General features: G+C 51.8%; 4 protein-coding genes and 1 long non-coding RNA gene across 27 annotated transcripts in view; 3 read left to right on the forward strand and 2 right to left on the reverse strand.

Moving 5' to 3' along the window:
• Positions 1 to 6,549: 6,549 nt before the first annotated feature.
• On the forward strand, positions 6,550 to 22,948 carry FADD (Fas associated via death domain). 8 transcript variants are annotated; one of them, XM_036861527.1, is made up of 5 exons: positions 6,576 to 7,530; positions 8,040 to 8,111; positions 9,235 to 9,368; positions 21,101 to 21,205; positions 22,811 to 22,948. In XM_036861527.1, the coding sequence occupies exons 1-5, from the start codon at positions 7,245 to 7,247 to the stop codon at positions 22,931 to 22,933; spliced, it is 720 nt and encodes a 239-aa protein (XP_036717422.1). In that variant the 5' UTR covers positions 6,576 to 7,244; the 3' UTR covers positions 22,934 to 22,948. The 8 variants fall into 8 exon arrangements, with proteins under 8 accessions (XP_036717427.1, XP_036717422.1, XP_036717420.1 ...); XM_036861525.1 differs by lacking the exons at positions 21,101 to 21,205; positions 22,811 to 22,948 and adding an exon at positions 13,975 to 14,477 and having other exon boundaries at positions 6,599 to 7,530; XM_036861531.1 differs by lacking the exons at positions 21,101 to 21,205; positions 22,811 to 22,948 and adding an exon at positions 14,138 to 14,476 and having other exon boundaries at positions 6,600 to 7,530.
• Positions 22,949 to 43,730: 20,782 nt separating this feature from the next.
• PPFIA1 (PTPRF interacting protein alpha 1) lies at positions 43,731 to 139,175 on the forward strand. 5 transcript variants are annotated; one of them, XM_036859629.1, is made up of 33 exons: positions 43,731 to 45,822; positions 47,076 to 47,339; positions 83,074 to 83,175; positions 83,698 to 83,862; positions 84,297 to 84,371; positions 84,728 to 84,829; positions 85,052 to 85,273; positions 87,635 to 87,781; positions 89,199 to 89,333; positions 90,229 to 90,303; positions 90,680 to 90,763; positions 91,425 to 91,463; positions 92,856 to 92,987; positions 94,199 to 94,261; positions 95,338 to 95,417; positions 98,573 to 98,708; positions 101,678 to 101,901; positions 109,117 to 109,348; positions 111,426 to 111,455; positions 114,430 to 114,566; positions 115,428 to 115,600; positions 116,034 to 116,127; positions 123,082 to 123,163; positions 123,255 to 123,455; positions 124,991 to 125,053; positions 125,561 to 125,587; positions 129,960 to 130,138; positions 130,237 to 130,334; positions 132,058 to 132,233; positions 132,951 to 133,019; positions 134,241 to 134,406; positions 136,993 to 137,061; positions 137,730 to 139,175. In XM_036859629.1, exons 2-32 carry the CDS (start codon positions 47,076 to 47,078, stop codon positions 137,049 to 137,051), a joined length of 3,831 nt encoding a protein of 1,276 aa, XP_036715524.1. In that variant the 5' UTR covers positions 43,731 to 45,822; the 3' UTR covers positions 137,052 to 137,061; positions 137,730 to 139,175. The 5 variants fall into 5 exon arrangements, with proteins under 5 accessions (XP_036715524.1, XP_036715525.1, XP_036715526.1 ...); XM_036859630.1 differs by lacking the exons at positions 90,229 to 90,303; positions 91,425 to 91,463 and having other exon boundaries at positions 43,733 to 45,822; XM_036859631.1 differs by lacking the exons at positions 90,229 to 90,303; positions 91,425 to 91,463 and having other exon boundaries at positions 43,733 to 45,822; positions 129,963 to 130,138.
• Positions 136,102 to 137,036, reverse strand: LOC118898889. The gene is made up of 3 exons (XR_005020847.1): positions 136,949 to 137,036; positions 136,346 to 136,661; positions 136,102 to 136,249 (listed from the first exon to the last, which is right to left on the reverse strand). It is a non-coding gene; the product is annotated as an uncharacterized LOC118898889 (long non-coding RNA).
• A 14,164-nt stretch (positions 139,176 to 153,339) lies between the features above and the next one.
• On the forward strand, positions 153,340 to 186,140 carry CTTN (cortactin). 7 transcript variants are annotated; one of them, XM_036860516.1, is made up of 19 exons: positions 153,340 to 153,460; positions 157,303 to 157,399; positions 159,747 to 159,833; positions 159,970 to 160,043; positions 162,070 to 162,199; positions 165,833 to 165,943; positions 166,970 to 167,024; positions 167,981 to 168,091; positions 170,687 to 170,797; positions 171,343 to 171,453; positions 172,212 to 172,322; positions 173,579 to 173,634; positions 177,383 to 177,452; positions 179,534 to 179,673; positions 181,977 to 182,086; positions 182,326 to 182,415; positions 184,339 to 184,480; positions 185,274 to 185,345; positions 185,842 to 186,140. In XM_036860516.1, the coding sequence occupies exons 3-19, from the start codon at positions 159,747 to 159,749 to the stop codon at positions 185,896 to 185,898; spliced, it is 1,638 nt and encodes a 545-aa protein (XP_036716411.1). In that variant the 5' UTR covers positions 153,340 to 153,460; positions 157,303 to 157,399; the 3' UTR covers positions 185,899 to 186,140. The 7 variants fall into 7 exon arrangements, with proteins under 7 accessions (XP_036716411.1, XP_036716413.1, XP_036716414.1 ...); XM_036860517.1 differs by lacking the exon at positions 153,340 to 153,460 and adding an exon at positions 153,488 to 153,638; XM_036860518.1 differs by lacking the exon at positions 181,977 to 182,086.
• Positions 186,141 to 204,907: 18,767 nt separating this feature from the next.
• Positions 204,908 to 281,477, reverse strand: part of SHANK2 (SH3 and multiple ankyrin repeat domains 2) — a 552,800-nt gene continuing 476,230 nt past the window's right edge. For 4 of the 6 annotated variants that reach the window (XM_036861478.1, XM_036861477.1, XM_036861479.1 and 1 more), the window contains 9 exons: positions 231,757 to 231,892; positions 231,053 to 231,133; positions 230,757 to 230,765; positions 229,384 to 229,404; positions 223,469 to 223,599; positions 221,954 to 222,065; positions 221,118 to 221,138; positions 217,273 to 219,679; positions 204,908 to 208,552 (listed from right to left, as the gene is read on the reverse strand). In XM_036861478.1, the coding sequence (XP_036717373.1) occupies positions 207,982 to 208,552; positions 217,273 to 219,679; positions 221,118 to 221,138; positions 221,954 to 222,065; positions 223,469 to 223,599; positions 229,384 to 229,404; positions 230,757 to 230,765; positions 231,053 to 231,133; positions 231,757 to 231,892 (3,489 nt within the window). In that variant the 3' untranslated portion in view covers positions 204,908 to 207,981. The remainder of the gene's footprint in view (positions 208,553 to 217,272; positions 219,680 to 221,117; positions 221,139 to 221,953; positions 222,066 to 223,468; positions 223,600 to 229,383; positions 229,405 to 230,756; positions 230,766 to 231,052; positions 231,134 to 231,756; positions 231,893 to 281,477) is intronic. The other 2 variants (XM_036861480.1, XM_036861481.1) reach the window with 2 other exon arrangements.

The following is a 281,477-nucleotide window of genomic DNA, read 5'->3' on the forward strand; positions in this document are numbered from 1 at the left end:
TCGCTTGTAGGTGGCTGCCGCCTCCTGCTGGCTGTCTGTGGGAACTGCCCTTAGGGAAGAAAGAGACCCAGCATGTGGGGCCTGTGTAGGTTTTCTGTTTGTGGCCGCGGCAGATGACCACGAACCCAGTGGCTTAAAACACCAACGTACTACCTTACAGTTCTGTGGGCCAGATGTCTGACACAAGTCTCACTGGGCTAAGAGGAAGGTGTGGGCAGGGCTGGGCCCTTCCCGCCATCTCCAGGCCAGCCGTGGTGGCCAGTCCCTCTCCCGCGGCTGTCTCTCCAGCTCTCCGCTCATGAGGACCGTGATGGGTTGGGTCCCTGGGATAACCCAGGATGATCGCTCCATCTCAAAGTCCTTCATCTTCATCACACCTGCAAAGTCACTCCTGCCATGTAAACTAACTCGTTTACAAGGTCTGGGAATTGGGGTTGGACACCTTGAGGGCCATTGTCCTGTCCACCATGTACCCCTGCCCCCAGGAAGGAGGTTTTTTTTGGGTTTTTTTTTGGAAAAAACTAACTACCCTCAAGCAAAGCCCAGAGTCCCAAATATCCAAGGAGAGACTTCAAAAGGAATGAGAAAGACCAAAACAAACAGAAAAAGAAAGAGCCCGGAGCACAGTGAGAAGACACAGGAGAAAAAGAAAGGAAAGTAACTCTGTTCACCGTCCTCATGAATAAAGACCAATGTCCATCCATGAAACAGGCAAAAGATGCGTTTTCTTTCTTTTTTTTTTAATTTTATTTATTTTTGGCTGCACTGGGTCTTCGTTGCTGTGCGTGGGCTTTCTCTAGTTGCAGCGAGCCGGGGCTACTCTTCGTTGTGGTGCGCGGGCTTCTCATTTCTTTTTTTAAAGAGACAATGTCAAGTGAAAGGAAAACACATAAACTGGACTTCATCAAAATTTAAGAATTTTTTGCATCAAAGGATACACCATCAACAGTGAAACAGCAATTCACAAAATGGGAGAAAATATTTGCAAACCATGTTTCTAATTAGGGGTTTATATTCAGAATATATAAGGATCCCCTTCAACTGAGCAACAAAAAGACAAGCAACCCAGTTAAAAGTGCGCAGAGGCCTTGAATAGGCATTTCTCCAGAGAAGACATACAAATGGGCAATAAGCACATGAAAAGATACTCAAGATGCTCCAGATGGTCATCAGGGAAACGCAAATCAAACCCAAGAGACACCACTGCACACCCATTAGGAAGCCTATTATCCAAAAAACACAAAATAATAAGAGTTGTTGAGGCTGTGGAGAAATTGGAACCCTTGTGCATTGCTGTTAGGAATGTAAAATGGTGCAGCTGCTACAGGAAACACTTCGATGGTTTTTAAAAAAAATTAAACATAGAATGACCGTATGATCCAGCAATCCCACTTCTGGATATATAAACAAAAGAATTTAAAGCAGGGACTCAAATAGACAGTTGTACACTCATGTTCACCTGTGGCTTCACGGGGAGTTCCCTATGATCAGTTGACAGAGGAAGAGAACACTCAGGCCTGGTTTATGGGGGGTTCTACATGATACACAGGCACCCTCTGAAAGTGGACAGTTGCAGCACTACAGCCCCTCTCTGAGGCATCCCTGAGGGACAGCGGTGAAGAGAAATCCTTTAGGTGGGCAGAACTTCTATCAGAATACTTGAAGGCATGAGAAGGAGCCTGGGGTGGGCTGGAGGCGGGGGGGGTGTTCCAGGACTTATTTGACATCTATAGACATGCCACCCAATGACAACAGAGCACCCTTTTTTTCTCTCAAGAACCCAGGGAACACTTACCAAGACAGACCACATACTGGGCCCTAAAACAAGCTCAACAAGTTTAAAAGAATTGAAACCATCCAGAGTGTGTTCTCTACCATAAGGGAATCAAACTAGGAATCAATGACAGAAAGACAACACGAAAATCTCTAAACACATGTACGTTACACAGCATACTTCCAAATAATCCATGGGTCAAAGAGAAAGTCCCAGAGGAAATAACAATACATAGAAATGAATGAAAATGAAAACACAGCATATCAAAATTTGTGGGACAAAGCTAAAGTAATGTTGAAAGGAAAATCCATAAAACTAAATGCTTACCTTGGAAATAAATAGCCTATGTGCCTACCTCAACAACCTAGAACAAAAAAAAGAGCAAAATAAATCCAAAGCAAGGAGAGGGAAATAAAATAGCCAAGACAAGCAAAAAAAAAAATGAAATAAAAAGTGGAGGGGGGGGATAGAGAAAAATCATTGAAACAAAAAGCTGGTTCATTACAAACAAATAAAACCAATAAACCTCTAGCAAGACAGAGAAACTTAAAGAGAGAAGACACAAATCACCAATTACAGGAATGAAATTGAGAGTTTATTATAGGTCTCATAGCCATTAAAAGGATAATGTTACAGACTGAATGTGTTCCCCCAAAATTCACATGTTGAAACTCTACCCTCCCCCCTTGTGATGGTGTTCAAAGGTGGGGCCCCCATGATGGAATTAGTGCCCTTAAAAGAGTCTGGAGAGAACTTGCTTCCCTCTCTGTTCTTCTCCACGTGAGGCTACAATGAGAACTCAGAGTCTGCACTCTGGAACAGGCCCTCACCAGGATGCGACCCTGCTAGCACCCTGATCACAGAGGTCCAGAACCATGAGAAATAAATTTCTGTTGTGTATAAGCCACCCAGTCTATGGTACTTTTCTAGAGCAGCACAAAATGGACTGAGACATAAAATAAGCGAATACTACAAATCACCATGCTCATAAAGTCTAAGGCTTAGAAAAATGGACAAATTCCTCAAAACTGCACAAACTACCAAAACTCAATTAAGATGAAATAGACAATTTGAATAGCCTTATAACCATCAAATCCATAAAAGGAAAATTTGATGAACTGGACCTCATCCAAAGTTAAAATTTTTGCCCTGTGAAAGATCATGTAAAGAGGATAAAAAGATAAGCTACAAACTGCGAGGTAGTGGGTCAGACGCAGGGATAATTGTGCTAATGGAGATTCAGATTAACCAAGCCTTGTACAAGATCCATTCAGTCAGAAATATTTTGTGAGCTCCTATGAAGTGCCAGCCAGTGTTCTGGGCTCTTCTGCAGGGCGCTTCTGCAGTGTTCTGCAGGGGAGACGGGCAAAAAACAGAGCAGGAAGCAAAATGTGTAGTAAAGTCAGGAGATGCCACGTGCCGGGGACCAAGAAATGCGGCAGCAGGGCTGGGGCAGATGGGGATGTGGTTTAACCCTCCCACGCCAGCCTCCCCCCTGGCTCCTCCATGTCTCCCTTACAGTAGCTGCCCTCTGGCCTCGGACCTTGGTCCTCTTTTCTTTCTCCTCTCCCTCCATTGGTGACCTCATTCTGTGGGTGATCTAAATACTGTATTAGTCAAGATTCTCAAGAGAAACAGAACCAATAGGATATATAGAGATAAATGAGAAGGTTTATTGTAAGATTGGCTCACTTACAGTGACGGAAGCCAAGAAGTCCCATAGTCTGCCATCTGCAAGCTGGGAACCAGGAAAGCTGGTGTGTGATTCAGTCTGAGTCTAAAGGCCTGAAAATTGGGGGAGAGGGGAAGGGGGGCAACGGTGCTCAAGCAGAGAGAGCGAATTCTCCCTTCCTCTGCCTTTTCGTTCTATTTGTATGATGACACCCAAATTGGGGAAGGCCATCTGCTTTTGTTAGTCAATTCAAATGTTAATCTCTGCCAGAAACACCCTCACAGACACACCCAGAAATAATGTTTTCCCAGCTATCCAGCCACCCCTTAGCCTAGTCAAGTTGACACATAAGATTAACCATCACAAACACCATCTATCTGCAGGATACTCCCAACTTCACATTTCCTGCCCAGATCTCTGTTCCGAACCCTGGTCCACGCATCCCACTATCCAGTCAACATCTCTACTAGATCCTCCCCCAAACTCACCCTGATCTCAGGTGGCTGTGAGCGACCACAGTGAGCGGCAGCTTGAAGTGGGATCTCAGTTCCCTGGGAATTGAACCCGGACCACAGCAGTGAAAGTGCCGAATTCTAACCACTAGACCACCAGGGAATATTGGCTAGGAGCAGGGCCCTGGCTCTCATCTGCTTTGAAGAAAGAATTCAGCAAAGAGATGAAAAGTAGTGAGGCAAGTCAAGTGTTTATTAGGAGAGAAGACAGAAAGCACAGGCAGGCTGAGAGAGAGAGAGAGAGGCGTGTGCCTTTGGGGGTGGTTTAAATCATATGAGGGAAGTTCTTCTAGGCTCCCTCTGGCCAATCATCTTGCTTTGTCTGGCTCTGAGTCCATATCTGGTCTGACTCAGGGCCCTCCCCTGTGTGCATCTTTTAGCCAAGATGGATTCCAGCGCAAGGGTCTCTGAGAGGTTAACAGAACATATTATGGTCTAGCTCCCCCTCCCTTTAACCTTTCTGCACATGCGTAGTCTGGGGGGGGGGTCTCCTTGGCCCCAAGAATGAGAACTGTGTGGTCTCTTTGTCTTTTACGCCAGCAGGGCTCAGCCCCTCTCTGTTTCTGCCGTTCCCTTTCCCTTGAAGCGTCCACAGGAGACAAAGTCCAGCTGCTTATCCTGTTCCTGTTATTATCTTTATTTTTAAAGCATAAATAGGAGGCTAGTTGTAAATGTCTAAACTGGGGCCCGTCTATCTCCTGCCTCAACCCCACCCACACCCTCCCCAGGTCAGCCAATGGATGCTCCATCTTTCATACTTTACAAGCATCCTCAATGCCTCTCGTTTACGTACACCCCAAAATCAAAAGAAGGCTGCACCTCTCATCTGGATTACTGTGGCGTCTCCTGGGTTCTACCCAGTGATTCTATAAAAATGTAACTCAGAGCTCACAGTAGCATTACAGTAAGTCCCCTACACGCGAATGAGTTCTGTTCCGAGAGCGTGTTCGTAAGTCCAATTTGTTTGTAAGTCCAACAAAGTTAGCCTAGGTACCCAACTAACACAATCGGCTATATACTACTGTACTGTAATAGGTTTATAATACTTTTCACACAAATAATATATAAAAAACAAACACAAAAAATAAAACATTTTTAATCTTACAGTACAGTACCTTGAAAAGTACAGTAGTACAACAGCTGGCGTCCAGGGGCTGGTATCGAGTGAACAGGCAGGAAGAGTTACTGACTGGAGGAGGGAAAGGAAGTGGGAGATGGTAGAGCTGAAGGATCGTCAGCAATGGGAGACGGAGGGCAAGCTGCAATTTCACTCACGCCTGACGTTGATGGCACAGGTTCTAGTTCCTTGCTGGATTCAATTCTATCTACCCTCTTGAAAAAATGATCCAGTGATGTCTGGGTAGTAGCTCTTTTTTGCCCATCATAGACGACACGGTAGCACTGGATTGCTTTCTGAATGGCTGCTGCAAACTTCGTGTACTGTTGTTCTACGTTCGGGTCCTGAGCCTCAAAGACTAACAGTGCCTTCTCAGATAAAGAAAATCCCCTTGCCATTTCCTGCATCATGAATCTCTTTGGTTCTTCAGTTAATTCTTCTTCCTCTTGTCTCTCTTTGTCCTTTCTGGGCCTCCAATTCTATCAGGTCTTCGTTAGTAAGTTGCACGTTCGCATCTTTGAAAGTTCGCAACTTGAAGGTTCCTACGTAGGGGATTTATTATATTCATAATGGCCAAAAAGCAGAAAAAACTGAAAGATCCATCCGCTGATGACTGAATACACAAATGTGGTCTATCCGTACGACGGAACACTACTGGCCCATGAAAAGGAATGAAGCGCTGTCACAGGCTACAAGGATGAACCTTGAAGATGTTACGCTCAGTTAAAGAAGCCAGGCACAAAAGGCCACACAAAAGTGTATGGTTCCACTTACATGAATGTCCAGAACAGTCAAATCCAGAGAGACAGAAGTAAATTAGTGGTTGCCAGGGGCTGGAGAAAGAGCGAGGGAAAGGAAGTGATTAATAATGGGTACAAGGTTTCTACATGGACGAGACGAAACTAAAATTAGCTAATGGTGGGGATTGCACAACCTTATGAATACACTAAAAACCACTGAGTTGTACACTTTAAAAGGGTGAGTTGTAGAGAATGTGAATTATATCTCAATTATATATATATATATATATATATATATATATATATATATATATATATATATATATATACATTTTTTTTTTCCTCTAGGTAACTCAGATGACTTCACTCTTCCACTCACCCTCTGCTGGGGCTCAGGGGCAGTAAAGCCGCGGTCTTAGCTGGCTCCTCCTGAGTCGCTCCCTCCCCTCGCTGACCACCCCCTTCCTCCCCGGCTCTGCTCCTGCAACCTCCGCCCTCCTCTTTGCTTCTGCTCTTGCTGTGGCCCCGCCCTCTTCCCCCCAAGCCTACACACCTGGCCCCTCACACCCGGCACGTTCACCTGCACCTTGGGACCCCGCCCTCTCAACGTGCGCCACCCCACCTCCACACTCCCCATCCCCCTATCCTCTTGGACGCGACTCGCATTAACCTCTGGCTTTCCTGCACTTTCTTATCTGTTAGGTAACCTTGTGTCCTGATGCTGTAAGCTCCGGGCAGGCGGGGCCTTCGGCACTTTGTTCCCGATTTGTCTCCAGAACCTACTGCGTGGTACGCAGTAGGCGTCAGTAAACGCTAATAAGCATTCAGAAAAATAATGAGGATAACTTTACAATATCAAGTAGTTATTAAACTTTTAAAACTACATAAACCTCTAAATAGTCTTTTCTGCACACAGATCTCCAGGGGGCACTAAAGGACATGCATTTTCACAAATGTTAATAAATAAATGCATTTATTATCGGCATCCGCAGTGCAACTTTCCACAGAAAACGCAGCCCGCGCCCGGAGCGTCGGGACACCCACGGCCGCAGGCGCCCACCCAGAGGGAGAAGGTCGTCAGGGCGCAGGCGCAGAGGTGGTCCCAGTCCCCCCCGCCGTCAGCATGTCTGGGGCGCCTCCTGGCGGCGGCCGCAAGCCAAACCCCCCACCCCCGGGCGGAAATGGCTACGGTTGGACTCGGGGCGCATGCGCGAGTCCCGGGAGTTCTCGCGAGAGAAAGCAGTCCCAAGGGAGACTTCCGGTGAAGGGGTACCAGACGCTCGAAGTGAGAACCTCAGCTGCTAGGCCGAGGGGCGCGGGGCGCTAGAGGAGGCGCGGGCCGGGTCTGCGGGGGCGCGGGCCAGAGAGCGGGCGGCGGGCCGGGCCGGGGGAAGCCAGAGGAGGGCCGGGCCCCGCCGCGTCCGCCGCCATGGACCCGTTCCTGGTGCTGCTGCACTCGGTGTCGGCCGGCCTGTCGAGCAGCGAGCTGACCGAGCTCAAGTTCCTGTGTCAGAGCCGCGTGGGCAAGAGGAAGCTGGAGCGCGTGCAGAGTGGCCTGGACCTCTTCTCCGTGCTGCTGGAGCAGAACGAGATGAGCCCCGAGAACACCGTGCTGCTCCGCGAGATGCTTGTCTCCCTGCGGCGCCAGGATCTACTACGGCGCCTGGAAGACTTCGAGGCGGGCGCGGCGGGCGGGGCCGCGCCGGAGGAGCGAGGTGGGGGCGGGAGCCTGAGGTCTGGGGGTCGGGCGGGGCCGCGCCGGAGGAGCGAGGTGGGGGCGGGGGCCTGAGGTCTGGGGGTCGGGCGGGGCCGCGCCGGAGGAGCGAGGTGGGGGCGGGGGCCTGAGGTCTGGGGGTCGGGCGGGGCCGCGCCGGAGGAGCCAGGCGGGGGCGCGGGCCTGAGGATTGGGGGGGCGGTCGAGGCCGCACCCGAGGAGCCAGGTGGGGGCGGGGCCGTGCCGGAGGAGCCGGGGGGCGGGGCGGGGGCCTGAGGAGGCAAGGTCAGCTGGACCAGCAGTAGTTTCGATCTCCCGGGCGCCTAACCTCTTCCGGGTTCGGTTTGCGTGGGTTTTCCCTAAACAGCCCTGGGAGACGGGTAATACACCCCCTTTGCAAATGGGAGAACCATAGTGCACAGAAGTTAACAGCCTAAGTTGCAGAGCATGGACACCCATCCCCCAGCCTCAGTATTTTCTCCACCTCCCCCCTCCCTCCGGGTAAGTTAGAGATTACTCGAAAGGAAAGGACATTGTTCACCTCCCCGGTGCAGTGGAAGTACACCAGGAGCGTCACAGCAGGTACGGGTTGGTTGATAAGGGACAGTTTTTGCGCAGTGGGCCATCAAGGTGTGGTCCTGGCTCTGCTGTTGTCTGGCTGTGTGATCTCAAGAAATAACTTACACTTACCTTCCCGTGTCTCCATTTCCTCTTCTGTACAAGTGGTCAGTAACACAGGTGCCCACCTCACAGAGCTGGAGGAGCTGGCACACCGGCTGACAGCATATCAGGGATTTGTAGCTGAAGATGCAACTTTGCAGGAGCCTTCCAAGAAGCATTTTGTCCTTCCTCTTCTCGCTGCCCCCGTCCAGAAACAGCCTTTTGTAGTTTGTCATGCTGATCTCAGTAGTGACTTTTCAGCAGATGAGGACATAGTAGACAGAGACTGAGGACTGGTGTCAGTCAGGACATCTTCCAAAATAAGAATCGGGGTGTTCAGGGCTGGCGTACAAATTACCGTATCTTGGTGGCTTAAAGCAACAGAATTTGATGCTCTTACAGTTCTCGGTCCAGTAGTCAAATCAGGGTGTCAGTAGGCCATGCTCCCTCTGAAAGCTCTCGGGGAGGAGCCTCCATGCCTCTTCTGGTTTCTGGGGACTCCAGGCGTCCTTGGCTTGTGCCCGCATGACTCCAGTCTCTGCCTCCATGGCACGTGGTCTTGTCACTGGATTTAGGGCTCACCTGGATAATCCAGGATGATCCCCTCATCTCAAGATCGTCAACTTAATCTCATCTACAAAGGCCCTTTTCCAAATAAGTTAACATTCACGGTTCCAGGGGTTTGACGTGGACATACCTTTTAGGGGCCACCATTCAACCCACTGTAGGGTGAGATGGGGGAGCAACTCCATCTCCCTGTCCTGCGTAGGTATCTCCGTTACAACACACCCCAACCATTAAGTCTTCAGAGCTGGCCATGCCTCTTGGGTAGTGTTTCAGGGTGTGATTAGCTGGGGCAGGACTGGGCTTTCTACGACCTCCCCGGGTCCCTCTGCTGCTGCGTGTCATTGGCCTCTGCGGGAGGACCTCTTGGTACCCAGCCCTTGGGTCAGCACCGCGGAGCCCATCAGGGAGTGTGGGGTTACCTGTCTCCTCAAGAGCTCCCGTAATCTCTGGTCAGTCATTGTGTTCTTTCCCTCCCCAGACCTGCGGGCAGCGTTTGACATCATCTGTGATAATGTGGGGAAGGACTGGAGGAAACTGGCTCGTCACCTCAGAGTGTCTGACGCCAAGATTGAAGCCATTGAGGAGAAGTATCCCCGGAACCTGGCAGAACAGGTGAGGGAGTCGCTGAGAGTCTGGAAGAACAGCAGGAGGGAGGATGCGGCCGCGTCCCACCTGGTGAGGGCACTCAGGGCCTGCCGGCTGAACCTGGTGGCAGACCTCATTGAGGAGGGTCAGCGGGCCCGGGCCCTCCAGAGCGAGAGCGGGGACCCTGTGTCCCTCTTGTCCTGGGACTCAGACTCGCCCGCCTCAGGGGCCTCGCGATGACCCAGCTGCTCTTCTCCAGGACCAAAGGCATCTGCCCACTCTGAACTTCGGTCCCCTCCGCCGCAGTTGACACGTCCCCTCCGTGCCAGCGTGTGAAGACCCGGCAGGGAGCCGCCTGAGGGCCCACGCGGGCTCTGGGCACTGTAATCACCCTCAGAGGGAGGTGCTTTCCTCCCGGTTAAACGAGTTCCTACCGGAGGTCACTGCGGGCCACACCCGACGCGTAGGAGGGACCTATAAAAGGTAGCAGTTAGGGTTATAAACCTGGCCGTTGTCCCAGCGAGGAAGCGCACAGTTGAACTGGAGGCAAGTCAGTAGTAATGGGGGGGCTGGGCTGGGGGCCAACGCCGTCCAGCTCTGGAGCCCGCGCTTGGAACCACTGAGCCCTTCTGCCGTCCCCACGGTTGCCAAAGGCTTCGAGGCTGGCGGTGTAGACCCGTCTCGCAGGGCAGGTGGCGTGGGGGTGAGGCGATGCCTGTGAGGTGGTCAGATGTGGACACAGGGCTGGGCGATGCTGGTTCGGAGAAGTATGATTCCTGTGATTCCACAGCGTGTTACTATTTTGTGTCAAAACCACTATCTTTCTGATAACAGAGTTGGCAAGGGAGCTGGAGCCTGTGATTTTAAGAAGTAATCTTTCTTCCTGCTTCTCAGGTAACCCTAGTGAAGCAAGGGCCTTTACAGAGGAAACCTCCACATTACAAAGAATTTTCTCTTCCCATTGATGATGATTTCATTTTACATGCTCTCAGAAGTCCCACTGTAGTCGATTTCAGTGTCCCTTGAAGGTTATTACAGGCCCAACCTGGGAGTAGGGTGGCTGCATTTCATAACAGCTCCGGGGACCACTAACGAGGGGAGTGTTTAGGGGGGTGGGATGAATTAGGAGATTGGGATTGACATATACACACTGCTGTGTATTGTATAAAGTGGCAGAGAGCCCAGCGGCCATGCCGTGCGCCTTCCTGCTGTGACCTTGGGAAAGCCACTTGTGACATCATGCCATGCCGCCTTGACCTTGGGTTGCTGAGACCCTAGCAGCACTCCCCACCAGGCTGTGGACCCAGCCTTCAGCAGATGCTTAGTGCCAGGCACTGCTAGGAGCTGGGGTCATGCAGCAGACAGGACAGAAGTGGCCCTACTCTGTTGGCCCCGGAAGCCTGGCCGGGAACACGGGTGTTAGCCAGTTCATCACAAGTGTGGGAGTTGAGCCAGTTCAGCCCCGGAGTGGCGTGGCCTGGCCCGGTTTGTGCACTGAACATCCCCCCGCCTGTCGGGAGCATCTGCCTCTTCAGGACCTCGGGTCGGGGCTCATTCTGTGGATAACACGCACGTCGTCGTCGTCGTCAGTGCATGAGAGTGGCTTGGCTAATGGGTCGCTTTGGGAAATAGGCAATCTGGAAAATGTGTCCACGTTTCTTCAACGGAGGCAGATTTCAGAGGTGTTGCCAGTCTTCTTACGGTTTATGGTATATGCTACTGAAATGTGAGGGTGCTGGGCACCCTGGCCTCCGGCCTGCACCCCCGGCACGGTCCTCACCCCTGGAAGGAACCTGTACCCTCTGTCGCACCACGTGTTCTCATGGAGGCTTTGACAACACATGCTTACAGCACTCGGGATTGTCCGATGCCTGGGACCCGGCACTGGGCCGACTCCGTGCCACGTGAGGTGAGGCACTGGTCTCCCTGGGCGCTGACATCCCAAGGCTTCCCTCGGCGAGCTGCTCTGGTCCACGTGGTGAGGGAGTTGGAGCAGCCTCAGTAGACCAGTCATGTGACCTAATCTCACCACCCAAGGCACAGATCTGAGTTCCAGGACAGAAGAGGTGATGGATGAGAAAGCGCCTCCTTCCGGCACTGCGGTCCGCCTCCCAGGGCCTGGAGGTGGGCCAGCCGTGGTGGCTCTGGGCCACTGGGGCAAAGCTGCAGAGCCTGGTGGTGGGTGAGCTTGCACAAGAAACTGGCCCCGGAAGGTGGGAGCTCTAGGCCAGGTAGAATCCTCCGTTTGTTCGGTCCTCAGTGGTCAGGAGGCTTCCACTGTAGCCGCGCTGCCAGGCATTGAGGTGAGACTGAGCAAGCAGGCAGCCTGCCCTCAGAAAGCACAGAATTTCCCCAGTTTTGTGACACAACAGGAAAAGGCACAATAAAAGCGTATAGAAGGACTTCCCTGGCGGTCCAGTGGTTAAGACTTCACCTTCCAATGCAGGGGGTGCGTCGGGGAGCTAAGACCCCACGTGCCTCACAGCCAAAAAACCAAAACAAGCAATATTGTAACAGATTCAATAAAGACTTCAAAAATGGTCCACATCAAAAAAAGTGTATAGAACAAGCACAAATGCCTATACGGGCCCTAAAAGTAGAAAGGTACACAGCAAATGTTGGAGAACAGTTCTCTGAATGATAGTTTTTCTGTATGCTAGCTACGTTTTCCCTGATTCTGTAACGTGGTTTCAGTTGTCCGCCAAATACCAGTCCCAGGTGTGACGTGGACCGTGAGGGGGGGTGTCCTGGAGCGCAGGGGGCCGCGTGGGCCCTCGAGCCTGACCTGGCTGTGAACCGGGGGCTCTGTCCCTTGGGGCTCCACCTCCCTGAAAAGGGGCCATTGGATAAATATGAAGTGCTTGGCCAAGTCTGTGGCACTATTTTTACCTTAAAAACAAACACATGTCACCCAGAGCCCCGGAGGTCTGCCAAAGGCTGTTCTGCTCTGTGTGGTCTCAGAACATCGAGCCTGGCCTTTGTGCGTCTTGCGGGATCTTGGCTCCCTGATCAGGGATGGAACCCGTGCCCCCTGCAGTGGAAGCGCAGAGTCCTAAGCGCTGGACCGCCAGGGAAGTCCCGTTCCGGGTCTTCTCATAACCGCTCCTGGGACAGACGTGGTTGACATCGAACCAGAACTGTGACCCCGGGGACCCGTCAGCTACACCCCACGTAGGCAGGGCACTGCCGCAGTTTTTGGACAAGGGTTTCTCACAGCAACTTTCCAAAAACAACCATCCCTTTTTTTTTTCTTCAGTCACGTAACATTAACTGTTTCTGATAAAGCTGCACATGAGTCGTGTGGTTTCTACTTGGACGCTAACGTTAGGAGCGACATTGTGCTCTCGATCCTTTTTCCCCTGAGAGGAAGGGAAAGAAGCGTCTAGGTGTACATGCTGTGCGGGAGATCTGCCGGCAACGGAGGAGAAGTTGATCAAGTGTTTCCTCGACGAGGGTCGCTCCCTCTCCCGGCCCGCAGGTTTCCCGGCCTCACAGCCTCCCTCTAACACCTCGCCAAGGCCAGCCCTGCTCCTGGGCGCAGGGGGCTGTGGGCCCCCGTCCAGGGCCCCCGCCCCCTCCAGACTCTTCCGTTGGGGGCGGGGCCTGGCAGCCCCCACTCCCTCCTGCTCTCCCCACTGGCTGGCCTGCCTCCCGTCCGCTCCTCTTCCTCCCTGGCGACCCCACGGCCACCCCCAAAGTGCACTGCAGGGTGGAGGCTGCCGGTCCCACGGTGCGATCTCCTGGTTTGTGCGGCCTCTAGGGCACCTGTTCTCCTGGCCGCTCCCCCCGGCCTCCTTACCCTGTCCCAGCACCAGCCCCCCACCCGTGGGAGCACCTTGGCCTCGTCTCTCCCAGGTCCCTGGTGCCTCCCACCTCTCTCTCTCGAAGCCCCCAGACCCGTACTGTCAGATAGCTGGGGGCAACGCTTGCCATGCAAGGGAGCGGATCACAGGTTTCTGGGGTTCGGACGTGGGCGTCGTGGGGGCAGGTGTTCCGCCCAGCGCACGCCGCCTCCGCCTCAGCATCCCCCCACGCGTGCCCGGTTCCGTGCCTCGCGCCACAGCCGGGTCAGTTGCCCTCGGCGCAGACCGCGGCCCTCTCCCTGGGGCTCGCGCTCCCGTGCGCAGCAGCACCAGCTTCTCTGGACCCTGCCTCGCAAGCCTCTCTCGTTCCCCCCACCCCGCCCCCCAGCGGGGCTCCGGCCTTCTCAGGACAGCCCCGCCTCTGCCCCTTCTGACCCGCCCCCATCAGCCGCCAGAAATAGTCGTACTACAGACTCCTGACTGTATTCCTAGAAACCGCAAGCTCTCTCCACATATTTTTCAGTTTCGTGTCTTTCTTCCCATGATACGTATTCTGAGTCATCTCGCTGACTGCTTTCTAACCACAGGATTCCTGTGTGCAGCGAGTTTTGGAACCGGACAGGCAAGCGTGACGCAGGCTAGCATGTGCGCATGCGGAAATGGCCAGTCACCCTACACCGGCCGGAACAGGCAAAACTTCTCTTTTACAAGGAAAATGTGCAATTGAAACCCGTTTTCGTCAGAGGCCCTCAGTTTCTTAAGTCAGTGACTAAGTTAAGACACTGTGGCAAGAGTCCCACGTGGGTACCAACCACATTAATTGTCACCAGGCAACAGAGGCCGCGTCAGTGCGTGAGCGGTGTCCTCATCGAGCAGAGGCTGGAAACCGAAGAACGTGGGCCGTTTGGTCACCCAGGCACCAGGCAGGGCTAAGCTTCCCTTCCCCACACCTGCTTGGTGACAGTCTCGACACAGGCAATGATTTTGTTTCAGCACGTGTGGTTTCATGGGACAGACCTTCTGTCTGGGGAGATGACAAAGTTCCCGAGATGGCTGGGATGATGGTTGACAACATTGTGAGTGAAGACGGTGAATTTTATGTTGTGTATTATTTTACCACAATTTTTAAAATCATCCTTCACGTTAAATTAACCATTTAATTATATTATTAATCTAAATTGTATTCGTTTCGTGGGCTTCTCTCTGTCTAATTTGAATTTTATTGGCGTTTTATAAGTTGCGAGGGCTAGGAGCATACGCTCGTCTCCGGCCTCTGTGTGTGTTGAAGTAACATTATCACAAATAAAACCTTGTCCATCCCTGGGAGTCTGAGTCCCTGTTACTCCTTCCAGCGGGGCTTCCAGCTGGAGAAGCCCACCTGCAGGGTACCCAGGCCCCTCTGGGCGAGTCCTGATCCGACCTCCCAGGGGGGCTGAGGACCGGCTCAGACACCCCGTGTGATGAGGCCTCGCCTGACCCCCACCACCCACAGTGGACCCCGCCTGCCCTGCTCGTGCCCCACCAGGCGCGGCCTCCTCATCACCGTGGCTTCCAGAGCTGCCCAGCGGCTCTCCAAGCAGGTGAGTGAACTGCGATGATAGAAGACCAGGTCCAGGGGCCCCAGGGCAGGGACCAGGCTGCCTCTCTGCCCATCGTGCCCGGCCGTGACCGAGACCCAGGATTTGCCCTTCACACCGCCTAGTCCCAGCAAGAGGTCCACCACGGACCCTAGGGCGGCTCTCCCACCCCCCGAATCGCCACCCGCCACCCCAAGGGTCCCCTCCCCGGGCAGGGTTGATGCCACGTGCACAAGAACACACACCTCTTGGTTCTGGGAGCTCTGAAATGTGTGGTCCGTTCACACACCCACCCACGCATCCACACCTTCATTCAGTAGGTTCTCAGCCAAGGGCTAGCGGCTCAGGTGGGGCGGTGGGGAGGGGCCCTTCGCCTCCCTCTAGCTGGTGACCGCACAGTGGAGCCCCACCTCCCTTTCTCACCTGGCAGGACCAGCCCTCTCCCCGTTGCTGCAGGCTCCAGGGAGATGAGTGATGGTGAGTGGCTGGGAGTTGCTTTCACATGGTAAAGACCACGATGTCATTACTGTAATTATTCCGGAGTGACGGCACATGTTTAAAATGACTTGCCTTTACGCCAACTTGAGTGGGTATGAGACTCTCGGGGATCACACGTTCATTTCCTGAGGTCTTTGGAGGCATCAGATGATACCTGGGGAACCGGCCCCAGTGCCTGTCACCGAGGAGCACGTGACCCAGGCCCAGCCACCGAGTCCTACTGTGAGAAAGGGGAGTCCTCTGTCATCTGGTCCCGCTGATGTTGTCTGCGGCCCAGACCATAAACCAAAGACTGTGGAAATTCGAATGAACGTAAGTAGACGAACAAGACTAAGAGACCAACTCTTCTTCCTCACACGGTGGGGGACCCTGTAGAGGCAAAGGAGAACAGAATTAATAAGGCAGATGTAATAGGGATAAAGTGAGCAGTACCATGAGAGGCATGGCATCCCCTGCAGCCGACTGCCCGGGTTCGAATCCTGACTCTGCTATTTTGCAGCTACGTGGCGCTAGGCAAATTAACTCACCTACAAAATGGATTATTATAGGACCTACCTCGAAGGAATGGGATGCTGGGGGCATTCTATGACTTGTTCCTAAAGCACCAGGTGGGTACAAGGGCGCCTGCAGCCTCTGTTCCGGGTGCTGTGTCATAACCACGATGACATTTGTGTAGCAGACAGCAGAGCCAAGAGACGTGTCACTGAGTTGCTGAATTGACTTGCTCTGCCTCTGGGCTCCATCACTTGCTAACACTTCTTTTTACAATTCTTTAAGACACTTTGGTTGGATTTTCTGATATTTGATGCACTGAAAGGCATCATAGTGGTCAAATGGGAATTTAGAACATAAAGATGGTGTTTCAAATCAGTGAGGAAAAAAATTCAATAATTGGGGTTAGGACAACTGGGAAAGATTATTGCATCCTTACCTCCCTCCTTCTACCAAAATAAATCCCAAATGCATCCAAGATTTGGATTTTTTTTCAATATGAAGCAACCCTGGGAGAATTTATCATCTTGAAGAGGAAGGAGAGGGCCATAAAAGACTGGTCAATTCGACTACATGACAAACTAAAAGTGCCTACCTGTCAAAAAATATTATAAACCAGTTTGAAGACATGACCCCTTGTGAAATGGTTGTAGCTGAAGGAGATGAAGTTTAGGGTGAAGAGCCTGCCCAAAGTCACCCACTCAGCCACTTGTCAGCTAGTGTTTGGTGAGCACCTACTGCGTACGGGGTGGACGTCACCAGGACGGAGCTGCGTCCAGGAGCTACCTTCATGGAGCTTCCAATCCAGTGGGAGAGGCGCGGTGCTCACAGCCTCCCAGGAGGGCGACACTGGGCTGCCTGCGACACCCACTGGGTCCCCACAGCCGGGCTCTGGGTCCTCATGACTCTGAACATCCAGTGTCAGGACCCACGTGGGGGACGAGGCCCCGCGGAGGGAGGGATCACAGCTTTGCCCACAGGCACTTACTGCTCACCGGTATTGAACTCACAGCCTGCATCTCCCGTGAGTCAATTTGGGGGTACTCTGCCTTCCCCTGGGGCTTCCAGGGGACGAGGCCAACGCAGAGCCCAGTGAACTTGGTGCTGGTTTGTTATTATCCTGAGATAGTAACTGCCTTAGGCGTTGGGGAGGAAGAAAAGGACTTGGGACAAATTAAGCATGGTGCTGATGTGGAGACAAACAGAAACAATTATAAGTGGAGAAACTGAAGTCCTGAGAGTGGCAGTGATTTGTCAAGTCACAAGGCAGAGATAGGACTGGAACCCAAGCCTCCTGACTCCAAGGCCCATGCAATATCTAGGACATCTAACTGTGTTTCAGGGAAGGGGCCTTCTGAGCTGGGTTTCATAGGATAAATAGGAGTTTGCCAGATGGTGAGTAGTTTAGGCACAGGAAACAGCAGGTGCAAAGGCCAAGAGGCATGAAATTGGAGGGTTTGTTCAGGAGGCAGCAAGTAGATTAGTGGGGCTGGTTCCAGGCAGGTTCAGGAGAGTTACACGGAAAAAAATGTGGTAGCACACACATATTATCCCTTAGGAAGAAGGTGGCACTGGTTAAAGCTGTATAGCAGCTTTGGGGTTTTTTAAAGTGCTTTGGGGCTTCCCTCTTGTTTTAGTCTCACAGAAACCTTGAATTGTATTAAGGGAGGTGTCTTCCCCTTTTGACAGGTGAGGAAATGGGGGTGCAGAGGAATTTGGTGATTAGCACGGGGTCTCGCAGCAGGAAGGGGAGGAGTGAGGTCTCCAGTCACTCTGCCAGACCAAGAGAGCCAGCCTGCCCTGCAGAACTTTCTAGTCCCCCGACAGGCCCCGAAAGTGGCCCAGCTTGGGGTGGGGGGGGCGAAGCCAGGACCCCCCTGGGGAAGGCTGTCCCGTCTCACCACAGGCACCACCAGGGCGGGAGTAACCCCAAAAGCTAAAATAAGGCTCGTGTGCTCCAAAAATACTCTGCTGAAAGCACTGTGGTCCTGGAAATGGGCCCGTCTGCTGGCTTCCCGCCCGGGGAATCAGGGTGGAGCACGAAAGCCACACTTCCGTCCCCACCACTTTTATTTGGGGAAATCAAGCCCTCGCCACCGCCACCGGAGCTGCCTCGATCCATGCAACGCTTGCTGGAGGGAGTCTGGGCACAGACGCAGGAGAGGTCGGTCACCCACTCACCGTTCACCAGCACGTCCCCGCGGTGGCCTTCCTGTGCCAGGCCCTGCTCCTGGCATCAGGGCACAGCAGGGAGCACGGCCAACCAAGGTGCAGGAAGCCTGGGGGTGGGGAGCAGATCAGGGCGGGTTCATCGTGCTGTGAGGACGCAGTGAGAAGATGCAGACAAGGTCACGAGTCCCGCCCGCATCAGTGCATTGTTCGTTCACTTATTCAGGACCCCCTGTGGGCTTAGCCTAGCTGACCTCGTGGGTTCCTCCCAGCAGCCTCTGAGCTACTGACCTCTGACCTGTCCCCCTTTAACTTCACCACCTTGGCTCCAAACCTTTCTCTTTCTTCTGAAACCCCATCATGGGCCCCTGACCTCAGCGCCTACCTCCAAAGCAAACAGGCAGGCCGGCGGGAGCCCGCAAGCCTTCCTGGCCCCTCTCAGCAGGCCGGTGGCTGCCCTCACCCCGCACCTCTGGCCTCCAGCTCCGCTGCCTGGCTCAGACCCTCTCAGCCTCTCTTCTGGAACAAGCACTTGCTTCCTCCCCGACTCCCCTGGGATCTCTCCAGCCGAAGGCCCCTCTCCACACCCGGGCCTGAGAGCCAGCCTGATTCTCAGCTTACACACTCACTTCATGTTTCTGTCTTCACAGCATGTTTCCCAAATCTCAGTGATTCCAGGGCCAGCTTGCAAATTTTTGCCTTAGCCATGTGCCACCTGTTCTTTTATTTACTTACCTTTTCCTTCGAAGTGACTCTCTTTCCTCACTGAATTTTAAATGAAAAGGGAATAGGATGTCTTCATGACAAAAGGAAAACAATCTGTGGCAGACATGGCTGGTGTCCCTACTGTCTGTTCACACCTTCTCGCTTTACACTAGAGCCCTGACTTTTAGCTGCCCAGATCCAGGCTATATTTCCCAACCCCACTTGTAGCAAGGTATGGCCATTCAACCGAAGTTCTGCACATGAGCAGAAGCGGTGGTTGGAACTTCCTAGAAGTATTTTTAAAAGGAGGGGGATGTGCGCTTCAGCATCCCCTTCTTCCTTCCTTCTAGCTGGAATGCAAACATGATAGCTGGAGCATGGGCAGCTACGTTAGACCATGAGGGAGTATAGCAACAAGATAGAAGGAGGCTGGGTTCCTGATGGTCATGGAACCTCCCTACTGGCCTTGGAAGGCTTATCTCAGGACTGCATTTGTATGAGAGAAATAAACTTCTCTCACGGAGGCCACTGTGATTTGGGGATTTCAGACGTTTGCTATAAACCCAATACTGATTGAAACACCATGTCACTTGGAGTAAGCAGAAGATGACAATGAATGCGGTGAAAAATAATATTCTAAAACTGTGGATAGATTCAGCTGCCCTTCAAGGCTCTAAACCCAAGAGCTGCTCTTTCTGTTTAAAAAAAAAAGACATTAGTCATCATTAGGCTGAGACTGAATCTGTTTGTTCAGGACTGATGGATCATTGAAAATGGAATGTCTTTCTCACCATGTGACTCGGTGCTATATAGTGCCAGGTCCCTTACCTCACTGCTCCCTAAAATCATCCAGCTGATCACACCCCACAGGCTGAAAGCACAGCACAATAGGATGAAGCCTGCACAGCCGCCTATTGACACCCCCCGCTCCTAGCCTGGAACCACCCTTCCATGCCCTCCCCCAGGGCTCCGCCGTAAGCAGCAGCCCAGCTTCCAGCCACAGACGATGTTTATCACCCTCTGGAATTCCATCTCCTGCTGCCCTCCCCACCACCCAGCCTCCGCCCAAACGTTCCCCTGGGTCTTCTTTAGCAGATGTTTCTCAAGAACCCACCGTTTGTGGTTCTGAGCGACGGGTCCAGAGCCAGACAACCACGCCTTGCTCCCTGCTGGCTGGGTGACCTGGGCAAGTTATGTAGCTTCTCCCCACCTCAGTCCTGCTCATCTGTAAAATGGGCATAAAGGGTTACATCCATCAGTACATATCATGTGCTTGGAACAGAGCCCAGAACTCACGAAGCCCGCCCCCCACACAAGTTAGCTGCTGTTGTTACATGTCAAGCGAGGGGGCTACAGCAGCGAGCCGGGCAGGTGAGGATTCTGCTCTCCTGGGGAGGCAGGGTAACCTAGAAGCTCAGAAGACACAGTTCAGCCCCGCCGGCAGCATGACACCCTCTGCGCTGAGCATGTCCTGCTGTGATGGGGGTTGGATGGTGGTGGACCGTTAGGGGCCTGTCTTCCTCACTAGGCAGGGGCCCGTGACGATAGGGAACTCAACTGACATTTGACTTCTGAGCACCTAGCCTAGCGGGAGCCTACACACAGCAGGGGTTTCAGGAAACGGTATCAACAGAGGAATGCGCGTGTGAGATGCCAGATGGGCAAGGACAGCGAGGCTGAGGGCAAGGCGGCCCAGGGCCCCTGACCTGTAGGTGCTCCTTCCAACCCAGGTCTCCGCCCCCAGCCCAGCACCGTTCCTTCTGCAGCCGCAGCAAAAGGCTTTGAGTGGCTTTCTTCCTGGCACAGGTGACCTCACTGACACACGTGTGCAGACGTGCGGGTGGAGGAAATGTTAGCTGTGTGGAGCCCAGGCCTTGAAGTCATCAAACTGGGTTTGAATTCAAACTCTCCTGTGTGTTTGCTGTGTGGCCCTGGGCAAGTTTACATGAGCTCTCTGAGCCCCATCTTCCTCACTGAGAAACTGGCTGTTGATGCCGTGATCTATTCCTGTATAACAAACGACCCCAACACTTAGCGGCTTAAACTACCAGTTATGTCCTGTCTGCCGGGGTTCCTGTGGGTCAGACACTCAGGAGGGCTCAGTGGACTGGTTCTGGTTCCAGGCCTCCAGTTTGGGCTTCCTCCCAATATGGCGGCCTGAGTGTGGCTGAATCACCTACGAGTGGCTCGGGGCTCACGGCCAGTGTGAATCCGCAGCCCACCCAGGTTCAAGGGCAGGGGAATTAGACCCCACTCCTTGGTGGGACAGTGGGAAGGTTCTAGAAGAGCGTGTGGGACAGGAGATGTTGTTGCAACCCTCTTTTGGAAAATACAGTTGCCACAGATGATAACACTCATGCCGGCCTCAGAGGGGGCCCAGGAGGGTTTCTAGGTGGAAAACACCTGAAACAGCGTAGGTGCCTAATAAGTGACCTCTGTGGTGATTACAACCACGATTGATTGGCTCCCCTCCTACCCTTCCTTGGTCAGCTTACATCCTGTTCATAATCCACAGGAATCGACTCCCAGGAGACAGCTGGAAGAAGTAAGGATCTGTTGGTTCACTTGGAGTGGCCCTACGCCTGGCGGAAGGAGTGCCAGGGCACTTAGCCCAGGCCAGGTGAGCTTCGGCGACAGCACATGGGAGCTGGGCATTCACAAGGGGCGTTTCCATTCCACCGGGTGAGCACGTGGTGGCCACACTGCCCCACCTGGAGGGCTCAGCCTCCACCATCGGTGTGACGGCCTCTCCATAAACAGTCCCTTCCAGGTCCTGGAGAGCCTTGTGGCTTGATTTCATCTCCCCTCTGACACAGCAGCACTGAATTAAGAATTTCTGCTGAAGGGAAACTGTCCACGGTAGGGGCCAGAGTATGTACTTATTGGACGGCCTTCCCGGATCCATCTTGGCAGCGCTCTTTGTTACCAGACTCAGGTTCGGCTGCTCGTTGCTCAAGAATCCAACACTGAGAGGCAAGTGCTGGGTAGAAGGAAAGACAGCTTGACTGAGGAAGCTGGCAATCCTGGGGAGAAAGTGGACTCATGTCCCAAAGAACCAGCTCCCCCCTCCCCAGGTTTTGCTCAGAGATTTTTTTTTTTTTATAAATTTATTTATTTATTTATATTTTTGGCTGCGTTGGGTCTTCATTGCTGCGTGCAGGCTTTAGTTGCGGCGAGCGGGGGCTACTCTGGGTTGTGGTGCGCGGGCTTCTCTGGGTTGCAGTGCGCGGGCTTCTCATTGTGGTGGCTTCTCTTGTTGTGGATCACGGACTCTAGGCGAGCGGGCTTCAGTAGTTGTGGCTCACGGGCTCAGTAGTTGTGGCACGTGGGCTCAGCAGTCATGGCTCGCGGGCTCCAGAGCACAGGTTCAGTAGTTGTGGTGCACGGGCTTAGTTGCTCCGCGGCATGTGGGATCTTCCCAGACCAGGGCTCGAACCCGTGTCCCCTGCATTGGCAGGCGGATTTGTCACCACTGCGCCACCAGGGAAGCCTTTGCTCAGAGATTTTATAGGGAAAAGAGGAGGGGGCTACGTGCTGGGAAGGGGTTGTGGGGTGTGTATCAGCTCGTGGACGCTCTTCTGATTGGCTGGTGGTGAGCTAACCGAGAGTATCATCAACCTTCTGGTTCCAGCCAGTCAGGGTCTCCACGCTCGTGGTCAGCATGCAGTTAACTTCTTCCACCTGCTGGGGTTTCAGTCTCTGCAAAACGGCTCAAAGGATGTGGCTCAGAATATGATCTCTAGCCCCTGAGGAGGAACTAAAGGTCCTTGACTCTGTCTAATGGCTAAACTATTATTATTTTGTCCTGCTTGACTATTTTCCTTTGTTTCTGCACATTCTCATTTCCCTGATTAAATTAAATTTATTCTTTGGAACTCAGAAAAGGCCTCAGAGGCTAAAGTTTTTCTACAAACAAGAGACAGGTGGAGGACGGGGGTGCTGTCTGTTCCGGGAAAACCCCGTGGGGTCCTCCTGCTCGGTTACATCCTGATCCCTGATCACAGAGAGCATGGAAGGCCACTGAGGCAGGGGACCCTAGCCTGGGGTATCTTCCATGATCCGCCCTCTACTGGGTTGAATAGCGTTCCGAAAAATTTCACGTCCACCTGCGACCTCCAAATGGGACCTTATTTGGAAATAGGGTCTTTGCAGATATAACTAGGTTAAGACAAGGTCATACTGCAGTAGGGTGGACCCTAAATCCAATGACTTGTATCCTTCTAAGAAGAGGAAATTTGGACAGAGAGACACATGGGGAGAACGCCGTGTGAGGACAGAGGCAGAGGTTGGAGGGATGCAGCTACAAGCCCAGGAACGCCAGGGATTTTCCACAACCTCCAGAAGCTAGAGAGAGGCGTGGGACAGACTCTCCCCCAGAACCTCCAGAAGGAACCAGCCCTGCCAGCACTTTAATTTTAGGACTTCTCACCTCCAGATTGTGTGAGAATATATTTCTGTTGCTTTAAGACACTCCGTTTGTTGGGTCATTTGTTACAGCAGCTGCAGGTCACACACACACACACACACACACCACCACCACTCCTAGCTACACACACCCTAGCACCCCCCTAGTTCTGCCGACACCTCCCTGGTTCAGGCGGCCCATTCAGCTCCTCTCTCTGACTTACCAACCATGGCAGAAAAAGAAAAAGATTTTACTCTTTAAAAAGTGCATGTAGGACTTCCCTGGAGGTCCAGTGGTTAAGATTCCGTGCTCCCAATGCAGGGGGCATGGGTTTGATCCCTGGTTGGGGAACTAAGATCCCACATGCCACGCAGTGTGGCCTAAAAAAAATTTTTTTTTTTTTTTTATTCACACACACACACACTGTATTTTATTTTTACAAGACATAAATAGACTGACACCAAGCATTGTACATGGATGACCACAACAAAAGCAACAATGATTGCAATTACCAAACATGAAACACACTCATACTATGTCATAATATTGACATTCAGTCCAGTAATCCTCCACTGTAACAGCTCCTTTACTTTGCAGTGAAAATTGATTTGTATATTCTTTGCCTCTGAGTCCTTGTGGGATTTTTTTTTTTTTTTAATTCAGACAGAAAGTCACAAAAATTATACTCATCCTCATCAGTTCACTCAGTCCCATGTAATTAATTTTTTTTTCATCTTGATCTTTTGTTAGCACTTTTATGAGTTCATCAGTTTTTCATTAGAGTTCTGAAAATGCTTATTCATTCAGTTCAGCAGTACAGTCAGTTACCAGAAACCTGTACTTGTCAGAGTCTTTTCCATGAATTTCTTGAAGATGAAACCCTTTTATAGGAACATATTTGCAAAATCATCAGAGTACATTTTTTTTAAAGTGCATGTAACTATTCACAATAGCCAAGACAAGGAAGCGAGCTAAATGTCCATCGACAGAGGAATGGATAAAGAAGATGTGGTACATATAGACAATGGACTATTACTCATCCATAAGAAAGAAGGAAATAATGTCATTTGCAGCAACATGGATGGACCTAGAGATTATCATACTAAGTGAAGTAAGTCAGACTGAGAAAGACAAAATACCATATGATATCACTTATATGTGGAATCTATAATATGACACAAATGAACTTTATCTACAAAACAGAAACAGACTCACAGACATAGAGAACAGACTTGTGGTTGCCAAGGGGGAGGAGGGGTGGGGGAGGGAAGGATTGTGAGTTTGGGACCAGCAGATGCAAACTATTTTATATAAAATGGATGAAAAACAAGGTCCTACTGTATAGCATGGGGAACTGTATTCTATATCCTGTGATAAACCATAATGGAAAAGAATATGAAAAAGAATGTATATATATATATATATATGTATAACTGAATCACTTTGCTGTACAGCAGAAATTAACACTGTGAATCAACTCTACCACAATAAAATAAATGTTTTAAATAATTTAATTTAATTTAAAAAAATTAAAAGCTCATTTAAGACCAGGTATTTCGCAGGTATGACTTCTCCCCCCGCTTTCTAATCTGCGCAGGTCCCAACTGCATCTGCTATGTGTCACATCAGGGGAAAAGGATCAGGAAAAAGACTCTCTCCTTGAGTGGGTGGTGGAGGGAGAGGTGGGCAGGACCCCTGGGCCCCTCTCTCTCTCCCACCCACCCCACCCCACGCCCGGCCATCTAGACAGGGTGGGCCTTGACTCCACCGGCCACTACCTACAGTCCTGTCACCCCGCACTGTAAAATCCTCCCATGGTCCTCTGCTGGCTCGGCCTTGAGCATCAGGACCAGCTGTTCCGAACCTCATGCCCACGCTTTTTTAATTGTGATAAAATACACATAACATAGAATTTCCCATCTCAACCATGTTACGCTCACAGTTCAATGGCACTAAGTAGATTCACATTGCTGCGAACCATCTCCACCATCCATCTCCAGAACTTTCCATCTTCCCAGACTGAAGCTCTGTCCCCATGAAACACTCACTCCCCCTCCCCTCCCCCAGCCCCAGGCCCCACCACCCTACTGTCTGTCTCTGTGGATCTGATGACTCCAGGGACCTCATATGAGTGGAATCCTACAGGATTTGTCCTTTTATGTTTGGCTTGTTTCTCTCAGTACCATGTCCTCCTGGTTCATCCATATGGCAGCCTGTGTCAGAATCCCAGTGCCGGCTTTTTATAACAAGCAACCCATAAAGCCCTTTTCACTCTCCGGAAATGCAGTGTCTAGAACAATCTAGCACCTTGCCCCTGTCCCCACTAAATGTCCAGTAGAACCCACAATCACCGTAACAAGCAACCTGCCACCCTGCATTTCCCGGACACTCCCTAGGGACGGTCCCCCCCCAACCACCCTGAACACTGCTGCCCCAGATGACGCTGGCCCCTGGGGAGCCCAGGGCTCTTTGTTCCTCATCCCCTCCCCAAGTCTCGAGCCCCTGACACCCTTATGAAGTTTCCTCCTTGCAGATTTCATCCCCGTGAGCAAATCACACGTGCAAAAGGCTGCCGAGGGCGGAACCGGCCCGCACTCGGCCTCTGCGTAGGCTCAGCCGGCAGCGCCCCACAACTATACCACCATCCTCAGCCGTCACCCTCATTTCAAAGAGGTGGAGATTGAGGCCCAGGGAAGAGGAGAGACCGGGACTGACATTCGCTGCATGCCTCCCAGGTGCCGCGTGCAGTGTGTCCTTGCTCCTCTCGGCATCCCTGAGAGAGGCATCATCCCATTTCACAGAAGGGAAGACCGAGGCTCAGAGAGGCAAGGAACTTTGTTCTGGGTCACGTCACAAAGCTGTTTGGTGGCAAAGCCGGAACCAGGAGCTAGGACTCAATTCTAAGTCAATACACCCTCCCACCTCCGTGAGGAAGGACAGAGGGACTCAGACACCCCTCACCTCTCCCACAGTGGCCGCGGGGCCCCTGTGAGCCTCCGAAACCAGGCTGTGCGCCCTGACCCTGTGAGTCAGCGCTCAGAGGGAGCGGCCGCCCTGGTGCCGCCCGGTCTCTGCCAGGCACTGCCGTGGCCGCGTGGGCAGGGTGGCGTGTTCCTTCCCTGGGCCAGGAGGTGATTAATGAGCACGCGGGGAGGACGAGCAGGTAGGACCAGGTGCAGGCATCCCAGCCGAGGCTAGTTTCTCTGTCTGGCTGGTTTCTCTGCAGCTGTTTTCACCTCACTCCGGAAAATCAGCTTTCCTGCCTCGCCCCAGCCTCCTGCCACCCCCGCTCCAAAAACACCACCTTTGCCCTTGTCTTCCGCCTGGTTCTTCTACGGCTCCCAGCGCTGTGCCTGCTCCTGAGCCTGGCATTCAAGGCCTTGTGCCAACTCCAGCTTCATCCCGTTTCCTGACACAAGCCCTCTCCTCTGGCCAAATTCCTCCCATCCCCAAAACGTGCCCCAGCTTTCCTGCCTCTGAGCCTTTGTCTGTGGTTCCCCCCATGTCCGCCCTCCTCACTGCATTTCTCCTCCTAGGCTGAGAGGGCAGGTTTGGAGTTAGAGGAACCTGATTATAACCCTGACTTTGCCTTCGTATCAAGCTGTGAGACATCGGGCAAATTCCCGTACCTCTCTGAGCTTCAGTTTCTTCTCGTGTAAGATGTCATTCAATTCAATGCATATTTATTGAAATCCTGCTGTGTCCACGACAGTCTGGGAATTCAGCAGCTCGGAAAGCTTATTTTTCACTGTCTATCCTTTTGTACCTTTTCAATGCTGTGTTATATGCAAGTGTTCATTAATTAAAATTTTTTTAATTTTTTAAAGATTTTTTTGATAATTTTTTATAGTTTTTTTTTTTAATTGAAGTGTAGTTGATTTACAATGTGTGTTAGTTTCTGGTGTACCGCAAGTGATTCCGTTATATATACATACACGTGTGTGTGTGTATATGAATATATGTATATTCTTTTTCAGGTTCTTTTCCCATATAGGTTATTACAAAATATTGAGTAGAGTTCCCTGTGCTATACAGTATATCTATTTTATATATTATTGTTTATCTATTTTATATAGTGTGTCTATGTGACTCCCAATAAAAATTTTATTAAAATAATAATCACTAATGAAACAAGACTTAGAAAAGGGAAAGATATCTCACTCCAAAGGCTGCCACGAGGATGAAGGGAGATTATACATGTAAAGTACCCGGTCTAGTGTCCAGCAAAGAAGAAGTGCTCACCAAATCACAGCTTCATCAAAATGCTGCCCTCTCAGCTCCTCTAATAAGCCTTCTTCAGTTAAACCTGTTCCCCACCTCCTCCAGGGTCTCATGACACCTTTGCTTGTCCTATTTCATCCATCCATCCACCCATCCATCCACCCATCCAGCCCCAGTACAGCTATCCACTCATCAGTTATTTATTGCATACCTACAATGTGCCAGGGCCTCTGCCAGGAGGGTAGGAGATAATGACAATACAGTTCCATTCCTTCCCCTCGTGGGGACATCTGTCAGGTAGGGGAGAGACACCATCAGAAAGTATTTACGATACAGCATTCGAGCTTTGCTAGATTATGTACAGACTAAATGTGCGCCACGGAGCACACAGTGATGGCACATGACTTGCAGAAAAGCAGCATCTAAGTCGAGACCTGAAGGTGGCACAGGCAGGTAAAGACGGGAAGCGTGTTCCCTGTGAAGGGTGGGAGGTAATGTCAGTGCGGAGAACATGATGGAGTGTTGAGCTTGAAGTTGAGAGTAGCGCAGGCCTGGAGAGGTGACAAAGGACCTCGTAGTGACATGAGGAGTTTGAACTTTGTCCCAAGAGCAGGCTTGGAGGGTGTCAAGCAAGGAAGGGCATGATAAGGGTCTGGGTCTGGAGCCCTGAGTCTGACTGAGCTGTAGACAGTGGGCTGGAGGGATGGGAGGCAGGCGTGAGCAGAAGTGGTGCAAGGGAGCCCACTGGAAAGCTAAAGCAGAGACGCCTGGGGCAGGAGAAGGTGATGGGGGCTGGAGCAGGGCACGGGAAGCAGGGTCGAGAGAACAGGATGAGATCAGAAGACTGCCTCCAACTCTTTATTCTTGAAGATCTTCATCCTGCAGGAAAGTTGGAAGAACAGCTGGCGACCACAGTCTCCACTTTGATTCAACAGTCATTACCATGTTCCTCTTTTGCCTTCGCTCAGTAGATAGATAGCGAGACAGGTAGATTTCCTTTTTCTGAACCACCTGAAATTGCAGTCATGACAATGCTTTGTCCCTGGGCCCTTCAGCTGCATCTCCTGGCGTAAGGTCATCTTCCTCCTTAACCACAAGACCAGTATCACGCTGGAAGTTCAACAGGATGGCATCTGGTGTCCAGTCCGAGTTCAGATTTCCCCAGTTATTCCAGGAATGTCTTTCAGAGTTGGGTTTTGTTTGTTTTGAAATCCAGGGACCCGTCAAGTTTCCAGGATTGCATTTGGTTGCAATCTTTGGCTTTTAAGGAAGATTCAGGAGGTGGAACGTGCAGGGCTTGGTGAGTCATTGTATGTCGGGGTAGAGGGCAGGGAGGAGTCTGGGGGACGGCTGGGCTCTGGCTTGGGCAGCCTGGATGCGGTTCCCCAGACGAGGAGTTCCGGAATAGGAACAGATGTCGAGAGAGGAGCGTCTGGTAGGCAGGTGGAAATGCAGGGGTGACATTCAGGGTCATGGTGGGAGACAGATTGGAGGCTGCATGGGAGTCCTGGAGCTGCCATAACAAGTGACCACAAACTGGATGCTTTAAAACAACAGAAATTTATTCTCTCGTGGTTCAGGAGGCCAGAAATCTGAAATCAGGGTATCAGCATGGCCGGGCTCCCTCCATAGACTCAGGGAAGAATCCTTCTTTGCGTCTTCCAGCCTCTGGTGGTTTCCGGTGATCCTTGGTGTACCTTGCGTTACAGCTGCATCCCTCCGACCTCTGCCCCCTTCTGGTACTTGACCTTCTCCCCTGTGTGTCTTCACACGGTCCTCTTGTAAGGATGCCAGTCACTGGATTTAGGGTCCAGCCTATTCTAGTGTGACCCCATCTTAATTTAACTAACTGCATCTGCAAAGACCCTGTTTCCAAATAAGCTCACATGCTGAAGTTCCAGGTACACATGGATTTTAGGGGGGACACGATCCAACCCATTACAGGGACCATAACTGTCTAGATGGTCGTTGAAACCTCAGGAAAGGATGTGATTCCCCGGGGAGTACAGTACAGATGGAGAGGAGGGCTCGGGATGGAGCCTTATGGAATCCCAATGTTTAAGGGAGTCGCCATAGGGTGAGGAGCCCTAAAAAGGGACCAGGGGGTTTGGCCACGGCTGGGAGGGGGAGGAGGGTGTGGGGTGAACAGGGCAGAGTGCTGTGGGTACCAAGTAAGAGAAGCGCTGAGCCGGGGGCTCTGGATTCCGGGAAGAGAGCAGTTTCCGAGGAACGGTTGGGGAAAACCCAGACCGCACGGGATTTGGGCTTTAACTTTCACACACTGGCCTTGGAGCGTTGAGGCCAGGGGAGTAGCAAGTGGCTCTTTTTATGTATTGCTTTTCTGATGCTGTCAGTGCTTCCTGTAGGACCAGAAGCCCCTCCAGCTTAGGGACCCCCACCTGCTCTTGTTCACCGTGACACTCACAGCCCCCAGGTCAGGGCCAGCATGTAACAGGCATTCAGGGAGTGCCTGTTAAGTGAGCCGGTGACTGGGGCCAGCCTCCTGGCTACCGCTGGGCCTTTGATCTGTCCGAGGTCCCCAGTGTCGGAGAAGGGGCACCCCTGATGCTGTTCACCCCAATACGCACCACCTTCACGCTCCACCCCCAGGACGAGGCAACACGTGGAGCCACTGAGAGGGAAACACATCCCTTCCCCTACCCCCGACTCCCTGAGAGTGTGGAAGGAATGAGGGAGACTACATCGTAATAATAATAATCACAGCGGACCTGCACACGCGGGCTGGGAATCCAGACCTCCGTGCGGCTGCCACGGTCCTTGTGTCTGCCCAGCAAGCGTCCCCCAGGCCCGGCGCATTGGCCCTGCTGGTCAGCCTGCCCTTCCTTCTCCACCGTCGGCCGCAGATGGCCTTAGGTCAGCCCAAAGCCCAGAGAAGCCACTCCTGGCTCCGCCTGGCTCGCCATGCCGCACCAGTGAGGTTCGCTGCTCTGGCTGGGTTTGGTTTCTTCCGTTCTTATTAGGAGACCTCATCGTCTTTCTCACAAGAGTCTGCAGCTTGTCATCCCCAGGCAGGTTGCCGCTTGGCCAGCGGGTGGGAGCCTGCGGCTCTGCTCCCACACCCCTCTGGAGCCCCAGCTGGCACAACGGCAGGGGGAGGAGCCTGCAGGCGTGGGAAAGGGGCAGAGCCACCCCCCCACCCCGCCCCCGCTCCTCCTGGCGGCAGCTGGGGGCTCGCCTCACTGTGCCAGGGGGCCCCAGGAAAGGGGGAGGGAGGGAGGAAGCCCCTTCCCCCTCTTTTTTTTTTTCCATATATAAGTGCATCTTTTGGGGCTGTCATCTGGGAATTCAGCTTTATTTATTTATTTATCTATTTTTAATTTTTTTGGCCGCGCTGTGTGGAAGGCGGGATCTTAGTTCCCCAACCGGGGATGGAACCCGTGCCCCCTGAATTGGGAGCATGGAATCTTAACCACCGGACTACCAGGGAAGTCCCCCACCTCTCCCTTTTGCGGAATTTCCCTTCCCTCAGGCAGAGCAAACCTGAGTACCCCCCCCCATCTTTGGGAAGAGGGGGTGAGGTGTCTAGTAGACGCCCCAGCCTCAGTGAATACCCTCCTCCCAGCCTGTGCGCTGCTGGTCCCTCTGCATGGACCTTCTTCCTCCACTCTCCTCACATGACTAACTCTTACTTGTCCTTTCTGTCCTGCCTTTGATGTTGCTTCTTCCAGGAAGACCGCCCTGCTTTTCCTGGGCCAGAGGTGGTGCCTTCCCCCAGGCTCCCAGACCCCACCACCTCCTTTCCCCTGCACTCTGTCTACACCCACGGGGAATTTAGGTTCCTTGAGGGCCGAGGCCATGTCCTCTTGCCCTCCCTGTGTCCTCGGCACCTGGGCCCACGGAACCTCATAGGCTTGCGGTAGCTGGGACGGGAGTTGGCCTGGTTACCTCTCTCTCCCTCCTCTCCCAGGACCAAGCTCATCGCCTCACTGCCTGAGGCTCCCGGCTTCCCCCTTCCCCACTGGGACCACGGCCAGGAGCTGCACGAAGAGCTGTGTGAGGGACGAGGCAGGAGAGGGATGCGGGGTGAGAGGGGCTCCCTGGCGGGGTGACCTCCTGGAAGAGGTGACTCTATGGCGTGACAACTCAGAGACTGGGAGACGTCAGCTGTGTGAGAGGTCAGGTCAGAGAGTTCTGGGAAAAGAGGAGCAGCCAGTGCAAACGCCCTGGGGCAGGAACCAGCCTGGCAGGTTTGAGAGCCACTAAGGCAGCCAGTGTGACTGCTGCTGGGTGAGTTGTGGATTTCATCCCGAGTGTGTCAGAAACCAGGGAGGAACACGGTCTGACTCAGCCTGGGCTGCTGTGGGCGGGCTTTCCTGAGCCAGGGTGGCCTGTTGGGTTGAGGCTGAGGGACAGGGCTCGAGGGGGATTCACGGCGGTCCCCACCCCTGCCCCCATCCTGCAGACGTTGGCCAGTACTTGGAGGTGTTCCCAGAAGGCACTGCAAGGAGGAAAGCATCCACGTGGGGAGCAGGAGTACAGCAGCTCAGCTTCCGGTTCCCGGAGGAAATATTAATCTTACACGGTGAGAAATAGGTCAGGGGCGAGAGAACCTGTTTTTCTGCCACCCACAGGGATGGAGACTGGGGCGCAAAGAGCACTGAGCGGGCCCTCAGTTCTCCCACCAGGGATGGAACCCGTGCCCCCTGCAGTGCAAGCGCGGAGTCTTAACCACTGGACCGCCAGGGAAGTCCCCAGCACGCAAGCCTTTAAACAAGGACAGCACGTCTTTTGTCTTAAACCCCATCTGGGTTTAAGATATTTACACAAAGGTCTAAGTTAAATGTAAACAGGTGTTAAATTATTTGACAGAAAGGACCCGTCTTTTCCTCTCATTATTGGAAAGACCCTGCACTGCCATGGGGACCAGCTGTGTGACTGGAGCTGGGGTCCCAACCCGGCCCCTGGGGGGTCCAATAAGGTGTGCCCACCTGAGCCAAGCACTCCAGTCTCCCCACCACCACTCACCCCCACGTGAGCATCCCAAACCGCAGGCTGGAATGTGCAGAAAATGAACTCAGCACCTGACTCCCAATCCTGTGCCCTCTGAAAAAACGTCTATTATGAAATAGTTCATTTATACAAAAGAACAGAGGTGAAAATAATAACGAGATAACAGGGACGCCCACGTACCACCGACCACTTAAGAAATAAAACAAGCCGGGACCAATCACACCTCCTAGTGCACCTCACGCCCAGCTCCCCTGCACTCCACCCCACAGGTAACCATGACCCCGGATTTCACTTTTATCTTCCCCTCTTCCTGGGCTCCTCCTGCCTTATGCCAGCTGCTCTGTGGTCTTAGAGTGCACATAGGATGTTAGTAGGGAATGTTTAATGTATTCGTTTCCTGTAGTAAACTGGACTGCTTATGCCAACAGAAATGTATTCTCTCCTATTCTGGGGGCCCTAGACTTCTTTTTTTTTTAATTTATTTTTTTATTTTTGGCTGCGTTGGGTCTTTGCTGCTGCACGCGGGCTTTCTCTAGTTGTGGCGAGCGGGGGCCACTCTTCGTTGCAGTGTGCGGGCTTCCCCTTGCGGTGGCTTCTCTTTTTGCAGAGCACGGGCTCTAGGCGCATGGGCTTCAGTAGTTGTGGCTCGCGGGCTCTAGAGCGCAGGCTCAGTAGTTGCGGTGCGCAGGCTCAGTAGTTGTGGTACGCGGGCTCAGTAGTTGTGGCGCATGGGCTCTAGAGCGCAGGCTCAGTAGTTGTGGTACGCGGGCTCAGTAGTTGTGGTGCATGGGCTCTAGAGCGCAGGCTCAGTAGTTGTGGCACACGGGCTTAGTTGCTCCGCGGCATGTGGGATCTTCCCGGACCGGGGCTCAAACCCGTGTCCCCTGCATTGGCAGGCGGATTCTTAACCACTGCGCCACCAGGGAAGTCCCGGCCCTAGACTTTTTGATTAAGCACCTCCAACACCAGAAATCCAAAACGAAGACCAGAAATGAGTCCAGAAATCCGAAATGAAGGTGTGGGCAGGGTTGGTTCCTTCTCGAGGCTCAGAGGGAGAATCCGTCCCATGCCTCTCCTCTAGCTCCCTGTGGTGGCCAAACCCCTTGGTGCTCCTGGGCCTACAGCCACATCCCTCCAATCTCTGCCCCCATCTTCACACGCCTTCTCCCCTGTGTGTCTGCGTCCTCTCCTCTTTCTATAAGGACACAGTCATTCTATGTGGGGCCCACCCTAAGTCCAGGATGGTCTCATCTTGACATCCTTAACTTGATTACATCTGCAAAGACCCTTATTCTAAGTAAGATTGCATTCACAGGGACCAGGAGTAGGACGCAGACATATCTACCCACCCACCATTACATAGAGGAAGGTGCTCAAAATTTACTTAGCGATGTGTTGATCCAAAAGTCTAGGGCACCCCGTAGAGTGGGGCTGTTTCTGGCATGGCCTCTCCTTCGGGGCGGGACCACATCTTACGCCTTGAGGTCCCCCAGCTGCTCAATGGGATGGAGGAGATGGGGTCTGGTCGGGGCTGCTGGAAGCTCACTCAGGAGCCCTCTCAGGCCTCTTAAGATGGGCCAAGCACAGAGGGGCAGCCGGGTCTTCCTGCCCGCACCTGGCGGCCACAGCACCGCCATCTTGCCCACCACCGTCCCCCATCAGACTAGGTTAGAGCACCGCTGCCACTGCCGTCAGCCCTCCTGGCTCCCATCCGTTCCAGTGGGGCGTGTCTCACCATGTGATTGAAGAAATGCTGGGGTAATTACTTCTTTAAGGCTTATCTCCTCCCCAGGATCCTGCCTGTCCGGTTCCTTCCTTCCCTGTAGGCCCTCGAGAGATCACCGTGTCCTGAACGAATGAGGTCAGGGTGTGAGTGATCCAGAACCTTCCCGCCCTGGTCCGAGGGAGCCAGCAGGGTGGGCTGCGTCACAGTGAGGCACCCGACCCATCCAGGAGGAAGGAACTGCTCCACGTGGGCTCCCTGGGACCCTTCCGGGGACAGCAGTTGTTCCACAGGTGATGACTGCTCACCTGCTCGGTGCTGGAGATCAAGGCAGAGAGACCGGCAGAGAGAGGGACGGAGTTCTGCCAGGCCCCGCCTCCCGACCGAGAGCAGACCCTGCCCTGGGCCCTCCCCCATGCCTCCTCCATCCTCCCTGTGCAAAGCCTCTGCCTACAACTTCCACGCTGGGAAGCCCAGTAAAGAGATCCCACGTGTTCCCATCCTGCCCGGTGCGAAAGCCCAGACCAGGCAGCGCTGTGAATTACCGCGGACGGACAGGCCCTGGGATGGGCAGTTCCCAGAACTCTGGCTGTGAGCCTGCCCGGCTTTTCTTTGGCGATCAGCTCTTAGAAATCCCTTGGGGCAGCACCTCCCAGCACAGCGTGGGTGGTGGATTTGTGTTCCAGTTGTCCAGCTTCTTCCGGGAGTTGGCAAACTCCTTTTCACAGCCCTGCTTCTCACACCCTGCCTGGAGCCTTCATGGGTGTTCACACACTCTGCTGCTGCCTGGGTCAAGGAAGGCATTACTCAGATCTAAGTATTTTGATCCAAATTAAAAAAAAAAAAAATCCCCACACCCACTGCCCAAGAAATGGGCTTCGTTTCCCTTTCTTCATCCTGAACCGCAGCCAGCAGGTTCTGAGAACGCTGGGCCGGAGGGGACGGTGACACTGCTCCCCGTCAGTCCCTGCCAAGCTGTGAGCCACCCCTGCCATCAGCATCTTGTCATCCGGGCCAGGAGAAGGTACGGCCAGAGGGCTGCCTGGGCAGCGGGGAGCGGAGGAGTTGAGGCAGGGTCGGGTGAGGAGGGTGGGATGGGGCAGGGGCACCGTGGGGTTGGAGCAGTCGGTCAAGGTTCCATTTGTGGGAAGTAAGTTTGCCTCATATGTGGGGATGCTTTTCCTTTCACATTGGATCTGACTCACCTGCTAAAATCTGCTACTGTGACCTAAACTTACATGCTATGTAGAGAAGCGGCCTGTAATGAGCATCAGATGTGTGAAAATCTATACAGCGCAAGAAAATCACAGGTGCCTCCCTAAACATGGTATAAACACACAGGATTATGGGAATTCCCTGGTGGTCCAGCGGTTAGGACTCGGTGCTTCCACTGCTGGGACCCCGGGTTCGATCCCTGGTCGGGGAACTAAGATCCCACAAGCCACGCGGCGCAGCCAAAAAAAAAACCCAAAACAACAACAGCAGCAACAAAAACCACACACACACAATTAGACAAAGTCAGTAGCCAGGTTGAAGAAATCTGCCAGAAGCTACACATAAAGGCAAATTGTCATTAATCATTTACAACCTCACCAACGTGGAATAAGGAAACGACTGTAGGTATTCTTCAGGCATGGTAGTAAAAAATATCATTAAAAAATGGGGATTTGAGAATCTGCCCCCAGCTCGGGTATTTCCAGATTCATTTTTAAAACAAGTTTCTCAGTGGGGTAAAATGTATGCTGCAGTCTTTGAGCCCTGGCCGTTCCAGCTTAGACTGGAAGTTAGTGGTCAGACCTTGTAAATGGAAATGTGATAGGCAGGAAGTTAACAGTGAAGGTGGGGGGAGATTACTGGTGTATCTACAACATTGCCAAGGACGCTGCTGAGGCAGGCTGTCATGGGCAGATCTGTGTTCCCCAAATTCATGTGTCGGAGTCCTGACCCCCAGCATTTCAGAATGTGACTGTATTTGGAGTTGGGGTCTTTCAAGAAGTGATTAAAGGAAAATTAGGTCACTAGGGCACGTCCCAATCCCATAGGACTGGTGTCCTTATGAGAAGAGGAGAAAAGGACACAGACACACACAGAGGGACGACCCTGTGAGGACACAGGGAGGAGACGGCCGTCTACACGCCAGGGAGAGAGGCCTCGGGAGGAACCAGCCCTGCCCACACCTGGGTCTCAGATTCCAGCCTCCAGGACTGGAGACAATAAATGTCTGCTGTTTAAGCCCCCCAGGCTGTGGAACTTTGTTACAGCAGCTCTAGCAAACTAAAACACATGCCAATCTCAAAGAAAAAGTTTTTCAGCTTTTTTTTTGTTTTTTTGGGTTTTTTTGCATGAAATGCTAAGCCTTTGATTCCAAATTAACTTGGTATTAGCAGTGAAGATGGACAACCAGACCCTCCAAGGCAAAGATCCAAAATGCACATAAGAGCTCTTAGCTTGACACACGGATTCATCAGTTAATCGACGCTGAGTTCACGTCTGTCCGCCTCTCTCTGGCTTCTCCCCGGGGAAACTCATTTCCCGTCCCGCGTAACGGTGGTGAGCAGAAGGGCAGAGAGGAGCTCTCAGCCACGGGGCAACCTCAACGCTACTTCTCGATGTAGGGGATCCAACTGATGCGAGCCCGTCTCCAGAGCCATTCATGGCCGCAGCACGTGTGATTTTCAAACCAGATGCAGTTTTTGTTTGCTTGTCTGTTTCAACGCTGGACACTCAGCTCTGCCGTCCTGATTTACTGTCTGATTTCTAGCGCCTGGCCCGGCGCCTGGCATCAAGTGGCTCGACATGATCACGTCTGTTGAATAAATGAATGAAATGGATAAAAATGGCCACGCCCCACAGTTGTCATGTCATCTATCAAAGTTAAAGTGATTTTTAAGGAAGTGTCAGGAAGAAAGAAAAGGCTTTGCCGGCTGCAGTGAGATCATTCATTCATTCAAGGAAAGAGCTCAAACAACACGCTCGTTTCTTGTTCTGACTCCCAGGGCCCTGGGCGCGGGTGCTGGGTGGCACAGCCTCTCAGTGTGATCCTTGTTCCTCAGTAAGTCAGCAATCACAGTTTCCAAATTCCCAACAGATAGTCATCTTTGAGACTTGGGAATGAGGTATCAGAATTCCCCAAACCCTAATTATTTTTCAAAACACTGTATTTATATGATTTCAATAATGATGGTCCCTAGTAAGCAGGTTCAGAGGTTTTCTGTAAAAAAAAAAAAAAATCATACACTCGTGGCTTCTTATTATTATAAACTAATATATTTTGACAATATTACATATTTTAATAACATGTGGGAAGGATCTCTATCTGATGTAGATATTGGATAACAGAAAACATAAAAAGAAGGGTCTATTAGCAAAAGACAAATGCCAATTAAAAATCATTTTAACATGGATGGACCTAGAGATTATCATGCTAAGTGAAGTAAGTCAGAGAAAGACAAATATCATATGATATCACTTATATGTGGAATCTAAAAAAAAAAAATGATACAAATGAACTTATTTACAAAACAGGAAGAGACTCACAGACTTAGAAAACAAATTTGTGGTTACCAAAGGGGAAAGGGGGGGAGGAATAAATTAGGAGTTTGGGATTAACATATACACACTACTCTGTATAAAATAAATAAACAAGGACCTACTCTGTAGCACAGAGAACTATAGTCAATATCTTGTAATAACCTATAATGGAAAAGAATCTGAAAAAGAACCTATATCTATATCTGTATCTATCTATCTCTCTCTCTCTCTATATATATCTGAATTACTTTGCTATACACCAGAAACTAATACAACATTGTAAATCAACTATTCTTTGATAAAAAAATAAATTATTAAAAATTTAAAGATAATTCCACAAATACATGATATTAAAAAGATTAATTGCCCTGTCTGATAGTCTTGAGCCTTTGTTTCATGACAAATATGCCAGTTGTAGAAAAACTTCCTTCACTTGACAATGATGTTAGTCAGATTTTTAGGAGTCCAAAGCATTCTTCGAGTTGGGCAATAGGAGAGTACAGGTTGCTTTTTTTTTTTTATTATGGTAAAATATATAGAATATAAAAGTTACCATCTTAACCAGTTCTAAGTGTATAGCTCAGTGGCATTAAGTACATTCACATTGTTGTACAACCATCCCCACTCTCCATCTCCAGAACTTTTTCGTCTTCCTAGACTGAAATTCTACCCCCATTAAATTCTCTCTCCCCATCCTCCTCCCCCTACCCCTGGCCCCCACATCCTACTTTGTGTCTTTATGGATTTGACTCCTCTAGGGACCTCCTGTATGTGGAATTTGTCCTTTCGTGGCAGGCAAGTTTCACTTGGCATCACGTCCTCAAGGTTCATCCACAAGGTCACTTTTTTTGCAGTTTTTTCTTGTGGTTGATTTCTAATCTCATAGCATTGTGGTCGGAAAAGATGCTTGATATGATTTCAATTTTCTTAAATTTACTGAGGCTTGCTTTGTGGCCCAGCATGTGATCTATCCTGGAGAATATTCCATGTGCAGTTGAAAAGAATGTGTATTTTGCTGTTTTTTGGATGCAACACTCTAGGGATATCAATTAAGTCCATCTGGTCTAATGTGTCACTTAAGGCCTGTGTTTCCTTACTGATTTTCTGTCTGGAAGGTCTGTCCATTGATGTAAGTGGGGTGTTAAAGTCCCTGACTATTATTGTGTTACTGTCAATTTCTCCTTTTATATCTGTTAACATTTGCCTTATATGTTTAGGTGCTCCTGTGTTGGGTGAATATATATTTACAACTGTTATGTCTTCTTCTTGGATGGATCCCTTGATTGTTATGCAGTGTCCTTCTTTGTCTCTTGTAACAGTCTTAATTTTAAAGCCTATTTTTCTGATATGAGTATTGCTACTCCAGCTTTCTTTTGATTTCTATTTGCATGGAATACCTTTTTCCATCCCCACGAGGTCACTTTTTTAGCGGTGAAACTATTTCATCTGCTTCACAAAACCATAGCCTACAGTGAATATTCAAACACTGAGAAGTGCCAGCAAGTATTGCTGAGTGGGATTCAAATCATGTAACATTGAGATCCCTGAGCAAGTTTAATAGCACTACACAGAATCACAAACTCGCTGATTTAAGGACTTTGTTTGTTGATTCCTTAGAACACCACTCATAGGATTTGTGTGAAGTATCCTGTGTGTATAAACTCATTCATGTTTATTTTATTCACATGAATGACTCACCCCTGGCACAGACAGGGCCCCGAGCAGTGCTGCACAATGTGCTGCAGCCACAAGCCAGACTGGTTCCATAGTGGCTGGTTCTTGCCCCTGTGCTTCTGTCCTGGTTCCCAAAATCTCAACCTTATCCTTCAACTCCACGTGAGAGCACTTCCTGACCTCGCTTTTGACCTGACCAATGGATTCTTTCCAACCAGTAACCTCTTCATGTTGACTATTTCATTCTCCAAAGAGAATTTTAATGCTTTTCCCTTTGTCTCTATGTCTTGACTGATATCTCTATTTGGGATTAGGAAAAACATAACTTTCATGAGAAATGGTGGGAAAGAATTCCTGCCTAGAAACCCAATGGGCAGTGTCTCCCCTTGTGGCCTCAGGACACTGCCACAGCTCCTGGCCGCATGTCCTGAAGGTCAGGGGGAAAATAGGAAGAAGAACCACAAGGCTTTCTCCCATGCTGTTCTCTCTTCTGACAGAGAGGAAAACCCCACAAGCCCCTGCACTGTCCCTTACGTGGAATTGACAAGATCAGGGTCCAGCCCCTCTCTTAGCCTTTCGGAGGCAAAGAGCAATGAGATACCAGAGGACTCAGCTCAATCCTGATTCTCTCCAGGGTGGGTGGGCATGGCCTGGATGAAAGGGACCCCCTCAGGTGATAATAGAGATCTTCTATATCGCCCTTCCCAACTAGCATAACCCTCACAGCCATCCCTATGAGGCGGTTCTATCATCCTCACTTTAGGAATGAGGAAACTGAGGCCCAGAGAGGACTTGCCTAAGAATACACGGCCATGTCAAAAAGAAGCAGAACCAAGACTTGAACTAGGCCACTGGGCTCCAGAGCCTACAATTATAACTACTGTGCGAAAGTGCCTTTCAAAGAGAGGCCTGATGACCAGACTCAGCAGGGAACCAGCAGGGCTGCCAGGGTGGTCACGTCTCATGTCCAGCCATGAGTCTCACAACATCCCAGCGTGATAGTTAGTGTGGGTGTTATTATCTCTGTCTACAGATGAAGAGATCAAGGCTTCGTATGGGTGTGGACCCCACCTGAGGTTAAGGTAAAGGTCAGGGCTGGGGCCCCAGCCGAGCCCTCAGAGAGTCTGAACTACCTGCCCAGGCCCTTCTTCCTCCAATTGCTGGGCATTTTTATTAGATTCCCTCTATCTGCAGAGCATAATGAAGTTGTCAAGAGAAGCAATTTGCAAGGAGCTTATGACTTGCTTTTAAATATAAGTACACAGGGACTTCCCTGGTGGCGCAGTGGTTAAGAATCCGCCTGCCAATGCAGGGGACATGGGTTCGAGCGCTGCTCCGGGAAGATCCCACATGCCGCAGAGCAACTAAGCCCATGCGCCACAACTATTGAGTCCGTGCTCTAGAGCCTGCGAGCCACAACTACTGAGCCTGCGTGCCACAGCTACTGAAGCCCACACGCCTAGAGCCCATGCTCTGCAACAAGAAGGCACCGCAATGAGAAGCGACGCACCACAATGAAGAATAGCCCCCGCTCACTACAACTAGAGAAAGCCCGCGTGCAGCAACGAAGACCCAATGCAGCCAAAAATAAATAAATAAATAAATAAACTTACACAGATGAAAGGGATCGACATCTTCATGTCCATGTGCGAGGCTCTGAGGTCCTCTAGGAGCTGGTAACTCCCTGTGCCTGGCACTGTGTTGGGACAATGGGGCGTGTTTCAGACCAGGAGGTGGAGAGGCACGTAGACCCTCAGTGGGCATCAGGTTTAGTGCCTTGATGCACTGGTCTAGGGGATTTGTCCCCAGCTTTGGCGGCCTGGGGACTCCTTCTGTTGTAGCAGCACGAAAACTGGCTTTGGAGGCAGTCTTGGGTTCAAGACCCCCAGCTTCTACCAAATCATAAGCTGTGGGCCTTGGACAGGTAATCTGATCTCTCCGCGTCTCAGTGTTCGCATTCGTAAAAGGATGGAAGATACACTTGTGAGGCTTGAGTGAGGCTACACGAGTTAGGGGTTCTCTGTAAATGCTTTTTCTCCTTCCTGCTCTTGGGGATGGACGCGCACCAACCAAGCTCCGGACGGGCTCGGTCATGGGCCAAAACTTCACCTAATTGGTCAACTGTGGGAAACAGAACTGCCATGGAAACTGGACCACACAGGCTGATGATCTTCCCTGCTTAGTGGCCACTGGGACCTCAGTTTCCTCATGTGTACAGTGGGAAGGATACAGGAACAGCCGCGTGGGGAATTATCTTAAGAACTAAATGAGACGAATAGTCTTCTTTCTTTCCCTTTCTCCTTGTCTGTGAACCCCTCCTCACCTTGGCAGGGATACATGGGAAACCCAGACAGGGTTGGTTCTAATGGCTAAAGTCATCAAGCTAATGAAGCCCAGGGCCTCACCTCCTCCGCAGGGGACTGGATTACTGGGGCAGCGCTGAGACCCGCTGATAAAGTGCTTACTCTTTGGGGGTCCCTTTAAGAGACCATTCTTTGGGGCTTCCCTGGTGGCGCAGTGGTTGAGAATCTGCCTGCCAATGCAGGGGACACGGGTTCGAGCCCTGGTCTGGGAAGATCCCACATGCCGCGGAGCAACTAGGCCCATGAGCCACAACTACTGAGCCTGCGCGTCTGGAGCCTGTGCTCCACAACAAGAGAGGCCACGATAGTGAGAGGCCCGCGCACCACGATGAAGAGTGGCCCCCGCTTGCCGCAACTAGAGAAAGCCCTCACACAGAAACGAAGACCCAACACAGCCATAAATAAATAAATAAATAAAAATTAAAAAAAAAAAAAAAAGAGACCATTCCTTGCTCACAAGCATAGCGATGAGATCAGCAATTAGGACCCCCCGTTCACTCAAGGCTCCAGTCCCAGCTCTTCCCAAGTTAGCTGGGTGCTGCTGGGCCAAAGCTCTTTGTATCTCTGAGCTTGTTTCCTCCTCTTAAACGGAGAGCCACATCCTCCATCACCCACCCCCAGCTCAGACCTCTCCACCCCACCCCACCCCCGAATAGTATTGTCCCACCACCATTCATTAGGTTGCTTTACATATTCCAGTAGACTTGGGACACACACAGATCTCTGTGATAGAGGCCAGGCCACATTCTAATCTCACCTCTCCTCCCGGGCCCCTCACCTCTCTAGAAAGGGGAGGTGGCCCAGGCCACGCTCAAGGTTGACAGCTACATCATCTGGAGAGTCAACACTGGCGGGCACATTTGTGAAAACACAACTCTGGGCGCAGTAAAAAACACTCTACCCCCCACCTGTACTCCCATATTTTATCTAGCCTTTAATAGAAGAACTGGAGGGAAAACATTTCTCACGTTCATTGTTTTCCTGACTGAGCCTCTGAAATATTTTTCAGGTGAATACTTCTGGGAAAGAGTTTAGTTGAGTGATATAGATAACTACATCAAAATGTCATCTTAGCTTCCTGAAAGCAATGTGCCATGGTTTGTTCTTGCCTAGGTTTTACTGAAGTAACATTGGTGGGTTTTTTTCCTCTAATGATAAAAAGAATGCACATTCATGATAAAGTATCTGGAAAGCACAAACTAGCACAAAGAAGAAAGTGAAAACAACCCATTGTCCCCCTCAAAGACAACCCCTGCCAACAGGCTGACATTAAGTCTTTCTAGGAGTCTCTCTGTACATACATGTATAGAGAAATGTAAGAAACTAACTGAACTCAGTAACAATGTTTTCACATATAGACATACATGTTTTTCTTTTACAAATTTGAGATTTAAAATTGAATTTCACTTTTCAAAACTATTTCATTTCATGTAAAACTCATTTTATTAAAATTGTATCACTTTGATTAATATCAGTAATATTTAAAAATTTTCAGATACAGGATAATAAATTTTAGATAATACAGACTTCATCTAAACACAAACTTTTCTTTTCTGAATTAGGGCTCACACTCTATATACTTGTGTGTAACTTGGTATTTTTTTAAGTTTCTTTTCCCATTAAAAAAATTAGGTATATATTGATAAAATAGATAACAAGGACCTACCGTATAGCACAGGGGACTATACTCAATCAATTTGTAATAACCTATAAGGGAAAAGAATCTGAAAAAATATAGATATATATGTATGCATAGCCGAATCACTTTGCTATATACCTGAAACTAACACAACATTGTAAATCAACTGTACTTCAATTTTTTAAACTTAGGACACAATTTACACATTTATGTACAGTTCTGTTAGATTTGACAAATGCATGCGGTCATGTACCTACCACCACAGTCAGGATAAAGAATTTTGCCAGTCATCTAAAATATACCTCTAAAATACGTCATCAAGCTTTCTGTCATTTGCAGGGCAATGATTTAACCAGTCTTTTTTTTTTAAATTTATTTATTTATTTTTGGCTGTGTTGGGTCTTCGTTTCTGTGCAAGGGCTTTCTCTAGTTGCTGCAAGCGGGGGCCACTCTTCATCGGGGTGCACGGGCCTCTCACTATCGCGGCCTCTCTTGTTGCGGAGCACAAGCTCCAGACGCGCAGGCTCAGTAGTTGTGGCTCACGGGCCTAGTTGCTCCGCGGCATGTGGGATCCTCCCAGACCAGGGCTCGAACCCATGTCCCCTGCATTGGCAGGCAGATTCTCAACCACTGCGCCACCAGGGAAGCCCCTAACCAGTCTTTTTTTGTTGGCCATTTGAGGTTGCTTACAATTTTCCCCTTAACTGATTTTGCAATCTGAGGGAATGAAATGGATGCATGAAAATGAGTGAAATCTGGGATTCTCATTTTCCTGCCGCTATACCAAATGGGCTTCTCCCTTCTCTACTTGGAAAACTGCTCATCCTGAGACCCAGCTCAGATGTCATCCCTCTGTGAAGCCCCTGTGATGCCAATTGCAGAGTTGGTTCCTCCTTCCTCTGTGGTCCCAAGGCACCAAGTCACACGCTGTGTATAGGACAGACATTGGAATAGTCTGTTTCTCTTCTCCCCTCCAGGCTGTGAATTGGGGGAAGTTGATGTCTTTCGCAGTCCTGTGTTCTCCAAACCTAGGCCATGCCTGGCTCACAGTGTTCTATAAATGTTCATGAAATGAATGAACATTCTACTCCGTTGAACACAATTTTATCATTGTGCTGATTTTTTAGGAGGCAGGTACTTTCTCAGCATGGCGCCAATATGGGCTGGATGAATTAAGCTGGTACACTTGAGGAGAACTGGATGTTTTCCTCTGCTCCAGACCCTGGATCAGGGATGCAAATTCATATTTACGTGGAGTCATTCAAATATTTATTGAATAAACAAATACGTGGATGAAAGGTGTGGTCCTGGACTTGGGAGGTAAGAAAGCCAATCAGACATAGCACCTGTTCTTGGTGAGCTCACAACTGGGAATCAAGGAATCTACCTTGGAAGGCTTCACTCCCCTCCCCCGCCATGCAGCCTTTACTTAGACTTAGCCAGACAGCGGCCAGTGTCACTTGGCAACAATGCCTGGACATTTTGTTTTGCCAAGAGTTTGTGATCCAGGAGTCAGACCTTGAGTGGGGAGCATCTGCTTTAATTTATTAAAGGTGTATTTATTAATCTCTGCATCTGCAAGATATAGCACAGGACTTGGCACATAGCAGGGGTTTTTAAAAGTCTGAGCAAGGATGAAATACGGTTATGAATAAGGATAACAATGTTGAGAAAGATAGAAATGACCACCATTCGCTGAGTACCTCCCCAGCCAGGTCCTTGACTAGGTGCTCCCTACACATCCTGTTTCTTATAACAGCCCTGGGGTAAGTCTGTATCACTCTCCCTTCTTACAAGTGGGTTCCCCCGCGGTGCCCAGGCCCACACCGCAGAGAGAAGTATCTGCTGGAAGTTGAACCAGGTGTGCCTGGCTCCAAAGCCTGCCTTCTCGACATAGCGCCCAGGAGCCTCAACATCAAACGCTGCCCATCTCTGCCTCCCCAGGTACTGCAGGTAAAGGTCGGTAATGGGTCTTGCGTAGAAACCGCGTCCTTCCGAGTCGTGCAAGGACCGGTTCCTAGGAGGCTCCGGAGGCCACACCGCAGGCTCCGACCAGCTGCGAACAGGTGACTTGCACTGGGGCGCGCTCCCGCGTTAAGGTGTGTAGCCGTGACCTTCGGGAAGTGTCGGGCTCAGAACCTGGCACCCAGTAGACGCTCGATAACGACCTTCGGTGTCCTCCGCGGGTGTAAGCGGAGAGTTGGGGGCAGCCCCCCAGGTGGAAGACGCTGCTCGGGACGAGGACCAAAGCCCCAAGCCCAGGGTCGGAAATCTGGAGCGGCGACTCGACCGAGGCTCACCCACTTGGGCGGGGCCGGGGCGGGGCTTCTACTGTATCCAGTCAATCGGCGTCCGGGAGGCGAGCCCGCCCCCCGAGGAGGCGGTGCTTGCACACTCGGCCGCCCCCGGGCTCCTCCCCCGGGGGAAGGGGCGGGGCGTGCCGGCGGCGCTCGGCGCTGACGCTGCGCCGACGCGCCCGACGTCGGGCACGTTGACGCCGGCGACGCGCAGCCGGGCCCGCTCCTCCTGTGCTCTGCCAGTGTCCGGCCGCGGGCCGGCCTTAGTCACTGGGGGCGGCGGGCCCGGGGCCGCGGGCGCGGGGCGGGCGGCGGGCGCGGGCTGCCTTCGTCGGGCCCCGAGCTCGCCTGGAGCGAGCAGCCGCCCGCGAGCCGCCGCGGAGCCTCCTCGCCCGCTCCCGCCGGCGAGCAAGGTAAGAGATAGGGGGACTGAGGCAGGGTTGGGGCGGAGCGGGGCTCCGGGCGCCGGCGCCCTCCCCGCGGGGGCCGCGCGGCTGGTGAATGTCAGCCCCGGGGGAAGGGTGCGCAGCGGGGCCCGGGGTCGCGGGGGCAGGGGGCGCTGCCCGCGGGACCCCCGGCGAACGGGCTCTCGGGGCCGTGCGCCCCCCCCCCCCGGCCCCAGCGCCAGGTGACCCGCGCCCCCGGTGACCCCAGCGCTGGGCGCGGGGGCGAGGACCTGTGGCCGCAGGAAGTCCCGAGCCAGGCTGGGTTCCCGTGGTGAATCGTTCTCGCCACCCTGGCGTCCGGGCTGCTGCAGCACCGGGTGCGGGTGCGAGCGGGGTAGAGTCGTTGTCACTGTCAGGTGCGTGGTACGCGGTCCTGGGCATCTCCGCCCCGGGGGTCCGCCGAGCCCGGAACACCGGCGGCAGCCTCGGGAACCGGCCCCCTGCCCCTCGTCCCGTCATTATATTTGAGACACTTAGTAGCCTCTCGTAATCTCACCTTTCACTTTTCCTTCCTTACTAGCCGTGTGCGTCTGTCTCGACCTGCTATATTTCCATTGTGGAATTTTTTTTGGGGGGGGGGTCTGTTAATTTACGTAAGTTAGGTTGACTGACCAACCATTGCAGCCGTTGAAAAACACCTCTCGCCGCCCTTAAAGAGGCCAGTTCCGTTTATCGCTCACCAAATCCAGCCCAAGAATTCAGGGAGCCGTCAGTCTTTCCTAGGAGCTGACTGCACACATTCCTCCAAGATGCCTGATGGATTTTGTACTTGTCAGTTTTACTGGCTGTATGCTCCTTCTGTGCTTTTCCTGAAAAATGATTGGGTGGCACGTGTTTTGACTTTCTCTCCCCCACCGGGAAATAGAAGGGAAAAAAAAAAGGTTACAGAAGCACACTTGTTTTCAACAGCTAGAAAGTACAGCTTTGCAAAGAAAATGCCACAGGGTTTGTTCTTTATGTGAGGGTAGTCTTCTTTGGTCTTTACCCCTTCACTGGACTATTGTCAGTATTAAATGTCTTCATCTTGTGTGTTCTGGGCACTTTGGATATGCATGTGTATGTTTTCCCAGTTTTTTTCTGTACAGAGCATAGCAGTCAGATCTGGGAATAATGAGGCTGTCAGCCTTTCATTTATCAGCTACAGATAGCTATAAGGTTGCAGCTTTGTGGAAGCCTTTATTTTGCACCTGATGACTATGGTCTGGGTCTTTCATTTCAAGATGATGTGCGAGGTGATGCCGACCATCAGTGAAGCAGAAGGCCCCCCAGGAGGAAGTGGGAGCCATGGGTCCAGCTCCCCTTCACAGCCAGATGCAGATTCACATTTTGAACAGTTGATGGTCTCCATGCTGGAAGAGAGGGACCGTCTCCTTGACACTCTGAGAGAGACCCAAGAAACGCTGGCATTAACCCAGGGGAAATTACACGAGGTTGGTCACGAAAGAGATTCCTTGCAGAGGCAGCTCAATACTGCGCTTCCACAGGTAAGGGTGATTTTCACCTGAGAGTTTTTTCTAAACGCTTTTTTACGATGTTGAAATTTTTAGATGTGTATTTTGCGTAATCACTTGTGAAATGGTGGTTGTGTTACTTGCAAGTCCCGTATAGATAAAATTCCTGAGGATTAAACTTCTTAGTGAGAACAAACTCTAGTGTACCATAAAGTTCTGTAAAAACACCTTATTGCTCTGTTCCCCTTTGGGGCGGCAGAAGGAACTGCCTAGATTTGGAAGAGTGTTCCAGAGTTTTTGAAAAAGGGCCATGAAGTAACCAAGCTCTGTGGTGCCTTCCCTTTTGCTGTCTTAAGCTATTCCTTGCCTAAATGTGTATTTCCATGGGTTGTATTGTGTATTTCCAATTTCCTAATGAAATTTACTGGACTAATAGGATTGATGTCACAGGAAAAATATTTTTACAGTCCACCTTTCTCAGAACACCGGTGTTTTGTAAATCAAGTTTGTTTTAGGGGATAGAAGACTGAAGATGGATTCCTTTGGAACTTTCTCTTTGGCAGATGAGAATTATAAAGCTTACAGTCACACTGAAGTTTTTCATCTAAGGATATTGTGTTTGGAGCAGTGTTTCAAGGCCTTTTCTTGTGGGGCTGAGTGAGGATCTAATGATAGGAGCAGGGAGAGGGTGTCAGCTAGAAGAGTGTGTGCTGGGGGGCACAGAGCACAGTGGGAGATGTGTATGTCACTTGGGTGTTTATGAGCTGTGTAGGTGCCATTTTACCTATTCATAATAGGTGCCTTCATGGTGCTTTCAGGTGGACCTGAATAAGCATGCATTTATTCTCTCAGGATGGGTCTGCAGTGGTAAATTAGTAAATGAATAATTACTAGCCTTAATGCATTTCTGGGCTTTAGTCAATTCTCCTGAAAGATTGATAAGCTAAACGTTTGGATTTCCTTTTTAGCAACAATAATTTGATGTCAGTGCTGTAATGTTCCGTCTTTGTCAATTTGAGAATCATTAAGTTTTTTCTCATTTGAATCTTGTAAATTACCAAGTTTGTTTGGGTCAGATTTTATTACCACAAGCTTAGAAGGATTGGCCAAATTATATTTACTGGGATTTTATTGTAGTATTTGTAAATCTTTTCGGTACTTTGGGGTTTTTTTTGTAACTGTATTTGTCTTCTTGTAATCTGAGGTACATACACTGAAGTGTAGTTTTTTGAAAGGATGAGCACGAGGGATGTAACAAGTAAGGGACAGGAGTTTTGTAAAGTCCAGTCTCATGCAGTGGAGGTTGTCACACCAGCCAGTGGGATAGTTGCTCAGTGATTTGTTGCTAGCTACTGCTCTGTGTTGTAGCCTGGAAATGCCTTGTTGAGTGGAGAATGTGATGACGTCACCAGCTCACACCACCTGAGCACCTGAGTCCAGCGTTTTAGAAACACAGGAACCATTAAGTAAACACTTTTTGGATCCTTCCCTTTCTTGGCATTAGTCTTCTGTTTGGTGGCTAATTGTGTGACCAGGTAGGCGTGTGAATAAACTCCTGCCAGATTATGTAGGCAAGTAATAGTGTGCTTAAAAAAAACTTAACTGTAACAGAACATACGTCAGAAAAATTCACAAATCATAAGTGTACATCGCAGTGACTTTTTCATTAAGCGAACACACTCTTGTAACCACTGCACAGACCAAGAAATAGAACATTACCAGGCTTCCCAGAAGCCCCCTCCCACCCCCTCCCAGTAGTTGTCTCCCAAAGCTAACTGTGGTCTCGACTTTCTGCCGTTGATTAATTTGGCATGTTCTTGACTTTATGTAAGTGAAATAAAGTAATGTGTATATTTTATTTCTTGATTCTTTCATTCAACATTATCTTTGCGAGCTCTCTCCATGTAGGTTTGTTCGTTCTCACCTATTTAATAACCCAGTGTATGAATGTACCATAATTTATTCTTCCTGTTGTTCATGGGTATCTGGGTTGTTTCTAGTTTTTACAAATGCTGCCCTGAATGTTCTTACTTGCTTTTTGGTACAGATACGTATGCGTTTCTGTTGGGTGTGCTCAAAGGAGTAACACTGCCAGGTGACGGGGTACGTTCAGCCTTAGTGGGCTCTATCCAAGGTGGTGGTCGTGACCGCTGTCCTGCCCCCCACAGTGTGCGAGCCGCTAGTTGTTCTGACCCTCGGTATCGCCAGTTCTTTGGTTGTAGCTGTCTGGTGGTGGTGAGCGTTAGGAGCTCAGTGGGGTGGGAACTTGCTCCCTGATGGCCAGTAAACATCCCTGGCGTTTGCTGGCCATTGGCTTACCTTCTTGGATGAAATAATTGTCTTTTGCCCATTTTTTGATTGGGTTGTCTGTTTTGTTTCTTACTGATTTGAAGGAGTTCTTTTTATATATTCTGAGTACATATATGTATGGCAGGGTTTTTTTGGGGGTGTGTTTGCCATTTCACTTTCTCAGTGGTGTCTTTTAAAAAGCATAATTTTTTATTTTAATGTACCCCAGGTGATCAATCTTTTCAGTAATATTTAATGCGCTTTGTGTTCATTGAAAGATATCATCACGATGTTGCATGAAGATGTTATCCTGTAAAAGCTTTATTGTTTTATCTTTTACATTTAGATCTGTAATCCATCTGAAACTGATTTTTGTTTATTGTTTGAGATAGGGGCCAGGGTTCCTTTTTTTTTTTTTTCCCTTTAAGTGTATGGCTATCCAGTTGTAATTTATTAAAAAAAGCATACTTTCCGCAGTGTGCTGCAGTGTCATCTCTGTTGTAAATCAAGTGACCGTAAGTGTATGGGTCTGTTTCTGGACTCCCCTCTGCTCCATTGATCTTTTTGTCTCTTTTGCACAAATGCAACACTATCTAAATTACTGTAGATTTAGTCAGTCTTCATATCTGGTAATTTAAATCCTACACCTGAGTCATTATTCAGTATTACCTTGGCTAATCTTGACCCTTTGCATTTTCAGATAAATTTTACAATCCACTCGGCTGTCTTTCCCCAGAAAATGTGTTGGGATTTTAATTGAGGTTGAATTTAATTTGTAGACCAGTGTGGGGAGAAATGATGTCTTTTTAATATTGTTCTTATAATCCATGAACACAGTATATATAGTCCTCCATTTATTTAAATCTTCTTTAATTTGTCTTAAAACTTTACAGTTTTCTGTATGTCTTTTGCATGTTTAATTAGATGTCTCATATTTTTGATGCCATTATAAATTACTAGTATGTAGAGATAGAACTAATTTTTCTGTGTACACTTGCTGAATCCATTTATTTCTAGTAATAATTCTTGTATTTTCTGTGTATACACAATTATGTCTGCAGATAAGTTTCTTTTTTTTTCTTTCCAGTTGCTATAACCCTTTTTCTTTTTCTTGCCTTATTGTACTGGCTAGGATCTCCAGTATAGTGGTGAACAGAAATAATGAGAATAAATATCCTTGTCTCATTCCGAGTATCAGAGGAAAAGCTTTCACTATTTCATCATTACATATGATATTTACTGTAGCTTTTCTTTAATTTTTTAAAAAATTTATTTATTTTACTTATTTTTTTTTTGGCTACTTTGGGTCTTCGTTGTTGCGTGTGGGCTTTCTCTAGTTGTGGTGAGGAGGGCCTACTCTTCATTGCGGGCTTCTCACTGCAGTGGCTTCTCTTGTTGTGGAGCACAGGCTCCAGGCGCACGGGCTTCAGTAGTTGTGGCACGTGGGCTCAGTAGTTGTGGCTTGCGGGCTCTAGAGCGCAGGCTCAGTAGTTGTGGCGCATGGGCTTAGTTGCTCTGCGGCATGTGGGATCTTCCCGGAGCAGCGCTCTAACCCGTGTCCCCTGCATTGGCAGGTGGATTCTTAACCACTGCACCACCAGGGAAGCCCTACTGTGGCTTTTTTGTAGATATTTTAATCAAAATATGAAAATTTTCCTCTATTCTTAGTTTGCTAAGAGTTTTTTTAAACCATGAATTTAAATTATTACATTAAATTTTCTTAAGTATATTTTCTGCAAATTTTAAAACAATCAAGTGATTTTTCTTTTATGTGGTGACTTAACTTTTTAAAAAATTTTGTGATTCTAGAATAATCCCAACCTGATCTTGATGTATTCTCCTTTCGTTGGATTTTATTTGTTAATATTTTGTTTAGGATTATTGCATCTGTATTCAGGGTCTGTAATTTTACTTTCTTATACTTCTTGTCCTTGTTGGGTTTTGGTATCAAGGTTATGCTAGTCTCATAAAACAAGGTGGAAAGTGTTCCTTTTTTACCCTCGGAAGAGGTCCTGTGAGATTGGTGTTTTCTTTCTTAGATTTTTGGAAGAATTGATTGGCAAAACCAGCTGGTGTAGGATTTTCATTATGGGATGGCTTTTAATTTCAGATTTAATTTTTGACATGGAAATAGAATTTTTTTGATTTTGTATGTCTTCTTGTGTCTGTTTAGGTAAAGCATTTCCCCCCTGCTAGGAATTTATTCAGGCCACCCAAACTTTCCAATTAGTAAGTGTAAAGTGGTTCATAATATCCCCTTTTAAAAATCCTTGATACTGGTAATTTGTGCTTTGTCTCTTTTTCTTAATCAGTCTCTCTAGGGGTTTATCAATTTTATCAGTCCTTTCAAAGAACCAACTTTTGGCTTTATTGATTTTTTTTTTTAATTTCGTATTTGTTTTCTATTTCCTTATTTTCTGCTCCCTTTTCTTCCATCTGCTTTGTGTTTCGTTTGCTATTCTTTTTTCTGGTTTCTTGGGATAGATGCTTAATTGATTTTTAGCCTTTCTTTTCCAGTATATGTGTTTAAGGCTATAAGTTACCCTCTAAACACCATTAGCTGCATCCCACAAATTTGAATAAGCCAAATTTTCATTTATCTTTTATGTAAAAGTATTTTCTAATTTTCATTGTGTTTTTTAAAAATTATTATTTATAATGTTTTTAAAGAAGTATGTCGTTTAACTTCCCAGTGTTTAGGGAGGTTTTTCTAGTTATCTTTTTGTTGATTTCTAGCTTAATTCCATGAAGATCCCTATCTTAGTCTTTTTGGGCTGCTGTTATAAAATACCATAGACTAGCTGACTTATAAACAATAGAAATTTATTTCTCATAGTACTGGAGGCTGGGAAGTCCCAAGATCAAGGTGCCGGCAGATTCCATGTTTGGTGAGTCCTGTTTCCTGGTTCCTAGATGTCCAGCTTCTTCTCACTGTCCTCACTGGGCAGAAGGGGGCAAGGGAGCTCATTGCACTTAGGACCTAATCCCTCCCAGAGTCCGTGCCTCCTAATACCATCACCTTGGGGGGGATGAATTTTGAAGGGGCATAAACTGTCTATCTACTGCAATCCCTAAAGATACCCTGCATTATTTCAGTCCTTTGAAATGAGTTGAGCTTTCCTAATGGCCCAATACACATTCATTTTGTTAAGTGTTCCTTGGGCACTTGAAAGCAGTGCGTATCAGCGGGAATGCAGTATTCTGTGTGTATCAGTTAGATCACGTTTGTTAATCATGTAATTCAGATTCTGGTAGCCACATTAAATAAAGTAGAAATAGGTGAAATTAATTTTAATATATTTTATTTAACACAGATATCCAAAATATTATCATTTCAGTGTGTAATCAACATGAAAAAAACTAATGAAATATTTTACGCTCTTTTTTTCATACTAAGTCTTTAAAATCCGCTGTGCGTTTCCTGCTTGTAGCACATCTCAGTGTGGAATAGCCACGCTTCAAGTATCACTACCTCATAGCTGCACGTGACTGCATACTGGGCAGCCCCCTTCTACTGAGAGATGCATCTTAACTCTTTTTTTTTAAATTAATTAATTTATTTATTTATTTTTGGCTGTGTTGGGTCTTCGTTTCTGTGCGAGGGCTTTCTCTAGTTGTGGCAAGCGGGGGCCACTCCTCATCGCGGTGCGCGGGCCTCTCACTGTCGCGGCCTCTCTTGTTGCGGAGCACAGGCTCCAAACGTGCAGGCTCAGTAGTTAGTAGTGGCTCACGGGCCCAGTTGCTCCGCGGCATGTGGGATCTTCCCAGACCAGGGCTCGAACCCATGTCCCCTGCATTGGCAGGCAGATTCTCAACCACTGTGCCACCAGGGAAGCCCTGAGAGATGCATCTTAAAGGCTCCCACTGTGATGATGAATTTGGCTGTTTCTCCTTTTCTACTTCTATCCGTTTTTATGTATTGATATTTTGAGATTATGTTATTAGGTGCATTCAGATTTAGCATTCTCCTCGCTAGATTGAACTTGTATCATTATGAAATGTTCCTTTTTATCTCTAGTAACGCTTCTTCAGACACTATTTGACAGTGATATCTGCCACATCAGTTTCCTGTTAGTGTTTGCCTTGGTATCTTTTCCTTTCGCCTGATTGTGATCTTATATCTTAACGTGTACCTCTGTGAATAGTGTATAGTTTTTATTTTAATCAGTTTGACAGTTTTTATCTTTTAATTAGAGTATTTGCTCTATTTAAATGTAATTGCAATATTTCAGCTTATAGGTACAGTGTTACTATTTGTGTTCTGTTTGTCCCACCTATTCTGTGTCCTTTCTCTCTTGCCTTCTTTGAGAAGTATGAAGTGTTTTTAACTCGGTGTTCCTGTGTCGGTTGTCAGATATACACTCGCAGACACAGGGTGTGTTTTACAGTTCAGCCTAGGTTCGTGCCTGCCTTTACTGCCCCCCTGACACTGCTGTTTTCTTTGACACTCAAACTGCCCTGAACGCCCTCCCACCTCCTGTGCCACTGCTATCATACTTTAAAATTTTAGATATATTTTTGGCATCATCATCATTGTTTTGTACAGTTAATATTGTGATTTATTCTCATAGTTACCCTTTTTGTTGCTTTTCACTTGTTTTTTCATATTTCTGTCAGAGACTTCTTTTTCTCGAAGAACTGCTTTAATATTTTTTTAGTTCATGTCTATGGGTAATGAGTTGTCTCATTTTCATTTGCCTGAAAAGTCTTTATTTTGCCTTCACTTTTTTTTTTATACATTTATTTATTTATATTTGGCTGTGTTGGGTCTTCATTGCTGCACGCGGGCTTTCTCTAGTTGTGGCGAGCAGGGGCTTCTCTTCGTTGTGGTGCGCGGGCTTCTCATTGCAGCGGCTTTTCTTATTGCAGAGCACGGGCTCTAGGCGTGCGGGCTTCAGCAGTTGTGGCACACGGACTCAGTAGTTGTGGTTCATGGCAAGTTGTGGCTTAGTTGCTCTGCGGCATGTGGGATCTTCCCAGACCAGGGCTCGAACCCGTGTCCCCTGCATTGGCAGGCGGATTCTTAACCACTGCGCCACCAGGGAAGCCCCTATTTTGCCTTCACTTTTGAAGAATGTTTTTTGTTGGGTATAGAATTCCAGGTTGGTGGTTACTTGTTTTTCAGCACTTTATAGATGCCAATCCATTATCTTCTGACTTCCTTCTTCTGGAAAAGTCAGCTCCCAGTGTTGTTGTGTCATTATAGGCAGTGCTGTTTTTCCTCTGGGCACTTTAACATTTTCTTTTTGCCGTAGACGCCAGAAGAGCTGCTGAAAACCAATGTGTGGTTTTCTTTGTTGAGTCAATGGCTTGATTCTTTAACCAACTTTGACCATTATCTTTATAGGTATTTCTTATTCCCCCTTTCTGTCTTTCCTCCACTCTGAGGAGCCCCATTTATATGTACATTAGATCTTTTTTTTTTTTAATTTATTTCTTTATTATTTATTTTTGGCTGCGTTGGGTCTTCGTTGCTGCTTGCGGGCTTTCTCTAGTTGCGGCGAGCGGGGGCTACTCTTCGTTGCGGTGTGCGGGCTTCTCATAGCAGTTGCTTCTCTTGTTGCAGAGCACGGGCTCTAGGCGTGCAGGCTTCAGTAGTTGTGGCTGACGGGCTCAGTAGTTGTGGCTTGCAGGCTCTAGAGTGCAGGCTCAGTAGTTGTGGCACACGGGTTTAGTTGCTTCATGGCATGTGGGATGTTCCCGGACCAGGGCTCGAACCCGTGTCCCCCGTATTGGCAGGCGGATTCTTAACCACCGCACTGCCAGGGGAGACCCTGTACATTAGATCTTTTTAACAGTGTCCTGTGGTGTCTTTTGCGCTCCTTGGATATACTTTTTTTCCTCTAACTTCTATTTTTTTTTTAAACGAATCCATCCTTCAGTTCATTGATCCTCTCTTCAGCTGTGTCCGATTTGATGTTAAGCCTATAGATTGAGTTCTTAAATTCAATCACTGTTATTTTCAATTTCTAGGATCCGTTTTGATTCTTGGAAAATTTTCCTTTTGTCAAGTATATTTTTGAACAGTTGAAGTTTGCAACTGATAACTGTAGTGTATGGGTCCCCTCCGGATCTGTTTCTATTTCTGTTCTTTTTTCTCTTGGTTCTATTTGTTGTTACGCCCGTTTTTGTTTTTTTAGTTGAGTGTTGGACATTATGTATGAAAAACCATAGAGGTTCTGGGTGATGCTGTCTTCCTTCAGAGTTTCCTCTGCCGCAGACCCGGAGTAGGGTCACAGCTCTCAGTTCAGTCGGGGACTGAGTGACTGGAGGCTGGGAGTCCTTGGAAGCCTCAGTCTCAGCTGCCTTCACCCACCTTCCCGCCCACCCCAGGGTGGAGCCCTTCAGGGTCTCCATCTGGAAGCTTCCCACGGCCCCTCCTTGGCAGGTCCAGAAGCCCAGTTTTTGTCTCCTGAGCACCATGAGGTTACTGCAACTCAGCTGCTCAGCCAGTTTGTGCAGAGTGTTGGGCTCATTTTTTGTGCCTCCCTTTTCTCAGGGAGCTTAGTCGCTAAAGTCCTGGCTGACTTGTCAGGCCTGTACTAGAATTTTTGTCTTCCCAGCCTATGGAACTGTCCAGAGCTCTGTTAGCTAGTACCCTCTGCTTGACTTTTCACTGCGTTTTCTTCCCAGAGCCAGCATGGTCAGATGCCCCGAGGGAAGGAGCGCCCCTCTCAGTCTCCCGCTCCCTCACTGGGCTTCCCTTTTCTTTGGAGTCTTGGACCCTCCAGTTTTGGCTGCCTCAGTACCTCTTTGATGCCTTCAGACAGACTTTAAAAATGTATTTTATTTAGCTTTTCTAGTTCTTGGCGGGCTGACCTACAAGCTGCTCACATACATAACTGGAAGTGGGGGAAAACTGGTGTGTTCTCGCCATCTGAAGCAACACGTAATAGTAAATATATTTGAGCATCTTTATTTGATGCAGGAGAACAAGAACCACTGGTCCTTGCTTAGTCCCCACTATGCCGTTTCTAATCAGAATCCCCAGGTTGCCCATGCTCGGCCACTTGAACTCGGAAAGAGGATGGAGCAAGCGGCCCACGCCCCCTGGAGACGGAGGACCTGCACTCTGGCTCCTCTCGCGGCCGTTGTCCCAGCCCCGCACTGGTCTCCTCTCTTCCCCTTGCCCTGTGCCAGCCTGGCGGTGATGGCGGGCTGGCGGTGGCAGAGGAGAAGGCTGAGGAGGTGGGAGGGGTTATGTGACCTTCGTTCTGTGAGTTGATCACATGTGGGTTTTCTTTTTCAGTGTTTAAAAAAATTACTGCTTTTAGTCTTCCTTCCAGTTTCATTTTAAAGTTGAAAATGAAGATTTTATTCTTAAAGTTGAGTGCAGTGATTTTACAGTCTTTTTAGAAGCAACAGTTGAGATTTTAAAAAGACATCTCAGAGAACTCCAATATATAGAACCGAGAAAAGAGAATGTGTTCAGGTTGAACTGTGGGCAGGACCCCAAGCTGTGCCGCTGTGTCTCCCAGAGTCTGCTGATTCCTGAGACGGGTGGATATAGGACTCCAAACGCCCTAAGGACCAGGGTCCTAAAATCACCACTTAGTCTGCCTGTGTCAGGAGTGATGGTTGTCGCAGCAGAGGTTTGGGCTGAGCGGGGAGCAGTGTAGGCTGTGCCGGGGGATCGGAGCGCAAGGAAGGTGGACATGGAGCCCGGCCAGGAGGGTGAGGGGATGGGAGACGATGCGGGACAGAGGAAGGGGTGACACCTGGTGGGGTCTGAGAGGCTGTGGCTCTCAAGGCTCGGGCGGGGGTGCTCCTGAACGTCTGCGATGCACCCGTCACAGCACCGGTTATCTGGCGACCAGGGCCGAGGTCGAGAGGCTCTGGTGGGAAGAATCCCCAGCCTGTCTCAAGTACCGCTGCGTTCACCGCGGGGTCCAGCGCTCCACTGGGGGTTCACTGTCAGTGCCCTTAGCAAGGTTGGGTCAGCACTGCTGAGCCTAAGTGAGCGAGTCAGTTAGGGAGAACTGACCTCAGAATCAGAGTGAGGTGAAATTAGCTCAGTGACTCCTCATCCAGGGCAGGTTCTAGGGATGCCCTTGACTTTAGGTGGGGCCCTTCCAGTGAGCGTCACTGGCCGCTTTTTTAGTAGGAGGAGGTGGCAAAACCCCTCTCAGAAGACCATGGGTATTTGTAGTGTTTTTGGTTTCTGAAACAGTTAATGCTGTTCAGTACTACTTTGAAACAGTGCCCTTTCAAAGTAGTGTTTGAGCACGGGCGCCTTCCCTCTCCGGCACACGCTCACCGCACCGCTGAGCAGAGCCATCCGGTCTCCGTGGAGCCCCTTGTGACTGAGTTGGTTCCGGGTTCTGGGCTCCTGGGAGACTGGCAGAGGCAGAGCTATCCAGCCATTTCGTCTCGAGATAGCGGTCATAGTGGTCATAGTGGTCATAGTGGTGAGAGTGGTGAGAGTGGGATGGGGTCATAGTGGTCATAGTGGTCATAGTGGTGAGAGTGGGATGGGGTGATAGTGGTCATAGTGGTGAGAGTGGGATGGGGTCATAGTGGTCATAGTGGTGAGAGTGGGATAGGGTGATAGTGGTCATAGTGGTCATAGCGGTCATAGTGGTCATAGTGGTCATAGTGGTGAGAGTGGGATAGAGGTGATAGTGGTCATAGTGGTGAGAGTGGGATAGGGGTGATAGTGGTCATAGTGGTGAGAGTGGGATAGGGTGATAGTGGTCATAGTGGTCATAGTGGTGAGAGTGGGATAGGGGTGATAGTGGTCATAGTGGTGAGAGTGGGATAGGGTGATAGTGGTCATAGTGGTGAGAGTGGGATAGGGTGATAGTGGTCATAGTGGTGAGAGTGGGATAGGGGCGATAGTGGTCATAGTGGTGAGAGTGGGATAGGGGTGATAGTGGTCATAGTGGTAAGAGTGGGATAGGGGTGATAGTGGGATAGGGGTGATAGTGGTCATAGTGGTGAGAGTGGGATGGGGTGATAGTGGTCATAGTGGTGAGAGTGGGATAGGGGTGATAGTGGTCATAGTGCTGAGAGTGGGATAGGGATGATAGTGGGATAGGGGTGATAGTGGGATAGGGGTGATAGTGGTCATAGCGATGATAGTGGGATAGTGGTCATAGTGGGGTAGTGGTGATAGTGGTCATAGTGGGGATAGTGGGATAGTGGTCATAGTGGTGATAGTGGTGATAGTTTTGGCCTCAGTGGGGAAGGATTGACACCATCTGGTTGAAGGTTGTAAGAGGTCTTGCTGGTGCTGCGTGGAGGATGGGTGGGGTGGGGCCAGAAGGGATGGGGAAGAAACCACTGGCGGAGGAGTCATTGGGGTACATGGGTTAAGCTGTAGAGTCAGTACTCTAGGCAAAAGTTTTAAACCCCTTAACATCACCCATCTTACAAAGCACAGAACAATGTATGTAATATTTTAATGAAGTATACATACTGCTTATGTGTATAATGTATACACTAATATTTTCAAATATTCACTGAGCGCCTGTTCTGTGTCAGGCACTGTTCTAGGTGCTGAATACTCAGTATGTGGGAAGGGTCACGTGGCCCAAGATCTCTTTATCTGTGCAAAGAGAAATAGAATGAAAGACTCTGTGTAGTTCAGTTTGACCAAGTTTGATGCGTGGACAGAACCGCAGCAGAAGCCGCGGCCGATGCTGGGTGTCTGCACAGGAGGACTCGGCCCGGCGGCTTTCCTCACGTTTCCACGACCCTCTGCCCTCCCCACTCTACTGCTTGAGCTCACACATCCTCACCTGGCACACCTCCATTTGGGTGGACTTTGGGCCTCTTGAATTCAGCATGGGCCCAAACGAGCTTGTCCCCACGTCTGCCCCTCCTCCTGAGATGGTACAGTTTTCTACCTAGTCAGGTGGGCAGAAAGCAAGGAGACAGCTTGTCTCATCCTCCGAGTCTCCAGGCCCTGTAGGAGGCACCTTTCCTGTCTCTCGGAGGCCGCCTCTGAGGTCCACTGGCGAGATCCGGACCCTCTTCTTCCACCAGGTTGACTCAAGGAGGGGTTGACCCCAGCGACCTCTCTGTCCCCCGCCCCCTCTCTGTCCCGCACCAGCCATACTGGGTTGTAGGTCATTCTTCACAGGAGATGTTTTGTTTTCCTGCAGTTTCTTTGTAAATATGCCGTTCTCTCAGAGAAGAAGGCCCTTCTTCTTACCCTGTCTTCTGCTTGCTAGCTCTTAGTGCTAGCTACTGCTAAGTAATTTGGTAACTAACTCTTGGAGAACCAGTTTTGCCCTGTGTATAAAGATCCTCAAAAATGCTCATATTCTTCTTTTTTTTCCAGATTACTCTTTTATTTATTTATTTTTTAACATGGATTTTGGGGCTAGACAGGTCTGCATTTTACTTCTGACTACAAATTAACTGCCTGCTGTTAGGCCAGTTGCTTATCTCTTTTTTTTTTTTTAATTAAATTTATTTTTTATACAGCAGGTTTTTTTGTTTTTTTTTTTTTTTGAATTTATTTTTTGTCTGCGTTGGGTCTTCATTGCTGTGCGTGAGCTTTCTCTAGCTGAGGCGAGCTGGGGCTACTCTTTGTTGCGGTGCGCGGGCTTCTCATTGCAGTGGCCTCTCTTGTTGCGGAGCATGGGCTCTAGGCCCGTGGGCTTCAGTAGTTGTGGCTTGCGGGCTCTAGAGCGCAGGCTCAGTAGTTGTGGTGCACGGGCTTAGTTGCTCCGCGGCATGTGAGATCTTCCTGGACCAGGGATCAAACCTGTGTCCCCTGCATTGGCAGGCAGATTCTTATCCACTGCACCACCAGGGAAGCCCAAGGAAATGGTTCTTATCTGGAGGAAACTTATGCATAATGATGTTCACCATAACAACTTTAAGTATGATTTACATTTTTTACTGGTTAGAAACTTATAAGAGCAATACACCAGTTAGAAACCATTTTAAAGTATAAATGCTGTGTAGTTCGCATTCCACAGGGGTTTAACGTCTCCCACTTTACCTCCCAGCCTTACCTCATTTCCCCCACTTTTGCCCTCACTTTGAGAGGGAACGATTTCTGGTGGTCCCGTTCTTGTGGTGGGAGGTGGGCTCACTGGGCTGAGGCGGTGATTTCTTTTTTTTTTTTAAAGTTATATGTTCCTGTTAGGGAATGTAAATTTTTTTTTTTTTTTTGGCTGTGTTGGGTCTTCGTCTCTGTGCGAGGGCCCTCTCTAGTTGTGGCAAGCGGGGGCCGCTCTTCATCGCGGTGCGTGGGCCTCTCATTATCGCAGCCTCTCTTGTTGCGGAGCACAGGCTCCAGATGCGCAGGCTCAGCAGTTGTGACTCACGGGCCTAGTTGCTCTGCGGCATGCGGGATCTTCCCAGACCAGGGCTCGAACCCGCGTCCCCTGCATTAGCAGGCAGACTCTCATCCACTGTGCCACCAGGAAAGCCCTGAGGCGGTGATTTCTGACCCCTCTTTGTCTCTCTCTCTGTACTTCCTCCTGCTCCCCAGGGACCTTCCTGGTCACTAGGGGACTTCCTAGGACCTTAGCATCCGTTTGGTGTTCCTGCCAAGTCACTTCTTTCAGTGGAAGTTGCAAAGTGGTGATTTCTCCCGACTCTCGGTCCTCCTTCGTTTATTAATTGACACTCCTCTGTAAAGAGCACCCCTTTTTACTCTCTTTCTCTCTCTGTCACTGTGGACAGTGGATTGGTATTTATTCGATGTATTATAGTCAGTTATCATTATTCCTTAGATGCTTATATTGTCCCCCTTGGATTGGCTCCTGTGGCCTTTGGCAAGGCCCTATTAGTCTTTGAATGTTTCCTTGTTTTCTGGAACAAAAATTTGTCCCAGGCCCACTTTGTGTTTTTCCTGCCTCAGATCTGAAATCATTCCTCTGAGGAGCCCTGGTTCCTTTTCGTGCGGAAGTATTTAGAGATCAGTATCTGGGGTCAGGTGTGCCCGTGTCACAGGGGTTGGCATCTTTTAGCTCCTCCTAGGGAACAGAGCTAGACAAAAACATTCATTTTTTAAAAACCGTGGATTTCATATTGATATTTCCTTAACAAATTAAAATGGAGTCTTTCCCCTTAATTTATTTTATATTTATAATTCTTGTCTTACACTGTTTTGATTTCTAATGATATTAGCATTATTTTCTTTATCCTATGATATACATGAAATATTTTCAACATTTTAATACCATATTATTATAATCATCCTACTGTATGAAGTTTTATAATTTCTTTGCAATTCTTTTGGGTCTTAGAATAAATAAATGTATCTTAAGAATATATAGTTAGAATAATGGGTTTTAAAGGAATGTGAAGTAACATAACCGCGCAAATAAAATTTGATATACAGTTAAGTTCATTTGTTTCTGTTTATTCTTTTTTTAAAAAAATAAATTTATTTATTTTATTTATTTATTTTTGGCTGCATTGGGTCTTCGTTGCTGCGTGTGGGCTTTCTCTAGTTGCGGGAGCAGGGGCTACTCTTCGTTGCGGTGCACGGGCTTCTCATTGCAGTGGCTTCTCTTGTTGCGGAGCACGGGATCTAGGCACGCGGGCTCCAGTAGTTGTGGCATGTGGGCTCAGTAGTTGTGGCGCATGGGCTTAGTTGCTCTGCGGCATGTGGGATCTTCCCAGACTAGGGCTTGAACCCGTGTCCCCTGCATTGGCAAGCGGATTCTTAACCACTGTGCCACCAGGGAGGTCCCTGTTTATTCTTAATTTTAGGGTTTGCATTTTTCTTTTGGAGTTAATTTTTTTCGAATACATAAAGCATTTACATGGTTCAAAAATCAGAACTATAGGAAAAGGCATTCTCAGAAATCTTGCTTCTCCTGTCTCTGTCCCATCCAACCCTCACAGGTGGGGTGACCGTGCCTCCTGGTTTGCGTGAGATGGTCCTGGGTTTTGCCTGTTATCCTGAGCAGTTAGCAAGTGTTCCCTTTCACTCTCAGAAATGAAGCACAGCTGAAGGTTTGTTGCTTGCTAATGCTAATTAGAGATGTGACAAAATGTTTCCACTTCGTAGGTTTTCCCTGTAGCTGGAAGTGAGCTCTTGGCCCACTTCTGCAGGCTTGGATAACAGGTCCTTGGCAGGGAAGGTCCACCCAGAGAGTTCTTACGCTTGGCTTGCAGAGTCTCAGTGTTATTCTGAGGGGGAAATTTCATTTTGCTCTGAAAATAAATTTGGGAGCTTAAAGCATATCTTGCATTTCCAAGTTTTTCTGCTTTGCAAATGGGCTAATTATCCCTTCTGCCTGTGTAATTTTAAACCCTTGTCAGTAGTAACATAATCATTGATTTCATGTGGTGGCATGTCAGTATAAAAGTTTAAGTTCTACTTGAGACTAATCGATATTTCCGAGCCATTGATCTCTCTTGAAATCGGAAGGTGCTGTTAGAAGCTAGGGCCTGCTCTTCTCCCCACCTTGACAGTCTTTCATGGGGAAACGTGAATGCCAGGTAAGGTCAGGCATCCTCTGTACCCCAAAACAGAAACAGATGTGGCAGGGGAAGAGTATTTCAAATAGTCTGAGTATTAATTTGAATAGTCTGATGTGGTATTTGTTTTCATGCAAATTAAAATCTAAAGGACTTTATTTGTGACTAAGTGTGAAATCCAGTTGAGGCCAAGGGTTAAAGAAGTTCTGTATAGCACTTTGCTGCTTTGTGGCTCAGCTCCTTTCCCTCCACTGCAGACACATGCTGACGGGAGACTGTCAGCACACTGGCGTTTCACCCCTGCGCTGTCTGAAGGCATTTTACAAAAAAATAGCGCAGCTCCCTCCTCAAGCCGACAGTGACTTAAACGAAGAGCTTAAAGCAGGCCTGCGGGTGTGCACCGCATCTCTCACTCGCGGGCCTGTCTCCCCGGGTAGATTCCATCCCACGCCTGCCCCACCTTGGACCCCAGGTCAAGGTGCGTGCATTTTCCAGGAAAGCAGTCTGTTAGGCAGAGTCGGCGGACTTGTGGGCCAGCCTTCCTTCCCTGGTTGCTTTTGTCACTTTCCTCAGAGGTGAGCCTTCAGCGTTCTCATCAGTCAGCGAGGGGCCGTAGCTCTTTGTTTTTATTCAGCAGGTGTTAGACTTAGTGCCCCCGTGTGTTAGGCGCTGTCCAGGGGCCGCATGGATGGATGTTCAGGGGGATTAAATGCGATAATAACCAACATGTATTGCCTCTAAGCCTTGTTTTTTTTAAGTGAAGTACAGTTGGTTTACAATGTTGTGTTAGTTGCAGGTGTACAGCAAAATGATTCAGTTATACATATATATATATATATTCTTTTTCAGATTCTTTTCCCATGTAGGTTATTACAAAATATTGAGTATAGTTCCCTGTGCTGTACTGTAGGTCCTTGTTGGTTATCTATTTTATATATACTAGTGTGTATATGTTAATCCCAAACTCCTAATTTATCCCTCCCCCATCTTCCCCTTTGGTAACCATAAGTTTGTTTTCTATGTCTGTGGGTCTGTTTCTGTTTTGTATATAAGTTCATTTGTTTCTTTTTTTTCTTTTTTGGGCTGCGCCAAGCAGCCTGTGGGATCTTAGATCCCCGACCAGGGATCGAACCTGTGCCCCCTGCAGTGGGAGCACGGAGTCCTCACCACTGGACCGCCAAGAAATTCCTGTATCATTTTTTTTTAGATTCCATATATAAGCGATATATGATAGCCTCTAAGCCTCTTTATGTGAATTATCTCACTGAAGCCTCATAATGATACTATAGAGTATACTTTATTTATTTATTTTTGGCTGCGTAGGGTCTTCATTGCTGCACGCAGACTTTCTCTAGTTGCGGCGAGCAGGGGCTACTCTTCATTGCGGTGCGCAGGCTTCTCACTGCTGTGGCTTCTCTTGTTGCAGAGCATGGGCTCTAGGTGCACAGGCTTCAGTAGTTGCGTCATGTGGGCTCAATAGTTGTGGCTCGCAGGCTTAGTTACTCCGTGGCATGTGGGATCTTCCCGGACCAGGGCTGGAACCCATGTCCCCTGCATTGGCAGGTGGATTCTTAACCACTGTGCCACCAGGGAAGTCGCCTGTAGAGTATACTTTAAACAGTACTAGAAAGCAGGATGCTATTATGTACCCCATTTTATAGATGAAGAAATTGAGGTTGGGGAGCTCCCCAGAGCCCCGTAGATCACAAGTGGCGGTCAGCGTTTGCACCCAGGCAGTCTGCCTCCAGGGTTCCTCCCTGCAGGAGGAGATGGGGCCGGCAGGATGCCCCCAGTGCCCGTGGGGGTGGTCCTATGAGTGCCAGGGTTTGCTTCTTCAGCAAAGGGTCTCTGTCCCCGTCAGCTCTGCCTGTGGGCGGCGGGGTAACCGCCCAGAACGGGAGCCCTCCGGTGGTCCCCACAGCACCTGCCGCTGCCCGCGCCGCTTGGCCCCTGGTGCTCAGCACAGCACCTGTCGCCCTGCAGAGCCTCGTGGAGCGAATACGATGGTTTCCTGACACCGTCAGTTGGTTTCTCTAATGCCCAGAATCTTTAAAGTCATCCGTTCTTAGATGTCTTGTGTAATTCTGCTTCTGACTGTTCTTGAGGCTCTTTCACTTGACGAATCCAGGACGTTTAGAGTTTCTCTTTTGTTCTTCATCACCTTCCCCAGAAGCTCTTGCCCGCAGTGTGTGCCCAGGGGTCTGTGTGTGCTGTGGACGGCGGCCCCGGAGCGCGCGTGTCCCTCAGCCAACTCTCGGCCCCTGGTGAGAGTCACATGCACTGAACTGCGCCAAGTCTGGGTGGATCACTGCAACAGTAAGTGAGGAAAGAGCTGTGGCTTTGGAACGCAACAGATCAGCCGGCAGTTTGCACGTCAGGGTGTGCAAGGCCTGTCTTCTGTTGCTGTCTGTGATGCAGGTAGCTGGGTGGCAGTGTGGCAGAGCCCTGAGACAGCTTCTGATCTGGTTCTGTCACCGGGTCACCTCTTGGAGCCTCTGGTCGCATCTCTATAGAATGGGGGGGGGGGGGGACTCGACCCTGTAGTTCACAGCCTTATGGAAAGAAGCCTGTCTCTGGAGGGTCTCCGAGGGGCCGGCTCCCCAGGGAGCACGGTGCCGCCTGGAGCCTCATGTGCCGAGACCCTGCAGCCACACGGGGGTCCAGGGAGGACGGTTGGGAAGCCCTGGGAGCTAGATTATCTCCATGTCCCTTTGGGTACTGTGACTGTCAGTGTTCCGTAGCTCCTGCACAGCCTTTTACTGTAAGTGGGCAGGAAAGCTCGACGTTTGGCTGTGGTTTTCACCGCAGCTGGGGCCGAAGAGTGAGGAGTGATGCTGGGGGCACAGCTGGTCCTGAGCAGATGCTCTGCCCCTCCGGACGTCGGTCTCCCTGGGCCAAGACCGCGTCCTTTAGCCACTCAACGAGAAACATCCTGGTGCATTTGGATGGGATGTGATTCCTACCATGAGTGTAAGAATGGAGGTTTTGTGAGAAGGGCAAGGAATCCAATGATGGGAGGGAAATTGCAAGGACTTTCTTCACTGCATTTGTTTTTGCCTGTGTGGAGGGAGCCGCTTTTTCTTACTGTGTGATTTGGAGGCCATGCTTAACTAAGAGCATGGGCTCTGGGGCTGGGCCCTCACTCTGCCGCCTGCGCGGAGAGCTGCTTCACAGGCTGCGGTGACGCCACCCTGAGCGCGTCCACGAAGCCCTCCCCAGAGCGCCTGGGCTCCGAGGAGCGCGGGAGGCGTGAGCCGGTGTTCTGCAGAGTAGTATCAGGGAGTGTGGCCGTGATGAGGAGTCCTTTCCTTTCGGATCCCAAAGTTAATAGGGGAAAAAAGGAGGAAAGTGGAAAAAAGAAAAGTTCAAACAATATAAACTGTAAGATGCACACAGTAACAGTCTCTACCTCCATCCAGTGTGCCCACGGTGTGGGGTGATATCAGAAAGGCAGTGGCGTGTTTAATGCTCATTCACACTTCTCACTGAGGAAAGTGGGTGAAGTTCTGCGTTGAGTAAAATAAGCGTGCTACGTTGACGGGCTTAGTTACAGACTGCCTGGGTGGTCCGTGCAGAAAAATAAATGACTGTGCGCACTCTGAGTAGTTCCCAGCGTCTCGGGGAAGGTGGGGGGACCGGCCTGGAGGCCACGAGCCCTGTCCTTCTGTGCGAGGCTCTGGCGAAGCTGCTTGTCCGCAAACTGCACCTGCACTGCCCACATCATCGCCCAGAGCCTCAGATGAATAACCACCTCTGGACACTGCTTGTTGCTTCCCGTTCGGAGTCTGGGCTCCAGGCCTGTGATTGGTGGGCCTGGGGCTGTTCTGCACTGTCCCCAGATGTGGGAGAGGCCAGGGGAGCAGATGGCTGGTGCTTCTGCCTCCTCCTCTGGGTCACACACATGCTGTTCCTCAAGGACAGACCACTTCCCAGCCATAGGAAGGGGGCTCCGAGGCTGGGTGGCTAAAATAGATGCCATGTGGCAACAGTATGACCATGCGTGTTGACAGTGTAAGAAAGCAGTGCAGCGTTTGCGTAGGTGGCAGACAGCGAAGACTCTGCCTGGCTGGGATTTTCAGGGACAGTCGCCACGTCCATCTCTCCTCCGCCCCAACCTCCTGCTGGAGAGAGAAAAGAATACAGTAAATAGAGATTGAAATTAGGTGTTCCTCCCGGCAACTCTTCTATTTTATCACAGTCTTTTGTTGTTTTTATTCCTCTTCCTGATTATCTTTACTCCATTTCAAGGAGAAAGTTTCACAAACCAGAAGTGCTGCCTTTTTGGTGTGTGTAGCAGGGTGCCTGAAGATGACCTGAGTGGTAGAAAGGTCCATGGGGGGGAAAGTGGTGGGTGGTTAGAACAAAGGGTTTAAGTTGGAAAGAATGTACATTCCAAGGTTGTTTTCTTGTGCAAACCAGAGAAATACTTGGTCCCAAAAAAGTTTAACGATGAATTAAGAGATTGCTTGAAAGCACATTCCTGCTGATAGGTTCTGCGTGCTTTGTACAAACCCTTGAATGTCCGGTGCTTTCCTCTTTGTTTCCCCGCTGTGTTTTCACTATTAATGACTGTTATTAAAGGGGCCGGTGCTGCCAGGAAGTGAGATGTTCTCTGGTGTGCCTGCAAGCGCTCAGGCTCTAGCCTGTTCAGTAAGCGACTTCCAGGCTGGCACCTCATCCTGCTGCCCAAACGGTCGCATTACTCTCAACGGAGAAATGAAGTTCTTTGGTGTTGACTTGGAATGCATGTTTCCTGTGCCTTGAAACACTATTGGTGTTGCTTCAGTTAACTTCATCTTAAGATTCTCTCATTGGAAGTTTTATAGTAATACTACAGAAAAACAATCTGACACACATAATCCTAGTTTAAAGTAACTTTAAAACTTGTCAGTAATGTAGAGGGAGCTCGTGCTCTCGTCTCTGTGTGTTTCCTGTGCTCACTGGCAGGTGTCAGGTTCTTTTTTTTTCATGTTTGGAAAACCTCTGTGGAAAGAATTGAGGGAAAGGAAGCACTTGCTACCCAAAGATAGTTGGATAATTACTTTCATTTTATCCTAGTCATGTGCTCGTGACTAGGAAATACATTAAAATCCTAGCCTTCTGCCGCTTTTCTGTAGTCATCGTGCAGACTCGTTCACTTCTGTGGGCTCGGCATCCCCCTTTTGAAGGTGACCGCCACGGTTGTGTCTTCAGCCCCAAGTTCGTGATGCACCTTTCACGCCCCAGCCCCAAGCTTTGTCACATCCTTTAGATGCGACCCAGGCTCTCCTGCTGCATCTCGTATCCAGAGTTGCGCTATGCTTCCTCCTCGCTCAGCCTTCGCCTCCCAGCCTCCCCTCCCAGCTTTCCCTGCATCGCCTTTCCTTCCGTTCTCACCCTCCAGGACCACTCAGCGCTGTTTCGGTTTTTCTTTCCTAACGTTGTTTTTATTTTCCTCTGTATCTGGTATCACTGCTCGGGCCCTTCATGCCTCGAGCCTCCGTGATGCACCCTCCCCCCTTTCCAGTCCATCCAGCACACCTCATGCGGCTCCCAGGTTCACCTGAACCTTTGCTGTGCGCAGGTTTCTGCAGCACCCATCCCTGGCAGCAGAGGCAAAACCTAAACTCGTTGTTTGGCACTCACAGCTCCACGTTCTGGCTTTCTTCAACTTTCCCACAGCATTTCCCTCTATAAATACCCCTTCATTCTAGCCACACCAGTCTTTTTGCTCCCCTTCCCTCACACCTTGGCCTACACAATTCCCTTCTCGTGGAGTCCCTTTCCCGCTCCCTTTTTTCAAAACCCCACCTGTCTCTCGAGGCCGAGGTCAACCCTGTGAGGTCTGTTCTCACACCTCCAGTTCCTACTGGGATTCAGGGTCTGTCCCATCTCTAGGAGAAGATGGCGTCTGATGCCTGGGGCCGGTTTTACTTTTTATTCCTTTTACCTTTTCTTCAGCTTTTAAAAATGTCATCAGCTTGAAGAAAAACAACAGATAAAGTAGTAGGATTGGGTATATATCAAGGTCATTCTTGAGGGGGGCAAAAGAAATCACAGAAAGATATCCTTTTATGTAGCTGCCCTCTTTCTTTCCACGCGATGATGGTGGTGAAGTTACTGGTTGACTGTAACAGTCCCTTCCTTTTCACTAACTGCTGAGTGATTTTTTTCTTGTCCCCCCCATCTTTCCTTCTCTCCACCCCCCTCCACACCTGTTTCAAGTCTTCGATCCTCTGCTTACTAACATGTGGCCTTGGTTTTGATACTTACTGTGTTATCTTCCCCTGAAGATAACATATCATCTATATTGAGTTCTCAGTCCCAAGCCACTTATTAACCGAGTGACCTTTGCACTTCACTAACCTGCCTGGGCCTGTATTATAATTTGTAAAATGAGGTAATTATGAGTACCTTACTGGGTGGCTGAGAACAAAATGTGATAAAATATGTGAAAATACTTTGAAAACCATAAAGCAGCAAACAAAAATAGCGCTATTGCCATTAATATTTACATCTCCATGTACTTAGAATAGCACCTCAGAAATTGCTGGTGTTGTCCAGCTGGTGTTGTCCGGGGCTACTCATCCTTAAGCCTGTGTTTCTATCCTACTAAGCTTACTCGAGCCACAGAGGAACCCTAATAAAGTACCTTCAGTTATGGTTTTGTAGCTGGCCTTTGATTCATTCTCAGGTGTCTTCTTGTTAAATTAGAGGGTAAAACGGTTGTAACAGGGGGCTCTTGTGAGACTGGTTTGCAAGACATGAATACACAGACCCACAAAAGGTTAAGAAGGTTACAAAGTAGTAATATTTGCTGTCAGAGGTAGTATGTTACTGATTTGTTTCCGTACATAGCTATTGCCTGAACACTGGTGTGTTGCCAGACTCTTTGGGGGGCTGGGGTTTCAGTAGTGAGGGGCACGTCTTTCCCCCGAGTAGACTGGGGTCCGTGCAGTGAAGCGGTGGCGGAGGCCTGGGGGAGCCTAAGCGGGAGATGGGTGGTCAAGCCCAGCCCGTGACCCCGTGTTCAGCCTGCGGGAGGGTGTGGGGCTGGGCCGGCAGGTCAGCAGGTGGGGAAGGAGGACAGTGATGGGGGTGTGGCCCTGACACAGTGTGGGGATGGTCCTTAACACGGGGGTGGGAGGAGAACGGTTGACAAAGGCCTTGAGGGTGTGGCTCCCGGGGAAGTGGTGACCAGGAGCAGAGCTGGTTGCCTGACAGCTTCTGGGGGAGGGTGGTGATGGACGGGCAGACTCTGGACGGGCAGAGGGGCGGGCAGAGGGGCGGCCCTGCAGGCAGCGGAGACATTTTGTTGACAATCAACCCTTTATCTGTATCATTTCCACCAATCAGCTTTGTGGTCTTCTAGTAGGCAGTGTCATTCTTGTTATGAAAACTGCATGACAGAGAATCAAAAGCCTTTTTCAAGTTCATTTGTACTTATTACTTTCAGCCTTAGCTATATGGCCTTAAACACTGCAGCATTTGTGTTTCTTTGACTTGCCAGCAGATTTTCAGGAAATGCTATAAATGTAGCCGTAGATACTCTGAGACTACTCATTCTTAAACTTGTATTTCTATTGACTAGGCAGAGTGGAGCTGGAAGAGGAAACCCCTAATAAAGTACTTTCAGTTATGGTTTTATACCGAGACCTTTGATTCACTCCGAGATATCTGTCTTCCATCTGGTGTATCAGGAAAGCAGCCCGCTCGGTTGTCCTTGGTCTCCTGTGTGCTGAGGCTTGAGCTTTCGGTCGCGATCCCCCGTGTCTGTTAAAAGGCGGCCACGATTCCCCATAATTGTTTCTTGAGTTCTTTCAGAGTCACATTGTAGCTTTAGAGCAGAGTCAGGTGCAGTGTTAGCTGACCCTGTTGCGTGTCAGAGAGCTGCTCTTCAGTAGTACCTGCTGGGAATTTGGTGGAAATTTCTCTTCCTGTCGACAGTGCAGTCTCACAGGGCAACAGAGTAGGTTCTGTCTTATAACCCTTTCTGTGCAGTTGTGTTTGCTGATACTGTGAGGGCCCTGGAAGGTGGGGTCCGAAGGCTCCCACACCTAATTTAACACATCGAGGATGTTCTAAGTTAATAAAGGTCATGAAGTAATTTCACAGAGTGCTTAATCACATGTAAAAGAGTTGATTGTGGCTTTTTGGTTTTTTTTTTTTTTTTGCAAAATAGGGGTGCTACTAGGAGCTAATGACAAGCCTGAAATATTCTAAAATTGTGACTAAATCAGAAAAACCAGGAGCACACCATAAGGTTTTTCAGGAGACTTGCTAAGCTGTAAACTGTACGGCAGTTCCCGAGCGGTGCCGAGGAGAGCAGCATGATGTCATCTTACTAGAGGAGTGGAGATGTTCCTCAGGTGTGCTGTCCTTTCCGCAGGAGGGCATTGGCTTCCTTCTCAAATTCAGCGTGCCTCAAACCCTGAGGGCACCCTCCCATCACTCCCAGACATTTCTCTGTCCCATGGTTTTTTGGGGTTTATTTATTTATTTAATTTATTTATTTATGGCTGTGTTGGGTCTTCGTTTCTGTGCGAGGGCTTTCTCTAGTTGCGGCAAGTGGGGGCCACTCTTCATCGCGGTGCGCGGGCCTCTCATTATCGCGGCCTCTCTTGTTGCGGAGCACAGGCTCCAGACGCGCAGGCTCAGTAGTTGTGGCTCACGGGCCTAGTCGCTCCGCGGCATGTGGGATCTTCCCAGACCAGGGCTCGAACCTGTGTCCCCTGCATTGGCAGGCAGATTCTCAACCACTGCGCCACCGGGGAAGCCCCTCTGTCCCATGTTTTGATGGTGCCACCATTGCCAGGAGGCTGCAGCAGGACCACCAGTGGTTCTGGAGCTCGGCTGTGGGAGTGACGGGGCAGTGAGCCACCTGGTGTCCTGCCCCTGGAGTGCGCCGTGTTGCTTTCTTAACGTAGGTGCTCGGGGATGCCCACGTGGTGGTTGGCGTCGGTGATTCCCAAATGGCTCCCCAGAAGGTGCACCACTGTTGTCCCAGCAAGGAGAAGAAAACATAGTTAAAGGATCTCTCAGAAATGTTTTAAGTCCATGTGATGTGACTGTAGGTAGAATATAAGCATATTAGATATAATAACTTAGCATGCAACTAGAATAAGTAGTTTTATCTATTTATTTTCATAAATATGTAGGACTGAGCCTGAGTCAGAGTTGGCTGTTTAATCTGCATTCCTGAAAGTGTATGTTAAAATGGCCAAAAAACTTTTGGCAGTTGTCTTAATGGGAAACTAGGGGGATTGAATTTTACTTGAAATTGCCTTACATTTGGGCATGTATGCTATATATGTAATATTTAAATAAATAATTTGGATATTCAGGTAAATAATCATAGGTTTGTGATTATTTTTACTGTTATATAATAGCATAATATTTTAATTTGCCCTTTATTGCCATGGGGAGGTTAGAAAAGGCAAAGATTCTAAGTGGAGAAATTGTGGTGACATTTGAACAAAATAAATGCTTTAAAAAAATTTTTTTTGCAAATAATGTTTTATGTTTAAAAAGTAGTAATGCAGTCCTCACCTTGCCCAGGACTGTGAAGGTGACCATGCAGGCTGAACCTGTGCAAGCAGTCTTCATCACCAGTGGACATAAGTATAGTTGTTGTGATCTTTACTTCTTTTTGTCAGGACATCAAAACCCTGTAAATTATAAAATATACAAAGAGATGTCAAAAGCAGTGAAACTAACATTTCTTTAGTAAGCTGTAATTTATAACATTAGAAACACTGAGAATTAAATTACATAACCCTTTGACCCAGCAGGTCTGTTTCTAGGTGTGTACCTTAGAGCAATACAATAGCTCCTTTTTACAATATTTTAAATTATAATCTGTGCTATCATAAAATTATATCCATTTAAAAATCTACCTGAACACATGATTTTAAGAAATCAGTACAATACCCTAATTGTAATATAAAGTGAATTTTAAAAAACAGTTTACAGTAGAGTATTTTGTTATGTAAATGTTTGGGCAGACTGCACTAGAAGACATAAGTCAGGTGTTTGTGTTCCAGCTAACGGATGTTTCGGTTTAAGAGATGATGATCCGAAGCCATTCTATAGAAAAGGATAGGAATGTCAAGATGTATCAGGATAAGTGAAAAACAGACCAATCTCACTTGTATTTGATCCAAGAAAAATAAATAACAGTAACTGAAATAAGGAAAATGTGCCATTCGTGTTACAGATTGTCAGGACGTGTAATAACCTCACAAACAAGCTGAGCCTTCTTTGTAAGAGAAATGTCAGCGTAGTTCCCTGGCCGTGAGAGGGTCGGGGGAGCGAAGGAGCGCTCTGGAGAACGTGTTACCTCTAGCTCACACCAGGTGCCCGGGCTTGCATTCGGTGTCTCACATAGAAAAACGTTTTGGAGACTTTTATGTGATAGGCGAGAGGGAAGGAGGATGGATCCAAAAAAGAAAAATTGACACCGAGGTTTAATAACACCCAGGATGGCGGGACTATAGGAAACATGTTTTCACACATTGCTGGCCCGTGAGGAACAATTTAACAGTATATTTTAAAATTATCAATATCCTTTGACTCAGAAATTCTCAGATTATCCCACAGATATATTTGGCACACGTGCGAAATGATATATGTGCAGGATTATTTGTTGCCATGTTATTTGTAATAGCAGAAGATTGGAAACACAAACAAATGTCCATCAGCAAGTGAATAAAAAATAAAATTAGGGCTTTTGAATTCATTGGTATATGCAATCATTGCAGCTATAAAAAAGGAAGAGGACATCATGAACTGATACGGAAACATCTTCAGGTTATATCCTTAACTGAAGAAAAGCAAGGGGAAATGGATGTATTTATTGGCATATATATATATATATATATATAAAATTCTAGATAAGCAAGAAACCCATGACTTTAATTACCTATTGTGTGGAAGAGCAAACTGGGCTGGAAGGGAGACTTTTCTTATGTATACCTTTATTACTGTTTCAAAAATATATATATTTTTTGAAGGTTTGTGTTAAAAAAGCTCTGTCCTAAGCCCCCTTCCATTGCTGCTGCTATTACTGTTTTTTAAGAGTTTGTTACAGCTGAAAAGAAACATCTCTGTGGAAATATGGACTTTACGCTGTTCCTAATGATGGTTTAGACAGTCAAGGTCAGACAGGCAGTTTCTGGTCTCATACTTTGAAGACAGTTGCTTTATGATTCAGTAATGTCTTGGCACATGCATAGATCTATGAAATGAAATATTTGAAGATGAAAACTGCTTTATACTCTAGTAAGCATGAGTAGTGCTGAAAACCACATAACCGGCTTTATTGGGAAGTTTGAAACATTATATAAATATAAACTGGATGTTAACATACTTCACATTGTGTTCTCATTTTGTTATTTTCCAGTGTTTTAGAACTCAGAAGGTACTCACTCCTATTTGAATGAAGGATTTCTGCCCTTGATTTTTTTGCTTCATTGGTTTGATTCTACCTCAACCCTCAGGCTCAGTTTTTTAAATTTAATTAGAATGTTTTCGCCTGTGATATTTCACTAACATTATACACTTGTTTCTAAAACATATGAAATATGCATTCATACTTATATTTCAGGTTGTTTTGAAATACACATGTGCATTTATTTTTCAGATTGTCTTGACTAATTGTAAGAAATGATGTGTGTTTAAATACTGAAATGCTAATAACAACCAGAAACATTTTGGTTTGGTCTTTAGCAGAAAGATAAAAATATGTGAAGCAAAACTTATAATTACTGTCCATGAGGGAATCCCAATTTTTGCCTAAAAGAAAATACATTCCAGAGAAGAAAGGAGTGATGGCTAAGATAGCTGGATATTTAAATTGGAATTTAGAAACAGAAATGGAACAATTCACTCATTTACATTGTGAAGAAATATGTCTACTGCTTGGTATGCCCACAAACCAAAGTATAAATCCACATAAAAACTTGTGCAGGAATGTTCATAGTAGCGTTATTCATGATAGTTAGAAAGCACAAGCAACCCAGATGTCCATTAACCAGTGAATGGATAAACAAAATGTGCTACATCCACATAATGGAATTATTATTGAGGCACAAAAATGAATGAAGCACTGACACACACTGCAACATGGATGAACCTTGAAAACATTACACTGAGTGAAAGAATCCAGACACAAGAGGATAAATATTGTACAAGTCCGTATGTGTGGAACATCCAGAATAGGCAAGTGCCTAGAGACAGAAAGCAGACTGGTGGCTGCCGGAGGTTGGAGGCAAGGGGTAACTCGGAGTGACTCCTAATGGGTCTGGGTTTCTTTGGGGCAGAGAGGCACAGCAGCCCAGGCGGAGGAGGCGGCGGCAGCGGCCAGTCTAGGAGATCCAAATGTGAGGTCGAATTAGCAGGCCCAGCAGTTGGCAAACATGGAGGAAAAGGAGGGAGGCCACGTGGTCTCCTCTACTCTGGGGGCCAGGAGGAAGATGATGAAGTCCTGGAAGACAGCCGAGTGGAGGTGCATGGTGGGCAGTTGGACAGTGGCCCAGCGTCGGGGGTGGAAGCCTGACACAGGTCAGACAGGCATGGTGTGTAGGGTGAACAGGGGACCTCGGGCAGAGCCCCAGGAGCACCAGCCGTTATGAGATGAGCAGAGAACAAGGGACCAGGACAAGGGGGAGGAAAGTGGGAAGGAGGGGTCAGATGCTCCCCCGTAGGACGGGTTAGGTGAGCCCTGAAGCTGGACTGGGTTCAGTGGAGACCAGGGTGGTGCTGGTGTGTCAGCCAGAGCTCGTTCAGTGAGGCTGGAGGCTGAGGCCGCCTCGCAGTGGTGAGTAGGAGAGCAGAAGAAAGAATTAGAGACTGAGATACGGTGACTTTGGGGGCAAGTATCTGGACAGGTTACGTCCACGTAGGCGGCCTGTATTCTGCTCGTGCCCTGTAGTTTTAACATTGTTTAGAAAGGAAAAAGGAAGTGAAGATTGGCCTTTTTTTTTTTTTTTAAATAAGTTGGGCTAATGATTTCATTCTTTTTATTTTAATTTTTAAATTTATTATTATTATTTTTTTGGCTGCGCCACATGGCTTGTGGGATCTTAGTTCCCTGACCAGGGATTGAACCCAGGTCCCGGCAGTGAAAGCACTGAGTCCTAACCACTGGACTGTCAGGGAAGTCCCTGGTCTTTTTTTTTTTTTTTTTTTTTTTAAAAACAAAGCGAGTACGTACTTAATTGAAATTAAACAGGAATATAAGTTAAAAAGAAAGACTCATTTCCAGCCCACTTTCCCATCCATAGTGGATAATCTGCATTAGCAGTTTGGTGGGTGTCCATCTATATTTTATATAAGAAATACAAGTTTGTGTTTGCTTTTAACCAAATTGAGATCGCATTGCAATGCTGCTCTGCGCCATGTTTTGTTAGGTTCACAGTATACAATCTCGATTGCTTAATTGCCAAATGCTAAGTATGAGCATAAATTTTGTCAGTATCTATTCTTAGAAACGAGAAAAAATAAATCAGATATATTGGGACTTTTGAACTGCTTATGCATTTTGCTCTGTTGCTTGCAAATGATCAGTGATTGAAAATCCAGTGCTATTGCATTCACGGCTTTAAATATGGCTAGTGAGTTCATGACTCAGATTTTGCAAAGGTGTAAAGTTTGTCTTTTTTCCTTCTGAGTGTCCCTCTGTCCTTCTTCTCCCATCATTAGGTCGCAGTATAAATAGATAGTTATACATAACCTTTCCAAGCATATTTTAATCAACACATTAGAGTTTCAAATATGATTTGCTGATTCATTTTAATGTATAAACTTCTAATTTTCTTTCAGTTCAAAATTTGACATGCTTTTAAACATAAGACTGTGGCAAATATCAATAGCTTCTGTCAGAAGATAAACTAAGTCAGTTCTGCAAGTCAGTTTTACAGGTGTTCATTTTGGTTTGCTAAAAATTAGACCCCATTTCCATTCTTTATTATACTTCGTATCCCTACAGTAAGAGGACATATACTTTTTGCCTCCAGCGAAGCTTTAGTCTTGTTTCAGCAGGTTAGCAAAAATAATGAAACGTAACTTAAAAATAAAACAGAGCTATTGGTGGAGATTATAGAGAATAGAAGATGTAGAACTGTAACACGGGTGGTCAGGTAAAGAACACGGGAAGGGGGTCGGGACCACGTGAGGGTAGGAAGTGACCAGACCCTGCTGCTTCCCACTTCCCTTGGTGTCTGGGAAGAGAGAATGGTCATCGCTTCTAGAACCAAATGTTGCATCTGATCCATAGGACTTACTTTTTTTTTTTTAATAAATTGGTTTATTTTTATTTATTTATTTTTGGCTGTGTTGAGTCTTCGTTGCTGCACGTGGGCTTTCTCTAGTTGCGGCGAGCGGGGGCTACTCTTCATTGCAGCGTGCGGGCTTCTCATTGCGGTGGCTTCTCTTGTTGTGGAGCACGGGCTTTAGGCGCGTGGGCTCAGTAGGTGTGGCTTGCGGGCTGTAGAATGCAGGCTCAGCAGTTGTGGCGCATGGGCTCAGTAGTTATAGCTCGAGGGCTCTAGAGCGCAGGCTCAGTAGGTGGCACACGGGCTTAGTTGCTCTGTGGCATGTGGGATCTTCCTGGAGCAGGGCTTGAACCCGTGTCCATTGGCAGGCGGATTCTTAACCACTGCGCCACCAGGAAAGTCTCTTGATCATGGGCGTTGTTCAGTCATGTCTGGTTCATGTAATCTGATCCTTTTATCTAGATCCAGAAATGATAAGTATCGGCATTTTCAAACATTATGTGAAATCAAGTTCTTAAATTGATTTTAGTGGTTGACCGCTCGTCTCAGTCCTAGAAAATGTCAAATGGAAATACCAATCTGTATTGTGCAGACTTATATTTTAAACTGAAAATATTCCAGTGATTGTTGTATCTGTTCAGTTTCAAAGAATACTTCAAACTTTAATTACAGTAAATAGAATGTCACTTTTAACTGGCTTACAGTACTTTTTAAACAAACATTTTTTTCTAAAGAGAAAAAAATTTAGATGCTGACAATTAGGTTCCTATCATGGTAGAAGAGTAGATCGTTTATTGCACATATTTGGGATTTATTCAGGCTCTACTAGTTTTTTCTGCAATGATAATACAAACACAGTGCACATATGAACATGCTTTTGGAATCTTAAACTTTGGAATTTCCTGTCTAATGTTTATCTAAACTCCTAAGTTTAAATTTGCTTTGATACTTTTTCAGTTGAATTCTTTTGAGCAAAGAGAAAGGTTTTTCTTTAAGGAGTAAAAATAATTGTGAAGTTCTGTAAATTTGTTTTCTACCATATTCAAAGCAGTATATCATAGAATGGTTTTAGCTGTTGAATTTATTGTAAGAAACACTTACATTTAGCCAAAATGATGGGAATTAAATATTCTCTTAATAGGTGAATGAAGACAGTTTGGAGCTATTAGGAAAAACTTAAGGAAACTTTGTATGTAAAAGGCATAGGCTTGCTTCTGGTGATGAAAGAGTTAAAGGAAAAGTGAATATGGAAAAAGGCTTGCATATGGAAGTGGGGCTAGATGGTGGTCCCTTCTATTTCCAAGGTGGGTGAATCTGTGAATCGCTAATTCCTCGTAGCCAGCGTGTATTGGAGTTTTCAAGCTCCTCCCACCCCCGCCCCCCCCCCACAGACTTGCAGTGTGCGCTTGTTATGCTTTGATGCCATATTTCATTTAAAGGCAGTGAAATGTATTCATGATAGATAGTAGGACTTTGAAAAATAAAACACTGAAATTCAACCCTGCTGGGGCCACAGGCTGCGACCCTACCACCTTGTTGTGGTCCTTCGCCCTTCCCACGTCTCCCCTGTCGTCTTTACCCACGGAAATTCCGTGGTCCATTATCATCACACTCACACATACACACACACCACACCCTACCTCACCGTACTCGGAAACCTGCTCCCGTTAAGTCCGTTCCCCGTCCGTGGGTGTCGCTGGCAGCCTGCAGTGGACCCAGGTGCCCACGGTCATGGTACTGGTGTCCGACCCCCTCTCTGCTCAGTGGCTACTTGGTGCCCTCCCCTCCTCCCCTCCCCAGTGCACCGCATGCACCCTTCCACTCAATGCAAAGGCATCTGTTTTCTCAGAGAGTTTGGAAGAAATTAGAAGAGGACTTGCAGAAATTCCCACCACACATCTCCCTGTGTGTCTGGATCTGTGCCTACGTATTCGACTGCCTTTCCCTTGACTGTGGGTGAGCTGGGCGCCCCGGGAAAGGCACCCTCTGCACGGGCCCAGCTGACTGATCTGCTCTCGGCTGCTCGGGTGGTGGCCATTGGCTCCCACCTCTCCCCTGGCTTCTGGCCGTCAGCATGCGAGCCCCCCGTCCCCTCCTGCGGCAGGGCTTTCTTGACCCCGGGTGTCCTTTAACCCCTGCCCTATTTCCCTTCTGCTCTGAACTCAGAGTCCCTCAGAAGAATGAGTGTGTGCTCACTGCCGTCCTCCTCCTCCTCCTCCTCCCATCCTCTGTCGCCCTCTGTCCAGCCAGGCTGTCGGCCCTGCCAGGGCCCCCGACCTGCTCTGGTCATGGTCACCGCTGGCCTCCATTTCAGCAGACCCACCCACCAGGGGCCGGTCAGATGACTCCCGCTCCCAGCAGCTGCTGACCCTGGTGACCACTGCTTCCGGAGCACCGGGCTCCGAGGTGTTCCCCTTCCCTCCTGGCCCTCCCCGGCCACCCTTGCTGACGCCTCTCGTTTCCCAGCCGTCCAGCGTTAGCTTCTCACAGGGCTCAAGCCTCATCGTATATCGCCCACACTCAGTGCCTTGTTGGTCCGCGTGGAATGAGATCCCTCTCCCACCTCGGCCAGCATCCCCGAGAGGTCCAGACCAGGAGGTGCAGCTCCGCCTGACAGCCTTAGAACCTCTCCCGTTAAGCTCGTCCGAAACTGAGCTTGTAGACCGCCCTTCCAAGCCCGCTCTTCCCGTAGACTTTCCCTCTCAGGGAGTGGGGCCTGCATCCTTCCCTCGCTCCTGCCAGAACCCTTGGGGTCGTCCTGGACCCTTCTTTCTCTCCGACTTGTTGGATCTGTCAGCAAATCCTGCTGGCTCTACTCTCCAGCGCGCCCTGCCCCCCAGCCCCCCGCGGTGTGCTCACTCGCCTGGCCCTTCCTGCACTGTCCCAACGCCAGGCTGCCTCCCCACATGTGGCCTCACCCTCTTACAGGCTCTTCTGAACACAGCATCCAGAGGACCCTTTGGAAGCTGATGACGGCCACAGCAGGGGGCACATGGGATCCTTGCGTTTCGCCCTGAGAATTCTTTTATGTTCTGCGTCTCTCTAGTCTTGGTCTCGGGTCAGACCCTCGCTTCTCCCCGGGGTTCTTGCTGTGGCCTCAGCTGGTTTTTCACTCTTTTAACCTGCTCCAGCCCAGCTTCGGCCCTGCTCCCGGGGACCTTTGTTTACCCGGCAAACCCATTTTGAGCACATCCTTTGCGTCAGGCACTGCCTGGAACTTTGAGCAGTCTTGCCCCTTCCCTGTTCAGGGCCCTCAAAGTCTGTACATAGACAGCTCCCAGAGCCTTCAGGATGAAGCACAGACGCCTTACGGGTGCGCGGGACCGTCACAGTCTAGCCTCTGCCCACCTCCAGCCTCACCTTTCTCCTGCCTGCGGATGCCCTTCTCCACCTCCAGTGCCTGTACTTTCGTGATGAGGCTCTTGCCAGCTGGACAGCTGGGTCCTGCTTGCCACTCAGTGCAGGCGCCATCCCGGCAGCCAGCCCGTGGACACGTGCGCCCACCTCCCATCCGAGGTGGCTTCCACTCTGCTCCACGGTGGCCTGGGGGACTCTCATGCAGAGCACGGACTGCACGGGGGTCGTTGCTCGCTTGCCTGTCTGTTCTGTAGGAGCGCCCGGGTGGCGGTCAGGCTCGCCTCCCGGTGTTCAGCCAGACTAGGTGCGCAGCCATTTCTCGGATGCATTGTGACTTCCAGTTAGGATGGCAGCATAAACTCATGCTTTGACATATCTCTTCTCCAGACCCAGCAGCGAAAAGATAAATTTAAACAGAGAAACATGAACCAGAAAATATGGCCAGGCCCCCAAAAAAGAAAAATACCCTTAAGGATAGAAATGGGATACCCAGTGTGGGGAGCTTGAGCTGGCTTGATGCCCTGGCCTGCGGTGCTCCAGGCCCTGAGCTGGTGGGGGCACAGGAGACATGGCTCCCGTGGGTTACGGTGATAGGAACCAAAGTGTTGAGGCGAATTAGAACTAGATTCAGACTCACTTTCTGAAGCTGGGATTGGCCTCAGTGTATAGAGGCCAACTGCCCTCTATACATGGGGGCTTTATAGGAAGTTGTGGGCCCGGGGAGGGTAGAAAGCAATACCTGGAAGGCACGGCCCTGTCTGGTGGTTGGTTCTCTAAGAGGATCTGCACTGTAATGGAAACAGGCGCCAGGGGCGCTCGGTCACCATGGAAACGTAGTTCTGGCCTGAGGCCTTGGGAGGCTCAGAGGGGCAACCACAGGACCCTAGGCTGGGTGGGGGGAGGTCGGCACCAACAACATCACCTCCTACTCGAGGGGAGCTGGAACCCAGGTCCCACAACACGAAGATCTCACACTGAGAGACCCTCCCAGAGCCAGCTCCTTACGCCGCCGTGCCTTTACTCCATCTGAGATTCGCGGATGGGACCTGGCAAAACTGTCAAAGAAGTGTGCTTCAGATGCTTCAGACCTGAGCTAACATCCATGAAAAGCAACTAGAAATCATAAGACAAGAAGAGACAAAAATGAAACAAGAGCAGGAGGGCCTGGCCAAAAAACAATTTGAAATCTAGTCAGTGAAAAAAATGTTAGGACGATAAACTTTGGACTGGACATAATCAAAGACAGATTTAGTGAATTGGCATTTTCTTCATGAAACTGACTCAGATTGCAGTGCAAAGGGGGACGGTGTGATCAAAGAAAAATCCAGGGCCCTGAATTCAGACAAGCTTAGAGCCAGCCCTGCCTTTGACCCTCACGTGTAGTAACTGCCTCTCAGCCTAGGCTAGTCTGAGTCAGGCTTTCTCTCACCTGTAGCAGGAAGAGTGTTTCTCATACAGGATCTTAGTAATTAGAAGGAAACCTCTCCCTGATGTTAGGCATTAGATGATCTGACAGTCAGCTAGTTATTTACCAGAGGAATCAGCTATTCAGTATAATTAACATGGGCACATCTGAAAGAAATCTCAGAAACTCAGGAAGGGAAACGAGCTTGCTGGGAGGGCATGGAGAGGAGACATAGTCCACGTGGCTGCCCCGCCCTCCCTGCTTCCCAGCCATAAAGCCCAGTGCCGATGCTGCCGGCCAGGTCTCTGAAGATGTATCTTCAGAATCTTTGTCAGGTTTGAAGACACATTGGATTATTTTCTCTCCAGCGTTACTGGGATGTCTTCGTGTTTGCAGGTCTGCGCTGAAGTACTGAAGTAAAGAGTTGTTCACATTCTGTAGCTGATTGATGCTCTCAGGAGCAGCCTTGTCTCCAGAGAGCACCGTGTATACGTGTGTGTGCGCGCGCACCTGTGTAAATTGTGGTAAAATATATATGACATAAATTTACCATTTTAACCAGTTTATTGACTGGCTGGATGACTTCAGTGGGGTCAGGCTAACAGACTGGCCTTGGGGTACTGTTAGCCTTTTTTCCGGGGGACACTCCAAAGCCTGGTGGCCTTCTAGACCTTTTTTCTTTACTCTCCCCAGTGGTTCTAGGTCATATGTCTGTGAGTCATTTAAAAATATCTTTATCCACTTTGGTATTAGGATTTATGTTCAGGAAAATATCTTGGACTTCCCTGGATCTTGAGAAGGCAGGCTTGGATTCCCTTCCCCGCCATGTGCGTGCCAGGGTCAGGGGTGGAGGGGTGAAGGTTGGTCAGAGTTACGGTGTTCTGTGTGGTCTTGGGCTGGTCGGTGGACCCCTCGTTCTCTGGAGGGTCAGAGAGGTCCCGCTTACCTTAGGGCGGGAGTTGCCTTTGTGTGAAGCCTGGAGAGGCTTGATGGGAATTGGTCTTTAGAGACTCTCTCTCGCTCTCTTTTGTATTTATATTTATGTCTATTTACTTATTTAACTGTTTTCTAGGAGTTTGCAGCACTTACTAAAGAACTAAATGTATGCAGGGAACAGCTCCTTGAAAGAGAAGAAGAAATCGCTGAACTGAAAGCGGAAAGGAACAACACCAGGGTTAGTAGGGGATTCTCTGGGTTAACATTTGCCTCGGGGTCACGACTGGGCTCGTGTTGCTGTCTTTAAACTCAAAAGATGATCCACTCTGTCTGTTTTTAAACACATTTTCGACATTTTCCCACTGAGTGGACTGAGGTTGATCAGTTCAGGGTTCTCATACCTTGCTTGAAATTTATGATGAGAGTTAATGCAATTTTAATACATTCGAGGGGGAATTTCTCTAACTTTATTTATTTATTTATTATTTTTTGGCCACGCCGCATGGCAAGGGTGGTGGGGGTGGTCTTAGTTCCCTGAACAGAGATCGAACCCACGCTCCCTGCAGTGGAAGCGCTGAGTCCTAACCCCTGGACCACCAGGGAAGTTCTCTCTGACTTTAGACGGGACCGGAGGGATTTCAGACCTGTCTTCGCACGGTTTTGGCTTTAGTGTGAGATTGAAAGGAGTTATTTGCCCCAGATTCAAATATGAGATTGCAAGTGCTCCGTAAACCGTGCTCACCTTGGCCTTGCCGTGCAGCTGCTGCTGGAACACCTGGAGTGCCTGGTCTCGCGGCACGAGCGGTCCCTCAGGATGACGGTGGTGAAGCGGCAGGCGCAGTCCCCAGCAGGCGTGTCCAGCGAGGTGGAAGTGCTCAAAGCGCTCAAGTCCTTATTCGAGCACCACAAAGCCCTGGATGAGAAGGTACCGCCGCCACACGGCAGTTCCGGGTTTGTGCACGTGCTGCGCTATTTGGCGGACAACGCAGGTGTTTGTGCAACTTCAGTTGACTTTTGAGCTTCTTGAATTCTTGTAAACACAGTTTTTCTATAAGAAGCCAGAGTTCTATATGGTTAAAAAGTATTAGTTGGCATAAATGTCTCAAGGTGTATTATATTCTGTGTATCAACTGGCTGTTAAGAATTGGGTAATAGAATTTATTTAGGGTGAAATTTTTTCTCAAACTTAAAGTTTAAAGCTATTAGCAAGCAGGTTTTCTTGACATTAAGATCAACGAAAGACATTAAAGGTATTCTATTATGTTATATTACACTAACAGTCTATTAGGATAGCTATGCAGTAAGAATTAAATTAACATATATACACACACACACTAACTGAATCCCTTTTCTTTTCAGGTGAGAGAACGGTTACGAGTAGCACTTGAAAGGTGTAGTTTGTTAGAAGAAGAATTAGGTGCCACACATAAAGAGGTAAGCTTGATAAATCGTCATACAGTTTCAACTGAGGGTTCCTAATTCTTAATCCCTTCATTTTAAAAAAGTATGAAGATTGTAGTAGTAGATGTCAGATGTTATTTATCTTTCTGATTGAGGACCAGCCCATCTGGGTCATTTTAATGATTAGTAAACTAGACTTTTATTTCAGAGTTGCAGAATCTCTTTTAAGTACCCATGTCTCCAGTAGAAGGTAAATTCTGACTTTAGTGACCTGGTTATATTCAGAATGGATAACATCACCATGTATTTTCTTTTCAGTTGTGTTTTTCCAAATGGAGTTTTGCTGCCTTTACTTATTTCTTTACTCTCATTCAATTTTTTGGTTTTAGCTAATGATTCTTAAAGAGCAGAATAACCAGAAAAAGACACTAACGGACGGGGTGCTTGACATAAACCACGAGCAGGAGAACACGCCGAGTGCGAACGGAAAGGCAAGTCCCTGGTCCCCTCGGTCTGGTTCTCGTCTCACCCGTCCAGTCTGTGCACGCGTGTTGGGAACCTGTCGCCAACGCACCGCTTCGGCCTGAGCGGCCGAGAGAGTCATGTGAACCCACAGCGTGCAGAAGGCAGCTTTGACCTTACCGATTTCCCAGAAGTGGTTTATTTCCTCCCTCATCAAACAAGGCTGTTTAAGGGTTCTTTCCCCCCATTAGAGATCTTCTGATGGTTCTCTAAGCCACGAGGAAGACCTGGCTAAAGTGATCGAGCTCCAGGAAATCATAGACAAGCAGTCAAGAGAGCAGAGCCAGATGAAGGAGCGCCTGGCCGCCCTGTCTAGTCACGTGACAGAGCTGGAGGAAGATCTGGACACGGCCAGAAAAGACCTCATCAAATCTGAGGAAATGAACACAAAATTGCAGCGAGATGTCCGTGAAGTGAGTGACAGTCGCCATGTCAGTGTTGTCATGGGGTTGGACGTGTGGGCTGTTTTGGTTTGTCTCTTATTCTCCCAGTTACTTCAACCTTTGGATGACTGTATAAGTAAGAGCAAAACAGAACAGTGCCCTGAGACTTTGACTGGCTGCTTCCCTATTTCTGTGTCAAGGTCTTTAAAGGTAAGGGAGGCCTGGTCCAGCTGGTCCTTTGGCAGCAGAACGGACACGAAGCCGGCCTCTCCTACTGTGCTGCTGTGACTGTAATGCCCTGGGTGTGGACTCCTCATTTCTATAAGTTCTAGGCTGTCGAACGTATCCTGATAATGCTCAGATTTCCTTCTGATACACTTGAGCGAGTGCGGTTACATCTGTGGTGCTAGTTCTCTCAGAGAGACACGAGCATGGGCTGTGGGCTCTGCCAGGGCGGCATTATTGGCTGTGTTTCTAGTTTTCTGATGTTCCGCTCCTTGAGGGGAATGTACGATATTGATATTGGTGGTCAGACAGAGTGGCATTTGTTCACACTTGGGTCATCAGGCTCATGCTGTAAAAAATAACGTGGAAATGTGTGCGTTTCTGGCAGACGTTTCTGCGTGTGTCATGATTTCTGAGAAACTAGCTAGCTGTCACTGTAAAGGCAAATGAACGCTGGGTGCTTCTCTGGCTCCTCCTCCTGTTAGCGTAGCCTCTCCTTTGTAAACAGACAGCTCCTACCCACTCCCCCGCCACCCTGTGAGACCACCGCAGAGAGAACCCCTTTCACGTGTATGTAGAACAGGTGTACTTTCTGTTTAGTAGCTTGGTGTGAGTAATTTTATGTAAGAATTCAAAACAAATATTTGCATGTATTTATATAACCGATTTACATTATTCTTTGGCAACAGGAGGAGGTGAAGTGGCAGAGTTTAATATGCAGAGAATTTTGAAAAAAAATTTTTAAGACTTGCCACTTTTAATATTAAGACTTTGCTAATATTGGTTACTTAGTGAACAGGGAGGGACCTGAAGCGGATTTTTAGCTGGGGGACAGGAATTGCAGTAGCAGAAAGTTCAGGTCCTAGTTTCAGCGTTTGATACTATGTAATATAATTTTGCTTTAGAAGAATTAGGCTTTAGAAGGCTGCTTCCAGTTGTATTAAACTTTTTTTGTTTGTTTGTTTTCAATTTTATTTATTTTTGGCTGCATTGGGTCTTCGTTGCGGGCTTTCTTTAGTTTTGGCGAGCGGGGGCTACTCTTGTTGTGGTGCATGGGCTTCTCATTGCGGTGGCTTCTCTTGTTGTGGAGCACGGGCTCTATGTGCGCGGGCTTCAGTAGTTGTGGCACACAGGCTCAGTAGTTGTGGCTCGCAGGCTCTAGAGCGCAGGCTCAGTAGTTGTGGCTCGCAGGCTCTAGAGCACAGGCTCAGTAGTTGTGGCGCGTGGGCTCAGTTGTGGCTCGCAGGCTCAGTAGTTGTGGCTCTCAGGCTCGGTAGTTGTGGCGCACGGGCTTAGTTGCTCCACGGCACGTGGGATCTTCCCGGACCAGGGATCAAACCCACGTCCCCTGCACTGGCAGGCAGATTCCTAACCACTGGGCCACCAGGGAAGTCCCCAGTTGTATTAAACTTTGAGTTCTGTTTCCATTTGTTAATATTATTACTTTAATTCTGTGGTAATTGGATGAGATTTCATCCAACTTTTACCCAAGAAAATGAGGCACATATCTCAATGTTGTATCTGTTGAGAGGCTGCTCCCAGTTGTGGGTGCAGCCCACCTGTACCGTGAGCCAAACAGAGGTCCTGTCTTCCTGGCAGATACCTTCCCCTCCTGGAATTCTTGCAGTAACAGGATATTTTATTATACTTTTTTTTTTTTTTTTTTGGTAATACTATGTAGAAAAGGATGAGCTTGGTAAACTGAGTGGCCAGACATAGCATTAAGACAGATGAGTGCTGGAATTTCCCTGGTGGGCCAGTGGGTAAGACTCCGTGCTCCCAATTCAGGGGGCCCAGGTTCGATCCCTGGTCAGGGAACTAGATCCTGCACACCGCAACTAAGAGTTCACGTGCCGCAACAAAGATCCTGCATTTCGCAACTTAAACCCAGCGCAGTCAAAATAAATAAATAAATAAATATTAAAATAAAAAAATAAAAAAGACAGATGAGTGCTAATTACTTGGTGAATATTTATGATATTTGAGGTAGGTGCGTTTTCATTCACATCGGAGAAAACTGGCATGTCTATCAATTTAATTTTGAGGACAGTAATTTTATATTTGATTTGAAACTTAGGATTCAGCCCAGTTTATTCTCTCTCTGAGTGCACCCGTGTGTTACGTATTGGTTACTTCCCTTCTCTCCCTCTGAAATGCCCGATGTAGGCCATGGCCCAGAAGGAAGACATGGAAGAGAGAGTCACTACTCTAGAGAAACGCTACCTCGCAGCACAGCGTGAAGCCACCTCTGTGCACGACCTCAACGATAAACTGGAAAATGAAATTGCAAATAAGGAGTCTATGCATCGACAGGTAGTGGTTTTTATCAAATTTTGCCTGGCTTTTATTAATTAATTACTAATGAAGGGGGGAAGACCTTTTCCTGTGACTTCCACGTTGGAAATCAAGTCCCAGCGTAAAGTTTTTATGATCTTAGAATATTATGTTCAGAAGTGTGGTGTACATTGTAAATCAACTGTACTAGAATAAAGTAAATTGTTAAAAAATTGTGGGTGACTGCAATTTACAGGTTTTCATTTTTTAGGATTTGGTTTAACCATTTTGTGGAGCTACACTCCTGACTCTTTTGTTGCTTGTTAGCATTTTTACCAAAAGAGCAGAGAGTGGCGAAGAACTTCAAGGCAGCTGGCTGCCTGTTGGTAACTGGGGTCGGTGTGGTAAATGGCAGATGGAGAGACGCAGTCTGAGTGGTGAGGTTTGTGCCTCCTGTGGTCTGGGTAGCCTCACTTGCTCCTGTTTCTCTGTGGTCTCAGATAACCAAGAGTTAACCAGGGAACCAAACCTGGCTTCTGAAAAACAAACTGAGTTTGTCTGGTGTGTTATGAAGTGCATCATTGGCCCCAAAATAAAAATAAAATACTAGAAAGCCATTAAAATTTACAGTGTGGAATGCTAATTAAGAGCATTAAAATGTTCAAATTAATGACTTTAAAAGGCAGATCAGAAAATACTACGTACCATGTGCTGTTATTTTCTGAGGGTTTTAAAGCATAATCTCTTGTTTGTATATGTACATAGAGATATATGCACACAGAAAACAGAAGAAAGCTGCATGGAAACAAGTGTTAACCTCTCAGGAACTGAGCTTATAGATGTTTTAACATTTTCCCTTTTTTAAAGAAAGAAAAATCTGTCTAAATTTTCTACATTGAAAATTTTTCAGAGTAAGAGGATTTTCTAAAAGAATGACCCTACGTTTACAAAGCTAAAACTTGACCAGTATTCCCTTAGGCGCACTCTTAGCAGGTCTGGGTTTCAAAGGAGATGAAAGCTGTGTTTTGGCTTACGTGCCCGTGGCAGCCTGTTGTCAGTAGGGTTCCCTTCAAATGATGATTCTGACGATGTTTTAAGAAGCGTTAGTACTGAACCCTTCTTTCCTTAACTTGTCAGTAAGAATAAATAAGCTCCTACAGAAAACGGGTTTGCTTTAACGTATAGGAACTTGTGTGTGTGTGTGTGTGTGTGCGTGTGTGTGTTTTAAGACTTCTTTGGGGGTATTTAGGAAGAGCAGATACTTTGGCAAGAGGTGTTTTGCACATTGAAATCAAGCCCAAGAAAGTGGGTGTGCGCTCTTCACAGAAAGAAAATATTCACTGTGAAGCAGCTGCCAAAACAGCTGTGCTTCCATCAGAACTAATTTAGTAGACTATTAAAAATGGAAATGGCTGAGCCATTTGCCCCGTTTTGACGCTTTGCTCTCCCTGTGTAGACGGAGGATAAGAACCGCCAGTTGCAAGAACGCCTGGAGCTGGCTGAGCAGAAGCTGCAGCAGACCCTGCGGAGAGCGGAGACGCTCCCCGAGGTGGAGGCGGAGCTGGCCCAGCGGGTGGCCGCGCTCTCCAAGGTGCTGCCCTGGGTCTCCTCGCGGGCCAGACGCCAGAGTTTGGCCTTGAGGATGATTTGTTCATGCTCCTTATCGTTGTGGTCTTGTCAGGGCACCTAAATCCACCAAGCAGCTCAGACTTGTTTTCAGTGCTGTGCTGTTTGAGACTGGAACAGTTTTGAATGTCAGACGTTATCCCTGCTTTTGTGTCATCGCTACGTTATTTTCCCTCCAGTTTTGTCAGATGTGTTTTGTGTGTCCCCAGGGTGCTTCAGCTCAGAGTCACTGCTGCTTGGAGCTACTTAAGTCAGCAACTCCAAGGTTAGGATAGAAGCTTTGTGTAAGAGCAGGCTAGTTTTTCTCAGACATAGGAAAACCCCATTCTCTTTTGAAGACCGCCAAAGTAACTTTGTAATAAACAAGTTTTTGAGTCTTTATTCATTCGCTGGTTCAACAAATCATGGTGGGGCATGTGCAAGACCCGGTCCCTGCCCTCACGGTCCTCACCGTCCCCGGAGAGCCGGCAGATGAGAGGCGGTGTCCGGGTGATGCAGCGGCGGTGGGGGCGGCTCATCCACACGGGGGGAGGAGGCGCACGACCAGCCAACGGCCCAGCCTTTAAGGCACGGTCCTGCACTGCCAGTAGGCACTGGCCAGGCATGGAGGCGCGGGCCCTGGCCTGTGCTGGCGCATCCGTCAGGAGTTTTGTGTTGCCTGCCTGGAGCTCAGTGAGCTGCTGAGGGGGCCGGGCAGACCCAGGGTGGGCAGATGGCGTCAGGTGCTCACAGACCTTCCTTAGAGCGAGTTCATTGCTGACAGCTGTAACAGAAGCACTCTTTTTCCTTCGTGATCTGCATTTAAAGTCTCGGTTTCTTTTCTCCCCTGTCATCTCTCCTGTCCCTGGTCGGCCTTGTAGTCTGACCTTTTGTCTTCTGGAAACTCTGCCACTAAGGAAGCTAAACTGTTCGAACTCACTTCCCAGCTTAGGAAGGTAGAACGTGTACATAGCTCTTACTGTGCTTGCCGCTTCCCGCTTCCCATGCTGACTCACCCAAAGCAGTCTGAGGCTGGGGCGGAAACACAGCCCACGGGTGTGGGCCCTGGGGTGGGGGGAGCACGTCTTCTCTCACAAGTCGATCGCCAGCGCCAGTCACGCCCCGGTCACCTGCCCGAGAGGGTGGATTGCCTCGCAGTGTCACGCATGAGGCCGCGCAGGACGTGTGAGCAGATGCCAGCGCGTGCCTTCCACGGAGCACGGGGCGCGGAGTCCCACAGAGCGCGCCCTGCTTGCTGCTGCTGCGGTCGTTCCCGCGTGTTGTCAGGAAGGGGCAGCTGTGAGCTGAATTGACACCATTCTTTGCTGACAGGCCGAAGAGAGACACGGCAACATCGAGGAGAGGCTGCGCCAGATGGAGGCACAGTTGGAGGAGAAGCATCAGGAGCTGCAGCGGGTACGTGTCCGGGCGGAGAGGCCGAGCGCCGCGCCGGGACCCGGGGGACGTGGGGGACGCGGCTCGAGCAGCGCACGGCGCCCCCTTTCTCTGCTGCTCCCCGCCCCCCTACCTGCCGAGCGTATTCAGTGCGTGGCCTCATCTGCGCGCTGTCTGCTGGTCGGTGCGCCCACCACGTGGTTGCCCGCAGGCGGTGTGTCGGGGGGCGGGGGCTGCCTGCCGCTCTGACCAGCCTGTTGTGGGAGCGGCTCCAGGTACAGGTGGGACCTTACAGGCCCCCCTCAAACAAGCCTGAGGTGCCAGCCCGGGGTGCCCATGGAATTTAAGGCACAGCGTCCCAGGTGTTGGGTCTGCTTGCCTGGGGTGTGGCACTGGAGTCCCAGATTCAGGTCACGGGCCTGATCTCTGTCCTGAATCCCAAAGTATTGTTCCAGACACAAAGGTAGACGTAGGGATGGCCGTTCCTGAGCAGGAGGAAAACCGTAGTTGAGCTGGGATAAAAAGGAGCATCAGGAAAGTGTGGTGGTGGAGGCTCACGTCAGCTGAGTCCTGAGAGAGTTTTCCTGGAAGAGTTGGTCACACGGCGAGATGGAACATCCAGGAAATAGAGCGAGTGGTGGCCCCAGATCCAGGCGTGCGACATCAATATTGTCACCAACAGGAAGCGGCGTTCCTGGGCCTGGACTGCAGAGCATCAAACGTGAGCTTTCAGGAAGGAAAGCGTCTGCCTCCCATCAAGAGATCCGCATGCCAGGCGCCCCTGCCCCCGACACAGGCACACGCCCTCCCCTCTTAGGCAGAGAGTATTCGACTCTCACCGCTTGAGGGGTGCACTTCATTATTTCCAGAACTCGTTGAGATAGGGATGCTGTTTATGACTAAGGCAATTCAAAGCAAACTTTTAAGTGGTTTTGCTTTAAAAATATTTGAGGGACTTCCCTGGTGGCGCAGTGGTTAAGAACCCACCTGCCAGTGCAGGTGACACGGGTTCGAGCCCTGGTCTGGGAAGATCCCACGTGCCGCGGAGCAACTAAGCCCTTGTGCCACAACTACTGAGCCCGCGTGCCACGACCACTGAAGCCTGCGCTCCGCAACAAGAGGAGCCACCGCAGTGAGAAGCCCGCGCGTCGCAACCAAGAGTAGCCCCCGCTCGCCGCGGCTAGAGAAAGCCCACACGCAGCAACAAAGACCCAACGCAGCCAAAATAAATTAATTAATTAATTAATTAATTTAAAAAAAAAATTGAATGCTGACAGCCTTATCGTACGGTGAGCTGGGTCTCTTCTAGATGATGGTGGCTGCTGTGTTTTGGGCGTGGTTCTGAGCGCTTTGTACTTAGTGCTTCCAACAATCTAGGAGAAAAGGGAGACCCGCCGAGGGGACCCGCCCTGACGTGTGCTGTCTGTCAGCACTCTGTGTCCCCTCCCCTTTTCGTCTGTGTTCGTTCAGGGTGTAGGGTGAAAATAAGCTTTTGAAACCATGAAGTTGATGCTAGTTTTATAAAACACAGACTTACCAATTTTATTACATTTAAAAATTACTTGCGGTAATTATTTCTAGTTTTTTAGTATAAATTATCATTACAAAGAATTCAGGTGATGTTAAGAGTATAAAGAAAAACATGTGAAAGTCTATCTCCACTGGTTTTTTTCCCAAAATGAAATTTTTTACCTTTTGCTTTATAAGTTGAATTCATTTTACCCCCTTAATCCAGATTCAAGCTTCTGTTTACATGCTGGGAAGTTCCCCCTCCAGTGTGTATGTAAGCTGATCCCCTTTAAAATATGCTTGTTTTCTGCATATAAATCTGCTCCCTGAGTCCATCTGACAGCTAATGGCTGGTGACACTAATGAGGCCCCCTGGGCGCCGTGTTGAACAGAAGCAGTGGGAGGGACCTTTCTCTGCACCTGCAGTCAGCTCTGGTGACCGAGTGGGTTCTGGTGACGGTGCAGAGTCCGCCGGAGACGGCGGTGGGAGGGGCAGCCTGGGGAGCCAGGGCACAGGCCGGCCACGTCGTCGCTCCTTGGTGCTTTTAAAACAATGACCATACTTGTTCTTGAAGTTTATAAGTTTTCGTTTTTCCTGTTTCAGGCAAGGCAGAGAGAAAAGATGAATGAAGAACACAATAAACGTTTATCAGACACTGTTGACAAGCTTCTTTCAGAATCTAACGAGAGGCTTCAGCTTCATCTTAAAGAGAGAATGGCAGCTCTGGAAGATAAGGTGTGCTAGCACAACGTCCCTGAAGGCCCCTTTGCAAAAGGGGCGCCAGTGGTTATGTCCTTGCCCAGGCTGTGCGTATGGGAAATTGCCTATCGTTCTTACTCTCCAGAACAAGAGTTGGAGAACTGTTTCCATAGAGGCCCAACCACGTAGTAAATATCGTAGGCGTTTACTCATTGTGAGTAATTGAGTAGAAGAAGTTCATGCTGATCAATTAAGTAGCATGAAAGCAACCACAGGCAATCCGTAAAGGAATGGACGTGGTCGTGTGCCACTGAAACTTAGAGGAGCCGGCAGTGAGCCGGATCTGGCTGACGGGCCGAGTTTATCAGCCCCTGCGCTAGAATTTTCTAGGTCCACCCTCACCCCTTCATTGCTCTTGCATTAGAAGTTTATTTCTGTCTCTTGTGTGTGATGTAATATAAAAGATTTAACCATCTAAAAACAAGCGTTCTCATATTCCAACTCCAGCCTTCTCTCTTTTCATTTGGTTTGGAAAATGTCTAAGCCCGGGCTCTTGCTACTCTCATCATGGAACTACTTTAGCTGTAACCAGAGTAAAGGAGTAGCCGAGAATCTATGTCAGAGAAGCTCTGATGGGCGACACTTTGGTTCAGGTTTGATAAAAAACCTGTCCTGACTGCACCAGTGCCCTAAAGATGAGGCCCAAGAATCTTCCCTGAGATTGGCACCTGGGGTGATGCTTGTTTGGGAGAGACCAGTGATTACTACTAATTATGTGGCACATTTTATTTTACACAAAACCCATGATGAAATGCATTACTAGAGACCACATAGGGCAGTTACCTCACTTCCTCCTTGATCTGCGGGCCAGCCCTAAGGTAGGAATATTTTTGTCTCAGGTTTGAATTTTGCATGTGAAACTTGTGCCGGTTTCCCGAGTGACCACTGAACTGCAAAAGCTGAAAGCCGGTATAAACCAGTTTAACTTACCCTAGGAACTTGACCTCCTTATATCTAGAAAATCAGTCAGTGAAGAAGGAAATTTTATATGTACAAGTTATTATCAAAAGTTGTCATCTGGCCTCGTGGCTGGCATTTTACTCTGGGAGCGTGATCTGCCCATTAGTACGTTCACGTGGCCCATTCCTTCCCGCGGTGCTTTACTGTTTGAAACAGCTGTAGCCATCCTGTAGTACATGGAACATTTTTAAGAATTAACACTAAAAGGCTATTTATATCTTTTTCAGAATTCCCTCCTACGAGAAGTTGAAAATGCAAAAAAGCAATTAGAAGAAATGCAACATGATAAGGTGCTTCAATCTCTAGATTGTTTAGAAATCTGTTAAGAGCTGAATTGAGCTGGGTTCACTGTTATTATAATTACTACAGCTGTTCAGCAGAAGTTGAGTTACACTTTCTTTATGGCTAGGCCGCTGCTATAACATATACAGCACTCCTGGATTTGTATGTGGAGCGCGTTTGCAGTTTAGATGGATTTAGAGTCCAGCAGGTGCGTGTGGTTCAGAATTCTGAGTCCTTTCTGGGTTCATTTGAAAGCTGAAACAAAGCAGGAGCCTTTCATGTGGAACAGTGCCTTCCATCAGAAAGATAATAAGAGCCACATATGTAATCTAAAATTTCCTAGTAGCCACGTTTAAAACAGTAGAAAGAAACAGGTGAAGTTAATTTTATTGTATTTTACCTAATGTAGTCAGAATGTTATCGTATAATTGCTCTAAAAACGAATGAGCTACTTTACGTTCTTCTCTCCGCCTTGGGTCTTTGAAACCTGCGGTGTGGTTTCTGGCCACAGCACTTGGCGCTTTGGGGTGGCCCATCTCAGGCGTGCTCAGTAGCCACGTGAGGCGACTGGCAGCTGTGGCCCACAGCGCAGAGCAGGAAGGCTGTCCATTGACTCAGAAACTCTGGCAGTCTGCCTTGTTGCTTTGCCCTGTGAGGAAGTGACGTTGGGAGTAGAGATGGCACGTGAGTGGATGTGAGCTTGGTGTAGACAGCTAAAAGCAATGCAGAGGAGCGAGTGCGATGGAGAGTGAATCCTGCGTGTGTGTCCCCCACCCCTGCCCCAAGTTCAGCTTCTCTCAGAATTCATTATTGTTAATGGCTTGGTGTTTCTCTTCTGAGAGCTTTTCTATGACCAAGATGTAACTTTTTGTTCACTACGTTTTATAAAGTTAATACTGGTCTGAGTGTTTATGTTTGCTATAGGACTCTAGGAGAAAATTTTCTCAGAATTAAAATGTTTGGAATTTATAACTGCTAATGTAACCTGTTATGGTTTTGTTCAGCATTTGAGCACATTTTGATGCAAGTCATTTTACATCCTGAAAGCAATAGGTGCAGTGTTATGTCATTTGCTGTTTTGTAGGATCAGCTCGTACTAACCCTGGAAGCCTTGAGAGCTGAACTGGACCAGACGGGGCTGAGAGGGGCTCCCCTACACCACGGGTAGGACGTTCCCCAGGTCACAGCTCTGCTCAGCACTGTCGTGTGTATACAGGGGCGTGTCATGGCTGTGTGGACAGTATAACTGGGTGGGTATAGCTCTTGGTCGCGCCTCAAGGAGCCTGTAGCTTAGTGGCAGGCTAGATGGAAGAGTAAAACATCATTCCTAAGGTTAGAACTCGGTACCTGGGAGAGTGGCAGTCACATTACTGACAAGACTCAAAACCACAGGAGGCGGTTTGGAAGGGGGGGGGTGGCTCGTTAATATTTGGGTGTATTCATCTGAGGGACCTGACAGACTGTGACACTGGTGTTTCTTCAGAATCGCAGAAGGTTAACGACTTGCAGTCATTTTAAAATTTACTGAGACATGACGTGGCGTTGGCTGCCTTGGGAGGAATCACCTGGCTTGTGAATGAGCTGAGCAAATTACTCAGCATCCTGATTTTTTTCTTACTTGTCATTATAGGGGCAATAATTCTTATTAAGCTATTGAAATTTTTCTTTGCTTTCTTTGTGGAAAATGGTCATCAAGTGAGAGTTAAACTTTAGCAAAAGTTATTGAAGAGCTTAACTGGTGACATTCATTCATCTGTAGGAAAGAGACTCCTGCCTGAATCGTGATTTAGGAGACAGTTTGGAGCCTATGCAAATATTTCTGCATTTGCAAACGTAGGGGACCATCAGGGTCTAGGGTCCCTGCTGAACCTCCTTCTAGAAAAAAAGAGAAATCAAGGAAGATAGAGGCAGAGCCAGAAACTTTCCCTGTCTCCAAAACCACCGGGGGGGGTAGAATTTCAAGGAGAGTGTGTGTGCTCACAGACGGAGGGGTGGGGGGGTGGAGGAAGACCGGGACGGCGGCATCGCTGGACTTGCTGGCTAAGGGCCTCTAGGGTGAGGTCAGAGGTGGAGGCAGACCCCTGCTTACGGGGTAGATGAGGCGAGTGTGAGGAGGACCGTGCGGGTACCTGGAGGAGGAGGAGGTGGACACAGCCTGTTACTCTTCTGGGACTTTGAGTAATGAAGGGGGCGCAGGTGCCAGAACCGAAGGGCTGGCACAGTTGGGGGGGTTTTCAGTGGAGAAGCCTTGGGCATGGTCACCAGAGCCATGTGTGACAGTGCAAGTGAAGGACGAGGAAGCAGCTCTTGCTCTGATGGTGCAGGGGGGCGGGGGGGGGGCTCTGTACTTTGATGGCGTGGGGGGGGGCGCTCTGTGCTCTGATGGCGCAGGGGGGTGGAGGGGGGGCTCTGTGCTCTGGCGCAGGGGGGTGGAGGGGGGGGCTCTGTGCTCTGATGGCGCAGGGGCGTGGGGGGGGGCTCTGTGCTCTGATGGCTCAGGGGGGTGGAGGGGGGGCTCTGTGCTCTGATGGCGCAGGGGCGTGTGGGGGGGGGCTCTGTGCTCTGATGGTGCAGGGGGGCGGGGGGGTCTCTGTGCTCTGATGGCGCAGGGGCGTGGGGGGGGGCTCTGTGCTCTGATGGTGCAGGGGGGCGGCAGGGGCTCTGTGCTCTGATGGAGCAGGGGGGTGGAGGGGGGGCTCTGTGCTCTGATGGCGCGGGGGGGGGGGGTCTGTGCTCTGATGGCGCAGGGGGGCGGCGGGGTGGGAGGCTCTGCTCTGATGGCGCAGCAGGGGCTGTAGGCAGACTCTGTGCTCTGAAGACAGTGGGCTGGGTACTGCGGGAGGGGATGTTTCAAGGAGGCAGCTCTAGAGGTGTAACGTCAAGTGGCTTAGCAGAGAGGTGGTCGGGAGCTGTAGAAATGGGAAAAGACGGATCACAGCAGGTGGGGAGTGGGGCCTCGGGGTGCGGAGGGAGGACTAAAAAGATGGCTCGTAGGAAGGGCAGGCTCGGCTTGTTTGGCAGGACTTCACAGTGAAATCGGTCACCTTGTGTCTGAGATCTTCTGGGAGGAAAGCCAGCCTCGGTTGACGAGTGGGGGAGAAAGATGGTGGGTGGGCTCCGTAAGGAGACTGGGAAATGACTGCCGCGGGGCGACAGAACCCGGGGGCGTTTGTGGACTTAAGAGGATCCGCCTGCCACCAAAAGCACGTGTGGGATTTTGTGTCGTAGCTTTCACCCGATTTCGAAGTGTGCTGTGGCCCCCAAGCAGTTGGGTAGAAGTCATGCTGAGAAAGAAGGAGCAGTTTCCTTAGGAATGAGGCCAGAGGGGATGGGAGAGACAGTTGCGGTTCAAGGGAGATTCCAGACTTTGATCTCCTGCAAACAAGGGATAAATCCTATGCAACACTTGAAGACGTTTCTTTTAAAAATGTCGAGCAGTGCGTGCACCAGAGGAGGCTGAGCTAGCACATGGTCCTGGCCCGCTCTGCAGGGGGTGTGAGGAGCGCTTACTCTCCTCAGGGGAATGGAGTCTGTTTCCCGGATTTCAGGACTCCTGCAAATGAAGGCGCCACCCTTCTTCCCAGAGACAAGGGCCGAGCAGCTCCTGGGCTGGGCCCGCGGTGCAGGTGGGCCCACGGTCAAGGCTGGGCCGCGCCTCCACTGACCGGGGTGTCTTCTGACACCCACGCCAGGTTTCTGTCGTCATGCTCAGGGCCCCAACCACCTGTTCTGGGACTTCTTCAGCCTAGAGTCTTGATCGTTAATCTAATTACACCCAGGACTCTACTTTCGATTCGGAAACACCAGTCCATCTAAGCTCTAAGCCGTGGTTCAGAGGGGTTTCTGCTGCTGGTTTGTCTGAGGCGCTGTGAGCGGTATAGACGGTGTTCCAGGTAGAGGAGTGTTTGTGATTGATGGGCTTCACACTGGGGATCTTGGCCCAAACAGGAAAGGAGAGAACAGCTGAAGGCCAGAGGGGAGGTGTGGATGTCAAGGAAGAAGCAGAGCAGGTGCCGGGCCCAACACCTTGACCTGAGGGCCGGTTCCCAGGTGGACCACAGACCCCTGTACACCGCAGACAGCTGGATTCCGTCGCTGTCACCTGCATGTCTCGTGTCTGCACTGGTTTTCCCGGATGTGGAAGTTTTCCAGCTGGTGGGGCAGGCGGTGGGTTGCTGTTGGAGCGGGAGAGCGGTGCCCTCCTGGGTGACCTTTTCCTGTGACATCACTTATTTTCCAAGTTGACAGGTTCTGGCTTGGCCAACAAAGTGAGGTCACTTTTCTCCTAATAATGACCTTTTTCTTCCCCCGTGTTTCAGGCGACCCCACTTGGGCAGCGTCCCAGATTTCAGGTTCCCCGTGGCAGACGGGCCCTCGGACTCCTTCAGCAGCAGTGCGGTGTTGCGACGCCCCCAGAAAGGCCGGCTGGCAGCGCTGCGCGACGAGCCTTCCAAGGCAAGGGCCCCCGCCCCCGCCCCGCCCCCTATCCCGGGGCCTGCGCTCTGTGAGATACTTGCCTCCTCACCCTATGGTTCCGAGACTGTTTTGAAACAAAGCTTGATGGGTCGCTTTCTCTCGTCCCCTCCCCCCTTTTTCCTTTTACTGGCTAAGAGTTTACTTTTAAGACAAGCTTTTTTTTTAAGAACAAATTTTGATAACGTGCCCTGCTGTAAGGCACAGCACAGCGCTGATTAGCACAGGTTTGAGGTCGTCCTTAAGAGTAAACGAACACACATACTCATCGTCTTGTAGTGAGAAGAATTCTCATTTGGAAGTTCAACTGCCTTCATATTTTTGTCCGTTTCACGGCATGTATTTTTTATATACGTCTCTGTATTTTGAGCTCCCATATTCAGTGAGCAGCTAGTTTGGGCCAGGCATCCTCAGACCTAGGGCTCCAGCAGAGAATTAAAAACAGACAAAATGCCTGCACACACACACCCCCAACATGCACACCCTAGTGAGAAGAGAGAGGCAGCAGTGAATGGAAAGTAAAATAAAATATGCTGTGTGTATTCTCTGTCTACTGCTACATAGCCAATCACTGCAAAGCTTAGTGGCTTCACAGTGGACATTTAATAGTCCACAGTTCGTGTGCATGTGGGAGCATCTTAGCGGAATGGGCCCGGCTCAGGGCCTCCTGAGGTCGCCGCCACCAGCAGGCTCCCCTGGGGCTGGGTGGCACGCCTTCAGACTCCCTCACCTGGCTGTTGGCGAGAGGGCCCCGGTCCGTGCCGTGTGGACCTCTTCATGGGGCTGGCTTTCCTCAGAACTCCCTCTGCGAGAGCGCGGGGGAGAGGCCTTTCATGCCGCTGTCTCGGGAGCTGCACACCTTTGCCTTCACTGCGTTCTGATCATTGAGTGAGCTGTGTTCTGATCCTGCCCTCCCTCACGGGGTCAGGGAAGAATTGCCCTCTGCCTCTTGAAGGGAGGAGGCTTAAAGAATTCATGGACGTATTTTTCAGTCACCACAGCCTGTCAGATGGTAATAAGCAGGGAAAGGAAACCAAGGGTACCCGAGTTGCCAAACAAGGAGGGGAATCATAATTTTTAAACGGGGTGGCCAGCAAGGGTCTCCAGGAGGGTGGCGTTCGAGCAAAGACCTGCGGAAGGGAGGGGAGTAGCCCTTCGGAGGTACCGGCCGTGGCAGCAAGACGGGCCGGCGCGCTGGGCGTAGGCTGCGGGGCGGGGCGGTCCGGGAGCAGCTCAAGGCTGGGGTCTGCTTCCTGCTGTGACGAAGGTAGCCGGGTCGGGGGAGGCTGGGATCTGGGCCTCGGTCCTGTTCAGGTGGACAGGCCCAGCACATGTCCAAGGGGATGTGTCAGGTCGGCAGCTGGGTGTTCCAGCCTGGACCCGGGAGGGCTCTCAACCCGAGGTAGACTTGGGGTCATGGGCGTACAGGTGGTATTTAAAGGCATGAGCCAGATAGAGTCACCCGGTGGGTGCCTATGGAGCGAGAGATGAGGTCCAAGGATAGAGCCGTGGGGCACCCCAGATTCAGAGGTTGGGAGGTTGAGAAGGGGCAGCAGGAGGGTGAGGAGTAGCCCGGGAGGGCGGGGCCCTGTGAGCCAGACGCTCCGATGCTCTGCTGGGGCAGCGTGGGGGAGGGGACTTAGTCGTGCGGGCTCCATGGAGCCCCCTGGAGCCACACCTGCTTGCAGAGAGTGGGAGACGGAGGAGGGAAGGGGCGGAGTAGAGGCTGCCCTGGGGAGCTTTCAGGGAAACGCAGTGGTTGCTGGAAGGAGCCGTGGAGGGAGAGTTCTGTGGTTCCTGTTGTGTGCTTTTTTTTTTTTTTTTAAACATCTTTATTGAAGTATAATTGCCTTACAATGGTGTGTTAGCTTCTGCTTTATAACAAAGTGAATCAGTTATACATATACAATATGTTCCCATTTCTCTTCCCTCTTGCGTGTTGTGTGCTTTTAAGGAGAGAGGAGGGAGTGGACATCCTGAGGCTGTTGGGAATGAGCCCCTAGGACGTGGATTAGCCACAGGGAAGGAGGAGTGATGGCAGGTGATCCTGGACCAGCTGAAGGGGGTGGCCCGGCCCTGGGGAGGGTCAGGGAGGAAGACGGAGTGCGTGGGCACAGACAGGCCCCAGGGGCAGGGGGCCGGGGAGCCTGCGTCTAGAGGCTGCCCCGCGGTTACTGAGGTCGTGTCTGGGAAACGGGAGGCAGGACCCTGGGCTGAGCGTGGAGGTGGGGATGGGGGGCGGGAGGAGGTTTGGGGAGGGAAGGGATGTGAGACGGCCCCAGAGGAGAGGCAGCACAGAGCCCCAGCGAGCACGCTGCTTCCGTGCATGTTCTGATGACAGCGTCACCCTCTCTGTGCACAGAGGTGCCCTTGCAGCGGGAGTTGCGGCTCCCTAGAAAAGCCCCGCTGTGGCTCCCTGCGCCCTGGGGGCTGTCGGGGGCTGGCTCTCCCGTTGCCCTGCTGCTGCATGCTGCTGCGGCTGCTCGTGTCCGCGCTTGTTCGGACCAGCCTCAGAAGCGGGAGGACAAAGGGACCTCCGAGAACCATGTTACTTGGTGACACTGGTAAAAGTTATGGCAACTGAGGTGAACCCAGCGGCTTTGGATCTGATGGACTTTTTTTTACTTCCCTTCAGCCTGGCTGATGGTGGCACGGAATTAATTTTTTTAATTTTCGGTTTTTGTTTCTGACTCGGTCGCCTCAGCCTTGTGAATAACGTCATAGGATTGCCTCCTGTCCAGGCTAGGACGTGAATGTCGCCAGGCCGTCTAAGAAATAGATTCTCCTCCTGCCCACTTCTTAAATACTGCTCACTTAGCAGATGTCAGTGGCTTCTAAGCGTGACCCATTTTTCCAGAATCTTCTGGGTGTCTGTGTAAAATTGTTGTAAGTTTCTGGTAGACCGCAGTTGCCGTGGCCGTTGCTGTTGAGACGTGGTCTCTCGCGCACAGGTGCAGACGCTGAACGAGCAGGACTGGGAGCGCGCCCAGCAAGCCAGCGTGCTGGCCAGCGTGGCCCAGGCGTTCGAGAGCGACGCGGACGTGTCTGACGGCGAGGGCGACAGGGACACCCTCTTCAGCTCGGCCACCCTGCTGTCGCCCAGCGGGCAGGCTGACGCCCAGACGCTGGCCATGATGCTACAGGAGCAGCTGGACGCCATCAACAAAGAGATCCGGTGCGTGCGCCCGCGCCTGGCTCCCCACAAGCACGGTGTCTCTGAGGGGTGGTCGCTACGTAGAGAAGCCTAAGTGTCCCCTAATGAGAAAGCTTACTTCGGTTCTGTCGTAAGACTTTGAAGTCCTGAGGTCGCCCTTGATTATAAAGCTCGGTTACACAGGGCATCCTCCCCACAGCTGTGGTGTCAGCACACCGTGTGAGACGTCGTGGAAGGGGAGAGGCGTTCAGCCCCTGTCCCCGGAAGCTGCCGACACATCTGGAGAGAGAGGGCAGGGTGCAGAGAGCCGAGGCCATGTCCGTCCGGGGTGCAGAGCGGAGACATGGCGCCGGGGCTTCGGGGCGAAGTCAGCTCCCCGGATTCCTTTCCCGGGGCAGGGCTGGGTGACGGGGTGGCCGACCGGGAGAAAGGCCAAAGCTCGGCGCAGGGGCAGGTGAGGGTGGGCGTGCCGCAGGAGGTGAGGGCACCCTTCATCAGCCTCTGCCAGCTGGCGTGTCCCCCCCACCTCTGAGCCCCGAGGTGCTGCCCCCCTGCAGCCCGTGCGCCCTCCGGCACGGAGGGGTCGCCCTCTTGTGCGTCCCTCGGAGCCTCACGTATTCTGCGGTGTGTCCCAAAGCCACCGGGAACAGAAAAGCTGGGGTTTTCGGGTTGGCAGACTCCCACTCGGACTTGCGTTTTGCTTTTAAATTAACATAATGTGAAAATTGGTTCTTGTAAGACAGTGGTCAAAGGATGTGTGTTTGAGTATTTTTTAGTCTCATCAGTATATTTAAGATGTTTTCTTTAGAAACTGTCTTAGCAATTATAATAGTTACTTTGCAAAACAGGGAATAGAATCCAAAAGACTACCTTGTAGTGATCAGGAGGCCTTAGGTCTGGGGGCAGCAGTGTGACCGGGCACCCTGAGGCCTGCCCGGTGTCAGATCTGCCATGGCCACACCTCCTGTCCCAAGTCCACGTGCAGAGCGGCCCCAGGCCGGTGACCCTGTGGTGGACCCGATCAGAGTTGCTGCTCAGATTGCTCTTGTCACATTAACACAGGCAGAGGTGCCCATTCCCACCTGCAGAGGATGGGGGCCAGAGAGGAAAGGCCGCAGAATAAATGGCAAAAATGGCAAAAGTAGGTTGTGCTGCCTGCACTTTTGACTTAATAGACTGACTTCTTCGTGTGCCGTGTTTGAACCCAGATGAGCTCTGAAAGACTGTCTTTCCCCATCCCTGCGGGAACTATGAAACAATTATATACTTTTATTTTTATAGCGTGTTGCCAGGTAAAAGTGATTTTTTCCTCATGCAGCAGGTTGACCTGATATAAATGGTAAATTCTGTCCATCGACTTGTTATCAAAACTGAGAAAATACTTTCAAGATATGTAAGTAGAACTTAAATTGGGAAGGTTACGACAAGGACCCAGTATTTTAATATAAAAATAATTGTATTTGCATAATCAAATATTTAGACTGCTATTTAACCATCCAGTACACACTGGGGGAGAAGAACATTAACCTTGAATTCCAGAGTAATGCAGCGTGGTTGACATGAACCCAGAAACTCACATGAGGGACTTGCCTGGCGGTACAGTGGTTAAGACTCTGCCCTTCCACTGCAGGGGGCAGGGGTTCAGTCCCTGGTTGGGGAACAAAGAAAAAAAAACCAAAAAACAAACAGAAAAAAAGAAACTCACATGAGGCTGGTAGAGAACTTTATGAAATAATACTTTTGTTCAAATTCAACCTTAAAAAAAAATCAACTCAGCATTTTCATCTGGTCTAGAGACTTGTGTTTAGAAACTCCAAATTGGTAGATAGCCTCAACCACCAGAGGGCAGACAGCAGAAGCAAGAAAAACTACAGTCCTGGCAGCCTGTGGAACAAAAACCACATTCACAGAAAGATAGACAAGATGAAAAGGCAGAGGACTAAATACCAGATGAAGGAACAAGAAAAAAACCCCAGAAAAACAACTAAATGAAGTGGAGTATAGGCAACCTTCCAGAAAAAGAGTTCAGAATAACGATAGTGAAGATGATCCAGGACCTCGGAATAAGAATGGAGGCAAAGATCGAGAAGATGCAAGAAATGATTAACAAAGACCTAGAAGAATTAAAGAACAAACAAACAGAGATGACCAATACAATAACTGAAATGAAAACTACACTAGAAGGAATCAATAGCAGAATAACTGAGGCAGAAGAACGGATAAGTGACCTGCAAGACAGAATGGTGGAATTCACTGCTGCGGAACAGACTAAAGAAAAAAGAATGAAAAGAAATGAAGACAGCCTAAGAGATCTCTGGGACAACATTAAATGCAACAACATTCGCATTATAGGGGTCCCAGAAGGAGAAGAGAGAGAGAAAGGACCAGAGAAAATATTTGAAGAGATTATAGTCGAAAACTTTTCTAACATGGGAAAGGAAATAGCCACCCAAGTCCAGGAAGTGCAGAGAGTCCCATACAGGATAAACCCAAGGAGAAACACGCCGAGACACATAGTAATCAAAGTGGCAAAAATTAAAGACAAAGAAAAATTATTGAAAGCAGCAAGGGAAAAACAACAAATAACATACAAGGGAACTCCCCTCCCATAAGGTTAACAGCTGATTTCTCAGCAGAAACTCTACAAGCCAGAAGGGAGTGGCATGATATACTTAAAGTGATGAAAGGGAAGAACCTACAACCAAGATTACTCTACCCGGCAAGGATCTCATTTAGATTTGATGGAGAAATCAAAAGCTTTACAGACAAGCAAAAGCTAAGAGAATTCAGCACCACCAAACCAGCTCTACAACAAATGCTAAAGGAACTTCTCTAAGTGGGAAACACAAGAGAAGGAAAGGACCTACAAAAACAAACCGAAAACAATTAAGAAAATGGTCATAGGAACATACATATCGATAATTACCTTAAACGTGAATGGATTAAATGCTCCAACCAAAAGACACAGGCTTGCTGAATGGATACAAAAACAAGACCCATATATATGCTGTGTACAAGAGACCCACTTTAGACCTAGGGGCACATACAGACTGAAAGTGAGGGGATGGAAAAAGATATTCCATGCAAATGGAAATCAAAAGAAAGCTGGAGTAGCTATACTCATATCAGATAAAATAGACTTTAAAATAAAGGATGTTACAAGAGACAAGGAAGGACACTACCTAATGATCAAGGGATCAATCCAAAAAGAAGAAGATATAACAATTATAAATATATATGCACCCAACATAGGAGCACGTCAATACATAAGGCAACTGCTAACAGCTATAAAAGAAGAAATTGACAATAACACAGTAATAGTGGGGGACTTTAACACCTCACTTACACCAATGGACAGATCATCCAGGCAGAAAATTAATAAGGAAACACAAGCTTTAAGTGACACAATAGACCATATAGATTTAATTGATTTTTATAGGACATTCCATCCGAAAACAGCAGACTACACTTTCTTCTCAAGTGCACACAGAACATTCTCCAGGATAGATCACATCTTAGGACACAAATCAAGCCTCAGTAAATTTAAGAAAATTGAAATCATACAAAGCATCTTTTCTGACCATAACGCTATGAGATTAGAAATCAATTACAGGGAAAAAAAACGTAAAAAACACAGACACATGGACACTAAACAATACGTTACTAAATAACCAAGATATCACTGAAGAAATCAAAGAGGAAATCAAAAACTACCTAGAGACAAACTACAATGAAAACAGGATGATCCAAAACCTGTGGGAAACAGCAAAAGCAGTTCTAAGAAGGAAGTTTATAGCAATACAATCCTATCTCAAGAAACAAGAAAAATCTCAAATAAACAATCTAACCTTACACCTAAAGAAACTAGAGAAAGAAGAACAAACAAAACCCAAAGTTAGCAGAAGGAAAGAAATCATAAAGATCAGAGTGGAAATAAATGAAATAGAAACAAAGAAAACAATAGCAAAGATCAATAAAACTAAAAGCTGGTTCTTTGAGAAGATAAACAAAATTGATAAGCCTTTAGCCAGACTCATCAAGAAAAAGAGGGAGAGGACTCAAATCAATAAAATCAGAAATGAAAAAGGAGAAGTTACAACAGACACCGCAGAAATACAAAGCATCCTAAGAGACTACTACAAGCAACTCTATGCCAATAAAATGGACAACCTGGAAGAAATGGACAAATTCTTAGAAAGGTATAACCTTCCAAGACTGAACCAGGAAGAAACAGAAAATATGAACAGACCAATCACAAGTAATGAAATTGAAACTGTGATTAAAAATCCTCCAACAAACAAAAGTCCAGGACCAGATGGCTTCACAGGTGAATTCTATCAAACATTTAGAAAAGAGCTAACACCCATCCTTCTCAAACTCTTCCAAAAAATTGCAGAGGAAGGAACACTCCCAAACTCATTCTATGAGGCCACCATCACCCTGATACCAAAACCAGACAAAGATACTACAAAAAAAGAAAATTACAGACCAATATCACTGATGAATATAGATGGAAAAATCCTCAACAAAATACTAGCAAACAGAATCCAACAACACATTAAAAGGATCATACACCACGATCAAGTGGGATTTATCCCAGGGATGCAAGGATTCTTCAATATACGCAAATCAATGTGATACACCATATTAACAAATTGAAGAATAAAAACCATATGATCATCTCAATAGATGCAGAAAAAGCTTTTGACAAAATTCAACACCCATTTATGATAAAAAACTCTCCAGAAAGTGGGCATAGAGGGAACCTACCTCAACATAATAAAGGCCATATACAACAAACCCACAGCAAACATCATTCTCAATGGTGAAAAACTGAAAGCATTTCCTCTAAGATCAGGAACGAGACAAGGATGTCCACTCTCACCACTATTATTCAACATAGTTTTGGAAGTTCTAGCCACAGCAATCAGAGAAGAAAAAGAAATAAAAGGAATACAGATTGGAAAAGAAGAAGTAAAACTGTCACTGTTTGCAGATGACATGATACTATACATAGAGAATCCTAAAACTGCCACCAGAAAACTACTAGAGCTAATTAATGAATTTGGTAAAGTTGCAGGATACAAAATTAACACACAGAAATCTCTTGCATTCCTATACACTAATGATGAAAAATCTGAAAGAGAAATTATGGAAACACTCCCATTTACCATTGCAACAAAAAGAATAAAATACCTAGGAATAAACCTACCTAGGGAGACAAAAGACCTGTATGCAGAAAACTATAAGACACTGATGAAAGAAATTAAAGATGATACCAACAGATGGAGAGATATACCATGTTCTTGGATTGGAAGAATCAATATTGTGAAAATGACTATACTACCCAAAGCAATCTACAGATTCAATGCAATCCCTATCAAATTACCTATGGCATTTTTTATGGAACTAGAACAAATCAACTTAAAATTTGTATCTAGACACAAAAGATCCCGAATAGCCAAAGCAATCTTGAGGGAAAAAAACGGAGCTGGAGGAATCAGACTCCCTGACTTCAGACTATACTACAAAGCTACAGTAATCAAGACAATATGGTACTGGCACAAAAACAGAAACATAGATCAATGGAACAAGATAGAAAGCCCAGAGGTAAACCCACGCACCTATGGTCAACTAATCTATGACAAAGGAGGCAAAGATATACAATGGAGAAAAGACAGTCTCTTCAATAAGTGGTGCTGGGAAAACTGGACAGCCACATGTAAAAGAATGAAATTAGAATACTCCCTAACACCATACACAAAAATAAACTCAAAATGGATTCGAGACCTAAATGTAAGACTGGACATTATAAAACTCTTAGAGGAAAACATAGGAAGAACACTCTTTGACATAAATCACAGCAAGATCTTTTTTGATCCACCTCCTAGAGTAATGGAAATGAAAACAAAAATAAACAAATGGGACCTAATGAAACTTCAAAGCTTTTGCACAGCAAAGGAAACCATAAACAAGATGAAAAGACAACCCTCAGAACGGGAGAAAATATTTGCAGTCGAATCAACAGACAAAGGATTAATCTCCAAAATATATAAACAGCTCATTCAGCTCAATATTAAAGAAACAAACACCCCAATCCAAAAATGGGCAGAAGACCTAAATAGACATTTCTCCAAAGAAGACATACAGATGGCCAAGAAGCACATGAAAAGATGCTCAACATCACTAATTATTAGAGAAGTGCAAATCAAAACTACAGTGAGGTATCACCTCACACCAGTTAGAATGGGCATCATTAGAAAATCTACAAACAACAAATGCTGGAGAGGGTGTGGAGAAAAGGGAACCCTCTTGCACTGTTGGTGGGAATGTAAATTGATACAGCCACTATGGAGAACAATATGGAAGTTCCTTAAAAAACTAAAAATAGAATTACCGTATGACCCAGCAATCCCACTACTGGGCATATACCCAGAGAAAACCGTAATTCAAAAAGACACATGCACCCCAATGTTCATTGCGGCACTATTTACAATAGCCAGGTCATGGAAGCAACCAAATTGCTTATCGACAGACAAATGGATAAAGAAGATGTGGTACATATATACAATGGAATATTACTCAGACACAAAAAGGAACGAAATTGGGTCATTTGTAGAGACATGGATGTACCTAGAGCCTGTCATACAGAGTGAAGTAAGTCAGAAAGAGAAAAACAAATATCGTATATTAATGCATATATGTGCAACCTAGAAAAATGGTACAGATGAACCGGGTTGCAGGGCAGAAGTTGAGACACAGATGTAGAGAACAAACGTATGGACACCAAGGGGGAAAACTGTGGTGGGGTGGGGATGGCGGTGTGCTGAATTGGGCGATTGGGATTGACATGTATACAGTGATGTGTATAAAACTGATGATTGATTAAAAAAAAAAAAAACTCCAAATTGCTTTGTGAATTGCTTTTTTGATTATATCAGAGTTCCCGATTTCTAGTTGAAAAAATTGATGGACAGGTATGCAGCTTTGCTCTAAAAACAGGGAAGGTAAAAGTTGTAAATTTTAAATATCTCATTATGCAGTGAGAGTTGCCACCCAGCCCCCATCAGAATTTTAGTGTAAATAAGTAAAATCAAACGTGAATGATCGGAAGCAACTTTGTAAGATTCAGTGGTAAGTCGTTAATCGTAATACAGAACACAAACCCAGATTTGTTATCTAGACACGTTCCTCTGTTTTCTGACAAAGGCAGGTGACGGTTTTATTCTGTTTTAGGTTGATACAAGAAGAAAAGGAGAACACGGAGCAGAGGGCGGAGGAGATTGAGAGCAGGGTGGGCAGTGGGAGCTTAGACAGCCTTGGTCGTTTTCGATCAGTGAGCTCCATCCCCCCGTACCCCGCTTCCTCTCGGGCCAGCTCTTCCCCTCCCAGCAGCGTGCGGCCCGCCCCTCGAAGGGCCCCGCACAGCCCTGCGAGGGAAGTGGACAGACTAGGCGTCATGACTCTGGTAAGTGTCTGCCTTCTCCCTGCTGCACCCTCCCCCAGCACACCTGGTTTGCTTGCTTGCTTTCTTTGTTGACCTAGAAGAAAATCAGGTACATTTGCTATGCTCAGAGGTTCAAGATTTTTAAAGCCAGCTAGTATTTAATCAGTCTCCCAATGAATGACAAATTAATTTTAATGTTTGGGCGACCAGCTTAGCATGTCATCATGAACTCATCCAAAGTTCTCCTTTGTGTAGCATTGGGCATGGCCTCTGCAAGGCACAGCAGCTACAGGAAAGTGTTTGTTTTTCAGGAATAGACAGCTTAGCAAGAGTAAACATAGGCAGCCCTAATGGCATCTCGAAAACTGTACAGAGAGTCAACGCTGTCTTCCTTTACGCTAGGGATGCCTCACTGGAGGGGGCAGGGCATGCGGTCAAAACAAAACCAAAAAAGCTAAACTGGTCCTCTTGCTGAGGCACCTGGCCGCGCGCTCACGCCGGCTCTGCGTGTGGAACCAGGTTAAAAGCCGGTGTCCCGCGGCTCCCAGGGAAGCAGACGGGCCTCCTCACGCTTCCTCATCTGGAAATGCGATGACCGTGTGGTGACGGTGTGCAGCTCTAAAGCACACGTTACAACTTTCTTGTGTATGTAGTTGAGGTTTTGTGAGTGCATTGCTGTTTACCACATGAAATCATATTTACAATATTCTGCTTTTTAACTGCACTTGTATTATACTTTTTTTCTGTTACCACCCATTTTCATTTTAGCTGCACTGTTAGCCAGCGTATAATTAAATCAACTATGAATCATTTTAGTGACATGGGAAGTGGTAACTAGTCCATTTTGTGGTATTTTGGCATACTGTTTTTATAATTTACATCATTAGTTAATTAGCTGATATTTAAAACTCTGATGATTTCATTTGTGGTTTCATGCTTAATTTCTTTCAGAGAATTTGGAAAAACAGTTCTGTGTATTTTTTTCCTTGTTATATGGTTCTCTGTACTGGCTGACGATGTGTCTGCTTCTGTCATTGGTGTTGATTCCCTGTATCATCCTTTGTTTTATCGTTGTTAATCCAGACCCCAGCCTCCCCACCGCCGAGTCTGTAGTTTACCATCCAGCTCCCCTCCCCGTCCACCCCACTCCGTTATAAGTCCCTTCCACAGCAGCGCTGTGGTCCACAGTGTGTGTCTGTGCTTGGTCGTGGCTCTTTAGTGGGGTCTCTGCGTTATCTTCGTTTCTCATTAAACAGTGTTTTTCCCCCGTAGCGGTAAGTGTTATGTAGTGTATCACTGCGTAATAGGTATGGCTGCAGGCCTGGTGTAGATGGATCAGTGTTTTCGCTCACACTGTACAGCATGCGTGTAATTCACAAGTGAGGTGTTGCTTATGTAAAGAAATGACCCATTAAGTGTAGAATTAATGGACTCTTTGACACAACGTACTTTCTGGTTTTGGTGCTTGTATTATTTAAGACGGTAAATCTCATCAGCTTATTAAACATGCACAGTTAATGTCTTTAAAGACTCTATCTGCTATTATGCTAGCTTTTATTCTTACATATTTTCACAGGGTACCTGCTTTAATCAATAAATTTATTTTGAGAAGTTTTAAATCAAATTCTAGGTAAGGACTTTATGTTAATGTCCAATAGGTGGTTAGATTTGTTCAGTGTTAAAATAGGTATTCCAATTACTTCCTCATCAGTTAGATTGCTATTTTAAAGTATAACATGTTTCTTATTAAGAAAAACTAAGTTATAGAGAAGTTTGGCTTAGAATAGACAACTGTTAGGGCCCTTTGTTATACAGAATGCCATATTATAAGAAATTGAGTATGTTGTAATAGAATTGTATCTTCCTGAGGAATAATTTATAGTGTTTCTCTAGGAAATCTTGAATAGCTTATTATATTTAACTTTTGTGGTCAAAAAAATGTTCTATTTCCAGTTACATTTTCTCTAAATCTTATCTCACTTACATGTGTTCTGTCATTTTCTTTTTAATATATTTGCCTGTACTGATCCTTGAATTTTTAACTTCAAAGTGTGCAGTAAATCTGGTTTCTCTTCATTTCTTTGCATGCATCTGTCAGCCTAGTGATTTAAGGAAACATCGTAGAAAGGTAAAATATTTAGTAATTTAGCATGCCTTTGTTTCTGTGTGAAGTATTGAAGAGTCCCTGTCGTTTTACGTGAATGAACACTATGTGGTTGTGTACTGGTGAATGATTGATGTTTTAATGGAAGTGTTGAAACTCACCCTCCACTTAACATATGCTGATGGTTCCGCTGGAAATAGGTCGTTCACTGGGACAAATGTAAGAGTTTGCCTTTCTCCCGCTTGTTTGCCTTCTAATTGTTGCACGCTTATTTATAGTAGACATAGTGTTTTTAATTTTTTGTTACTATTTTTAAATTTTATTTATTTATTTGTTTATTTACTTATTTATTTCTGGCTGCGCTGCGAGGCTTGCGGGATCTTAGTTCCCCAACCAGGGATCGAACTCGGGCCCCAGGCGGTGAGAGCGCTGAGTCCTTAACCACTCTACCGCCAGGGAATTCCCCATAGTGTTTTTTAAAAAGAAATGATGGAAGCGGAGCCATAGATGCTAGATTTGGGGGAAAGCAATTTTAACAGTCACAGGTAGTAGCGTTCGGTAGGCTGTTCCTTTGTGCCAGGCATCGTGCTGAATGCTTTACGAGCCTGTTCCCTAATCCCACAAACACCCACGTGAGGTCCAGGTGCTGTTGTTATCCCCATTCAACAGACGTGGACGCCGAGGCTTAGAGAGGCCAGGCGCTGTGCCCAGGCTCGCACAGTCCATCGGCAGCGCAGCGTGGATTTGTCTGATTTCAGGACCTGGACCCTCAGCCCCGGCGCCGTCCGGCCCGCTTTTCCACCAGGAGCTCTTGTCTCCTTCACAGCAGTCCTGATGGAGGGCGCTCGGGGCTTCTTCCTCTCAGATAACCCTGGACTGAGCCCCTGTTCTTGGAGGGAGTACGGTTGCTGAGGGCCAGATCTGTTGACCACGATGCCTCCCTCCCTCTCAGGCTCACAGCCCCCCGAGCGTGCACTCACCGCGCAGCCCTGCAGGACGCGGGCAGCCGTCCTGCGGCCCAGCCCCCCAGTGCACCAGAGCCCCCCTGCCAGGCCACAGCAGCGCGGCAGTTTAAAGTCCTGGCTCTGTCACCGATTGGTTGTGACCTGGGTGAGCCGCTCACCCGCTCTGTGCCCGGCTTTGCCCGCCTGTTAAGTGAGGACAAGGAGAGACCCGTGCCCCTCGGGGTGACCGCGCCCTGCTGCCCCTGCACAGTCCACAGGCCGGCAGCGAGACGTAGTTCTGCTGCGTACGTTTGTAGTTTTCTCGGTGGCAAGACTTTCTCAGTAAAGGTAGCAGCCTGTTGATTACACCCCGGCGGGGTGGCCTGGTCTGTTGCGTGTGGTAGCTTGAGCTCGCTGACTGGCTACTTAGGGGGCCTTGTTCTAGGTTTGGCGTGTGTGTGCCCAGAACCAGCCTCCGGCGGACCTGTCTCCTCCTCCGCGTCACTGGTGGATGCCGAGATGCCTGCCCGGCTTGCGTGCAGCGGCCCGTCCTAGTCACGTGGGCGCAGTGGGGTGGGCTCTCTTCCCGGGGGAGGTGCCGTCCTAGTCACGTGGGCGCAGTGGGGTGGGCTCTCTTCCCGGGGGAGGGGCCGTCCTAGTCACGTGGGCGCGGTGGGGTGGGCTCTCTTCCCGGGGGAGGGGCAGTCCTAGTCACGTGGGCGCGGTGGGGTGGGCTCTCTTCCCGGGGGAGGGGCAGTCCTAGTCACGTGGGCGCGGTGGGGTGGGCTCTCATCCCGGGGGAGGGGCAGTCCTAGTCACGTGGGCGCGGTGGGGTGGGCTCTCATCCCGGGGGAGGGGCAGTCCTAGTCACGTGGGCGCGGTGGGGTGGGCTCTCTTCCCGGGGGAGAGGCAGCCAGGCTGGGTGGGCCCGGAGCGCTTCCTTAGGAAGAGGCCCTTGGGAAGGCGCTTGTCGTGTCAGCTGGGCTTCAAAGCAGCGGTTTGTCTCCATGGAGTCCATAGTCAGCTCAGACCTGCGTCACTTCCCTGACCTGTTTGATTTTTATAAAGGATTGTTTTAACTTGAATTTGAGATCGATCCCTGTTAAGTTTCACACTGATGATTTCTAGCCTTTCTAGCCTTTTGCTGTCTGATGACTGTAATTAGAAATCAGGAGAGGACACAGAGTTTATCCAGCTGTTGCTTAAATGAGTTCAGCTGTATTTTGCCCTGGGTCACTTTGTTGTCACCAAGCCACTGAGGGGCTGCAGTGGATCAATATTCTTTACAGAATCCCGTTAAAAAGGCACAGGTCGGTTGCTCACGTCTCACTGTTTATACAGATGCTTGCCGTGCGTGTTTCATAAAATCTAACCTGGCTTAACCACAGAACCCGAATTTATAAGGGAGATCTGCCTGGACCCTGAAGGGGTTAATCTGTTCCCCATACCGTAACCACCACCCTGCCTCCCATACTCACATCCCATGACAAGCCAAAAAGCTGGGAGTCTGGAAGAGATGATCTTTTGATGAAGACCTGGAACAAGCTATTTCCTTTTTCCTCTCAAGCAGAAAGGTCTGGACAGGTTTGCCTGAGAGGCTTCTTACCCTTGCTCGTGTCTCTGTTGGACGGCATCAGGAGATAAACACAGGCGCCCTCTTCATCGGGGCGGTTACTGCCACGCGTGGTTCATGGTGGTGCCTTCAGGCGGGGCTCAGCTCTCTGCTGCCCCTGTGGGGCTGTCCGGGTGGCCTGGATGCTAGGGACGGCAGGCCACGGGGAGGCCCCCGTCCGGGTCGGGTCTCCGCGCTCATGTGGGTGCAGGCCGGCGGGAGTCGGCTCTGCTCTGTGCTCCCTCTGCTGACAGCCTTGCTCCTCATGAACAAGACAGCCCTTTAAGACGGCATTAGGCTAGATCAAGCCTTTTTGTACAGGCAGAAAGTATAGCTAATAGGTTTTCAAATAAGTTTCTGGTTACAATGTAAAGCCTCCGTGATTTCCTTTATTCGTCACAGTCTGTTGTCACCTAGTTTTACACTTATCTCAATCCCTCAGCTGCCAGCTTCGCGAGAAGAGGTACGAGACGACAAGACGACCATCAAATGTGAGACCTCGCCCCCCTCCTCCCCGCGGTCCCTTCGGCTGGAGCGGCTGCACACAGCCAGCCACGAGGACATCAGGGACGCACGCAAGTAAGGGGCCTGCTCTCCTGTTCCACTTCCGGGAAGTCTGTTCATCTTCTCTTGACAAACACGTCAGGATGATGATTTTAAAGAAATACCACTCAGTTCAGCCTGTTTGTTTCAGTGATAGACTTAGGGTGCCGGCCCCTGCTCTGGGCGATGTAGTGAAATCCGGCAGGAGGTGCCTTCCGTTTGGACAGAGTCAGCTTGGCAAGAAAAGAGTTAAGTGATATCAGCAATTTTAGAAACACTTCATTTCTTCAGATTCTACAGATTAATTCCTTTGGGAACTTTCTTCCTCTGCTGGGTGGAGCCTCCACCCAGCGCGGGCTTGTTTCTGAGCGTTACTCCTCTGTAGGACGCTCCGTGGCTCTCGGATGCGTTCTCGTCCTTTCCGAGCTGTGAAGTGTCCCACCCCGTCCTTCCGTGCTCCCCGAGTGCCCCCTCTCAGGAGACCGGCAGTCACGGTTCTGTGACGCTGGCCTTGGTCAGACCGCCACCTGCTGAGCCCCTGTCCTGAGCCAGGCAGCGCTCGACGGAGGGCACGCATGGTCCTCTCTCCAGCGCCGCCGCCCGGCGGGGAAGGTCACACTCAGGGTGGCGGGAGGAGCCGCCCTTCCCCGGGGGCCTCTGCGCCTGCCGGGCGGCCACCTGGAGGGGCTCGGGGTGCGCTCTGCACCGCGTGGTCTGGAGCCGGGCCCCGCCCTCTCGGGAGGAGAGCTCGCGTCGGAGCCTCGGCCCCTCGGGGGCAGCTGCCCGTGCAGCGGAGCCTGCGCCTCTTGAGCGCAGCGCGGCCCGTGAGCAGTGAGCTTTGTGGGGGGTGTGCTTGCGCGAGGTCCCCCCGTTAAAGGTTGTTTTCTGTCCCCAAAGCTCGACAGGCTCGCAGGACGGCCCCGCGAGCAACCCCAGCAGTAGCAACAGCAGCCAGGACTCGCTGCACAAAGCCCCCAAGAAGAAGGGCATCAAGTCCTCTATCGGCCGCTTGTTTGGCAAGAAAGAGAAGGGCCGACCTGGAGCCCTTGGCAAGGAATCGCTGGGACAAGGTGGGTGGTTTCCAGCCAACTCTTCAGTGTTCGGAGCGGGCAGGGGGCTGCACGTGCCCCTCCGCGCGCCCCTCCGCCACCCGTCGCCACCGCGTGCTTCCTCTCACACAAGCTGGGTGTTCTCCCGGGTCTGTTTCCCCAGCGGGTCCCCACACGGCCCAGAGAGCACGGAGCGTCTCCCAGGCGTCAGCCTTACCGCCTCTTGAGCGTTTGCGTGTGTGTGTCTGTGTCTGTGTGTCTGTGTGTGTCTGTGTGTCTGTGTGTGTGCGCGTGTGTGTGTGTGCGTGTATGCGTGCGTGCCATCTGGTCGGAAAGTTCGCCTTTAGAATTTTCTTCACTCTCCCTACAAAAACTCCTCCACCTGTTTACAGAAACACCTAACTCGGCCGTGTTGATTTTCTCTCAATATTTCGACCACTCTGCTTCCTCGTAGCTGTTATTTCAGAGACAGAAAACTCATCTCAAGATGCCTTGGGACTCAGCAAATTGGGAGGACAGGCTGAAAAAAATCGTAAACTTCAAAAAAAGTAAGGTTTTTGTTTTTTGTCGATCTCACTGAACAATTTTCAGTTGTTCCTGATTTTTAACTAATGTTTATTGATTAAATGTGATATCCAGCTCTGTATATATATTATCTTCTGAAAGCTTAACCCAAAGCCTTTATTAAACCGTACTTCCCGGAGGACTTACAACATCTGTGAATTTGGGAAGGACTCGCACATGGGTTCCTAGCCCACTTTGCAGAGTTCCCTGGCGAGGACACGGCGTGGGGCCGAGTCGCGCTCAGCCGCAGAGCGTTCGTGTCTGAATGCCGGCTCCTGCACAAGTCAGCTCTGGGGCGTTGGGAAACGTGGCTTTCCTGTGCTTCAGTTTTCTCGTCTGTGAGATGGGAGTCCTAGTAGCACATACCCCGTGGGGCCTTTACGAGCGTTAGCTGTACAGACACGTCTACGTGTACGTACACGAGGCTCCCTAAACAGTGCCGGCACTGGGGAGGGCGCACGTGTAACCGCAGCCACCGCGGGGACTTGCCACCGGTGTTCAGAGGCTTGTTGCTCGCACTAGCGGTCAGTCAGGAAGGTGCCACTTACCGTGTTGCCTTTTTTTCCCTCCGCTCGTAGATTTTGTGTTTTTATCTTAAACAGACTCTCAGTTTTGCAATCTTATTAAATTTTAATTCTGAGTTGTCCTGATTCTGAAAATAAGCAATAACAGTAGGGGTGGTTTTCTACAAAGGAGCTCAGGCGTTGTGATGCCCCAGGATAGGCACAGAGGCACATAGGGTGTGCACGTGTCTCTGGGTCCAAGGACGTTTTCTGACCCAGGACGGGTTGTGTGTCGGGTGACCACATCCCAAACCAGCGCTAAGTAGATGACCTGGATAGGCGGAGACTGTCCCAGTGAATCGACAAGTGGGAAATAAGACGGAACGCTTTGTAGTCTCGGGTGAGCACGAACCTGAGAGTGGGGAAGGTGGTGATAAGGTGGTAATACTGGCCCTTGAGACAGGAGGAAGCTGGGTGGGCTCTGTGATAAATCTGACGATGGGGAAGGTCATCTGGCCACTGTCAAGCACCTTGAGAAACCAACACTGGTCTGGAATCCGGGGCCTGCAGGCACTGGCCCCAGGACCACCCTTGAGCCCACGGGGACCCTCTCCACTAGAGGCCAGTTTGCCTTTAGCCCCTCAAGTTGCCTGTTGATTTTTCTTTTGTGAAATCTGCCTCATTTTAGCTCTCTTCTCAGAAGTCACAGTTATCTTGCCTGGCATAGTGTTGATTGCGTTCCGGGGGAAGTGCTGTCCGCTCGGTCATTGCTCACGACACCGCAGGAATACTCGGTCTTTGGCTCCCCGGAAGTGGAAATCTGTAGAAACCACTCAGCAGCAAAAGCTGATTTGAGCGTTGCTGTCTTTGAACTGTAGAGAGTGTTGTACCCGAACTCAAGTAATTGCCGTTCGCTTATGGGGACTTAACGTCAGAGCCTTTTGCCCTTCTGGAGTCATGCCAGGACACTTGTGTGCCCTAGATTCTGCTGGGGCGTTTCATCTCACATGCTCCCGCTCAGCTGCGAGAGACCAGTAGGGGTTATGGCTGTGCCGCCCAGCCCTCCCACCCTCTGCTCCTGAGCGTTCGTGTTTCACGTAGCGTCGAGCGTAGTATGAATTGGCCAAAATGCGCCACTGTGTTTTCTCCACTTGTCCTGTAATTCTCAGGAGGAAGTCGAGTGGTGGGCTGCCTGTGGCAGACGTCGCTGGGTTACTTGCCCGGCGTGTGATGCAGGTCTGTGCACTGGGGTGTGTGTCTGCTAGGCGGGGTCCTCTGGAGCTGGGGTGTTCGGGCGGAACTTCTGACTCTGTGTTACCGTGGCTGAGCGTGCACGAGCAGGTGTGCTCCGCTCCATCGTCACGCGCGGCAAGTTCGAACGTGTGCTGGCAACTTAGAGAGCGATGCAGAGTCCGAAGATCTTCTGACTGCAGTGGGTAATTTTAGTTCTGTCAGTTAACCAGAGATACAATTGACTTTAGGGAGAATGCTTTATTTATAAATGTGAAAAAAGTATTTTAGCTTTCCAGAAAAAATATTGTTTGAATATAGTTTAACATTTATGGCATTATCGATGGGAGAATCAAAACACGCTTGTCAGAAATATTTTCTTTTTATTAAGCCCCAATTTATCTCAGAGGTGCTCTTTTAACTGCTAAATTTACACAGCCAGTGCGTCCACTTTTTTAGAGAATTTTCAAGATTTGGTGAAGATGAGACTTTCAGGTTTCATGAAAGCTACGTGAGAGAGCACGGTGGGCACACTTGGTGCTGGACATGCCTGGTGAGGCGTGGAGGCTGCAGCTGTCGTGGAAGTCGGCGTCCCTGACCGTCATCGCGGTGGCCTGGGCTCTAGACGGGCTCCCCGTGTGCGGGCACTTGCCCAACGGCGTTTCAACTCGACCTCGTTAATAAGGACCTGGTGCTTTAAATGCTGTCTTTCCACCTCCCCTTGGTTGACGCTGTCGTGCGCTCACAGGGGAAGCTGAGTTGTCGGGTTTGCTGTGCTGTGTGTGTCCTGAAACCTTCCGCGTTGCCCGTCGCCCGCTACAGGCTCTGAGCTGCACTGCTTTTGACGGGAAGCAGCACCGCAGTCCTCCCGCCCGGGCCTCTCTCCGGCCCTGCGCCGGCCTGCGCGGCTGCGTCAGTGAAGTGGAGCCCAGTGAGCCTTTGTAGGAGGTGCCGGGGTGTGCAGAGTGTCAGTCTCAGAGAAATGAGGCCCTGTCTGTCTGGATGATGCCACTCATATGGTGTTTGATCAGCAGAAGCTAACACAACCGTCTTGTTACGAAAGACAGCTTGACCGTGGTGCTTCTGTCCTAATTTAAAACGCACGTTGTCATTCACATATGACATGACCTTTCTCTCATAGGCGTGTCTGTTCCACATAGAATTCAGTGTATTTCTGAACGTCTTTCTCCTGTGACTCTAATTCTGAGGTTAGGAAGTGTGCCACATCATTCGACTACTAGAGCAGGTATTTAATAAATCCCGCTTGGGATCTAGAATTTGATCCTTGAGGGGGCAGATCAAGTCCCAGACGAGTAGCCCCGCCTGCGTGGCCCGAGCCGGGTGGGCACGTGCTGACCTCGTCCCAGCTGGCCCGCAGGGGAGGCAGCCCCCTCGGGCTCGTGTCCGCAGTCCTCTCTGTACACTGAGGTCACAGATGAGAGTGAGACAGTGACAGCAGAGAGCGATGCAGAGGAAGGAAGTCAGTCCCAGCAGAAGCGGAGCGAGTCCTGTGTTTGCCTCTGGACCGTGGCTTGGGGCCGCGGGATCTCGGCAGATGGCACCCCCCTCATTCCTGCAGGGTGCTGGCTTGTAGCTCAGCTTCTTCAGAACAGAGCTGGGTGCTTTGGGCGGATTTAAGGCATTTGGAGTCCTGTCGCCTTAGTGCTCGTGTTTTAGGCTTGGGAGCTAATGACCGGAAGATTTCTTGTTTTCTAGAAGACTGACCTGTGAAGGAATACCTCCTTCCCTTGCAGTTAACTTAGCTGAGGACTAAATGCCTGTCATGTTTATTTTGGTAGCTGCAGTAAAGAAGGAAGAAAAGACGGTTCTGTTGATAATTAGAAAGTGGTCATGTGGGTGCATGGGCGAGTTGGTCGGCTCTACTTCGCATTTATTTATTTCTTTGTTCTTGATGTCAGTACTTTTTTTTTTTTTTTAAAGAAACACATTTGTTCCTAACTGAAGGACTGAAAAGATTTTATTCTGCCACTCAACAGTTTTTTAAATACCATTTTTTGTCATAAAGTCTTTTTCTCTTGGCCTTTTGTTACCGATATTCCATTAGCAGAGACCAGGCGTTCTACTTCTGGCAGAGGATTTATCGATAGCTTCCCAAATAGTGTCCAAATAGCTGCTTTCATCTCCTGGTTTCTCAGACTGTATATGATGGGATTCAGTGAGGGACACAAAACTGTGTGTGCCATGGCAGGCCCCAAGTCTCGAACAGATAAAATGTCAGCAGTTGGTCGTGAGGCAGCCGAGAGCCCTGTGGTGCAGGAGAGCGTGCCGAAGAGAGGCAGTCGTGGGAGCAGGTGGGCCTCCCCTGAAGGGGGGTGTGAGCGTTCCCAGTTGAGAAGAAGCGGAAACAGGAGAGACTAGAAACAGAGGATCCCAGGGCACGCGGCACGTCACTCGGGGCAGTCGCAGGTTCTGTCGGCAGCAGGCAGCAGTGGGCTCCTAGATGGAGTGGGAGAGGAGCAGTGATTTGTTCTGTGCCCCACGGGCGGAGGGGCGGGGGTGGGGGCCCTGCAGCTGATGCCGCCTGCGGGTGTGCTGCCCCCAGCGCGGACGGGCGCCTCGGGGGGGAGGGGCTCGTGCTCCCGGGCCCTGGGCCGCCTCGCAGGGGAAGGCGCCCCGGGCGGCAGGCCGAGACCTGGGCCGGCCGCCCGGCCGGGGCCTCCGCGCCCTCTCGCTGGCTTCCCGCGCCTCTCAGCCGCGTTGTCCTGCCTCCGTCACCATATCCCGGTGTCATCAGGGCGCTGGACGGGAGCTCTGAAATCCCAGAAACACATCCATAGTAGAAAAGGCTTTTTATGAAAGCGAACGGCTCTTGCCTGGAAAAGAGTCAGAACAATGTGCGCCAATCTTCAGGTAATGGAATCAGTGGACTCTTTGTAACCCTAAATTTCTTGTCTACAGTGAATATCTGTTGCATATTAAAAAAATGAGGTCTCTGGCAAAGTGCCAAGGATTCAGTACCTGTTTGGCTCCCTTCAGAGCGTGGGGTTCTGAAAGCCCCCGGCCCGGTGGGTGCCGCCCCGCCCCCTCCTGGCCGGCCTGGCCGTCCAGGGACCACACTCTAGAGCTCGGGCTGTCCCCGGGTGACCTGCCCAGGACTTGTTTGCATCGCAGAGGCTCGTATGGCTCCCGTGAATGTTTGCATAAGGTGTAGCTGCTGTCTTTGAGGAGGCGTCATCTTTAGGGAACAGGAAGTAGCATTTGGTTCAGGGCGCTGATGGCTCATTCTGCCCGACAAGGCCCTTCTTGCCCCCATTACTCCTTCCAGCGTTGGGATCCTGTGTCAAAAGATGATCACAATCTCATGTGGACTCAGTTTTTGTTTTTAATTTATGAATAGCTTTGTTTGTTTTAATTTTAAAAGTTTACCGTTTTTTTTTTACTGTGCTTGAGCTATTAAGATACGTGTTGTGTTCTCTCGTATAATTATTCCTGGATAATACAGTATTTGCTATTCCCAGGAAACCTAAGGTTGACTTAAAGGAACACTTACTTGAAATTTTATGTGAAACATTTTGAGCTTTAATTGTACATAGACTTCACAGTCTTAAGTCTAATGCTACTTGAATATAATGAAAAGCCGCTATGTTTCTTTAGGGAGTTCCCTGGCGGTCCAGTGGTCAGGACTCCGCGCTTTCACTGCGGTGGCCAGGTTCAGTCCCTGGTCGGGGGACTAAGATCCCACAAGACGTGCAGCGTGGCCAAAAAAAGAGAAAGAGAGAAAGAAAGAAAAGCCACTAAGTATCTTTAGAAATAAAAGATTCCGTGGTGTGATCTGCAGAAATTATTACAGAAAAATAACTAAGAACGACCTAGGAATTTTGCAGTGACTCAGGGATGTCCAGTCAGGTAAATGGACCTGTCCTTTCCACTCCAGTCCCATCTTCTCTCCTAGACTTTTCATTTTTAAACTAATTAGTGACTTTCAGAAAGGTTTGTAAGTACATAACTCAAAGAAGTACAATAAGGTTCATAAAGCTTCTTGTGTTATCATTTACATTAGGGTGTTATCCGTAGACAAAATCATTTTAAAAGATGTTAACATTATGGTTTGGGCATTTTAAAGTCAGGCACACAGAACATTTCTGCTCCCATAAAGCAGCGGTCCCCAACCTTTTTGGCACCAGGGACCGGTTTCGTGGAAGACAATCTTTCCACAGGCCGGGGGGGCCGGGCAGGGGGATGGTTCAGGCCGCAGTGCGAACGATGTGGAGCGGCAGATGCAGCTTCGCTCGCTCCCCAGCCGCTCACCTCCTGCCGTGCGGCCGGTTCCTAACAGGCCACGGACCGGTACCGGTCCACATCCCGGGGGTTGGGGAGCCCTGCCGTAAAGGATCCCAGGACTCCTCGCTGCCTCCTGCCCTGGGGCAGTTGGCATTGCCATCAGGATCATAGGCTCACGGCCTGCCTTGTGTGCACTGGTAGAGGTTGTTGGCATTTAAATTTTCTGGATGTGAAGCTTGTGGGTTAAACCAAAGGATGACCCGGGAATTCCCTGGTGGTCCAGTGGTTAGGACTCTGCCCTTCCACTGCAGGGGGCCCAGGTTTGATCCTTGATCGGGGAACTGGGATCCCACAAACCGCGCAGCGCAGCCAAAAAATAATAAATTAAATAACCCCCCCTCAAAAAAAAGATGACCCAATATCTTAATTTAGCCGATACCTACTTAGCTAAATAGCAGTGCAGAATAGAAACAGCCAAAGTCCAGCCCTTTCCTTGCTAGCTATATTAGAGCGTTATTAGTGTTCAAGTCTGCATTGTTCTCTGTGTTTTGTCGTGAACGTTGAGCGTTTCTGGAGCTCTCTGAGGCAGGCTCCTCTGTTCAGACCCAGGTATGGTTTCCTCTTCCTACACATTCGTCCTCCTTGCTTACGAAGGGATGCGTGATTGTGTTTCGTGTTGAGTAGCCTACCTTGGATATGAAGACTCTGCTGGGTCTTTTAAAGTTGGTAGTAATTCTTTAATCCTGGAAGGAGACGATTCCATAGAGAATCGTGGAGGGTTTTTCAGCATTTCATTACTCAGGCGTTCAGTGTGATGTGTTCCAAACTACCCTTCAGTGGATGGTTTAGAAGGTTGAAGGACAATGATGAGATGTGTGGCGTCACACTTTGGGGGTTTATAAAGAGGACACTTTGCCTGTGTGTAGCGTGGCTCCTGAAGGTCTGAACATCTGTCACCTGTAGGCATGAATTGCTCGAAGAAGCCCGAAGACAAGGCTTACCCTTTGCCCAGTGGGACGGGCCGACTGTTGTCGTCTGGCTGGAGGTGCGTATGCCCCTCTCCGAATCCTGGCCGAGTGTGCGAGCCCATCCGTACGCCACGCGTAACCTTCTGGCCCCGTGTCCCCCGTCTCCAGCTCTGGGTCGGGATGCCGGCCTGGTACGTGGCTGCTTGCCGAGCCAACGTGAAGAGCGGGGCCATCATGTCCGCCCTGTCGGACACGGAGATCCAGCGCGAGATCGGCATCAGCAACCCTCTGCACCGGCTGAAGCTGAGGCTGGCGATTCAGGAGATCATGTCCCTGACAAGTCCGTCAGCCCCTCCTACGTCAAGAACGGTACGTTTCCGTAAAAAGAGTTCATCCCCTATGCGTGTTGCTTCCGCAGTTCTTTATAAACACATCCAGTGTTCCAGTTTAAAGGTGTAGCATTCAAAGACATGACAACTTTTAATTTGCGGCAATTGGCTTGTTAAAAGATACGTCACTAAATACTTTTATAACAGCTTGGCTACAGTGGCATTGTAATATAGAAATGGGAGTCTTTGAAAACGTAAAAAAGTGATCATCACAAATTTAAATATGAATTTAAAGAAAGTGAAGGAGAAAAAGCTTAGACCCCAGGTTGCATTGTAAGCAGTGGTTCCCGCGTTTGCCTTGTTCGGCCTGTTGGCGCTTTCCCTTTGGGGAGCTGTAGACCCTGGGATTTTAAGAGCCCGTGATCTGCAGGTGCGCTCCAAGTAGTGTCTGTGCCCATCCAGTTTTGCTCCACGTGGGAAGACCTTGGAAGTCCTTTCAGAGGGTCCTCCTAGTTGAAAGAGTCAAAAACTAACGTAATGAAAATGTGAATTATAATTGGGAGATCAGGGCGGGCCAGCTCTTCATTTCTCCAGGGCAGACTCTGTACACCGGCTCAGTTCCCACTCTGCTTTCAGTCTGTCTGCTCCGGACAGAAAAACTGGTGCGGAAACTAAGCCTCACAGACGTGCTTCCTCTGAGTAGCAGGTCAGCGCCCGATTCAGGGCTCACAGTTACTTTACACGAAAAGCGTGAAAGCTTTTCTGTTCGCTTGTCTTCCGTTGTTTCTCAGTGGGAGCGTCGTGGTGATGACAGTGGCCCGTGTCCTCACCTCTTGCACAGGCGCGCGTGATCTCAGTGTATCTGGTCTGCTCTGTGCCCAGGTGTTTCACCAGAGTCGCCTTTTCAGAAATGAAGGTGCTGGGGGCTTTCCCGCAGTTTTTATCAAGTATCTCGGTAGAGGGAGCGTCTCATGAGTTGAGTTTAATGGACGGTGAAGACGAACAGGCCTCCCGTGAGGAACCTGCCCACCGTTAGGCGGGGGCACCGCCCGCGGGGGCTCGGCCGGCTCGGGGCTGCGGGGAAGCCCGGCGGTGCCGTCACTGGGACGCCGACGGCCCCGCGCCCCGCCTCTGACTGAGGCCCGGTCACCGGCGGCCGCCTGCTCACAACCGTCTCCCCAGAGCCCGAAGCCGGACTTCCATCCTGTTCTTTGTTGTGCTTTGACTGGGTGAGACCGTCTTAAGTACAACGGCTTAACAGTTCCTCGAGAATCATTCGCCACTTTCAGAAGCACGCAGTGTGTTCCCTGCTCTTCAGATGCCACGTAGCTCAGGTGTCAGCGTGGCACAGGAGGCTCTAGGGCTGTCCTCCTCAAGAAGGCGGTGTCCTGCCCGGAGAAGGGCGAGCGCGGTGAGCGCCCGTGTCTCCCTGTGGGCGGCTAAGACGGGGGGTGGGTGGGGACGGCCTCTGCCCCACCCGCTCCCCTCCCGTGCCCTGGCTGACGTGTCTGCCGCCTTTCCCCTCTGTCACCGCTGCCCTTGCCCTGGATGTGGCCGGTCACGGGGTGCCCCTAGACCACGGGAAATGTCTGGTTAACACACGAGGAGATGGAGACGCTCACGGCCGCGCCCCAGACGGTCAGTCCCGCCCCGTGCTCACCCCCACCCCCGCCCCTCCCCGGGCAGCCCCACTGCAGGTTGGCGCCGTTCTTGGCCTTTCTGTGGAAAACAGAAATGTCGCTTTACGTTCGATTGTTCTGGATAAGTATTTCCTTTAGGTATTAGTTAAATGTGTGAAACACAATCCATATTTCATCTTATTTTATATTTTTTTCAGGAACTTAAAGTTGGTAGACTTGCTCCATGTAGAATAGACTTAATTGCTGTCTTCTTTACGGGAGACCTCAGTTCAGCCCTCTGGCCCTAGTTTTCTCCTCTTCCGGGTGTGCTTGCCGTGGGAAGTCCGCTCCTTGCATGAGATACGGGAATTGTTGGTTTTGCATGAGTTTTGCATGATGCTTTGATTCTGTGACCCTTTTCGCCCAGTTAAGCTGCACCTCCCCTGCAAAGTTAATTTGCTTGCGTCACTAAGCTCACCAATACTAATAGTTATGTTCTTTTGCATCCCTAACCACGTAACATCAGGAAGATGAGGAGGGAAGCTGGGCTCAGGTTGGAGACTTTCTATAATGTATTCTTCACTATATGTACAGCAACAAAAAGAATTGGAGTATGAAAACTTGTAATTTACTTTTCTTGATGTTTTTAACTTCTTGACATAGAATATTGTTAATGATTTGAAAGCATTAGCCAAAGAAAGCACAGGATTAAAGAGTACGTCTCATGGACAATTTTGAACATTTCTCGTGTAGTGCCCTCATAGCTAATTCTCATTAACATAAATTACTTTGTTTGACACGTGGTCTTTCCTACAAAGCCCTGTGGCTTCCGCAGCTCCTGAGATGATGTATTTCAGTCCCTGGTGGGGGTAGCATTAGTTACAAGATATACTGATAAGAAAATCGTGTTCTAATAAATTTCTAACACAACAGTCGCGTAGAGACTCTACCTGTGCCGGCATTTACTACAGGGTGTCCTAATACAGTGTTGTTCCAAAGGCTTTCTTACCGATGGGATTCTCAGAAATTGAGCCCATTCTCGCTTAACGTACGTGTTGAATTGTTAGGTCCCCAGATCAACTCCAGAAAAGCTCTGTCACAGCTGTTTTGCAGCTTTACGTTGAGACCCGTTGATTAAAATCAGTGATTTCCCTACGTGTGATCCCACCGACGTTGCCCTGTGACTCGCGACAAGTCAAAGCCTGCCGGGTGTGGCTGGAGTTTCCCTGAGGCGCTCACCAGTGGCACCTGTTCACGGACCTTGAGAGGATAACTGTTTAACCGGAAAGTCAAAGGAGTTTTAAATCAGAATTTTCCTGATCACAGGTTGTTGGTTGAAACACCTGCTTCCCTCTATTTGTACTCCTGAAATAAAGCCAATTATATCACTTTTTAACAGAAGAGGAAAAGCTATAATATGATTCTGTGAGCTCCACCCCCCCCCCATTTAGGTATTCTGTGCCACTACTCCAGATAAATATCCTCATTAATTTTTTAACCTAGTCACTAATGACTATCAGTGAATTTGAAAGAGTGCATTTCATAATTACTTAAACATCAGTATATTTTACACTAAGAAGCAGAACTTGGTGAGCACTTGAATATAAAATTCCCTGCGTCATGGGGCACGAAGTGTAAATTAAATAAGCTGGATGTTTGCTTTTCGCAATGGAAATATAAACGAGGATGAGCCCTGCCGATGACACCAGCATTGCCAACGTTCAGTCCTCAGCGTAAGCAAGGACCGCTTTCACTCCACCCCTCTCCCAGAGGAGAGGAAAGCAAAGAGGCTTCCTGGTGTCCGTGAATCTGCCAGGGGCACATGGCGTACAGTGCATATTCCCTGTGGTATTAGCACAGTGACCAGCTCCTAACCCAAGGGGAAGTTTGAGGTGCCCTTGGGCACTCAGGGGAAGAAGACATCAAGGTGTTGTCAAAGCTTTGGATGCCTTCATTTAGGAAGTAGCATCACCCAGCTGTCCGCGCGAGACTACGCTGCCCACCGGTGGTACAGGATCGAACAGGACAGCCGCATCCGTGCCATCACTCTCACCTTGTACAGAGTTCAGAAAACTGATTTGTATGTGGTCGTTTCAGTGATGGAAAAATAGACCCTATAGAGTCTCTTCTATCCCAAATGTCCTCTGATCATGAGAGAGCCCCATTGTGTGCTTTTTTCAGAGGCTGTGATGACAGCCTAGGAGGTGTGGGTCTCCCTGGGATCGAGCCTGATTTTCCCAGAAACCTACATTATCGACCATTTAGGTGTGACTAGAGTACCTAAGGAGTAAACAAAGATACGGAAGCTTCTGCTTCCATGGAATTCTCTGTTTAGAAATGTCTTTGCATCTTGTGTCTCTTTAAGAATACATAATCCGCAAGCAAGAAAATAATACCAGATATTCATGCTTTAAGTGTCAGGCTTATGAGATGAGAGTTGGGTTTGAAAGAGTGAAAAAACATGATACTGTGATGATGTCCCAAAAATGTTTGATGTTTATCTCCACTCACGACTATTTATAGAATTTTTTTTTCTATTAGAAACATTTTTTTTTTCTATTAGAATTTGAGTGTTCTTGCTGGAGTCTGAGTCATTCCTTCCAGCTTCGTTGGTATAAATAATAGATTAGAGCCCATATTTTTGAGACAGACCATGGTGGTACTCGAGAGATACTATTTCCGAGGATTCCATAAGGTACAGAATTCCTCTGAATATACCTTAGTCTTCTTGGACTGAAGAACGTCAAGTACCTTTCTTTGGTATGTGTGTATATACATATAATGTGTTTATTTTTCATTGTGCAGACCTTGCACGTATTCTGTTAGATTTATCCCTGAGGATTTCATGGGTTTTGATGATGTTATTATAAGTGGTACTTTTTAAAATTTCAATTTCCAGTTTATTTCTAGTATTTACAAGTATTGTGCATTTTTATATGTTGACCTTGTATCCTGCAACTTTGCTAATAAACTCATTTTTATTCTTGTAACTGTTTTGCAGATTCATTTTCGACATTAATAACCAGGTCATCTGCAAATACCATTTTATTGCTTTTCCAATTCATATGATTTTGATTTCTTTTTTCTTGTCTTATTACAGTGGCTAGGAGTTCCAATACAGTGTTGAATAAAAGTTGCGAGTGCAGACATCCTTGCTTTGTTCCTGATCTTAGGGAGAATGCATTGTATGTTGTCAGCTCTACCTTTTTTGTAGATGCTCTTTATATGAGGTTGAGGCGGTTTTCTTCCATTCCTAGATTGCTGAGATTTCCGTATATAAATGATGAATATTGTCAGATGCCTTTTGTTTGTCTTTCGAGATGATATTGTGGTTTTTCTTTTCAGTCCATTGATACAGTGAATTTCATTGGTTTTTTAAATGTTGACCCAACCTTACGTTCTTGGGATAAACCCTACTTGTCATGATACCCTGTTCGTTTAATTGATTATTGATTTCCTGATACTTTGTTAAGGAATTCTGCTTCTGTGTCTCTGAGGGATATTGGTTTGTAGTTTTCTTATATTATATGTTTCTCTGGTTTAGGTATCAAGATAATTCTGGCCTCGTAGAATGGGTTAGGCGTTTTTTTCTTCACTATTTTGGAATAGTTTGTGTAGAATTGGTATTTTTTTCATAAATGCTTGATAGGATTCACTAGTGAAGCCATTTAGGGTAGAGATTTTATGTGTGTGCGTGTATGGGTGGGTAGGAAGGTTCATAACTACAAATACGAGTTTTAATAGATTCAGGTTATCTGTTTCTTACTGAGTGGCTTTCATAAATTGTGTCTTTCTAGAAATTAGACTATTTTATGTAAGTTGCTTAAAGTTGTTCACAGTTTACCCTTGTTGCTATCCTTTCAGTGTCTATAGGATATGTACTGATGTCCCCTCTTTCATTCTTGATATTGGTGGTTTATGTCTTCTCTTTTTTCTCGATCACTCTGGTTAGTCAATTTTATTGATATCTATGAAGAAACTGATTTTAGTTTCATTGTTTTATTTTCTGTTTTTCTGGTTTCCATTTCATTGATTTCTGCTGGTTTATTTTCTTCTTTCTGCTTTATTGATTCCTAATTTAATTCTTTTGAGGTCAGAGAACATATTTTGTATGATTTCAGTCACTTTAAGTATGCTGAGATTTGTCTGTCTTGAAGAGTGTTCCACATCCCCTTAAAGAATGTATCGTGCTGTTGGATGGAGTGTTACATAAAATGTCAATTAGGTTAGGTTGGTTGATAGCGTTGTTTAAGGCTTCTGTATCCTTACTGGGGTTGGTTGGTTGTCTGTTTTGGCTTCCTCGTTCAATCAGTTATTGAATAATTGAGAGAGGAGGGTTGAGGTCTCTGACTATAATTGTGCGTTTGTCTCTTTCTCCTTTCAGCCTATCAGTTCCTGCTTTGCTTACCGCTTCTTTTGAAACTATTTTTTAATTCACTTGACTGACTTGGAAATTAACAGATGTCTTGTTAAGGAAATTTGGAAAACAAAGTGTTAAAAATAAAATTAAAGGCAGCCAGAGATATTGTTAATGAGTAGAGTTAGATTGATCCTTCAAACTTGTTCATGAGTCGTGATCATTCTTTGCTGATGTATTATTATGTATAAAAGCTATTTCAGAAGAGTAATGTGTAGTCAGTTATAATTTTATCGTGGTTGTTAAATAGATTAAATTTACACACACAAGAGAGTCATAGAGTTTTAATGGCATAATTCCTTTTGTATAAAATTTTGCCAGCAAATTTATAAGGTAGTAAATAAGAGATCAAATTATTTTGAAATTATAAGCAACCACGTTGTCATTAGCTTATTAGCCTTTGAGAATATGTAACAGATTAAAAATCCAGTTTAAAGATGATATAAACGGTCTTTGTGGCTGCTTTCATGGGTTTTTTCCTGAACTGATGGTCCTTGATTATTGAAAGCAGACACTGGCGTACGGGGACATGAACCACGAGTGGATCGGCAACGAGTGGCTGCCCAGCCTGGGCCTCCCGCAGTACCGGAGCTACTTCATGGAGTGCCTCGTGGACGCGCGGATGCTGGACCACTTGACCAAGAAAGACCTTCGCGGGCAGCTGAAAATGGTTGATAGTTTTCACAGGTTAGTCGCCGCAAGTGGTTCTTACTAATTGGCTGAGAGATGTTTGACTATTGCCAGGTCTAAATTTTTTCTTTTTTTTCTTTTTCTCTTGGAAATAGAAACAGTTTCCAGTGTGGAATTATGTGCCTGCGAAGGTTAAATTATGACCGGAAAGAACTGGAAAGAAAAAGAGAAGAAAGCCAGAATGAACTAAAAGGCTAGTACAGTCGTGTTTCTTGCTTCCCAGTGTACTAGCAGCCTCAATGATATCCTGTTTTAAAGAAAAAAATCAGGAAATGCTTTAAGTGGAGAAAACGTGTCTGGCATCATTACAGAGGAGGGAGTGTTTTTAAGATCCTCCTCTGTGGCCAGAGCACTTGTGCCTGTTTCCTTGCGCTCAGTCTATAGGTTAGGTGTCTCAAGGTAAACATTTTTCCCATGACCCTAGAGATTTCCTGTTACTATGACACGTGTCCTGTTTCACTCAGAAATGCTGCTACACACTGTAGATAATTCCAGAGCCGAAAAGAACAAGACCTGCTGTTCACTCATTTGATTTAAGTGTGAAAAATACTGCTCTGGCCATTTGTCAAAGGACTTGAGGAGCGCAGAGGAGAGCAGCGTGGCTCTCCTCCCAGGCTGGAGGGAGCGGGCCTCGAAGGTGCAGTGGGAGCTTCTTAGCCAGGGAGGAGGGCAGAGGCATTTCAGTTAGAAGGCGGGTGCGGAGGCCTGGGAGGATGTGGGCTGTCCAACTGGGAGATGTCAGATGCTTGTCTCCAAGGGGGAGTGTCTCACTCTGTGCGCCTCTCAATGATCAAGTATGATAGAGTGCTTTTAAATAAGGTGTTAGTGATTAAGCTCAATGTAAAACCTCCCAGAATTTTCAGAAAATAAATTAATAATATTAATAGTAATAATAATAGTAAGACTTATGGAACAAGTCCAGGCACTTTCAAAGGTTACTTTATTTAATCCTTACCACAGCACTGTGAGTATAAGTGCTGTTTTCATCCCCAGCTTTTACTGAGAAACAAACTAAAGGTAAAAATATGGTTGGGGAGACGGCCCATTTGAAGGATAGTTGAGTCGTGATTGAGTTAATTTGAATCATGAGAAAAGCCAGAAGCCAACATTTATATATTCTATACCTTTATCCAGAAAAGAGCATTGGAAATGAAATCTGTAAATCTGTTTCATTTGTTTTCTGTATGGTTTAAATGGTTTAAATCTTTTTACGGTTGACAGAAGCTGTCTTTGAAAGTAATCGGTGATCATCTGGATGTGTTTGTACAGAGTGGCTATTTTTAGCTCTCTACTAGCGCAGATTTAATCATTTATGACTTGGCTTAATATGAAATCTCCCCCCTAAATCTCTAATATGCTGGAGAATATCTTTAAGTTTCTCTCTTTTTAACAAAAGAGAGACAACAAAAATGGCTTCAAGAAAAAAGCCTTCACGATTATAAGTGAGAGGTTGATGCTGAATTGAGCAAGGTGTCCGGATATGGTGCCAGCTCCTCCTTGGGACGGGAAGAAAGTACATCAAAAGACTCACAAGTCTGTATCCGAAACGTGTTCGTACCTGGTGGGCCTTCACATCCTTGTGTGTCCTTTTGTTTCTGATCCCCGGATCCTCGTTTTCTATTCTCTAGAAATGAAGTGTACGTAATAACTTCATTCCTCTTGGGTTCACTTGAAGAATGAGTTCTAACGGGACAGTCTCCATTAGGGTGGAGAAGGGCCGAGCCATCAGCGTCTCAGTGCAGTAGGGGTTGGCTGCCCGCCTAGTGGTGTCTCCCAGCCCTCACGGAGATCGTGGCTTTTGTCAGGAACTGAAGGGTCAGTTTCACGGTAGGGATCTTTCCGCCGTGCCTGCAGGGTATGCGTGATGAACACAGCTTTCTGAGGCCACTTTTAAAACTGTTTTTATTCATCTGCAGATGTGCTTGTTTGGAGCAATGATCGAGTGATTCGCTGGATCCTCTCCATTGGTCTCAAGGAATACGCAAACAATCTCGTAGAGAGCGGTGTGCACGGTGCCCTTCTGGCCTTAGACGAAACCTTCGACTTCAACGCACTGGCCCTCTTGTTACAGATCCCTACGCAGAACACACAGGTACAGCCCAGACGCCGGACCTTCACTGGGGCGCAGTGTGTGGTCCGTTCTCCCCAAGCAGACATGTAGCTGCCTATCTGAATGGAGACCAAACTTAACAACATCTCAGACCACTAGTAATCTCATTCCATACCAAATCCGTCATATAATAGTTCAAAATCCGTAATGCTTCATTCCTCAGTATTTTGCCTATCGACTATTCGTTTTCCGTTGGAAGCATGAGAGCCTTACGGTAAACAAAATAAGGGGAACTTTCATTCAAGTCAATACTCTGCTAAGAGTGACGTGTATCAAGACTTAGTTCTTCTGTGGAAAGAGAAATACTCTTGTGTGTCAGATGAAGGTTTTATTAATTTTGTTTCTACACGTAATTGCCCTGTGCAATTTTTGTTGACTTGTGGGCTCATTGGAGAATGAGGAAATTTTTTTATTCTTCTGCGGAAGATTGTATATCTTTTGCCAGTACCCCGATCTTCCCACCAGCACCAACCCCCAGAGCACACTTTTGTATATAATCTCCAAGAGGTCATGGATCCCTCTCCCCAGAAGGCCATCCAAGGACTCCATGTTAAACCCCTGATTTAAAATACTATCATAGTTTGGGTTTTTTTGTTTTGTTTTGTTTTTAAAGTCTTGGTTTAAAAAAACAGTCCGGATATGCTGATATTCAAATGAGATTGTTGAAAGCTGTAGGGTGGTGTTGTTTTATGATTTCAGGCTCGTGCTGTCTTGGAAAGAGAGTTTAACAACCTTTTGGTCATGGGGACCGACAGAAGGTTCGATGAAGTAAGTTTTCAGCTTAATTTACATTAATGCAACTTTAAAAGTCATTATCTTATCATACTTGTATGAACCATGTAGTCAGGGTATTTCTTCTAAATGTGGAGACAATTTTACTTTACAAGTTAAGCTTTGCTCTTAAAATTTGTTAACAAATGAGCTATTAAAAAATTAATATCTTTGGACTTCCCTGGTGGCGCAGTGGTTAAGAATCCGCCTGCCAATGCAGGGGACACGGGTTCGAGCCCTGGTCCGGGAAGATCCCACATGCCACGGAGCAGCTAAGCCCGTGCGCCACAACTACTGAGCCTGCACTCTAGAGCCCGCGAGCCACAACTACTGAAGCCCGTGCGCCTAGAACCCATGCTCCACGACAAAAGAAGCCACCTCAGTGAGAAGCCCGCGCACCGTGACAGAGAGTAGCCCCTGCTCGCCGCAACTAGGGAAAGCCCGTGGGCAGCAACAAAGACCCAGCATGGCCAAAAATAAATAAATTAATTAATTTTAAAAAAATGAGTATCTTCAGTAAGATAGGGGTTTGTTTTTTTTTTTAATTTTCGCTATTTAACTTTTGATACCCCTCAAAAGTATTTTTTTAATATCGTAAAACACTGGTTTCAGCTTAGGAATGGAGTCTAAGTTGTGTTTTGGGGACCAGCCGGATGTCTTACCCTAATCCAGAGCCCCTGTGCTTTGGGGGACTGTTTCATAAGTATATTGAAAAGCACAAAATATTAATTTCCCCTTACACAAAACCGCAACTCATTTATTCCCACACTATTGTTATTCTCTTCATTGGACGTTAAGGAAACTTGAGTTTGACAAAGAGAGTAGAAGGGCACCTAAAGCAGCATTTCCTGGCTCTGTCCCAGCATGAGACAGAATTGTTTACAGCTCGAAAACTGTTTTTAAAGACAAATAAAAAAGTGTTATCTTATATAGCGAGAAGGTGATTCCTTCACAATAAGAAGTGAAGCCTGGTAATTGTCAGGAGGAACGTACACCCGGGCGGGCCAGGCAGTCCTGGCTGATGCTCAGTTAGGGTCCCAGCATCAGTGGTACCGGCCCCCGGCCACTCTCCACAGCTCCCAGCTAATCACATGGTTGTCACGAACGGGGTGAAATAAAGATGCGGTAACAAGCTCAGTCATTTTAAAGGGCTGGTAACTTTATGTTTTTGTCCTTTATTTTTAAATCTGTCTTGTTTTCTGTCCTTTAATTCACCAGGATGATGATAAAAGCTTTAGGAGAGCACCTTCTTGGAGAAAAAAATTTAGACCAAAGGATGTTCGTGGCTTAGCTGCTGGGTCAGCAGAGACTCTCCCCGCAAACTTCCGGGTCCCATCCTCTCTGTCCTCGCCCTCTGTGCAGCCAAAGAAGATGCAGCTGGACGGTAGGTGATGCAGTGCTGCCCCAGCCGCTTGTAGGCGGCTTGAGCAGCTCTGGGACTGGAGCGTTAATGATGATCTAGAATGGCCTACTTAATATGTTACAAGGCACTGGAGTACTGTTGCATGCCCAGGTGTAAATGTTTAAAATTCATCCTAACATCTGTTTATAAAAGTTTAACAGTAATACAGTCTTAATTCTTAAGTTCTTGTCTGGTTGAATATTAGCATACTCTTCTAACTAATAAAACTAAGAATCGCGTGTGTTCTCAGAGCGTTAGATCAACACCCATGCTCGTAAAGATGTGTGTGTGGCAGGCAGCACTCAGAAGCTGTTTCATAAAATAGCGTAGTAGCTTTCAGACCACACCAGTTCCCCCTCGACTTCTCTTCACGCTAGAAGGATGACTGAGTCCATTTGAAATAACCTCTACCTTCCTGTCCTCCCTCTGTCCTCACTGTTATTTGTCCCTTGCACGCTGTAGAAGGCTGGGGAGAAGGAAGAGGGTGAGGCCGAGAGAAGTCATCACCCGAGCACGGCTGGGCCCATAGTCATTTCACACCCAGCTCTGATCTTCCCTTTGACAACTGCTCTGCCAGAGAGCACCGCTAGTTAAGGGTGGGCTCTCAGTGCTGCTGTGTCCCCACTCGAGAGCAAAATCGAGAGACAGACGGCCTGGGTCCGAGTCTGGCCCTGCGGCCTAGGAGGCAGGCGCCTTGAGCACCGCGCCTGTTTCCCATCTGGGAAAGGGTCGTCTTGGGGCGCCCTCCTCCCCGGCTGGCTGTGCCAGTTACACAAGTGATTCACAGAGTGGGTCACGGCTCAGGAAAGCGCCTGGCGCGTCCTCAGTCCCGTGAGGGCGGAGCCCTTAGGGCCCCTGCGGCGCTGCTGTTACTTGGCTGTCCCCACGCCTGCCGTGGCGGGGCTGCAGGAGAGCGAGGGGTTTTTGAAGTGTGCTGACGGGGTTTGCAGTTTTCTCCTGTTGTCAGCCCTTCCCGTGCGTAGGTTTGTAAGTTTTACTCTCACTTGCCTGTATGAAAACCAGAGCAAAGTACATTTAGGGAAGCCTTTGCTAAATAAGCTGGACACTTTAGTGAGGGTGGCTTACAGGGCAGCATTTTTATTAAAAAGCTGGATCTCGGTGCCAGAATTCAATAATGTGCTTAACCCGGGGAGTGGGAGGGAACCCAGGGGGAACCCAGCAAATTTTTTTTTTTTTTTTTTAAATAGCATTTTTCTTCCAAGGAGCATGCAGTTCATTTTTACAGATTTTAACCGTAGCTTGGCCTTCAATTTATTGGATAGTCTAAATGAGTGCTTTCTTATTTTCCTCACTGCTTCATTTCCATTCTCCTCGTTATAAATCGCATTTTGCTGTTAAATGCTCACAGTGATGTTAACATTAGAGTTTTGATAAATTAAAAATACTCCTAGAAAGAGGTGTAGGCAATATATTATATGGGAGATGACTTTTTACCCTTGTGTAATAAGGAAGGCATAAACTGTTAAAATGGGTTGTTTTCATGGCTTTTGAAGGCAAAGTGCAGCAGGTCTCTGGGGTTCTTAGGATCAGAGGGATTTAGAAAGATGATCTGCGGGACTTCCCTGGTGGTCCAGTGGTTAAGGCTCCACACTTCCAATGCAGGGGGCGCGGGTTCGATCCCTGGTCGGGAACTAAGATCCTGTGTGCCACGTGGCATGGCCAAATATAAATAAATAAAGTAAAATAAAACGTCCAAATCAATGGCTTTAAAAAAAAAAAAATCTGCTCCAATCAGCAGCACCAGCTGTCTTAAGCCCTTTCTGGAACCACGGCCAAATGTTGGTAAGATGTGTTCCTGCTGGACCTGTGGGAAAATGAAAAATGTTGCATTGGGAGCAGTGGATTTCTGCTAGGGGTTGTGGAAATTTCTTACTCAGATTGAAGCGGGGTGAGGGCTTACCTATTGGGCCCTGCAGCCTGTTTCTTGACAAGAAAAAAAACGTCAATGGTGACATCCTTTCGGGTGGAAACTGACACTGGGCTTCCGCTTTGTTAGCCAAGTCCCCGTCCTCTGCCCTCTGCCCACTGCCCGAGCCGCTGGGGGAGGCTCCCCGGGGAGAGAGAGCAGGCGGGTCCCCCTGGGGCAGCAGAGCGCGGGGCCTCCAGGCCGTCGTCCCCTTGGGGGGGCCCGTCACGTGGCCGCTGTTACTACTGCCCGAGTACCGAGTACCGTCCTCGCGGATACAGCGAAAGAGAAGTCCAGGCGCTCTCTGCATCTAGAGGGTTTAAGGAGGGACCACGTGGTCACGCTGAGTAGTCGTCACCCACCGTGCAGGCGTTTCTCTGTCATCAGACTGTGGCTGCTGCTGTAGTGTGACCTCCCTGTGCCCCCCAGGGTGGCGGAGGTGAAGGGAACCCCCACGTGGTGGCCCTTAGGCTCCCTTTCTCCGGCTCGTCCGCCCCTCCCCCTCTAGAGGTTTCCCCCAGAGCCCTCAGGAGGTGGCCGCTGTGGATGTGAGTGCGTGTCCGTCCTTGTGCCCCCGTGTGGCGTCCCACCACTAACCGCACGCTGTGTTTGCACGCTTCCTCCCGTGCTTGTCGGACCAGGCAGCGTGGCGGGAGCGCAGAGGCTGGACTCCGCTGCAGTCAGGACTTACTCCTGCTGAGCCTCCGCCGGTGAGTATAGGGCGGCCCGGCCCCGCAGGTGCGCGGAGGCCACGCCCTGGCGCCGGAGCGTCGGGGGGGCGGGGCGGCAGGAGAGCGGAAGGTGACCTTGGCGCTTAGCTGCCGCCGGGAGTGGTCAGTGCACGGCCTGGGTCTCCCTCGCGTTGCCCTGTGTGCTGGTGTCGCTCCCGCGTCAGCGGTGCTGCAGCACCGTGTCCTGCGTGCACGTTCTCGAAGGGAACAAGCCCCGAAGCATCAGGGTTCAAGAAGCTGCACCGCCGTGTGCCTCTCAGGCCAGATGCCCGTCTTTAAAACGAAACTGCGCTGGCATCTGGGGGCCGGCCGCTGCTGAGGGGCCACCCTTGCTTTGCAGGTGGTGCTCTGGGTGGCTGTGGGCCCGGGAGCCCAGCCCTCCCCTCGCTGCTCTCAGGGTTCTGTTGTCACGTCTCAGCTGGAATGCATGATTGGTTTTCTTATTAGCAGCTTTTAGATGTATGTCAAAAGAAAGTCAGTCAAGGAAAGGAATTCTGTCCTTGATCTGCTTGGTCCTTGATACTTACCTAAATTCTAAAAGCAGCCAAAGCACAGAAAGTAGGGCTTGGGGGGTCGTGGAGGGGTAGGAGCTCGGGCACTTGAAGCCGTCTCAAGACTGACTCGTTTGCTTTCATTTTATTTTCCAGTTTACCCACACTACTTCTACAGATGATTATGCAGCATTTTGAATCCAGCGAAGACTACATTTTGAGCTCAATGGAATCTTTAATCTGTTAATACTTGTTATATGGACCCTAAGATATTTTATTACAGAGTTTTTAATTAGCGAAAAATTCATGAATACCATAGAGAAAATATTTTAGAATTTAATGTTTCTTATATTTATGTAAACTTATGACTTCATTTATATAGTTACTTACTTTTTCATGTATATCCAGGCTATAAATATCCTTTCAGATCAGTTCATGTTCTTATATCTGATTTTAGTCTTTCAAAGGAATGTACTGTAATGCTTGTATGTATAAATCCTATGAACAAATATAGGGCTTTTGTAAATTATGCATTTATTGTAATTATTCTTGTTTAATTTTTTAATGATAAACCATGACAGAGAAAAGGATTTTACTGCGTTTGTAAAATCATCATGACACAGCGTGCATTATCCTTTACAAACTGTAACCTAGCCCTACAACAATCATTTTGAAAGAAGCCAACTTACTTTCAAGCAATTGTTGTTGTGTTTTAATGACTGACCTTAGCTATACTTTTTCTAGCAAGAAATGCTTTACTCTGTAGCGTGAAGAGATTAAAAATACGGGGTGTTAAATATCAGCTTTTAATCAAATTTGGACTGAAAGGATCATTAGAACACTATGAAAATCTCTTAGGACCGGTGAGCTCTTCCATAGCCTGGTCTCTGTGGATCCGGATACCTCGTCTTGGGTGACCGGCAGAAGCCACGAGCTGGGGGAAGAGCGACTCCGGTGGGGGGGTGGGGCCTGGGCCCCCGCAGCCCGCCGCGCCCGCCCCCTTCCCCTTCCCCGCCCCGCCCCCCCCAAGCCGGGTCAAGGGCGCTGACTCTTAGAGGACCAATCACGAAGCACTGCACTCACTGAGGAGACACTGGTGCGCGCGGAAGATAAAGGCACGAGATCCTGAAAATAATGTAGTGCAGCTCTAATCAAGGCCTTATTTTTCTGATGTAAATCATCCTTTTACATTTGTCTGTAAACATGTTTAAAGAATGGACCTAGTCGTACATTTTTAGATTTTGACGATATAGCCATTTTGGATTCTATAAGTAGCAAATGTAACTTTTACTTTTTAAATGGCATATTAAAAAGCCAGCAAGAGATGTGTTCAGATCATGGTGCATTATTTATTACGCAGCTGATGTACCGGTAGACAGAGATGGCGTGTCTTTTTACATTTGGGCTCTGCCTTTAATTTACTTGTACAGTTCACTGTTACCGTTCTGTTTTTCTATTCATCTTTTGTGAACTTCCTGATTATGTAACAAAGTATGTACAGTCTACTTTTGAACTATTTTTATCACAGTATTATTTATTGCTTTCTTTCAATAAAGTACTGAAGCAAAATTTTCCACTGCCAATAAAGAGTACCGAGGGTAAGCTGTACTCCTACTGAGAATTGACCGCAGCTGTTGTATCTCCCGCTCCAGGCCGACTGATTGGAGCCAGTGTCGTCATATGGAAATTCTGCTATAGGAATGGATGGACAGACTAAAAAGGCTGGACGATGGGAGTGTAGGGTCAGGTGTCCCCCAGAGGGTGACCAGGTAGGTGTTCGTGCCCTCGGTTCTGGAGACCAGAGGCGCCGTCTCATCAGTACCTACGGGGAGCCGGGCCCTGGAAGCCTCTGCTGCCACAGGCACCGGGCCGATCGTCGGAAACAACGTGGAGATGCGTAGGCCCACCTATGGAGTCCAGGGGTGGGGCGGCCGAGGGCAACCCAGACCTGGACCCGAAGGAGGAGACCCGGGGGTGTGTGCGCGCGTGCGTGTGTATGGGTGTGGGTGCTTTTTAATTTTTTTTTTTAGTCAACAAATTTTATTCACATATTCCATAGAAACAAGAATGTAGCAAGGGAGTTAGGGAAGTATGAAAAAAGATTTTTAATGCAGACTCATAATCACAGCTCTGGGTACATCTGGGAGCAGGCTCCCCCCGCATCAGGCTCCCCTGGCATCAGGCTCCCCCCGCATCAGGCTCCCCCGCATCAGGCTCCCTCCCCCCGCATCAGGCTCCCCCCCCCCCCCGCATCAGGCTCCCCCCCGCATCAGGCTCCCCCCGCATCAGGCTCCCCCGGCATCAGGCTCCCCCCGGCATCAGGCTCCCCCCGGCATCAGGCTCCCCCCGGCATCAGGCTCCCCCGGCATCAGGCTCCCCCCCGGCATCAGGCTCCCCTGCATCAGGCTCCCCCCCGGCATCAGGCTCCCCCCCCCGCATCAGGCTCCCCCCCGCATCAGGCTCCCCCCGCATCAGGCTCCCCCCGCATCAGGCTCCCCCCCGCATCAGGCATGGCAGCCACACTTGTCCGATGCCCCTGTGCTGCCACAGCCCTGGGCACACTCAGGGCAGCCGGAACAGCAGCTCTTGCAGGAGGTGCGTTTTTAGGAGCCACCGGTGGAGCAGGAGCAGCTGGGGTCTATTTCCAGCTGAGGTGAGGCCAGAGCCAGCGGCAGAGAAGGGGCACTTGTGCTGGTGGCGGTGTGTGTGCGCGCGCGCGTGCCTCAGCTCCGCTTCCTCTGTGCAGGCTTGGTCTCCTGCTCTTCCCACGTGGTCACTCAAGGGTCCCAGGGCTGTGTCCTTCCAGATTCATGGCCTCTGTGATAGCTCAAGCCAAGTCCTGAGTCACGTCCGGGTTCAGTGTGGCAGAGGGATGGGAACACCCAAGCTGGAGGGCTGAAAGTGGATCCCCAGGGGGACAGCCGGGCACTAGTGGGTGGCAGAGTGGGTGCAGGTGACTGCTCACAAAGGGCCACTGTGGGCGGCACTAGGACGAGGGCACGGACGCCTCAGCTCCCTAGGTGACGTTTCCCGCCCTCCCCACCGCGAAGGTGTGACCGCCATCAGGAAGCCCGGTGACTGACACCACCCTACTTGGGCCCTGTTGGGTGGGCACTGCTGACCATGGCCTCGGTTTTCATTCCTGTCCCGACTGTCCCTCCAGGGCTGACAGGGCTCCCTTTCTGAATGGCACCTGTTTTGTTTACGTGGATGAATGCATTCCGGCTTGTTTCTGTCGGCATAGCTGTCAGGTCATTGTGTGTTTCCCTCTTTAGAGCCTGTGCTGCTCATCTTCCAGTTTAACTTAGGAGCAGGCTTGTTTTCTGCATTTCCTGGTTCTCAGGGTTAACTTACACGTGAGATTTAAAGCCACAGAGTGCTTTCCTCATCTCATATTCCATTTTTGCCTGACCAAAGCCAAGCGAGCCTTGAGTATCTGAAAGATTCTGGAAACAGAGTCATGCATGATTCATAAGCTGCAGGTGTTTTATGACAACTTGTTTCATTGATTCCACTTCGGCCTTTAAAAACAAGTGTCAATGGAGAAATACCCAAAGAAAGCAGTAAGGAGATGTTTCTGTAGTTTTGCTTCTCTTAGGACACTCGTTAGCCATGCTTCTTAGGTCTGCTCCCTCCACAGCCAGTGCCCAGGGCTTGCCCATCACGGGGAAGGGAGGGAAATCAGTCTGCAGTCCAGGTGTGGTCACGTTAAAGAGGATCTTGACTCTTCCCACCATTAAAAACTCTTTGTTAGGCTACATATCCTACCCTTAAGGGTCTCTCTTTAAGTTTCACGTCATGCATTTTTGAGGTCACTGTGGTTTCGGTTTTTGTTCTTTGCCTTTTGCTAGCTAAGTCCTCTCCTCACCCAAGATGGGTTTCCGGGGTATCCGGGAGAGTCCGTCTTTCCTGTGTTCTTGCCAGATAGATGAGTAGGTGCATATCCGAGTGCTACCACAGCTGCTGTTGTAGCTATCCACGTGTCATTCGGTACATTTCTATAAATTTGTTTGTTTATTTTTATTTTTGGCTGCATTGGGTCTTCGTTGCTGCGTGCAGGCTTTCTCTGGTTGCGGTGAGCGGGCTTCTCATTGTGGTGGCTTCTCTTGTTGCGGAGCACGGGCTCTAGGCACGTGGGCTTCCGTAGTTGTGGCACGCGGGGCTCAGTAGTTGTGGCTCGCGAGCTCTAGAGCACAGGCTCAGTACTTGTGGCCCACGGGCTTAGTTGCTCCGCGGCATGTGGGATCTTCCTGGACCAGGGCTCGAACCCGTGTCCCCTTCACTGGCAGGTGGATTCTTAACCGCTGCGCCACCAAGGAAGTCCTCAATACATTTCTAAATATCGCAGATCCTTTTGTTTCTTACATTTCCTTGGCTTAATCCCTTGGTGAGAATGGGTAGCCAGTGCCTTTGCTGTTTCATGTCCTGGACTCAGCGGGGCACCTTTTCAAGTACTGCTGTCTGAGACCAGCACTGTGTACAGCCCTACGCCCGGCGTGCAGGTGCAGTGGGAGAGGAGGGGGGCCAGGTCCTTGCGGAGGCTCGAGGGGAGGGTCCGTCCTCTCTTCCACTGTTCGGTGGTTGCTGGCCTCCACAGCCATGGCCGCGTTCCTCCAGTCTGCTCTGTCTTCACGTGGCCTCTCCTCTGAGTGTCTCATCTTCTGTCTCTTTAGAAGAACACTTGTCATTGGCCCATGCAGGTAATCCAAGGTGATCTCATCTCAAGATCCTTAATTACACCTACAAAGATCACTTTGCCAAATAAAGTCACATTCACCAGTTCCAGAGATGTGCACAGACGTATCTTTGTGGGGCCACCACCATTCGGCACTCTGGAGAAGACCCTGCCGCCCTGGAGATACCAGGATGGGTAGAACTGGCCTTCCCCAGGGACTGCCCTCTAGTGGGGACTGGACCCTCGACATCCCATGAAGGGCGCTGTGAGCAGAGAGCAGGGGGCTGGGCTGGGACGTGGGGGGAAGGAGCGTCCAGACGGCTCACAGTGACCTGGCAGGTGCGGGCAGAGACTGGCCAGGAAGAACATGGAAAATATTTTAAAATAATCAAAATGATCCGTGGCGTGCAAACAGGTTTGACTGGTAGGAGAGGTATTCTTCCAACTGGAGTGTGTCGAGTGTCCCTAGCTGCAAAGGTAGACGGACGGGCTCTGCTCTATTAAAAAGTGATTTGGGGGGGCTTCCATGGTGGCGCAGTGGTTGAGAATCTGCCTGCCAATGCAGGGGACACGGGTTCGAGCCCTGGTCTGGGAAGATCCCACATGCCGTGGAGCAACTGGGCCCGTGAGCCGCAATTACTGAGCCTGCGCGTCTGGAGCTTGTGCTCTGCAACAAGAGAGGCCGCGATAGTGAGCGGCCCGCGCACCGCGATGAAGAGTGGCCCCCGCTTGCCACAACTAGAGAAAGCCCTCACACAGAAACGAAGACCCAACACAGCCAAAAATAAATAAATAAATAAATAAATTTATAAAAAAAAGTGATTTGCGGACTTACCTGGTGGCACAGTGGTTAAGAATCCGCCTGCTAATGCAGGGGACACGGGTTTGAGCCCTGGTCCGGGAAGATCCCACGTGCTGCGGAGCAACTAAGCCCGTGCGCCACAAGTACTGAGCTTGCACGCCACAACTACTGAAGCCTGCACACCTAGAGCCCGTGCTCCGTAACAAGAGAAGCCACCGCAATGAGAAACCCGCGCGCCGCAAAGAAGAGTAGCCCCCACTCGCTGCGACTAGAGAAAGCCCGCGTGCAGCAACAAAGACCCAATGCAGCCAGAAATAAAATAAATGAAATAAATAAATTTATTAAAAAAAAAAAGAAAACGTAACTGAGGAATTGTAGTATTACACTACCTATAGGGCCGAAGAGATTTTAGTCATCAATTCTCCAACATCTTATTTTCTTTTTTTTTTTTTCATTTAACATTTATTTATTTGGTTGCATCAGGTCTTAGTTGCGGCAGGCAGGCTCCTTAGTTGTGGCATGAAAACTCAGTTGTGGCACGCATGTGGCATCTAGTTCCCGGATCAGGGATCGAACCCGGGACCCCTGCATTGGGAGCATGGAGTCTTAACCACTGGACCACCAGGGAAGTCCCCACCTTATTTTCTTTTTAATGTTTTATTTTAATCAGAGTAATAAAGTGTATATCACTTAAGTGAAACCCCAGCGGCCCCACTCTCTGACTTCCCCTTCTCTGGTCCATGTGCAACTGGGTTAACTGTTTCCTCTAGTTGCTTCCTTACTCCTAAATAATTTGTGCTTAATGTGGCCTCTTGAGTCGCCAATTTTATTTATTTATTTTTTATTTTTTATAAATTGATTTATTTGTTTTTATTTTTGGCAGCGTTGGGTCTCTGTTGCTGCGTGCGGCTTTCTCTAGTTGCAGTGGCTTCTCGTTGCAGAGCACGGGCTCTAGGCGTGTGGGCTTCAGTAGTTGTGGCTCTCGGGCTCAGTAGTTGTGGCCCACGGGCTTAGTTGCTCCGCGGCATGTGGGATCTTCCCGGGCCAGGGCTCGAATCCGTGTTCCCTGCACCGGCAGGCGGATTCTTAACCACTGCGCCACCAAGCAAACCCTTGATTCACCAATTTTAGACTTTGCAGATGGCAACTCTTTATGGTAGATGGGAATTTTAGCATTCCTGTGCCCTGCCCTTTCCTCTCCCAACACAGTTAAATCAAAGTTGGTTGAATCCATGTCCACTGTTTCCATTAATAAAGCTGTAAATATTATTTATTGCCAAGCCAAATGGATTACTATGATTACAACAAAAAAGGCATGTAGAAAGACAGTATTCCCCAGTATTTACAGATGAAATAATAGTGTCTGGCATTTGCTTTAAAATAATCCTGGGGCAGGGATAAGTCAGGATATGGATCAAACAAAATTGACCCTGTGGGGAGATAACTGTTAAAGATGGGTGATGAAAGTGTCCATCGACAGATGAATGGATAAAGAAGATGTGGCACATACATACAATGGAATATTACTCAGCTATAAAAAGAAACAAAATTGAGTTATTTGTAATGAGGTGGATGGACCTAGAGTCTGTCATACAGGGTGTAGTAAGAAAGAGAAAAGCAACTACCGTATACATGTATTCCATATATATATATAAAAAAAAAAAAAAAAAAAAGGTTCTGATGAACCTAGGGGCTGGACAGGAATAAAGATGCAGACATAGAGAATGGACTTGAGGACACCAGGAGGGGGAAGGGTAAGCTGGGACAAAGTGAGAGAGTGGCATGGACATATCTACACTACCAAATGTAAAACAGATAGCTAGTGGGAAGCAGCCGCATAGCACAGGGAGATCAGCTCAGTGCTTTCTGTCCACCCAGAGGGGTGGGATAGGGAGGGCGTGAGGGAGACGCAAGAGGGAGGGGACATGGGGATATATGTTTATGTATAGCTGATTCACTTTGTTATACAGCAGAAACTAACACAACATTGTAAAGCAATTATACTCCAATAAAGATGTTAAAAAAGAAAAAAAGATGGGTAACGGTTTCATGAAGGTTTATTATATTAATCTATTTTTGCATTCGTGTGAATTTTTTTAGCATAACAAAAATTTTAATAGTTATTTTAGGGACATCCTCCGTGTGATAAACTGTCTCAGTCTGGACTAGATGTCTGGAAATTGCTTCTTGGCTCTCACTTTGGAATGTAATTTAGCCTAGTTTTGAACTTCTAAGCAACCCACAGTGGAAAACATTTTACACCACAGCTCAGCATGTATACAGTACATTTCATCAATTTTATTATGACCGTTTTTTCACATTTTTTTACCCGTGAAGTCAGGATGTGTCTTACAAGCGATGACATCTTAGAAATACAGTGTGTGACAAAATACCACCTAGGCTGCAGATTCTTTGCTGCTCCTCTCATTGAGAGGTGGGGTCTTAATCCCCCCATCCCGACCTCCTTAAGCCTGGGCTGGCCTCACTGACTTACCTCGTTGACCAAAAGAATGTAGCAGGTGTGATGTTCACGGACCTCTGAAGCGAGGTCAGCAGAAGCCTTGCAGAAATCAGCCACCAAGTAGGAAGTCCAACTACCCAGGCCCACCATGCTGTAAGGAAGCCCAAGCTGGCCCCATGGAGAGCTGTGCAGAGCGAGATCCTCACGGCTCCTGCCAGCCTATTGGAAGTGAAGAAGCCAAGTTGGACATTCCTGTTCCTGAAGACATGATGGGGAGAAGAAATGAGGAACGCACCCAGCAGACAGAGCCAAGGCCCCAGACATACGGCCCTCATCAGTTCATCCAGCCACAGCCAAAAATTTGATCTATCACAGCCGAGGCGCCATCAAAAACAAAGATGAGCCTTCCCCTGCAGTTTCCAAACTCCTGATCCATGAAGTTTCAGCATAAAATGGTGGTTGGTTTTCACCATGAACTTTTGGAGTGCCTTATTACACAGCAATAGACAACTGCAACTATTATGTATGAAATGAACTCATATATTCTATTCTGCCGTCTTATATACTTTTTATGCTGTTTTCCTCCCCCAGGAAATTGATTTCACAATTCCCTGAAAGATCACCATCTGCTATCTTATCTGTTGCTTTGTAAAAATCCACCCCAAAACTTAGTGGTAAAAACAATGATTTCTTGTTTCTCTTGATTCGGTGGACTGGCCATCTGGGTGGTTCTTCTGCTGGTCTTTCCTGGAACCGCTTACGTGATGGCAGTCACCTGACAGCTCTTGTGGGGCTGGAAAGTCCGAGATGGTCTCAGTCAAGTACCTGGAAGTTGGTGCTGGCTTTTGGCTGGGAGGCCTGGGTTCTCCTTCATGTGGCGTCTCTCACACTCCAGGAGCTTCTTCACAGCAGTGTAGTCTCAAGTTCCAAGATTGCAAGACCAGAAGCAGCAAGGCATCGTAAGGGCTAACATCGTAATGTTAAGGATCCTTAACATTATATTTAGAATGCATACAATGGGACTTCCCCGGTGGTCCAGTGATTAAGACTCCGTGCTTCCACTGCAGGGGGCACGGGTTCGATCCCTGGTCAGGGAACTAAGATCCCACATGCCATGTGGTGTGGGGGGATGCCCCCCCAAAAAAAATAGAAGTCATACAATGTCATTTCTGCCACATTCTATTGATCAGAGTGTCACAATGCCAGTCCAGATTCAAAAGCTTGGAGAAATAGACCCCATCTGTTTCCTGATAAGCGGAACAGTTATGTCACTGCCGTGGACTGAATGTTTGTGTTCCCCCCGCCAATTCATACGTTGAAACAATGCCCAGTGTGGTGGTATTTGGAGGTGAGGCCTTTGGGAGATGCTTAGGTCCTGAGGGTGGAGACCTCATGAATGGGATTACTTTTCTTATAAAAGAGACCCAGAGAGCTCGCTCGCCACGTGAAGACACGAGGAGAAGCTGGCCGGCTCTGAATCAGGAAGCCAGCTCTCACCAGACACCAATTCTGCTGGCACCTTGATCTGGGACTCCCAGCCTCTAGAACTGTGAGAAATAAATGTATAAGCCACCCAGCCTATGGTATTCTGTTATAGCCCAAACCGGCTAGGTCAGTCACACAACAAAGAGGTGTGGACACGCTGAGGGCTGTGTGAGTCTGCTCCGCCTGCTACAACACAATATCACACACGAGGGGCTTTAACCAACAGACATCACTGTCCCCAGTCCTGGAGGCTGGAATCCCAGATCCAGGCGTGGGCAGGGCTGGTCCTCCTGAGGCCTCTCTCCTCGGCGTGTAGACGGCCGTCTTCTCCCTGTGTCCTCACGGGGACGGCTCTCTGTGTGTGTCTGTGTCCTTTTCTCCTCTTCTCATAAGGACACCAGTCCTGTTAGGTTAGGGCCTCACCCTTATGGCCTCATTTAACCTTAGTTACGTCCTTAAGGGCCCTATCTCATCTCCGAATACAGTCACATTCTGAGGTGCTGGGGGTCAGGAACACCATTCAGTCCATAATAAGGCTCATTATTATAACATTTACAACACACTCTTGGAAATACTCTATCACATTCCAGATTGATGGTTATTTTCTCTCAACACTTCAAAGATATTAGCCCACTGTCACCTGACACCCTTTAGGCAGAGGGCATGTCTGTAGTGGGGCTAATTGTCATCCTTTTGCAAACCATCTGTCTTTTCATTCTGGTAACTTTTATGATTTTTGATTCTTGAGAGTTTGCAGTTTTACTGTATTTCTTGGTGCATAGGTGACCCTTGAGCCACTCAGGGGTTAGGGGTGCCAGCCCTCCTCAAAGTCAAAAATCTGAGTATAATTTAGAGTGCGCCCTCTGTAGACGCAGTTCCTCCACATCCACAGCTCCACAGCTGAAGATTCAACCAACCTTGAACCATGTGGGTCTAACGCATTTACTGTTGGAAGATAATCCACGTGTAAGTGGACCCACAGCCGAAGATTCATCCAACCTTGAACCATGTGGGTCTAACGCATTTACTGTTGGAAGATAATCCACGTGTAAGTGGACCCGCAGCCTCAGCCTGCTCACTGCTTTGCACTTCTGTTCACTTTTGGTCCACAGAGATATTCACCTTGGAGCATGGCTGTACCTTTTTGCTTTTCAAAGTTTACATCGGTTCTATAGTTGCTAGGTGGCCAGCTGGTCTTTCCCACACCCTCCTGAGGGGCAGAAACAGTGCTTCAACGGGGGAACCTGCCACACCTTTTCCCCAGAAGTCACTCTGAAGCATGGTCTGTCCTCCCCGTAGCAGCCAGAGTGGTCTTTGTGTGTCACAAAGCTCATGCCACCTTCCTGCTGACCAGTCTCCTGGGAGCATTGGTTATTCTAATCTGGACAATGGAAGCAGTAATTCCAGCTCATTGAATGTGGCATATGTATTATATAATTATGTAATATAATAAATATTAAAAAAATAATTCCAGCTCATGGAGAGAAAGCAGATGAGTGGTTGCTTGGGGTGGGGTGAGGTGGGTAGGAATTGATCACTAACAAGCAGGGTCTCCTCTTGGGGGGATGAAAATGTTCTAAAGGTCGGTTGTGGTGATGGTTGCACTGAGACAGGCTGGGACCTGGGACCTGGGACCCTTTGCTGCAGTGCTTACATATGAACAAACGTCTCCTTGAGCAACAAAATACAAAGAAACTTTAAGGGACTAAAAATAACTGTGTGCATGTACAGTTGGGGCAAATTACAGACAACAAGATACAAAAAGCCCCAAAACCCAACTGCCACTTCTGAAGAGCCGGGAGCAAAAGCAGGGTCCTGCACATGCCCACTGCACAGAACACCACCAAAGGGGTGGGCAGACCACCTAAGCCACGCCTCCAGCCCGACCCGAGGACACACCCCTACCCTCAGGCCATAGAAGGAACCAGCTCGCCCCACCTCGGGAAGTGAGCAAGGGAACCTCTTGTTCTCACTCCCCCCTGCTGCAGCAGGGGCCCCAGTACAGCCTTGCCTGAATTTCTTGTCTGGCCTCTGATCCATTTCTGTTGATTAAGGAGGCCAAGAGCCCTGGAGGGTAACAGCACCACCTCGTGACAATACTAAAAACCCACTGAATTGTATGCTTTAAGTGGGTGTGTTGTATTTTATGTAATTATAGCTCAATAAAAACTACTCTTAAAAAATAATTTCAACGCATAAAGCTGTTTTGGGGGGAAAATGAAATATCCTATTGGTGTTCTGAGACTCCGCTTCTAATGTCGGGGTAGTTCTCCACCCCCCCCACCAACAAACAATTCTCAGACACCGGCGGGGCGCCTGAGAATTCAGCTCACTTCTCACGCTACCTGCTCCGAGGTGGCATCAGAGCCTGCACGTTGCAGATTCAGTCGCACAACTCCCGCACGCCCACTTCAGATGTCAACTGCAAGTCTAGGTTGCTACCTGCGCTTCTGACTCACCGGCTACAGACTGGAGGTTCCCACGACCTCCTCCTTGGACTTCAGACACCAGCCCCAAGTGCAGGTTGTCACCTGTGCTTCTAAGCCACTGGCTATAAATCAGAGGTTCCCAACCCTCCTTGGGGTTGATGAATTTGCTAGAGTGGCTCACAGAACTCAGAGAACCTTGTTACTTACTAGATCACAGGTTTATTTTAAAAGGTTATGAACTCAGGCACAGCCAGATGGAAGAGGTGCACAGGGCAAGGTGTGGGGAAGGATTCAGAGCTTCCGTGCTTTCCAAGCAGCAGTCTCCCCAAATCTGCACACGTTCACCACTTCGGGAGCTCCCAGAACCCCGTCCTTTTGGGTCTCTACGGAGGATTCATTACACATGCATGACTGATGAACTATTGGCCACTGGCGATTAATTCAACCCGCCGTTCTTCACTTCTCCCCTCCCCAGAGCTCAAGGGTGAGACTGAAATGTCCAACCCTCTAGTCACTTAGTTGGTTCTCCTGGCAACCAACTCCCATCCTTAGGTGCTTTCCAAAAGTCAGCTCATTCATATAACGAGACACATTTATGCTTCTAACAGTTAGGAAATTCCAAGGGTTTGGGGAGCTGTAAAACAGGAACTGTGAATGAAGATCAACTGTACATAAGAAATATACGTTTGGTCATCTGAATGACCAAAAACAAACTTCTTTCTAAAAAATTTTTATTTTGGCCGTGCTACGTGGCTTGCGGGAATCTCAGTTCCCCAACCAGGGACTGAACCCGGGCCACAGCAGTGAAAGCCCGGAATCCTAACCACTAGACCACCAGGGAATTCCCAAATACATATTGCTTTTTAATTTTTTTTTTTTTTGGCCGCAACACGCAGCTTGCCAGATCTTAGTTCCCCAACCAGGGATCAAACCCGCGCCCCCTGCAGTGGAAGCGTGGAATCCTAACCACTGGACTGCCAGGAAAGTCCCCATATTTCTTATAAATCACAATATCACACTTAGACTTTAAAAATCTCACAGTGGTGTCTGACAAAGCCAGGCTGTCCCCAGATGTTAGTTCCCCTACTTCCAGGTCTGGTATTTCCCTCTGCCTCTACAAGGATGAAGTCATGGGCCACTGCGATCACTGACCTTCAACCTACCCTGAAAGCAGGTCAGGGTGGAGATCAGGAATGAGGTGCTCTGGGAAAAACTGGCAGAACAGGTCTTCAGATAGTTAGACATTTTCAGAAGATTTTCTGAGCCCAGTTTCTTGTGTCTTCTCATACCTAGAAAAGCACTAAAATTATTAACAGGGACATCTGCACCTTGTGACCAGCAGAAGCCTCTGTGAAAATGTGTGTTTGACTGCATGTATCCCTCCCTTCACTAAAATCATATGTATACTGACCCCCCCAACTCCACCTCTTTGGAGCAGTTCCTCAGAGCCATCTGAAAGGCTGTCTCTCAGACCGTAGTCCTCTTATGCCCCAAATAAAACTTAACTCACAACTCTCACGTTGTGCATCCTTTTTCAGTCAACAGGGCCAACACTTATTGGGCACTTTATGCCGGGCCCTGGGCTAACCAAGCAACATGGGACCTGCATATTACAATCTCCAGGAGACAACAGCTAGCTGCACAAACGGGGAGACCGAGGCTCAGAAAGACAGAGTGACTGGCCACGGCCACACAGCTAGTAGGCCTTGGAGTTGGGATCTATTGTCAGATCCTCTGCCTCCAGAGCCTAAAGTCCTATAGCAAAAGGGAGCCTTCCCTTAGTCCACCAAGCAATTAGCTTGATGCCTGACTGCACACAGCACTGCACTGTCGGTGGTAATGACGCAAGTGAAAACACTTCGATTCTATCCATCCGACCTCAAGGTTTTCTATGCGGACCCCCTTCTTTCCCACCTCTGTGCCTTTGCTGCAATCCCTCCCTCTTCCCGGGATGGCCTTCCTACCTTTTTACGTCCTTATCCTGCTTAGTCTTAAAGCTCCTTCTCAAAAGCCATCTCTCCAGCATCACTTCGTGGACCTCATTTTGACTTGCGACAGGCCCCTCAAAGGTACCAGGTCCACAAATGTATCCTCACTCTCCCACCGCAATCTTGGTGCATCTTCTCCCCCACCCTCCAACCCTCATTCCCTACCCTGCCCATCTGCCCTGTCTGAGCATCTACTCAGATACTAGGAGTCATTCTTTTGTAAGGAAAAATTCCAGACTTTAGAATGGGCAAAAATGATTCTTAGATATTCTTTTAACAGAATGCTGGCGCCTCTGATAATCATGATTCTACAGGATGTGTGTCTTTGTTATTTTTGCCTAGATTATTCCGTACCTCTGTAGAGGTAGAAGTTAACCTGTAGAAAACAGACAGCAATGCAAATAATTTGCATCCACAGAAAGGCAAATTACCTGTGTCCAATGAAATACAACTGACATTGCCCTATGGATAGACCGGTTTTTGCAAATTCATTTCAGCATGCCTTCGACTTCTCCTCTGAACAAGTTGTAACACATTTTTGCTTCATTTATTATTAAGTGAAATAAGATCTTTGACATGTGTTCATTTTACATGTGTATGAAAATCATGATTTTATCTTAAAAAAATTATCCTTTGACCCCTGACATCTCCTTCCCCACCCCATACCCCAAGTCCATCCTCAAACCTGACAAATTAACTTCCTAAATGTATCTTGTACCTACTCACTTCTCTCCATCTTACTTGCTACCACCAGTTTGCCTGAACTGGTGGTAGCAAGTAGGTTACTAGGATCCTACCCGGCTCTCTTCCCATCCACTCTCCACCCAGCAGCCAGAGGGATTTCATTACAATTCAAACTGTATGATGTCTCCCCTCTGCTTAATCTCCTCCAAGGACTTCTCATTTCTTCTAGAATAAAGACTAAGGTCCTTGCTCTGCCCTCTCAATCTCTACATGACCTGGCCCCATCTTGCCCCACTGCCCTGCTTCATCACCACACTTCTGCTGCACTGAACTTCCTTCAGTTCCCACGTGGCAAGACCTTTCCTGCCTCAGGGCCTTTGCACAGGCTCTTTCCTTGCCTGGAAAAATTTTCCCTTCTTACCTTGTTTACTTCTGTTTGGCCTTCAGATCTTAGCACAAATGTTAATCGCTCACAGAAACCTGCGATCTCCTGGATGAGCTCGGGTCCCATCTTCTCCCCTATATAATGTCATGACCTTTGACTTCTTCTATAGCATTTACCTTGTTTTCTAAGTATATACCTATTCGATTAATGCCTGACCCCTCTTCTAGGCTGAAAGGTCCCTCGGGGCAAGGACCACATTTATTCTGCTGACACATTTATTCCTGACACATATCTGGCCTTCTCTGGATGGACAGGTGGATGGATGGGTGGGTGGATGGAGAAGATGGATGGATAGATGATGTACGTATGGGTCATGGATGGTCGGATGCATGCATGAGGAGGGCGCTATTCCTCCCAGGTGACTGGCCGTCAGTTACCTCCTGTGTCCTCAGGGCTCGGAGCACTTGGTGTTGTCCCCTTAACGGGCTCATTTTCACTTTGTTCCCTCGGGCGGTGCTATGAATTCAGTATGACCACCTTGGACTGTGTGCATCTGAGCACAGTCTGGCCCGCGCACGGTGGGCCTAAATATACTCTGTACAGTCATCTAACTTTTAAGCATGCTTCGCAGGCTGGCACCTGGGCGGAGCTCGCGCCTGCGCCAGCGGGGGGCGCTTCCGGCGCCACGTGGACGAGGGAGGCGGCAGGGACCGCGGGCCGGTCAGCCGGGGTTGGACCACGGCTCCCACCCCGCCGTCTCAGCAAGGCCGGCCGTAGGCCTCTGACCGGGCGGGGGCGGGGCGTGCCGGCGGGGGCGGGGCCTCGGGGACCCGGATGCGGCCTCCCCCCCCCCCCCCCGCGCGGAACCGGAAGTGGAGAGGGGAGCCTAGGAGAGGCAGGAGCGGCGGGAGCAGCGGGAGTTGGGGGCGCGGCGGAGACAGGGCGGAGCCGGGACGGACCGGACCGACTCCAGCGGTGGTGAGCGAGCGCGCCTTCCGCCAGGCGGGGAGGGCCAGTTCCTCAGCTGCGGTCCCGGGGCGCCGCCGGGTCCTGAAACGGGAAGGAAGCGGCGGCCGCGGCGGTCTCGCCGCATTTCCGCTCGCGGTTTCGGGCGCGGGGGGAGCGCGGGCGAGGCTTCTCGGGGCCGGGGGCTGAGGTCGGAGAGAAGGGGATGGGCTGGCTGGGGGCTGAGGGAGGGGCTGGGCCGGAGGGAAGGGCTGAGGTCGGAGAAAAGGGGGCGGGTTGGGGGAAGGGGAAGGGGTCGGGGCCTGAGGGGGAAGGGCACGCGGTTCTGAGCGGCCGGGGGCGATGGAGGGGGAGGGGCCCGGGGCTGCGGGCAGGAAGGCGGAGGAGAGGGGCCAGAGGCGGAGGGGTCCGGGGTATGAGGGGAGGGTGCCCGGGTCCCTAGGAGGAAGGGGCCAGAGGGCCGAGGGGGTCTAGGGTAGAGGAGGGGCCCTCCAGGAGGGGGTGCAGGACCCGCAAGGTCGGGGGAAGGGGCAGAGAGAGGGCTTAGGGGGAGAGGTCGGGCCCCGAGGATTTAGGGGAAGGGGGCGGAGGGCCGAGGGGAACTAGGAGGAGAGGGGCCCTACGGGGAGGGGATCCAGGACCTGGAGACTTAGGAGACGGTGGCAGAGAGCCGAGAGGGAGGGGCCGGGGCGGAGGGCTGAGGGGCACTAGGGTAGGAGAGGAGCCCTACAGGAAGGGGTTCGGGACCCGGGGGGTCAGGGGCGGCGGGGCTGGGGTCTCCCGGCGGCCGGGCGGGGCAGTTCCCACCCCGCTCCCGGGCCCGGGCCCGCACCTAGCGGGAGGTGTTGCAATCAGGTCAGTGGAAATGCAGCGACCGGCGCAGCTGCAGAGTTGAGAGGCTGTAGGTTGGGAACAGCCCCTCCTCTGGGTGTGCTGGAAATCAGCTGGAAGGGGCTCTTGGGGAGGATTCCGACGCGAGCTGGATGGCCCCGCCGGAGGGTCTCGGGTGGAGGGGGACAGGGCTTCTTCCCCCTGGGATCTGGCCGCGTCGGGCCCCGGGGCGAGGAATCCTCCTCCCGCTGGACGCAGCTCCGGAGGCGTCCCGGGCGAGCGCTCCCCGCTGGCGCTGCGCGGTGACTTGGCCCCGCGGAGCTTGGTCGGGGCTTAAGCCGCCGGGGCCCGACCGCGTGATTCGGCCCGGCGGCCCCGCAGGCCGGCGCTGGGCCGGGCCGGGCCGGGCCGGGCCTGACGGCAGGGTGAGTCACCGCGCCGGTGCCGCAGGCGGGCCCGCGCCTCTCCTGGATAGAAGGTACTCCCGGAGCCCAAGGAGCAAGGAAGGGTCCTAAAGGCCCCTCCGGACACAAGAGTGAAGAGCCGGGGATGCAGGGTTGTCTTTGATGCCCTGCCCCTACCCCCCGTAACTGGCAGGTTGCCCCCACTACCTGTGACTTTTAGTTGAAACATTTTGCGGGACGTATCTGTAAAACACTTAAATTGGATGAACGGCATTGGTGATGCATATCTTTGCTCCGTGGCACGCAGTAGGGGCTGCGGAGGCACATGGTTGAGGGAGAGAATGGTGGTGAGCCCCGGGGACTGCCTTGTGTTGCAGTGGCCCACGTCCTGGGGTGCCGCGTTGTCCACCAGGGGTCTCGTCTTTCACTGGGCAGGCGGTGCTTTGAGTCACCTTGCAGGAGGCCCAGGTGGGAGGGGGGTCCTCTGAGTGGTTGTGGTGCAGAGAGTGGGCCTTGTGATGTCTGTTTTGGCTGCTCAGATGCCCTTCTGTTCCCTTTGGCTTCCTGCTGCCCTGGAGAGGGCGAGGTTAATGGAAAGCTAATTGTGCGTGGGTGGTTTCATCACCTCACAAAGAAACCCTGTCCCCCTCCCCCAGCCCCCCAACACTAAGCGACCGCCAATCTACTTTTGGTCTCTGTAGATTTGCCAGATCTGGCCATTCATATAAATGGGACTGTATAATATATGGTCTTTTGTGTCTGGCTTGTTTCACTTAGCATAATGTTTTCAAGAGTCATGCATGTTGTAGCCTGTGTCAGTACTTCACTCCTTTTATTGCCAAATAATATTCCATTGTATGCATAGACTACCTGCTATGTATCTATTACATAACATGGACATTTGGGTTATTTTCACTCTGGGGCTGTTAGGAGTAATGCTGCTATGAGCATTCCTTTACAGGTTTTCTGTGGAAGTTTTCATTTCTCTGGGTATATACCTAGGAGTGGAATTGCTGGGACATACGGTGCCTCTGTGTTTAACCTTTTGAGGAACTGCCAGACTTTTTCATTTTACTTTCCCACCAGCAACATAAGAGGTTTCTGATTTCTCCACACCCTTAGCAAACTTATTATTGTTTGTTTTTTGGATAGTAGCCATTCTAGAATGTGTGGAGTGGTATCTCATTGGTTTTGATTTGCATTTCCTTGATGGTTAATGATACTGTCTTTTCTTGAGCTTATCATCCATTTCTGTATCTTTGGAGAAATGTCTGTTCAGGTCCTTTCCCCATTTAAAAATACGGTTAATTGTCCTTTTTATTACTGAATTGTAAGAGTTCTTTATATATTCTCGATATATGATTTGAAAATATATGTGTCTCTCATTCTGTGAATTATTTTCACTTTCTTGATAGGTGTCCTTTGAAGCACAAAGTTTAAAACTTTATCCAGTTTATTTTTTTCTCTTTTCACTTGTGCTTTTGGTGTCATATCTAAGAATTATTGCCAAATTCAAGGTTTTAAAAATTATGCCTTTTTTTTTTTTTCTAAGAGTTTAATAGTTTTAGTTCAGACATTTAGGTCTTTGATCCATTTTTCAGTTAGTTTTTGTGTATGGTGTGAGGTAGGGGTCCAGAGGCATTACCTCTGGATCCAAAAAAACCCAGGCTTTTAATTTTTCAAACAGCTGTTTCCATGATTTTTCAAAAGCTTAACGTATTGAGAGGGTAATAAATTATTGTAGATTTGAGCCTATCACTAGCTGCCCTTGGGTAGACTTTTATAGATGCTGGCTGATAACTGCGGTACCCAGAATGTACTAAGCAACCTACAGAAGTTAGGGTTTCCAAAGGGGAAACTGAGCATGAGGAGGGCCAGCAGAACATCGCCCCTCTAGTTCCTAAAGCGTGGTAAGCCGTGTGCCGATACAAATGGTTTGTACCTGTGACTGGTTTGTTCCTGGAGAACAAGGGGATTGGATTCATCTGTAATGTCTGGCAGTGCAGTGTCCAGTCAAGAGGTGCTGAGCTGGTGGCTTGGGGAATTGGAGTCTTGGTCCTGTGCAGTAACCGTACCCGTTGATTAGAGATGCACCCTTCTTCTCCTTTGCTCCCCGAGGCGCCCCTCTTCACGTTCCGATAGCCGTCGCCACGCTGGGTTTTATCCCGGCCACATCATGATCCCTTCCTTCAGGGAGTGCTTCTCTTATGTTATTTTTTTCTTAAAAGCCCAGGGTAATAGAATTTTATGATTTTTAGTAGAGTCATAAATTAGAATGGACCAGAAATGGAAAGCTATCAGGATTCTAGCAAACAGGAAATGTATGTTAGCAATTGAGGGAATAGCTTCTGTTTGCATTAAGAAGAAACTTCAAACAGTTATAAATCTTTCGGAACTTCTTTATTTTCTGTAGTTTCTCACTGTGGCTGAAAATCCGTTGAGTTTTTTGGTTAGTAAAAGGCAACTCTTCCCACCCTCCTTTCAGATCGCTTTGCAAAACCTCGTTATGTTTGGGAGGATTTCAGAGGTGTTCTAAAAGGATCTCCACACATAAAGATTTGCCCTGGGTGCCCGTCAGCACATATCCTTCTGAGCTTTTTACTCTTAATCTTTTTACAGACAGGATCATTCACAAATGCCTGGAAATTCCTCGTTGGATTCCCGTGTTTTAAACAGAGTTTTGTGAGCATCTTTCATCTTTACTTGGAAAAGAAAGGTTTGTGCACTGTGAACGTTCTCCCGTGCTCTCCCGCGGGTGGGCAAGGTCGACCCCTTTGACAGGGGGCGTGAGGGGTGCGCTTTTGCTGGGTTTGCAGAGATTGGGATGATAATTCTCTGGGAGGAAATTTCCTTGTTGGAAAAATAAAGTCAATTTCCAGTGTTGCCTGTGGTCTAGGACGTGGAGGGGATTCCGCAGAATTCGAGTGCAGGACCTGGAGCATCTCTGTCCTGTCTGAGCAGCCGCCTGGCGCCTTCCTCCTGTCCCAGGGTGGGCGGGGGAGGCCGCGGGCGCGATGTTAGGGAGCGCCCGGAAGTGCTCACCTGCGCACGGGTGAAGCCGGCTTCCAGAAAGACGGGTGAGAGTGGGCTCTGCTAGCGTTAGCCCCGTGAGTCTGGAAAAGTCTCAGGCCGGGACATCGGCTTTCACCTTTGCCTTCGGGGGGCAGTGAGCCTCGCTGGAGACCCCCGTCTTTTGTGTGACCATCTTGTCAGTGGTTGGAACTCTGGGCAGCTAGAGTGCTGCAGGTGGGCAGCCCCTTCTCCAGGACAGTGTGGTGTCCCGGGGCACACGTGGCCTGGGGAGTCAGAGGCTGAGGGCAAGCCATTTAGCCTCAAGCAGCTGTTTCTCCATCTGTGAACGGGCGCGTCGGTTGTGCTGAGCCTGGTCCGTCTGCTCTCCAGAATTGTGTCAAGCAGTTCACGTCTGGGAAATCCTTTTTTTTTTTTTTTTTAAGAAACTATTTCTTGGTTAAGTTCTATGTTTTACTTTAATCTCAAAAGAAACTGGTCTTTTTATTTATTTATTTATTTATCTATCTATCTATCTTTGGCTGCGTTTGGTCTTCGTTGTTGCACGTGGGCTTTCTCTAGTTGTGGCAAGCGGGGGCTACTCTTCGTTGCGGTGCGCGGGCTTCTCATTGTGGTGGCTTCTCTTGTTGCGGTGGCTTCTCTTGTTGCGGAGCACGGGGTCTAGGTGCGTGGGTTTCAGTAGTTGTGGCACGTGGGCTCAGTAGTTGTGGCTCGCGGGCTCTAGAGCGCAGGCTCAGTAGTTGTGGTGCACGGGCTCAGTTGCTCCGTGGCATGTGGGATCTTCCCGGACAAGGGCTCGAACCCATGTCCCCTGCACTGGTAGACGGATTCTTAACCACTGAGCCACCAGGGAAGTCCACGTCTGAGAAATTGTTGCCATGCTTTGCCATACCTGGTCAGAGGGTAACAAGGTTTGAAGTGGCCATGAAGGGACATTGCTGGTCCTGTCCCACCTGGTGGCACATGATTCCCTGCCCAGGTGACATGGCGGGAGTTGCATCTGGAAATCTGATAGCTCTGCACCCTGATTCGCCCCTGCCACCGCCTTGGACTTGTGACCCAGCGGAGCTGGTGGGGGGTGGTGGACCTGAACAGGGGAGTCTCAGGCTTGTGAAGGGCTCTCGTCCAGTCTGGATTCATCCAGAAGCACAGTGACCCCACAAAGCGAGACTTGCTCGTCCTCAGTTCAGATGCTGGGATGGGGCTTCTGGTTGATTAGATGAAAATAAGCTTTCAGTTGCTTCCTGGCCTATGTGAAATTTTATTAGTACTTTTGGGGAGAATGAATCCATTCTTCTCACACATAGTTTTCTTTTGAAACCCTTAATAGCTAGATTTTGCCTTTGCAGTTATGAAAAGAACGATCTGGTTCAGTTGTGAAGCTGCATCATTGTTCTGTCCACTAGACAAAACATACAGAATTTCAGGACTCTACTGAGGAAGCAAGGCGGCCAGTCTTCAGAGCTGCCTAGTAGAGGACAGGTTGGCATGTATGTGCTGTGAATTTCCCCAAGTAGATGGCAAAGCAACGCTTGAAATATTTATTGACTTGTCAGTGTCCGAGTTAAGAAAATCATTATTAGGTTTCCAGTAATTTCCAAATTTCCAATTTGAAGTCAAGATGGGTGCTTTTTTAAAAAATTGTGATAAAATACAACAAAATTTACCATTGGTGACATTCGGTGCATTCCCAATGTTGGACAGTATTGTTGTCATGAGACTTAGTGGGAGAGGAAGATATTCCCAATGAGTGAAGTAAGTGCACATGTGACGTTTTTATTTTCCAGAAAATTTCCTCACTTGAGTTGAAGCCAGGAGCATTTCTTATGTGTTTCTGATGCCGGTTGACAGCAGTATTAGAGCTAAAAAATGTTGGCGTTTCTTTTGTTCCTACGGGTGTCACTCAGGCACGGGGATTATGAGTGACCATTTGAGCTTGTAGCCCCCCAGCCTGCCCTGTGCCCTCTAGGGTTTTGGGGTCCCAGGCAAAGGTGTCTGCGTCAGTCTCTGTAACTGCGGCACTGCTCTTCCAGATGTGGAAAGCCTCGGCCGGCCACACCGTGTCCATCACCCAGGACGACGCGGGAGCCGACGACTGGGAAACCGACCCCGATTTCGTGGTACAAGTCACCAGTCTGCCTGCCTTTCATGTCTCCCGGAGTGGATTTCCCCAGGGTTTGGGTTTGGGTGGGCGGGTAGGTGATTGTCTTACAATCCAGGCTGTGGGGTGCACTCGTCATTTATTTTTCTTTTCAGAATGATGTAAGTGAAAAAGAGCAGCGATGGGGGGCCAAAACCGTCCAGGGGTCTGGGCACCAGGAACACATCAAGTAAGAGACTTTCTCAGTATTTGTGTGACAATGATGTTCTGAAAGATGAAGAGATAAGGCAGGGATGAGATAAGGTCATGGCTTCATATGGTGGAATCGCTTTTGTTTTGTTTTGTGACTCGATATTTTTTTTAATTTTATTTTTTATTTTTTGCAGCATTATTCTTTTTATGTATGTATGTATGTATGTATGTTTTGGCTGCGTTGGGTCTTCGTTGCTGCACGCTGTGACTCGATATTTATACAGTAGGTGAATGTAAGAGCTGACGTATATATCTACGTGTTTGTGTACGTGTACGTATACGGACGTGCTCAGTAACTTAAAATATTCCCATCGCAAATGACTTTCGTGCTTCTAATTCTAGAGTCTGTTTTTCAATCTTGTGGTTTTCATCGAGGAACACAGTTACCTAAGCTCTTCTGTCTGCTGATGGGAGGTTTCTAAAGCGTGGGATGTCTGAATACTTCAGACAATAAACACCCTTCTTTAATTTTTATTATTTTGTTATACTTTTATTATTTTCCCGTCATCAGTTGGATGCCATGAGCTGAATTCTAAGCATTGTGTTCTCGTAAAAGCCTCAAATAGGAGGAGCTGCTTGAAGCGTGTCATTGTCTGACTCGGCACTGTCGTAACTGGCCACCTCCGGGGCAGCTTGTTCCCCTGTCGGGAGGTGTAGATGAAGGGACCATTTAGAGTGTGCTCGGGCTGTGCCGGCTTCAGAGTGTGTGCTCCTGTGCCCTGATTGTGAAGGTGTCCTCACGGACAGGTGACCCGCTTTGGTCATCGGCAGAGAGCTGGTCTTGCTTGGCCCTAGGATCTTTGCAGTAAAATGAAGCTGTTCTTGGCTGAGAGAGACTCAGTAGATCGTCCCGAAAAGGAGGTGAAGTCTGCAGCTCGGGCGTTTTAGACACCAGTGTTCCTCCCTCCCTGAGTCGCTGAGCCCCCCCCCCCACAAGCCCCTGAAGAAGGGCCTGGGACCGGCCAGAGGAGATGGTGCCGGGGGCTGACTCAGGTCCCCCGCTGTGGGGTGAGGCTGCCTTCTGACTTGGTGTCCTCTGGGCCTCTCATCTCTTCTGTTCCCCGTGACTTCAGAACGTGCTGGGGAGGGCGGGTTGGAGAAGAACGGAACTCTCTCCCGTCAGGCAGCCTCCAGGTGGTTAGGGTTCAGAGAACACACAGGGTCGGGACGGCTGTTGGTCCTCATGTTCTTGGGAGGCTGGGCTTCCTCCCGCGCTCGTCAGGGGGTCGGGAGGTGGCCAGGCCTGGTTGGTTTTGTAGCTGAACTTCTGGGATTGTTGTCCAGATGTTGAGGTGTGGATGTGTTGTCCCTTGGGCAGAGAGGCACCGGATCAGGTGGCCGTCGTGTGGCTGTGGGTCTCCCGACGGAGACAGCTACAGAGGCTTCCTGGCCTGCCCGGTTTTGGCCACATCTTGTGATCTGTCCCACTGTTCCCAGTGTTTAAAGTAAAAATGGTGCTCACATTGTAAATTCTGCAAACCTCTCACTTCACCTTTGAATGAAAAGCTGGAGTACCCCAAGGAAAGAGCAACCGTCTTAAGTGTTTTGCGTCTCCGGGCTTCTGTCCTAGGGCTGCCTGGGGTGCGGGGCCGTTGACTGTGCTTTTCCCCTCTGCCTCTGGGGACGTTTACAGAACTAGCTATCCCAGGTCAGGTGCCTGATAAACCCTGAGGAGCTTTTCCCCTTGTGGGAGAAAGTCCACATTTCAGCACAGCTCTGTGTGTGTGGGGGGTGGGGGAGGATTGGGATGATTTACTGCGTGAGTTCAGATTAGTTTCTCTTTTCTGTTAACTTGCATCTGACTCTGAGAACTGCTGAAGTTGGGGGACCAGCTGGCGGAACAGTAAAGCAAGCACAAGGGAGACAGGGACTGGGGAGCCTCCGAGTAGTGAAACCTTGCAGATCTGCCGAGATGACACATCCTGTCCTCGTCTGTCCTCCTGGAAAGCAAGGACGCACGTCTGTCTGACCGGTTTCTTCCTGTTTGATCTCTTCCCCCCAAGCATACACAAGCTGAGAGAGAATGTGTTTCAAGAACACCAGACCCTCAAGGAGAAGGAGCTCGAAACGGGACCCAAAGCCTCGCATGGCTACGGAGGGAAGTTTGGTGTGGAGCAGGACAGGATGGACAAAGTAAGTGCCCGGCCACGTCGTGTTGGGGTCCTGGCGTGCCTGACCTCACCGTGGTCGGCAGAGTGGTCACTCAGACCTCCCCCTTAGATGAAAAGTTGGGAGTCCACTTGTTGAGGACCGATTTGCCAGAAGTAATCCTCTCTCCATTGACCTTACCCGCGAAGGGCTCCCGTTTTTGGAAGGTCTTCTAAGATGCTGAGTTGCTGGGGAGTGAGTGGTGTGTCGGGAGCCCCGGAGCAGGAGATCAGGTTCTGCCAGAGGCCGCTCTGTGACCAGGACGGAGGCCTGGAAGCGGCCTGACCGCAGGTGTGGTCGTCACCGCGGCGGTTCAGCCTGTGGCCTGAACGCTACCCATCTGCAGACCGGAGCCGAGTCTGCGGGCCTTGTTTCCCGTCAAGGGTGGAAATTCAGCCACCAGGCCTGCTGACGTCCTTCCCACATTTAGTGAACTTCAGAGAGGACCCTGGCCCCCGGCGTCATGCCACTGCCCACCAGGCTGGGGGCAGGCAAGTCCAAGTAGATGGAGACTGAAGCTGTTAGCAATGCAGCAGCCTTTGCTGGCACTCAGAGAAGGGACTGGATCAGCTGGCGGGGCTCGTGTCCGCCCTGCAGAGAGGACGGTAGACCGTAGCGCGTTTGCAGTGAAGCAGGTCTGCAGTCTTTAGACGTCCCCAGAGAGGTAGGTTTCCCAGGCTGGTAATGCGAGACGCCTGCCTTTATTCTGTGCAGAGGTATCAGCTGGGTCGGGTTCTGGGCTGTAATTCCACCCGTGTCCCCCTTGTGCCTGGATCGGACTCGGCATCTGAGCTGGGCCTGGAATGACACGGCTGTGTCACGGTGTGCCGTCTGGGCTCTGTCACCACAGAGTGGATACATGGGGACCTGTGGGCACCCCAAGCCAGGTCTGAAATGAGCCTGGAGACGGAGTCCATGAAGGGCAGGCTGCAGGAGAGAGACAGGGACGCCCCCAGTGACCCCGTCACTCCCAGAGACGTCTGGACAGCACACAGGGGAGTGGGGAGCGGAAACCATCTTTGGATCCTAGAAAGTCTGGTGGCTTTTAGGAGCATAAACGGGCAAAATCCCCATGTTTTTCGGGCAATGAAAGCATCATGTAGGTAGAAGCCTTTCCCACCCAACAGAGCCCAGGCTCTCAGGGTTACGAGGAGTGAAAGCAAAGAGACGTTCAGTATAAACCTGGGTCCCCAGCTCTGGGTCGGAAAAACCTGTTGGGGAAAACGTTGCAGATGTATCCAGGAAGCTCTGGGTAAGGACAACGGAACAGTTGCTTTGGCTGCTGCCGGCCTGCCCCATGCCGGCTGAGCCCCATCACCCCCGGCACCTCCGGCCCTGGCCCCTCTGGTCCAGCAGGCCTCCCGCCGGCCCGCGGCTGCCTCCCCCCGTGCTTTGTCTGTGCTGCCCTCTGTCAGCGCCACTCCTGCATTGTGCTGTCCTTCCCGTCGAGGCCTGGACGAGCTGTGCTGTCCTCCCGTCGAGGCGCTCAGTGGACGGTGTGTGAGCGCCTGCAGCCGTGTGTTACCGGCACCCGGACGGCTCAGGGAACCGAGCTCTCCCTCCAGCCGGGCGGTTCCCCTCAGGTGGATCCAGCGGGGGCGCCGCGGTCGGCGGGCGCGTCCTCCCCCTGCACCTCCCTGCACACCTGGCAGCTCACGTGAGCACCGCTGGACCAGCCTGTCGTCAGAAATCACTAAGGTTCCAAACCGAAACAAATAACCCTGAAGTTATTTGCAACTTGTCCTTTCCAGAAATTGAAAAAAAGCCCTGAGATCTGCGTGTTGAGACTGTGTGATAGAGACTTCCAGAAAAAAACACATCTTGGGCAGGCATCTACTCGTGAGAGGATTGTGGGCTGGGAAGGCGCAGCGGCCTTCGGGATCCCATCTGCGCTGTGGTCTGAGCATCTTGCACGCCGCTTTCGGGGCTCAGAGGGGCCGTGGTCCACGGTGCAGGTTTTGTTCCTCGCCAGGCCCATCTCGGGACCAGTGTACATTCCTGCTTTTGGCAACGCTCTGCCCGCTGCTGACTGTTCAGTAATAAATACGGTCTTGTCAGTATAAGATCAAGGGAAATTTGAGGGATAAATCTGTTTTGATCAAAAAGTTGGAAAAATTAATAAGCTGTCACTGGCCATATTTTTAGAGCAGTGTCCTTATAACTTCTTTGTGATAAAGAATCAAGTTGGGGAATCCTCTGCGTGCTGCTGCCTCCGTGTTACTCTGCCGACATTCTCTGGGTGAGACCCTAGAAGCTGCGGGTGGGTGGTCTCTGCCGCGGAGGTTTTCTGAGGCTGCAGTGCCTTGGATCTGCTGTAAGCTACAGGCATCGGAACCAACCCGGAAAGGAGAGAAAGTAACAGCTCCGAACTTTAAAGTAGAACCTACTTTGCTCCCTGGGCTGTGGAAAGAATGCACGCTCTGAGTGGCCTGCAGAGTTGTCAGTTGTGGCGGTGACTCTGCAGTGGTTGGATCCCAAACCCAGCTGCTGAAGTTCTAGATAAACAGGAAGGGGGTCCACAGTGCGCTAGCGGGTCCCTCACTGTAGGAGGGGCCCTAGGCGGGGTGGCTCACTGGAGTAATAGTTAACCAGGGTTTGGATGTGCCTCCTCGCCCGCCGCTGGGTCACGTGGCAGGCACGCGTCCTGTGTCCTCGATGTCCGCCAAGGGGTCCGTGACCCCTGTCCATTCTGCTGAGGGAGCCTGGGACCCTGGTGCCGAGCACGGAGGGTCAGGGGCCTGGGAGGCTGGAGCTGGACGGGGTCCGCTCAGAATTTGGGGAGTGTTTTCAGCCTCGCGGCCGCCACAGGGTCTCAGGCAGCTCCCGAACTAGCTGCGTTGTCGAGACACAGAGGCAGCCGTAGACGTTTTGTGAGTGCATAGAGGTGGTATGTTCCAAAAAGCTTTATTTACAAAAAGCCTCAGTGCCGGGCGTGGGCCCCGGGCCACGGTTTGCTGACCCCACCATGGGAAACGCTGTGGAAACCCCGAGGTGGACTGCTTGTTCGGCACATGACCTTGAGAGGGTGTCACCAAGCTCCCTTCCTGCCCGTCCGTGGGGCTGGTGCTGTGCTGACGGGCCCACTCCGCTCCCGGACAGGCTGGGCGCACAGTGGCTCTTGACTCTGGACGCGAGGCGTGACTCCAGCGCACCTGTCTGTCTCGATTTGTTAGCAGATTGCATGTTGTGTCCTGATTCCTGGGTCCTGTGGTGCGAAAATGTCCCGTTTGAGCAGGGTGATCGTTGCCAGCGTCTTCCTGGAACTGGCTCTCAGGAGTCATGTTGCCCGCTGCTGGCTCTGCGGTTTCCGGATGGGCCTGGCCTCCTGGTTCTTCATGCCCAGTCATGTCAGAAGCCCCTGTTGTGGCCGGGCTTCTTGGGCAGCTTCCGGGGAGGCCGATATGGAGAGAGTTAGGGCAACACCTGACCGGTGGCCATGGCTTGCGATGCCCCCCGGGAGGCAGCTTCCCCCAGGCTAACTTCCACGTTGAATGGTTTCAATTAGGGTCACCCACGCTGACCACAGGTGCGGGCCGCCCCCTTAGACCCCGCATGGGGGGCGGGCAATGTGGCGATACCGGCGGGCGTCTGACGCTTTATTTTTGCAACCTGTTCCAGTCAGCTGTCGGCCATGAGTATCAGTCGAAGCTTTCCAAGCACTGCTCGCAGGTCGACTCCGTCCGGGGGTTTGGAGGCAAGTTTGGTGTCCAGGTGGACAGAGTTGATCAGGTGAGTGAAGCATCGTGGGCAGCTGGGGCCCGGGGAGGGCAAGGGAACCAGTCCTCGTAGGTCAGAGCCCACCGCCAGCTGTGTGTGCTGTGGGACTGCAGGGTGGGTGTCCTGACCACAGGGCTCACAGGGCCCCCCCTTTCCAGCTGCTTTGAGATGATTGGCTCTTTAAGAGGCGAGAACAGGGACTTCCCTGGCGTTCCAGTGGTTAGGACTCCGTACTCTCACTGCCAGGGGCCCGGGTTCGATCCCTGGTTGGGATCCCACAGGCCGTGCGGCCAAACAAACGAACAGAACAGTCAAGTGTAAGGGGTTTTTTTTACTGATTGCTGTAGAAACCCCCATGTTGGTATCTACTCAGGGGATGACCCCGGGACAGCCTTAGATTTGTCCAAGGATGCCAGCGGGGACTGTTGACACCCACTGTCCCTGCCTGGATGTCACCGTGACAGGGATCCCCCAAGGGTGTCCAGAGCGGACCGGCAGAGTGCCGCCCGCTTACCGCGCTGTGCCGAGCATCCGGGTGCTGCTCCGCTGTTCTCGAGGCCCTGCCTCAGGGCCGTCAGCCCCTTTGAAAGGTTTTATGTCGTAGCATGGAGAGCCTGGGCTTTGGGGGTTAGGCCTGGCTGAGCGTGGCCACAGTCCCGCGTCTGCCCTTCCCCCGGGCTGCGCGCGTGGTGCCCACCTCAGTGCCGGGCCTTGTTCCTGCTGTTTGTGTGGCTCTTGCGGAGCCCATTTGAGAAGCGGGCTGATGGGAGTCGGCCCAGCTCGGTGTCCTGTGGCTGAGCTCGCCCCGCGGGGGTCGCCCACCCGGGGGAGGCTGCTTCGCTCGCTGCTTGGCCCGGGCAGCCCCCGGGCTTCTGTGAGCGTTTCACAGGGTACGAATTCAAAACAGCAGGGCTTTGGGTGTTAATGGCTTAGGAAATCAAAGATCAAAAGATAACATGGTTCATGTTTTTTAAAGTGTCCTATGCATCGTGGATCCAGGCATTTAAAACTGCATTTCCCTTTTCTCTGTGACTGCAGTCTGCTGTGGGCTTTGAGTACCAGGGGAAAACTGAGAAACACGCCTCGCAGAAAGGTGAGATGTGAAAGATGCCGGTGACGGGAAGGCAGCCCCACCTACTTTTGAAGGGCAGGAGCGCGTTGTCACTCGGGTCTCTTCCTGGGGGCAGGGGTGTCGCCACGGGCAGTTCGCTGCTCTCGCCTTCAGGTGTCTGGTCTTCTGGGTGTGGTGTGACAGTGGGGTCCCTGCCATGCAGCCCACGAAGCGCTGGCATCTCGTGTCCCTGTGCCACCTCCCGTGTGGCAGCAGAAGCTGCTTCCCCTCATCCGAGCAGTGTTGCCCCCGAACAGTTCCCTCTCTAACTTGGTTGGCAAAACTAACTTTCCCCTGAGGATGGAAACAGAGCCGTTAACTTACCGACATTTTCAGCGTGTACGTGCGTCTTTAACACGGCGTAGGCTAATCTTTATGAGGTAGTACTCCCTGGTAAAGCCTTTTTGTAAATGAAAGCCTGTGGGAGCCTCATTCCCCGACCAGGGATCAAACCTGTGCCGCCTGCAGTGGACGCCTGTAGTCTTAAACACTGGACCGCCAGGGAAGTCCCTTGAGGTGTTCTTTGCAAGCTTGTTTACTTCTGCCTCTTGCGGGTCATCCGATGACCCAGGGAAGTAGCTCAGCCTGGGAGTGCTCTAGGCCCCACCGGTCCACCCAGCCCACCTGGCTCGATGTGTTGGAGGGGTCGGGTCTTTTCTAGAAAGACCCGTGCAGCTGCGTAGCTGTCTTTATACACTGACCTTTATTTGAACGGTGACTTCCCAAAGTGGGCCTGCAGCTCACCTCTGCCCTCCAGCAGTCGAAAGGGACCAGACTGCAGGGGCACATAGACGCATCCAGCGTCCCCCGCGTGTGACAGCGGGTAGCTTGTTGTACATTTCAAGATGTGTGCTTGGCCTCGTGGTGAGTCTTGCTTCGTTTAACCAAGGTGGCACTTGGCCTGACACGTTTTCCTGACCGCTGCCCTGTCTCCCCAGACTACTCGAGCGGTTTCGGTGGCAAGTACGGCGTGCAGTCTGACCGCGTGGACAAGAGCGCGGTGGGCTTCGACTACCAGAGCAAGACGGAGAAGCACGAGTCGCAGAGAGGTGGGCCGCAGCGGCGCCCTGCTGACCGTCAGGCACCCCGGGCCCCGTCGTTTCTCATGCATTCACCGACACACACCCAGGGAACTTCTCCCTGATGCAAATCGGTTTATGTTACATTTATCTAATTTTTCTAACTTAAAGTGTTTGGATGTCCCTGTTACTTTCTGGATGGTGTAGATGGTTTGTCGTAATTTTTTCTTTAAAGATTTATTTATTTATCCATTTTGTTTATTTTTGGCTGCGTCAGGTCTTAGTTGTGTCACGTGAGCTTTTCGTTGTGGCACGCGCGCTTCTCTCCAGTTGTGGCGTGCGGGTTTTCTTTTCTCTAGATGTGGCACGCAGGCTCCAGGGCACATGGGCTCTGTAGTTTGCGGCACGCAGACTCTCTAGTTGAGGCACGTGAGCTTAGTTGACCCGCGGCATGTGGGATCTTAGCTCCCTGACCAGGGATTGAACCCACGTCCCCTGCGTTGTAAGGCAGATTTTTTACCGCTGGACCGCCAGGGAAGTCTCAGTTTGTTGTAATTTTGATGACTGCTGAGTCCTCTGTTCCGTGGTCCACTTAACTGTTCCTCTCTGGAATGTGGAATTTAGGTTATTTCCAATTTTTGATGTTAAAAATTGCCTGCAGGGACTTCCCTGGTGGAGTGGTTAAGAATCTGCCTGCCAATGCAGGGGACATGGGTTCGAGCCCTGGTCCGGGAAGATCCCACATGCCGCAGAGCAACTAAACCTGTGCGCTACAACTACTGAGCCTGTGCTCTAGAGCCCACAAGGCACAACTACTGAGCCCGCGCGCCTAGAGCCCGTGCTCCACAACAAGAGAAGCCACCGCAATGAGAAGCCCGCGCACCACAACGAAGAGTAGCCCCCGCTCGCCACAACTAGAGAAAGCCCGCACGCAGCAACAATGACCCAACACGGCCGAGAGTAAAATAAGTAAATCCATTAAAAAAAAAAAAAATTGACTGCAGTGAATATTCTGTTATATACATAAGTGATTATTTAAAAGAATAAATACCTAGCAATGGAGTTGCTGGGTCAAAAGACGTTGAATTTAAAATTTTGATAGAGCCTTCTAGATTGTCCTTGGAAGCCATCCTGACTTTCTCTTCGCTGTGATGTACCCTGTAAGTGATCAGTTACGGCCCTCTGCCCGCTGAGGTGTGTGTTTATGGAGCTTGACTTAAAGATTCAGCCCCTGCTGCAGAGCTCTTGATCTGTTGGTGGTTCTGCATCATTTGTTTTGTTTGGCCTGCACATGTAAATTATTTGAATAATGGCCAGCATATAAACTGAGAGCTCACGTCGTTTTTAAAACCCCAGATTTTTTTAAGAAACAAAAATGAAAGCCATCACTGGAAACCCCACTGGCCTGGCGTTTCCCCAAGGGGATGGCCGTTGGGCCTGAGGGGCTCCTGTTTGCTGAGGGCGTCGCTTCCTTACACCTGGCAGGGCCTGCCTGCCCTGCGGCCGCTGGGCCTGCTGCACGGGGTTCCTTTAAACTCTGCCTTCTCTCTCTGCTAGGCACACACCTGTACTCCTTTGCCCTGTATGCCCATTGCCAGTCAGCGCCTGCTGTTGGGTCCTGTTCATTTTTACCAGATTTTCTCCCCGAGATGCCCTTGAAGAAGAGTAAATACGCCTTTGGGCAGTCGGGGAGCAGAGGCCAAAGTGCCGGGAGCAGCCCTCGGCGTTCCCGGAAGGGGTTTGATCTCTGCGTGCGTTCTGCTCCGTTCATGTGCCCGTGATGGAGTCATGCCTTAGTGTAAAGATAGCTGTGTAGTATAATGATGACTCAGCTTTGAGTTGAACTGACATTTCTGGAAGGTAGTCCGTGTTTATCCTGCTCCTTTGGCGGTGCCCCCGGCACGGCTCTGCTAGCTTCGGTTAGGAGGTAGGGTGACCCTCCACAAGCTTGCTCCTGTGGCTCATCCTGAGTTCAGAAGCTTCATGTCAGCTGTCATCTCATGCTGTCTTTTGGGATGAAGGAGAGGTGCTACAATTGTTCGTCCGCTCTATTTGCTGCTCTTCGTAGTTCCATTATTGAGTACAAATAATATTTTCAAATGTTTCCTACGTAAGTGATCTTAGAGTGAGCCTCAAAGATTTTAGGTTTTTTTTTTTTTTTTTAAAGTAAGGTTTTTTTAATTTATTTATTTTGGCTGTGTTGGGTCTTCATTGCTGCGCGCGGGCTTTCTCTAGTTGCAGCAAGCGGGGGCTACTCTTCGTTGCGGTGCGCGGGCTTCTCATTGCGGTGGCTTCTCTTGTTGCGAAGCACAGGCTCTAGGTGCGTGGGCTTCAGTAGTTGTGGCTCGCGGGCTCAGTAGTTGTTGCTCACGGGCTCTAGAGCACAGGCTCAGTAGTTGTGGCGCACGGGCTTAGCTGCTCCGCGGTATGTGGGATCTTCCCGGACCAGGGCTTGAACCCGTGTCCCCTGCATTGGCAGGCGGATTCTTAACCACTGCGCCACTAGGGAAGTCCTAGGTTTGATTTTTTAAATTGATAAAAATACTTCCCTAAAGACTGCTAAAATCCGCAGCGTGCTCGCTGATCATGTGACTGGTTTGTGAACAGTGCTGTCCTTGTTTGCAGATTACTCCAGAGGTTTTGGTGGCAAGTACGGTATCGACAAGGACAAGGTGGATAAGAGCGCGGTCGGCTTTGAGTATCGAGGCAGAACCGAGAAGCACGAGTCCCAGAAAGGTGGCTGCAGTGTTACCTTATCGTCCAGCTAGCAGCTATTAACGTGATCGGTGGTAACCAGGACAGAAATGGAAAAACAGACGTAACCGGGAACCCTTAGGGTGGATGTCTCTTTCTGTTAAACATTGAACTTTAAAACAGAAAATCCAAAAACAGAGCTGCTAACTAAGAAATCCCGTCCTTAGACCTCTTTTAGCTTGAACACTGCAGCAGCGTGGCGTGTCGCAGGGGCCACGTGTTGCACGTCTGTGTAAGTGGTGAGACCCAATGGCGTGTCAGTGCTGTGACACTGCATGCCTCGGGGGTTCCTGTAGAGGGTTCCGTCCGTGTTTATCCACGGTACCGAGATGGTAGATGAGGTTATTTTCCCGACACGCTGCGAGGCGGTCCTCTTAACGAATGTCACCTGAAGTTTCACCAAAGGTCAGGAAGAGAAAGGATGGTTTAGTGAATTGTGTATGTTGAACTTCGTGGAAAACCTGCTTTCTCCCTGTTACGCAGGGTGCCCACTAATACTCGATTATGGCCTTTTATTGTCCACGCAGACTACGTGAAAGGCTTTGGAGGGAAGTTCGGTGTGCAGACGGACAGACAGGACAAGTGTGCCCTTGGCTGGGATCACCAGGAGAAGCTGCATCTGCACGAATCCCAAAGAGGTACATTCACGCTGGCTGCTCGTCCGCGAGGTCCTTTGGGAGGTTCATCTCTGTTTACAGGTCCACGTGTGCCTGGCCTCGCGGTCCTTGTGTCGCAGTGCTGTCCTGTCTTCAGTGGGGGAGGGGGTCCTCTATCCCCACGGCTTTGGAAGGACCCCTCCGCCCGTAGTGATTCCCCCTTCCCCCTTGGGGGGCTGCGGTTGGGCGGGGCAGGGCGCCTGTGCTCGCCTGGGCCCTGAAGCCCCAGCTGCTGCGGCAGTGTTCTGAGGGGCTGCTGCCCGCCGCTTGGGGCTGCCACAGGGGCGGCACGGTGGTCCCAGCCCGAGAGGCGCCCCGTCCCCGGGAGCGTGGCCGCCGGGGCCCCGGGCTCGCGGCCAGCACGGTGGGGAGCGGGGCTGCCGCGCCGCTGTGGGGTGGGCCATGTGTGTAACGTGTCTCTTTCTTCAAGTGAGCAGAGACGCGTGCTCTTGTCTGCAGCGTGGGCGGGGCCCCGGAGAGACTCGCGGAGCACGGAGCCGCTTTTCCGAATCGGCTCAAATACAGTTGCTGACTTGCTTTCGGGCCTGGGCTGCGTGTTCAGACACTGTTTGTCATTTAACCTTTTGAGCCCTTTGTGACTGTTGGTGAGGCTGGGAGCTGGCTCTGTCGTCCCCGAGCTCGGCGCAGCCCTTGTTTCTTCCAGGCGACGTGTTTGACTCTAACCAAACTTGTGTTTCTTCTCTTGGTTGTTTTCTCTGCTGTCACCTGTGGATTTTCAGATTATAAGACTGGTTTCGGAGGCAGATTTGGTGTTCAGTCCGAGAGGCAGGACCCCTGTGCTGTGGGCTTTGATTACAAGGAGAGACTGGCCAAGCACGAGTCCCAGCAAGGCACAGTTGCTCCCCGGCTCCCCCCAGCCCCGCCCAGTGCCGCCACTTCTAGCACAGACTTCAGCGCTCAGCCTCCGAGTCACCCGCTGTCACCCGCAGGGGCACCTGGGCACTTCCAGCCCAGCGCTGTGCCGGAGCGGAATTCGCTCGCACCCTTTCTTCCCTGTTCACTTTTTTCTCCCCCGTAACCGTTGGGGTGTGTGTCTGGTCAAAGGTGGTGCGAGGTGCAGGTCACTCTAACCCCGTGACGTGCCTCGCTCCTGGAGTGGGCCGTCTCTGGTCTCCCGGCGGCCTTCCGCAGCAGCGCTTGCTGTAGCCGGGACTCCTGTGAGTGTTGAGTAGGCCACCTCCCTGCCTCCGAGACCGGGAGAAACGTGTCCAGTTCAGCCCCATCACTGGCCTTGGACCAGGGGCGTGGGGCAGGCGTGTCCACGTGGTTTCTGTGTCTCATTTGTGGTGGTGTTTTTTTGGTTTTTGCTAGTTTTTTTGATGACACCATCTACGTGTGACTCCCTCACACAGAACCAGACAGTACGTACGCAAAGCTGGAACTCGACAGGAGGCTTCTGGGTGCATACGTTGGGAGTCCAGATGGCAGACGTGCTTTTGCTCAGAGCACTTATCTAACATCTGTCAAAATTCAGGCTCAGTCATTAGAACCGGGACACACAGTTGGCAAAGAGTCGTGTCCTCACTTTACGGGGCCGAGTTTAGGCGCTCAGCCCCAGTGTTCAGGGAGAGAATCCCCTCGGGCTGACCCGGCAGACCACACGGACGTGGCATTGATACCGCTCGGCAGTCTGACTGTCACGTAGACCTGTGTTGCTGCAACATGAGTCTTTGGCTGGTAGAAGTTCCGGGAAACTTTTTCTCTTTTAAAAAAACAAGAGAAACAAAAATAAGTAAAAAAGCAAGAGAATCCCTGCCCTTGAGCCTCTTTCTAGCAGTGAGCAGAGCAGGAGCGCAGAGCAGAGACTGTGCTAGGAGGTGGCGCCCCGCCTGCCGCCCGCACCCCTGTCCCCCGGGAGCACGTGGGGAGCATGCCACGCCTCCTTCCTGCCTCTCACCTGCTTGCTACCGAGCACCACGGGTAGAAGCCCAACTCGCCTTGCAAGCAAAGGCTCATCGTTCCGTGTTCTCGTCCTGTGGCTCTGGGCGCATTTTCTCGGGCTCTTTCTGGACCTGTTTGCATGCGCCTGCTGCCGGCAGCTGGCGGACCTCAGCCCGGGACTGAGTGCCGTGCTGTCACATTGCAGACTACTCCAGAGGCTTCGGTGGGAAATACGGGGTGCAGAAGGACCGGATGGATAAGGTGAGTGCTCCTCGTCGGGGGCTCGGTGTTTTCTGCTGACAGGATCGGGCGTCTGACGCTCTTGGCGGGCCGATGGCTGTTCCCGGGGTGGTCTCTGGTCTCTGGTGGGCGCCTGGCGCGTGTTTGCAGAAGTGCGAACGTTTCAGACCGGCATGTGTCATCACCGCGGCGGTGCCAGTAGCTGACACGCGTGCTGGGCTTCGTCTCCTATGTCACGGGTGTCCTCTCCTGGACCCCTAGAGGCCATGCTGTGAGGCAGTTGCTGTCCCTGCCACGTTTGGGGGGGGGCGGGGTCCCGGGTCCCCGGCCAGGCAGGCACAGCGCTGGGCCGCCGTCGTGCATGCCTCCCGGACACGTGGCTATGAACGTACTCATCAGTGAACCCAGCTGTGGAAACCGAGCTCTTTGGTCACGCTGGCCACGTCGTGGGGCCTGCCGTCTTGGGGAAGGCGGATCCAGAAGGTGCGCGTCGCTGCAGGGGTCCCCACGGCGTCCGCCCCGAGCCAGAGGCAGGGCGACACGGCCCCTCGGCTCTCCCTGGGGTGCCCTCGTCCAGCTGGTCCCTCCTGCGTGGTTTCAGAGTCTCAGCGCGTCAGGTGGTTGGGTTTCTGGCCTAAGTTCCAACCGTGTCAGAGGAGCAGACCCAGGAGCGCGTGGAGTGGTCCTCGTTGGGGACCGGGCCTGGCCTGGCTCCCGGCGGTTCGGCCGGACCGAGGTTGAGGCCGCCCTGCCCGGGCGGGTGTCTGGGCGCCAGGGCCGGTCCCCGTGGAGTTCCCCTTCCATCAGGCTCCCAGCTGACCCCTCGGGGGACCCCATCACGTGACCGCGTGTGGGCCCTGGGAGTGAGCGGCAGGGCACAGGGCTCTGGCCGCGGGACTGGGAGTGTCCTGAGGAGCTGAGAGTCTGAGCTCGGCTTTGCGGGTGGTGGGAGCTCGCCCGGGAGGATGGGGCCAGTGTGTGTGTGGGCGTGGGGACGGGGACACCGAGGACCTTGCGGGCCTGGGGTAGGCATTGTCGCAGATATGGAAGGTCTGAGGGAAGCCAGGCGGGGCCCACTGTGGGGGGTGGGGGCGGGTGGCTGGTCATGACCCACTTCAGGGAGCCCCGCGGACCCCCGTGAGGTTTCGTGTTTCGTCAGATAGGTTCTGAGCGGCCCTGCAAGGGTTAGACAGGCAAACGAGGTGAACAGGACGTGCCCCGAGCAGCCCCCCGCCTCAGGGTGGAGAGGATCGCGGGGGAAGCCGCAAGGCTGTGGCCCCGGTTAGGAGGCGGCTTCAGCGCTTCGATCGGGGTGCTTCTGTCTCGGGCTGGGGATGGCGGCGGAGGGAGATAACTTCCTTGAGCCAGCGTGGGTGCCAAAGCCCCTGCATTTAAGGGGTGAGGAGGAGGGCCTCCCAGGTGGATGGTGGGGCCGTCTGCTGAGCTCAGGAACTCGGGGGGAGGGGCAGGACTGGGTGGGATGAGTCCCCCGTGGGCACGTCTGGTTGGGCTGCCAGACGGCGCAGGTAGTTCGGATGGAGGGGGTGAGGGGGGGTGCCTGCAGACGGAGGTGGAGTTGGGGAGCCTGCAGAGCGGCGAGGGGGCCACGGGCCACGCCTGTGGGATGGCAGCGGGCAGGCTGGTCAGAGGAGACCGGGCAGGGCACCTGACGAGGTGCGGGGAGCCCACAGGGTCCACTGGTGCTGGTCTGAGGGCGGAGAGTTACGAGGAGGGAGGGGTCATCTGTGCCCCGAGGTGCTGCTGGGGACGTCCTGTCTGGGCGAGCGAGGTGGGGGTGCTTGACGTCTGGTCAGGGCCTGTTTTTTTATTTTGAGGTTGTGGGGAATTCGGAGGAGGCCAGCTGGCAGGGGTCTGGGCTGTGGGAGGAAGGGAGCCGTGGCGTTGGCAAGCTTGGGCCAAGATCGGGGTGAGCTGGGCACTGGTCAGCTGAGGGGATGGTTCTGTTTTAAGGTGGGAGGAGCCCAGGCCACAGACAGGGAGGTGCAGGGAGCCCCTGGGGCGTGGTGGGGAGCGCGGGGTCCCCCTGCGGCCAGATGGTGGTCTGTGCTGCGCGCTTGGGAAGCCCGGGGCTTAGAAGGGTGAGGCACCTGCCCAGGTCTCAGCCTTGGCGGCAGCATGAGATCATCCCTAGGGACGGGTGGCTCAGGGACTCAGGTCTGACGTAGTCCCTGTGGGTGGTGGAAACAGGTGAGAGGTTCCCGGCAGGTGGGTCCCAGGAGAGGCCGAGACCTTGAGTTGGTCAGGCTGGACGGTGGGGAGCGGGGAGCTGGGTCCAGGTGGAGGAGGGTGGCCAGCGGGAGAGGGGAAGGTTGTAGTCGGTGGGCGGGTCTTGGTGATGGGGGTGCAGTGTGGTGGGGACCCCGCAGCTGGAAATGAGAGGCTTGGGTCGTGGTGTTTGCCGGAAGCCTGTGGGTGAAGGCAGAGAGGCGGCTCTGAGCGTCGTGCTGGAGAGTTGGCCGGACGGGACGGGCAGTGGGTGTGCAGGAGCCACGGCCCGGAAGCTGGGAGGGCGCTGACCCCCTCCCCGCTGAGGCCGCAGGGCAGGCAGGAGCCTCGTGGGCGAGCCGGTGGGGGCGGGGCCTTAGAGGTTGTTCTGGAAAGAGATGGGGAGGTTTGGGGAGCAGAGGAGGGGTGGTCAGGGCAGCCGAGCAGCCACCCCGGAGATGGAGGAGGAGGAGGAGGGAGGAGAAGGGGGCCTTGGCGGGAGGGTCAGGGCCGGCCCCCAGGCGTGCCGACCGGAGCCCCGTGGGTCACTGTCGCTGTCGTGGAGCTGCCTGTACCTGACCTTGGTCTGGGGCGGTGCGCACTTCTCAGAGCCGCCGCTTGCAGTCAGCCTCGGGCGTCAACTAGTGACAGGCTCCCGCGCGTCCTTTCTGCCGGTTTCCTGTGTCAGGAAAGCAGTGCCCGTCCTGAGCCCCAGGCGTGTTTCCCTGGGAAGCGTTCGTGCCCAGCGGCCAGTGCTTCCCCGAGCCGTCAGCCCGCGCCCGTGTCAGCCTTTACGTGGACGGTCGTCGCTGTCCTTTTAGTCTCGCGAGTTGGGTCCCTACAGAACCAAACTAGAGTCGCGCTTACTGGGAGAGGTGGACGATCGGGGGGCCTTTGTACGTCCCAGGGTCCTCTCCCAGCGCAGCAGAGGCTTCTGGGCTCCCCTGCAAATTCTGTCTGTGGCGAGAGCTTGGGAGGAACACGTGCTTGGTTTATGGTTGTGAAATGGAGGCACGTGGTAGGGCTTTTGGTTTTTCTGCTTTTTTGAGCAGTTTGCTCAAATCTGAGAGGAAGGTGCAGAGATTTCCCGTATACTCCCTACCTCCCCTCCCCCATCCACCCAGTGGTCCATTTGTTACAACCTGTGAACCTACGTTGAGCCTACATCATAGGCACCCAACGCTGAGGTCGGCTTTAGGGTTCTCTCCTGGGATCTTACATTCTGCGGGTTTGCACAGGTGTGTAGTGACTCGTATGTACCATTGTCTATTCCTACACGGCAGTTTCACTGCCCTAAACATCCTGGCCCTGCCCATTCACCCCCTATACGTGTGTTTCTTCTCTGACGCTGGCCCGTATGGTCACCAGCCAATGTGTTATTAACACACTTTTCACACCTCTGTTAATGTGCAGAACAGGTGGATATGAAATTTTTGGGCTCTCTGGTTGGGTCTTTGGGAGGATCTGGGGCAGGCCTTTGTGCAGGGAGAGGAAAGGAAGAAAGAAAAATGCGTTCCTGATCTCCCCTTTCTTGTCTTGGTAGAACGCTTCCACCTTTGAGGACGTTGCCACGGTGGCCTCCACTTACCAGAAGACTGTCCCTGTCGAAGCAGGTAAGTCCTAGCAGACCCCCTGGCAGCACCGTGGTTTTTCCCGGGAGAAATTCCACGCTGTGTGGTGTCCCCAGGACGGTGCTGAGGGGGAAGGGAGAGCCGGCGGGAGCAGATGAAGCATTAACGGAGACCGTAGTTGATCTGTGTGTTTTGGGGACGGCAGTTGATTACCCGTTTGATGCTGTTTGTTCCTGCAGAGGTTCAGAGGCACCTTTCAGACGTGGGCGTTGCAGCTCTCTGGCGGCGGGGGTCTGTTTTGGGGGGTGCTTCCCAAAGCAGAGCTGGGTTAACTGCACGTCCTCAAGGGCCCTGCTCACTGCCGGGGCCCAGGCCCTGGGAGGTTCCTGCGGCACCTGCCGCTCCCCCGGCCGTGGTGTGTCTGCGCAGCCTGTCGCCGCCGCGTCCGCATGAGGTAGGGCAGCCCCGTCCTTCCTCACTTGCGGGTGAGCGCCAGGCTGCTCGCGACCCGCCCTTCCGGTGCCTGCTGCGTGCCTAGGCCTCCTGTGGTCCTGGTGTCTGCTGGGGAACCGTTAAACGTGGGCCAGCCTGGGAGAGTATCGTTTAGTTGGGGGAATTATTACACGTGATAGAAGTGGTCAGTTACACGCAGCAAGTGGAGGTCGCCTTGTATTTCCTGTGGACGCCCCGTGGGTCGGCAGTCCGTACGCTCTGGCCTCAGGACACTGGCAGGAATTGCTGAGGCCCCGAAGAACTTTTGTTTACGTGGGGTATGTTTTCTGATCTTCACTGTGTTAGAATTAAAACAGAGGCGAGAAGAATTTACCATTTTATTAATTCACTTAAACATTTAAAAGTAGTGAGACTATCACATATTAACATAACACTTTTTATGAAAAAAATAACTACGTTTTCAAAACCAGAAAGTGCAGAAGAGTAGCGTTTCTTTTAAATTATAGTTAGTTGATTTACAATATTAGTTTCAGATGTACAACCTAGTGATTCAAAAGTTTTAGAGATTATTCTCCATTTACAGTTATTATACGATGTTGGCTAGGTTCCAGGGTAGCGTTGTGTTACGTTTCTGTGGAATCGCCTCGGTGTCGGCCAGCTGAGCTCTCTTAGCTGCTTCTCACTCCTTCAGTCTCTCGTGACACGTTAGGGTGGTGAAGAAAATCTGGACTCCCCAGATAAGCAGTGGGAAAAGGGAAGAGTATTGTACTGGCCGTTTCCGGTCGTGTTCTCTGTACCCCAGTCCAGCGGGCAGCCGTCCAGTGGTCTTCTTAAAGGTTGGTTTCTCTTGCGCAGCAAGACTTTGTGACATCACGTCAGGGTCATTGGAGAGCGTTGATCACCGAGTCGCGCTGATCTTCCACGCGCTGACGCCTTTCATTATACAGCGCCCCCCGGGTCACGTCCGTTGACAGTACCAACCTCGTCACGGAGTCTCTGAGCAAAACTGGGAAATTGTCATACTCATGGCAGTGGACACGGATTTTCCAAAATTCTGATTTTACTTGAAAGCTTGAGTTTTCCCACTGACAACAAATACTGTAGTTGTTTTTTAACAGGACAGGCTCAGCTCGTTCCTTTCAGAGAAAGGGTCTGGCACGTACCCAAACGGCGTAACCGTAGTTTGTCCATTGTCATTTCAGGGAAAATGATGTTCCAGGAAAAATCAGTTCGGCCTGCATCTCAGATAGTTGCACGTGTTTTCCCCGGAGGCCCCACGGCACGTCCACAGGGGCAGTCGCAGTGGGCTCCGCCCTCGCGTTTTGTCACACGAAACGTTAAAAGGGTTGAGATCTACTCACAATCAGTACTTTTTACTGTTTTATCAAGGGCATCCTTAGGGGGGTTTTTTTTCCTTGTGAGTGTCTGGTGGTAAAGAATACAGTGGTGTTGGGAACGTAAGAGCATTCCAGATGCGGGGCTGTGCCGTCTTCCCGCTGTGGGTGCAGCACACACAACATTGAAGGCCGTTCCTGGTGGGGGGCTGGCAGCCGAGGGGGGCGCATCGCCCTCAGCTGGGGTGCCTGCTTCCCGAGGGACAGGCCGCCCTGGCGCGGGCCTGGTCTGGGGGAGATGGTGGCGCCCTGAGTAAATCTCTCCTTCCTCTGTAGTGAGCAGCAGGACCAGCAACATCAGAGCTAACTTTGAGAACCTGGCAAAGGAGAAGGAGCCCGAGGACGGGCGGAAGGCGGAGGCAGAGCGGGCGCAGAGGACGGCGAAGGGGCAGGAGGCGGCGCGGAGGCAGCTGGACGTGAGTGCGGGCGGCGCCCGGGCTCCCCTCCCGCGCGTGGGGGCCGTGTGTCCGGCTCATTCCTGCGTCTGCTGCAGAAAGCTATCAGTAGGAAGCGTTTTGAACTCGCGCCGAAGGCTGTGCTCTCAGGAACTTGGCTTTCAGCCGCACAGACGATCCCGTCTCTTGTCACCAGATACGAGACAGTCGACCCTCCCCGGCTCCAGCCGTGCTGCCCCAGCGCTGGGCGACTGCGGGCCTGTCCTCCCCCGTCAGGCTGGCGGCCCCCATGCCCTTGGCCAAGCCCCCGTCCGCACGTCTGCCCCGCAGCCTGTTCCCAGCTGTCACCCTCGGGAACCCGCTGTCTGCTTGGGTGGCAGGTTGAGGGCACAGAAGGGATCCCTGTGAAGAAGGCCGTCTGCTGGCTCTTGGAGCTCTTGCTCCTGGAGCTCGGGTCTGCAGGTTCTTCTGGGATTCTTCACAAACTGTCTTTCCGCTGGAGAGGGTGGCAGTGGGAGCTGTGAGGAGGGAGCAGGAGGGTGGGGACTTGCTCCTTCCTAAACTTGTGTAGGTGGGCTGACGGCTGACGGCTCGGGTCCCGCCGCGTCACCTGCCAACCGGGCGGCCTGACGCAAGCCAGTGCACCGTCCCGCGGCCCACGTTCTTGCCCGTGAAACGGGTGTGGAGTCGCCACGACTCGGGTGGCCAAGAAGTAGAATCGGAAATAACGCGTGTGTTGTTCTATAGACTGTAAAGCTCTATTTAAACCTAAGGGCGTTTCCTCCCCACATCAGTGGTTAGGGCTCTGAAGACCCCGTCAAGGGAGAGTGAGTGGTTGAGGCAGTTAGCATGCAACGGGCAGGAAACGCTGGGCGCTGGAGCCGGGAATTAAATAAGCCCTGATAACACGTTTTTATCACATGTGGTGAAGTCGGGATGATAGCAAACGTGTCTGATTATCACGTACCGTTCCTTAATTGCCAGAAACTTTAAAGCTGTCTCTCCTTTCGGTTTTTAGTTATGCACTTGTAAGTTTTTCTTTGTTGCAGACACACACACGCACACCAGGAGGCATTTTTTCCGTCTCGTTTTCACGTAACGCCTTCCTCGTTTTATGGCTCGGAATTTGACCCCTCTAGTCGCAAAGCTGCAGAAGGGTTGGAGGGCTTGAGAAGGAGGCTCTCGGTCGCTGTTGTCCAGCCCCTTGGCCTTTGAGGTTCTCTCGCCGTCCCTTCCGCCGTGTTGTCCCTCGCTGGGTCCAGCCCCTGCCAGCCTCTCCCCGCCCGCCTGTCCCGAGTGACTCCCATCGATCGGCATGGTGCCGCTCGCGCCGGAGCCCTCTGGGTTGTGAGGCGCTCTCCCGGGGCAGGACGCGGCCCGCACGTGTCCGAGTGCTCTGGCAGGCGGGGCGGCCACGGATGCTCGCGGGGCACATCTCGGGAGCGAGCGTGCCCCCGAGAAGGAACGTCTGTTCCCCGCCAGATCGGGGTGTGGCAGGGTGGACGGGGGCTGTCACGGATCCTCGTGCCGCTGCGTGGCGGGCGGCAGGCCCGGCTCTCCAGAAGCCCACGCTCAGCCCGGCCTAGGCACGGCCCCTTCAGGGAGTCATGCTGCCCCGGGGATTTAACTCGTGGGCAAGCTGCCAGCGCCGTGAGGACTCGTGACCGTCCTGCTGGGATGGGTCAGGCAAAGCCACACTGGGGTCCAGAGCTGCGTGGTCTCCGGAGGGGTTGGTTTCCACAGGGCAGTCCCACCGACGCCCGTCAGGCTGAGCCCCGTCGGGTGGGCTGGCAGAGCAGCTGGGGAGCGGGTGGGGGCGGCGCAGCTCCTGCTTCTGCTGCGACTTCCCTCCCCGGGCCGTCAGGTTCCTTGGTCGGTGGCGTGGAGGAAGGCCACCTGACAGGCGTCAGCACTGGTTTCCTGGGGCCGCGTCAAGTCCCGCCCCGCGCCGTGGCTTAGGGCAGCGCAAGGTTACCACCTCACAGGCTGGAGGCCGGGGGGCCTGGGAGGGGTTACAGGGCTGGCTGCTTCTGGAGGGTGCAGAGAGGAATCGTGTCCTTGCCTTTTTCAGCTTCTAGAACCTGCCCCCGCCCCCGCCTTGGCTTGTGGCCCCTTCCAAGCTCTGCTTTCACTGTCTGCCTCCCGCTTGTAAGGACCTGTGATGACACCGGGCCCACCCGGGTAATCCAGGGTCACCTCCTGCCTCGGGTCCTCACCTTGGTCACGTCTGCAGCCCCTTGCCCTGTGAGGTCACACGTTCACAGCACCCTGGGGGTTGGGACGTCCGCATCTATCCACCGCTGTCCATCCTCTGCCCTCCCCAGGATTCACGTCCGTCCTACGTGCAAATTCCCTTCACTCCGTTGGAAGGTCCCCGGAGGTCTCAGTCCGTTACAGCCTCAGCTCAGAGCCCCGGTGGCGGCCTCCGGACCAGGTGTGCGGGGCGCTGCCGCCTCTGGCGGGATCCGTCAGCCCTGGGGGCAGGACTGCGGGGGCCACCGGGCCCGCGTGACCTCGGCTGCAGGGCAGACGCGCCCTTGACGTCTCTGCGCTGCGTCTCTGCTCCGCGTTGCTGCTGCTTCCTCCGGCAGCGGCAGCGAGCGCGCCTCGTGCTTGGGCGCGACTGCGGGGAGGCCTGGTGACGCGCTGACTGCCGCTGTCTCTGCATTCCAGGAGCAAGCCCGGGCCCAGAAGCCCACGCCCCCCGCGTCGCCCACGCCCCAGCCTGCCCAGGAGAGGCCGCCTTCGAGCCCCGTCTACGAGGTTGGTGCTTTTATCTGCTTTGCCCGTGAGTCTCTGACGCCGCGCGGAGACGCCCTTCCCAGCTCAGCGCCCCGTGGACGGGGTCCCTCCCTGCGCTGCCCGGCGCCCGGAGGGCAGCCCTCCTGAGCGCGGGGCCTCCCGCCTCCTCGGCTTCCTCGCCGGCCTTCTCACCCGCCCGCTGGCCCCGCTGCGCTCTCCTGAGCCAGCCTCCAAGGGTCAGCCGGTGCGGGTCTTTCCCTCACCCACTCCCTGCTGCCCTCGACTCGGACCACACTCCCTTCCAGGACCCTCGTCCCCACCCGGCCGCCGCCTCTCGGCTCTCTTCCCTTGGCCTCTCTCGAGCACCGCGTCCCTGGAGACTCTGTCCTCGGCCCTTCCTCCTCAGTCTTCAGTCCCAGGACCTGCTCCTTTGACCCCTGGGTCACTGAGCCGCCTGCCCCCCTCCCCGTGGCCCCATGGCGGGGTCTCCACAGGCTCTGGGGGCCCCCCTCCCAGAGCAGCTCGGCCCCTGCCGTCCACACCCACACCCACACCCGGCCCAGCCCGAGTCCCCTCTGTCCCGCTGTCCCGTTCACTCACCTGTCTTCCCTCACCTGGACGTCACCACTTAGAGCTCACTGAGTCACAAGGGGCTGAAACTGACTCAACTCGGCTGAGGCCCAAAGGGGCTGAGGGTGCGGGAGCAGCGTGGGCGGGCCTGGGCCTCAGGGTGGTCTGTAGGCTCGCCCCTCTGCCTGGCGGGTGTGGCGGGTGTGGCGGGTGCGGTCTTAGGATCTGGAATCCCGTGGAAAGGGGGCCCCTGTGCGTCCGCCCATCGGGGCCCGCTGCTGGGCCCGTCACTAGCAGTTGGTCCTTGGAGGAGGCTGGAATGACACGTGGTCCTGGGCGGGGCAGGGAACCCTGCCCGAACCACGTGACGGGGGAGGGGTGGGCGTGGGCGGAGGGGCTGCTGCAGGAAGATAGGAGGTTAGGGCGTTGCTGGCGGCCCTGTGCAGTGTCCCCGCAGTGACCTCGGGGTGACGGCCCGACCGCTGAGCGGCTCTGCGCGACCCCGCAGCACGTCTGGCCCCTCACCCTCCCGTCTGGTCCCCTCGCCTCCAGGGGCACTTGCCAGTAGGAGTCCGTCACTCCCTTGTTTAGCCCTGGAGTGGCGCCCGGTGCCCGGCCCTGGTGGAGCCCCGCCCTGTGGCCTCTGGAGTAGCGCTCCCGGCCTGCCGCACCCCTCTGTCACCCTCTGTGGGAAGCTGAGGCCTGACCACTGGCTCTCCCCGGGGCTCTCCGTGTGCGCCTTCCTTTCCTGACCCGCGAGGGTGCCCTCAGGTGGACCCCGGTTGGAAATGCTGGTTGAAGCCGCTGTTGGTGGTGGATGGTTGGGAACTGGGGTCGCGGCTCAGGTGGCTGTCAGCAGAGCGCTCGTGATGTCCTCTTGCGTACGACTTGCCGGTCACTCCCCTGCCTCACCTCCACGGAGGGTTCCGTGAGGATGGAACCCGCCACCCGCGGGCTCAGCTGCCCTAGCCGGTGGGATGGGGTGATGGCGCGGAGCTGCTGGCAGAGGCCCGGGAGGGCTGGGCGCCCTCGGGGGCTTTGGGAGGCCTCGGAGGTCTGGGACCCAGAGAGGAAACGGGCCAGACCTGCCCCAGGAAAGTGGGGCGCTCGCAGCCGGCAGGTGTTTGGTGACGGCAGGACTCAGGGTGTCGGGGGTGTGAGGACGGGCTTGTGAGGGGGAGCCTGGCCCTCTCGGCGCTGCGGGACACGTTAGGACCCAGGCGTCCGCGGGGTGTGAGCAGGTGACGCCGCCCCATCCCCGTGTCTGTCTCGTCTCAGCCGGGGCTGAGAGTGGTCCGCGTGTCTCTCTTGGCCGTGTGGCCGTGGTCGTGACCCGGCGCGGGCCACGGGAACTGTCTCCTTGACTCTCCCCAGGCCGCGGCTCCGTTGCCGGCCGAGCCGAGCTACACCGGTGAGCCCGAGCCGGTGTACAGCACGGAGGCCACCGAGTACCAGGAGGCCTATGCCCCGGAGGCCGTCTACGAAAGCACGGAGGCCCCGGGCCCCTACCAAGCAGGTACGCGGGTCTCCCGCATTGCGCCCCCCTCTGCTTCTGGCCCCCTGCTGACTGACCTGCCCCACCTCTGCCGGGCTTGCGGGGCTCCTCTCCTCCTGCTGCGGGCCCCGGACCCCGGGGGGCTTGGCCTGGCCTCCCGGGGGGTTCCAGGAGATCCCTGCTTGTGCTGAGGGCGCTGAGAGGGGTGGGCGTGGAGGAAGGGGCTTCTGCTGCTGTTGTATCAGGGTAGAAGCTCGTGAGGTCTTCCAGGAAGCCAGAGTACGTTGAGGTCTCTGAAGAGGGAGATTTCTGCGCACTCTGAAAATGTTATAGATGGATGAACGCTCAAATTGGTCTTTGATTTCTAGAGATGAGGTTTCCTTTAATGTGTTTGGGCAGATTGAACACAAGCCCGTTCTCCCACTTGGAGTGACGTGAAAATCGGTATCAGAATCTACGCCAGGCAGGGCTCTCGCCTTCCCTGAGCACAGCGTGAGGAGTGATCCGCTCTCTCCTGCTTGCCATTCATTTATTCGTGATTTGACCTTTCCTGAAAATAGTGCCAAATCTTTAAAGTGTAAAACATGACACCCTGAAAACGGTCAGTGCCTCTATCGAGAGAATGACGCGGGGCGTCGCTCCCCTTGGCGGAAGGTGCCCGACGGCCCACGGTGCGTCCTCCCGGTTCACGCTCGGCACCCCTGCCACGTTCTCTCCTGACTGGCTCCTCCACCCGGACCTTAGGAAGGGGCATCTGACGGGAGTGAGAGTGCAGCTCTGCTTCCTTCTCAGACCCTGTTCTGGTTTATTCTAGAGGAGGGTCCCTACGATGAATATGAGAACGACCTTGGAATCACAGCCATTGCCCTCTACGACTACCAAGCTGGTGAGAAGCGCCCCGAGGGCCGGAAATGGTGGTGGCGGGGCTTCCAGTGGTTCGTCTCTTCAAAATCTGACTCTCAGAGCGTTATTTACAATTTTTAAAAAGGATTTATTTTGAAACAATTTCAAGGTTATAGAACAGTTGCAGATACAGTGCAAGGAATTCCTGTATCTCCCTCAGCCACACTTCATCTGCTCTGGGTTAGGGTTTTGTTTGAAGGGCTCCGCCCTGTCTCTGTATCCGCCCCTGTGCGTGCAAAGCCCCCTTCATAGAGTAGGGGAGACAGCGAACCCTCCACCCCCAAGGAGCCTCCGCCCCCAGGACCCTGCACCCCCAGGGCCCTGCACCCACATCGAGCCTCCCCCCGCAGAACCCTGCGCTCCCGTGGAGCCTCAGTGGGAGGCCGCCAGCTCGAGGGCTGCTGGAGGGTTTTCCTCTGGCGGCTGAGCAGGGAACGCTGAGTGTGACCGCTGCTCTCTCTCTGTGCCCTCCTCCCTAGCGGGCGATGATGAGATCTCCTTCGACCCCGACGACATCATCACCAACATCGAGATGATTGACGATGGCTGGTGGCGCGGGCTGTGCAAGGGCAGGTATGGGCTCTTCCCCGCCAACTACGTCGAGCTGCGGCAGTAGGTAGCTGGCCACGCCCTCGCTGTCTGTGGCCACGCCTGCCTTCTGGTGTTTTCTTCAGGGTGCCGAGGGGAGTATGCATACTGCTTTTATATTTAATACTTTTGCCGATGCTTTTGAAAATGTTTACGCCACAGAACTTGCTAATATATTGTAATCATGCTCCTTGGAGGACTCGGTGATTGTTTTTACGCATTTAAGGTTTTTTTTTTTTTTGCCAAATCAACTGTTGCCTGGAGCCACTTCGGGGACCTTTGGTCCTGAGTGCGAGTTGTCCCTGCCCGCCTCTCGCCCTCCGCTCCAACGAGGTGGGGGCAGGAGTCCCCGCCCAGGGTTTTGGAGGAAGAGGGAGGGCCTGATAGGAAGTTAGAATTGTGAGCAATCGCTAGAAAGTACGGGAGCTGTCCGCTCGGTCGGAAAAGCCTCTCGCGCTGTGAAATCCCACAGTATTTGCTGGGTTTCAGCAAAGACCCCGCCTTTCTCCGCGTCTCCCTCCTCGTCTTGTCCTCGTTCTCTCGCCTCCCCCGACGCCCGGCCTCCAGGAGGGCTGCTGGGCCCCTGCCCCCGCCCCCCCACTGCAGTGTCACCAGTCCCTTAGAGACTGTCCTCCCGCTGTCCCCAGCCCCGGGCAGCTGGCCTGTGTCCGCCCTGTGGGGAAACAGCCACTGCTGGTGGAAGGCAGGTCCCTTCCCCGTGGTGAACCGCAGAAACGCTTCCCGTCAAGGAGGCCGTGCTCTTTTTGCCAAAATATCATGTTAAGTGACAGCAAAGTTTGATGGATTGACTTGGCTGAGAATGTGAGGTGAGCAAGAGGGAGCGCTGTGGCCCAAGACGCTCCCGTGGCCGCCGCGGGGAGCCCGTCCCCCGGGAGGGACCGGGAGGCCCCTCAGCTCAGCTCCCGCACGTGGTCGGGGCAGTGTCCTCCCGGGGGACCATGTGGAAGTGTCTGGTGTTGGGACGCCAGTGACCATGAGGTACACGTTTTCTTTCCTGAAGTGCATTTGCTTTACCACGATTAGGTCGGGTTTTATATGCAATTCTTGTATCTAAATTTCTGTAGCACACCTCATAGGTATGATTTTTTTAAATTAAATATTCAAAATAAACTTTTTTTGATCCACTTGCTGCTGATTCGGTCTGCATTTGGTCGCTTCATTCTACAGTGGGGGACGGCTTTGCTGTCACCACCCAGCGAGGTGAAGCCTTGTATTTATCAGCTCTGGGCCAACTAGCTTCCCTTTTGAAGAGGCACGCTCCTTAAAAGGTATTTTTTAGGAGATGAAATGTTTTAACTCTCGAATTATCAATTATTTGTGCAAGGATTCCAAGCAAGACGGAAAATGCTGTGTTTTAAAACTCATTTCTGAATTACAATTTTCAAAATAGATCGCGAAGTGGTTACAGTGTAGCCAAAGGTATCGCTTTCCTCGGGGCGCAGCCGTCGTGTCCAGGAGACGGTGGCGCCGCGCGGAGGATGGGCAGGCTCGGGAGGCCGGGGGGAGAGGGGTCGCAGCCGCCAGGTCGGCCGAGAAGCACCGGAGGTCGTGGGCGGCAGCAGAGGAGCGTCAGGACTGACACACCCAGGTCGCCCCGCTGAGCGGTGGTCTGCTCGCAGTTGTACAGGTGCCTGCTTTGGAGCCTCCGACGGTGAGGGGTGGGGCGTGCTGCGTGCTAACCCGGCTCCCCAGTTTCCAAGGCGGTAGGCAGGGCTCCCCTTGCAGGCGGCTCGTGTGGCGGAACGAGAGCTTCGAAGCTTCTGGAAGATGTGCTCTCCCCAGCCCCCTCTCGAGGACCTTGGCCTGGCGGGCTGCCTAGACCCTCAGGCAGGTGTGGTGGTGACCTTTTGTTTTCAAGCTAAAACTGGAGGACTGTTACAGTGGCGCTCTCTGAAAATTCAGGAATTTGGAAGTTGGCCCTGGCTGCCCCCCATCGTGTTCCTGACTCCCTGGGTCTGGTGGGAGCTGACCTGGGTCACCTGGGCTCTCCTGGGAGCTGGGGGCCTGAGTTCCTGGGCTCATCTCCTTCCCACCAGACCCCCCTGTGGAACCTTCTCGTGGTGCTGAGTTGTCCCGTTGAGCCCCTTCAAGCCTGGAGGTAGCACCATTGCCCCCTGGACACTCGTGCTGCCCCTGGGCCAGCTCTGCTTACGGGACCCAAGCCTGAGAGGCCCCTTCCCCCACGGCAACGTGTAGGGCCCGATGGGAGGCCCCAGTGCTGGGAGTCGGGCTGCCCTGCCTGCAGCTGCCTGCGGGGGACGCCGCCCCTGAAGAAACGGGGCAGGGAGGTTTCCCCACGACGGGGTGAGGGCAGAACGTGACAAAGGCAGGTGCAGGAAGGCCCCGCTGGCCCAGCGTCTGCCCAGCCTGTCTCTGCCGGTGACCACGTCTGGCCGTGTCTGCATGACGTGTCTGTGTGTGTCCTGCTGACCGCAGAGCCTGGCGGGCAGGTGGGGCCTCTCGGGAAAGGATGCCCTGTTCTGATGCTCTGCGCCCTGGACGTGCCGCGTGGAGCGTGCACCTGCTTGACTTCACGCTCCGATTTCTTCATCTGAAAAAGGGATGAAAAACGACGTCCTCTTTTCTCCCAGGCAGGGGCTTCAGGACTCATTCTCCATGCTTGAATTTGGAGTGTTTTGCCAGGATACACCTTAAGGATCTGATGGGTAGAGTGTATGCATCTTACCAATAAGACATAACAATACGTTTTAGGAATTTGTTTTTCCTGAAACATTAGGAGGCCCTAATCTTATCCTCTCAGACCCAGGTTTCAAATTCTGTTTTGGTTTTTTTTTTCCCAATATCCCTTTGGACATTTCTTCTGACCTGTCTGTTCTACCCTGGGAAGACAAACTCTGCATCTGTGATTGTTAAAATGACAAATGGAAGGGAATGTAGGCAAATAGAAATAGGTTGGCTGAGAAGCATCTTTTTTCCTACCCACTATCAGAGTTATAATATTGCTTTTTCCGTGATGTTCAAAACCATCTGGGACAGTTCAGTTGTCGTTTGTGAGCTGTAGAGATTTCCCGCTAACATCCGCCATCTCTAGATTAATGTCAGTATTTTCTCTGTTGATTAAACCTCCTATTAGAAACGGAAACACTGGGCTTCCCTGGTGGCGCAGTGGTTAAGAATCTGCCTGCCAATGCAGGGGACACGGGTTTGAGCTCTGGTCTGGGAAGATCCCACATGCCGCGGAGCAGCTAAGCCCATGCGCCACAACTACTGAGCCTGCGTGCCACAACTACTGAAGCCTGCAGGCCTAGAGCCCGTGCTCCAAGAGAAGCCACCTCAATGAGAAGCCCGCGCACCGCAACAAAGAGTAGCCCCGCTCACCGCGACTAAAGAAAGCCCGTGTGCAGCAACAAAGACCCAACGCAGCGAAAAATAAATAAATAAAATAAATAACTTTAAAAAAAACCCAAAGAAATGGAAACACCGCCTCCCGAGTGGGCTGTGTGAGGAGCTGCGTGTGAATGTCTCTGTAGGCCTGATAACCCTCGGGTGGACAGAATAGTGATCTCCCAAAGATGTCCACGTGCCAGTCCCGGGAGCCTGTGACTGTGTCACCCTACATGGCAAAGGGCAAGTAAGGTCTCTGATCAGCTGGCCTTGGTTTGGGGTTACCCGATGGGTGCCATGTAATCCCAAGGGTGCTTAAGAGTGGAAGAGGGAGACAGAAGGGGGATCAGAGTGATGGCCTGTAAAAGGATTCGACCCGCCGGTGCTGGCTTGGGAGGTGGGGGGAGGGGCCACGAGCCAAGGACTGGGGGCGCCTCTAGAAGCCGGAAAAGGCAAGGGAACAAGTTCATCCCGGGAGCCTCCTGCAGCCACGAGCCCCGCCCTCACCTTGATCTTAGCCCAGAGAGACCCCCCGCTGGATGCTGACCTATGGAACTGTAGGGTCATAGACTTCTGGGCCAGTAGGTTTGGGGTCATTCGTGACAGCTGCCACGGGGAGCTAATCTCCCGTCCTTAGGCTGTTTTTGAAGAGCAGGGTCCCTGTTTTCCCTCTCCTCCCCCACGAGGCCGATATCAGGTTCCCAGAAGGTGCTGGATCAATGAGCTGCAGCTGATGTAGTGATTGAGCGAGTGACCCAAGCTGCCGTGGTGTGAGTGTTGAGAAGTGGCTTCAAATCAGAGTCGTTCCCCTCGGCCAGTGTTCCTCGTAGGTGAGGCCCTGATCCCATGCCCATTCACAGCCAGTTCCCATTCCCTTGTTTCTCCTTTCTATAGTCTGGAATATGGGTGTGATGGCTGGCGTTCTGCCAGCTGTTTTGGACTATGAGGCACTTTGAAGGTCCCCTCTGAGGATGGCAGAGCAGAAACAGAGCTTGGGTTCATGATGACGTCATGGAGCTGCCACACTAGTCTTGCCTGCTTCAGTAATTTTTTTTTTTTTTTTTAATGAGGCAGAGAAATAAACTGTAAAATAAAGAATGATGCCCACCATCCAGTTCTACAAGGATCAAATCATTAGTCACTGCAGCTGCTGATGGACAGTGCACCCTGAGAGGAATTCAGGATGAAGAAAAGGACAAGGCTCTCTGTACTTTGGAAAGACAGGCCCCTTAGATAGATAGATATCTCAGAAGAATTTTAATGAACCCAGATTCTTGCATCTTCCCATACACAGAAAACACACACACACACACACACACACAAATTATTAACTGAGATGGATACCTGTTGCTCGTGACTAGCAGTGACCCTTTGTTTTTTTATTTTTATTTAAAAAATGTTTTTTGGCTGCACCACGTGGCTTGAGGGATCTTAGTTCCCTGACCAGGGATCGAACCTGGGCCCCTGGCAGTGAAAGTGCTGGGTCCTAACCACTGGACCGCCAGGGAAGTCCCAACAGTGACCTTTTATTGAGATGTATGCTTGGCTGCACATGTTCTGTAGCCGGCCATATACAGACTGGCCCTTCCCCCTTCCTCTCAGAGCAGATCATCAGAGCTATCTGAGAGGTGGTTTCCAGTTCAGGTTCAGTTCAGTAAGAACCTGAGTAAAACTCAACTCACAGCTCAGGTGTGTGTGGTTTTTTTTTTTTTAACTTGATAAAACTTATTCCATCTAAACCATTGTTATTTTCAGTAACCGTTGTAACCGCAAACACAATTCCCAATTGATTCACTGGGTTAATGAGTAGGAAATTTCCCTGTAAATAGGTTTGCTGTAGCTTACACAAGAGAGCATGTTTCTTCGTATTTTTGCCAAATATGAGTATTGTAAAAATTTTAAATCTCTGACAATCTAGTAAGTGAAAACATTTTTTTTGTTGTTGCTTGTGTTTAATTTTACTTCCAGTGAATGGCTCCCTTTTTTCTTCCTTTTCTCCTTTGTTTGCTTCCTTTCTTAAAAATACACAAATGATTCTCTACAAGCTCATGGGAAATTCAAACAAGGACTTTCAATTCTGGAAATATTTGGGACTAGACATTATGAAAACCCTCTTGCCATAAAACACCAAGAGTGTTAGATAAATTTTAACAAGCATCTTGTTAATGCAGAGTCCAGCCTGTAAGAAGGTAAAGAACATCTTTAGGGGTGAAACAGCAGAGGAAGCAGGCACACAGAACAGAAAGCTAGCCCTGACATCCCGATTACCACGAGGTCATCGATGCGAGGTCATCGATGCGTCAGTACCTGCACCTAGAGCCTGGGGGGTTGCTAGGCACATGGGGCAGGAGATGAGGCTTTAGGTCCAGCAAGGTGTGCTGCTGGAACAGAGGACGTGAGTAGGGCTTGGGTCCCTAAGGGGACATTGCCTCAAGGAAAGGGTGGCTGCGTTTGTGAAAATCTGCCCACTGGCAAAGAGAGATCCTGACATCACTCATTTGTCTAGTCCTCATTTCTGGGTTGGGGAAGAGGTTGTGTGGTATTTGGTGGAGATTTTGCCTAAAGGAGATGAATGATTGTGGGAAGGAGCTGGAAAGGGCAAGCTTGGGCAGGATCCTGTAAGGGGCGTGGATAGAATAGAGAAGGGGAGGAGGTTTAGCAAGACATTTCCTCAAACTGACCACTAGATGGTGCCAATAACTCCGTACAGCTTGGTTGCCCTCTCTGAGCAAAGCAGTGATGTATTTCCTACTATAGTTGTACTGCAGTATCCCGGGGAGGGGGGAGGGTGCTTCCGGGACCCCCACCGACACCAAAATCTGTGGATGCTCCAGGCCCTTATGTAAAATGGCCTAGTATTTGCAAATAATCCATACACATTCTCCCATATACTTTAAATCTCTGTAGATTATGTATAATACCTAATACAATGTTAGTACTATGTAGATAGTTGCTGGGTGCATGGAAAATTCAAGCTTTGCATTTTGGAACTTTCTGGAATTTTTTTCCCCCACATACTTTCAATCTGTGGTTGGTTGAATCTGAGGAGACAGAACCCATGAATATGGAGGGCTGACTGACTATATATTCTTGCCTTTTTGCATAAGAATTGGTGACGTAGAGATAAAAGACAGCCTCAATAAATCCATAGACAGAAAGCAGACTAGTGGTTGCCAGGGGCTGGGGGACGACGAGCGGGGAGTGACTGCTAACGGGCATGGGGTTTCCTTTTGGGGTGATGAAGATTTTTTTTTTAATTTTTAATTTAATTTAATTTATTTATTTTTGGCTGCACTGGGTCTTCGTTGCTGCATGCAGGCTTTCTCTTGTTGCGGCGAGCGGGGGCTACTCTTTGTTGCGGTGCACGGGCTTCTCATTGCAGTGGCTTCTCTTGTTGCGGAGCACGGGCTCTAGGTGTGCGGGCTCAGTAGTTGTGGCACGCGGGCTCTAGAGCGCAGGCTCAGTAGTTGTGGCGCACGGGCTTAGTTGCTCCGTGGCATATGGGATCTTCCCAGACCAGGGCTCGAACCCGTGTCCCCTGCATTGGCAGGCGGATTCTTAACCACTGCGCCACCAGGGAAGTCCCGACGAAGATGTTCTGACAGTAGATAGAGGTGGTGGTTACACTACACTGTGAGTGTAGTAAATGCCATTGAGTTGTACACTAAAATGATGAATGGTGTTAAAAAGGGAGAGAGAGAGAGGGAGAGAGATAGAGTCTCAGTCCTGAAGTTTGTCGGTGTGGGGACAGAGAGACAATCCTGATACGTGTGAAAAACACAGGAGCCCTGGGCACCCAGAGGATGGCAGGCAGATGGAGTCAGGGAAGGAGTCTGGGACGAGGTCGGGCTTGGGCTGCATCTTAGAGATGCAGGGTGCTCTGGGCAGAAGGGTCAGCAGGGCAGAGACTGTGTGAACAGGGCTTCAGTGTTGCTGAAACCTCAGGCCCTCATGGAGAATGGTGAACACTGAAGGCGGAGACCCAGGCAGGGCCGGATCAAAAAGGGCTTCGTGTTTGCTGGGAGGATCCTTCAGGCACCGGACATCACATGATACTTAACTTCTCAGCACCAGAGTCCTTACAGATGAATGCCACAAAGAAAAGTAAATTTTTTGGAATTTTTTTTGTTTTTTTTTTAAACTTTTATTTTATATTGGAGTATAATTGATTTACAATGTTGTGTTAGTTTCAGGTGTACAGTAGAGTGAATCAGTTATACGTATACATAATATCCACTCTTTTTCAGATTCTCTTCCCATATAGGTTATTACAGAATATTGAGTAGGGTTCCTAAATTTTTGGAATTTAACCCTCTGTATTTTGGGGTTACCTTTTTCCATGTGTAATCTCAGAAAAAAAAACCCTCATATTTAAATTACTGAAAACGGACTTCCCTGGTGTTTCAGTGGTTAGGAATCCGCCTGCCATTGCAGGGGACACGGGTTTGAGCCCTGGTCCAGGAAGATCTCACATACATGCCGCGGAGCAGCTAAGCCCGTGTGCCACAACTACTGAGCCTGCGCTCTAGAGCCTGCGAGCCACAACTACTGAGCCTGTGAGTCACAACTACTGAAGCCTGCACGCCTAGAGCCCGTGCTCCACAACAAGAGAAGCCACTGCAATGAGAAGCCCACGCACCACACTGAAGAGTAGCCTCCACTCGCCGCAACTAGAGAAAGCCTGCGTGCAGCAACGAAGACCCAATGCAGCCAAAAATAAATAAACAAACAAATAAATTTATAAAGAAATCTTGCTGGGACTTTTGATAGAAAATCTGTTAACCCTAGCAACCTAAATGTCCATCAACAGAGGAATGGATGAAGAAGATGTGATACACGCACACACACGAATATTACTCAGCCATAAAAAGGAATGAAATTGTGTCATTTGCAGAGACGTGGATGGACCTAGAGACTGTCATACAGAGTGAAGTAAGTCAGAAAAACAAATATCGTATATTAACATATATGTGGAATCTAGAAAAACGATATAGATGATGTTATTTTTATGGCTGAGTAGTGTTCCACTGTATATCTGTACCACATTTTTTTTAATCCATTCTGTAGATGCTTTTTATTACATTGAGGAAGTTGATTCCTCCTGTTGCCTCTTCTTACATCCTTTTACCCTGCCGCTTTATGATAGTATTGCCTGAAATATTTTCTCTAGTCCTGCCTTCATCCGTCAGTTGTGCAGTGATGTTTTCAGAGCCAGTCTCCGAGATGGCTTCCAGTGGTCCTCGCCCCCTAGTGCCACGTCCTTGTGCAGCCCCCTCCCACATAGAATCGGGCTGACCTGCATAACGATAGGGTACTGTGAAAATGGCAGAGTGTCCCTTCCAAACATAGGGCCTTGGAAACACTGAAGTTTCTGCCTTGCTCTCTTAGATCATTTGCTCTGAGAGAAGCCAACAGCACCCTGTCATAAGGAAGTTCAGACAGCCCTTTGGAGATGGCAAGGTGGTAAGGAACTGAGGCCTCCCGCTGTGTGAGTGTCACCTTGGAAACGAATCCTCCATCCCCAGCCAGTCCTGATCAAGACCAGGGCTGAAACCTCACGAGAGACCCTGAACTAGAACCACCCAGCTGACCTGTTCCCCATTCCTTACCTTGAGAAACAGTGTGAGATTATCAATGGGTTTTTTAAATATATATATATTTTAAAATTTTTAGTGAAATATAGTTGATTTACATGCATTAGTTTCAGGTGTACAGCAAAGTGATTCAGTTATATATATATACATGTATATTAAATATACATGTATGTTTTATATATATATACATATATATGTATTCATTTTTTAGATTCTTTTCCATTGTAGTTTAGGTCCTTGTTGGTTATCTGTTTTACATAGTGTGTATATGTTGATCCCAAACTCCTAATTCATTCCCTGCCCCCCAAGATAATCAGTGTTTACTGCAGCTTTCACTAAATTTTGGTGTATCTTATAAGGCATGTATATTACTTATGTTTGAATTTCTCATTTGAATCCAGCAAAAAATGGGCCTGTCCTCCCTCTTGGAGAATGTTGCTATGCTGACGGGCATGCGCTGATACCATCCGGGAGGGGCCAGCGTTTTCAGATATTAATCAAAATGTATAAGATGCCCTTTGACCCCACAGTTCTCCCTCTAAGGCGTTATCACGGGTGTGCTCACACGTGCGCACTAAGGAGATGACCTAAGTTTCCCTGCACAGGGGCCGTCTGACGCAGTGTGGCACATCTGTGTAGGGGAACGGTCAGCAACCAAAGAATGGACACCGCAGTCCTGTGGAGGCAGGGCGGGGGAGCCGCTCCCTCCGAGCGCTCGCCTGGCACACTCACACGTGCACATGGCTGGTTCCAGCAGCACCGTCTTTTAAATTTTTTAAATAAACTTTAAATTTTGGAATAATTTTAGATTTACAGAAAGGTGGTAAATAAAAATGGAGAATGCCTGTGTACTCTCTTAACAATTTCCTTCAAAATTAACCTCTTACTTAACCACGGTCCATTTATTAAAGCTAAGAAATTCGCATTCGTGCCACACTATTGCCGAAATGACAGACTTTATTTGGAGTTCATAAATTCCTCCCTAGGGACTTCCCCGGTGGTCCGGTGGTTAGGGACTTCGCCTTCCAATGCAGGGGGTGTGGGTTCGATCCCTGGTTGGGGAGCTAAGATCCCACATGCCTCGTGGCCAAAAAACCAAAACATATAACAGAAGCAATATTGTAACAAACTTAATAAAGACTTAAAAAAAGAATTCCTCCATAAACATCCTTTTTCTGTTCTACGGTCCACTCTGGGATCCCGCATTACGTTTAGAAAAGCATTTTTTTCCCTTCAAAAACAGATTTTATTGAGCTATAATTTGCCTAACATATAATTCACTTATTTAGAGTGTACAATTCCATAGCTTTTAGTGCATTCACAGTGTTACGGAAATGTCACAATTATATAATTCCAGAACATTTTCCTCACCTCCCAAAAAACCCTGTATTATTATCAGTGACACCCCATTCCTCCCCTGCCCCAGGAGCCAGTAATCTACTTTTTGTCTCTATGATCTGCCTGTTCTGGACATTTCATGTAAATGGAATCATACAATATGTGGTCATTTGTGACTGGCTTCTTTCACTGAGCATAATGTTGAAAAGCACTGTTTTTGTTTTGTTTTAATTTATTAATTTATTCATTTTTGGCTGCGTTGGGTCTTCGTTGCTGCACGCGGGCTTTCTCTAGTTGTAGCGAGTGGGGGCTACTCTTCATTGCGGTGCGCGGGCTTCTCATTGCAGTGGCTTCTCTTTGTTGCGGAGCGTGGGCTCTAGGCACGTGGGCTTCAGTAGCTGTGGCTCGAAGGCTCTAGAGCGCAGGCTCAGTAGTTGTGGCACACGGGCTTAGTTGCTCCGCGGTATGTGGGATCTTCCCAGACCAGGGTTCGAACCCATGTCCCCTGCATTGGCAGGCAGATTCTTAACCACTGCACCACCAGGGAAGCCCGAAAAGCGTTGTTTTTATAGAAAAAAAAAGGAAATACTCTGTAAGATGGATCAACAAATGAATGGGTAAATAAATTTTGATATATGCATATAATAAAATACTACTCAACTGTGACCACAAATGATTTAGAGATGCATCTGTCATCTTAGATGAATCTCAAAAGTCGTATTGGAACAGCTGCAGAGTTCATGAATGCCAATAATCAGGATACTATCGCTGATGATGGCAGCGGACACAACTGCGTGGTGAATGAGTGCCGGGCACTGTTCTCTTTCTTTATAAGGATTGCGGGTTTATCATGCATGAAGTAGAGACCAATTACATAAGGCTTTAAAATGTGCACAATAATACTACATATTGTTTATGGACACATACACAAGCAATAAACATATAAACACATCCACAGAAATGATAAACGCCAAGCTCAGGGCAGTGGTTACCTCTGGGTGGGAGGAAAGGAGGTAGACTCTGGAGGGAGGGTGCAAGGGGCTTGGACACCAAACACCACAGCTACCTGTGGTGTTTGGTGTCTTCATTTGGGTGGGGACTTGGGTGCTCCTTTTTCCCCATCCTTTTGGCGTGCACAATATATTTCATAATAATTTTAAAAAGAGCAAGACTAGTACCCAGCAGTGTGTAGAGTGAGATATATTGGGGTTTTTTAAATGATTCATACGCATATGCTTCCAGATGTATGCACCCGGCCAGGAAAGAATCACAAGGAATCTTTAATAGGCTTTGGGGTGGGGCCCCGGGTCTGGGGAGCCCAGTGGGGCAGGGAGACATGCCTTTTCCTGATTTGAGTTTTGTACCACATGTATTTTTACCTCCTGGTTAAATAAATAGTTCAGCCTGTGTGTGTTTATTCCCTTTTGCATTGCCAAAGAATTTCCCATGCAGGACCTCATCTGCCCCCACAAAGGTCCTGGGGCCGCAGTGATTGTCAGCCCATATTTCAGATGGAAACACTGAGGAGCCCAGAGGTTGCTCGGTTCATTGGTGGTTGGTGCAGGTGGGAAACGGGTGACTGGTTCCCAGATGAGGAGGTCCCACCCTGGATAGTAAACCATGGGTGGGTGGTGGGGTCACCCAGGGCAAAACCACCGGCCCCTCTGCTCAGGAGGATGGAGGCGGCCTCTGGGCATTCGGAGTGGCCGGATGGGCTGCCCTCAGAGGTGTGTCCCCATGCAGGCTCGGCAAACTGCAGGGCCACGGCCCCTGGGAGAGTCGGGGGGCATGCACTCAGTGCCACACAGCCAAATAGGACACACTGTGGCACTTCAGCTGTACCCCGACGCTGCACAGCTGGAGGGTTGCCGGGTAAGTTTATTCTTCAGGGAAGAATACCTCACCACCATTACCACGAAGAGCTGGGGACACTGCAACCCTGTAACAAGGCTTGGGGGAAGGGAAAGCAATATAGTGCAAGCGCATCGTGATTGGAGAAAGGTAAGGGGATGGGTGTTGAAGAGAGGGAAGGCGATATGTTCGCCTAGGTGCTAAAAGTCTGGCGGCAGGACTGCAGTAATTCTTTCTCCATATACACCCACTGTGGTTGTGAGGCCCTGAAACTCAAAACGACAAATCTATTACGACAATGACCCTCAACGGTGTGCTCCTCCCAATGGAAAAGCGGGGGTCGCACGGCTGTCTGAGCCCCACGACAGAGGAGTCTCCCTGGCCTGGCAGCTGAGAGTGGGCGTGGGGACAGGCGGGGGCGGGGGAACATGGGCCTCGCCGAGGAAAGGGAGCCAGGGTGGAGCTCTCGGTCTCCTCCGCAGCTGCTCTCCCCGCTTCCCCCAGGGCTGGCTCCTGGAGAACACTTGTAGCTCCCAAGCCCCACTGCGCCTAGGAAGGCCAAGACGCCCACGTCTCCAGAGCCGAGGTTCCAGGTGGGCGGGGCCGCCTCGTCCATGGCCCGCCTCCTGGCCTCCGGATTGGTCAGAAGCTGCCCGGCCTACTTCAGGTGGGCTAATCATGGATTCACACTTCTTTGCCAGTCATGATTGGTCTCCATGGGGCACGTGCCCCTCTGTCCTTTATTGGCAGTCGTGATTGGTCCACGGGGGCACGTGCGCCGCGGTCCTTTTTTTGCCAGTCGTGATTGGTTCACAGGGGGCACGTGGCCCGCGGGCCCAGCGTTCTCTGCGCTCTGCTCAAGCGTCCGCCTAAGGGAAGAGCGGAGGACCTCGACGCTAGGCTGCGGGTCTGCTGGGTCCACTGGCTCCTCTGGGTCCGCCGGGGCCTTGGGGCACCGGTGCAGGCCCTGGAGATGGCGGCTGGGGTGGCACAGGCGTCCCGGGCTGGAGGCGGTTCCGACATCGGCCGTGCCCAGGGCGGGCGGGGTGGAGGCGGCCGACGAGATGGCGCGCGAGGCCCCTCGATGCCCGGCCGGTCCCTGTGACCCCTCTGCACTCCGTTTTCCGGCCCATTTCCACCTGGAGCCTGGCAGCGGCTCCCGGGGCTACCTGGGGCCCCGAAGGAGGGCGCAGGCCCCGCCAACCGCGGGCGCCTTTGTGGTCCACGGAGCAGCTCTGCGCCAGCGGACGGCAGAACGGGCGCCTTCTTCCAGAAGCTGGGAATTGAGGTTAGTTAGCCACACACCCGGTTCTGGGAGAATCACTGCGCTCCCAGCCCCGGCCCTGGGGGATTCCGTCCCCCCAGCCACCCCCCGAGTTCCCCCATGGTGCTGGTGCTTTCCACCTGCCTGGTGCGGCCCATCCCGTGTGGCAGGCCCGTGGCGGGCGAGGGAGAGGGCAGGAGGCGATTGAGCCCGGGCATCGGCCCAGCGCCGTCTGCTTAGCCGCTGGTGAGGGATTTGGGAAGCGCCTCTCTCCCCACCTGGTGACCCACCGCCTCCCTGGGGAGGAGCTGCCACCCCCTCCGCCTGGGAACGGCTCTGATTTCTGCCCCAGTAGCCGCTACTGGGGCAGGACCTGGGAGGCATATCGCTCTAGATAGAGGAGGTGCCTGGTTTCACGGGGTGGCGGGGCCGCAGACGGTTAGGACGCGGGCTGCAGAAACATGGATGGGCCGGGGGAGGATTCCCAGCAACTTTCCCGGCCAGGGGTCAAGAAGGGGCAGGCAGTGCTCGGGAGGAGTCCCTGGAGGCACTAGGGAAGTCTCTGTCTTTCCCAGGTCTCTGAGGACCAGATGGAAGCTTCAGGAGCCGGAGTGGCTGCAGGATGGCTGCGGTGGGCCCGAGGCTTGAGCGGCAACTAGGGGCCCCTGGAAGAAGGCCTGTGCAGACATTGCCTTTGCCAGGGAGACAGCGGGGCATGAGGTCGGCAGAGCTACTGTCTTCGTGGGGCTTATCTTCCAGAAGTGTGTGTGTGTGTTTGTTGGGGGCAGATAATCAATAAGCAAATTAATAAGCCAATCTGAGGTAGTACCATGAAAAGAGAAAATGGGGAGATGTGAGCGCGTGATTGGGGCCATTCTACTTGAAATCTGGTGGTCCACGCCACGCAGAGAGGGGGAAGAACATTCCAGGTTTGGGCACGGAGGAGGCCCAAAGGTGGGGATGCAGCTGGAGCAAAAGGTGAGCAAGGAGGAAAGGCTTGGAGAGGTGGGCGAGCCCAGGTCACTGGGACGCTGGGGGTGCGCGGCTGGATGGCAGGGCTGGGAGCCGCGTGACCGTTTCTGTTTGTGTGTTGCCACTGTGAATACACGGCGGCCTGTACTTTGTGTTATACCCAGTCTTCTCCTTTTATGGTCTCCTTCCCTGCCACCGTAAAAAGCCCCCACACTCTCCACTTCGTTCTCCTGGCCGCTGCCAGAAAAAGCTGGTCACTGGTGCCTGTGTGGGAGAGGGAGAGCTGGGCTTTCCTGGCGAGCCGGTGGGGTGCTGAAGGTCTCAGGCCATGTGGTTTTCTCCAGGGCCTTGACGTCTTCATCAGGGCCTTTGTGGTCACATTTATAAACTCTTGCTTGAAAAAGGAGCCTTTATTTTTAGCTTGCCCAGATGGCAGGCTCCAAGGCCAAGGGAGGAAGCCGCCGCTCCCTGCCTCTGGCTTTATGTGAAGCTTCAAAGCTGTGTGGGCCTGTTAGACTCATTTTCAAACCCGTTCTGCAGCTCGGTGACTCCTTTTCAATTGGCCTTTGTCTCTGCCACTGAGGGGGGTAGTGAAGGGAGAGGAAGGGGCTGCCCCAGTTCTCGCTGCAGAAGGAGGCTGCAGGGTGTGGGAGAAAACACACTGGCATCGGGGTCAGGCGCCGTGTCAGCCAGGAAGCTGCAGCTGCAAGCAATAGAGACGGGCTTGGACTGACTTAGGCCACAGAGGAACGCGCTGGGAGGAATTGGGGTAGCTCAGGGCCAGGGCAGGAAGAGTTAATGAGTTTAATGGGCCGGGGCCGCTCCCTCGGTAGGACTCACAGTCTCCAGCTGCTGTGCCCCACGGGAGGTGGCATCTGCCCTCTCTGAGCCTCTGTTTCCTCGTCGGTAAAGGAGATAATCAGCTTTGAGTGGGAATTCTGATGGGAATAAAAGCAGATGCCACGTGTCACGTGGCTCAAAGCCGTGGGTCATTTTACAAATATCATGTCTTTGCACTGTGAAAACCTGGGATCCTGAGGTCCAGGCTTCCCTGATTCTAGCCAAGGGAAGTAAGGTAACCGGGTTGCCTCTGAATTAAATCTCCCTTTTTCACAACCCTGAGAGGTTTCATCTGGGAGGATCCTCCAGCTTGCCCAGCCTCCTGGACCCCTGGCTCTTCGCAGATGCATTTGGAGGGGGGGGCAGAGTGATGTGTCCTTGTCACCAGTGGTAGATCCTGACACAAGCAGCACTCTTCGGGGTTCTTCCCTACAAGTGGGCGTAGCTGTGGAAGCTCTACAGCACGTCCTGGTCCTGCGCTCGCTGTGGACCTTGGCAAGACTTTGTCTCCTTATCTGTAAAATGGGGCTGTTTGTTCCTGCCTCACGGCTCTGTTAGACACTAGGGGTGCAGTGCTCTGAATGGTGCCTGGCGTGGAGAGATTTACTGTTGTTTCCAGCCTGTACCCCGTCTCAGGAGGTAATGGATTAGACCATTACCACATAGACCACAGCACAGGAGTAATGGATTTCTGCCTTGTGCTGTGGTCTCTTTCCTGGAGCTTTTAGGGCTGTGTTCCCTTCCTGCCCTCTGTGTTCTGGGGTTTGAAGAACACATCTAATTCCGTTTAAGTTCCTTGGCAAGGAAGACTCTGAGTGGGCAGTGGCAGGATGGCTTGAGGTGTTGGAGCCTCAGAACGGGTGTGCCGGCCGCCAGGTGCAGGCAAGTGATCGATGTCTCCGACCTCAGTCCTGCTCACCTGGCTGTTTCCCGGGGCCCCACCTCACGCGGGGCCCAGGGCGGGCCTGCCCGTCTGTCTTGCCCAGCGGCCGTGGTCGGTGGCTCACCCCTTTGGCTCTTGGGCTGGTACATACCTCCAGCAGAGGCCGCAGCAGCGTGTGCAGTAGCGCCCCCTGGGAAACCCGGCCGTGTCTCCCCAGCCACCCCGTTCCGATTCTCCCATGGTGGCTCCGTTTGTTGACTGAAATGAAAAAGCCTGGGTATCTGGTCGCCTTTGGCCCGGTGAACAGCAGCACCACTGATAGTCTTGTGAGGTGGAGAGGCACAGGCACCTGGCGGGAGAACCCAGAGGCGTGCCGTGGACACAGCATGTGGCGTCTGCCCTGCCTCCGGAAGGGTCCGGCCCGCTCGCCGAGGGGCCCCGGAAGATGGGCGGCACCGCCCCGCGGACCTCACTGTTGCTGTGGTTAATCTAGCCCCAGGCAGGGCAGCGGTTCTTCCTACACCTCACACCCAGCCTGCACGGTGACGAAGGCTGTGCGGGGCAGCGTAACGTGCAGACGATGGCCTTGAGACCTAGACTGATGTACTTCTCACATCGTCTTTCTTTTAAAAAACAGACTGTGTGTTGCCACGCCTATAGCTTACGAAAAATGGAAGTAATTCTTTTGTGATGAGTGACCTCAATCACCAAAAACAAACACTTTGTTTATTTTTCACAAAACGTGGAGTTGATGGATCGGTACTGCTGACTTGGATAAGCATTACCGACAAGTACCACTGGGGGGCGACACAGCACGTGGGGAAGTAGGTCTGAAAGCCCAGGACTCTTGGTAAAAATGTCGTTTTCTTATCCCTGGAAGTTCTCAACCATGTTTTGTATTTCAACTAAATGAGAATACGGAAAGTGATGTGGTGGAGAGCACTTTTAATGGAAAATTAATTGATAACACAATCTTATTTCAATTTTCTTTTTATTTTTTTAACTGAAATGACTGTGTATATCCCACAGTCTTATGATGAGGAAAGCTCCAGAATCATGTCTAGGTCTTCTCAACATTTCATTTCTCGAATTGTTTTTTACTTTTCGTGGTGCATTGATATGGGCTTCTCAGTTCAGAAACCAAGGCACTGTAACTATTTTATCAGCTACATTGATACAGTGAAGGTATATTTACCCTTTCATTAAATATACAGCATTTGAGTACAATATGGTTTTATGCAGATCAGGTTCAAAACACCCAAGGCACACACTTTGCTTTTTTTTCCTTTTTTTTTTTTTTTTGTTTCTGTATTTATTTGAAGGCTCATATTAAAGTTTCAGAATTGCTATAAACAAAGAGTTCCAGAGTAGAAGCAATGGACAGTGAATGTTGTAATTTTAAACATAACTCGGTAAAGACTGTGAAACGTAGAAACAGGTTACAGGAACAATAAAGAAACGAAACCACTGATACGGCGTGGATCATAAATCGAAGGGATCAGGTCTGCTGAAGTCTGAGAAACAAGCCTGGAAACTACCCGCTTCCCCACAAAGCACGGGCAGGCCCGTATGCATGCAGCCGCTGTGGTCACCCAGCCACTGTGGAATTGTCACCTACTTGCATGTGTACGTGGATAGCTACAAATAGAGAAGACATTCCAGTTCACTGGTTATTAAAATGCATCAAATAAAGTACAGATAAAAGAAAAAGTCTTCCAGTGTCTATTTTTTTCTTAACAAGACAAACAGATACATTCATCAGGAAGAAGTGGTCTGGAAGAAACCACTGGACAGTGAAGATGGGGGTGGTGGCTAGGGTCTGGGAAGAACCATTGGATGGTGGAGCAGGGGGGTTCAGGGCGGGTAAAGTACAAAAGGTACGGGGCCGAGAAGTCTTCAGGAACATAGAAACAGAGTGGCTGCCGTTCAAGAGGAGAATGTGCCAGAACAGAAGGAACTGTTCAGGAACTAAAGACAGTGACTTTTCACTGCTGTGAGGCGGAAGAGAAGGTTCAGTATTGAAGTTGAAAATATGCTTCCCTCCAGCAGAAGGGATAAGCCCGTGTCTTCCGGGCTCAGTTCTTGGCCAGAAGATGCGTTCTCTTGCCTCGTTCACCGAAACGTTGTGGCTCTGTGTCAGCCGGCGGGGGCTGCCTGGCTGGTTCTGCAGACCCCACGGCAAGAAGACCACGGGTGCGCGGGAGCCTGTGCCCTTGGGGGGAAGGCTTGCATCCGGCTCGCCCTCCAGGCCCCTCTGCTTCCGTCCCAAACAAACAGGAGCGCCAGTGTTCGCAAACGTCCGCCCGCCGTGACGCTTTACCAGTTCTGAAAGAAGAATACTCGTTTCCACCCATACACTGAGAAAACTTTAAGGAAGTGGAGCCAAGGCAGATTAGCTCACCGAAAGGCGAATCTTCACTCTTTGAGGAAAGCTACCGTCTGGTCAGCTTCACAGAGGTCAAGTGGCTGGATTGTAAGCTTGGCCACTTGTTGTTTGATTCAGGAAGTTTTCACTGTTTGCAATCAGAACCACAACCTTAGTGCAATAGTATATTTATTATTTTTTGTTTTACAGTAATTTTGGTTGCCATACAAGAGATTTAAGGATTGGGAGAAAGTGCAAATTACAGGAGCTTGTTTTTTCTTTTTGTTTTTAATAAGGTCTAAAAAGAATAAAAGCACAAAAGTAACAGAAACAGATAATGCGAACACGTTACACAAACTATAGTGTGAAAAGTATGTTTCTAAAAAAAACAAACAAAGAAGTTTGTTAATGGGAAAAAATCAATATTTGTGGCCCACACGCAAAAAGTCATTGCCAGATCACCCTGGGTAATGCTTGCTTGTTCAGTAACTCAGAAAAAAAAAAAAAAAAAAAAAAATCACTGTTTTATTAACTAAAGTACCACAAATAATTCACTTTGTGATATGTAAAGTTCAGCAAATCAACAGTCACATTGAGTCATTTTTATATTATATGGATTTACTTAAAATGTGCACAGACACCCTGGAGAAGGTATCTTGGCAGGTATACATAATTTACATTTTGAGCAATTTTGGTTTTGTATACACAATATTACAGAAACTAGGCGTGTAAATGCAATTTATTTAAATTACAGTATATAACAAAAGTGGATCTTTTTAAAACCTGGAATAGTATTAACATGATCTTTATATGAGCAGTTTAACATCTGTTTCACCATTAAAGGGGGGCATAGGGTAGGGCCTGGTCCTGACATGTCCCAAGGGGGAGAACAGTGGGCGGTGGTTTAAATGAGGAACTATTGCTTTCTGTAGCAAACCTGGCGAATAGAGCTAGAGACTGATTCGTCTTGGCAATGTGTTTATTTTGTCGGTCAGGGCAGGTTCTGATGGGTCCTGTTACTTTTCTACAGTAAGACAGTGTGAAACAACCGATGTCACCAGCTCTTTTGTCTCTCAGTCTGCTTGCTTCCGGTCAGTTGCACGTGACTTGAAGTCTCTCTAAGAAAGGGAGTATCAGTCAGCTCTCACCTGCTGGTTACCAGAGTTCAGCAACCCCAGCGCCCCCAAGTTGCCGTTGGTTACCGTCTACCCGCGGCCTCCTTTACTCTCGTCCTGTCTAGCATTTTGCCTGGCACCGAGCAGAGAGGTAATACCAACAGTAGGCAAGGGAAAAAAGAGCCACGGTGAGGTGGTGTACTTACTGGATTTTGCAGTATCACCAAATGGAAGACAGATAATGGCCAAACCACCATTTTACATTTTCCGAACTATCGGGCAGCCTCAGCAGGCCACCTGTAGTATCTTGGCTTGACATTTCTCTAGGGTAACATTTGTTCATCTCATGATGGAAAAATTGAAAGTACACGGAAGTAAAGCGCCTTAATATTCAATTGATTTCAAGTTGGAATGGATCTTTCAGATACAAAGATGGACCTGCAGAAGGTTTTGGAAAAGAAGGTCCGAAACTCAGTTTCCAATTCAGGGGCATGTGGCTGGAAAGACGGGGTGTGTGGTGAGTGTGTGTGTTTTGGGAGAAACTGCTGCATTGTGAATTACAACCACTTTTGAAGAAATAATTGTCCTTCGATGACGAAGTTCTAGCAAAGATAGAAAATATAACACAGCTCTGCTGGTTCAGATGCATCCAAATAAGGTTGATTTAAAAAGGTCATACTTTTATAATTATTCCACAGAAATAGTATTATTAAATCACAAAAGTTGTTTTTTCTTTAACTTTCTAGCACTGAAGTGGCACAAAGGCTGCCTAGTAGACCAGCCACTTTTTTTTCTTAAAATATTGTGCTTATAAACTATCTGTACAACTATTTAAACTTGCAGTAAAGAAAGAGATGATTTTAAATCGCTAAATTTTACGTATTCATTCTAGAGCTGTTCCAGACCTAATCAGACACTTGATTGTGAGCATAAAGAAAAAAAGGAAAAAAAAACAAACCATGTTTTTATAATTAGAGATGGGCTAGGCTAGTTCTGAAATCATAATAAAAGCCAAAAACCTGATATTCGAGTTTCTTCCGTATGTGGGAGAGCATGCTGACCCCTGACTGAGTGTCCTGTGGCTCGTGTGCCCGTGGCGACCTCCCTTGGACATCAGAGGTACTGTTACAGGGGAGGGGCTCCAGGGGAAAGAATGCGGCGGGGCCCAAGAAAGCCTTGCTGGAGCCCGGACTGGCGGCCCACGAGACCGCTCTGCTCTGCCCTTCCTTCCTTCATCTGCATTGCACCCTCACCCTGGGTTCTGTCTCTGCGCCACACCCGCTGGGTTTTCAAGAAAACCTGCTGTACTATTAAGACAAGCTGGTGGGATTCCTGGACGCTCAGAGGAAAAGGGGAGAAGCTCCTAAGTCCCGTCTTCCTTGGCCTCGGGGGGACAAAGGGGCTGTCTCAGCTGTGATGCTTCCCCTTGGCCGGGCTCAGAACTGGGGGTGGCCGCGGCACACGCCCACCGCGAGCCCTGTGTCATCCTGCGTGTCAAAGTGGTTGCTTGCCTGCTCTGATCTTTGCAGAATTCAACACGCTTTCGATTTTAAAAAAGGCCGAAAGGCAGAGAAGCCCCTTCCCACGCTCCTGGGGAGCTGCTCCTGGCAGACAGCTGCTCCCCTCCTGCGGACACTCTGGGCCCAGCAGCTGCACGCCGGCTGCTTCCCACGGCCAGGTCTCCCTCCTCCTTGGAATCGTGACTTTGTGCTTTGACTAACTCCATGTGACATCTGTTTGGCCACTTTGGAATTATGCTAACAGATTTGCAGAAAGAAAGAAAGAAAGCTAAGCAAAGCTGGGCACGATCCCGTTTGGACAACCCGCCACTGCCAAGAACCTCATGGCCAGAGAACCACGGGTGCACGTCGGAGGAGACGGGGTAAAGGATCCACGGGAGGAAAGTTTCTCTACCTTCCAAAGGGGCACCGGCTACACACATCCGCAGGCATCTCGCTGCGAGCCAAGTCCAGGAAGGAAAGGAGCACGTGGGCGTGAGTGCCCTCGAGGGGGCCGCAGGCTGAGGAAGGCCTTGCGCCCGGGCCCGGGCGGAGCTGCCGGACGGCAGAGGAGGCCGCGGGAGGTATGTGTCTAGAGTGCAGTGGGGTCTGCCTGCAGGAGCAAGGGGCCCGCGCGGCGGCGGGCATCTCCTGGGCCTCGTGAGGTCAGGTCGCCTGCGTGCAGGAGGCAAGCTGCGCCCCTTTCCACCTTAGACGCTCTCCCTTCCCCTGGTCCCCTCTTTGACAGAAACAGCCCAAGGAGCCCACACAGAGAGCCGGGGGGTTGAAGGCCCCTGCTCAGCCACGCCAGGGACACACGGCATTTCTCTGGGTAGCAGGAGACCAGCCCGCGGAACGGGGTTGGCGCTCGCCATCCAGACACTTCAGTGCAAGCCCATCTCTATTTATAACAAGGAGTCTGTAAAGGAAAAGCGCAGCCACCCTTATCTGTCCAGCAGCTGTTTCAGAGCCCTTTCTATGTTCATCCTGTGCCCGACCCGAGTCACGCCCAGGTCTATGAGGTCGTCTTTCTGGAGGTTCGGGAGGTGGCTGCCGTCGATCTCGTTGTCCATGAAGGCCTCTTTATGCTCGCCCAAGTTGAGGCTTTCCAGCCAGTCCGCCACGTCTGGTTTGGTCCACAGGTGGACAGGTTTAGTTGTAAAAGGCTTATTGGAGATTGGCTGTTGCAGTATGGAGGGGGATGGCGACCTGCTGCGTCCCGCTGGGTTCAAGCCAAACAGGTCCCCGGGAGGGGGCTGGCTTGGGAGGCCGAAGACATCCGAGAGGGTGGGAGAGGGAACCGCGGCGGCAGCGGATGGGGGCGCAGGCAGGATCTCTTTGTTCAGCTCTGTGGGCGAGACCACGGGGCTGGGGGCACGTCTTGGTCCTGAGGTCCTGCTCTCATAGTCTGGGGGCCGGCTCTGCAGGGTGATGGGCTGGGAGGTCCCAGGGCGAACCGTGAAGGTGACCGTCGTGCTCCGTGTACCTGAGACGGTGCTCATGACCTCTGGGCCTCTGAAACGGCAGCAACAGAGAAAACCATCACAAGTCCGCTCACCACGTCCCGAGGAGGGGGCGGGAGACACCCAAACCACACCAGAGCGTCTGACGGCAGGTGCGCCGGCAGTGAGCAAACGCTTTGCCATGCCGGGGGCGGGGCGGGACGGGGCGGGGCGGGGTGGGGGGACACGAGCGGGAGGCACCAGAGCACACGGGGCGGCCACTCACCGGAGCCTGGCAGGTTGTGGGGGGGGGGAGGCCGGGAGACCTGGAGACGGCCCGAACCAAGTCCTGCTCCCTGGCCGGGGCGTGTCTGTGCCACACCAGTACCGCCTGAGGAAGTGGCATCTTTTGCCTCCATTTCAGCAAGCAGAGGGAGGGGCACCCTTGAGGAGAGACCCTCCCTCTTAACCGCCTGCCAGAGCTGAGGCTTTTTGGCTTAAAGGACAAGCGCAGGGAAGGGCACCGCGCGGGCTGGCCCTGTTTCAGTGCGTGGGAAGCCCCGCAGCTCCCTGGGGGCGCTCACGGACGCCACCGCGCCAGCGTGAAAGGGTCAGGGTCAGGGTCGGGACGAGGAGCTTTATTAACGGGCGGGAGCGAGCCGGAGCCAAGGCCCAGTCTGTCTGCGCTCTGGACTGTCCTTTTGCTGCTGTCTGTCTGTTTTCTCTGCCACGGATATACATTTGGGTGAAACTACCAGTTGGTTACCGAGGTGCCTCTCAGCCTGGTGACACTTCCCCACTCGATGCTACGTCGAGTATGGCATCTCTGCGTGAGGAAGCAGCAGCAGGTCTGAGGGGGGACCTGTGCCGACTCAGGCTTCGATCCTGTCCTGAGGAGGAGCATTTCCAGGGGCGGGGGGTGCACGCGGCTGGGGCCCCCATCCCCCACCGGGCGTTCGGATGCGGTTTCCTGGAGGGCCAGGGGCTCCAGGGCCGGATCTGTTACACAGAGGAGACCCCTGTTGAGAACTTCCAGGGGCCTTGGTTACTGGTTGTACTGGTGTACTGGGCACCAGCAGGTAAAGGCAGCCCCAGGCGAGACGCTGAGGATGACCCCTCCGCTACTGCCAGGCTTGTTACTCAGAATCAAGAAACAGGAGCCCTCCTGGTCCAGGGCGTCACCCGCAGGGAGCGGGAGCCACCCCTCCGGCCCCCAGACCTCGGTCCTGGAGAGAGAGAGAGGGGCCGTGCGTACAGCGGGGATTTAGGATTTAACCTGGAAATTCTGGTGCTCAAGTAGGACTGAAAGATGCTTTCCAGTTCCCACTCCGGAGGGCCCGTCTCTCCTCCGTGCCTGCCCCCACGCCTGTGGGCACGCCTGTCTGGGGAAGGCTCATTTGAACTTTGAGACAACAGCTAAGCTGAGGTGGTAAAGCAGCTCCACCCAGAGGGGGTTTGAGTTGTTAATTAGGACCTTCAGGCGGGAGAGGGTTTTTTTGTGAAGTGGGTCAGTATCTCACAGGAGCACGTGGCACTTCCTCTAAGGTGACTTTGCGTGGCGCCGGGCCTGTGACCCTAACTGGGTCGACTGGGGCAGTACAGTTGGGAAGTGACCTTGTTCGTCGGGCTTTGTGAAGCAGAGGCAAGTTAATCCCCCGAAGTGACAGCAACTGCTTTAAACCCAGCAGCCTGTAACAGTGGGCCTCTCTGAGCCAGAGGTGGGTGTCAGCACCACCCTCCTGTGGGAACACCCCAGCGATTCCCAGGTAGTTGGGATGTTTTTTAAAAGGAAGGCTCTGCAGGCAGCTGTGTGTGTCGTCAGAAGCAAACAGATGGGTGGGCAGTGAGAACGAGGGACAGGAGAACACACCAGAGAGAAGAGCTTTCTGCACACGGCACTTACTTCTGTTCAGCACGACCCTCTTCTGTTACCACCCATCATGGGAGCAAATGGAAATGACAAAATGGAATGGATTGAGACAACACTGCAAAATTAATTACAGTTAAAAAAAGCAGCTTTTTTCGATGGATGAAATTAAAGTGATGGCACAGATGCTGGCCGAGAGTCTACCTGTGCTGCTCCTCTTCTGGCCACCGAGTGGAGCGGGCAGAGCCCAGAGCTGCCCGGAAGAGAACGCCAAGGGGCGTCGCTTTCGTGTTTAGCACGGGAAGCTCACAGCCGTGCCTTCCTTGGCTGGGGATGATGTGAACATAAAGAGAAGCATCCAGGAAAATGTTAAGAAGGAGGATGACGTCAGCCTCTGCTTGAAGTCCCCTGAGAGCCAGCTCAGTGCTGATAGCTAGACTTGGGCTCCCGGGCTGCCTTTGTCTCCTGCAGCTTAGGAAGGACAGATCAGCGTTCCTGGTTGGGGGAGGCCGTGCTTTGCGTCAAGTCTACACCGAGAGAGGAGAGCCCGGCAGCTAATAAAGGGGGTTGTCAGATCTGGCCCCATGCTTGGGGCCACCCACGGCCCTGCGGACTGTCGCCGTGGAAAAGAACCAGCGTGTTTGAGGAGCCGAGTGGAGGCCTGCCCGGGGCCGGTCCACCCTGCCCTCCTTCTCAGCGGCTTGATTGACTCTCAGTTAATCAGGCGGGTATCGTTCACTGGATCTCCTGGTTGCAGAGATCATTATGTTGCTAAGCAACCACTGGGTTCCCGGGTGGAACACACAAGAAACTGTTGCCCCGATTTAGAACAGAGACACATACACACTCGCACACACACGCCCTCTCTTGGGCTGTTACTCTCTATCCTGCCTCTTAAATCCAATCCCTATGGGAATGTGAGGATTAAAACAGAAATGGAGGGTTAACTGACACCCCGAGAGGCGCCGTTAGTTTATCGGTCAGCTGAGTTGAGTGGGGTCGGGGAAGTGAGGACTCAAGCGGCCTTCCCATGGTGTTCACAAATGCAGTTCGGCTGTCGAGCAGTGACGGGCTGTGGGCCAGAGGCCGCTCAGCGAGCCGGTGCTGGGGTTCCGGACCCGTCCCGCACAAGCCTCTCTCCAGCACGCCCGCCGGACCTCTGCCTTCTAGTGACTGTAGGGTTTTCGTGAGGAACCCCTGTCTTGCGTGTAAAATGGCACTTGTTTCCAAACTGCTCTCTTCTTAGTTTCTATCTTTATAGCACCTCCAAAGGTCGGTCGTTCAAAAGACAGGGAAAGTGGCCCGAGGCCTTAACAGACCTGCACAAGGCCTGAGCCTGGCCCTGGCTCCCGGCTCTGAGCACCGCGAGGCCCTGTGTGTCTGCAGTCCCGGGCCTGGCCCGCAGAACGGCGGCTGCATGTGGGAAGCTGGTTTCCCAGGTCAGGAAGTGACGTGACTCGGCCAAGCAGACGGGGTCGGAACTGGGCGGGGGCAGGGGGCTGCCTCGGCTTCAGCAGCCCTCTCGACACATCTGAGCAGGTGGGAAGGCACCCAGTTTCCAGCGGGAGGTACCCATCCCCTGATACACTTTGGCTGACTGGTCCTGGCGTCCAGACTGGGGACTGAGAGCGTGAGAATCAGACTTGAAGGATAAAATGCTGCAGCCGGACCAGAGGAGCCCCTTCACGAACCCGTGTACGAGGAAACAGGCGACAGCGAGCTTCACGACCACCCTCCCTAGTGTCCACCGCCTTATCCACGATTTCAGTCCCTGACACTGCCTGAACGTTTCAGTTGCTGCCGTGAAATGGTAAAGCCTCCGTGACGGCGCTGAGGTGATGGAAAGTGCCATTAAGCAGCTTCTGTTACCGAGTCAGCTTTGAAGTCTGTGCTTTGGGGCCGGCTGGGCAGAGGTCATTTTTTAACAACCCAGACAGATTTATTTTAAAACCAAGAGGCTCTCAGGATAATACTGCGGAGGGCCAGCGAGGAGCTGGTGCCACTGACCAGGCCAGGCAGGGGCAGCCGGAAGCCGGAGGGCGTCGCCTGAGAACCGGCCGGCGCTCCCCTGCAAGCGGCCCGGACCCCCCGGGGGACCTGGAGCGCCGCCGTTGCCTCCCGGAAGCGAAGGCCAGTCTGGGTGAACCAGAGGGGCTCCCGGGGGGTTGAGCCGCTGCCGGCGCCCCGGACGGAAGCCAGTGGGTCCCCCGCAGGCATCCGCTCACTGCTCTGACCCTCCTCCCAACAGCCAGAGAATGAAAGCCAAACCCACACCGACCTTCTGCTCCCCTGCAGTGCTGACAAAGAACAGATTTATCTTGCTTCAGAAACGATGCCGGGGCTTCCTAGGTCAAGCCCCTTTGTTTTAGGTCAAAGTGCACGTGTCAGACTCCATCATCTACCCGCTGTCTCCGGAGCAGAGGCCCCAGGACCCCACATGGGCCTGCTCATGGGCTTCCATGTGTCACTGTGACCCACCTGACTGCACAGCTGCTGGGTCACCTTCATAAAACGAAAGTCAGTTCAGGCCGAGCCTTTGCTCAAGCCCTCGATGGATGCCACCACTCAGCCGCAACCCAGCCCTTCCCCTCGGCACGCGGGGCCCCTCGGGGACCCTTCCCCCGCCAGCCCTCCCTCTGGTCTGGCCAGTTTCTTCAGCGTGGAGAGCACTCTCCAGTGCCTGGGCTTCGTGTTTGCTGGTCCTGGTGCCCGGGATGCTCCGCTCCTGCATTTCTGCCCAGCTGGCTCCGTTGAGTACTTCAGGTGGTTCAAATGCCACTCTTCCTTAAGGAGGGTCACCTCCGTCCTGCCCACGGTCGCTGACCCCTTGGGACATCTTCATCCCTTTGCAGTGCCTGCGCACTTTGGGTTCGTCTTGTTTATTATTTCTTATCCATTCCTCCTTGCGAATGTAGCCCTTCAGAGGAGGAGAGACCTTGAATGTTTTCTTGTTCAGTGAGGAATCCTGGGGCCCAGCCCGGTGCCTGGCACACTGAGGTAGGCAGTAACCCCTGGTCCAGTGAACAGTTCGTGACTAAATCTGCGCCCAGCTTCCCGGGGCCCTGGCCTCGTTGACTGTGCACCCCTTTTGTTACTGTTCCCCCTCAGGCCTGACCCTGGGCTCCTACAAAGAAGCCCTCAGGAGGCCACGGGGCTGGGTTCTGGCTCATTTGGCTTCCCAGCTCTGTACCTGGGGAACCTCACCCGGCTCTGTGACTTTATGGAAAACACCAGGTGCCCTGAAACGAGGGGAGCGCTGCTCGTGTGTCTAGAGTTCCAAAGGGCCCGGCCCGGCGGGCCGCCCGCTGCAGGGGAAGGCCGTGCTCGCGGGTGTCGGCAGCGCTCTCGCGCCTCTCCGGCCGCTCGCGGTCATCCTCTCGAGCTCTGAGCTTTGCAGGGAAGGTCCGGGCCTGCAGGGCGCCAGGCGCCTGTGCCGGGCTTCCAGCCCATGGGCAGCTTGGGGCGGTGCTGAGTCGGAGAAGCAGCCGATCACCCCAGAGGCCTCGTTCTTAGGAGGTGTTTCCGGATCAGGCCTGGGGGGACGCCGCGAACGCTAGGTAGTAAAGAAAATGACGTGATCGTCTTCTTTTCGCCAACACGTCTGTAGTCAGGATGTCGGCAGAGCCCGTGTCGTCCCTGATTTCGGGGGACATGTGATAGCAGAAACCCACGCACGACTCAGGTTAAGTCAGATGTACCCCAGTAAGCAAGGGCCTAGTCGCTCAATGTCCTCTTCTTCCTGACCCTGCCCGGGGTCACCGCACCGCAGAGTTAAGAAAGAACCCGAGGGCAAAAGTAACTTACAAAGGGGCAGGGTCACCTGAGGTTTCTGCCCTCTTAGCGGACAAACGATTGTGGAGCAGCTCAAAAAACTGTCCTTTTCTTTGGCGATCGAACTTCTTTCTGTGGAAATGGGGTGTTTGCACTGCTGCTTGTCTGTCGTTTCAAAGAGCATGGCCGGTTTTCAGTTTTCCCTAGAAAAACTCATTTCTTTTCCCTTACTAGGAATTTCCTTCATCCAGTTTCGTGCCTCATGTTGCCCAGGGCCATTCACAGCTCGTAATTTGTAGATGCGTTTAAAAGTAGCGATGAGACACCCAAGCAGGTGAGCCCTGGCTGGGAGTGTCCTGGGCTCTGTCTGATGCCTGAATGGCTGAATCCCAGGCCTCTCAATGAAGGCACGACCCAGCGAAGCGGAGGCCTGTCCCAGGGAGTGAGTGTGTGTGAGAGAAGGAGAATGTAGTTGAGTGCTGCCTGCTCATGAGAAGGACCCGGTGCCCGGTGCCCGGTGCCCGGTCACCCGCTCGGGTGGCTCTGCCGAGCAGCTGCCCCCTGCTTACCCTGGTCAGTCCACCTGTGGCTGCAGCTCACGTCCACTGGGCTTTGCCCGATGAGGCCGTGAGATCGGAAAAGCCAGAGTAGGCAGGCGAGTGTCCAGCTTAGTGCCTGGAGTCAGTGACCTTTCTCCTTGTCCTTGGGCCTCAGGCCGACCTATTCCTGGTCCAACTCAGTGTAGCCCTTAGCAGTGAGTAGGGAAGGGGAGGGGACACCGCCTCGGGGAGGTCACCAGTGCTGGAGGCCGCCTGGTGACCACCCTTGCAGATTATCAGTCACCAGGTAAGCAGAGAAGACTTCTGGGTGCTCAGCTGGACTCAAGCGGGGTTCCGAAGGCCTGAGAATAGCCCTGCCCCGGTGAGCTCGGCCCTGCGGATGTTCGGTTAGGTAGCAGCGCCTTTCTTCCAGGCTAATCCCTGGCTCCTGCGAGTGGGGAGGAGTCGAACCCTGAGGCAGCTCCGTAGGTCGGAGTGCTTCTGTGCCTTCCAGCCGAGTGCCTGTGGCCAAGGGCTTCACCTCTCTGACCCCCGGTTCGCTCATCTGCACCGTGGGAGCAGGTTCAGGCCCTGCCTCTGGTGCCTGTGCCGCACGATGCCCGGCATTTGGTGAGTGCATAATAGGTGCCAGCTAATGCTTGTGCCGTGATGGACTGGGGTATGAATAACAGAAGAGACTGGAGGTGGCTGTTCCCGGCAGCTGAGCTTGGGTCGGACAGAATCGGTCTTGCAGCTGCTCTCGAGAAGTCCGACAGGATTCTGCCTGCTGACCCCTGCTCTGAGGCCCCTCCCACCCAGGGAAACCCTAGAGACCCCTGCAACTCGGAGACCCCCTCTCCTGTGAGCCCCAAGGAGCTCACCCAGCCAGGAGAGGAGCTGGGGAGGCCTACGATCTGAATGCCGTTCAGAGAGGCCCCTGGTCTCCTGGGTGGGAGTGCTCCGGGGAGCACGGTGCCGTGCAGGCTGCCCCACTGGCCAGAGCAGCCCTAGAGTTGGTGCCCTTCTGCAGCTTCCATACTTCAGACATCGCTAGCGGTGGGAAGTGCCAGTCAGAAGACCTTGGCCTGGTCCTGGCTCTGTCTTCTGCTGGCTGTGCACATGGACAAGCCGCTTGGCCTCTCTGAGTCTCCATTTCCCCTTCTGAAAAATGGGTATAATTATACATGCTCTGCAGCAGCTGTTAGAAAGATTACTCACTCACGTCCAAGTGTTTTGTAAAATATGAAACACAGCGATAAAGCATCTTCATTGTTGTACTTCCACATAACCTAGCAGCTAAAGACCGGTACTCTTACATGACGGAGCCAGTTTTAAACATTTCCTTGAGACTTTCAAGCACGTAATACTTGCAGGTATGTGTGTACGTACGTCCACCGGAAACGGGGAACTTGTAAGGACTCTCTGTTCAGCTGGGGTGCTCTTTGAACGCCACTAATGATGGGTGCCCCATTAAAGGACGGTGGCGTCGGCGTGCTTCTCTCTACCGAGACTGGCCCATCGACATTCCTCTGAGGAGTAGTGGGAGCTGTCCCCGTAACTTACTTACACCCACACCGAACGGTAACCGGGAAAATGGTGGCTCTCAGCCTGCTCTCAGGACCCAGCCGTAGTGTGATATTGCTATTAATGGACTTAGATGTTTGAATCAAACGCCTGCCCAGAAGGAGTATGAAGAACAACTTTGTTAGTTGAGATGATGAAACCTGAGAGTAAACATCAGTGGGGGAACGTGAAGAACCCTGCTGCCTGGGGACCCGAGAAGTGGTGTGTGTCTTGGTTGAAGGAAACTGAGAACCGTGAGTGATGGCCGGAGGCACCGGGCTCTGGTGGGGATCATCCACCAGCTACAGGCAGGGGGTTGGGGGCCTGTTACAGTGTGGTGTGCCTTGACAGAGCCCTGGGGTTGGGTTTAGGACTGGCCCCCCATGTGCGACCCCCGGTTCCTAGGCAGTGCCTTACGCTCTGCCTGATGTTGTGAGCACCCACGCGGGGAGGACCGGATGCTTTTCTTCCACGATGTCTGCCCTGGGTCAGGATGGGCTCCGGGGTTGCGTTTCACTCTGAGCTCACTAGTGGATCCGCAAGCCGGCCCCTCCCCGGCCTCAGACCAGTTAGTGATGGGAGGAGGGCAAAAGAGCCCCTTACGCACATGTGACCACACACACGCTGCTCACTCGACCCCCGGCCGGTGCACCCCTCCCCTGCAACCCCTGGGTGAGGCTCCAGAATGGCCTTTGAGGGGTCCTGGCCAAGATCTGGAAGACGCGGGAGGAGAGAGCAGGGCTCCTCCTTGGAAGCCAAGGTGGGGATGGCCTGTGTGGCTGTGTCTCGTCACGTGTCTCTACGCGGGGGCCACGTCCTGCCGGGCCAGATGCGCTCAGCTCTGCTGCACCCTCAGCTCTGCTGCACCGGCGTCCAGGGGACGAGAAAGGAGCACGTGAGTGTACGACAGAGGCGGCCGACACAGAAGGCTCTAGGAATTTCCCTCTCCGTGTCCGCTTCCGTCGCTCCCAAGGGCATTTCCTGGTCAGCACTGGCCGGGACGGGAAAGCCCGGCTCGGGATGGTCTGCGCCCATGCCGGCCGCGGCACTTACCTTGGAGCGAGGCTGGCAGGCTTGGTTCCCGTTGGCGAGTCCAGTCCTTCCCCCGGCTTTGCCGATTTCTCTCGGTTCATTTGCTGCAGGATTGAGTTCAACTCACTAATCACGTTCGCCTTTGGGCCGGAGAGAATCGGGCTTTTGACCTCCGAGATGTCACCCCACAGCCTGGAGGTCCTCGGCTGGATAACCTTCGTGGTCCCGGGCTGGGCCCCGCCGGGGGGCGGTGGGCGTGCCGGCGGGGGGATCACAAAGCTGTCCACGTCCTCCTCGAGCAGTGCGTCGTGGTAAAGGGCGTTGCCTTTGTGAATTATGGGCTTCATTTTTGGCTTAGGAGGTACTGGGGGTTTGTCAACCGTAAACGCTTGCCCGTCTGCGTAGACCGTGCAGGTGTCCACGTTCTCCCCGCCCTCGGAGGACAGGGTAGAGATGCTGGACACCGTGGAGATGGTGCTGGTCGTCTCGAGGTGGTGGTCGCTGCTGCTCCGGCTGTCCGCCTCCTCGATGCCGGAGTCCGTGACGGCGTCCAAGCTTTCGGGGGGTGGCAGGAATGAGGCGGGCAGACAGTTCGAAAGGCCAGCTGGCTTCTTACTGTCCGCAGAGTTGGTGGGCTGGCTGGAGTTCAGCGAAGGGGACTGGGGGGCGTCGTTTTTCTTCTGCTTGACCAGGTCTGAGAGTGCGGGGACAGAAGCAACGCGGTCATCGGGGATATCAAAACTGTTCGCGAATTCCAGGGGGGGAGGCAATGGCTCTGTAAAAATAAAATCCTCATCCAGATCCACGGATGCCAGAGGTGGGGGAGGGATGCGGAACGGCAAGATCACCGCCTCCTCCACGGAGCCCGCCGCCACGACGGTCCTGCCGGGCGCGGCGGCCGCGGGCTCGGGGCCAGCGGGGATCGGTAAAGCACCTTCAGTTTCGGGAACACCTTCTGGCACCTCGGACGGCGGGCGGTCCGGCTGCGTGTCTGCGTCGGCATCCTCCTCCTCCTCCTGCAGGAAGTCGTCCGAGCGGGCCGCGTCCGCGGTGTGGACCATCAGCAGCCCGGCCGACTTCTGCTGGGACGCGTCCGCGATGCTGACGAGCATGGCCTTCTTGTCGTCCCTCCGCTCCTTGCCCAGGTCCATCTCGTACTTGTTTTCCGTCTCCTGCCGCCTCAGGGGCCCCCGCGTGTTCTGCCTGGTGACCGGAGGGAAGCCCGCTTCCCCGCTGGGCCGCATTTTGGTATCGATGTAGAGAGGTTTGTTGAGGTCGGCCTTGGGGGCCTCCCCCTTGGGGCCCTGCTGGGACTCCTTCAAGGCTCGGTCCCTCGCGGAGAGCGCCAGGGCCAGCGGGGAGCTCGGGTCCAGCAGCCTCCCTGTGAGCGGGTGGACGTAATTCTCGGGGCCGGCCGCATTGCTGCCCTTGAGGGGAGCTGCAGGGCTGCCCTCGGGCCCCTTGGCTTTGGACGTGGAATTCAGTGGCCTGCCGGCCTCACCCTGAGCTCCGGCCTCGCCACCACCCACGAAGTGGTTCTCGGGCTCCCTGGTCGCTGCCCCTGGCGTGGGTGACGACAGCTGCTCGGTGCCGTCCTCCTCGCCGAACCCGCCCTCCTCGGGGAACGTGGAGGGCCGTGCCTGGGGGGCGGGCGGCCCCAGGCCCACGTCCTCGTCCCCCAGGTCGGTGGACAGGAAGGCCGGCGAGTTCCTCCTGGCCTCCAGCCGCTTCTCGCGGTCGCGGACGGCCCCGGCGATGGCGGCGGCGAAGGGGCTGCTGACGGTCAGGCTGTCGTCGGGCCGCAGCTGGCCCGGCTGCTCGGAGGCCTGGGGCTCGATCTCCACGCTGCTGCCCTGGCTGCTCTTCCCGCTGCTGCTGGTGGAGGGCTCCTTGACGATGATGGTCGGGATGGGGATGGAGCACGTCTTCTCGGGGCTGTCCTCCACGTTGGACTGCTTCACCAGCATGCCCTTCCGCCTGGCGGGCTTGGCGGGGACGTAGACGGCTTTGCTGGCGATCTTCCCGACCTCGGAGTACGGGTTTTCGGGCATCTGGCCCCTCTTGCCGCGGAAGTTGGCCTGGGCGGCGGCGTGGCGGCCGTAGAGGTCCCCGGAGTCCAGGGAGTAGCGGTCCAGCTCCCCCCGGAGGTATAGCCCCTTCTCCCTCATCATGGCGGCCACGGTGTCGGAGCGAGCCGCCGGGGACACCTTGGCGGCGGAGTTCTGATTGAACGCGGGCTTGATCGTCCCGTAGACTCTGGGAGTTGGGGACTTGGGGCAGTTGTAGGCGGTGGGGGAGGGTGGTGGAGGAGAGGGGGGCACTGACTGTGGCGGGGGGGGGATGTCCTCGGAGGTGTCCGGCATGGACAGGCTTCTGGTGAACTTGAGCATCGGAGGGGCCAGAAATTGCCGCTCTTCCCCCGTTATTCCTACAAGTAGAAGGCAGGTTTAGATATAAATCACGGCAATAACAAACACCCCACTAAACTCCTAGGATGGTGCGACACGCTGTGTCTCTGCAGACTCACAAAGAATCACGATGCACACTTGTTCACAGAATGCAGCACAAGCCACGATGCCAAGAGGTCACGTGGCCCATTCCGAGCCAAAAAAAAAAATAAAAAAAGAAAAAAAGAAAAGGGAAAGGCCCCAGGAGGCACGGAGTGCGTGCTGTTGAGATGGTGCCCAGGGCGACGCGTGCGAGCCGGGGAGGGCGCGTGACTCCCCGGGGTTCATGTGCGCACGTGTGAGCGTGTGTCGGGGGCAGGGGTGGCCTGCATCAGGGGGCATCCATCCCTTCAGGCTTGGCCAGGGCCCCCGGCGGGTGTTTTCGGGTTTGGGACTGAGGCTATCGAGCTGCATGTCGGAAACGAGGGCACAGGGAACACAAGTGGCTGCACTGGCTGATGGGACGCGGATGGTGCCGCTGTCCCGGGGGCATCGGAGCACCGACGTCCTGCAGGTGCTGCAGGTATGCGGGGAGGCCTGGCACCCTCGAGCAGAGCCCTGTGCGTATGGGGACCCTGGGGTGGCCTCGCCAGTGCGACAGGAACCCGTTTTGTTGCCTGACTTCTCTGGGCCCCCTGAGGGTACTGGAGCTCCCCAGGCCCTCAGGAGGATGGCTGAGCGGCCCTGGCAGGAGAAGGTGCTGCAACACGCCCAGACCCTCTAACCCAAGACCCCAACCCAAGCCGGGAGCAGGATCCTGACCAAACACTCGGCCGCCTGCCCCGGCGAACCCCTCTGGGTCCTAAGACCTTCTGGGCTGGGCTGAGGGGCCCGGTGGTTTACCATGGTCCCCACTAACCACAGTCCGAGTTGGAGGACTGGACCTATGGAGCCCGTGGGTGTTGGGTGAGGGAGGGTGCTGAGGGCCCGCAGGGGCGATGGCCACACCCGGCCGCGTCGGGCCCCAGAGCTCTGGTGTGTCCACTGGGTGGACTTTCAGATTCTTTCCGACAGTTCAAGATATAAAAACATCAACAGAACGCACTCCGGACACGGGAAGCGGCACACAGACACGGATGCTGACAGACGTCAAGTACGAGGGTCTCGCGTGGGGGGCGTGCAGGTTTTTCAAAGAGGTAACAAAACGAATTACTTCAAATCAAAAAAGCTCCTAGGACAAACTACAGTAATTTATTCCAGTGAAAACTGCCATTCGATAAGGGTATTCCAAATTTCACGTGCTCCTTGTGGGAGGGCGTTTTGGCAGCGCCAGGATGGTTGCTCAGAGCCCTTCTCGCTGAGTGTGCATGCGTGCTGGCTGCCTGGTTACGTTCTCAAGGAGCAGTAATTTAAGAATACGCCTTATGGAGTAAACTGTCACATTCACATTACAGATGCTGGACTGTAAGGTTCACTAACCTGATAGAAAGATTCTGCTGTCTGACGGGAGGAAATCGACTGTTATTAAGCAGTTAGAGAGCCAGGGGCAGGAGATGGCGTGCGCGCTACTCTGCGGTGGCCCCGAGCTCCTGGGGGCACTTTGGGGACCGGCAGACGCCACCTCCGCCATCCCTTATCGTTTAGTTCCTGCCAGCTGCCACCCCCCCAAACTACCGACAGAGGCGCCAGGCCTGAGACCGCAGTGCTGGACACAGAGCGGCGCCGCATCCCCCAGTGTCCGGCAGTGGCTTTAGCTTCTCTGAGAATTTACACGGTAAAGACAGTGCTGGATTATCTCACAAAGGGGCTGTCTGAAGGGGTCACGTTTACCTTGCCTGGAACAGAATCAGCAGGAAAGAAGGTAGCAGTTTCCCGCAGCGCACAGTACGTTGTACTCGCAGAGCGCAAGAACCTGGCCCAGCCACCCTTAGAAGTGTGTCCATCGAGCTCATCCACAAAGCGTGGCAGTGGCCGTTTGCAGGGGACCTGGGCCCACCCTGCCGGCCCACTCTAAACACGCAGGGCGGGGGCGAGGGGCTTCCTGGACGTCACCTGCCCACCTCCACCTCCCTCCTGACTGCAGCCCCTCACCCTGCTGGTATTATCACGGATACTTGGCTGGTGAGGCTGGGAAGCCACCCTGGATTTGGTACCCAGAGGGTAGGAGAGTTTCAGACGGCTCAGATGGTCAAGGCCTCCCTGGGGGTGAGGCCGGGTGCCCGCCCTCTGGTGGGCGGGCCTGGGGCCGCTGAGGGGCACTGCCGAGGGTGCTGAGAGCCAAGGGGCACCTTTGCGGGTGTGGCCACGCTGCTTACCTATTGATTTTTGCCTTCGCATCGTACCTCGAGGGAGGCCCAGAAATGGGCCTTTCGGGCTCCCAGGAACAGTGGGCGTCATCACGGCGATCCCCTGGCGTTCGTACACGGACTGCAAACCAGAGAGCCCGGGGTGAGCCGTGTCAGACCAGCACCACCCACGGCAGCCGGACACGGACGCCCTGGGCAGTGGACACCTGTCATGGGGCTTCCCCCAGCTGCTTCTGGGAGCACCTCGGTGTCCAGCTGAGGCTGACGACGGGCCCCACCAGCGTCCAGGACCCAGACGGGGCCCTGTCTGCCCTCAAAGGGCGATGAGCCCTGCTCAGAGAAGCTGTGGTCTGCCTGACATGGACTGAGAATGGCCAGGACGCATGTCCTGTAGGAAAGAGCACCTGGCGGTGGGCAGTGGGGTCCGACCTTGGCCACGTCCGCCTCCGCACAGTGGGCTGACCACAGTGGCCCAGAGCGGGGGACAAGCTGAGCGCGGTGCCCTGGGGCACGTGGGCCCCGCGGCAGGCGGGCTGCCCGTCCTTCCTCCTCCGCCTGGTCCGGGAGGAGCCTCATGCGTCCCTCCTTCGTTTTGCAAACAGCTTCCCTGTGCGGCCCCCGCCCAAGCCGCTGCTTCCTTGACCGGAAGACAGGTTGCTGGCCGGCCTCACCTTGCGGTGTCGGAGGGCCACTTGGAACAGCCGGCTGCGGAGCCCAAAGGAAACACGCGTGCGCGCGCCCAGGCTGTTGCAGCGAGACCCAGTCTCGCCGGGCTCTGGGCGTCTGCCCGGCCCGGGGCTTGGAGGGTGTCTGGAACGAGCTGGGTACGGGGTGCCGCAGGGGGTGGGGGGTCGGGACGCAGGGCCCTGGAGGAGCCGCCCGGGCCTTCTGGAGATGAGGGGAGGCAAGGGGCATCCTGTATCGTGTACTACGCAAAAGCGTCGCATCGAACTCATGATATTTCTGGGCATTATTAGGAAGAGGCGCGGTTCAACAGAGTCAATCTGAAGTGGATTCAGAGAAGATACAAAGTCAGTAAGTAATCGTGACAGGTGGTGCTCAGACCGGCAGCAAGCACGAAGCTGGGGTGGAGAGGGCCACGTCTGGAACCTGAGAGAAGCAGCCTGCCCGGAGGACGGGCGGCTCTGCCAGCCCGTCGTGGCCCGTGGTCTCTGCTGACCGCCCAGGGAGGTCACAGCCCCTGGGAATAACGGTGGCCTGAGACCTTGGAGGGGCGGGGTCCCAGGCGTACGCAGAGGCCCTGCTCCCCGGGGCGGTGGGGTCGGGCCTCGTCCGCCCCAGAAGGCTGCTTCGCTCCAGGTGGCCTACGGGAAGGCCCCCGGGGCGAGTTACTGAGCCGGTCCCGCGGTGGTCTGTCCCCCACTGCGGGTCTGCACTGGACTGGGGTGCCTGCCGCGCGCACGCGGGTTGGGGCTCCGGGTCTGGACGCTGGGGAGGGTGAACAGCAACCGCGAGGTCTGCCCACGCCAGCCGGCCGCCCGCTCCCCCGGCCCGGCCACTCACGTTCACGTCCGAGACGGAGGGGAAGCACCGGCTGGTGGGCCGCTGCTTGATGGTGGCCACCCTGGACTCCACTGCCACGGTCTCAGCAGTTCGGGATGGCTTGGAGGCTGGGACTATCTCATCAGGTTTATCTGCAACGTGAACGTGACCGTCAGGACGGGCGTCAGTGACCGAAGCCGCAAAACACAATTGGGCAAGGGGCTGAGTCAGAAAAATGCCCAAGTGCCTTGTGCCTTTTCACAAAGCTTTTATGGTACAAGTGGTTTGTCGCTGTGGTGTGGAGCACGCATGCCTCTCGGCCACAAGCGTTGACACTGACAGGACCTGTTCCCCAAGCCGTACCCCCCCACCCCCGCCGGGTGCACGTGGACAGGAGGGGAAGGAGACCCTCGCGGAGGCAACGCAGCCTCAGCCCTGGAGGCCCTGGCACTCAGAGGGCGTCGCTTTGTTCGTACTAGCGCGGTTCATTCTTGCTGGTGGGAGCTAAGTCAATGTTTTGAACTTTTTTAAGAGCTCAGAGGTGTGGCTCCTTTGAAACTAAGTGCAGTTGCCAGGGTCTAAGGACCCAGCACCCAGGGCTGGAGGCGGCTGGGCAGCGTGGGTGTAGGCAGGGGTAGGGGTGGGGAGGGGAGGCAGTCCCCCGCTCAGGAGCCAGTCGAGGTTTGTGCCTTGCTGTGCGGGGGAGTCCCCCCTCCCCCAAGAGCTGAACATTCTCAGTTCCTTGTGAAAAAGAAAGCTAAGGGTTAGTTATCAGGGATGCTTACAGATTAAGAAATGATTTAAAAATTTAAATTTAAAACGTTAAACTTGGGGGAAAACCGGAAAACTGGAGCACATCCTGGACCTGCCCGACACCCTAGCCTCCGCCTGCAGGCCGTCTGAGCTCAGGCACCGGCGTCTGATCAGGGCTGTGAAAGCGCAGGACCCTGGTTTGCTGACACCAGGGGCGCCCGGGGGAGCAGAAGCCAGCGTGAGGCGGGCCTGGTGGGAATCTCCCACTTTGGACCCTGTGAGGCGCTGCACTCTCCCGGCCACCCGCCCCCGCCCCCCGCCCAAGAACATTCTGTCCACAGCTCGAGGTCTTCTCCTAGCTCACCCCACACCCTTCTGGGGTCTTGTGACGCCCCACGGAGCTCGTGCTGTCAGAAAGGCCCAGGCCTCTGGGGTCTCGGCAGCCCCAAGCTGCGAGGCCAGCGTGAGAGTCCGGGTGGGAGCTCCGGGCACTTGGGTTTAAGGCCCGCGGCCCCCAGGAAGAGCACAGCCCCTGGAGAGGTCCCCACAGACCCCAACAGGCAGGTCTCCGGCTTCTCGGGGCCCCTTCCTGGTCGGTGCCCAGCCACATCCTGGACCAGGGTGAGGGTCCCACAGTCCCAGGTCGCCTGCTCGGGGAAGGCCGAGGAGCTCAGGCACGGCAGCTCGTGGGAGGCCCTTCCCGACCCGCCAGCTGGCACGGGGACGCTCAGGTCCCCCAGCCCCACCCCCGGCATCCTCCCTGCTTCCGGGACCCCGGCTCTCCCGGCTCCTGGCCTCCTCGGGGGACACTGGTAAGCGCCCGCCCCCTTAGGGAGTGGGTTGGAAACACCCACGTCTCTGGGCAGCCCAGCTACGGTTGCGGGGCCGCTCAGCGCCCACCCTCGTGGCCCAGCCTCTCCTCTGACCCTCCTCCCTTTGCCGGATCCCCTGCCCCACACCCCCAGTCCCAGCGACGTGCCTCCTTCAGGAAGCCTTCTCCTCGGGTCTGGGCCAGGATTCTCTTCAGGCTGGGGTTTAACTTGTTTCTGTGCTCGTCTCCCCCACCCCCCTGCCCCCTTGGCTAGAGGACTCAGGGTCCTTGGTTGACGTCCCCAGTGAGCCCATGGTGACCTGCAGGTCCCCTTGGCCCGCTGCTGGAAGCCGGGCACCTCCCGGTGGCTGTCGGCTTTGCTTCGGCCGAGGTGCAGCTCTTTCTCCAACGGCGGCGGGGAGTCAGGTCTGTCTCCCGCGTTGGGACCTTCGTCCGCGGGTTCGGCCGTCTTCTCAGGCCCAGCCTTAGCTTCAGCCTGTGCAGCTCCGCTAGGCTCCCCCCCTTCCCTGGGGCCTCCAGGAACGTGGCCCTGGAGGGGATGCCACTGAGTTAGGGAAAGGGCGACTCTCCCGTGGGGGGCACTGCAGGTGGGGAGCTTGGCCGCCGTGCAGCTGGTCACGTCGGGGCACAGCACAGGGCGAGGGCCGAGGGGCTCCGGGGCCGGACGGCTCTCCTGGGATGGAGAGTTACACCAGCTGGACCGTCCAGAGGCTCCTGTCTCCAGCTGGGCCCTGCGAGTCCACGTCTGGTCCCACCACACCCCCAGCACGCTTGGGGCCCCAGGCATGTGGCAGGCACCCCCAAAACACACCTCGATGGTGGGTGTGCACAGGTGAGGCAAAGGCGCCATCGTTAATGACAGCAGTGCCCGACCCCGTGGAAATTCTCGGCATCTTCATCCCATTCCTCATTCTAACAGGAGCCTGGCCATAGGGGAGGGGTTATTCCCGTTCTGCAGAGAGAACAACTGGGGATCTGGGATGCCTGAGGTCATTCATGCAGGTGGAACTCTGGGAGCAGGTGGGAGCTTGGGCTCCAGTCGGGGTCACGTGGCGCCCGTGTCCACCCCGGGCCAGGGTGCCGAGCCTTGGCCGACAGCGGCCAGCCAATGGGTTGCCGTCGGAACGGTCTGCCTGGTCCAGCTGACTGAAAAGGCAGGGCGCCGTGCCCGCACAGTCATGCCACGTCCACGTCGGGTCTGGGGTGTAACTGAAGGTGTATCCGCTGGAGGCATGGCGACCTTGAGGTGGACGTCCTGGTCTTTGTTTAAGCCTTTGCCCTCTGGTCTCCATGCCACCTAAGCATTTCTGTTGAACCAGAATACACGAGAGCATCTTGGTCTGTGGGGTTGTGTCAGGGGCTGCTGTTCTGTCCTCAGTGACAGCTAGTTAGTGTGGTTTTGTGCGGTTCATATACAGAAGGCCACCCTGCGTCGCTTCCCTCCTGGGGGCCCGGGTCCCCTCCTGGCCCTCGTCTCAAAGGGAGGCTGGTGGCCTGACTCGAGACTCTGCTCAGCCCCTGTGTTGGAGGGTTTGTTTGCCTGCACGTGAAGGCTTTTAAGAAAAGCTGTGAGACTGGGTTCCTGCTTGTCTTTCTGGGCTCATAAGGATTATTATGCACGGTTTGTAAAAGCCTGGCGTTGCGTCTCTACTCAAGGATTCCAGATGAAGAGGATTAGTGAGTTCAGCGCCCTGCAGTCTTAAAATGAATTCCTCTGAGGCTGAAAGCAGTCCTGCAGGCCGACTGCAAAGCTGTCAGCTCTTCAGAAACAATCTAGTAGGGAGCTGATGGAACACTCTGGAAGTGACCCCTGTATTTTAACTTTCTAAGCAGACGTACAGTCGGGTGCCCACCGTCCACAGGCTGCATGCTTCCTGGGTGGGGAGGGCGGGCGGTGGATGTCAAGCATGGGTGGGTCGCGTGCAGCCACGTGTCTCTTGGGAACCAGAGCACAGGTGGGGACTCCTGCCTGTCACCGGAGTCCCCACCCGGGGCCCTCCCCTGACCACAGGCAGGGTCACCCGCGTGCCCGAGCCCTCCCGCAGGAGAGATCCCAGCTCGTCCAGCAGACGTCGCCGGCTTTACAGGAGGGAGGCATCAAATCGTGGAGGGAAACAACCCCCGAAATCGGGGCGAGCTGGGGAAGCTGAGGCCCCCCGGGCTGACGCGGCACACCTGGCTGCCAGAGGAGCCTGTGGCCGTGTTTCCCATTGCACTGCTCCCCAGGGGGCAGTGGGGCGCCCACCGCGGAGACTCTGTGACCCCCATCTGCCTGTGGCCACGTGCCGGGCCGGTTCCGGCACCCCTGCTCCTCAGAACCGTCGGGAGAGCATCCCAGGTGCTCCAGAAATGTCCGGCAAGGCCGGGATTGGGATTCTCGGCCCCTTCCGCTTTTCGGGCAGTCAGCTTCATGGAATGCGTCCTAATCCCGGAGGCGTCCAGGAAGCCTGTCCCTCCTCGTGACCTTGAATAGCTTGTTTTGCCGGGCTCTCTGGGGGGCAGGGCCAGCCTTGCCCCATCTCGGGGTGAGAGGGCACGGCACAGGATCTCCTCCACGACACAGCTTCCAAGAGGAAAGCCAGGCGCTGACGGCACCGACATCATAGATGATGAGCGCTCGTGCCAAAGCAGCAGCTGTTGCCAACGGCCTGTCTCGTGCTTGATCGTCCCAGGAGGCCGTGCGGGAGTGGGGGCGGGTGCTCTGACCCCAGCCGACTGTCCCCGGCCTGCGGGCCCTGACCAGTCACACGCCTTCCAAGGGACGGGCCCACGGGAGCAGCGGAGGTGCCCGCCAGGGCCGGAAGCCGTGGTGAAGCCCGTCCCACCAGCTCTGGCCTGGAGCCGCCCTGGGCCAGCGTGGCCCTCGTGGTGGTCCCGCGCCCCCTGGTGCCCGTGAGCATGGTGTCCGGGGACTAGAGTAGGTCCTCAGGAAATACTCGAGGCGTCTGAGCTCAGACTCGCATCCAGTTTTCTCCACTCTCCGAAGGAAGGTGGGTCCCCCTCTCCAGGACTCTGGCCTGTCCTCTGTGTGCCTCTGCCCTGGCCCAGGCTGGCCGTGCGGAACACGACTTCTGTCCTTTTGTCACAGCCCGGGGTGTTTGGCTGCTGGGGCCCCTGGGGGCGGGTGGGGGCAGGCCACATGCGCCCCCAAGGCTGGGCCGGCTCCGAGTCTGAGCTGCTCCCCCTGACAACAGACTTTCACGGCTAACCCTGTTGTGGCCACGGGGCTCCTGCAGCCCCTGGTGTGGTGCCTCTTCTGGAAGTTATGGTGGACGGAGGGTTCCTGCCAGCTGGCGTTGGCCTTGGATCGAAGGGGGGTTCCGAGGGGAAGGTAATCCCAGGAAACTTCCTGCGCCCTGGGCGTCCACCACGTGGTTGACACAGTGACCCATCCTAGAAAGCCCACTGGGAACTTCCCGGGCAGCCCCTGGGGGTGTGGGGGAGGCCCAGGACTGCTCCAGAGGAGGCTGCGAGGGTTAGCCTGCCTCTGGGGAGACGGTGGGTGAGAGAGGAGGTGCTTCCCGGTGCTCCAGGACCCGCGACCCTGCCCCCAGATACCGCCCCAATGGGTGCCGAGGCCTGCCTCGCCATCTCAGCGTTTTGGGTACCGTGCTGTGTCTCAGCGGTAGCGCCTACGGCCTGTGGGAGGGTCACCACCTGCCCCTGAACGGACAGTGCTGCTTTTAGTCACTGGGGGAGTCGTCTCCAGCTACTAGGTGAGAAACCCCCCAGATGTGGGCACTGCTGCGGGAGGGGCCGATCGGGGCCCGGCTGCTGGGCACGTGGCGCTGGTGTCTTAGCTGCTCACGGCACAGAGGCTGGGTCCTCCGTCTCCACGCCGGCCTGGGGCAGGGGCAGGGGCAGGGGCAGGGAGCGGCATGGCCTTGCAGCTGCCCCCCGCTCAAGGGCAGTCCTCCTGCACGTGTAGAGCAGGCCTCCTGGAGAGCGGGGGGTTTTCTGGAGCTGAAGGGAGGCGGCAGCCGCCACCCACGGCAGAGGGCGCTCAGGGGTCCATTTGCTGGGGGCCCTGCTGGCCTGCACCCTGACCAGCAGCCACGGAGGCTGCCTGACCCCCGACCCGGGCAGGCCCGGCTGTGACAGGGCGCGGGGTCCCCACAGTCACGATGACGTGGACACGACTTGGGGAGACGCAGAACACGCTGGGGCACCACAGACAGGAGGGGCGGGGCAGGTGTGACAGACTGAAACGGGACGCGTCCTGGGGCTGGGCCCCCTACAGGACCCCGAGCAGGGAGGAGACAGTACAAGGTCACGGCACGTTCTAGACTCGACGCTGAGGGCCACAGGCGTGCGGGCGGGGGGTGAGACAAGACACCGGGTCGCCCCTTACCCTTCTTCTTCCGGACGGAGGCTTGCAAACAGAAAGGGGAGCGTGAGTCCCGTGGCGGCGGCGCTGCCTCACTGGGGGCCGACCGCCCCACCGCGCACACCCCTGGCTCTGGGGCACACGCGGGTGGGCAGGGGTGCCCTGTCTGTGCTCTCCTGGGACCTGCCGGCAGGTGGCCTGCCTTTTCTGATTTGCCCTCCAGCAAACCTTCCCGCGGGGACAAGGGGCTTTCCTCTCGCTCAGCACCCGCCCCTTCCTGGCACCCCGCCGAACTGGACCGCGTGAGCCAAGGCTGCTCTTAGGAGGGACCTTCACAGCGCCCTGAGCTGCGCCCCCTTGAAGGTGACCTGCCTGTGGGTCCTCCTGGGGGGAACCCGTGTGGCACATGCTGCCTGGCCTTAGAGAAGCACGGGTGAATTCACACTGTCATCCCCGTTGGGGGCTGGGCCAGGCCTGGGGTTCAGGGGGCGTTTCCTGGAGGGTCTTGTGTGGACAGACAAGGTGTGGGCAAGGAGGGGCCAGAGGAAAGGGGCTCTGGGCGAACTAGTGGCTCTGGGTGGAGGTGGGCAGCCCCACAGCAGTGCTGCCCTTTTCTAGAAGACCTAGGTCTCCAGCTGAGCTGCAGATTCTAGACCCAGGACACAGTGACAGGCGAGGGGGCCCTCGCTGGGAGACGGCCTGGGCCTGGGGAGGACAGAGTGTGGGAGACCCTCCCAAAGGAGCTGCAAGGGAGAAGGGGCCGCTCTGTACTTTTTTGGAGGGAAGGGCCAAAGGAAAGGGTCTCCCCCTGAAGGCTGGGACCAGGTGGCAGCGACAGCAGGTGGCAGACCAGTGAGGATGGTGGGACTCCCAGCACCCGGACCCGCTGGGCCTGACGATTTGTTTTGTGCCCCCGTAACCTGCCCTGGGCAGAGCTCACAGACGCTTCCCCTCCCTGCCCACCGAGCTCTCAGCGGAGAAAGCTGTCAGTCCACTCGCCCGCTCCCGTGTGGTCAGAGCGACCTCCTCCTGGAGGTGTCCCTGGGCGCCGTGGTGACACCCGGGTGCGACGTTTAACCAGCGCCCGGAGTCATCCCTCTTCATCAGCCACGTGGCCGCTAGACCCAGGGCTCACGTTGCTCTGCACATCCTTCCCCAGGCCATGTGGTGGGGTCCAATGGCCACAGCCCTCTGTCCTTTGCAGTCCTTTCGAGAAGGCACCAGGACCTCCCTCCACTTGGCCTGCAGCCCACCAGGCCCGCCAACCCCACTGCTCTCTATGCCAGACGCCAGGGCCGCGGCTTTCTGGTCTGAGCCACACACGGGGGGGAGGATTTCGGGGGGCACCCTAGACAGCAGGGGGGGCTGCTTGGGGGGGCCACAGTGGGGCAGCTTACCTTTATCCACTAGTGAGAGGCCCAAAAATTCAAAACAAAACAATGTTAGACGAACCAAAAAGAGGTTAGGCGAAACTACTAACCACCCCCGAAGCCGGCAGGACCCCAGCGGGCCAGCGTGGGAGCGCCGCACACGGGGGCGTTTCCTGACCCCTTTCCGGGTGTCGGGGCCAGGAGAGGGGCGAGCGAGCAAGCAGAGGGCCATGCAGAGGCTGGGGCTTTGCTGAGGCTGGCCCGCTGGCGTGCTGGGTGCTGGCGACAGCGCAGGGCTGGGGCGGGCCGGACGTGGCACTTACCGAGCTCCTCCAGCTCCGAAGTCATGGACTTGGAGCGCAGGGTGAGGGCCGTGGTCGGAGCACGCTTTGGAGGTGGCGGAGCTTGAGGGGCAGACAGGAGAGATGGAGGTGAGAGCCGGGCCCCAGTGCCGCCACCCCCCTGCCCCTTCCAGAACAAACGGCAGGTAGGGCCCCTGAACCTCCTGGGAAGGCTGAGATGGGGCCTCCCCCAGGGTGGGGAAGCTGGCAGTGGTCACGGCAGTGCTGAAATACCGGAGGTCCCGACGTGTTTCTCCAGTCTCTTTCCTGCCAGGGAGTGGCTCTGGCCTGCTCCCGGCGCCCCTCTGCAGGCCTTGCTCAGCCCCAGTGTCCCCCAGCTGTGACCTCCCTTGGGAAGGAGGGTGGCCCTGAGGACCTCTCCGTTCCATGGGCCCAGGCTGCGTGCCATCACAGTGACCGATGCAGGTCAGTTTGGAGCGGGAGCCCCCAGGCCCCTGTCTGCTGAACACAGCCCTGGCCTGAGGCCGCCACTCCCTGTGGGCAAGCCCGAGTCCCCTCCTAACCTCCCTTTCTGACTTGTTTCCTACTCTGGGGCAGGGGGAACGGGACACCCCCCAGTGGCAGGAGATGGGGCACACCCCGCAAGCGCCTGAGCACAGGGGGCTGGGGGGAAGAGCCTTGCCCCCCACCCATCCCTCGGGCAGGGCTGGCGGCTGGGAGGGCACCTTTCTTCCTGGCGGTGTCGTCTGGGTCGAGATTCCTGGTTACCGTGACCACCTTGAGGACGAGGTGATTCCCTCCCTGGCGGATCATGTTCACCACCTGCCGGTGGCCGACCTTCACGACATTCTCGTCGTTAACCTGTGGGTAGAGGGGGCAGGGCGGTGAGCTACCGGGAACCCAGCGCCCGGCTGGAGGGGGGCACACGTGGGCAGGCCCCGCGGGAGCGAAGGTGCCTTCGGGGAAACCGAGCAGAGGCCACGCGGCCGGGAGGGTGAGGCCGGGCCTCCTGCAGCCCAGAGCTGGGCACCGGCCGGGGCCGCTTTCCGGGAGTGAATGTCCCTGCGGCTGCCGCGAGGAAGGCGGGCCGGGCTCGGAGCGGGGAGAGCGAGCTTCCCCCGAGCTACGTACGCCTCCCTTGATGGCCCAGCCCCCATCCCCTCCCAGGTGGGCTCTGGCACCTGCTGTCCCCACAGCTCCTGGTGTGAGTGCTGGGCATGGAGGACGGCACAGAGAGCAAACCCACAGGAGGGCGGAGTTCATGACCACCCCAAGCGCTGTCTTCGAGGAAAGAAAACTGCCCTGATGATCGAGAACTGATAAGCACCTGAAACCCTGCCCAGGCTTGTGATCGCCAGTGCACGTTTTGCTGTACTTCTTTCTCTTGCTGTGGATTCCTTAAAAACCATCAAAGTGCAATGTAGCCACAAACAAGAGTCAGCAAGGTTTGGTGAGTCTTCACAAATCCAACACCCCATCTCGGACGCACCAGGTGCCCGGCTCTGACGACCAGGACCCAGGCAAGCGGGTCTGATCACCTCTGCGGGCCTCTTCCAGGCCAGCTCAGCCTGCTTCACCCTGGCTCTCCAGGGGCCCGGGAACCCCTTCAGGCCTGGATGGGGAAGCCAGACAGCTGGCCACCGGGGAAGGGCGGTCCAGGAGGCTGCCTGGGAGGGGGGAGACGCGCCTGATTCCGGGCGGCAGCCGCAGTCTTTGCAGTGACTCCTAGCGGCTCTCCTTTTCACTGATTTTCTCAGAGTGTGATTAGGGAGCCAGGTGAATTCAGGAAGTAAAGAAGTTGGGTGGAGGGAGAGGGTGGTGGAGAGTTGGGCCAGGAGAGGGGACGGTTGTCCCCGAGCTTGCCAGGGTGGAAGCAACGGGCCCAACTCAGCCAAACCGCGGATACCCGGGACACGCAATCCAAGGCACACGGATCTCCCTCTCTCTGCGTCTCTCCTCCCACAAGTGCGCTGAGACGGCAGTGCTCATTCATTCATTCCAGCCACCACTCTTGCTCTGAGGGCCCACTAAACCCAGGAGGTACAGGGGGTGGACGGTCCGTCCCCACCCTCCGGGGGCTTACATTCTCATGGGGGAGTCGGACGGCACGGGAGTCACTGAGCAAATGTCTTCTCAGCTGTGCTGAGTGCCACCAGAGATAGCAGGGCCGGCAAGAGAGAGGGGCAGGCGCTGGGTTGTGGTGATGGGGCACTGGACAGCCCGCGCAGCCAGGGCCGAGCGCTGAGGCGAGCACGAGCCCGGCACGTTCCTGGGACAGCAAGATGGCCAGGGGGCCAGAGCAGTGTGAACCCAGCGAGGAGGGGGTAGAAGAAAAGCCTGGGTTCTGAGAGGCCCAAGGCCCAATCAGCAGAGCCTCGAGTGCCAGCTGAGACCTTAGGTTTTGAGCATGAGAGGGATGCGGCCGATTGATGTTTCAGGAGCGTCAGTCACTCGGGATGGGAGGAGGGGGTGGGGCAGAGACAGAGAGGGCAGAACCCAGGCTGGGAGCATGGGCCGCTTGGACCGGAGGGGGGCAGGAGGGGTGGGGAGACCCGGTCAGGTCTGGAACCACGGGACACGGCGACGTGGGTTGTGTGGGACAGAGCTGCCTGAGGCCCTGGTGAGATGCCTGCAGCACGGACGGCCCCCGGCCGCCCACCCGCCAGGCCTCGGCGGCCAGCCCGGTGCGAGGAGGGCGGACCAAGAGGAGGACTGCACCCTGCCGCCGTCGGGCGGGCCCCTGCCCTATTTGTGATGGATTAGTGCAGGCATGGGGGGGGGGGCTCAAGGACCCCCCCAAGGACGAGCGCGACACCTGCTCCAGACAGAAGGACCAGCTTCTTGAGCCCACAGTGGGTAGCAGCCCCTGCCACAGAGCCCACCCTGACCGTGGGCCCCTCATACCCTTCTTTCCCCTTCCATCTCCCCTCAGCCACGCCCAGCTTAAGTTCACACGCTGCTTTGCAAGTAAAGAAGCTCTGGATGAAGTCCGGCCCCCAGAGCAAGAAGCACACCGAAGCCAGAGCTGCGGGCTGTGTGGGCTTTTGGGGATCAGCTGCCTCTGCACGGGGCACTTGGGCAGTGACAGCATGGAGGTGTCAGGTGGCTGTGCTGTGACGCATATGAATACCCTCCTCCAAGAAGGCACAGAAACACCGGCAACACAATTCAACCTGGAATCAGCAAGCCCATGACCAGCGAGGCAGGATGGGAACGTGCAGCTCCATCCTCCTTCCAGCACAGAGGACAGAAGAGCAAAGAGCAGAGCTGCACTTTAGTTTCCCAGCCTTTTAACAAACTGAAACTTCACTTTAACCAGAACGGGACTGTGGAGCCCGCTACCATCCTTAAAGCAGATGCTCCACATTGCTCATGTGGTGACAGGAACCTCAGAGACTGAGTAAGTTAAATGCTTGCTGTTTCCTCAATTGCCCACCGAACTTTCATGGTCCCTCAAAAAAACAAAAAAACAAAAAACCCAAAAACAAACACACAGCACACTGGGCCTACAATTCTGGCATGCTGCCACCAGGAGGCGTGTGCCTTAATCACCCACCACATTTACAGGTTAAGCCAAGTCCTGAAGATCACAGCCTTGGAGCAGATCTAGTTACCTGTAAGAGAGAGTGCCATTCTCTCCATCACATCATTCTTACATACAGACATGGTGTGATTTACGCAGGGAGTAAAGCGTGGCCACATCCTGGCAGAGGGCAAGAATACCAGCCTGGCCACCACCTCAGTTCAGGGAACTTCTGCCTTCCTTTACACACTTTCGTATCTTTCTAAATAATTCTCTAATTTCACTTAAATTGTTGCTTGAAATATCAAGCTTGTATGTGTACATAGTTTAAAGAGGCAGAATTCTACAAGGCTTGTTACAAAGCCAACAGGACCTCACCACCTAGCCCCACTTCCCATTCCCGAAGCCTTCAACCAATTCTTTCTATATTCATCACTGCATCTCTCACCATGCTGCTACTTGATGCTTTAATTTTAAATATCATCTGCTGACACACCACTACTGAAAATGACGATCTAGCTCAGCATTCTCAGCTGTGGCACTACTGCAATTTTGGACCAATCAATTCTTTGTTCGGGTGTGCACTGCAGGATGTTCAGCTGCATCCCTGCGTTCTACCCACCAGGTCCAGCAATCCACTCCCCCACAAAGTGACAACCAAGAATGTCTCTAGCCATTGCCAGTCGTCTTCTGGGAGGTCGAAGTCACCCTCAGCTGAGGCTGAGAACTACGAACTTAGCTCTTTTTCTTCATCTCCCGTACCACCACTTTTCCAGGACTTCCATCCTCAGGTGATAGTTACATAGTAGTTTTAACCAGATCAACATTCAGGATTTACGTCATGACTATGTAACATGTCTACAGGTAAACCACATGGTATACTATGATTACTTTGCCTTTTCCAGTGCGTTTTGTTTTCCCTGGAGTGAAATAATTTTCTGGTGTCTTTAGACTGGTTTAATTTTCTGTGTACTTAATAGTAATTGAAGTCCAAACACTTCCTTAATTATGTAAATCTCTTTTCAAAATCTTCAGGTACATTGGATGTCTTGTTAAGTTTGTCTTCTTGAACAAATCACTCCTGAAGACTTCTCTAACACTGTGAGTTCAGTGTTCTCTTGGCCTGTTTCCCCATTACTGTCACCCCTAGGATTCCTTCTGATTCTGTCTTGTGTTGCATCTTCTGAACCCTAGACCACATGTATGTATTTATTTGATTCAAAACCTCATTTTTGGTAGAGGACATTCTCCAGTAGTTTTCCAATGAAAGGAGTTTGGGAGGTGATTTTTTTGAGACATTGTCTATTTGAAAATGGCTTTATCTGCACTTAAATAGTAGTTTGCCTGGCTATAAAATTTGAGGTTGGTGGGTAAGGTACAGTAAGCTCCTAAGACTAACTCTTCTGCAGGTAACAACTGTAAAGTCTGGACAGAATATAGTCCCTCATCCTCAAACCCAAACTAACAAAAACAGTTCCCTGAAAGCTCTGGAACATGAACAAAGGTGGGCAGACTTGGGTTGGGAGTGGAAAATCGGAAGCTTTGGGCCATGGACACAGAGTGGTGTGAGTTACCTGATGCTCTGGTAGAAACCGCAGCCTTTCTGGTTTGAGAAATCAGAGGACAGAGCCCTTTGTGTCCACAGCTGCCAAAGTGAGGGGAGAATTCCAGAGAGGAGAGAGCCAGAGAAGAGTAGGTCCGTGTTCTGTGTGTAAACTCTTCCCAAGTCTGTGGTTGACATCTGAACCATGTGTGCACAGGGCCAACTCAAAATAGCTTGCAGATAAGGCTAAAACACCTGAACTGATGTTTGAGCAGCTGCCACAGCAGGCTAGACAGTTTGCAGCTTGAGTCTAACCAAGGTAGTTGTCAACTAAAACGAAAACATCAGCACTCAGGCAAGAAGTGTAACAATCTAGAGTTGCCGCAGCATAACATTCACAATATTCAGGATACAATACAAACTTAGCTGATGAATCCACAGATGACCAAGGTGTTGGAATTATTAGACGAGGACTTTAAAGCAGCTATTATAACAATATTCAATTGGGTAAAGGAAAATATTCTCTTACTGCATGAAAAATAGGAAATCTCAGCAAAGAAAAAAAAAACATGAGAAACGTTAGAGCTAAAAAAATACAGTATCTGAAATTTAAAAAATCACTGGATGGGTTTAATAGCAGAATGGATATGACAGCTCAAAGAGTGAACTTCAGTACAGAAACAGGACTTATCCAATATGGAGAGAGAAAAGATTTTCAAACGTGAACGGTGTTAAGGACTTGCGGGACAATGTCAGAAGTCTAACATAATGATAATTAGAGGCCCAGAAGGGGAGAATAATCAGAGTCCCAGAAGAGAGAGAGAAAATGGGTCAGAAAATATGATGGCTGAAAAGTTCCCCAGTTATGTGAAGGACATTAATGTACAGATTCAAGAAGCTCAGTGATTCCCAAATATGATAAATACCAAGAATATCATGCCTAGGCACATTATAGTCAATCTGCTGAAAGCCAGAGAAATCTTAAAGCAGCCAGAGAAGGACATATTACTTACATAGGAACCGTGATTTGAACGATTGTGGACCTCACATCAGAAACCATGGAGACAAGAAGAGCCTGGAACAGCATTTTAAAACTAAAAGTAAAATAATCGTCAACCTAGAATTCTATAACCACTGAAAATATAAAGAAGGAAGGCAAAATAAAGACCTTTGTAAATAAATGATAACCAAGAGAATTTGTTGCCAGCAGACCTGTACTACAAATAATGCTAAAGGAAGTTCTTTAAGCTGGAGGAAAATGATGAAGAATCTTTAGAAGGCATGAAGGATGTGAGAAATGATAAATGCCTGGGCAAAATATAAAAGATTATTTTCATTCTCATTAAAAAATAGATACGACTGTTTTAGGCAGAAATGCTGTTGTTTTGTGGGGTTTATAATGTGAGTAGATGCAATACCTTAGACAGATGTAGCATAAAGGAAGGCAGGAGTGAGGCAGATACACCTGTACGGCTGCCAAGTTTTTATACTTCACGTGAAGTGTGCAGTGTGAATTCTAAGGGGACGGAAGAGTTAAGGATGTGTACTGTAATCCTAGAGCCACGACTAAAGAGAATGTAAAGAACTACAGCTAAAAGCAGATAAAATGGAGTTCTAAAAATAGTCAGATAATCCAAAATAAAGCAGCAAAGGGAGAACAGAGGAAAACTGAAGAGAAACAGAAACCAAACTGGTACACTTATGCTGAACAGTGTCAATAATTAAATTAATGGGATAAAGCTCCAGTTAAAAAGCAGAAACTATAAAAACAGAGTTAAAAAAAGACCTAAATATGCTGTTTGTGCACTTGACACAGAGAGATTGAAAGTAAATCAATGGAAAAAGGATTCCCCATAGATGGAGTGGCTGTATTAATATCTGACAAAATAGACTTCATCCACTTTGCAAAACAGTTTGGCAGTTCCTCAAAAAGTTAAACAACTCTACTCCAAGTATATTCCCAAGACAACTGAAAACATATGCTTACACAAATACCTTTACACAGAAGTTCATAACGGCATTATTCGTAGTAGCCAAAAAGGGGGCTGGAGGAATGAGCCCCTTGATGGGCATGAGATTCCTTTCTGGAGTGACAAAGTGTTCCAAAATTAGACTAGTGATGGTTGCACAACCCTGAATATATTAAAATCCACTGGACTGTGTAATTCAAGAGCTTGAAATTTTATGGTATGTAATTTATCTATCAACAAAGCTGGAAAAAAATAGAGTTAAGGAAAAGAGCATTACCAGAAATAAAATGGGATATTTCATAATGATACAAGAGGTCATTCATAAGGAGGACATAACAGTCATAAACATTTATGCAGCTAATAACAGAGCCTCAATATAATGAAGCCAGATTTGACAGAATTAAAGAAATAGGCAACTCTGCAAACATAGTAGGAAATTTTAATGCCCCTGTCTCAAATTGATGAAACAGCTAGACGGAGAAGGAACATATTTTCCTTGGTCCAGGTTTTCTGAAATTTGCTGACGTGCCTTGGTGTGTCTCTGTTTTCATCTCTTATACTGGGTACTCATGAATCCCTTTCCATCAGGAAACTTGCATTCCTCCATTCTAGAAAGTTCCCTTCAGTTATTTCCTGAACATTTCTTTTCTTTCGTTTTCTCTCTCTCTCTTTTTAAAAAAATTTTGGCCTCACTGCGCAGCATGCGGGTTCTTAGTTCCTCAACCAGGGATCAAACCAGCGCCCCCTGCAGTGGAAGCACGGAGTTTTAACCACTGGACCGCCAGGGAAGTCCCTCATTTTCTCTTTGAGGTACACTTATTTAGCACATGGTGGAACTTCTGGACTGGCCCTCTAGTTATATTTCCTCTCCAACTTTTCACATCTCTTTCTGGGAGATTCTTTTCAATTTATCTTTCAATCTATCAAAATGTTCATATCTGCTATATTTTTAATTTCAAGAGCTCTTATTTTGTTCTCTGTTAGTTTAAAAAAGAGCATTTTGTCCTTATTGCAAGGATGCAATATCTTCTTTTATCTCACTCCTCATATTAATAATGTCTTTTCATAATCTTACTCTCCCTGCATAGTCTGTTTCCTCCTTTTTTTCCTCCACAGTATGTTTGTTTTGGGCTTTCTCTTTCATATTAATTCTTTCATCAATGTCATATTTAAGGAAGACCCCTAAAGAGCTGATTTCTGTCCCAGCCAGTTATTTTGTGAATACTGACAAACTGATCCTAAACTTTACATGGAAAGGCAAAAGACCCAAAATAGCTAATGCAGTATTGAAGAAGTACAAAGTCAGGTGCCTGACATTGCCTGACTTCAAGACTTACTACAGAACTTCACTAATCAAGTATTGGTGAAAGAATAGACAGATCAACAGAATAAAACAGATAGCCCAGAAACAGACCCACACAAATACAGTAACTGATCTTTGACAAAGGAGCAAAGGCAATTCAATGGACAAAAGATAATCTTTTTAACAATGGTGCTGGAACAATGGGACAGCCACATGCAAAAAAAAAAAAAAAAAAATAGAAACTAGACACAGACCTTACACCTTTCACACAAATTAACCCCAAATGGGTCACAGACCTAAAGGTAAAACACGAAATTATAAGACTTCTGGAAGATAATGTAAAAGAAAATCTAGGTGACCTTGTGTAGCAATGACTTCTTAGATAAAACACCAGAAGCACTAGCCATGAAAGAAAAAATGGATAAACAGTCCATTAAAATTCAAAACTGCTCTGCAAAATACACTGTCAAGAGAATGAGAAGACAATACACAGATGGGGAGAGAATTTTTGCAAAACACGTATCAGATAAAGGACCAGCGTCCAAAATACACAAAGAACTCTTAAAACAAGAAAACAAACAACCCAAATAAAAATTGGGCAAAAGATCTGGATATCTCACCAAAAAAGATATACAGATGATCAATATCCTATGTCATTAGGGAAATGCAAATTAAAACAACAATGAGATACCACTACACACCTACTAGAGTAGCCAAAATCCAGACCACTGACAACACCAAATGCTGGCGAGGATGTGGAGCAACAGGAACTCTCATGCGTTGCTGGTGGAAACGCTAAAACGGTACAGCCACTTGGTAGACACTTTGGCAGTTTCTTACAAAACTAAACATACTGTTTCCGTGTGACCCAGCAATCAGGCTCCTTGGTGATCATTCACCCCAATAAGTGAAAACCTGTGTCTACACAAAACCCTGCACATGGATGTTTATAGCACCTTTATTCATAATCGCCAAAACTTGGACACAACCAAGATGTCTTTCAATAGGTGAGCAGATAAATAAACTGTGATACATCCAGACAACGGGACTGTTACTCAGTGATAAAAAGAAATGGGCTATTGGGCTTCCCTGGTGGCGCAGTGGTTGAGAATCTGCCTGCTAATGCAGGGGACACAGGTTCGAGCCCTGGTCTGGGAAGATCCCACATGCCGCGGAGCAACTAGGCCCGTGAGCCACAACTACTGAGCCTGCGCATCTGGAACCTGTGCTCTGCAACAAGAGAGGCCGCGATGGTGAGAGGCCCGCGCACCGCGATGAAGAGTGGCCTCTGCTCGCCGCAACTAGAGGAAGCCCTCTCACAGAAACGAAGACCCAACACAGCCATAAATAAATAAATAAAAATAAATTAAAAAAAAAAGAAAGAAATGGGCTATCAAGCCACTGAAAGACATGGGGGAAACTTAAGTGCATCTTGCTAAGTGAAAGAAGCCAATCTGAAAAGGACACACATTGTATGATGCCAACTACATGATATTCTGGAAAAAGCAAAACTATGGAGACCATAAAAAGATCAGTGGTTCCCAGGGGTTGGGGGGAGGGAGGGAGGGAGGAACAGGTAGCGCACAGGAGATTTTTAGAGCCATGAAATTATTATTCTATATGATACTGTAATGGTGGATAGACGACATTATACATTTGTCCAAATCCATAGAATGTACAATGCAAAGAGGGAACCCTAATGTAAACTGTGGACTTTAGTTAATAATAATGTATCAATATTGTATAATATTATATCAGTATTGGTTCATCAATTGTAACGAATGTAACACGCAAGAGCAAGATGTTAAAAATATGGAAATGGGTAGGTGGGGAGGGGTAAGGGAGTATGTGGGAACTCTTGTAGTTTTCACTCTATTTTTTTCCTGTCAGTTAAAACTATCAGAAAATCAAGTCTATTAATTAAAAAGGAAGCTCATTTCTACAGTTTTTTATTACGGAAAATTGTCCCACAAATAACCAAGAGCAGAGAGACCATTACTCTGGACCACCGCGGCCTCGTCAGCCAGCGCCAGCATGATGAGCTGGAGCAGTTCCAGGGCCTCTACGCACCCCACCGCCCCGCCCCCCATGGGTCTTTGTGGAGCAACTCCCAGCCTCCTCTCACCCTGCCCGAAAGCAATCTGGGCTGCTTTGTATTAAAAGACAAAGTCTCATGCTGAAAACACAGCCACAATACCATGATCACACCTAAAAGGTAACTCTCAATCCTCATATCACCAAATATTCCATCACGGCTGGAGTTTAACTGACTGTCCCGTAACTGTCCCCAAGTATACAGCTGGTTCGCTGGAATCAGGAGCTGAACACAAGCCGCACGTTGTGTCTGTTGGCATGAGTCTTTTTTACTCTATGGGGTTCCCCATTCCTCTTTTACTCCCTTGCGGTCCATCTGCTGAAGCAGAAAAGCCATCGTACCCCCTTGGTTTTGTTTGCCGTGTGCCTCTGTCCCCTGTTTTGCCATCCGCTGCTGGCTGGAGGCTGGAACCCGGTTCAGGTTTGGTTTGTGGCAGGTGGACGTCACAGGTGGGGCTGTGTACCCCCCTGTCAGAGCCCCCGAGTGTCTGCTGCTTGTGGTTTTCTGCGATGTTAAGATTTATGGGTGGGTTCAGGCATGGTCACCACTACCCGTTAGCTGGTCACTAACATTTTTAGCTGCCACCGATGGTCACTGCCTGGATCGTCTACTGCTCGGGGGCTGTAAAATGGTGATATTCTACTCCTGTTGTTGCTTCTCCATTTATTATTTGGAATAATTTGTAAAGAGAAACTTTCTCAATTATTTGGTTGCCCTGAGGGACAGTCTCTATAAGAAAAGCAAGAGGCATGCTTCATTCTTTCTTTTTATTCACCGGCTTTCAGATTAATGAAACTTCAGAAGTGACCCGTTCTTGAATGTAAACCGTTACAGCCACTATGGAGAACAGTAAGGAGGGTCCTAAAAAAACTAAAAACAGAGCTACCATAGGATCCAGCAATCCCACTGCTGGGCATATATCTGGAGCAAACCATAATCCGAAAGAATACACGCACCCCAGTGTTCATTGCAGCACTATTTACAGTAGCCAAGAAATGGAAGCAAACTGAATGTCCATTAACAGATGAATGGATAAAGAAGATGTGGTACATATATACAATGGAATATTACTCAGCCATAAAGAGAATGAAATAATGCCATTTGCAGCAACATGGATGGACCTAGAGATGATCATACTAAGTGAAGTAAGTCAGACAGAGAAAGACAAATCTCATACGATAGCACTCATATGTGGAGTCTAATTAAAAAAAATTATTTATTTTTGGCTGTGTTGGGTCTTCGTTGCTGTGCGCGGGCTTTCTCTAGTTGCGGCGATCGGGGGCTACTCTTCGTTGCAGCGCACGGGCTTCTCATTGTGGTGACTTCTCTTGTTGTGGATCACGGGCTCTAGGCACACGGGCTTCAGTAGTTGCAGCGTGCGGGCTCTAGGGCACGCAGGCTCAGTAGTTGTGGCGCACGGGCTTAGCTGCTCTGCAGCATGTGGGATCTTCCCGGACCAGGGATCGAACCCGTGTCCCCTGCGTTGGCAGGCGGATTCTTAACCACTGCACCACCAGGGAAGTCCCCAAACTTTTAATTTTTAGAATAGTTTTAGATTTACAGAAAAATTGTGAAGATAGCACGGGGAATGCCCATATGCCTGCCCCCGGTCTCCCCTATTACGAACACGTTACATTAAGACGGTACATTTGTCACAATCAATGAACCAATGTTGATACACTGTTATTAACTAAAGCCCGCATTTTATTCAGATTTCCTTAGTTGTTACCCAATGTCCTTTTCTGCCCCAGGACGACACATGACGTTTAGGCTCCTCTGGGCTGTGACAGCTCAGACTTTCCTTGTTTTTGACGACCTTGACGGTTTTGAGTACCCGTCAGGTGTCTTGTGGACTATCCCGTCTACTGAGGACTTTCCCCCACGATGGGGAGGAAGTGCCTTCTCATCCCATCGTATCTGGGCACACAGCTGATCGCTGCGCTGGTGCACGTGCTCAGCTGGCTGAGGGGTGCTTGTCAGGTTGTCCCCTGTGAAGCTAGTCTCTCCTCCTTCCCACCTGGTCCTCTTTGGAAGCAAGTCACCGTGCACGGCCACCCGCCAAGGGGTGGGCAGTTAAGGCCTGTCTCTTTGGGGGCTGACCGTGCACATCAGTTTTAGGGATTCTTCTGCAGGGAGACTTGTCTCTTCTCCTTATGTGTTATTCAGTTGTTTATTTCTATCAGCAGGACTCGTGGATTAGCACCCAGTACTGCTTTACTTGGTCACTCAGATCGCTCCAGCTCGCGCTGTCGGGAGCTGCTGTGTCCCTGAGGCCTGCCTCCTTCCTCTGTTTTTTCACCATTTCCTTTCTTTCTGGCCCCGCAAGAGGCCCTGGGCTCCTGTTCCTTTTATGCTCTGTTATCCCACATGTGCTCAGTGGGGCCCCTTCACAGCCACTCCTGAGACCTTTCTATGTGACTGTGAACGTCTTCAATACCATCCTTGCTTGCTGGTGACACAACGTGTTCAAGGCTCTTTGTGAGTTTACAGATAATTTTAGCTGAAATTTAGAATAGCAGGGGTTTTCCTTCTTTGATTTTATATCTGTATCTCTTTCTCTGTGCTAAAAATCTGGGTTCCTAATGACTGACATTAAGGTAATGACTTATTTTCTTGCCCTATTATCTGTCTGTCTTTCTGTCTGTCCATCCGCCCATCCATCCATCCATCACCTATCGATCGCCTATCTATCTGTCCATCTACCACCTATCTATTATCTGTCTATCTACCTATCATTTATGTATCTTCTATCATATCTATCATTACAATCATTAGATAGTTTCAGGCTAACAATATCATTATCGTTACTAACAATATAATTACTGAAAAGAGCTTAAGATTTCAGTGTGCAGTGATACACAAACTGTCACTTGAAATAATTTCTCCGTTAATGCCATTAGTTTAATTTGTGGTTATGTTCATTTCTATTATTTTGGTTTTGATTTTTAAAATGTCGATTTAATTGTGAAGTATTCACCCAATTTCATAATCTGATCTACAACCATTTGTATTCAGAAAAGTCTCTTCTTTCTCTTCCTGTGCTCTACCCGCAAGGCAACATTAAATTAAAAAAACATTTCTGTGTGTGGATTATCCTTCCATTAAAAAGAAGAAACGAGAAAATACCTGTGTGTGCCTGTATACGTGTGTCCATGCACATGCGTGTGTATGCACGTGTCCGAGCGCATATGTGCATTTGTATGTATGTGTGTATATGCGTGTGCATGCGTGTGTACACGTGTGTGTCCGCTCCCCTCCTTCTGATCACACGTCTCTCGCCCTTGCCTCTTCTTGACAACGAGCCCTGGAGGCAGTGCCGGGCAGCGCGCAGAGATGCTCTGATCCCTGTCAGCACTCCGGTCCTCCGCTGGGAGGAATCCCTGGGGTTCCTTCATCTGACGGGGCCCCAGGTGACCTCCGTCTCCAGAGGACCCGGGTGCTGCCGGGCCTTGGCCTGCGGGGGTCCCGCGGGGCAGTTCCGCCTCAGCTCGCTCTCCCCACCGCAGCCCAGGATCGTACACTCTGGGGTCTCTAAGTCTGCGTGCCATCAGGCTTCCAAAATCCTGTTGCTGCCGGCTTTTCACCCCCTTGCCTTGGGTGGTTTGCACTTCAGGAGAAAGCAGTGCAGGTGTGGCCCTCAGCAGCTGTCTAACTGGACGTCGCCAATCAGGTCCCTGAGAACTCCTCTCCGGGGAAAGGTGCACGTGGGACACAACTCACAGGGCACCAGCGGGCAGACTCCCCCGCTGCGGTCGGGCCGTTGCCCTCCCCAAGGGCAGCTACCGCCAGCCACGTCTTGTGTGTCCTTTGCGGGGGTGTGTGAGCATGTGCAGGAGCTCGGGGCATAATTAATTCCTAGCTTGCCTCAAACCACGGTTTACTCAAACCCCGGTCTTGTTTCCTCTTGATGAGAACGCGGTCCCTCCAAACCTGGGCCCCTCCCCCAGCTCCAGGCATGGCCCCTGTCAGGCTCCGACGCAGGCTGGCCAGCTACCTGCTGCGTGCTTCCAAGGATGCCCTGAGCTTGCCCTTGGCGTCCGTGAGCGTGTGCTGTTCCCTCGGCTGTACCACTGTGGGGGGACCAGGAGAGGGGAGGGAGAAAGGCACCACCCCTCCTCCAGGGTAACTGTCTGCTTTACCCGACCAGGCGGATCACCCCTGGGACCACTTCGAGAGAAGAGGAGGTGCCCCCGGGCTGGTCAGGAGCTGTGGCCCCAAATGCCGTGGCCCGCCTCTCAGCAGCCACAGTTGCTCCTGGCAACGTGCGGCTGTGGTCCAGTCACACCCCCTTTAGAGATGCTGCACGCAAGGCCCCAGGTGGGGGGCAGAGGGCTTCCCTGTAGCAGCGAGCCCAAGGATCCGGCATCCCGGCGTGGGCTCAGAGCGGCTGCTTCCTTCCTGCCCTCGCCGAGCAGCGAGGCACGTGGCAGTGCCGTGGGCGTGTGTCTGTGTTCACTCAGGCTGGCGTGCGGCTGTGCACGCATGGAGGGCCTGTCCCGGGCTGAGCTTCGCACCTCAGCGTGCAGCATGGTGGCGGGCCCGTTACAGATTCCCGGCACCGCACAACAGCAGGCGCGCAGTAAATATTTGGGAAGGTGGGAAAACACTGGGGGTCGGAACGCCGGGTTCAAGTTCCAGCTTCCTAGTTTCCAAGCGAGATAGTGATCCTGGATGGGGCTTCGAGACCAGAAGCTCCGGCGGCAGCACCGGGAGAGCGAGTCCCACCCGTCTCCACGAGGACACGATGTGGGTGGGTGTGTGACATCAGTGTCGGCAAAGCTGAGGCTCGGCTCTTCCAGGAAAGGTCTCCGCCCCCCCCACACCCCCTAAATGGCTTCTCTCATGGGACGCTCGCAGGCCAGCCTTTCTCATTCGGGCAGGCTTTGTCTCCAGCCATTTCTCCTTCTCGGCTGTTCTACCTGTGTCCCCCTCTGCCAGCATCCAGATATTCATCACTTCCTGTGTCGGAGGCAAAGCTGGGGCTGAGCTGGGCGTGAATCGGGGGCTTTAGGGGGCTCTCAGCGCATTATGCTGTCTTTCTCCAGGTGAATATGCAGCATTTCAGGTCAAGGCAGTGGAGGAGTGTTGGATGGAGGCCGAGTGGGGAAGCAGGATGACCTTATATCACGGTGTCCTTCAACCCCTCCTCCTCCTTGTTGTCGCTGCTCAGTGAGGCACGGGGGGCCAGCTCCAAGGCCCACGCGAGGCAAGAGGACCCAGAGGCCCAGGCGTGGTTCCTGGAACACGGAGGGGCCAGGCCATCTCCGCAGCGTTGCTAGAAAACCAAACCCAGAGCGAGCATTAAGTGAGCACCTGTGGAGTGTCCCTGTGCTGGGGACTTGCCACGGTTATGTCACCGGATCCCGCGGGCAGTATGCCAGCAGCCCACACGCACGGCCTGGCCTCGGGGCTACGCCGGGTCTGACTCTGCCGAGACACGGCTGCAGAGCCGACCAACCCGACTTCCCACGAAGCGTCTCGCTGCCCCTGCGCGGATGACATCGTGGGGATTGTGTCTGGTGGGCAGGAAGCAGCAAGTGCTCCCGGTGCCTTACACACAAACGGGAGGGTGGGAGGTGAACCCCACAAAAACGCAGGGGCCGTCAGCTCTGAGACGCTCTGGGCCTCCGCGGTCTGGAACGCGTTAGGACTCCACACACACGGGCACACGTGCACGCACGAGGCCTGGCAGCCCTTCTGGAGTCAGGAGGCAGCGTGTGCCACGTTTGAGCGTGCGTTCCCCACACGCCTACAAAGCCCTCTGTGAGGCTGCCGCTGAGTGGGGGCCAGGGTGAGAGTGGACGGTCTGCAGCAAGTCCCCGGCTGCAGGGCAGGCCCCTCGGCCACTTGGCCGCGCTGTCCGGGGTTCCAGTGATGCTGAGCTCGGGCCCCATGACAAAGGGGACCGTCCCGTGAGCACCGAGGGGGTCCCGGCGCAGAGCTCGGGCGCCACGGGGCAGACCGACACCCTTCTCTGCAGATGACTCTTCTCCTTTGGAGAAACACCCACTGGCTCACTAGGGGCCTCGAGGGGTTGAGGCCAGAGCGGTGGTGCCACCTGCTAAGACTCACTTGGCGGGGAGGAGGTGGTGCCACCGTTTCATCAGACACCTCGGTTAGTTCTGTGCCGGCCCCAAACCCCGCAAAGGAACGGACCGCAGACGTGCAGCCCGCCCGGAAGCTAGGGTGGCAGCACCCAGGACAGCTTCTCCCCACCTGTAAGCCCCAGGCCAGCAGGTCGGGGGGCGGGGGGGCGGGAGGGTGCTGCTTCTTCCTGTTTTCCCACTTTCTGTCTGGAGCATCAGTCATGCTGAGACAGCATCAAGAGAAAACGGCGTTTGGAGAAATGAAGGAGTTGGCCTCGGTGGCAGATGCAAACAGGATCCCCGGGACCAGGCACGTCCAGAGGGTGGGCGGGACTGGGTGGGACCCACCGCGACGGGCTGAGCACACACCAGGTCCGGGGGCCAGGATGTGGGGCAGGGGCTCCTCCGCTGCCGGGCCCTGGGCGGGACGGCGCTGCTTTCAGAAGCCGCCTTTCCTCTCGTCCCCTTGGACGGAGTGCCCGACTCGTCTCCGAGGGCTGGGCAGCTGGGTCCCCTCAGATGGGGCCTCGGCTGCCTCCCCTCGACATCCTAGCCCTGGTTCTTATGCGCCAGGGTCCCCATCGACGTCCGACTCGAGGGGGTAGGACATCAGTGCGCCGAGCCTCGGCGCGTGCCGGCCCCGGGGGACACCCAGGAGGAGGCATCTCTCTTCCCTGCTGTTACCCCAGGGGCTGGTGGTCTCCGAGAGTCCTGAATCTGTGGGCACCTCCCGGGGAAGCCACGCGGGTGTGGAGGGTGGCCCGGGGCGGGGGGAGGCGGTGCGGCCTGCAGGGGGCACGAGGGAGGGCCTGGGCGGGGGAGTGGGGCACAGTGGCCCCCGGCCCGGGGACGCGTTCCTCACAGAGTGGACGTGAGGCCAAGCCGGTGGGGCGTCTGCTTGGACGGGCGGGGCGAGTCCCTGGGAGTCCGTGTTCAGGACGCACGATCGCGGGGGTGGGCGTGCTGCTATTCAACGGGCCGGCGCCCAAGGGAACCCCGTAGCGGGGGCGGCCGGGCTCTGGGCCAGGCCGGGCTGTAGGTGGGCCAGGGTACAGCGGGGGGCGGGCACCAGTCAGCTCCTCTTCAGGCCTTGGCCTTCCGAGGCCTGTGGGCTCTCTGGGTCCCGCACTGGGGCTGGGGCTGGGCGGCTGGGCGGCTGGGAGGAAGAGGTCCCACCCGAGCCCGAGCGCCAGGAGCCGTGCTTCTTCATCAGCCCCTCCCCGCCGGGGTTGTTCGGGGGGGCAGACTCGCTCCTTCCTGAGCCATCTCACCCCGCGTGGGCCCAGCTGAGCCCCAGCGCACCTCCCTGCACCCGCCCTTTCTGTCCCCTCCAGGGGCACCCATCCCCCGGGAAGTGCCAACAAGCCGGTCTCCTGGGCTGTAGACCAGACGCCCCAGGCCCCTGACGCTTCCCCGAGGGATGTGCTCTGGACCCCTCCTCTGTCTGGCCTGGCTTCCTCCAGTGCGGCCTGGGGGCCTGCAGCCTTGGTCTGGGCACACCTGGCCCTTGACCCACGCACCTCCCTCCATTGTCCAGGCTCTCCAGAAAGTTCCACCACCGCCCCCAGGACCCCTCGACTTAAGCCTCCCGAAGAGGGTGCGGGTGCCCTGCCTGATTGCAGACTTTGGTGACCCCTATTGGGGACGGGCAGGTGCCGACCCTGGCCCCTTCCTCTGGGGCAGCCGCTGCCACTGCCTGGAGCTCATTCCGGAACAGCCCCCGTGGGCCCCGGGAAGGGTGTGGGCTCAGGTGGGCCTGACTCAGGCTGGGGAATCCTGAAGTGGCTGACTTCCCGGTGTGTTTAAAATACCCGTTTTGCTCTTAACTCAGAAGGGCAATTGCTAGAAGAGGCCCTCCAGCCGCCTCGCGCATGGCACCGACGTGCGCAATTAGAGTCGGCCGGGGCTGGCGAGGGGGCGCTGCTGCCTGGAGCCCCCGTGGCGGCACCGAGAGGAGCAGGGGCCGCCTGCGCCCCACGGCCGGTGACTGAGACGTGAGATCACAGCGGGGGGGAACCCGGTGCCACGTGGCTGAGCCCGGTGCGGTCGGACGTGCCCAGCCCTCCAGCAGCGGCCAGGCTCCTGGGCAAGCCGCCCCTCCTCTGACGGCCCGTGGGGACAGTGGCTGTACCCAGGGCGAGGCCGGCTGGCCAAGGGCACGGGGCCTCCCAGAGCCTCAGCTTCCTCGCGCAGAAAGCGACGACGGTGGAGCCTCGGGGAGTCATCCGTGGGTCAGGACCTGCCCCACCAGCCTTGACGGCAGTTCAACACCTGGGCAAGTTCCCCGGAAACCTTGAGTCTCCTGCAGGGGGTCACAGGGAGGCCGGCAGGGCCTCGAGCTGCGTGCCTGGCCTCGCAGCTCCCTGTCCGTGCTGGCGCCGGACGGGCTGGGAGAACTGGCCTGTGCCCCCCAGACCTCCAGGACCAGCTGAGCCCACTCCGGGTGGTGGGGGGCAGCCCTCAGAATCCAGGCCCCTCCCCCTCCACGGGTCGGGCCGAGTCCCACGGCTGAAGCCCATGGTGAAGGTGTCCGCCCGCCTGCACCACCTGCCCAGTCCCAGGGCGGGTGCCCAGCACGGGGGGAAGAGCCGGGCTGGCCTCACAGCAGCCCCTGGGCCCCAGACCTGGCATCTCAGAGTCAAGCAATCCGAGCTCCAAGGCGGCCCCCCGACCCTGCAGGTCACGCTAGAACATAACAGCACCTACTATGAGCCAGCACGGGGCTAGCATGTCGTGTGCGGACTGCCATTGAATCCTCCGGACAGCTTGGTCAGCAGACGCTATTATTATCCCCACCTTATAGATGGGCGACCGGGGCCCAGAGAAGGTGAGCAGTTTGCCCAAAGCCACAGCGCCTGTAGTGGTGGCCGTGAGCGCACGGTGGAACCAGGTGGTCAGGTACACGCCTAGGAGTGGAATTGCCAGGTCATGCGGTGATTCTGAGTTTAACTTCTGAGCACCTTCCAAACTGTCCCCCCAGCAGCGGCACCATTTTGCATCCCCAGCAGCTGTGGACGAGGGTTCCGGTTTCCCTGCAATAACACCGCTTACTGTCTTTTTGCTCACAGTCATCCTGTTGGTGAGCGGTGGCATCTCACTGTGGTTTGCTTTGGAGTTCCCTGATGACTAATGATGTTGAGCGTATATAAGCCTTTTATATCAGGTATTTGTATCCGCGACATTGGAGCAGTGGAGTTTTGGGGTGAAAGTTCACGCAAACGGGCTTCCCTGGTGGCGCAGTGGTTAAGAATCCGCCTGCCAATGCAGGGGACACGGGTTCAAGCCCTGGTCCCGGAAGATCCCACATGCCGCGGAGCAACTAAGCCCGCGAGCCACAACTACTGAGCCTGCACTCTAGAGCCCGTGAGCCACAACTACTGAGCCCACATGCCACAACTACTGAGCCTGTGCGCCTAGAGTCCGTGCTCCGCAACAAGAGAAGCCACCGCAACGAGAAGCCCGCGTACCGCAACGAAGAGCAGCCCCGACTCACCACAACTAGAGAAAGCCCACGTGCAACAACAGACCTAATGCAGCCAAAAATAAAATAAATAAATAAAAAGTTCACGCAAACGTTTCCAGGTTCCGGGCCAGAGACACACGCTCAGGACCCAGCACACCTGTCCTTCCATCAGTGACTCACCCATCACCTGGTCTTAAGTACACGTCCATGGAGCACGCCCGGACTTCATACCAAAAGGAAAAGGCTTGGTGGGGATGCAAAATGGGGTAGCCGCTGTGGAGAACAGTGTAGTGGTTGTTCAAAAACTTACAAGTAGGGGACTTCCCTGGCGGTCCAGGGGTTAAGACTCCGCACCTCCAATGCAGGGGGCACGGGTTCCATCCCTGAATGGGGAACTAAGAACCTACATGCCGCATGGCGTGGCCAAAAAACCCCCAAAAAACCCCCAAACCAACAAAAAAACTTAAACATAGAATTTCCCTATGATCCAGCAATCCCACTTCTGGGTATGTGCCCAACAGAACTGAAAGCAGGAACTTGAACAGATACCTGTGTGCAACATTCACGGTGGCACGACTCACAACAGCTAAACCGTGGAAACGCCCAAGGGTCCATGGATGGATGAACAGATATAAAGTGTGGTCCGTCCATACAAGGGACTGTCACTCAGCCTGAAAAAGGGAGGAAATTCGGACACCTGCCACACGTGGATGAACCTCGAGGATGTGATGCTCAGTGAAAGAAGCCGGACATGAAGAGGTCAGTCCTGTGTGATTCCACTCGTAAGAGGACCCAGAGTCGTCATTTATAGAGAAAGACGCTAGGATGCTGGGGGCCGGGGTTTGGGGGAGGGAAAAGGGAGTGAGTGTTTAATGGGGACAGAGCTTCAGTTTGGGACCATGGAAAGTTTGGAGACGGATGCTGGTGATGGTCGCACATTATTATGAGTGTGCTTATTGCCACTGAACTATACACTTAAAAATGGTTAAGACGGTAAATTTCACATTATGTGTATTTGCCACAGTTAAAAAAAATTTTTTTTTTTAAAAAGGGAAAGGAATAACCTGAGGTCCAGGAACCCGGTCCTGGTTCCACGCCCACCCACTGGTCACTGGGAGCCGCTCTCTGGGCCACGGTGGGTCACTTCACGGGGTCCCAGAGGACCAAGTAAATGCCCACAAAGTGCTGGCCCCAGCCTGGGGCGGGGGCATGGTCAACGGGGTGACTGGCGGCTGACTTCCCGTGAATGGACGCTCTTTCCCCTGACTCAGTGGGAGGGCTGGGGCCACTTGGAGGACAGGCCAGGGTCCCATGGGATGGAGCACAGCTTTCGGGATGAGCACGAGGCCAAGATCCCACCCGCGTCCCCCAGGCCCTGCCGTGGGGCGGCGGGTGCTGTGCGGCCCCTCTGTCCCCCCACCTGCAGGGCCAGCAGCGCCTCCTGGCTGGTATGGTGCTCGGGTGAGAGCTCGGAGGAGGCCGAGCCCCAGGGGGCCCCGCCCGCGCGTCACCTGGGACGGGCAGTAGCTCGTCCGCTCTCGGTCACTTGCTGACTGGTGCCACGCTGACCCGAGCGCCTCCTCAGCCCTGCCGCCCGCCTGTGCGTCTCTTCCCGGCCTCGCAGCCCTGGAAGCCGGGCTGCCCCGTGCTGGGTCCCGAGCTCCCGTCTCTAGGGCAGAGCCCAGGCGTGGGCCTCCGAGCACTTTCCCCCTCCCGGGCCTCCCCGCTCCAGCTCACGGCACTTGGGCAGAAGAGCGGAGGGCACCGCTCCGGGATGCTCCTGCCCATCGGAGAAAGACTGAGTTTGCCGAGCAGACATTGCCACCGCGGTGCTGCTCTCGGGAACGCCTCCGGTCCATAAGGGGATGAATGCACTTCCACGGCGTCAGCGCTCGGGGCCGCCCTGGACGACGGTGCAGGTTGTTCACTGCGTGAGCGTGCCCGCTGGGTGGCGCTCGCGTCCAGCCTGCACTCTGCTCGCCTCGCTGTGACCACACCCCGACCCGCGAAGGGGTGCCTTTTCTAACCTGCCTTGAGGCTGTGGCAGCGCTGTGGGTCTGTGTGCACCTTCCTAGGGGGAGGGCCCCCGGTCCTCATCAGAGTCTAAGATGGAGGTGGAGAGGCCCCCCCACGAGGGAAGGAGGCCCGTCCTAACGAAGCCTGCCCCCCACACGGTCCACGTCCTATGCAAAAAAGTGAGCATTTCATGGGAATGTGAAAATGGGCAGCTGATGTGGACAACTGTTTGAAGGTTCCTTAAAAAGTGAAACACGCAATGACCACCTGACCCAGCAATTCCAGCCGTAGGTAGGTAGGCCGTACCTGGGGCTGGCACAGGTATCAGCACAGCCAGGTCCACAGCAGCGTTGCACAACAGCCAAGAGGTGGCAACAGCCTAACGTCCATCAACAGATGAATGATGGATGGATAAACAAATTGTGGTCCATCCACACAATGGCATATTATTCACCCATAAAAAGGAATGCCACACGGACACACGCTAGCTACAGCGTGGATGAGGTTTGAAGGCGTTCTGCTGCATGAAAGAAGCAGACACAAATGACCTCATATTGTGTGATTCCAGCTCTGTGAAATGTCCACAACAGGCTGATCCACAGAGACGGAAAGCAGATGAGTGGCTGCAGGGGCTGGGGGAGGGGAGACGGGGAGCGACTACTCAGAGAATCTTCCTGGGGGTGATGAGAATGTTCTGGAACTAGAGAGAGGTGGCGGTCATACAACACTATGAATGTACTAAATGCACTGAATGGTTCACTCTAAAATGGTTAATTTTATGTTATGTGAGTTTCACCTCATTTGAAAAGAAAGTGAGCATTTAGGCAGATACCCTTATCCTTCCCTGGGCCTGAAGACAGAGGGAAGCTGGTCTCTCCTAAGATGCTCATCCTTGGGGAGAACACACAGGCGCGAGATGCAGGGTCTTGCCTTATAAAGACCAAACCCTAAGCCCCCATAGGAAGCAGCAGGCCCCCTGGTTGGTGGTTGCCATGGCCGCCTTCAAATTACAATTTATCGGTGTGAATTGATGCTTTTTGTGTTGACGTAGAAGGGGCCTCAGCTCTGGAGGGAGTGCCTGGGGACACTTCATCCACCTGGGCCCGGGAAGCTAGGGCCCTGGGGTGTGAGGATTTCCGGGGCAGTGGGGCCAGTACCGGAGGCCAGAGCCCACAGGCCAGACGTGGTGCTCACACAGCCTCCCTCTTGGGACTCGAGTCAGGAGCCGGGGGTCAAGGCCTGTGCGTTCGTCAGCTCCAGCTGCTGTAACAAAGCCCCACAGGCAGCTTCAATAATAGACATTCATAGTCTCCCAGTCCGGGAGGCTGGAATCCGAGATCCAGGTGTGGGCAGGGCTGGTTCCTCCTGAGGCCTCGCTCCCTGGCGTGTAGACGGCCGTCTCCTCCCTGTGTCCTCACAGGGTCATCCCTGTGTGTGTCTGTGTGCTTTTCTCCTCTTCCCATAAGGACACCAGTCACATTGGATTAGGGCCCCACCCTAGTGACCTCATTTTACTTTCATCACCTCTTTGAAGACACTCTTCCCAAATATAGTCACATTCTGAGGTTTTAGGGGTCAGGATGCCAACGTCTTTTTGGAGGACACTGTTCGGCCCATAAGAACACGGCTCTGTCTCGTCCTCACAAGGTCTTCGGGAAGTTGCTGGCTCGGGGACAGTTTTGCGTACCGACCTACATCTGGAGCCACCGTGACCCCCTGCTCAGGGCGGCGAAATGACACAATGTTCGGACAAGTGCTTCCCTGAGAAGCACAGAACAGACGGACGCCAGGCCCCTGTGAGCATCACAGGGCACCCGGACAGGCCCCTCTGAGGACCCCAGCACCAGGCACGCTCTCCCGGCACTGGGGTCCACGTCACACGGAGGAGACAAAGAGGAAAAAGAAAGAAACTGCAGTTGACATGAGCAATCGCTCTGGAGCTCTGCACATGCTTCTTGGGATTAAAAAACACACAAAAACCAAAACGTGGGCTTTTCAACCCCCCCAGATCTGGCCATCTCCATCAGGCAGTAGGAGGGGCGTCCCTGGTCCCCAGATCAGGCAGCGTTTGGCCACCTGTCACGGCCCCTACCACCTGCTCTTGTCTCTCCTGCCACCAAAGCCAGGCCTCAACCTCAGGGCCGAGCCGCTGGTGCCACCCCCTGCCCCCCAGCACGTGGCCCTCAGTGGCCCACCTGGAGCCAGGGTGGCCGGGAGAGCAGACATCACGCCGGGTGAGCTGCCTGGGGGAGACCTTGAGGGAAGGACCCTGGTCTCCTGTGGCCCACCTCTGCCCTGAAGCCGAGGGAGTCAAAGAAAGAGCCGCCCAGGCTGCTCAAGCCTCCTGCCCAGCTCTGTGCAGGGCCTGGGGCCCCACCATCGCCCAGCTCCCCCCACCCCGCCCCCCCCGGGATTCTTTGCAGCAGCCCCCCCCAGCGCCTCCCTGCTCCCCAGTAACCTGCTCCCACAAGCCTTTTTGGTTTGGAACATGCAGACAAAGTTGAGGTGAAATTCACATAATGTAAAATTCACCCTTCGTAATTAGCGGCATTTAGTACATTCACGGTGCTGGGCAACCACCGCCCCTGGCTGCTTCCAGAACATTTTCATTGCCCATTGTCACACCCGTTTCCCCTGCCCCAGCCCCTGGCAGCCACTAATTTACTTTCTGTCTCTCTGCATTTGCTCATTCTGGGACATTTCATACCAATGAAATCATACAAAATGTGGTCTTCTGTACCTGTCTTGTTTCCCCAGCACAATGTTTTTCACAGTTCATCCACACTGTGGTGTGTGGCAGTGCTTCGTTCCTGTTTACGGGTGAGTAATATTCCACTGCGTGGATTTCCCCATGCGCTTTCATGGGAGCCCCTGTGCGTGGCTGGTCCGCCTGCTCTGTCTCTTTGAGAAGGAGAAAGGAGAGCCAGCATTTGCCGGGTGTTGTACCAGGGGGGCAGGGGCCCCTGAATCCTCGCTGGGCCTGGGAGGCAGGTCCGGTCACCATCCATGTTCGTGTATGGGAGCCGACGGGGCCGGGGCTGCCAGGTTGCACACCTACAGGAAGGGGAGCTGGACCCCTGTGCACGGGGGCAGGGGACCGGGTGACATACAGACGAGTGACTCCAGGGCCCCGAGCAGGGTGGTCCTCGGCACCCACACCCTCCCTTCCCTGGCACGCTGAGCGGGGCAGAGCTGACGCTGGAGGGAAGACCAGCTTCACCGCACAAAAGGCAGGTCCCAGAGCGATGCTACAGCCAGAGAAGGTTCCTACAAACATGCCTCCTCCCTCCTTCCCTCCCTCCCATTATCCATCCGTCAGTCCACCCATCCGTCTGTCCACCTATGCAGTATCCATCCATCTACCTGTCCTCCTATTCTCCCACTGTCCCCTTATCCATCCACCCTAACTCCCATCCATCTATCTGCCCGTCAGTCTGTCCATCCATCCATCCTTCCATCCACTGGTCCAGCTGATGTCTGTTCGGTCAAGCACCGTGTGACACACTGTAAACGTATAACGTGTGAGGATGGTCAACCAGCAGGAGCGTGGGCCAGCGCTGCAGCAGGGCGGTGCCCCCCTGCAGGGCTGGGGGAGGTCCCTGAATCCTGTAGGGAGACCCAGGCGGGCAGCCCAGGGCCGCTTGCTGGCAGGGGACAGGGCCCTGGTACTCAGGGAGCTTGAAAGCCTGAGAAGAATGGACAGGGGTCTCGGGCCCTGGAAAGCCGGGGGAGGACATGGATACTGGCCAGAGACCCAAGGAAAGGAGTGTGGACCAGAATGAGGCTGCGTGGCCGAGGTGGGCTGGGGGGCGCTGGGCCCGATTCTGCAGACACACACCCTCACGCCCCCTGGGGCCATGAGGACATGCCCAGCACCCCCAGGTCCAGGCCATCAGACATCGCCACACCTGCCCTCCCGGGGCTGGTCACCTGGGCTGAAGGCCACCCATGCCTGGACATCAGCCCAGGAGACCTCCCGGTCTCCTTGCCTCTGCCCGGCATCATGCTGAGCGGCCCCCACGTGGCCGGAAGCCGGGGGGCTGGGCCAGCTGTAAATGGCAGGGCGTGGCTGGGCCCGTCATCCTTCTTCTTTTTTTGTTAAAGTGCAAATCTGTTGGACTGTGCTGAGTGTGCGACTTGGTCTAAAATAAAACCGGAGCCGCGTCAGCGTGTGGGCTGGTGCTTCCGGCTGCAGGCGGCGTGCTGCTGTGTGGCCCCGGGCCAGCAGCCACCAGGCCAGCTGAGCCGTCCCCCCCGAGCCCAGGTGCCACTTCCTGGGAGCCCGAGGGCAGAGAAGCCGGCCCCAAGCCCGGAGGCCGTGTGTCTGGTGGACACAAGGACGCGCTGCCCGGGGCCTGGTCCCCATACTCAGTCTCCCCCGTGAGCACTTGGGGCTGGAGCCTGTGGATGCCCCCCTGCGTGGCTTGGGAGCCAGCAGGCACCCCTGACTTGGCTCTGACTTCTTGTGCCAGGGAGCCACGGGGGCAGAACAAAGCAGAGGCCGCTTTCTCCCACAGGGAGACAAACACGGCCCTTCCTGAGCCCCTTTGAGTGCGGGGCTCCGGGCTGTGCCCCAGCAGGAAGAGGCGCTCCCCAGATGAGGCTGGGGAAGGGCTGGAGCTTGGTCTGTTCACCCTCTTCTCCCTCCATTGGGGTCTCCCAAGCACTGGGTTCTAGGGCTTGGACATGTCTGGCCCCAGGAGTGTGGTAGGGTGGGTCCTTCCCGGAGCCCAGCTGATGGCTATTTTCCCTCATTCTTCCATCTTGCTGTAATCCTGATGTTGTTTGGGGCAGCAATGCCCCCAGATTCTAAAGTGAATAATTTCCCGGTCTCCCTTGAAACTGCAGGAGACGTGCAGCAGAGTTCTAGCCAATGAGATGCAGGTGCAAATCTCCTGGGAATTCTAGGAAAGTTTGGCTTTTCTAATATAGGTGCTAATCTGTCATTTCCTTTGGCCTTCTTGACTGGAATGTGGCTGCTAAGGCTGGACCTTCAGCAGCCATTTTGTGACAATGAGGTGATGGCCAAGATAATTTGAACTATTGGATCCTTGGCCTGTTGAACGAATGCCTGTAACTACTGACCTACAGATTTAAAGATCAAATAACTTTCAATTTGTTTTAAAGCTGCTGTTTAATTTGGTTATCTTTAAAGTGGAAGCCAGTCCCTAATTGAGCAACTTGATAATAAGGTGTCGTCCCACTCAGAGGTTCCACATCCCTGTGCCCTTGGGTCCTGCTCTCTTGTGACATTATGCCCATAGCCCTGATAAGGAGCCAGAAGGATCAACCACTACGAAACCCAGCTCTTCAGGAACGCTGGGCTCTCTCTTCTCCTCAGCCAGGAGAGGAAACCCAGCCCTTCAGGACAGGTGGGGACATGAGGTGTAAGCTGGGGCCAGTCTGTCTGCATCTCTCTCCCGCTTCCTCCATTAGGAAAACCAAGTGATGGCTCCGTGTGGACACATTCCCTTCTCTGCAGCCCCCCAGGATGCGGCCGGCACAGCTGGTCCAGGTGTTCCACACTGGACACATTTGCTAAGTGAGTGCCCAGGAGGGACCTCCTTGCAACTTGGTCCAGGGGGGAAGCAGACAAGATGTGTGCCCAGGTGGCCCAGTGCAGGGGAAGGCAATGAAGACACAGAAGGCCAGAGGGGCGGCCTGGCAGGGACGAGTGGGCACTGGAGGGGAAGCCTTGCTGGGGAGAGTGGGGCAGCCTTCCGAGTGAAGGCGAAGCCTGAGCAAGGCCAGAAGCAGTAGGACTGGGGCAGCCAGGCCCCTCAGAGGCTGGGGACGAGGAGCCTGGGAGCTTGTCCCGTGGGTGGCAGGCAGATGGGGAGGGTTTCCAGGGCAGACAGGGTGACAGCAGAGTGGATAAGGAGGGGGCCCGAGGAAGAAGAACGGAGCTAGGACCAGTGCAGTAGACCAGGAAGGGGAGCATCAGGCTCCCCGAGCTTCTTTCTCGTCTGATCTCTCCAACCTCAGCAGGCAGCAGCCCTGCCCCCGGGGGTCCCCCCAGCATCCCTCCTTGGAAGCCCCTTGCAGGGGTCTCCCCAGAAGACACGTCTGTGCCCTAACAGGAGAACCTGTGAATGTGACCTTATTTGGAAAAAGAGTCTTTGCAGATGTAACTAAGATAAGGATCTCAAGATGAGATGACCCTGGATCTAGCGTGGACCCTAAGTCTACTCACGGAAGTACTCTGAGACAGAAGAGAAGACGCGGGGGAGGAGACCGTGTGAAGGCGGAGGCAGAGGCTGGAGGGATGCGGCCACAGCCCAGGGACGCCTGGAGCCCCCGGAGGCTGGAAGAGGCAGGAAGGACCCTCCCCTGGAGCCTCTGGAGGGAGACAGCCCTGCGACACCTAGATTTCAGCCCAGTGACACTGATTTGGGACTTCCGGCCTCCAGGACTGGGAGAGAATAAACTCCTGTTGTCTGTAGCGGCCTGCCTGGTTTGTGGTCATTTGCTGGGGCAGCTCCAGGACACTCATACACACTAACGCCGAATGAAGCGAAGAAACGGGCTCCCGCGGAGACCCCGGCCAGCTCGGGGGGTAAGGGGCTCCCTGGGCAGCAGGGACTAGGGAGGGGCGGGGCCGGCACGCTGGATCCCAGCCCCGGGGCCAGGAGCCATCGTGTGACTCTCAGGTGAGTTACCTGCTCAGTTGGATTTTAAATTTAGAGGGCAAGTGAAGGGTTCCAGAGACTGCTGAGAGAGTGATTTCCAAGTGGCTGACTCACTTCAGGTTTGTGCTGCAGCCCAACGCTCATTCAGCCATCTGGTCCCGCGTGCAGTCACCCACGAGCAGGAGAGGGACAGCACAAAGGTGGGGAGGGGAGGGATCAATGTGTCCCCCCTTGTCTCCACTGGGTTGAGGCCTGGGCTTGGGCTGGGGTCCAGTGTCACCCCCGCCCCACAGGATCCGGTGGTTCCACCTGTGGACACAGCCAGCAGGCCCCAAACGGCCTCTCCCATCCTTTCCCGGGACGCTCAGCTGTGGCCCGAGGGGTCAGGGGATCCGGGGCCACAGTCTGTCCCGAGGGGCTGGGCCCAGGACACCCAGGGGAGCAGAGCCACCCGCTCGGGCCTCTCCTGGATGGCACGTGGGGCCTCTGTGCCCGGGTCAGGACGGGGCGAGCACGGTGGGCAGCTCACTGGGGCCCTGGGGGAGCCGACCCGGCCCCCTTACTCTCCCATGAGATGACCGGGGTCCTGGCCCTAGTCGGTGTTGAGCCAGGACAGAAAGAGGGACCCGGAGTGGCATTTCCAAAGCAAGAGACAGATGGAGGAGCAGGAAGCCAGGCCACTTCGGTTCCGGCGATGGGGGGGCCCCATGGGAATGAGACCCGTCAGCCCCCGTGAGAACAACCGCATGGGCAGGACCAGACTCCAGGCAGAAGCCGGACTGGAGCAGAGCCGTCCACCTGAGTGTGGGGGCCATGCCGGGGGCTGCTCGGGGGCCCCCCCAGCAAGGAGTCACTCCTCTCTGCCAGCCAGGAAGCTCCTGAGCCGCCCGCCCACGTCACGAAGGCCGATGCACGTGCCCGCCCAGCAGCCGGCCCCGTCCCTCCCTCGGAGCCGACGCGCTCTCACTGGTCCCTGATCACAGGGGAGAGGCAGGAAACCAAGCGGGAGGAAAGGCTGAGCGGTCAAGCCCATGGGCAGGAGGACAAAGCCACACAGGGCGCATGAGGACATGGAGCTAGACACGGAGCGTGTGGGCCTGAGTCAGGGCCCCGTTCCGGCTCCAGGATTTGAGTTTCCAGGACTGGGAAACAGAGCTCACGGCCCGGGCGGCTTACCCAGCAGGACTGTGAGGCCTGGAGGCCAGAAGTCCAAGGTCAAGGTGTCGGCAGGGCTGCTTCCTTCCGGGGGCTCCAGGGGAGGATGTGGTCCAGGCCCCTCCCCCAGCTTCTGGTGGTTTCTGGCTGTTGCGGGTATTCATAGGCTGGTAGAGGCATCAGCTGATCTCAGCGCCCTCCCCGTGTCTGTGTCCAAATTTCCCTTTTTTATAAGGACGCAGTCTTACCGGATTAAGACCTGCCCCCCCACCCCCGCAATTCCACTAGGACCTCACCATGACTGATCACATCTCCAAATAAGGTCACGGTCTGAGGTTCTGGGGGAGCTAGGATTTTGATGCACAAATTTGGGGGATACTGTTCAGCCCACCACAGCGAGGTGTGGACGTGCTTGTCTCAAACCCCTCCCCCCAAGGGCAGGGCTGGTCTCGTCCTCCTTTTCGGCGAGAAGGAGAACGAGGCCAGCCAGGGGACAGACACCACGGGCTCGGGGAACGGTTCGGCCAAGGTGGTACGAGGGCATGGATGGGGCTCTGGCACCGCAGAAACTGGGTCAGGTCCCAGCTCTGCTGCTTTCAGATTGCAGGCTCCCCTCTCTGTGAAGTCGGTGTGAGAAGGATGACACTGACCCTAATACTCTCCTTACAGGGCTGCAGGGCGCCCACGTGCCACCTCACACGTGTGATGTGCTCAGCGCAGAGGCTGACACACGGCTCACACAAGCCTTACGATTAGTAACCGGAGGAGAAGCAAATGCTGCAGAGACCTTGAAACGGTTCCATTCACCCCTCCAGACATATCCCAGAGCCGGCGCTTTCATTTTTTAATTCCTCACTGTGATAAAATACATATAACCTAAAATTGACCACTTTAGCCGTTTTTAAATCTATAGTTCTATTGTGTTAAGTATATTCACATTGTTGTGAAACAGATCTCCAGAACTTTTCATCTTGAATAACTGAAACTCTGTCCCCATTAAACACTCAACCCCCTCCCCCTCCCGTAGTCCCTGGTCCCCACCCTCCTACTGTCTGTCTCTATGAATTTGGTGACTCCAGGGACCTCCTAGAAGTGGAATCGTACAGTATTTGTCCTTTTGTGACTGGCTTCTTTCACTCAGTAGTGTCCTCAGGGTTCATCTCTGTTGTAGCAAGTGCCAGAATTTCCTTCCCTCCTAAGGCTGAATTATAGTCCGCTGTACGAACAGACCACATTTTAATTATCTATTCACCTGTGGATGGACACTCAGCCCAGGGCCGGCTCTTTATGTGAGAACATCCGTCCTTCCCATCGAGCCTGACTGCAGCCCTAAATCTCCTGCAGCCCATCACCTGAGGGCAGGAATCAATATCCACTTGCCCCAGACCAGTGGTCCTTGGCTTCAGCAGGAAAACTGACGGTGGCTGTGGTCCTCCTGGCGGGTCCCCGGCATGCCCTCCGACCTGGTCACCTCTGCACCCGAGGGGGTGGGCTGGCAGGCTGTGAGTGGGCCAGCGTGGGGTCAGCTGAGGGGCAGTACTGCAGGGCAGCTGTGGACTAAGCCTGAGAGATTTCTGGGTGAGCAGGGATGGGGGCGGCAGGCCAGTCCAGGGCTTTGGGTTTGCCGTCCACGGGCGGCTTCAAGAGCCCAGTGTGTAGTCTAAGGCAGTGGTTTTCAACTGGGGCAATTATGCCTCCACCCCTGGGGCCATCTGGTGATGTCTGGAGACACTTTGGGTGTTTACAAGTGGAGGGGGGCTATGGGCATCTAGTGGGCAGAGGCCAGAGATTCTGCTAAGCACCCGACAACACACAAGACAGCCCTGCAGCAAAGCATCTTCTGGCCCTGAGGGTCCCAGTGCTGAGGCCGCCGCCACTCTGGGGCCGAGGGCGGCCATGCTGGAAGGCACCTGGCCGTCCCCGAGGCAGCTGCACAGAGAGAGGCCCCTGCCCACCCTGGTGACGGTGGCCGAGGGGATTTACCACCCAGGACCCATCCAGCCCCGCCCCCGTCCCGAAGCCTTCTAGGAACCCCCCTCTCCCCACACACACCAGAGTCGTCTCCTTAGCGTACAAAAGACAGTAAATCCCAAGACTTTCAGGAGCTCTGTGCCGGGAACTGAGGACATAGACCAAATTTATTTTTTATTATGTCACAGCTGTCACCTGCCCAGATACCCTGCCCCCTTGTGCAGTCCTTCCTTCAGAAGGAACCCCTCTCGGCTCCCCATCGCTCCATGTTTGGGTGTCTCTGTCTGAGCCCCTCCCTGGGGCGGGGCTGGCGGAGACCCTTGCTGGGTCAGGCGGGGTCTGCCTGGGATCTGCCTGCTGTGCCGCCGGCCTCTGCAGCTGGTGGGCTGTTCCGGGCCCCTCCCTGGTCCGGCCAAGCGAGTGCAGAGCAGGTACCTCTCCTGCGGGCCCTGAGGTCCCTCCAGCTGTGGAACCTTCTGCGCCAATCCTGCCTCAGCTGGTTCTGCGCCGGCCCCTGTCCCACATGGGGCCTGGCCGGGGTGCACGCCTGCATTTTACCGCTCTTCCTCAGCCATGAGGAAGGAACGGACCCACTTGGAAAACAAAAACTTCCCGGAGACCCCAGCGGGCATAACCGACTTGAAAGACAGCGCTCATTTGAGGTAACTGTCTTCCTGGTGCAAATGATCTCTGCTAGAGGGAAGCTTTGTCCTAACGGTTTACGTGGACAATCAGAATGAAAACAGAGAATTTAAAAGCTCTTATCAAGCCCCTGGGAGCCCACGTCTGAGCTGCGAGGCACTAGAGGGGAGACAGCTTGTTATCGACTCAGGCCAGGATGCACTCCTAGAAGTGGACACGCCTGCTGGCCTCAGAGGACTCAGCGGGGCTGGTGGCAGCGTCCTCAGGGCCTGGCCTCCGACCAGCATGGACAGTCCTGGGCACACGCTTTGGGAGCCCTGTCCTCTCATGCTGCTCTCCCTGCAGCGGCGGCAGGTGGGGACTCCCAGTGTCCAGAGGAGCTGTGTCCCTGCAGGGCTCTGGGTGTGGCCCACGGGAGGGGCTTATGGTGCTGTACCCTGGGTTCTGGGACCAGGGGTCACTGTGGGTGAAAAGCGTGTCTCCAAAAAGGTGTGTCGTGTCCCCGTTCTAACTCCAGCTTACTTGGAAACAGGGTCTTTGCAGATGCAATTAGGTTAGGATGAGGGCATTGCGATGGGTCCTAATCCAATGACTGATGTCCTCATAAGAAGAGGGAAACTTGGACACACACAGGGAAGAAGGTTGTGTGACCAGAGGCAGAGCCTGGGGTGATGTGGCCACATCCCAGGGGCACCTGGAGCCCAGAAGCTGGAAGAGGCAGGAAGGACGGTCCCCCAGAGCCTTTGGCCGAGAAACCTGGACAAACCAACCTTGTTAAAGTAACCCTTATCTCCCAGTTACTCCTTCACCATTGACTACCCCAAACCCTTTGTCTTGTCAATTCTCCACACATTCTTTCTTTGAAAGAAACACATTGTTTCTTTGTCCAAAAGATATAAAACTTTCCGGCTCTGGTCACTTTTTCGGGTCTTCATTCTCTCGGGAAGGCTCCCACGTACTTGTAAGAATTCCGTAAGATTTGTATACTTTTTTCCTGTTAATCTTTGTCAGTTTAATTTTCAGACCCAGCCAGGGTCCCTAGAAGGCGGAGGAAAACTCTTCCTACACGACAGCTTCAGAGGAGTGGGCCCTCTGTTGCCCTTTCTACTTTATTTGGGGGGTTCTCTCACACCAAGTCCACAACGTGTGCCCCTGAAAACCGGGGACTTGATGGCCCAGAAAGGCACCCTGTTTACTCAGGACCTGGAAGCCGCCCGCCCCTCTGAGGTGCCGGACACCAGGCCGTGAGGACGACCCTTGCTGACACCGCAAAGCAAGTACACGGCAGCTGTCCCCTGGGCGGAGGGCAGCGTGGGGAGGGCAGCCGGGGCTCCGCTGGGACGTGAGTTGCCCGTGGTCGCCGGCCGGGGAGTGGGGCAGCGCGAATGGGACCCCCATGCTGTGGACCCCCCAGCACAGGGCTGCTTCATCCAAGAGGAGCAGTCTCAGTGTGGTCGACCCTCCAGGAATTCCCTAGAAAATCGTGCCTTTGGAAGGCCGCCCATTTCCATGATCGTCAACACCAACAGGCACGGGTCAAGGACACAGAGCTGCATTTTATGCGTTATTCTCAGGACATTTCGAAATCCAGGCTCCCCAGCAGGTACAGGCTTGCAAAGACCCAGAAGCCCCAGTCCGGCTCTCAGCCGATTCTGGCAGGAGAGCAAAGCCGGCCTCCCCTGATGGCACCTGCAGATTACGTTCTTAGGACCTGCCCACCAAGACCCGGGACACAGGCTCATGAAACTGCACGCAGTCTCGGCCAGGGAGACAGTAGAATACCTATCGCCACCAGCGTTCAGGCTTGCCTCTGGCTCTGGTTACAATGGCAGCTGCCCCTCCTTTGTGGGGATGCACATAGGACACAGGGCCTGGGCCCCCTGATCTCTGCTGAGCCCCTCCCCAGATCTGTCCCTGATTTGGGACCGTGGCCACCCACATTGCTCAGCTCTTAGCCCATTGGCTGATGGGGTATGGGGGTGGCCGAAGATGGGCCCAAACCCAGGACTTGAGTTTTCCTTCCTAAGAGAAGCCTTCACCCACCAACTAGAGGCTGACACAGACTCACAGCTATGGCGGTGGAAAACACTCGTGGTCTTTAGCGGAAGGACCTCGTTAAGGCCCGGGGAAGGGGGTACCAGTGATGGAAAATGCAGCCTTTGTCAGAGGATGAAGACCTCCTTGCCCTCACCTGCCTGGGGGTGGGCAGGAGCCGGCTGGCCCACAGGTCCTAAGGCCGTGGTCCCTCCTGCTTTCTTGGTGTTGTACGGTGCATGGTACCACCCACCATTCAGCCCCTAACCCGGCTGTCTGTGCTGGCCATTCCCAGCAGGAGGGGATGCAGTAAAACCCGCTGGGAGTATCCAGCCCAGGCCCAGGTCAGGAGGCCGGCTTGGGCTGGCCCAGCAGCGCCCCGGGCAGGCGTCATCTGTCGGCCGGTCTCCCAGCTGAGCGCGTGTGTGAGCACCTCCTGGAAGGAACGTGGGCTGAGCCTGGGCTCTAGCACCCAGGAGACCCGGGAGATTTATAGCTCAGTTGAGCTCCGGCGTGTCCCATATCACGACGAGTAATTTATCGAGTGCGTCAACTCGAAGGCAGCAACTGAAAAATTAATCTCCGAAGCAAACGACTAACTCTCAAAGGGGGTGAGATGCCTCATTTCCGAGGTACCGGTCCCCAGGCGCTCATCCCGGAAGGCAGTTCATCACTTCCCGCCTGGGCCCACGCGGGTGGCGACTGCCTCCGGGCAAACAGTAGGTCACTTGGGCCCCAGGGCCCATCGCCGGGTGCTAATTAAACCTGTGGCCCCAAGGGTCCCGCTGGATGAGTGGCCAGAGAGCGGACGCCCTCATAAGGCAAGACAAGCAAGGGGCCAGCCGAGTCCCCGTGGACTGAGATGTGTTTTCCATCACGCATGGGTTTTGAGACAGAGGATGATCTGGGGTCCAGCTGACCTCTACCTGGACCCAGTTCCAACAACCTCTGGGTGAGTCAGCTCAGCTGCCATAACGAAGTCCCACAGTCCGGGCGGCTTAAACTACAGGAATGTTTCTCCCAGTCCCAGAGGCTGGCATCTGAGATCATGGTGTCAGTAGGGTAATTTCTTTTCTCTCCACAGCGTGTAGACGGCCGTCTTCTCCCTGTGTCCTCACGGAGTCGTCCCTCTGTGTGTGTCTGTGTCCTGCCCTCCTCTTCTTATAGGACACCAGTCCTGCGGGATTAGGACCCACCCTCGTGACCTCATTTTATCTTAATCACCTCTTTAAAGGCCTCACCTCTAAATACAGCCACATCCTGAGGTGCTGGGGGTTAGGGCTTCAGTATATGAATTTGGGGGACACAGTTCAGCCCATGACAGTCCCCAATTTTTTTTTTTTGGCTGCACCTCGCGGCATGCAGGATCTTAGCTCCCCACCAGGGATGGGAACCCCTGCCCCCTGCATTGGGAACGTGGAGTTTTAACCACTGGACCACCAAGGAAGTCCCAACAATTTTTTTCTCATCCTGACTGCTCACCCTCGCTCCTCTCTTGACCCCTCGGTGCTGGAGGTCACATCCAAGTGATGTGTGGGGAAGGGCAATGAATCAGGGTCAGGACCCCCGGCACCCTGCCCTTTTACACGTGGCTTTGTGATCTTTGGAAAGACACGTCCCCTCTCTGGGGAATTGAGTGGGCTAAATTGGACAATATTAAGGTCCCTTCTGCCTCTACTGCACTTGGGTTTCAAGGGGTCATCTGGGTGACTTGGGTTCGAAGTCAGGATGTGTGCTGTGTCCTTGAATTACTTCACACCCATTGCTAAAACCAACGCTCCCTAATGAATGAGAGCTCAGTCCCATCAGAAGTTATTTCTCATCCAGGTGATGAGAAGTGGCAGCTCGCTTCCAAGGAGTGATTCAGGGCCCCAGGTGCTGCCATTCTCAACAGGGAGCTTCTGGGCCTGGGGCCCATCTGCATCCATGAGGCGGACAGATGGAGAGTGTGAGGTGATACACGGAGCTCTGGCCACAGAATGAGAGCTCAGGCCCACGGGCAAGCCTGACTGCAGAACATGGGCACCTGGGCAGTGGCGTCGAGCTGCGTGCCCCAGAAGAAGAGGCTGTACACCTAGTGGACCGCAAGCTGGTGCATGGCAGGGAGGTTGTGATTTGAATAAAGTTGTGAAGGAGAACCTGAAACAGCCCGGGGCCACTGAGGGGTGGGGACCTCTGGCTGCAGGATGTCCTCCATGTGGGTGATGGCCTCAAAATGATTTCTCTTTGGGAAGGAAGTGGAGGGCGTTATCAGCCTGTGCTCGTGTGCCAGGGACTCCTGGTTCCACAGGAGCCTCCCCAGAGCTGCACGGGGAGCAGAAAACGCCACGTCTGCAACCCTGCCCCGAAGTCCCCTGATCAGAAATCACACGCACCTCCCTGACCCGCCAGCCACTTCCGGACACCCTGCTTTCCTCCCTGGACCTCAGCTCTGATGGGATCACAGGGAGTCGCCCCTCAGATCAACTGGAGGGCCAGTGACCACCCTGGTCATCACCCCCGTGGGGCTCTGCAGAAGGTTCTAGGGCTGCTTCTCTTTTCTGCCCTCTTTGGGTGATGGGTTCTCTAAGAATCCCACTCTGCCACGAGTAAGAACTTGGGAGGATGTGCATGATCACATTTTCTTCTAATTAAGAATTTATATTTTGGAACATTTTTTTAGGCTTACGGAAAAATTGAGCAGAGAGGACAAAGAGATCCCATGGACCCCCTTCCCCCAGCCCAGTCCCCCCTACTATTAACAGCTGGCATTGATGTGCTACACTTGTTACCACTGGTGAACCAATAGTGATACATTATTATTAACTAAAGTCCTTGGTTTACATGAAGGTTCACTCTTGCTGATGTAGGTTCTATGGGTTTTGACAAATGCATCTTGTCATGTATCCACCTGTGTTCCAGCATCCTACAGAACAGTGTCACTGCCCTAGGAATCCTCTGTGGTCCACCTATTCACCCCCCTCCTCCCCAGCCCCTGGCAAACACTGATGCTCTTACTGTCTCCATACTTTCGCCTTTTCCAGGATGTCACACCTTGGAATCACACAGTGTGACGCCTTTGCAGACTGGCTTATTCCCCTTAAGCTTCCTCCATGTCTTTTTGTGGCTTGGTAGCTCGTTTCTTTTCATCACGAAATAATATTCTACTGAATGGATGTACCACAGGTTTTTTTTGTTTTTTTTTTTTTAATGATGGAGCTAGGTTTTTTTTTTTTTTTTAATTAATTTATTTTATTTTATTTATTTTTGGCTGTGTTGGGTCTTCGTTTCTGTGAGAGGGCTTTCTCCAGTTGCGGCGAGCGGGGGCCACTCTTCATCGCGGTGCGCGGGCCTCTCACTATCGCGGCCTCTCTAGTTGCGGAGCACAGGCTCCAGACGCGCAGGCTCAGTAGTTGTGGCTCACGGGCCTTGTTGCTCCGCGGCATGTGGGATCTTCCCGGACCAGGGCTCGAACCCGTGTCCCCTGCATTGGCAGGCAGATTCTCAGCCACTGCGCCACCAGGGAAGCCCTGTACCACAGTTTTACTGAAGGACACCTTGCCTTGGTCGCTTCCAGGTTTTGGTGATCATGAATAAAGTCGCTATAAGTCCTCATGCGGAGCCTCGCTGTATTTTCACGAAGCCACAGCCATAAATGTCTTGGCATCATGGCTGTGACTCCTATGGTCCTCACAGCTCCCGTATTCCAACTGCTCATCACACACCAGCCACTGCACTAAAAGCTTTCCTTCTTTGTGCTACGTTCACCACGTGCTTCCTGCAGGCAGGTCCGTCTGAGGGCTGGGGACAGGGCAGCCGACCCGTCTCAGGCTCGCGTGAGTTACAGACAAAAAGCGAACAAACGTGCTGTCATAGAGTGAGTCCCCAGGCCCGCCCCCGCCCCAAAGTCCCTGCTGGTCACCCTGAAGGGAGGGAGTGACATTGCAGGGGTTCCACGTGGAAGCTTCTGGAAGCCTGTTCTGGAGGAGCTGTGGGTGAGGGAGCCCTGGACCTGGTCAGCGCCTTGGCTCTGAGGCCTGATGTGGCCCCGGGGGGCTGGGTGTGGTGAGCTCTCTATGGAGTAGAGGCCAGGCCAGCAGCACGAGGGGCGAGGTACGGGGGTGCCGGTGGGATGAGGGCACGAAGCCGGTGTGGAGGCTGGCAGTGCTGCAGGCACGGGGGCAGTGAGAAGCCCCTGCTCTTCCAGCCGTGGCCCCCGACATCCCACATGCTTGGCAGCCCACTCGTCACAGCCCCCCCAAAGCAGAAAGCCCCACTCCGCCCGGCGCCCCACAGACCAGGCGCCCCTCCTGGTGCTGAGTCCCTAGTGATGCCAGGGGAGCTGGGCCTGGAAGTTCCCAGGTGGGCAGGCAGCTTCCTGTGGCCACCCAGCTGCCTGGTGATTCTGAGGGGAGCAGTGCCCACCCTGGACCGGAGGCTGGGCTTCCCGCTGCCTGTGATCCTAGTGGGGGAAGGGTGTCCATCACACATCCCCCCACCCCCCAGTGGAGAGACGGAGGCCGGTAGACCAGGGTGCGGAGCCGGGGTCTGAGTCACTGCTATTTGAACATTTCCCTCTTCAAAATGACAGGCTTGGCAAATACATTAAATACCAATAGAGACAAAATGCCACCAGGAACTCTATCATCCTTCATCTTTCAAGCAAAGAAATGCCGCATGGAGCTGGGAAACGAACGAGGCAACACCACAGAGGGGCCTGGGTCTACTCTCTGTGGCGCTCACATCGCAGGGCCCGGCCATCCACCAAGAGGCCCTGGGTCCAGGTAACCTCTCCCCAAAATGTAAGAAAGCACCTCTGCCCACCCTACTCTTGCCCAAACAGTAGATAGTAGGATGTAAAAAAAGGAACTTGAGACAGATCAGCCCTCTCTCTTCCCACCGGGGACCACCCATGCCCTTGGGCTGTATACCTAGTTGGCAAAAACTGTGGGACCCTGTGGAGACCATCAGTGTAATTCTGTATAACAGCAACAAACAATCAAGACAGAAATTTACAAATACCTTTACAATATCTTCAAAAAATACAAAATAGCTTGGGACAAATCTGGCAAAAGATGTTCAGCCCTGCACACTGAAAACTTTAAAACGCTGCTGAGAGGGACTTCTCTGGTGGCGCAGTGGTTCAGAATCCGCCCACCAATGCAGAGGACGTGGGTTCCAGCCCTGGTCCAGGAAGATCCCACATGCTGCGGAGCAACTAAGCCTGTGCGCCACAACTACTGAGACTGTGCTCTAGAGCCCGCGAACCACAACTACTGAGCCCACGCACCACGACTACTGAAGCCTGCACGCCCAGAGCCCGTGCTCCGCAACAAGAGAAGCCACCGCGATGATAAGCCTATGCACGACAATGAAGAGTAGCCCCGCTCGCCGCAGCTAGAGAGAGCCCGCACACAGCAACGAAGACTCAACGCAGCCAAAAACAAAATAAAAAATAAATAAATAAATAAAATAAATTTAAAAAAAGTAAAGTTTAAAAACACTACTTTACTTTATAGCAGTGTTTACAGTTTACTGATTTACTAGTAAACAGGTTCTTCCATTTGGGGACAGCATTCTGCTTATAAGTAAACCATAAAAATCATAAAATTAATAAAAAGAACAATAGCAAGGGAAATTTGGGTACAAAATTGAAGTAATAAATTAAGCCACATTTTTCTTTTGATGTGTGTTTTTATGACCCAGACTGTGTTTTATGACCCAGAATCCTGACTTTTTGTTGTAAATGAAATACCTCTCCAGCTGATATTCAACCAGTGCGCATGAAATAAAGTTGAGTATTAACATCGCAAAAAACCCAAAAAACAGAAAAACAAACAGAAACACTGCTGAGAGATGTTAAAGACTGGACTTGAAGGAGCGATTCCCCTCGACTCTGGGGCAGAAGACTCAGTATTGTCTTAAGACGTCAGTTCTCCCCACCTTGATCCCAGTCAAAATCCCAGCAGGCTTTTTATAGAAAATGATGAGCTGATTGTTAAATTCACACGGAAATGCAGAATATCTAGGATAACCAAAACACTCGTGAAAAAGAAGACAAAGTTGGAGAACTAACGCAACCCGATTTGGAGACTTATCATGGAGAGGTAGTAATCGAGACAGTGGTCCAGGACAGACACACAGAAAATGGAACAGAAGAGGGCTCAGAACTGGACCCGCATTCACATGTGAACATCTGGTCTTTGACAAAGACAAAGGCAATTCAGTGGAGAAAGGACCTGTAGTCCCTGCTTTCACTTCTGCTACTGGTAGGTTGTACCTTTTTCTTTTCTTTCCTTTCTTTCTTTTTTCTGGGTTAGCCTGGCTAGAGGTTTATCAATTTTATTGATGTTTTCAAAGAACCAACTTTTGGTGTCATCATTTTTCCTTATTGTTTTTCTATTTTCTATTTCATCAATTGTTGTAATCTTCATTATTGCCTTTCTTCTGCTTACTTGGCTTGAATTTGCTTTTTCTTTTAGCTTCTAAGAATGGAAGCTGAGGTCACTGATTTGAGTGCTTTCTCCTTTTCTAATAGAGGCATTCTGTGCTATAAATTTCTCATGAAGAACCGCATCAGTGGCATCCTACACATGTTGATATGTTGTGTTTTCATTTTCATTCAGCTTGAATACTTTCTAATTTCCCATAGGATTTCTACTTTGACCCATGCATTATTTAAAATAGTATTCGTTAGTTTCCAAATATTTGGGGATTTTACAGAGACCTTTCTCTTATTTGGTTCTTAATGTGATTCCCTTGTGGTTAGAGAACACATCTGTATGACCTGAATGATTTTGAGTTTATTGACACTTGTTTTATGAATCAGAATATGGTTTATCCGATAACTGTTCCAAGTGCATTTGAAAAGAAAGCATAAAGAGGTCTATAAACATCAGTTAGGTAAGTTAGTTGGTGTTGTTCAAATTTTCTATCCACTGATTTTCTATTTGTTCTATCAGTTATTGAAAGAGGGGGTGTTGAAATAATCTGATTATAATTGTGGCTTTGTCTATTTCTCCTTGCAGTTTTTGCCTCCTGTATTTTGAGGCTCTGTTATTAGGTGCTTAGGGTTCTTATGTCCTTCTACAGAACTGACGTTTTTATCATTATGAAGTAACCTTCTTTAACTCTGTTGACATTCTTTGTTCTGAAATCTACTTTGATGCTAAAATAGCCATCTCAGTTTTCTTTTGATTAGTGTTAATGTGGTATATTCTTTTCACCCTCTTACTTTTAACATATTTGCCTTTCCGTAATTGAAGTGTGTCCCCTGGAGGCAAGCATCTTGCTGTTTCATCCAACTGGATAATTCTGCCTTTTAATTGGGCAGAATTTATACTTATATTTAATAGGATTATTGCTATGGCTAGGTTTAGCTCTGTCTTATTTCCATTTATTTTTTATTTGCCCTGTGTGTAACCCCCCCCTTCCCTCTTTTTCTGCCTTCTCTTGGGTTGAGTATTTTTTATGATTCCATTTTATCTCCTCTGTCAGCTCATTAGCTGTAATTATTTGGTTATTTTAGTGGTTGCCTTAGGGTTTATGGTGTATATCCTTCACTTTTAATAAAGTGATGTTTTCTGACTTTGCATACAGGGTAAGAACTTTTCCACTCCTCTCCTCCCAGCCTCTGTGCTATTGGGAGCATACGTATTACCTTTCCATGTTATATCCACAAAGTACGCTGTTGTCATTTCTGTTTAATGTCAATGACTTTTAAAGGGACTTAAATAGTAAGACAATCTCTTTACATATTCATGCAGTTACCATTTCTGGTGCCCCTCATTCCTCTGAGTATTTCCATGTCCCGTCATCCTCCTTTCACCTGAAAGACATCCTTTAACATTTCTTATAGTGTGGTCTGCTGGTGATGGAGTATCAAAGCTTTTGTATTTTGAAGAAGTCTTGATTTTACCTTTGTTTTTGAAATAGCTGTTTTTTTCTTCCCTTTCAGCACTTTAAAGACATTTCTCCCCTGTCTTCTCACTTGATTGTTTCTGAAAATGTATCTGCTGTCACGCTTGTCTTTGTTTCTTGTATGTAATACATCTTTTTTCCCTCTCTGGTGGCTTTTAAGATTTTTACCTTTATCCCTGGTTTTGAGCAATTTGAAATCTATGCGTCTTGGTGTATATTTTTTCCCTATGTGTCTTGAGCTTGGGATTCATGGAGCTTCTTGGACCTGGGAGTTCATAGACCACTTCAAATTTGGAAACATTTCCATCATTATTTCTTCAAATATTCTCTTTGTTCTCTTCCTCACCTCAATCCCCTCTACTTCATGGACTTACATGTACACATTAGGCTGCCTGGAGTTGTTCTACAGCTCACTGAAACCCTGTTCTTTTCTTCTTATTATTTTTTTTAACGTCACTTCCTTTTTCTCTCTGTGTTTCCTTTGGGTCGTTTCTAATGCTTCTGCAAGCTCACTCTTCTTTTCTTCTGCAGCATCTGATCTGCCATGAATCCCACCCTGTGTATTTTTATTTTTCTTCCTTTTTTTTTAAAAAAAATTATTTATTTATTTATTTGGCTGTGTCGGGTCTTAGTTGTGGCACGTGGGATCTTTTGTTGTGGCGTGTGGGCTCTAGAGCGCGCAGGCTTAGTTGCCCTGCGGCATGTGGGATCCTAGTTCCCCGACCAGGGATGGAACCCAATTCCCCTGCATTGCAAGGCAGATTCTTAACCACTGGACCACTAGGGAAGTTCCCTACCCTTTGTATTTTTCATCTCAGACACTGATTGCAATTTTCACCTCTAGAAGTTTGAGTTTTAAAATTAAAAAATTTTTATTTGTGGTACAATGCACAGAACATAAAATTTGTCACCTTACGCATTTTTAAGTGTACAGTTCAGTGAGTTAAAAAAAAATCTTCCATGTCTATATTAACGTTTTGAGCATATGGAGTACAGTTATAATGATTCCCTACTATCCTTGCCTGCAAATTCTAACATTTGTGTCCCTGGTCTGTTTTGACCAAGTGAACTTTCTCCTCATTACAGGTGGTGTTTTCCTGCCCTTGGCATGTCCAGGAATTTCTGAATGGATGCCAGACGTTGCATATTTCACTTTGCGGGTGCTGGATATTTTTATATTCTCATAGATATTCCTGAGCTTGGTTCTGGGTGTGGCTAAATTACCTGGAAAGAGTTTGATTCTTTCAGGTCTTGATTTTAAGATCCGTTAGGTGAGACCAGAGCCATGATTAGTCTAAGGCTAATTATTCTCCAGTACGGAGGCAAGACCCTTCTGAGGACTCTTCCTGATGCTCCATCAATTCAGTCTGGCGGGTGGGAAGAGGTACTACCCCCATCCTGAGTGAGTGCCAGACACTGGTTCTCTGATCCTTTGGGTGACACTCTCTCCAGCTTCTGGTAGTTTCCTCACACACGTGCTAATCAGTGCTCTGCTGAATTCTGGAGGGCAGTCTCCTTGGGCACTCTAGCCTGCAAACTGAGCTGCCATGGCCCCCCACCACTGGATCTCAGCTCATTTTTTCTCCTGGAGTACCCCTCCAGCCTCTGCTGGGGTTCTCACTCTGTGAGCGGAGCCTGGAAACTCTCGGTGCAGGAAGCTGGGTGGTCAGAGGGCTCATCTCGTAATGGAACAGGGCCCTATGGGGCCTTGAGGACAAGAGACATGTCCTCCGCCTGTCTCTTGTCTGTAGAAAAACTTTAGCCTCCTAGGCCTTCCCCGAGTTCCAAAGAACAAATTTAATCAGAGAAGTGAGAAAATGCAGAGACAAAGGAAGGCAGTCAAACAAGACAAAATAATAATAATTTAGCCCTTAAACAAAGTCAAGGACCTTTAGTTCCTCCTCAAGGGCTCTAGATAATATTCTGAGCCGTATCCTGTGAGCTGTCTTATAGATACTGAAACCCCTACCAGGTGGAAGAAGTTTACTATGTGACGACCAGACTGTAGCCAGGACATAAGCTGCCACAATTCCGAGAACTGGCCTCAAGGAAATGGGAACAAACCGACCCTGGAAGTGAAGATTAACTGTACTTAAAACAATAAAGATGACACTGATCAGACCACCGCACGACCAATTTCAAGACGGCTGTCAGAACTGCCTGTGCTGTTTCTGCACGTAGCCCCCTCCCTCCGCCCCCGGCATGTGCACCCCTGAAACTCCCCTTTAAAAGCTCTTGCTCCCTGATCAGCAATGGGGAGCTGGTTCTTTGGGACATGAGTCCTCTTTCTCCCCAGGATTGCCGGCTTCCTCAATGAAGCTATCTTTCCTTTTACCCGACACTTGTCTCTCCGTATTGGATTCTTGAGCAACGAGCAGGCAAACCTGAGTTCAGTAACGATCTCTTTCGTTTCCCACCTTTCAGGGATCACTGTCATCTGTTGCCCGATGCCTAGTCTTAAATCTATTGTTTCCTGTATTGTCTGAGCTTTGGTTGTTTCCTGCGGAAAGGTAAGTCTGGCCTCTGTTTTCCCATCACGGCCACAAGTAGAAATAGCCTTAGCAGTAAGCATTATTATTATTTTTTAATGTCTAAGTTTCATTTTTGAAAATTGCAAACATAAACAAAAGGAAAGAAGAGTACCACGGGAAACCCTACGACCTTTCCTGAAACTTCCACAGTCATCTGATTCATGGTATTATTCTTACTAAGCAAAATCACACTTCCCTGCCTTGACTCCACACCACCTTGCTTCTCTCACTGTGCTGTTAGTAGCTGACCCCCAGTGGGAGTGGAAAAGTGACACTGCCATCCAGCCCTGGACAGTGACCGTTCACCCCCTGACCCCAGCTCAGGGCTGAGAAGACCCTCACCAGCCCCTAGCCCCAGGCTCACTGGCAGGTGAGGTGGCGCCCACAGCCCAAATATCCACTTGGGCTCATTCCGGGGTCCGTGATCACAACTGATGAAGACACAGGTGACCACTGATCTGGATAAAGGAAGAAATTACTGGTATTCCTGAGAGCCCGAGCCTGCCCCCCACTCGCCCTGCCCCTCCTGCATTGGCAGACTGCGGGCACCTAGCTGCTACAGCAGCTCACAGATGCTGCGAGATCTGGCGCGGGCCACTAACAAGTAAGTCATTTAGTCTCTGTCATAACCACTTAGCAACCTCTTTTCTCTCTGTTTCCTGTTTGGGGACCTTTGGATGCATCAGTCTGAATAATTGATTGGAGCAGGAAAGCCTGCAGCTTTTGAAGTTGCTCACTAATTACCTGGACAGAAGGAAGGAAGGATCTCTACTCAGCCACACATCTGCTAACCACGACTGAGGCAGCCCCACCTGGCTTGACTGATTCCTCTGTTAGCAGGATGCATGGTCCCCTTCACTGAGGCACAAGGCCTCTGAGTGCCACCCTTCTTGCAAGGGGCGCCGCCCTTCCACCTTACGCCAGGCACACTTGGCTATGACTGATGAAAAGGTGGTCTGCAGAGCATCTTTCATAGGGCTGCTGTGATGGGCTAAATTGTGTCCCCTCCAAATTCATATTTTAAAGTCTTGACCCCCAGTACCTCAGAGTGTGACTGTATTTGGAAATTGGGCCTTTAAAGAGGTAACAGTGAGGCTGGTCGGGTAAGCCCTAATCCAACCTGACTGGTGTCCTTATAAGAGGAAACTGGGACACCCCAAGAGACCCCAGGGATGTATGTGCCTGCACAGAGAGATGGCCGTGTGAAGAGGACGGCCGTGCGCAAGACAGGGAGTGACACCTCGGAGGAAACCGGCCCTTCCGGCCTCCAGAACTGTGAGAAAATGAATTTCTGTTGTTTAAGCCACCCCGTCTGTGGTGTCTGGCTATGGCATTTCGAGCTAAGACAGGTGCTAAGCCCTGTGCTGGTTGTAGGGATGGCTGGGAGACTGTGGCTGCTGAGTGAGTATTTTCCAAAGTAAGCAGCTTAAAATGGACGGGGCTAATTCAAACCAAAACACAGTGAAGACAGAGGCCACAGAAGACTGAATAATGACCCTAGAAGTGAGATGTCCAGGCAGTTAGTTCATGGTCAACCGCAGTCTGGGGGTGCATTCACGGAGAGCTGCGAGGCTGGGGGAGGTGGCTGGAATTCGGCCTCCATCCTGGCTGGGTGGTTTCCGCTAAGGGGTCAGAGGAGACCTCCCAACAGGAGGAATCTAGAAATCGGCTTCCTCTGGTAACTGCAACTGTCACCCCTTACACGGAGACAGTCACCGGGGGAGGCTGGAGGTGGGGACCCTGCTAGGGGAGGGGCTGTCTCCAGCCCCAGGACGGATCCTGACTTCCTTGTTGAAAACATCCCGGCCATGAGCTTAAGAACTCAGTAAAAGGTAGTGCCATGAAAGAAACGCAGAGAGCTAAGTTCCCTTCCCCCTCTCAGTTCCCCGAAAGGCCCTTGCGGGAATTCCTCAGCTTCATAACCCAGAAAAAGCACTAAAAATGATCCCGGAGACCACACCTGATGGATTCTTGGAGGCGGCTGAAATTCTCAGAGCTCTGGGGAGCTAGGGAACTTCTCATTCTGGGTAGAACCTCTGGCTGGAGGGAAAGTGCCTGCATTTCCCCAAAGCCACCTTGCTGTGGAAGACAGCCAGCTTTCCTCCTGGAGGCCGGGGCCACTCGGCACCTCCTTCCCTGTGTGGGCAGCACGTTGTTGCTGGCCTGCCCACTTCTTCCGGGAGGGGAGGGGTTTGTTCTCTTCCAGAAAGCAATGAAGGAAAGGCAGAACGGAGCGGTCTGGGTGTGGTTCATCCAGGTGGAGTGCTGGTCTGGAGGCAATTAAGCGGGGCAAAGCGGGGTTCGTTTGCAACGTGCGGCCTTCAAGGCTTTTGTTCTTGACATCATCCTCGTTGTAGAGTGCCCTCCGCCCCCCCCCCCTCCTTCCTTCCTGGGGACTCGAGCCCCTGGTACTCCCACACCAGCTGGTTACCAGATGCCTGGGAAGCCCTGGATGGTGAGTGACAGAGCCACAGCCCGGCCACGGTTCCCGTTCCCTGAGGAAGCTCTAAGCTCCCAGTCTGCCCTTTCTTCAGCTTTGGGCACACAGGGCATGGCCTCCACTGCCTCCTCTTACCCTAGAATGACCACAGGAAAGTGAGTCCAGCTCTGGGGTCCCTGCCCTCTGAGCAGACATCAGTGCCGAGTGAGGGTGCGCAGGGCTAACCGGCTGAGCCTCCGTGGTGGATGGCTGCGGGGGGCCTGCGGGGGGCGCTGATCAGCTGTGCCTGAGTTTTCTTCTGCTTGTCTCCCCAGTGGGACGTCCTGTTCCCTGGTTTCCAGGCAGGGTGTGGCAGGGAATTCGGTCTGACTGGTCCCAGAGCTACGGAGGGTGAAGCAGCAGGACCTGGACCCCTGTGAAGGCCCTGGAAGAAACTCCCTGGTCCCTGCCTCGGGCAGGGGTGGATGGTGGGCTGACACAGGGAGGAGACCCCAGGAGGGAGAAGAGGCCCAGGTGGTGGTGATGGGGCTCCTAGCTCTGTTTGTCCAGTGGCTCCCCAGTTCCCTTCTGCTGGTAACTGCAGCCCTTTCCTTTCCCGGGCCTCCCCGTGTGGTCCCGCACACTGTCAATGGGAGGACAGCCCTCTCTGGTCATGGGAACACCCACATGATCCAGTCCTGGCCAATCAGAGCTCCCCATTTCCCAGGCCACAGTGATTGGTTTAGGGAGGGTCATGTGACCCAAGTCAGGCCAATCAGAATCCTGCCTGGGTTCTGCCAGATCTCCTGAGGAAGGTGGTCTGTTTCTGGGGGGGGGCTGCTGGGAGGGTGTGTGAACAGGGAAGGGGGTCCTCAGCAGTGGGAAAGACAGGGCAGCACCCCGAAGGGCAGCAGGTCAACAGGGGAGAGACACAGAGAGAGGGAGATAGAGACAGAGCCAGAGAGATAGAGATGGAGAGACAGAAACAGAGACAGAGAGAGATAGAGAGACACAGAGAGACAGAGATACAGAGCAAGAGATAGAGACAGACCGGGACAGAAAGACAGAGAGACAAAGAGAGAGGAAAGAGACAGAGATGCAGAGAGAGAGTGAGAGCGGGGTACCCCTGTGGACCTCTGCATCCAGCCAAGCATCTGGGGACCCACTTCCTAATTGTTCAGTCACCTGCACGTTAGTTGCCAATTGAACCTCAGCTATTCAATTGGACCCTATAAGCTGTCGCTATCTGACTGTTTTTTGACCTAAAAAAATGGCAGCTTCCACTGTTGAGAGGGGACTTGTATCACTCAAAGTTGAAAGAGCCCAGAATAAAAATGGATTCAGCTGGTTGCTATGCTGAACTGCATTGCCCCTGGCCCTTTGAAGCCCTTCCTTCTTTTAGATCTTATGGGGTTCATGAGGGGCACAGAGCACTCCTGCCCTTGACGAGGAGTCTAAAAAAAATGTATTTCAAATTCCTAATGGTAGAACCTCCCTGGGGTATGCCCTCTAGGTGGCCCTGACCCAGCAGGGGCGCTGCCTGGTTCCCTTTAGAAGCTGGGGACCCCCGAGGGCACCCCCGAGCCCGCTTCTGGGGATACGGATCCCCGGTCCCATCACCAGCCTCCTCGTGGAGGCCTTACCCTGGAAGCAGCCCGCACCCCACGCCTCTCTGTGGGCAGGGCTGGCACCTTGCCTGCTCTGCTGAAAGCCTGACGCTGCCTGTGGGCCCAGATTCAGACAGTGCCACCTCCTTCCTGGATCACTTCAGCCAGGCTGGCTTCTGGAGAGGGAACACCAAGGGGGCCTCTCTCAGCCGAGGGGCTGTAGGACGTGGGGAGGCCTGGAGTGGGGACCAGGGTGGACGAGGCACCCAGAAACTCGTGCCCACTCAGCCCCACATCCATTGGGGCCTCAAATGCAGCTCCCTTTTTGGAGCTATCAGTGTGGTTCCAGGGACATAGACCCTGCCTGTCACACAACCAAAGATGTAGGTGCCAAGTGAGGGGGTAGAGGGAGAGGAAAAGAGAGAGAGAATAGGACAAGGAGACCCCCCCAACCTGGTGTGTTGCCCACAACTTCCTAGTTCTGGTCACAAAGAAGACACATAGCTGGCCAGTAAGTGCAGTATTGTGGGTCATAAGAGAAATGCAAGTTAAAACCACAACGAGACACTTGTGCACACCTATCAGAATGTTTAGAATGAAGAAGACCGACCACACCAAGCGTAGGTGAGGGCGTGGAGGAACCGGAACTCTCACACGTGGCTGGTGGGAACACAAAATGGGGCAGGCGCTTTGGAAGACAGTTTGGGAATTTCTTAAAAAGTTACACATTTATCTACCACGTGACCCAGCCCTTTCCCCTTCTGAGTATTTATCCAAGAGACAAAAACACATATCTGAGCAAAGACTTGAACATGAATATTCACAGCACCATTATCTGCAGCCGAGTGGAAACCGTCAAATGCCCATCAGCAGGTGAGTGCACAACCCCACAGTGGGACATCGTAGATGGGACCCTCACTCAGAAACATGGGGGAAGGAACAGCTGGCACAAGCAAATCTTGAAATAATTACGCTGAGTGAAAGAAACCAAAAAAAGAGCGTAGACAGTGTGATTCCACTTATGTAAAATTCTAGAAAAAGCAAACTACTCTGCAGAAGCAGCAAGCTGAGTGATGGTGGCCGGTAGGAGGCGGGGTGACACAAGGGCATGGGAAACTTCTGGAGTGACGGATGTGTTTATTATCCTGAACTTGGTGACGGCTTCACCAGGGTACACATATGTCAACATTCAGAAAATTGTCCACTTTAAATATCTGAAGTTTATTGTACATTGATTATACTGATTCCTCAGTAAAGCTCTTTGGAAAAAAAAATCCTCACACCATGTTGCGGGAGGTCACCAGAGAGGTCGCCCCACGTGGGGGAACGGCATTCTGTATGAAGAAAATCCAAGAGTGTGACCAAGACGCGAACGTGACCTCGCAACGGCCCCTCCGACGTTTCAGATTTCTGGGAGACGCTGTCGGAATCCACGTCCTCTGCCAGCCCCACTGCCCCTGCGGTGAGGACGGGAAAAGGGACCCTAACTGACACTCCTGCCCCAAACCCCGCACGTCAGCTCGGGAAAGACCATCTCTATGTTCTGTCCTCGCGGCTGCA

Source organism: Balaenoptera musculus, chromosome 8 (assembly GCF_009873245.2).
Source record: "Balaenoptera musculus isolate JJ_BM4_2016_0621 chromosome 8, mBalMus1.pri.v3, whole genome shotgun sequence".
In the NCBI taxonomy this organism is placed as follows: Eukaryota; Metazoa; Chordata; class Mammalia; order Artiodactyla; family Balaenopteridae; genus Balaenoptera; species Balaenoptera musculus.

What these genes read in the sequence shown, in the direction of transcription:
- FADD (XM_036861525.1), top strand. Translation starts at nt 7,245, where the DNA reads ATGGACCCGTTCCTGGTGCTGCTGCACTCGGTGTCGGCCGGCCTGTCG. An exon ending in GGCCGCGCCGGAGGAGCGAG is followed by an intron (nt 7,531 to 8,039) that starts GTGGGGGCGGGA and finishes CGGGTAAGTTAG; the next exon opens with AGATTACTCGAAAGGAAAGG. An exon ending in CACCAGGAGCGTCACAGCAG is followed by an intron (nt 8,112 to 9,234) that starts GTACGGGTTGGT and finishes TTCCCTCCCCAG; the next exon opens with ACCTGCGGGCAGCGTTTGAC.
- PPFIA1 (XM_036859629.1), top strand. Translation starts at nt 47,076, where the DNA reads ATGATGTGCGAGGTGATGCCGACCATCAGTGAAGCAGAAGGCCCCCCA. An exon ending in GGGTGGCCGCGCTCTCCAAG is followed by an intron (nt 89,334 to 90,228) that starts GTGCTGCCCTGG and finishes TCGGCCTTGTAG; the next exon opens with TCTGACCTTTTGTCTTCTGG. An exon ending in AAAGAAGATGCAGCTGGACG is followed by an intron (nt 134,407 to 136,992) that starts GTAGGTGATGCA and finishes TTGTCGGACCAG; the next exon opens with GCAGCGTGGCGGGAGCGCAG.
- CTTN (XM_036860516.1), top strand. Translation starts at nt 159,747, where the DNA reads ATGTGGAAAGCCTCGGCCGGCCACACCGTGTCCATCACCCAGGACGAC. An exon ending in GGTGGCGGCCTCCGGACCAG is followed by an intron (nt 182,087 to 182,325) that starts GTGTGCGGGGCG and finishes TCTGCATTCCAG; the next exon opens with GAGCAAGCCCGGGCCCAGAA. An exon ending in CCCGGGCCCCTACCAAGCAG is followed by an intron (nt 184,481 to 185,273) that starts GTACGCGGGTCT and finishes GGTTTATTCTAG; the next exon opens with AGGAGGGTCCCTACGATGAA.